Source organism: Sminthopsis crassicaudata, chromosome 2 (assembly GCF_048593235.1).
Source record: "Sminthopsis crassicaudata isolate SCR6 chromosome 2, ASM4859323v1, whole genome shotgun sequence".
NCBI lineage: Eukaryota > Metazoa > Chordata > Mammalia > Dasyuromorphia > Dasyuridae > Sminthopsis > Sminthopsis crassicaudata.
Genome location: NC_133618.1, coordinates 313,549,610 through 313,769,238, shown reverse-complemented (window position 1 = coordinate 313,769,238; position 219,629 = coordinate 313,549,610). Strand labels below are relative to the sequence as shown.

General features: G+C 36.6%; 4 protein-coding genes across 5 annotated transcripts; 2 read left to right on the top strand and 2 right to left on the bottom strand.

Annotated features, from left to right (window-relative positions):
- The first annotated feature begins 1,852 nt into the window (after positions 1-1,852).
- On the top strand, positions 1,853-9,021 carry ZC2HC1C (zinc finger C2HC-type containing 1C). Its single transcript, XM_074290009.1, has 3 exons — positions 1,853-1,985; positions 4,070-5,426; positions 7,781-9,021. The coding sequence occupies exons 2-3, from the start codon at positions 4,089-4,091 to the stop codon at positions 8,042-8,044; spliced, it is 1,602 nt and encodes a 533-aa protein (XP_074146110.1). The 5' UTR covers positions 1,853-1,985; positions 4,070-4,088; the 3' UTR covers positions 8,045-9,021.
- A 3,973-nt stretch (positions 9,022-12,994) lies between these two features.
- Positions 12,995-51,158, bottom strand: NEK9 (NIMA related kinase 9). Of its 2 annotated transcripts, XM_074290007.1 has the most exons (22): positions 50,698-51,158; positions 47,260-47,437; positions 43,284-43,339; positions 42,662-42,732; positions 41,365-41,470; positions 39,246-39,377; positions 36,342-36,452; positions 35,574-35,638; positions 34,326-34,376; positions 33,724-33,916; positions 30,065-30,209; positions 28,983-29,183; positions 28,591-28,637; positions 26,998-27,153; positions 25,949-26,057; positions 25,092-25,253; positions 23,101-23,271; positions 22,152-22,211; positions 18,197-18,393; positions 17,423-17,587; positions 16,244-16,453; positions 12,995-15,727 (listed from the first exon to the last, which is right to left on the bottom strand). In XM_074290007.1, exons 1-22 carry the CDS (start codon positions 50,926-50,928, stop codon positions 15,605-15,607), a joined length of 2,940 nt encoding a protein of 979 aa, XP_074146108.1. In that variant the 5' UTR covers positions 50,929-51,158; the 3' UTR covers positions 12,995-15,604. The 2 variants fall into 2 exon arrangements, with proteins under 2 accessions (XP_074146108.1, XP_074146109.1); XM_074290008.1 differs by lacking the exons at positions 43,284-43,339; positions 50,698-51,158 and having other exon boundaries at positions 47,260-47,388.
- Positions 51,159-62,251: 11,093 nt separating this feature from the next.
- Positions 62,252-139,263, bottom strand: TMED10 (transmembrane p24 trafficking protein 10). The gene is made up of 7 exons (XM_074290010.1): positions 139,179-139,263; positions 110,657-110,787; positions 103,885-104,247; positions 81,123-81,234; positions 75,458-75,531; positions 68,875-69,001; positions 62,252-64,623 (listed from the first exon to the last, which is right to left on the bottom strand). Exons 2-7 carry the CDS (start codon positions 110,744-110,746, stop codon positions 64,502-64,504), a joined length of 888 nt encoding a protein of 295 aa, XP_074146111.1. The 5' UTR covers positions 110,747-110,787; positions 139,179-139,263; the 3' UTR covers positions 62,252-64,501.
- A 52,975-nt stretch (positions 139,264-192,238) lies between these two features.
- FOS (Fos proto-oncogene, AP-1 transcription factor subunit) lies at positions 192,239-195,845 on the top strand. Its single transcript, XM_074289987.1, has 4 exons — positions 192,239-192,523; positions 193,374-193,619; positions 194,114-194,221; positions 194,344-195,845. Exons 1-4 carry the CDS (start codon positions 192,383-192,385, stop codon positions 194,983-194,985), a joined length of 1,137 nt encoding a protein of 378 aa, XP_074146088.1. The 5' UTR covers positions 192,239-192,382; the 3' UTR covers positions 194,986-195,845.
- Positions 195,846-219,629: the final 23,784 nt, after the last annotated feature.

Sequence of the window (219,629 nt, the reverse complement as noted above, 5' to 3'; positions counted from 1 at the left end):
ACCTCATCTGAAAAATGTGAAGAGTAGATTAGATTAGTAGAATTAAACTCAAATAGAAATTGGATCCATGAAAGATAGTCTTGTGAGCCTCCTATTAACTGAGTTTTAAAATGTAATATTGTCACTTTTATTTTATATTTATTTATTTTGCTAACTATTTTCCAATTACATTTTAATTTGGTACAGGCTGTACTATGTAGTGTTAAGGACACATGGGGCCTGGAGGACTGTTTGACAGTTGTAGGCTCCTTAAAAAGCCTTAAGACTTCTTCTAACTTTAAATATCCTATAAAAACACAGGTTCTTTACTAACCAGAGAAGGCAGAAAGGTAATGAATATTTATATAGTGCCAAGCACCATATAATTAATTCCAAACAACAAACCTGTGAGACAGATGTTGTTTTATGCTCATTTTGCAATTAAGGAAACTAAGGCAAAGAGGTCAAAGAATCACACAGCTAGTAACTCAAGGCAATTAGGTGGCATGGTGCATGGAATCAAGGGCCTGCTATCAAGAAAGCTTGAATTCAAATCTACCCTCGGATACTGACTGACTGACTGTGTGATTCTGGACAAATCACTTAACTCTGCCTGTTTCCTCATGTATAAAATGAATGGAGAAGAAAATGAAAAACTACTCCATTATCTTTGCCAAGAAAGCCCCAAAAGGGGTCAAAAAGATTCAGGCCCAACTGAAAACGGCTAAAAAACTCTCTAACTGCTCAGAGAGCACTATCCCTTAGACACCTAACTTGATCACAGTCCGATGCCCTTTCCAATGTCATATATGTGGTCATGTATCTTGTTATCTTCACTAATAAGTTATTCCTTTTTTAGTTTGCAGCACTATTAACCACACTCAATTTGAAATTGGCAAACAACTTTACAATAATCATGACATTTTGAGATTTTAAGTAACATTCACATGGATTTTTTTTGTCTAAATACACTTAAAAAAGACAGATTTTCCAAAAGTATTTGCAAACATGAAGCATGAAGAAAAAGCTTTCTGCCAACACTTCTACCGAGACTTTCTTCCTTTTTTTCCCCCTGAGGCTGGGGTTAAGTGACTTGCCCAGGGTCACACAGCCAGGAAGTGTTAAGTGTCTGAGATCACATTTGAACTCGGGTCCTCCTGAATTCTAGGCTGGTGCTCTATCCACTGCGCCACCTAGCTGCCCCTACTGAGACTTTCTTAATGCTGGTGCAATTTTTCCAAGGGATTATTTGAAATTTGCCAGTGGACTTTGATCCTCGCGACCGTTACGTTTAGCTGAGTCATTTGTAGGCCCTGAGAGATGGGCAAGGTAGTTGGGAGTGAATACGATAAAACTGCCATTAGCAAATTCCAGACCCGCCGTAAAATATGAGGAAAAAAAAAAAGGTAATCTTAAAAACTCATAACCACAACTGGCTCATTGGCAAGGTAGAAGCGCTGCAAGAGCAGCAGACAGCAGCCATACCTGTCGAACGCACAACACCGCAGAAAGAACTGAGAGAAAACACCAGCACGGTCAGCCCTGGTAGGGAGGCGCACGCAGGGACTCTTCTCCCCAAGGATTTGGGGGCACACCTCGGTTTATCCCCCTCAGATACAAAGAAAACCCCGGCTTCAGTTTCTTGGTTCATTTTCACTCGCAGTTTCTGGGACGCTCTGGGGAATAATGTCTTCTTTTAAAAGGTCCTTGGAAAAGGCCGGGCGAGGAACAGGGCCCGCGGGTTAGCGGGGGCTGAGCCTTTAGCGCTCCTCTCCCAAATTCGGGGAGGCTGGTGCACGTGGAGAACGCGCCGCCTCCCGGGACTCGAGTCTAGTGCCTCCCCCCCCGCCCGCCCCGGTCTGGCTCGCGCTCCCAGTTTCCGAGCAACGGGAATAACAGAGAAGCAGAAAGCACTTGAGCCGGGAGTGCTGTTGGGAGTCGGGTTCGGGAAACTGGCGCCCAGTGTAGAGTTTCCCGGAGCTGGAGCGGACACAGCGGAGCCTCAGGTACCTGGAAAGGGGACAGAATCTCCCTGAGAGGAGGAGAGTTTTAACCCCGTCCCCATTCCCCAAATTCCTCCTTGCATTGCCTTCCTCACTAGGGTAAAGAGCTCTTCCCTTGAGGGGGAGGGTTCCTGAGCCCCGGGATCGGGCGCTGGGCTCCGTTGTCATGGCTCCCACGGGCGCTGCTGCGGCGGCGCTCGGCGTACACACCTGTGCCGGGACCCTCCTCCTTGTGAACCAGCAAGATGGTGGGAAGGGGACCACCATATCTACCTGCCTGCCCACTATCCAGACTTACCTATCCAATCATCCCTAGAAAAGGACTTCTGGGGCGGGGCTCTGGGGAAACTACAGTGCAGATGGAGCTTTTAGGTTATTCTCTGGGTTCATTGTCTTCTCCTCCGCGGTCCCTCCCCAGCTCGCACCCACGCCTTCATCTTTCACCTGTGGAACAGCTGCCATCTTCAGGCGTCCCAAATGACACACCTTCTCGGGGAACGATCACTCCCTGCCGAGATCGTTTGTCTCACGTTTTAGGCGTGAGTTCGGGACCTCCGATTCTAGTGGGAAAACCTGAGTTCCAGTAGTTTGTTGGCACTTGGGCAGATCAGCTCTCTACCACCATTCTGCTTTCTCCTTTATAAAATAAGTGGGGTGTAATAGATGACGTTTCCATTTACTTGTAAAATTTGCACACCACCCAATATAGAGTGTATTATTCGTCCTTCAGAACAACCCCTGAAGTTGTGATGAGAAAACACAATCCTTGGTTAAGTGACTTGCCCGTGATCAGGGAACTAAAAAATAGCAGAAGATGAAAAAACACTAAGTTCTCTTTCCACTACACTATTTAATAGGAGTGTCAGAAATTTCAGTTTCATTAAATATATGTCTGTGAACATGCAGCCAAATCCCCCTGCTTTTTTTAATCTTAAATTTATGATTTAAAATTGAATTAAAATTTTAATCTTAAAACCCTTTTTTTTTTTTTTTTTTTTTTTTTTTTTTTTATGCTGCAAGTGTTATTAGCCAAACATGACCCATGAGATTCTGGAGCAGCAATTTTGCCCTTTAGTAGGCATGATGCACTTTTCTAATGTACTAAAAAAAAAAGGGGCAATTTAATTTTGTTGAATACCTAACTTTTCCACCATGAGCTTTGGAGAGAGACCTAGTCAACTATTTTAAGAGAAAAGGCAAAATAGCAGGATCCTTTTTCTATATCAGGCTTGGAATCATTAATAATTTGATAAGGAAAAATAAGAGATGGGAGGGAAAGCAACTTAGAATCTGCTTCAATATCCCAGTATGAGCAAACTTCTTAAATTTTATTTTTCCCAGTTATATATAGAAACATTTTTTTTTTTGGCCATACATGTACATTCATTTTTTCCCCCTAAGGCAATTGGGGTTAAGTGAATTGCCCAGGGTCACACAGCTAGGAAGTGTTAAGTGTCTGAGACCAGATTTGAATTTCAGGGCAGACACTCTATCCACTGCATTTAAAAAAAAAAACAAAAAAAAAAACATATTTCCTTATGAATCACATTGGGAGAGAAAAATCAGAAAAGGGAAAAACCACAAGAGAAAAAAAAAGGTGATTATAACATATGTTGATTTACATCCAGTCTCCATAGTTCTCTCTCTGTATTTGGATGGTATTTTCCATCCAAAGTTTATTGGAACTGCCTTAGATCACTAAACCTCTGAGAAGAGCAAGTCAGTCTTGGTTGGTCATCGTACAATCTTGTTGCTGTGTAGTGTTTTATTGGTTCTGCTTATTTTGCTCAGCATTAGTTCATGTAAACTTTTCCAGGCCTTTCTAAAATCAGCTGTTCATCATTTTTTATAGAGCAATATGTTCCAATTCATATACCATAACTTATTCAACTGTTCCTAACTGATGGGCATCCACTCAGTTTCCAATGCCTTGCCATCACAAAAAGAGCTGCTAGAAACATTTTTTTACATGTGGGTTCTTTTCCCTCTTTTTGCATTTCTTTGGGATACAGACCTAGTAGTGGCACTGCTGGATGAAAGGGTAGCATCAAACTCTTAACATGAATCTGATTTTGATTCTTTCTCAGGCTTCAGTTCAGGCACTGAATGGCTCGCCTCCAGTTGGTTCCATGTCCACATGTGGACATCATGTTTCCTTTTAACAAAATGGAAACTTCAGAACTCCATTCAAATAGGCAAACCCCTTATGAACAAAACAACTCTACTCATCATTCTCGGCTGGAGCACCTGAAAAACAATTTTCAGCAAAAACTTCTAAGAGACAAAGAAGAGAAGCTGGAGAATATCTTTACTCACAACAGAGAGAGCTTTACTAAAGCCCATAGTTTTATCTCTTCTCATTCTGTAGAAAGCAGCCAGCAGGAGTTAGGAAAAAATCAGCAGGGTCCAGGAAGTGGGGATTTTTATTCATTTGGGGCCCATATTCAGCACACCAAAATAGATAACCAAGAAAACACAATGCCCTTCACAAAGAAGAGAGCTGGTGTGGATCGTGCTTATCCCCTCAAACCAGTGTTTCACCGAAAATCATTGAGTGCTACTCACGTTGGGATTGACCCCCAAAATTTCTCCCTGAAACCTTCTGAATCAAAAGAGGTCTCATCCAGCTACTTCAGTTCACGGAATAGGGGGAATTCATCTTCAGCTAAGATGTTGCTTGCTCCCTTACCAGTGGTTCAGCCTAAAAAATTCTTGTCAAATCCAGACAGAATTGAGCTAATGCAGATTCAAAAACTGGAGGCAGCAGGTGAAAGTTTAGAGGAAGAAATTCGGAGAAAAGAGACTCTCCTTAGGGAAAAGCTGAAGAAGACTGAGGAAGAACTTAGAAGGATCCAAAAAGAGAAGGAACAGGAAGAAGAAAAAAAAGAACTTCAGAGACAGACATTTACAAGGAGAAGAGTCACAAGTAGCAGCAGCAGCATTTCCAAACTCTTCTCACCAGAATTCAGGTCTGAAGAAGTCTTCAGTGGTTATAGCAGAGATGATGAAACATGGGAACAGTCCCAAGAGAATTCTAGTCCATCCTCAGTGTGTTCCCAGTTTTTTGATCATGGAGTACAAAGACTCAAAAAGGAAAGATTAGTGGCAAGTAATAATAAAATGCGAGACCAAATTCCAACACCATCCCCTGAGCCATTTTCACAACTCCAAGAGGATCCTAACAATTCTTTGACCAAATCTCCTAGTTATAGTTCATCTCAGCTTTCAGTCTCCTCAGGTTCCAGCTCTTCACCTGAAGAACCAGAGCTTGGTGAGTGCAGCTACTGTGGACGAAAGTTTCACTTGTTAAGGCTAGAGAAACACACAAATGTCTGTTGCAAGACCCAAGGTTCCAAGAGGAAAGTGTTTGACTCATCTAAGGCCCGAGCTAAGGGCACTGAATTAGAACAATACCTGACCTGGAAGGGCCCAACTTTAGCCAAGGTAATGTAGCTACTTTAAGCTTATGGGTTTTATTTAAGATGGAGGATGGGTGGAGAGTGAGAAGGGTGATCAAATTGATATAGACTATTTCCTCACCTTTTAAAAGCATTTATAGTGGAAGGTAATAAAAAGGAATCTGAAAGAAGACTTGAGTGTAATACCACTGTCTTGTATTTCTAAAAAGTTAAGTAGCCTAACTTCTATAGAACTTCTTTGTGCATTTCTCACATATTTTGAACAGCTAGAATCTTGTAAGAATCATGGTTTTGGGGGATGATAATGAAATACTGTCATGTTCTGCACTATATCACAAATTTGGTGTTAGGTTTCCTGGAAATTAAATAATAAATAATAACTGGCAATTAATTCAAAGTTACTCATCTTTTAAAAAAACTTATATTGAAAGCAGCTACAAACTGCCAGGACACTGAACTTAATAGTGCAAATTATAAGATCTAATAGATGTAGACCTTATAACATAATAGAATATGCAAGTTTCTATAATAGGTGAATAAAACTTTTAATTAGGACTCTTGCTCACACTCTGGGCTTAAGTGGTATTAAAGTTTTCTGCCTTTAATTTTTTGACAGATTTTAAAAATTATTATAGCTTTTTGTTTACAAGATATATGCATGGGTAATTTTTCTGCATTAATTGCAAAACTTTTTGTTCCAACTTTTCCCCTCCTTCCCCTGACCCCTTCCCCCTGATGGCAGTTGACCAATACATGTTAAAGTATAAGTTAAAATACAATACATATATATATATATATATATATATATATATATATATATATATATATATATATATATATATAATGTGTGTGTGTGTGTGTGTGTGTGTGTGTGTATACATGTTTGACAGATTTTTCTAAGCAGCTTGTTAATAAACCTTATACTTTTTCTGTAGTTTCATATACAGATAAAATTTTCAGCACATCAAAGGCAAATTTCCTCCCCCCCCCCCCCCCAGGGTTAAGTGACTTGCCCAGGGTCACACAGCTAGGAAGTATTAAATATCTGAGATCAAATTTGAACTCAGGTCCTCCTAAATTCAGGGCTGGTGCGCTATCCACTGTGCCACCTAGCTGCCCCTAAAGGCAAATTTTTGTTGGGATTTTTTTTTTTTTTCTGTTGACAGATTCAAAAAACTATTGTAAAAATGTGAATTGCAGATTGTTTCTCTGGAACATTTCTGAAAATTCTATAACCATGGTCATCTGGAATTATATAATTAGTCTTGTAAAAAGTTTCTTATCTTGGGGTGGGCTGTGGAGGACATTAATGAATATTTACTGAATTGAATTAGAATGGCAGAATTGTTCAGGAGATCAATGCTCTAATTTCCCATCTTTCTCTATTCCTAACTTGCCTTTTTTGGGTAAATCATATAAGTTGGTGGCCTCATTCCTTATTTGTCAAATGAGGAAGTTAGATTAAATGATGCTCAAGATATCATCCAACTCTAAAATTCTGTAGTTCTATGAATATGTCAACTTGCTTTCCTTTTCCCACCTCTAACATTCATGCCCCCAAGCATAACATTGTTTTTCTCTCAGAATTCTGAAATTTATGTATAGGATAGGTGCATGGGGTGCCTGTTTAGAGAGGTACATCCCATCTGGATTTCATTTATTTAAAAGAGAAAACAACTATCCCCCAGATCTGGTTTCTGTCATAATAACATATGAAAGTTTCATTTCTTCCATTAATAGAATTGATTAATGATAAATTTGTATTCTTACTGATCATATTCTTTCATTTTCTATTATAATTGCAGCTATACTGAAATTGACTTATTTTGGGTAGAATTTTAAGTCTCCTTTTTCTAAATTTCTTAACAGCATAATGGCCAGCAAAAAACAATTCTCTCTCCACCCCCTGCCAAAAGAAATCTAACCAAAATACCATAGACATTAAATCTTAGGTCTTTGTGATGTTATACTTCCTGGCTTAAGCAAATCATTTTGGAAGAATGAGTTCCACTGAGGACTTAGACCTAAGCTTCCAGTCATCACCAGATTTTATTAGACCTCCATCTTCACTTAACTACCAGTCTGTCAAGGCTACTTTGTCCTCTCCCTTATTCTTCTCTTCCCCCTAAAGCATACATCTATAGAAATCAGACCTTAAAGATTTTTACTTAGTTTTTTTAATAGGTTCCTATTAATTCATTTTAGCAAGATTCTCCTTGTCCTTCTCAATAATGGACACTTTACTATGGGGTCCCTAGCCTCCTCTCCTGCCCATACCTCAGGGTTTTTTGTTGTTTTTTCTTAAATCAGGGATTATATCACTAAGTACATATTTGTGTTGGGGTTGGGAAGAACTAATTTTTCCCCTCTACTTTATAGCCAGAGCCACCAAAGAAAAGTACCTGGCGACAAAAACATGAATCTTTCATCCGAACTCTCCGTCAGGCCCGTGAAGTGCAGCAGGTGATTGCCCGAGGTGGAAATCCCTCAGACTTGCCTCCCATGCTACCTGCAGAAAACCCAGACTACATCCAGTGCCCTCACTGCAGCCGCCACTTTGCCCCCAAGGTGGCTGATAGGCACATTCCAAAATGTAAGACCATCAAGAACCGCCCTCCTCCCCCACGGAAGCGCTGCTGTTGAAAAAAATCACCCAAAAATCTCCTGGTGGCCCTTCAAGCAGCAGCACCTCCTCTTTAGCAGCCCACAACAGAACTGGAAGTGGATGAAACAAGAAAAGAATAGGATTTGTACATATCCTCAAACCTGTCTGCAATGCCAGATTGGAGAGGAACCCCATTTCTAAGCAAGGAGAAAGAAGCTTCAAGTTCTCACTGAATTATATTTAGGCAAAACTGATGAGCCTTACATTATTTCCATGAGAAGCAAGACTTGAACGCAATAAAAAGACTAAATTAAAGCTCTCTCTTCTTAAAAGTCTGACTTGGGATTTGTGATAGAGCACTCATGTGGGTGTCTTTTCACATGTTTATTGTTCTTGTTAACTCCTCTTGCAGTTATTTAAAATGTGATTGTCTTAACTGACTTATTAAGATGGTATGCTTGCCACCAATATTTCTTTTAAAATATAGCAAGATTCTTCTGGGGAGTCATTAAATTGACAATAGGAATCCAGGAAACGTAATGAATGTAATGCTGTTTCTGATCTCATTGGAATATACTCTGTAATCTCTGAAAATAGGTTTTGTGTATTTTCAGAATGTCTGTGAAAACTTGTTTTATGATTATCAGTTTCAAATCATTTTCAGATAAGGCTTTATTATAATTTTTCCATATTTCCAATATGTTTCCATATACATAAAAGTTGAAAAAACTCCCAGAATTAGATCAGATAGCTCTCTTCTCCCACAGTAAGTCCTAGTGGGCTAGAACATCAACTAGCTTCAAATGTCACATACTTTCAGGACAAGTGTTTTAGCAGATTCTGCTTATTGTTTTTTGTTTTATGCTTTAGAGTGTAAGCTCCAATGGAGCAGGACTGACCAGATCTTTGTAATTTTCATTTAAAAAGTGTCTAAGCACAACAATGTGCAGAATTAGGCACTTACTTTAAAAATTGTAATGCTGATAAAGACACTAAGCAATAGTCCCAAAAGAAAGTGTACGTGTTTCATTTCTAAAAGAAAAAAGGTTGTTGAATGGAAGAATTATTTAATTTCTGGAAACTTTTGAAGTAGGCTACAATATTCAAAGATGCATTAAAATGTGTGTACCTAGTTAAGTTAAAATTAGGCAAGAGTAATAGTAGGATATAAAAATACTTTAGAATTGTTACCTTGTAAGCTAAAAGAATCATCACAATGTGTTTCCATCTAAGTTACAGAAAACTTAAAATAATCCAACATTAGTGGAATGAGAGACCTAAAAGCTAACAGAACATTTTGCCAGTAGCAAATGTGTAATTACTGTTTAATCCACATCTGTTGCCACTCTTTTGAAGTCTGTCAAATAGCATCTTGGATCAATTAGATACGTGAGCTTAAATGGCAAAAATTATATTAGGAATTTACCTTCTAAGAATTATACTGAATTGAGATCTTTTAAAATTTTTTTCCCATTAGGGCATTTAAAAATGAAGGCCTTTTCTAAATTCTGCCTGAACACCTCATTCTAAAATAAAAGGAGATATTACCTCAAAGTGTTGGTTGTCTACTAAAGTAAACTGCTAATATTTAACATTTTAACACTTATATAAGAAAATTACTGTTAGTGAGAATAGATGTTGGCATTTCAGTCACAGATTAACTTTAAAAAATTTTTTGGAATCAAATTTTGTGATTTCTTTTCACCAGAACAAATCGGCAATTTAACTATAAATTAGTCTTAGGGACTGCCGAAGCTACTGAGAAGTTCAGTGACTTTTCTAGGGTCCCCCAGTTAAGTGTCAGAGACAGAACCAGAACCAACCAAAGTATTTGTTTCTAAGACTTAACTCTTATGGACTAACTACATTGCTGCTCAGATGAAAAAATATATTAAGAAAATTTATAAACAAAGCAGCACAGTTGTTCTTTCAGAGTTAAGTTGGTTTATGACTACTTAAGGTTTGCCTTAACAATTGATAAGCATTTATTACATACCTAATGTGCCAGGCAAAAGAGAAATAAAGACAAAACTAAGTTTTGTTTTGGTTCCTTTAATGATATCTCCTTGATTAAAACTTGAAGAGTCATTAGCTACTTCTAGTCTCTGGATAGGTATTAAATACTCAGGATTCTCAGAATTTAGCCTAGACACAAAAGATCAGGGTATGGGCAGGAGGCTAAGGAAATAAGATGGTTATCTCTAGAACAGAAGAGGGAATGTGGATAACCTTGTTTTATACCTTTTTCACAGTATAAAAAAATTGTTGAATCATTTTGTAAAGGATAAAGAGGGGGAAAAACTAAATTTAAATTAGTAGGACAAAATCTGCTCATAAAGTTCACTTGACAGGCCCACCTTTAGAGAAATTTAAAACAGTATCATGAGGAAATGCTATAATTATACACAATTATATTAACTACATAACTTGCTGAGTTAATGATACTTCATTGAACTTACAAAGTACTCTTTATTCAATTTTGCAATTTTCAGACCTTAACTCATTACACACAGCCCCAGAGGAATTATTAATAATGTAATGATGTGATACCCCCCAAAATCTTTTTATTTTCAATAATTCTATGACTTTTAATGATCAACATGCTTTATGTCTTTAATCATAGTTCAATAATAAAAAAGTTGTTGGGTTTTTTAATCTCTGAAACAGGATGGGATAAGATCCTATAGTCTTTACCTATATATGTTACACTAGTGGGATACCACACCATCTCTTAAGAAAGCTCGGAAATGAGTTCTTAAAGGAATTTTCTTTTAGATTACATCCTTGCTTCTCAGGTGCAACTTGTTGGTCAGTCAAGAATTTAAGGGTCTACTACATGCCAGACATTACACAAAATGCAAAGGACACATTCTTTCTGTCCCTAAGACGCTCATATACTAATCAATGGAGGAGAACCACATACATATATAAAATATAAACAAATTATACAGAATGTAATTTTAGAGGGATGGCACCAAGGGATAGTGATGAGGTTTGGAATTGGGGTAACTAAATGAAATTAGGTTTAATTGAGGTCTAGTGGCAGGTTCGGGGCACAGGAAGTTAAATAGAGCTCTCTTGCAATCCGTTTGGATTCGGCACAAGGATACAGAGTTAAATGAGGTCTAGTGGCGGCACAGAATCCCCTGTAAAGGAATTTACAGACCTGAAAACCTAGACTGATAAAGTAGGTTTATTATGGGGTTTGGAAGTAAAGTTAAAGTCTAGTTAGTAAAAAGTGAAGGTAGAGATAAAAGGGCACCGGAAATAGGATTCCAATGGACAAGAGATCCTTGGCAGCAAGGAGTAAGACTGCCATGTTAGGAACCTCTGCAAAGAGAGAACTCCAGCTTGGCTCTTTTATAGCCCGTGGGTGGTGTCCCAAGTTCACTCAGATCTGGGTGGGGGTTGTGAGAGCCCAGATCTCCTATTGGAATTCAAAAAGGTACTTTTGACAGGATTTGGGAATCAAAGGTCATAGCTTCTTGAATTGATAATGCATCAGCTAGGAGGGGCTGGGAATCAGAAAAGAATAAATCTGAAAGGATTAGTTTCTTAAAGGGAGCACAACACACATCAATAGGAATGGGGGACCAGAAAAGGTCATCTGAAGGAGGTGGATTTAGGATGAGTCTTTAAGGAAGAGAGGGAAATTAAAGGATAGGAGTGAGGGGAAAAAGAACATTCCAGACAGGAAATAAAGCCTGGAAACAGAAGATAGGAGTGTTGTGCAGGGGCTGAAGGCAGGGGACTATAAAGCAAAAGACAAGAAATGTGGGAAGGACTTTTAATACTAGAGAACTTGAAATTTGATTCTGGTGATAATAGGGAACCAGGAGAGGATGTGTATAAAATGGTCAGATGTATGATTTAAGAAAAGTCTGACAGGTAGGTGGATGATAAGTGAGGGGATGACTGCATAAGAGAGAAAGATACATATACAAAAGATGTCATGAAGGTGGATACCAAAGAGTGCTTTCACAGGTGAAAGCCTAGTAATTTATGGTTCAATTGAGTAGGTGGGACTGGTAATAGGAAAAGGGGGACAACAGATCAGAGAGCAGAGGATAGTGTAGAGCTGAACTGGTTCATCAAGGGGTTAAGAAAGGGAAAGAGTGTAGACAATATAGCAGCAACCGCAGAGGAAAGAACTCTAGGGTGGAGGCAATGAAGGTCACAGAGAAGAAAAAGAACAGAATTAAGGGTCATAAGGCATAGCTTAAGATGGAATAATAAAAGATTATCAATTCAGATAAAGATATTTTAGAATTCAGAAATATGCAAGTGGTACTTTTGTGGGTAGTAATAAAATCAAAGGCATGACCATTTCTGAGTAGACTGAAGAAATGGAAAGTTAAGGCATTTGAGGGTCCATTAGTATGTAATGTTGAAAGTCCCTAATGGAAAGGCAGATATTAAGGTGGAAAGACCATTAACTAAGCAAAACAAAAGGTCCCATGACAAATTTGGCACTATATATATATATATATATATATATATATATATTGTGATACTCAGTTGGTTCTATGGGGAAAAGAAATATTGTTTCATTTCCTTTAGAGAAATGGTTTTTTAAAAAAGGATAAAATTAACCCTGAGAAGCTTCTACTAAGACCAAATAGATTATTTTATTTTATTTTTTCCCTTTTTCTGAGGCTGGGCTTAAGTGACTTGCCCAGGGTCACACAGCTAGGAAGTGTTAAGTATCTGAGATCACATTTGAACTCGGGTCCTCCTGAATTCAGGGCTGGTGCTCTATCCACTGCACCACTTAGCTGCCCCCTCAAATAGATAATTTTAAATAAAAAGATGTTCAGTTTGGCATTTCCACCACAACTGAAGACTATTGATTCTGAGATTAAAATATGTAAAACTGAGAAACAAAGGTTTCTGCCCAAATACATTCTTTACAATGTTTCTCTAACAAGAGTATCTCAACTAGAATTATTTCCCCCCAGAGAATAAAAAGGCAAGTATAAGATTCAATCTTTTTAAAAAAAGTTTTATCACTAGGGACTCCAATGCACACAACAGGCTTATTGAGGCATTGTACTATTTAAGAGTTTATATGTTTATTTAAACAAATGCCAAACCATTCCACCCTTAATCTTTCAAACATGAAACTAACAAGCTAGTTCTTTTTTTAAGTGTCAGAGCAGAGGTTTTAATAAGGTTATATTATTAACTCAAAAGCATTACTACTGGGAAGCTTAACGAATACACATCTAGTTCCAAAAGAAGAAAAATATAACAGAACAAAAGAAAAAGAGGATTGAGAACATTCAAAGGAACTTCTGCCTATGTGTCCTCTGTATATTATCCAATGCATGGTTGCCAGTTCTGAACTGGTTTCTGTTTGCATAGCTGGTTGCTATGAAAATCATTGGGTTCTCCTAAGCCTATCCTGGGTAATAAGTGCAATATGTCTTTAAAGGCACAGAACTTAAAATTCTCATCCAGATGAACAGGAAATTAAGGCTTCTTAAAGGCAACATAATACAGAAAATGACCAGTGTTATGCTGCTAAAAAATGACTTGCTGTTAAGAGTAGGCCTCTTTCCCCTTTCATTCTCACTTACATCTGACAGCCTTAGCAACATAACAAATTCCTTCATTTCCCCTTCAGGAGCAATGCTCATGGTTTATACTCAGCATATCCCACCTCCCAGTCCTGCTGAGACAGTGAATATGAAGGTTACAGGAGCAAGGCCCATCAAACCTCAGAAATCAAAAATGCATTTACATGACAAAACAAAACATACTAAGCTGTGTTTTTTTTTTCCTTTCTTTAGAAAAAAACCAAGTTTCTAGAATTTATATTCTTAATTTGGAACTGGCCTCTTCTTTACTCAAAGAGTACATTGATTACAGTAATACTAGTATACTAGTAATACTAGTTATACTAGTTATACTAGTAATACTAGTATAACAGGCTTTCCTTTACTGTGAAGATAATGGGAACATGATACAGAAAAACAGTTGCTTCCATTAAACACAGCTGCTCCTCCCCCCAAACTCCCAATCCCAGGCATGGGTTTTTTCTAACCTCTAGTCTTAACATCAGAAAAAGTATGTCCAGAAAGGTAGCAAAACCATCACTTAAGCCCAAACAAAAATCAAATCTCATCTTTTAGTTTAGGGAAAACAAATCAACTTGACTGTTCACAGGGAGGTAGATATGAAATTGATAAGCAGGCACTTGTGAAATCAAGACACTTCATTTTTCAACTGAAATATAAAGTTTATACCTTTAAAGGAAACAAGGAACTCATGATACACAACCTAAGAAGTTTAGGATATGGGGTTCAGGAATAATAAAGACAAATAACTATTTCTGAGAAAGGTGGTCTGCTCTTCCCTACAATGACACAGTAGACAAAGGTCAGGTCATGGGGACACATCCCCTGTCCATTTCTTCCATTTCCTAAATTCTCTTCAGTCTGTTATATATTATATAAGGAACTTTGGTGCTGGCCACATAATAAGGAAAACACACAAATTCACTGGCTGTCATGTGGCTTCATAAGAAGCAAAGAGGAAAAAAATACTGACTAAACACAGAAGAACAGGGGCTAGTGCTACTGTTGCCAAGATTAGAACAAAAACAAGCTATGAAGGCAAAAGCAGCAAGGAGCCTCTTCATGAAAGGGCCACAGCATCCATTAGCAGCCTTTAAGAAGCTAAGCACAGCTGCTGAAGACAGTATCATTAGAGGACTTCTTTTCCTTTGTGACTTACGTCTTGAGGAAACTCTCCCTTCTCCAATGTTTTCAATACTCAAAGAAATAGTATCACTTTTGGAGGTTCCTCTTTCAGGGCTATAAAATCTTTCCCTGACTCATCCACAGTGCAGAAGCTCCAGCATTATGCACCAAGAGTATGGCTATGTAATAAAAGAGTGGCCTATCCTTCTTTCTTTTATTTTCACTGGAGAAATCTCAGTCAACTTCCAGAGCAATAGCAATCTAAACCCTCTTTTCCTCCAATATTTAGTGGCATATGAGTATTTCACCTCTATGAAAATAGGCCAAAAATTAGTCTGTAAAACTTTCCCTCAGATTCTGTCTCTGAGATTGCACTTTGCCATCTTTTAAGCTGACTTTGGCAGGATTAGGGCCCTGTTACAACCAACAAGCTCCTAACAAGCTCTCTTATGCTTTTCACTTTCCCCTCCTCCACCCAGAAGTTCAGTGATTGGTACTGAGTTCCCAACATAGCTCCCAACAAGTGATGAAAATTATATATGGGTATAAGTTGCTACCAATGCAAATAGCATGGTAGGACTGTTTCTCTCCTTCAAAGGTGGGATCAACAGATGAGGTACAGAGTTGCTGTTGTTTTGGTAGTCACTGAGGCAAAGTCAGGGACACAGGGCCCTACCCCTCAAAAAATAAAACAAAACAAATAATAAACACTCCTAGTTCCTATCTAAAAGGAGATGCTTCCCTCCAACTGTACTCTAGAGGCACTTCAGCGCCTCCTGCTTTGCTCCTTGTCAGCAACTGAAATGAAGCCAGGAAAGCCGCTCTCTGCATTCAGAAGGTGTGCTGTGAAGTTGCAGGGATCCCATCTTACTGGGGATGTAATGGATCAGGAAACTAAAGGCTGGACCGACAGGAATCTGTTCCCAAAAGGCACCAGGAATCTGAATCCAAGTCTGGTTTTGGATCTGTTTCCATCTCTTCCTTTGTTGTCTGAGTTCCTTTGGAATGAGTCTCCAACTATTCAGATAAAAGTGTTGTGTCAGCAACATGTTGCCATATTGTCAGTTTATGAGTACATTCTTCTAATGCTAATTCCCAATAAATGTCTCACTTTTTCAGGACATTCTGGAATTACAATGTTTCAAATCTAATTTTCTAGGCTATTATAACATCACCTTTCTCCTGTCACAGTTCTGTTTGTGTCACCTCATGCTCATAATGCTTGTACAATGTTTCTCAAAAATAACATCAAATTAAGGTGATGAACTCAACTAAATCCAACTGCTTATCTTGGCTTCAGTGGTTAACTGCATAAATTCTATCACTAGAAGTTATGAGAGTTACATGGAAATTATGGGAAAGTACTGCAAAAGATTTGTGGTGAGTATCAATAATGGTACTTCCTTCAACAATCTGAAAATCACTCATATATCATTACTTCCTTACAACTGGGATGCATATTAAGATCATCTGATGCTGTGATTCAAAGGCTTCAAAGTATCTATAGAAATTGCCTGTATCAAACATTCTCACCTTTTGTACTCCTTCTGTTTCCTTGTTAAGCCTTTGGAGTTGGGTCCAAATTTTGAGATTTTCCTGCTGTAATCTCTGCTGTTCAGCCAAACATTTTAACACTAGACCTTCTAGCCGCTCCACCTCCACCTGCAGACTACTACAAACACAGGCAGCAGCCAATGATCCTCCCTTTCCAGCACATCCTAGAGCAGAATTAAGCCTGGGGAGCTAGAGAAGCAAAGAATGAAACAGAAATCTAATTATTATTTTCTCATGCTTAGCTCCCACAATTCCCTTTTGAAAAATAAACAAACTTAAAACTCTAATCTTCCTCTAAATAAACTTATTTGATTATGCCATAAATTACAAGATTAAAGCCCTTTATTTAAGAAGAAGATCTGGAAGTAATGAGATGAACAGAGAGGTTAGTCCTGCCTGACTCAGTTGCTTTAATCTAAACATCTCAGATTCTTCCTCAGTTATGAGAAATAACAATGATTAGTTTTCCAGAAAAACCATGGAACTTTAAACAAGTATTCTAAGTACACCAAGGTGTTATATGAAGTGATAGATAAATTAGTTAACTGGAACAAATCTTTCTGGTTGTATGATAAGTATGAAGACTTCAGGACCTCCAAATGTAATATCCATGAAATTCTTCTGGTGATATTTTAAGCAAATAGTATTTCTAAAGAACTCAATTACTGAAATCTTCTAGGAATTTTAGGATATGTCATGTACCTCATAACTGAAAAAACAAATATTAAATGGAGATGATAAAGATGGATTTTATACTGGTACTTCTGGATCTGTTAAGATAACCTAAAAACTATTAAAAACTATTACCATCAGGTATGAATAATGGTTTAGAAATTATTGAATGAGAACTACAGAATGTGCTAAACTACTATAGGGCAAGTGAAACAATTAAATTAAAGCTTATTAGGCAGTGAGGGCATATACCCAGAATTTATTTATTTATTTATTTTTTTTAGGCTGGGGTTAAGTGATTTGCCCAGGGGCATACAGCTAGGAAGTGTTAAGTGTCTGAGACCAGATTTGAACTCCGGTCCTCCTGAATTCAAGGCTGGTGCTCTATCCACCTGGCCACCTAGCTGCCCCATATAGCCAGAATTTAAAGGGAGAGTGTAGTCATTGTTTATCAAGTTGCAACTCCAACCAAAAGAGCTCAATTACCCAGGCTTCTCTTGTAGACTTGTTGCATTCTGCAGGTGCTTCAGAGGCTGCTTTGAGTCCTTGCAGCTCCTCATAGGGCAGGGTATCTTTCTCAGGTTCTGAAAAAGCTGCACTCAGGGGTGAGGGGCTGTCAGGCATAGGTATGAATTCTGCATTTTCTAACTCCTAGGCATCAAGAAAAATCTCTCATTCAGTTGATCTACTGTCAACAATCCAATTCTTCCAACATTTCTTCTAGATATTTACTTTTTATCCCCCTCTAGTGGTGCAAGAAAGTTGTGTCATTGGTTTTATTTTTCTATCTTTAACAGGATAAACAGTGATAGACAATCAAATCTACCTCTAACAATAAGGTGGGTATAGTATTAGAAATCTGGTCTTTTTCATCTTTCTCATCACTATGCAGAAGTTCACTTACTTCCAGAAAGTGTAGAAACTCATTTTTTCTGGCAACAGTACAAGACACTGTCTAGCTGATAGGATATAAGGTTATAAGTATTCTATGCTGTTCTTACTCCCTACTTTCAGATTCTTTTCAAAGAGTACCCTAGATTAATAAAAACAAGTCACACCTTTATATTTAGATATCCTCTAGGTGAGGAAGAAATGCCAGAAGGGAGGTTTACTATTTTCAGAAAATCAGAAAAAGCAACTTCCTATATGAAACAGTGACACATGGGTAGTCCTGGAAGGCCCTAAAAGTTTCTTTCTCAGGTCTTTTGTAGGAAGTCCAAACTTTAATATAAGGAACTATTCTTAAACTAAAGCAATTACCTTGCGCAGCCAGCCAGGGCAGGAACTGTTGCTCACATTACTGATCCCCATGGCCTCAGTTGGACTGATTAAATCCCCCATTCCTCGATCTGCCTCCATTGTTCCCCGAAAGCCTCCACTTGGATCAGGGGTCTCAGATTCCTGTTGGCTTTCCTCCTCTTCTCCACCCCCTCCTCCTTGAGTGGAGTTTTGAGCCACTGACAATAGGAGACAAAGAAAGAGGGCTTTTTACTTTGCCATTTGAAATGGAGAATTGTCATCCTTAGAAATCCATTTAACACTGGAAAAGAATATTTAAGAAATGGGCTATATACCTCTGATGAAATCACATTTAGCAATTGAAACATTCTTTTACTGAAAATGTCTTTTAAAAAGTTATTGTTCTTAATAATTGTAAAAAGAATTCTGAAGTGTTTCTTTGGAAAAGGCTTTATTACTCAAACATAGAGGGAAATGAGTCAAACTGATAAGAAGATAAGAGCCATGCCCCAATTGATAAATGATCAAAAGATATCAGTGCCCAAAGGGCTATAAATTCATGCATATTCTTTGATCTAACAATAACACTATTAGGCATGAATTCCAAAAGAGATTTTTAAAAAGAGAAAAAAAAAAAAAAAAAAAAAAAAAAAGGAAAAGAACCTATAAGTACAAGCATATTTGTAGTAGTTCTCTTTTCAGGACAAAGAATTAGAAATTGAGGGGATGTCCATTAATTGGGAAATGGATGAACTGTGATGTATGATTGTCATGGAATATTATTATTCTATGAGAAAGAAGTGATGAACAGAATGCTCTTGGAAAAAAACCTGGAATGTCCTTTATGAATTCAAGCAAAGTGAATTCTATTATATACAAAGTAATAGCAATGTTTTGGGATGACTAGCTGTAAATGACTTTGTTATTCTCAGCAGTACAATGATCCACAACTATTCTAAAGGACTTTTTTTTTTTTAATGATTTTAAAAAAGATTAAAAAAAAATTTTGCTTTACAGCCATTCTTGTGGCTTTATATTAAGCTCAAAAAACAAATATAAAATGCTCTGGATAGCTTTTAAACTGGCTTCATAATCTAACCCCTTCCTTATCTTTTTTATTTTATTTTCTTCTGGTTATATATGTTTATTATACAATTATACAAGTCCTCAAAAGGATTTATGATAAAAAAATCCTATCCATGTCCAGAGAAGAAATTGATTGTACACAGACTGAATCAAACTATCTCTCTCTTTTTAACTTTATTTTTCTTGAGGATTTTCTTTTTTTATTAGGGTGAGAAATTTATATTTTCTTTCACAACATAATTTTTATAGAAATATTTTACATAATTTCACATATGGTTTTTTTCTTTTTTTTTTTTTTCCCCCCTTGAGGCTGGGATTAAGTGGCTTGCCCAGGGTCACACAGCTAGGAAGTATTAAGTGTCTGAGACCAAATTTGAACTTGGGTCCTCCTGAATTCAAGGCTGGTGCTCTATCGAATGCACCACCTAGCTGCCCCACAGATGCTTTCTTTATATAATAAGGGCTAGGAATGGGGTTAAGATAGGGAATCTGAAACTCAAAAATTAAAAAAAAATTATTTTAAATGTAATTGGGAAAAATATTAAATAAACAAGATGCTAAAAAGTTATTGCTCATCTAATGTCTACATAAAGATTAATTTCTCCTCTATTTTAAAAACTTGTTTAATATTCTGATGCTCAATAGTAATTTAAATGTTACCTTTAAATATCACTCTACAAAGTATCAGCCTACAAATAAAGAGAATTACCTTTTTCTATCATTAATAGCTACTCCTTCTCTATCTCAACAAATCTGTTAAAACCACATCCTTTTTCTCTTTTCTATCTTTCTCTGAATCCTTCTGTAATTCTTCTTGTGACTTAAAGAACTATCTCCTAAAGATTCCAAAGGTACTTAAAACAAGCTACCATCCCAGTAAAGGCCTTCTGGTCTCTGCCTTTCCAGGGATATAAAGATTCACTACTTTATAGATTATCCATTATCAGTTAGTTGTTAAGGCTGGTTCTTTCCTCCCCTGAAACACAGCATGCTTCTTGAGTATTTCAATGAACCCTAGAGCTGTCCTGTGCTGTTACATAACCAAGACTGTCTTGAGATCGGCTCCTATGTAGTCAATATGTATAATCTCTCTTAAGGCTACAACTCTGCACATCCAATCCTCATCTCAAGTACCAGTCTCATAAGTACCACTGTCTCATAGACATTTCATTTGGATGTACATCCAAACTCAACATATCCAAAACAATACTCATTATCTTTTCCTCCCAGTCCCACTATCTTATTAACTTCTCCATTTCTGTTAAGAACACTGCATATATTTTAGGTTCCAATCCAACATGTCTACTTTCTCTTCCCTTTACTTGACATTTGAATTGTTTTTATGACCACAAGCTTTCCCCAATGCTTATAATCAACTTAACCTCCAACTCTTAGAATTCTTAGCTTCCTTCAAAGCTCAATTAAATGTTACCTTCTACAAGGAATTTTTCCTGATTCTTCCCAGGCATTAGTGTTCTCTTATTATCCCAGAACTTAATATATATCTATGTTTATCTTACAGCTATATATTTCCCTCCCTTAAGTAGAAAATAAGTTCCTTGAGCCCAAGGTCTATTTCATTTTGATCTTTGTATATCCAGCACATAGCTGAATGCCTGGCATTTAGTGAATGCTTATTGAATTGCAAAATGAAAGCTAATTTTATTCATTAATAAAAAAATAATTAGGAAGCAAAAAATAATAATTATATAAACATATAATAATTATATAAGTAAAATACAAAAGAACATTTGGTTAATTGATATGTGGGACTACTCAAGGGGTGGCAAACAATGGCTAACCCCTATGGAAATAAACCTTTGGTTTAAAAATGTAGAAATTATTCTTAAGTTGCAAGCCACACAAAAACAAGAAGCTGACAGGATTATGTTAGTGTGGGCAATAGTTTGTAGAACTAGAGTTTGTTCAGAGATTAGAGTAGGCTCTGTCAACATGCTGCTCTATTCATTTAAGTATAAATTTCACGAAACTCAGTTCTACTTCCAAAGCACAAGTAAATTCACAGGCCTATTTTTTAAGCTTTTAATTTTTTTCTCTGAATACCAACAAAACAAGGTAGTGACAGCAAATATTCTTGGCAGAGAGAAATTTAACCATTTGTGAGATATTTGGGGTTCAAATGAAATTAAAGAGTCACAGATACCTTGAACAAAACTAATGAAAAGTATTGCAATATAAACAAACTGTAATTCAACAGATTTAAAGTAGTTTTCAATTATTTCCTCTGTTGGAAAATTAGTAGGAAAGAGAAATTTTTTCCTTTCATTCTTTACTTGCCATGACACCACATAGAAATAATCAAAAAATCTAAAGCATCACAGTCCTTTGTCTCTACAACAGAGAGAGACCAAAAGGAACAGAAATTGTTTATTGGCATAGTACCAAAGAAAAAATAAGGAAAAAGCTATCCCAAAAGAGTTATGAAATATGTGTGGCCTGAATTTTCCAGATATATTTTAACTTTAGCTGGGTTTTTCATCAGAACTATTTTTAAAGGTTGTTCCTATAAATTAAAAATTCTTTCAGGGTTTATCAGAGGAAAGGGACAGTGAGAACCTAGAACACTTAGGATAGGAAGGGAAAGAAAAGAAAATAGCTCATTCATTCATTACATTACAATGGGTCATTAAAGTTACTTGAAAAACAGAGCTGAAATTTTTTTCTACCAGGCTGAGAATACTAAATCTACCACAATAAGTACAATGTGGCTGCACGATCATTTTGTGATTCTTCTAAGCCACCATGTTCCCCATCTGCCAATGAATCCAATTCCCCATTTTCTTATGAATGATAAAGAATGACTAGAAGATCCTTTCACTAAGATGTTTCAGGAAATAATTATTGCCTATTAATAAAGTTTATTACTCACCAGTTCCTATCGACAAGCCACTGCTATTGGAACGGATGGTCTTAGAATTCAGTACTTTCTCTGAGAAAAAGAACATCTCTTTGGTAAGAAACATATTTTTGGGGCATATAAATATGTGTGTGTGTATGCATATATACATTTATACATACATCTATATCTAAAGATAAGGAGTAAGGCTAAAAATTGAAGAAGTTGTATAAGACACTCAAATCCGAGTCTCTGTTTCCAGATTGCTTTATATATTTGTTTGGTTTTTGGATGGTGGTTAGGAGTAGCTTCTGATATTTAACTTTACCTAAAGAGACTTAAAACAACAAACCAGCAGATCTTGACACTAGCCTTTGTAGCTACTACCAAATGTTTTACACAGAAAGCAGCTTACCATCTCAAGTTTCTTTTTTAAAGTATGCTTAATTTAACTTATTAAATTAAGAAAACATAAATAGATGTTTATGTTGAGTTAGGAACAACTTCTAAAAACATAGGAGAAATGCGGCAGAAGAGGTCTGGGACCAAAAGTGTCATGTGGGAAAAAAGTTAAGTGGAGGCAAATCAAGCCAGAAAATGGAAATGTCCCATCCCCACTGATAACTATAGGAGTTTCAAAACTTATATTTATGCCCTTTTTTTTATTCAGAGAATATGTGTTTAAATGTTTTTTAAAATAGTATTGTTTAAATACAACAGACACTTCCCAAAACATAATTCTCTCCCCCAAGTATATTTCCTGAAAAATTACTGAGCAAAATTACCTAAAAGAGTCATTATAACATTGAGCATACTATATTACAAGATGTTACTGTGAACTAATAGCTCCATCTCTTTCTTAGGACAACCTCCTTACATGCAAACATGCAACAATGACCCCTGAAAAGGTTATTTCTCCCACTAGGCGCATCCTTGGGTCTCTATTCCGTTTGTCTCATTTCTCACATGCACCAACCCTTACCAACAATAAGAATGGTGTGCCAGCCTCGGCAAGACAGATCTGGGATGTGATGCAGAGATCCAAAAATAGGACGAGGCCATGAGGTACATATATCAGAGCCATGAGGTCTTTCTGTGGGAGTCATTGCTAGACGGCCATTTCCACCATTTCCCCAAGCAAAAATGTGATTATCTGGAAAAAGAAAATGTATAAGGGAAGAGAGACTAAAAAGACTACCTATGTCTACCCCTCTGGGTTCCTCATTTTTCAAACTCCTTGCTAGAAAAGCTCTCTTAGAACTGAACAAGGAAAAGTTTCTTTTCTTAAGGAATTTTTTTCCTAATTGGGAAACATTTATTTTCTTGTTCCTCTCATTTACCTGCAATCAGTTAGTAAATATTTATTAAATATTCACTATATGCTAGGCTATGATATAAAAAAGGGAAAAAGACACCCCCCAAAAAAAGAAAACCCCAAATTCATATAACATAGCTAACAAATTTCCATATTGTCTATGTCCAAAAATGTCTCTCTCAGTATAGCATACTTCATCCTTGATCCTTTAGAATCATGACTGATCATAGTTCTAATCAATATTAAGTTGGAAATTTATTTTCCCCTAAAACCACTATAACAAAATTTTGTATAACAAAAATTTTTCAGGAAATAGTCACAGAGAGATGCCAAGCTGGAAAATGCTGCTCTACATTCTTCATTCTAGAAGAACATAGCAATTTACAAGTAAAATCATCAATCAAGATTTTATACAAAAATGTCAAGAAAAAATCTTAGCCAAAATTTTTTTGCATTGGTTTTGTGTTTTACTGAAATTATCCAGAGAGCACAGCTGAGGAGCAAGAGAAATAAGCAATAATAAAACACATAAGAGTACAAGCTCATTTCTGGATAATTTCAATTACTCTAAGGCATCCTCAAAAAATCCTTTAAGATTGCTTCTTAAATACCCCCAAATCTAAACATTTGAACTAATATGAAATATTTTCATTTAGAAATCTGTTAATTCATCAAAGCACAGCAACAGCCTACTTAATGCCATCTAAAACCCTCAACTGAAAGAACTGGTGACAAACCTAGAAGCAATTAAAGATCATGAGGAGCAACAAATAGTACAGTAGTACAAAGATCAGACAATTAAAAAGATTGCAATGTGATCTATGAAGCAACTGGAAGAAGTGACTAGAAAGCCAGAAGGCCAAAAGAATCAGGAAAAGTAAAGAAAAGATAGAAGTTAAAAAGAAAAAATGAAGTGGAAGAAAAAGAAGGGAAGAGAATACAGGAAAACATAAGGATCAACATAGATTCGAAGCATTAACAATGGAAAGACATGCCAGCAGAAAACATCCACAGAGAAAAGGAGGAAGAAAAAACCAATTAGAATCCAGAGGATATTCTAAGGGAATCTGCAGTATAGACAAACAATTCTCCACACTTAACAGGGCTGAAGGGCACCTATTAAATTACATGCAGGTGGCCACAGACATACAAGATTAAATTGATTTTTAGTAAAGGCTATTTTAATACAATGCTTCAGCAAGGAGTGAAGGTTCTCACAGAGACTAGTAAAGTAAAAGCTTAACTAAGTCCTGCTAAGTTGGAAAGGATATATATGTAAATAATAACTTCAAGAAGCAGCCTAGGTAAGCCTGGAGAGACTAGATAAGGCACCAGGTGATGCAGTTTTCAGCCAGAGCAACTGATAATAACTGATAATACATATAATGGTTGCAACATACATTTGGTAGAGAAAGTTCTCACACCAATGAAATGATTCTTTAACCATATTTTGTTGATTAATTCAAGGAGGTATATTATAATAATTTTAGAAAGACAACCATCAAAAATAGAAGCAGGAATAAAAGTCTGCTCATTACATTTTACAAAGAAAACTTAGGAGTAAAAAAAGAAATCTTGCTTCAAATAATCTAACAATCAAGGCAAAGATCTCCAAAAATCTCTTGTAAAGAGATATACACTATGATATAAATACTTACCATCAGTAGCAGCAATGGTAAATTCATCACCACAAGAGACTCTGATCACCTGTTTTCCACCAAGGGGTCCCCCCAACAGGTTAATTCCTAGGCGCTTCTTATAATTCCCCACTCCAAGTTGGCCACACTTGTTACAACCAAAGGTCAAAAGGCGACCCCGTTCTAAGAGGAAAACAGTAATATATCATGGTCAGTGTATAAAAACTAAAATGAAGGCTGTGTAGAACTTAGTGGTCTATTTTCTGGCTTTTCAGTATGAGAATTATAAAATCAAATTAACTTATTCTGAATCAAATCTTGGACAGCTAAGTTATACAAAGTATACAATATATTGTATACAATTTATATACAAGTATACAAATACAAATATTATACAATGGAGTCAATTTGAAAGAGATGATAAAATATGATTCTTAACATATTTTTAAGAACTGGAAATCTCTAGAGTAGGGATTCTTAACCTGGGGTCCATGAATTTGTTTTTTAAAAAATATTATGATAACTATATTTCAATGTAATTGGCTTCCTTTATAATTATGTGTATTTTATTTTATGGATTTAAAAACATTATTCTGAGAAAGGATTCATAAGGCTCCCCAGAGAACCAAAAGAATCAAGGACACATTTTAGAGCAATTAAAAGAGATGCTAAACCACTACCACAACCAAGAATAAAATATAGCTCCTTCATTAAGAGTTTTATATATATATATATAAATAGGTCATCATTTATCAAAAAACACCTACTAAGTGTACTGAATCTAGTGATATGGATAAAAATAGGTAAGTTATTGAGAAGTACTTCTGCTGAAGGTAAGGGATCCTTACATATGGTTAAAAATCAGAAAGTTATCTCACCATCAATAGCTGCAGTGTGAGTCTTGCCTGGAGCAATGGTTCGGATCTTGTAAAATGACAATTGCTTGGCCAGAGTAAATGAAGTTGTGTAGGGAACTTCATGGTAAGCCTGAAAAAAAGAATTTTATAAAACATAAGGCAAAAACCTAGGGAGAAAGAAGGAGGATTACATATGCCAGAAGACTGAGTAGGTTTTATCAGTGACTTTCAAGTTGATAAAGTTATTACAAAAAAGACAAAAATTAACTATCTCTGATGGAGGCAAAAAGAGAAATAGGCTTAGACCCAGATCTAGAATTTAAGTGGGTTATGGAATGATAAGAAAAGCTTGTATTGATAATGAGCTTAAAGGTTTATAAAATGTTGCACAACTATTGTTTCATTTGATCTTAGTTGACTCTTTGGGACAGGTATAAAGTAGAAGAGACAAAATCTCCTTCATAGGAGATATTTAAGAAGAGAACAACCAGTTTATACCTAAAATGTGTCTAATTCATATAAAAACTCCTAAGCTCCCTTCAGGCCAATATTTTAATATTTTAGAAACTCCTCATTTCCTTTTCTTAACAAAAAAAAAATTTTTTTTAAATCAAATAACAAAACTTCTGAAAAACAACTTTTTTTGTTGTTGTTGTTGAGATAATTGGGGTTTAGTGGGTCACACAGCTAGGAAGTGTTAAGTATTTGAGACCAGATTAAATCAATTTTTAAGAAAATGTTATTAACTAACCCTGAAAAGATCCATGTACAAGGATAAGCTCAAATTGGAGATCTAATTTAATTCCCAGGTTAGATTTTTGGTTATTGGACCTAATAAAAAATAGGAGTAGCACTTTCTGGGTAATAAGTCTTATAGATGCAACATCAAAATACTTTTTATAATTCTTCCCTGGTTCAGAAAAGGAAAGAACTTCAATTTTGTTACTTGATATTGGGTTGGTTTTTATTCATTTCTTTTAACTCTAATTATCAATTACAGAAATTCTAAAGAAATTCCAACCTAGAGAAGTTGTGACACTGTAGATAAGATGATGATGAGCAGCACTCACGTCGTGGTTGATGATGCCAGACATGCATTGGTTTAGGCCCAGTTTGTTGAATTCGTTGAGTCCACATGCCAACACTTTGCCTGACTGTGTTAGAAGAAACGTTCCATCACAGCTGCACTGAACTGAGACTATAATCAAGGCTTTAGGCACATCTACCTACATGAACAAATTAGGAAAATCCCAAATATACATGAATTAGTTTAACTATGTGGTGAAACATTAAACTACTTCAAACTTTATCTAGTGAAAAAATATCAGAAAGAATAGTGGTTCTATTTCTTCTCAGATTTGTTTTGTAGTTTATAAACTACTATTTTTAAACAAAGAGCCCAAATTCTAAAATATAAATCAAAGAGGGAAGAAGAGAAAAAACAAGTATTATTAAGTATTATTAAACATCAATTATGTGCCAAGTATTGTGTTAGGTATTGGGAACAAAAATAGGGAAAATGAAATGATTCTTACTAGCAATGAGCTTAAAATAGCTTCTCTACCAGAGAAGAAAAGTACTTATATATATATATATATATATATATATATATATATATATATATATATATATATATATATATATACACACACAATACAAATATAAATTTACTATAATCATCCTTTTACACACATGTATACATACACACATTACTAAAGTGTTAAATACAAGGCATTATAGAAGAGCAGGTGGGAGAATCAGGAAAGGCTTTATGAAGACACTATGATAACTAAAATGTATCATAAAAGAAGAAAGTTGCTATGTGAGTCCAAGTTAAGGAGGAAATGCATTTGCAGCACAAGTGATAGCCAGTGTGGAGATGGGAGACAGGAATGTTGTGACTGAGCAAGATAGAGAAGGCCAGTTTGGATGGATTACAGAGTGTGCGAAAGGGAGTAAAGTGCAATGAGGCTGGAAAAACAGATTAGGGCTAAATTGTATAGGGATTTACAAGCTAAAAAGATTTCATATTTTATTCCAAAATTAGTAAGAAGCCACTGAAATTGGTTAAGAAGAGACCTCACATTGTCAAATTTGTGCTTATGGAAAATCACTTTGCCAGCAGTGTACAAAAGATACTGGAGTGGTGAGAGACTTAAAGGAAAATAAATTTAAAAGTTGTTATAATAATCTAAGTGAGAAGTTTTAAAAGTCTGAATTAAGGTAGTAGCTAAGTAGTGAAGAAAAGGTGCCAGATGTGAGAGATATTGTAAAATGTAGAAACAGTAAAGTTTGGCAATTTATTAAATATATAAGATAAAGGAGCATAAGGAATGGAGGATAATGCTGAGATTTACACACAGAAATGTCTCTGGTACATCCAGTAAGATGAACATCTAGTAAGACTGAAAGTGAGAGGAGAAAATGGGCCTGATGTATAGATCTGGGAATCATCTCCACAGAAAAAGTTAAGCCCATGGGAACTAATGAAGTTATTAACATAGAGAATATACTGAGAGGAGAAAAAGAACCAGGACAGAACCACAGGAATAGTAAGTTACAGGGCATAATATAAGTCAGCAAAGAAGTTAGGGAGAAAAGTCATATCACTGGAGTCTATAATTTAGATAGGTTTTCAGAAAAAAGCCAGTAATAAATTTTACCTTCTGTGGTGTGTAATAATCTTCTTCTGAATCCAAACCTAGTCGTCCTAAAACAAAGAATAGAAAAAAGACATACATAGAAGAAAAAAACAAATAAAAACAGAGGCCCCCCCCCCCTCAATAAAAGTTTTCTAAAGAAATTTCCTCTAATGAATGAACTGATTTCTCAAAGAGGCTAGATGGAATTATTCATTTGCTAGGTTCTGAGGTTTTACACAGACTAGGAAGTTGATCGGGATTCCATGAACTTAATAAAATTTCCAAAGACCATCAATGGATGACCTACATCCCAAATAGTTCTAATACAACTAATCAGAAAGAGAGCACAAAGCAATATTAAGAGTCAGGTTACATACACATACAGACATGATTGGAGCCATGACTCTACCTACCATATTCTCCACAGCCCCATGAATAGACTTCCTTATTTCGTGTTAGAACTGCCACATGATTATCTCCACAGGAGACCTGCTCCACTGGATTGTTTAGGAAGAAGTCTACCTGCATGGGTTCTAGTACCTCAGGCCCGGCAACCTTGTCTACACCCATGCAACCATAATAATCCGATCCAAAGGCATAGAGCTGACCTTCATCTGTCAAAGAAAGAAAAAAAAAAAAAAAGACATCAGTGTTGTAAATGCCTCTGCCTAATCAGAAAGATAGTCAGGGGTAGAATGATAAAAGCTGGGTCAACTACTGAAATCCAAGAATGTGAGGAGTAGCCTTAGAAAGATCATCTTGTCTGATCTCCTCATTTGACAGATGAGAACTGTGCAATTCAAACAAGGGAAAAGAAACTGAGTGTGATTAAGGGCTAGTATTTTAGTTTAAAGGATGACAAGAGGTGACAAATAGAATAAGCTACATGAAATATTAGTACTTTAAAAGTTTTAAAGAAATAATAGTCCTCTTATAAGACAATTGTACTAGGGCCTCCCACTATAGATAGAAAAACAGTCACTAGGGGATATAAAGAAAACAAAAATCATACAATAGTGAGCAACAGAGTTATAAATGTATCTCAGCTTTTTTGATTCTGTTCTACTTGGAGTTACTATAATCTTAAAAAACAAACTGAATTATATTCTTGAGAAGAAAGTTTCTACCTAGAAAGATCTATAAAAGAGACCTTTTTTGACTGAAATTCCACTTTTTTATCACACGGCAGAAAGTGAATAAAATACTCTAATCCTATCTGTTCTATACTTGTAATGTCTATACTTTCCTATTTATCACATAATAAATATCCCTATTCAGACCATACAGTTCAACATCATTTCTATACTCACTTAATGCTTTGTGGATGTCTACATATATTCTCTACGTCTATTCACATAGTTGCTAACTGAAGGGTAGTAAACTCCTAGGGGATATGCTAACAAAGCCCATGAAGAATTTAGCATAGTACTATAAAGATACATAAGAAATGCTTTTGGATGATGACAAAGAAAAAAATACTTCTTCCATGTCTTACCTGTGACACATACAGTAAAGTCATCTCCACATGACACCTGATGGATTGCTTTGCCTTGCAACTTTTCTACATGCTTTGGCTGTCGATATGAAGCTTTATCTCCATGGCCCAGCTGTCCATGAAGTTTGGTACCCCCTTGCATGTTCTAAAATACACACAGACACACATATATCTTGAAAAACAAGTTTGGCATATTTAGTTCTTATCTAAGATAATTTCAAAAAAAAAAAAAAAAAAGTAAAAGAATGGGAAAAACCAGACACAAAAGCGATTTAGAGGTGGAAACCCTTTTATGTCAGTGTAAAAAATCTTACCAAAGGGTCACAATAGACTTTAAAATAAGAGCAAGACCCCCCCTAAGCTACCTGCTGTTAACAAGTTTGAAGAAGCTAATGTCTCAATCACAATCAATAAACATTAATTAAACACCCACTATGGGCTAGATATTGTGCTAAGCTTTGAGGATACAAGAGACAAAAGACAATCCCTTCAAGGAACTTACAATTTAATGGGGAAGACAATATGCAAACAAATATATGCAAAGCAAGATAGATATGGGATAAATAGGAATATTTAACAGAGGGAAGACACTAGAATTAAGAGGGATTAGGGAAAGTTTGCTATAAAAGTTTTTAGCTAGGGATTGAAGGAAGCCAAAGGATAGAGAAAGGGACAGTACTTCAGGCAGGGGAGTGCCAACCAGAGAAAATATAAGAATAAAAGTATATATGGAAGGAAAAGAGATATAAGAAGAATGGAAAGGTGGGAAGGAAACAAGTTATGAAGCATTTTGTATTTGATCCTAGAAGTGTTAGGGAGTCACTAAAATTTATTAAGTAGGAATGGGACCAGGAAGATGGTAGTGTTCTCTACTGTAATAAGAGAAGGGGCAGGGAGAGAAAAAACAGGAAAGGAGGGGTTATATTAAAACAAATAATGAATTTCATTTTGGACATGTTGAGTTTAAGATGGCTACTGGATATCTAATTTAAGATATATCTGCAAAGCAGATGGAGATAAGAGACTGGAGATCAGCAGAGGGGCCAGGGAAGGATAGTAGAGTTATCCCTTCAATATCACGGGGGTTAAGGATACGGTACCCTCACAATCTGGAAAATCCTCGCATGATTTTTTTTGGCCCTCCCTTCACACTAAAGAAGTCCAAGTATTTTTCTTGTTCTGTTATGGGATGTTTTAAAGACAAAAAAATGTTGATATTATATAATACTCTACATATATTTTATGAATTTCCGAGTTTCTAAATATTTTTTCTATTGTCTATAGCTTCCACAAGACTCCCAAAATTTTCACTTAATTTCTTATTCTGACCTGCAATATATCAAACCTGTAATAAAGAAAGCCTTGATGTAGAAGGGATAACTGTAGATATGATAATCTACATATCAGCATTGGGATGATAATTAGATCCATGAGAGCTGATGATATCATTAAGTATTTAGCCCCATATTAACATTTCCAAGATAAGAAGCTATAAAATTTCATTATAGATCATAGAAGAAAACATTCTTGTTTTAGGAATCATAAAATCTGAGTTGGAAGACACCTCTTGAGGCTATCTAGATCAAAGCTTTTTAAACTTTTTCCATTCATTTTGTCTGAGAAATTTTTATGTGATTCCATCATCTGAGATGAAATGTTTCTGGAAGTATCTGTACAAGCGCAGTGCAGAATGAACATATTCAGAACTAAGGCTGTAGTGAAATTAGGCCATGCCATGGGCAAGGTTGCCAGAAATACTTCTGATTTATTACATATTTGATTCTGAATTAATTTTTGGTCATTGCATTTAGAAACCTTTTACTGTTGCCAAATCCCACCAATAATTGAGCCAATAAATAGTCAGCCAGCCTTCATTTGACTATTTCAGTGAGAAAACATTCATGAAATCTCCCAAGGTCACACATTTGATTTTGAAGAGCTTTTACTATTAGAAAATGTTTCTCATATACAGTCTAAATTGCCTCTTTTTAACTTCTACTCATTATTCCTAGTTCTAGAACCTGGGGCCCAGAAGAAAAAGCAGATTCTCCACTAATTTCTAGTTCCTGATCTTGGCTTTTCTAGTTATCTAAACATGTTTTCTGATAGTGCTTATTTCCTTTATTTCTTTTTTATGCTCTATTGCTAAAGTTTCTAAAATTACACCAAATAGTATATGGAATACACTCCCTATTTAATGCTACTTTTAATAAGAACACTACTCTTCTCTACTGTTAGTTTATGGTTTCAAATATATGCTTTAAACTCATTATGATGAACAAAAACTTTCTATACCTATACTTTCCATTATTTTAGTTTGAATATAAAGTTTAATCAAAAATCTATCTAATGACATGATAATATCATCTTAATTTTTCTCTTGTTAGATTGTGTTGGCTATTTAATAGAAAAACAAACCTTGAATTGTATTTCTATACCTTACTTGTTCATGGTGTGTAATTTGTTGAACTGTAGTCTCCTTTTTGTGTTTTTATTTAGTATTTTTATGTCGCTATTCAGTAATGATACTGGTCTATGATTTTCTTTCCAGGTTTTGTTTTCATTAGGCTAAGAGGACAATAACATCTCCAAACAGAATAAATTTAGAAATCTACTGTTTTTCTTTATGTTCTGAAATTGTCTATTAGAATTATTTGTTTGTTAATCTGAAAGTGCTTGGCACTAACAAATGGTTCAACATCAGAAACAAATAATTTTATCAATGGAAAAGAGGCATTTTAATTTGCTTTACTGCTCTAATCAAGGAGAAACAACAGCAGCAACCTAAGAACTAGGGGATCTTTCCATCAGACTGATAGCTGAAATTTTCCATCTGCTTGTCTCCCCCATTGGAATTAGAGCCCTCAGAGAACTGGGACTACCTCATTTTTCTATTTAACATTCCGAGTGTTTTGCACAGAATAAGAGCTTCATCAATTCTTTATCCATTCCTTCACTCATGAAGGCTTGTTTGGCAGGAATTTACTTGTGAATCTGTCTAGGGCTGTAATCTTGCTGCCTGGCAGTTCTTTAATGATCCATCTTATAACTTCTTCCAAAATTAAGCTCCTCAGACTTTCTACTTATTTTGTTAGTTTGGAATTTTATATTTTTAAAGACTATTCTTTTTTGAAAGATTCTTAAATTTATTAGCACCTCAGTATCTAATAATTTTCTTGTTATTTTTCCTTCATGGGCTCCTTCTCATTTCTAATTTTCATGATTTGGGTTTGTACTTTTAAAAAATTAGACTTGTTTAGGAGGTTTTTTGTCTTTTCATAAAACCAACTCTTGGATTTATTTTTTAAAATGTTTCCTTACTTTCAATTTTATTGAAATATAGTCTAATCTTGGTACACTATTCTTTTTTGTTTTCTTTTGTACTTTGCTCCCTAAGTTCTTTTTTGTTTTCTTTTGTACTTTGCTCCCGAAGTTTTTTAGGTATAGACTTTATTACATTTTTTCTCTTTCTGCTAATAAAGGTATTTATAACTATACCTCTAAAATTATTATTTAGTATCCTTTTTGACTTCTTTAATCAAACTTTCAGGATTTTTTATTTCTATTTCTAGGATCTTGTAGCATGGATTCTTAATTTTTGTCTAGGAGACACCTTTGCTTAGCATGCTAGACCAGAGAAGAGTTTCTCTCTCACTTACCACCCAGGTGTATAACTCCTTCTCCACTGTCACCACAGCAAAGTGAGTATTGCCTGCACACACCTGCCGGGCACTACATCCACTCTTGATGACATCTAGCTTCTGGGGGGTAGATTTTCCACCTCCCCAAACATAAACCTCACTGGTCCGTGATGTTACCACTGCAATGGGAGTCTCATTCACAGTACTTGACCTGCATAAAAACCCCACAAAATATGAACTCACTTAACAGACACTAAATCAAAATGGGAATACTTCCATTGACTATGGATATATATTTAAGGATGTGGCAGTTTTCTTCCTCCCCATACTTAATACTCCCCCAATCTTAATCCCTGATTATAACATACTTGATAATTCTAGCATTACAGTTTGACCAAAGTTCCTCAACTTGATCTGAAGCATTTACATTTTAGTAGTGTCTACTTTCATATAGAATTTTGGGCACCTATACTACTTTCCTTCCCAGAAATAAATGTTAGAAGGTTAAGCTAATAAGAACTCCTGGCAAAATATAAATTAAAAAAAAAAAAAAGACATCAGACTAAGCTCACATCAGAGAGAGTTGGTAAAGCAAAATAGGGTAAAGTCCATTTCATTACCTTGGTCTCTTTGTTGGCCCATTAAGCAAAGTAACTTTTTCTTCCATCTCCCTACCAGAGAAAAGGTAAAAATACATCAAACAATAACATAACAGCATTTATTTTATGACAACATCCCTTACAGACATTGCTGGATTCCTACCTTACCAAAAGATTATAGCTTTAGAATGAAAAAGATCTTAGCAGTCATTTACTCCAACTCCTTTGTGACACAGTCCCACAGTGATTAAATGACTTAAGATCATATTGGTAATAAATGGGAGAACCAGGATATAAAACCAGGTCTCTCTGACTCTAAAGCCAACATTCTTTCCACAGAACCAAGCTGTTTCTATGATTAAATCTAAATTCGTTGATAGATCATATAGTCTAGGTACAAGCATATCCATGTTGAACGTGGGCAATTAATTCCACAAAAACAAATTGTAGATGAAATGACATTACTGGGATCAATTAGCTCCAAGGAATAAGGCAATAAACTACACTATTGTAGGATCAATTGAACAATGTCATCATATATTTTATTGCTTTATGATAGAACCAGATTAAAAAGTAGTGATATTATTGTGCAATGATGTTCAAGCAACATTACCTTTCCCCATTACAATGTTAGACTGATTTTGCTATTGGAGAGGCAGCATGGTATAGCAAATGGGTATTCTTCCTGGTGTCACGGAGATGGTTCCAAATTTCACATCAAAAATGTTTTAGCTATATAGCAAATCACTGAATCTCTTTGTGCCTCAGTTTCTTTAACTGTAAAATAAGAGGACTGCAACTGATGGCTTCTAAGATGCTTTCCAGCTCTATACCTATGAACAATGAACTTTCTATAGAGTATGCCTCTATACTTAAGAGATAATAGTTCTGTCACAATTTGTAGCAGTAGATTGAGTGATAGTTTCTTTTGATTCAAAAGTATGAAGTATAGAGCTCTCTTAGATAAAACATTACAAATTTATCAATACACTTTTGGAAAAACATGAGCCAGAGAGGTGAAAGACTTTGAATTCCCTCAATCAACCAAAGCAGAAATTCTGATGGGAAGCTAAAATTTTAAGACAAAAGAGATATTAGGCATAAATCAAAGGATATATCGATGTGTAGATGTATACACACACACACACACACATACATCTTCAACTGAGCACAATCTGAATGATTCAGTTAGGCTTCTCTGAGGAGGTCTTTCTTTAACCAAACAATACTTTACCAAAAAGCAAAAGGATGACCTATTTGCCTATTTACCTCCTGCGTTTACTGAGAAGTGGAAAATCCAGAAGTTCATCTGCAGTGGGCCTCTTCTCAGGGTCCTGAGGGGAAAAATGACAAGAAGGTTAATTTTCAAGGAAAAACCAGGTTCAGCATTTCACTTGCACTTAAGGGCTCAACAATAGTTAAAGGTCATTTGTTACATGCTTTTGCATGTTTGAAAAGATTCATCACACTAGACTCAACTTTTCACAGCTATATTAGTATGTGAATGGTAACATTTTGTTTATTTGCCTTTGTTAATAATACCCACAGCAAACAAGTTGACAGCATCAAGAAATAGTTTGATTTATGTATATATTGTAAGTAAAATATTTTGTACTCTTGTAGGGCATCAGATAGCATCAGGAAATAGTATGATTTATGTATATTTTATAAGTAATTCACTAAGTTTTTTAGGTATGGAAGAACACAGTACATAAACTGTAATTTCTTCTGTATACAAGTATATATATATATATATATATATATATATATATATATATATATATATATATATATATATATATATGTCTCAGTGAAGTGTTTTTGTGCATGTACACACATGGAAACACAATATACACATAGATATATAATACACATCTCACATATACGTACCTGTATGTATATATATACATTTGTACATTACTCATTATCAAAGTATACATATATTATCACACACGTGTTTTACTCTCTTGGTTGCTCTTAGCCTCACTTTGTGGGGATAAGAGAGAAAATGACAAACTGAAATAAATTCATGCTCACCTGATCAAGACATGAATGAACCATCTGGATCAACTCTAAAGAATATTGGCTGGAATCTACTTCCATGGCACGGATCCCTTGCACAATCTTCACACACAGATTAAGAGGATTCTAGGAGTCAATGATGAATGCGTCACCTTCTGTATAAAAGAACGATGCTATATAGACTGAGTTTTCTAGTTCTGTCAACTTTTTAAAGAAGGAGTAATGGTTTTATGCTAATGTATCTTTTCCTATCCAATATCCCTTATGAGCTACTAGAATGCATTTCTAATAAATTTGGTCAGTATCAGAGATATTGTTTGATTATTATATTGAATATTGCTAATTGGCCATAATTAGAAATAAAAACCTTGACTATGGACCTCAAAATCACAATACGCAATTGAACTAACTAAATACATTTAGAGATGAAAATCGTGACAAGGCAAGGAAGAAAAATCAAACCAAAAATTTTGGATGTGAGGGATGGAAAGCATAACTCAAGAGTATAATATAATCAGAATCTACTAAAAAGAAAATGCAGAACAACCATGTTTCTTTGCTTCCAGTAGCTCTTTTGCCATGGAAGTTATTGCACTTCGTTGTTGCATGTAAAGCAATGATTCTGGTAGGAAAATATCAAGACTCAACATAGTTCCAAGGTAGCTAGATGGTATAGTGGATAAAGCACCAGCCTTGAAGTCAGGAAGATCTGAATTCAAATTCAGCCTCAGAAACTTAAGATTTATTATGTAATCCTGGGAAAGTCACTTAATCCCAACAGCCACAAAAAACTCCAAAACAAAACAAACAAACAAAAACCAAGCAAATAACCCAGACTCAAGATCCAAGAAAGGTGCTAAGATAATGAATTACTTAAGAGGAAATGACTCAAAATAAAATGTTAATTCACAAAATAACACTGGCATGATGAACTAGTTTTATCCATGAGAAAGGAAAAACAAACAGTAGGAACTACATTTTAGGTCATTATCAAGAATGATAACACATCATCTTGAATACTAGTGCAAAATTATTTTTTACTCCTTTCCATAAACACTTATGAAAATTATTTGAATTCAAAGTTTTCATTTAAAATAGGTAGTAAAGCATTAAATGATTTGCCTAAAAAACCTAGGTCTACAAATTCCAAATTCCTTAGATTAATTATATAGGCATACTACTTTCCATGGGAAATTCAATTCAGAGAAAAATGAAGAATAATAATGACAAGTAATTCATGGACTATATATACTACCACATACTATATTAATGCCATTCGAGATCATGTTTGATATAGATTTTATGCTAGAAAACTCAGTGATTTGCAGTACTTCTGAGTTTAGAACATAAATGATTTGAAGCAAACAATTTTCATATTAAAAAAAAAAAAAAAAAAAAAAAGAACTGCAAACCATTAAAAACTATCCTCTAGACAGCTAGGTGGTGCAGTGGATAGAACACCAGCCCTGAAGTCAGGAAGACCTGAGTTCAAATATGACCTCAGACACTTAACACTTCCTAGCTGTAAGACCCTGGGCAAGTCACTTAACCCCAATTGCCTCAATAAAAACACACACACACAAAAAAACCCCCAAAACTATCCTCCACATCTCATTTCACACTAGACTGACAAAAAGTCAGTAGAGGAAGACCAATAGGAAGACAAAAACATATATCATACTATTGGTAGAGCTTGATCCAAACAATCTGTTAAACAATGCAGAAATATGCTTTTAAAAAAAGAGGAGAGAGGAGAGAAGGGAAAAGGGAGAAAATCCAACTAAAATGTTTATATCCTTTGACTCAAAGATCCTATTAGCAGGTACCACCCCAAGAAGATCAAAAGCTGAAAAAGCTCACATATACTAAAATTAATAACATTTTTTTGTGTGTGTGGTAAGAAACAAAGTAGGTACCTATCAGTTGGGGAATGGCTAAAGAAGATGTGGTACATGTATACTGCATATTACTGTTCTATCAGAATGGATGTGAAGAAAAGCCTGGGAGAATTTAAATGAAATGATAGGTAACAAAGTAAACAGAACCAGGAAAATAACATATATAATGAATACAACAATTACAATGGAAAGTACAATAAAAACTGAATGCTATAATGATCAAGCTTGGTCAAAGAAAAGATAAGAAAATATGGCTTTCTGTCTTTACTAGAGAGTTGTGATATAGAGAATAAGAGGGAGTCTGGACATGGAATAACTCATTGCTGTCAGAAGGGACTGACACCTTGCTTGGTTTTACTGAACTGTTTTTTCTTTTTAAATCTCTGTCACCAGCAAAAGCTCATTGGGTAGAAAGGTTGTTGTTAAAGTTCAATCGCCTCAATCATGTCTAATTCTTCATGACACTATTTGGGGATTTCTCAAAAAAATAACTGGAGGGGTTTGTCATTTCCTTCTCCAGCTCATTTTACAGATGACAAAGCTAAGATGAACATGGTTAAATGACCACAATTTAAGTGTCTGAGGCCAGATTTGAACTCAGGTCTTACTGACTCTGGGCCTGGAGTTCTATCCACTGAGCCACCTAACTGTCCTCAACCAGGAAAGAAGAAAGGGTATATTTAGAAATGAATGTAATTTAAAAACAAAAGAAAACAACTGATCTAGTTCCCCAAATTGGAACATCTTACCATCAGCTGCAATTAATTAGTTTATACCTGTTTGTAGATGTGATAATCTATAAAATGATGATAATACTTGTATTGTACTACATACCTCACAGGGTTGTTATGAGGAAAATCCTTTGTAAACTATAAAGCACCACACAAAAGTGAGCTATCATCACAATACCACACACACTAAAATGAACAAATTTAACAAAATTAGAATCTCATAGACAAATGAAATTTTTCCCTGTTAACCAACTTTTACCACCTTTATATAGTGAAAACACACAACTTACCGTTGCATCAAAGGTCCTTTTTAAGGTGAGCAGCTCAAAAATGACACAGCCTACTGCCCATATATCAGACTTGAAGTTGTACTTCACCCCCTGGCAGAGTTCTGGAGACATGTAATATGGGGTTCCCACAAGCTGAACAAAACAAAAACAAAAACAAAAAAAATCACTTTCTAATTAGTCCAGTTTCCTAAGGCTCCTTTTGTTAACAGCTCATTAAATTTGATTATCCAGGAGATCATTTTAGAAGCCTCAAACAAAATATCAGAAATAGAATTCAGTTATATTATATATATGGCTCATCTGAGGAAATATTATCAGTTTCTTCAAATTCAAACTTATTCGATGCCTATTATATAAGAAACACTTGTACAGAAAAAAATATAGTGAAATCACTTGAGAGGCCCAAGTGCTCCAGGATTTCATTTCCATCATGCAGAAGTGCTTAAATACTTAAGCTACTTTTCAAGCTTCAGAGAAACAAATATATTAGCCAAAAGTTCATCAAGGAGGAAAATGCTGAAAGTGAGTTTTGTGGAGTTATTGGCTTTTTCTTCTAAAATGCACTGCTCTCAAGGAAATTTTTATCATGTCTCAATTTTATATCTACTCCAATAATGGAGCTTCCTACATTTGCTCCCATTTTGACAAGCATATCCAGCCAGAATGGTTTTGGAAACGTGTTTTGGGTTCATCGGTATATAGTATTTCTTATTTAAAAGAAAGGACTACATTTGTTTTTACTAAATATGAGAGTCACTACTTTTGTTCAGTTATTCAGGCTAATTCAACAAGCAAGTACCTAGTATGAGCATAACACTGGTGCTAGAAAAGATACAAAGAGTATACAACACAATAGAGGTGATATGAAATACAAATAACTATAACAAAATAGAATGTGGTAAGTGCTCTCAAGAAATAATATATAAAGTTCTAGACACAAGCAAAAGAGAGAACTTCCGATTGTGGGACTAGAAAAATCAGGGAAGGTTTCAGGGGAGGGACAACTTGTGAGTTAGGTCTTAAAAATAGAATTTTAAAGGTAGAGATGAAAGAAGGGTACAAATAAGACAGCAAGGCAGATAAAAGTTTTTAGAGGAGAAAGGTTATGATAAGTTTTCTGTTTCTGTGTAGTTTGTTTTCTTGAATTTTAACTGACAAAGCAAAAGCAACTATAAATTCAAGCCTCTATAATGGTCTTGACTCTCTTCCTGGCAGCTGTCATCATCCAAAACAATCTGAGTCCCTAAAGTAATGATTTGCAAACCTAGTTTATCCCCAGGATGCATTTCTGTTTAAAAATCTGTTTAAAAATAATATTCTGTTTAAAAAAAAAATATTCTGTTTAAAAAAAAAATTCTGTTTAAAAAACTGTTTAAAAATAATATCAACTTTTAAACAAATTTTAAAAAGGAAGTACTGTAAAATGACCATGCAACTAAGCTGCACAATAGATAGAGCACCAGGCCTAGAATCAGGAAGACCTGAGAGCAAAACCAGCCTAAGACACTTAGTAGCTGGATGACCCTGTATGCCTTGATTTTCTCATCTATAAAATGAGCCAGAGAAGAAAATGAAAAATCCCTCCAGTCTCTTTGCTGAGAAAATCTCAAATGGGGTCACAGAGTTGGACACAACTGAAATGACTAAACAAAAATGATAACTAGATGGTGCTCAGGGAGAATGTAAAAATAGGGTTGTGTAAAAACAAAGACTCATAGAAGCAGAAACATAAAAATAGGTATTGTAAGTATAAGAAAAAAAGACTCCTGAAAACTTATCTCAGAAGAATTATTATTAAATATTAGTTTGAGGACTAAATCAGATACATATAGTACTGTCGAAAGAGTACTGCACTGGCTCCAGAGGAAAAGTATCTGGGTTCAAAGCCCACATCTGATACTAATTTTATGAATTTGCAAGTCATTTAATCTTTGTAGGCTTTAGTTTTCACATCTGTAAAGCAAGGGCTGCCCCAATGGCTCTTAAGGTTCTTTCCAGTTTTAGGTCTAGGATTATTATGAACTAAATGACACAGACAGAGGATGCAAAATTGCTGTATCCTACAGTAGAAAGAAAAGAGAAAAGCTATTAACTTAACACAATGGCAATATATACTTACAGTTTCAGCCATGGAGTACTCAGAATTAAGTTTCTTTGCCAGCCCATAATCTCCAAGTTTTATTAGGTTTGCCTTAGTTAGGAAAATATTTAAAGTTTTTATATCTCTGAAAAAGAGCAATACATATTGAATCCCTGTATTAATTTCTTTTTTTATCTTCTTTCTTTAGGGCTCAATTCTATTTCATTCTAGTAACACTATTAATGCAGCACAAGCACTATTATATTACTACTCAGATCCTAATCAAAATATCAATGCAGTGACTATCAACCTAATATACTATAGTTCAAAAGAGGACAAATAATACAAATCTTCAAATTCTCCAAAGAATTTCCATGTTCCACACAATGAACTCCTAGAAAAAGGGTGGAAGAGAAAGATAATAAAAGTTTTGTTCATCCCTGCAGGATGAGCTACCTTTATCAAGCACAACTCTCTGGCAAACAGTTCCTTCAGAAAAAGAGATATGAAAATATTTTTACTATATTACCTTTGATTAGTTTTAGAGTCTCTACCATATCAAGGGAAAGTCTCAACAAGCAATGTGGCCAACTATGTTACCATTACTACCTTTATAGGTTACATTTCTATATATGTTTTCTACATGATTAGCTTTAAGTAATAAGCTCTATCAGATTCATTCTTTGGCTTCCCTTGCTGAAGGATGTGTACAATTAAGCTAACCTCTTTGAAAAATAAGTTAACATGCACTCAATATGTTAACACTCAACAAATATCAAAAAGAAGATTATTATAATTACAGTGATTAATAATTTACTCAATAAAAGTCTGTAGGCTGGACATGAACTCAATATGGTCTTATTCCTTGATTTGTTAATAATTACAAAATAAATTGTCTTAACAGGAAATGTTTTACTTATATTAAACAAAAATAATGTAAGCACAAAAGAGTAGCGCTTTCAACTTTTTTGAGTAGCTCAGAAAAATAACTTGCTTTGCATTTAAATTAATCTAATATAATTTCCTTTGTGTTAAGAAAAGTGGGGCATGCTCATGAATTTATTGAACTCTAAAGTTTATAGTTTTCACTAGCAAATGAACACTAATAATCTTAATTAGTGCTTAGCTTATTAGGAAGATGTGTCTATAGCACAAACACAGTTTAATCTCAGGAACTAAGAATTACATCTACCATTAGTCATTCTTTCATCTCTAAATTTTATTCTTTTGGAAAAGATGTTATTATTCTATCAAGCAAAAAATGTGTATGGAAGCACTGACTGTTTTACCCTTCCATAACCATGGTTAGTTCACTGAATTTCTTTTCATATATTACCTATGAAGTATCCCAGCTCTGTGAATGCAGCTCACTGCTGATACAATCTGAAATAGGTACCAGACCACCATCTATAAAGACAGAAGAAATTTTATTTTGTATTGAAGCAAATAAATTCACTGAAAAGAGAACACAAAAGAAGCTGCAGCTAAAGTTGGATTTCAAGTCAAAATAAATGTCCTTCTTTCTGGTTGAGCAGTACATGACAGAAGAGCAGACTTAAAAAGCAAAAGCAGATCACCATCATAAAACAGCTTTAATGCAAATACAAAGTACACCAATGACACAGACTTTTGTGAACTTTTGGAATGAATACATGCGGGCAAGAAACTTAAGCAAGTTTCTAAGGAGAGCTATAGATAACAAAAAGATCAGTAAGCAGAAATGCAGCCTGAGGGAGCTTATAAAGCCTCATTTTCTGAGAAGAAAAACTTAGAAGTAACTATGGACAACCTTCATCTTCATGAGAAACTACTCTTTTAGTCTCTTGAATGTCCCAAACCTAGAAAGGCTTTGAGCAGAGTGACAGGAGCAGGTGAGAGATGAGCAAACATAAGCAAAGAACCCCAAAAGTTAGTTATTAAAGAATAATTCTAGCCCCTTCCATATTAATCTGAAATACCTCTTCCTCAAATAATTTGTCCTTCTGACGCAGGATTTTATCATATAGGTTTCCTCCTAAAATTAAACAATGGAAAAAAGAATATTTAGAGAAAAGCTCTTCTTAATTGATGGAGTGATGGTTGGCTCCTTTATCTTTTGGTGATTTATCCACCCACATAAGAAAGACAGAGTTCTTAAGGCTTCTTCATGGGAAAAAAACCATCTCTTGGCTTTCCACTTCTTAAATGCACTGAGAAACTTTTCTCTCAGGTAAAATTTACCTTACTATGAAGATTTTTGGGTCTGAAAACATATAGATAGAACCCATAAATACTGCTTACAAGAAACTGGAGAATATTCCTAGAATAGGATGGGTCAATCAAGCATATTTTATTTCAAAATAAAAGGAATCAAGTCAATTGTCACACTGGAAAAAATTGCCACACATACATATATGTATATAACATTTTAGGAGGAAAATAATAAAAATTCTCATGAAAGCCCAATACATCTTGCATAAAGTACTAAGGTAACACAGAACACAGTTGCCTTAAAAAAGGTTTTTTACCCCCACACCAAGATTAAATGCCCAAAAGCAAAAGTGGTGTTTTTAGAAAAGAGTGAAAGAGGACAAAAGAGCTGTAAGTGAAAATAATGAATATAGTAAATAAAACTTAGGTCACATTAATCCTAAGATTTAGAGGAGGAAAAGATCTTAAAGAGATCACTAGATTAAGCCTTGAAATGATTAATATCACCTATTTTGTTTTCTCTGATGTTGCTTTACCAAGTCTTTCTGCTGATGAGATGTTTTGGTGTATTTAGGTCCTTTAACCAGACCAATTTTTTTCCCCCTTACTAAATGAAAAATATTTTATACATAGGGCCCACCCTATGAACTTAAGTTCTCCCTAATCATTAACAGATAACTAAGTTACCTTTTCCCATTGAATAAGCGATTTTCATCATTTCTCTCCTGCACATTTCCCTATAGAGGTTGCCTTAAACTTTGCATCTTTAATTCCCTGAAATTTAGCAAGTAAAAGTTTAGTATATCAATTGCTTTCACTTATCCTAACCATGGATGGAAATATTAACTTTTTGCAATTTCTACTAATTCAGAAATCACATACAATTTTCCAAATATAGGATTGATTAGGATCAAGAATAACTGAAATATACAAGAGTGAAATTGTCTGAAAAGACATTTTGAGACTTTCTCTGATATGGGAAAAGAAACAAGAAAAACATAATTAAGTATTTACTTTGTTAAGAGCATTCTATTTGGGACTAGGGAGATACAAAGTTTGGGTTAAGAGATAGTCCAAGAACTTATAGACTAAGAGAAAATAATTTAACTCCTGAATCTCCCCAGTAAAACAAGGGGTTCCAAACTGAGGATTTCCTTACAAGCTGATCACTATATAAAGAATTATTTACCCATGGTGACAAATGAAACAACTTAAAAGTGAAAATGAAAAAATGAACTAAATATATACATTATTATAAAGTTAAAGGAGAATAGAAGGTTAGTGCTCTCATGTCTAGGGGTAAGGGGATGAATTTATGAACAGCCACAGCTATTATAAAAGACAAAATAGACTACCTGTTTACATGTAAATAAAAAGTTTTTGTACAAATAAAAATAAATGCAACTAGAAGCTATGGACTGGGGAATAAAAATCTTTGCACAAAACATATTTAATAAAAGTCTTATGTTAAAAACTTATACATAATTGGCATAAATCTATGAGATTAAGAACTCAGCCTAAATACAGAAAATGTCTAAGGATATAAATATTTTTCAAAAACAGAAAAATAAAACACCTACAATCACATACAAAAGTGCTTAAAATCAGTAGTCAGAAAAATTCAAATTGACACAACTTTGAACAATTACCTCACAGCCATTAAATTGGAAAAAAAAAAAATGGTAAAAGATGGAAAAATCCAGTACTGAAGGGACAATGGGAAATCAGGTACCATAATACTACTGCTAGTGAAACTAGTGAATTGGTTCAACCATCTTGAAAAATAATTTGGAATTATTCAAGAAAATTGTACAAACTTGTACAAACTATTAGACCCAGCAATTGTACTCTTGTTTTTATACTCCAATGGAAAGTATTGAGTAATTACTATATTCAAGGAACTGGGAATAACAAAGACACAAAGAAAACAGTCCCAGTCATCAAAAAATTTCCATCCTTCTCCAGGAAAAATGATGCACACATATAAGTACTATATAAATAAATATAGTACAAGGAAATATGAGAGATAGCACTAGTAACTGGGTAGATCAGAGAAGGCTCCAACAAAGGAAGGAACACATAAGTTGAGTAGTAAAGGAAGACAGTAATTCTGAAAGGTAGAGGTGAAGAATGCATTTTGGGTCTGGGAAATGGTTTATATAAATATATGGAGGCAAGAAACAGTGTCAAGTTCAGGAAATAGCTGGGAATATAGTTTGGCTGGAATGCAGAATTAATAAAGGGGAACAATAAAAAATAAGTAGGAAATTGAGGTGGAAGAGCCTTCCAGATTATGGAGGATTCTACATTTTGGGCAAGATAGTTTGTAATTTATCCTATAAACAATGAAGAGCTACTGAAAATTTTTAGGCAGGACGTGATCCATGACTTAGGGACCTATTACATTATTTTAGTAATTATATGGATGATGGATTGGAGAATGGAGAAAACCGAAACAGAAAAACTAATTAGAATAATTTTAGAATAAGAGGTAATTAGAGTAAGAATTTATAATAATAACAATAGCTAATCACTAGCAATTATACAGTATTTATTATATGCCTGGCATTCTGCTAAGTGCCTTTAAAATATTATCTCATTTGACCAAGACAGCACGGAGAGGGTGCTGTTATTGTCTCTATTTTATAGATGAAGAAACTGAGGTAATTGGGTAAGTGAATTCCTTGAGTTCATACAGCTAGTGTCTTAGGTTGAATTTGAACTCAATTTCTAGTGTATCCCCTAGCTATCTCATTCAAAGTCATGAGTGAAAAAAAAAAAAAAAAAAAAAAAAAGACACCTCTGTATGAGTAGAAAGAAAAGGGCAGATAGGAGAAATGTTGTGAAGGTAGGTATAAGAGATGATACCTGTCAATGACTACATATTGAGAATGAAGAAGGGGGGGGGGGGAAGAGTAAAAGAATGTCTGTGAGATTATGGATTTGGGAAGCTGGAAGTGCCTTGAGAAATACCCTGGATAAGAAATTCTGGAGCAAAGTAGATTAAAACAGAGCACTGAATGTGCTAAATTTGAGATGCTTAATGCATATCCAGAAGAAGATATCTGATAGAAGTTGACCTATCTGCACAAAAATATTCATAGGAGCACTTTTTGTAATAGCAAAAAAATGTGCCCAAGATTGAGAAACTGATCAACAAATTGTAGTCTGTAAATGCAATGGGTAATATGGAACAACAAAATGAAAAAAGAAAATACTTGTATGAAGAAAAAAAGAAAGATTTGTATGAAGTAAAACAGAGTGAACACAAAGTAGAATCAATATATTTGTAAGAGTCAGGAAAACTTAGATTAAAAATATAAGATTGTTACAAAGTCATAAAGTGTATTTTTATTCTTTCTATAAAATGATGGGAAACAACTTCAGTATGAAGTTGCAGGCCAGTTAAGTAATCTCTTCATGTTATTGTACTTAACTGTTTAAGGGGTTTATACATTGTTAAGAGATTCAAATGGGATTGTGGTAGAGGTTTGTATAATGTGCTGAAATAAAGTTACTAAAAAATGTCTAGGAACCATGGTTCAGAGAATAAGCTGACACTGTGGCAGAAATTCATAATCATAGAAACAATAGTCTCATCTATTTTGCTGTTATAAATTCAAAACATTCTAGGAACTAGATTATTTCTTCTGAAAACATTTAAACTCCTTATTACAGATGACAGTTCTTTTGTGCAATTAATAAAAGTGTCTTAGAGGAAGTGTCACTAAGATCTGTGCTTACCATTACAGTATTCAAGTTCAATCAGCAAAGTGTTATTGTCCATGAAGTGATTGTAGTAGGCAATAATGTTGTCATGTTGTAGCAAAGCCAGAATAACAATTTCATTCAAGGCATCACGACGTTCTTTCTCAGACAATCGGGTCAAATCAACTTCCTTCCACACAACCAATGAGTCATCCTATAACACAGTAACATAAGTATGGTGCTTTCTTTTTTCCTGGAAGTCAATGAATCCACATCTGGGTCCACAAGCCTAGAAAGGCCAAGTGGACAAATACTTGCTTATTTAATATTTTTTTCCTTAAAAAGAAACAAAACAAACTTTAGGCAGAGACTATATAATTATCTGTATTAGTAATTTCTGGTTAGGAAAAGGAAAATATTTAATAAAAAACTGTTTGGTATGCCAGCTGGTTTATGAAATGCAAGATCTAGATCTAAAATATGATAGAAAACATGGACTAGGATAGAATGCAAAGATCCAATAAAGCAATACTTTAATGAGGATAATGGCAGTAGAAGAGGTAATAGGGAAGCAGGAAGTAATAATTAGCATTTACATAATTCTTTAAGGTCAGCAAAATAGTTTACATATACTATCTGTTAAGAAAGCATGAACTATTCTAATTCTAATTTTTAACATGAAAATATGAAATTAAATTCAAGTGTTATAAAATTTAAGCTAGTAACTCAGATATCTTTAGCTTGTAACTTAAGTACAAATTCATTCAAGGCACTTACTTTACCTTTTTCTATTCTGTTTCCTACCATATTTCACAAATACTAAAATCTATGTAAACTCACCTGCCATTCCCCAGGACTAATATTAGTTGCTACGCCCCTTACTACTGCCACTATTCAAAAATTGCTCCAACTCTTGAAGTAAAATCAAAAATTCATCTCTTCTGGAAACTGAGTTGAGAAAGGACTCTAATGAAGTAGAGAGCCTTCATTTTACAGATGAGGAAACTGAGGAGTAGAGGATAAAGAGTCTCAGTTTCTACATCTATAAGATGTGAAAATTAGTACTAATATTACCTGCCTTATGGACTGTTCTGGAGAAAAGGATTTTCAAACTTTAAAAGAGATGTCAGACTCATAGGAAGCAAACAGCAGCAGGCCGGAAACAAATTAAAGTGGAAATGGAAAATGTTTAACAAAATAAAAAACAACTTGGATGTTAACCTGTGATTTGCTATCAATCTGTGACCAATAGGGATTTATGTATATTTGAGTTTGACACCACTGCCTTAAAGTTCTATATTAATGTGAGTTAGAAATCAGAAATGAATTTTTTCTTTTATTTCAATTCCAGAGAGAACTACTCAGAGGGAACTCTTACCAATGAAGTCGGCACCTTCTCTGCCATTTATAACAGAACTGCTTGGGCAATGTTGTCAAACTCAGAAAGACATAGATTACTAAAGTGGCACACTGACTTAGAAAACCACAAATTAAGTTATTTTTTTCAGATAATTTTCCCTGCTGCCTGCACAGAATCTGACATCTCTAGCATAGAGCATCAAGTGTTTCAGTAACTTGCCCAGGATCACATAGCCAGTATGTGTCAGAGATAGAACTTGAACTTGAGTCTTACTGGTCTTTTGAGCCATTTTGGACCTCAGATAATAACTTTCATCTCCCAACAACCTTACTATGAGGGAAATCTTAAAAATAGAGAATTAGTAACAGCTTACAAATGCAAAATAAAATTTACTTTTCAAAGTATCTCTGCAATCTTCTCACAAAAGATGCTTCATGAATATAGAATATTTATGAGTCTCTTCCAAAAGTCCCAGTGTAGGGGGAGATCTTTCTAAACAATTATCTAACATGTTTCTACTGCCCCTAGTTCTCTTTATACTGATTCTTTGAAGGTCTCAGTTTCTTCATTCTCAAATGAAGGAACAAAAATGGAAGAAATTTGCCCAAACTATTTAAGGCTCCAACATGGCCCTAAAATCTACAAATATACAAAAACGTGTTTAATTTCAAGATAGAGAAATATAGATGAACAAAATACATAATGCTTCCAGAACATTTAGGTCATCAATAAATGCTTAACCATTCAGAATTTGGACTAAAGTAGGCTTTAGGGGTGCAACCAAAAGTCCCTCGCTTATTCCCCCCCCCCTGAGGCTGGGGTTAAGTGACTTGCCCAGGGTCACACAGCCAGGAAGTTAAGTGTCTGAGACCACATTTGAACCCGGGTCCTCCTGAAATCAGGGCTGGTGCTCTATCCACTGCACCACCTATCTTACTTTAAGGGTCTACGACATCAATACAAGATACAGGCTTCTTGTGATAAAGCACTGCTGGAGAAACCAAGCAGAACCCTCAAGTAGCTGGAACTTCCCAATGATCTTTAAGAACAGTCTTGGGTGTGTGAGTATGACAGAATTTAAAAACCGCAATCCCAAGGGCTTTTTTGGGAAGGAGGGGCGGTATCAGAAGGACAGAAGAAAGGCATAAGACTGGGAAGCATACTGAGATGTCTGGCCATTTGGAAAACATAATACCAAAAAACTTCAGAGACTTGAAAAGGAAGGGGAACAGAAGACGGAAGGCATTCACGGCAATGCCTCTGGCTCAAACTTTATCAAAATGGCAGGTAAGTGATGATGCTGATCTGCCCGATGTGAACAGGGGACCGACCCCAGGGACCATGCCCCGTGAACATTGGATAAACATTAAACTCATGTGAAGCTTTGGTCAAGAGATGATGCTAGAGATCTGGGTACTAGTGAGTCAAACTGCCCCACAAAAGAGAGGAGACGGGAACAGAAAAGGGAAAAGGAAAGAAGAGGGAAGGAAAAGGGAGGGGAAAAGGAGTTGGGGAAAAAAAAGGGAAAGGGAAGGATTAGGGAATTTTTTTTCCTTTTTAGAATTGAGAAGGACTTGGAGATAATCTAGCAAAGCTCCTTCATTTTAGAGATGCTGAAGTTGAAGAACAAGGAGATTAAGAGCCTTCCTTTCTACATCTATAAGACAGGAACAGTACACAGGGAAAGGAAAAAGAAAAAGGAACAGGAGAAGGAGAAAGACATAAGGGAAAAGGAAGTTAGAACAAAGAATTCTTTCGATAATCTATCTAGCAGAACTTCATTTTACAGATGAAAAATCTCAGTTTCCACATTTTTAAGGTGAGATAAATGAGTAAAGGGAAAAGGAAGACGAAAATGAAGCGGGTGGGGGAAAAAGAGCAGAGAGGCAGGAGAAAAGGGAAGTTAGGGGAATTTTTTCCTTTCTAGAGCTGAGAAGACTAAAGATGGCAGAGCTCCTTCATGTGACAGACGAAGAAGCGGGGACGAGGAGCCCCCGTTTCTCCCCCTGTAAGACGGGGATATTAGGCCGCGGAAGGAGATTGGGAGCGGGGGAAGGGGGAAGGGGAAGGAGGCCCGCGGGGCGGGCGGCTGGGGGGCTCCGGCTGCGCTCTACCTCAGTGCGCCGGTACAGTGTGGCCTCCCCGAAGGCGCCCCGGCCCAGGACGCGGATGGGGATGTAATGCAACTCCTCCTGCTCCATCGGGAAGCCGCCTCCGGGGCGGGCGGACGAGCCGGCGCCGGGGCCGGACACGGAGCCGCCAGGGCCGCCGCCACCGCCGGAGTCGCTCCCGAAGTCAGAGTTGATGGAGTCGCAGTGTCGCTCGTACTCGCCCAGCACTGACATGGCGGAGGCAGCTTCGCCGCGGCCGGCCGGGCCCGAGAGGGGAAAGGAGTAGATCTCGGGAGGGGAAGTGGCGGTGGGGGGAGGCCCCGGCAAAGGCCGGACCGGGCTGAGCGGCGGCGGCGGCGGCTGCGGCTGCTCCTGCCCCCGTCTCAGCGACTGCACTGCCCCTCCGCCAGGCTCGCAGATGCGGGAGGTTCCATGTTGGCCCTCTCAGCTTCTGGCTCGGAAGTACTTGTGTCCTCTTCCGGTCCCGAGCGTTTCCCTCGCTGCCTTCCCCTCCCCCTGCAAGTCGAGTTCCTTCCTAACTTTGGGAAGAACGCTTTGTTTCGCACCTCCATTGGTGGCTGGAGTAGAGGGAATGTCGGCCCATTCGGGCACCCCGGGGGTTAGGAGAGCGTGTAGAAGGAACACCTGGAAAGTGGGGATTGGGGGAAGGGATGATACTAGGGCCCTTTGGAGGTCACTTCAGCCAAGCTCTCCCCGTCTCCAGTCCTGCCTTGCGGGCTGCCCAAGCCGGAGACGGAGGCTCAGCCTCCGAGTTCCCAGTTCTGTCCTTCCCGTCTTAAGCGGAATTGTCCGCGTGTCTCCGAAGCCTGCCCCTCGTTTGGTAAATCGAGTCTACAAGCATTCATTCACGTGTCAATCACAGGCTAGGCGTTGGGCTGGGGACCAGTTGGCTGTTCTCCCTTATATTGAACTGAAGTCATCATTACACATAGCAAGTGTTTATATGGCATTTATATCACTAAGCGCATCGGATTCTACAGCAACCCTGTGGGTGGGGAACTATTATTTTACAGGTGAGGAAACAAACTAAGAGACTTTGCCCCGAGGATCACAGTGTCTGGAGGCCCGTTCGCAGTTGAAACCCCAAGTCTGGTGCTCTATCCCCTGCTCTCCCTGCTTTAACACCATAACATAGTACAGCCCTAACTAAAGGGAAGTTCTATTGTGCATTTGGTTTTCACCAAGGAGAAAGGCTTACTGAAATGCATGTGATGGGAAGGAAATGACGACTCTGCTAGTGAAAGAAAAGTGGACGATGAGAGATACGATATGTATTCTAGATCTTAAGAAAATTTGGGACCCCAAAAATAAAATTCTACATGGGAAGTCAGCCCTAGAAGATGGGAGACTATCAAAAATGAACTTTTTTTAGAAATAGCTGTGTTTTGTCCAGGCAACTGTTCAGGTGCATAAGGAATTTATCACCATAGTATGTTAAAAAAAAAAAAAAAAAAAAAAAAAAAAGATTTAGGGAAGATGGAAACAAATGCAAGTAGTAAAGGAAAAATAAAAGGATTTATCAAGGTCCTGTGAGAATGGGGTTGGGATGAGCCGAAGCTCATCAGCCCAAGGAAAATAATGCAAAGGACAAGAAGGGGAGGGGGGCATTGGGCTTCTTTTTCCCCTTTTAAATCATATTTTTAAAAAATGAATTTTCTTATTAATTTTTAATCCTAAAGATTTCATTGGATCTATTTGTTTAGCTCCAGAACTGAAACTATTCCTTGCTGAGATGGTATATACTTGATATACTGAGCCAGAGCTAGTTTATCTGTAGCTCTAATTGGCATAGTAGCAGCAACCTTCTGAAACAGATTTCTCTAGGCAAACCTTGTCTTCTTTGTACTCTCTTATATGGCTTTGCAGGTCTGGGTCATGTGCATTCATAACTTCTTTGAGCACCAGGTCAGTGTACTTGCTATAAATGATTTTGTCCTTTGATGTCCCTGTTGAGCAATCAAAGAAGGAATTGAACCATCCCCTTTTGTGGGTAAGATGAAAAAAAAAAAAGTGAGATAGTACAGTTATTCAACTCATTTTATGCCCTTTCTTTACTAGGAGAATGATTTTGTTGTATCAAGTACTAGTGGAGGAAAAAAAAATACCCTAGGTAAATAAAGAGATAGTAAAGGAGCAACATAGTGGCCCTTAAAGTATTCAATTAGTACTAAAAGTACCAGTAGATTTCCCTGCTAAGCTATTGTCAGTGATCATTGATGATTTAAAAAAAAAAAAATGTTTTGTATGTTATTCTGAATTTAAAAAACACCAACAAAAATGAGTATTTCAAAAAACAAAAATCAGAAAAAGAAGTCACCACTGGTTTCTTAATTCCCAAAACAAATGGCCTTTTTTGGTTCTCACTCTTAACCTCCCTTTAGTAGTTAACAATATTCATCACCATTTCCTCGTGGACCTCACATCTCTAGGTTTTTAGGTCATTGTTCTCTAGTTCTCCTATGTGTCTGACCCCTTCTCATCCTTTTCGCTGGATTTTCATACAGGTTATGACCATTTACTGTGGCTACCCTTCAAGGTACTATCCTGGGTCATGTTCTATACTACCTCTTTTGGTGATCTGATAGATGCCCCAAATTTCAACCATCAGCTTTGTGAAAATAAATCCCACATTTAACCAATCTCTCCTAAACTCTAGTCCTGCATTACCAGTTGCTTTTTGGATACTATAAACTGGATATCTGTAACTCAACATATTCAAAATAGAACTTGTCTTTTCTCCCAAACATTAACTTTTGACCAATTTTTATATTACTGTTGAGGGTTCCACCACCCTTCTATTCACCCAGGCTCACAATTTTGGTGTCATTCTTGACTCTCACTTATCACTTACTCTCATTGTCAAATCTTGTAATTTTTATCTTCACAGCAGCTCTTGTATTGCACATTTTTTTCTCTCATAGCCACTATCTTAACATAGGCTTTCATCACTTCTTCCTGGAACACTGCAGTGGCCTTCTGATTGGTCTCTGATTCATTTCTCCATTTTTATCTGTCTTCTACTTAGTTTTCAAAATGATTTTCCTAAAACAGAAATTTACACACACATAAACCAATCAGTAAATTCCATTGGTTCCCTATTGCTATCAGATCAATGTCTTTCTGTCCTTTCTACCTTTTCAGTCTTATACTTTACAAGTCACCTATATGTATTTACTTGCTGTTCTTTATACATAACATGCCATCTCCTATGTGCAATTGCACTGGGCTCCACTCAAACCTCCAATCTCTAACTTCTTGGTTTCTTTCAATACTTAGCCCAAATTCCACCTTTTGTAGGATGGGATTTCCCTGTTTCCCTACCTCCCCAATCTCTTCCCTCTGAGATTACCTTCTATTTATACTCTATATATCTTGTATATAAAATTTACATTTTTTCCCCCTCATTTGAACACGAGCAGAAACTCTGTTTTTGCCTTTCTTTGTATGCCCAGTGCTTAGCACAATACTTACTAACAGAATTAAGGCTTAATAAATGCTTGTGGTTGTATGTGAAAGTGTAAGTATTTATTACATACAATCTGGTTTTTAAAAAGTATACGATACATTTGTTTCAAAGTTGTTCTACTCCATGACTCTCTCTGGACTTTCTTTTATTTTCTTTTGTGCATTTGAAAAACTGCTCCTTCTCAGTCTCCTTTGCTGGATTCTCATCCAGATCTTGCCCTCTAAGTTTTGTAAATGTCCCATGTTCTCTCCTGGGCTCTCTTCTCCCTTCCTATTACTTCACTTGGTGATCTCATTAGCTTTCATGGATTTAATTTTGATCTCTAGACTGATGATTATCAAAATTTTACTTATGTTGTCATAACCTTTCTGCTGACCTCCAATCTGCCATCTAGCTGCCCCCTCTAATTATATTTTGTTTTGTTTTGAAAAAAGTTCGACTTTGTATCATTAAAGTTGTTAGTTTTATCTTCTATCATCTTCTTAGACTCTTATTCAGTAAAGAACTCTTTTCTCATTCCTGCTTATGAATGTTATCTCTTTCCCTACTCCCCTAATTTGTGATTTTTATTCTTAGGTCTTCATTTGGCGCTTAGTGTGATATATGATAGCATGAGGTGTTGATCTAAACCTCATTTCAGCTAAAATGCTTTCTAGTTTTTTCAAAAGACTTTTTTTTTTTTTTAACAGACTCCTTATCCCAATAATTAGAGTTTTGAGTTTATCTAAAATTATGCTTCTATACCTATTCGGGATTTTTTTTCTTTTAATCCAATACCAAATATTTTTGATGGTTACTATTTTGTAGTGTGATCTGAGATCTAACAGTCCTTCTCTCCTACTTTTTTCATTATTTCCCTTAATCTTTTATTCATCCAGATGAAATCAGTGATTTCAAACATTAAAGGGATAGTTAGTAAACATCTAGAAGAACCAATTATTTTCGAGTCAACCAACATGGCTTCCTCAAGAATATGTCATGCAAACAACTCTGAAAGACATAATCATCAGTGTAATGATCAGCCACAATTCTAGAGGTCTATTAATGAAACATGTTATCTACCTCCTGACAGAGAAGTGGTACACTCAAGTTGCAAAAATGGACATAAATTTTCTTGGATAGCCAGTGTGAGAATTTATTTTGCTTGATTATGAGTATTTGTTACAATGGTTTTGATTTTCCTTTTTGCAATTTAAGGATGTGGGGTAGGGAAGTAGAGAATGGGAATAGAGCTTTAAAAAAAAATGAAAAAAGGCTCTTCAAATATGTTTTGGAAACATACTAAAGAACAGAAGCAAGGCCAGAAGGAACTTGAGATAAGCAGGACAGTTTTGAAAATAGCATGTTGAATTTATCATGTAATTTTTAAAAGCTGAGCTCTCCAAAATACATATTTGTAGTTTCACATACAACCAAATTTCTGTTCTGTGCAAAGGAAAATCTTCATTTTATTTGATGTTTAAGATTTTTTTTTTTTTCAAAAGGGGGGAAAAGAACAGTTCAGAATGAATGTGTTTCCTTTGTGGAAGTCATTAAATTGATAGATCAGGTAAATGCTATAAATATAATTTACTTATATTTTAACAAAACCTTTACTAATGCCATCCTTATGGGAAAGACGGAAGGATATGAATTAGTTGGATGGAGAAATTAAAAACATGAAGTGCTTACTACATGCAAAGCACTAGGGATGACCAAAAGAAAAACTATACCATTCTTGCTTCTAAGGAGTTCATATTCTAATAGGGAGAGACAACATATGTAGGAAATTTCAGCAGCAGGTCAAATACAAAGGATCCATAATTCTTAGGGTAGTGATAAAGCAGATGGTAATACATCTTTTTAAATGTTATTTCTGTTGATAGAACCATTTTCATTTCTGATGTTGAATCATTTGATGGGATTTTGGCAGCCAAAGATAAAGCTTTAATCCAAATTATAGCTCAAACCAGTTGAAAAATAAACAAATACTATTTCCACCAGGACAAAGCCAGCTGAGAGAGCCAGATGTGCAGAACTGGCAGGAAGGGTGACAATCACTGAGTAGAAAAGGCAGAGATGTAAATTATTTGCATATCATGCAGAAGAACAGAATAATGCATCCATATGCACACTATGTTTATAAGCCAGGTTCTGTATTTCAAGCTCCAATGCTCTTAATACTTTTTCTAAGTAACTCTTTTTACTTTAATACCATTATTCACATAATTTTTTTTAGCAAAAATACATAAATATATACATGTGTGTATACATAAATTTTGCCTAAGATGTAAACTGTTGGTCACAGCTTGAAAACATTATTTTAAAGTAAACTCAATTCAAATAATTTACATAAACAAAACTCAAGTTGATAAATCACTAAGCACTCATTAGGCACTTACTATATAAAAAACACTGGGTAGCATCTAAGTACCACTTTATAAATATTTTAAAATTTGGATGCATTCATAGCTAAAGTTTTTAACTGAGTAATCTTACACATATACTTGGCTATCATGATTATGGTGTCAATGGAAAATTACTAGATAAAGAATAGGATTATCACCACTGCCTGGAATGTACTCTTTTCCTTAAAGACACTGTTTAGACATCATCTTCTGCATGAAGCCTCACTTGAATACCCCAGGTACACACACACACACACACACACACACACACACACACACACACACACACATTTTATATATATATTTAACTTTTGTATCTATAATTATATGTATATTGTCTCCCTCAGTATGTTGTCAGTTCATTGTAAGTAGAGATCTTTTTAGTCTTTATGCTTATATCTCCAAGGCTTATAAACACAATGCCTGATAGAGCAAATGCTTAAAAAATACTTGTTAATGATATAGCTAAAAATTACTGGTGACTGATTTTTACTAGATATTTTCTCAATATTCCTTTCTTTTCTTCCTTTGCTGAAGTGATGCTCCCCTTCTAACAAAGGAAAAAAAAAAAAAGCTCAGTAAGACCAACTGGTATATCAACAATGTCTGACAGTATATAAAACATTCTATATCAAGATACCACTATCTTTTTAATATAAGGTGTGAACTGTATTTTTTTCTTCTCTAAGTCAACATTTATTGACAAAATTGTTGTTTTTAGCTTCATTTTATTGTTTTGTTTCATTTATACTACTATAATCACCATATATAGTTTTCCTGGTTCTATTCACTTCTCTATGCATCAGGCAGATCTTTTATAAATCTTACCATGTTTCTATGAATCCAGTATATTCATAATTTCATATGGCACATATTATTTTCAAAACCACAATTTATTTAGCCTTGTCCCAATTAATGGGCACTCAACGTTTTTTTTCCTGAATTTTTACTAAAATACAGGTACAATAGGTATAATGAATCCAGTGACAGCAGTTTCCTACAATCCTTACTCCTCCTAGATCAAATCCCTGATCTTTATCTCTAAGTCCCCTAGACTAAGTCATCTTTCACTAGTTTCTAAACCTTTTGTGGTCAATTAAATCTAAATTCAAATTACTAAGCCCTCTGGTATTCTAGGTCCTTAACCAGCTTAACTTCTTATGGTTTAGAAGTCTACTTCCTATAAGCTCCTTATTACTTGTCCCCTTTCTTTTAATTCTTTATATCTGATTCTAGGATCTAGTTTCCTATAATTCTCCTTATCTGATGATATACATTCCAGACCACAATAGTATTCAGAATATAATTTTATATAATTATAACTATTTAAATTTCTAAACTATAAATTTTAAATCCAGTTAAAATTTTCTACCTCTCTTGCCTCATTCTGATTTAAATTATGATATAATTGGGTAGATTCAGAACTGGGTAGGTGGCCAGATCCAGAGAATGTCAATAGTTACATATCAATTTGGAGGGAGAGTTCCAGAAGATTATCTGTTCTTGGTCCTATGCAGTTTTAACATTATTATTCCCTAACCTGTATGGAATGTATATTGAATTTCTATATAATATGATGCTAGGAGGCATATTAACATACTGTATGAGAGTCAAGATGCAAAAAGATCTTGACAGACAGACTGGAGAAAGCCAACTTGGGTTCAAAAAAAAATCAAGTGTTAAGATATGGGAGGTAGGGCTAGAAAATAGTTCATCTGAAAAGGATCAAAGAACTTTGAACTCAATATGAGTCATTAAATGCAATAAAGCAATCAAGAAAGCTAACATGATCCTGGGCTACATAAGAAAAGGCACAACTTCGAGAAAGAAGAGGATAATGATCTTTTATACTCCATGCTGTTCACATTTGAATCTTATATTTAGTTTGGTATCGGGGAGCAAGGTGAGAACAAGGTAAATGGTTCAAAAGTGAGTTGAAGATAAAAGTGTAAGGAAAAAATGGAAAGATAGAAAGGGTCCTGGTTGAAAAATTAAACCTAGAGTTTGAGGGTGGGAGGGAGTGGTTTTGGCATAAAGGATTAGATTTATTCAGTTTGGCTCAATATTATAGAGCTAGTTGCAAAAGAGGCAAATTTAGATGGATATAAAGGAAAACTATCCCAACAATTAAAGCTACCTAAAAAGAGCTCTCTCAAATTTTCATTTTCCTCTGATCATAATAGGTCTTTGAGAAAAGGTTAGATTAGCTTCTGTTCTAAAAATTTTTTTTTAGGTATTTCCTGGATTATAGTCACCGAGGTACATCCCAACTCTGAAAATCAGGATCATACATCTAGTAAATGCAGTAAGAAATGTTTCATTACCAGTTCTCTCAAATCAAAATTTCCTCCTGCCTGAATCTGAAGATTGAGGAGGAGCTTTAGGAATCTTCTAGCCCTTCAAATTAGTAGGTGGTTATCATAACCTCAAAATTCATCTCTAGGGTAACCCTCCCTAGTTCTTCAATTCTTTTTACCTCATCATCTGTTATTGATATTTTAAAAGTGTGTCCATCAAAATTAAACATATTATTTCAGATGTCATCTGATTAGGTATAGAATACAGCAGAGTGTCCCTTTCCCAGTTTGGACAGTGACTTGGTGTAATAGAAAACCAAATTTCAAGGCAGAAATCTTGGGCCTGCAATCTTAGGTCTGATTTTGTGTGTATAGAAAGAGATTACCCCCTCTCACTTACCCAACTCAAATCTCTCCCCTGACTTCCACTCTCACATCTGCAATACTTATTGGGTATCTCAATCTGAATGTCCAATAGATATTTTAAATGCAACATGTCCAAAACAACTTATTTCCCTCCCAAACCTTCCATTCTTCCAAACTTCCCACCATTTTCCCAGCCACCTGGATTCAAGATCTAGTTATCCTTGATTCTTCACACACCTTCTATATCTAATCTATTGCCAAGTCCTATCAATTCTATCTAAGAGGTCTCATGTACTACCTTTTCTTACACAGTGGCAATAATGGTGCAAATTGCAATCATCTCACAAAATTATTATTGCAGTAATAGCCTTCTGATTGGTCTGTCGTAAGTCTCTCCCTACTCCAGTTCATCATCCACTTAGCAAAACTCCACTGGCTTCTTATTACCTACAGGATTAAATATAAAAAATTTTTGGCTTTTAAAGTCCTTTATAACCAGGGCCCTTTCTATCTTTTCAAACTGCTTACATTTTATTCCCTTTTATGACTACTACAATCTAAGGGCACTGGCATTCCTGCTGTGCCTTGAACAGAAAATTCAATAATCTCCAATTTCTAGCTTTCTTTATATCCCTGCTAAAATCTCACATTTTACAAGGCTTTCTTGATCTTCCTTAATGCTAGTGCTTTCCTTCAAAGATTATCTCCAACTTGCATCAATTGCATGTGTTCTTTTTTTGTACATAGTTTGCATGTTATTTTCCCAATTAAACTGTAACTTGAGAGTAGCAATTTGGGGGAGGAGGGTGTGTGCCTTTCTCTGTATCCTCTGCACATAGCCCAGCACAAAGTACTTACTTAATATATGCTTATTGACACAACCTCCAGGTGTTATGAAGTTATATGATATAATGGAAAAAAGCAATAATTGGCTTTAAATAAGCCTAATTTGAATCCAATTTTGCTTTTTAAAAAAGTAAAAAAAAAAAAAAATATTCTCTTCATCAAGTTTCTCAGTCACTCTAAACTCTTGCCTTGGGGCAGAGATAATTGCCAAATTTTAATTAAACCATAATTCTGCTATGTTAATCATCTTACCCTCCTAGCCTTTTCAACAAATTCACTAAGCATAGATTCAATGTCTTTATGTTTTTGAAAAAAGTGTGAATATATAGAACAGGGCCAAAGATAGAGCTATGAAAAAGTTCCTCTATGTTGATACTTGGAGTATGATTACTTGCTGATATCTGCTTGCCCATTTTATTATTCATTCCATACTACTCTATCTTGTTTTCCAAAATATGACATACTATAGTATTAAAGATGGGCAGCTAAGTAAGCACTGGGCCTGAAATCAGGACTAAATTTAAATCCACCTTGAGACATTTATTAGCTGTGATCTTTGGACAAGTCACTTAACCCCATTTGCCTCAATTTCCTCATCTGTAAAATGAGATGAGAAGGAAATGACAAACCATTTCAGTATCTTTGCCTGGAGAATCCCACATAAGGGCCACAAAGAGTCAGATGCAACCGAAATGACTAAACAATAACAAATAGTACTAAAGTGAAAACTAAAAGCCTAAGTTTAGGTCAGAGTCTGAATCTACACAAGAATAAATGTTAAAGTGGGGAATAGTATAATTTATCTTAATAGTTTGGTGTGAAACTGGAACAACTTCTTGTAATTTAGCTTTCAGAATTCTGGAGAGGAAAATTAACATTTCAGACATTTCTAAGAGCTAAGTTCTAGTTTGTACTATGTCCAAACTCATCAAGGGTCATGGGGATATGGATTTCAGTTAGCAAAGAAAAGAGAAAGAACTGCATTTATTCATAGTCAAAAGCTTATAAAGATACATAATCCAGAGATAGGCTTGCTGAAAGCCTGGAAATTACCTTCAATTAGTTTTGCAAATTCACATGGAAAAGGAGGGAGAAAAGAACCTTTATTTATTATTTATTTCTATTTCTATTTCAACAGCCCAACAAAATCTGTTAACTGAAAGCTGTGAAACATTAGCTGTGAATTATATTAGAAAATATATGTGGGGCAGCTAGATGGCACAGTAGAGAGCACCAGCCTTGAAGTCAGGAGGACCTGAGTTCAAATCTAGTCTCAGACACTTAATACTTCCTAGCTGTGTGACCTTAGGCAAGTTACTTAACCCAAAATGCCTCAGAAAAAAACTTAAAAAAAAAGAGAAAGAGAATATAAGTGCAAATAATATCCACTATCATGAAAAGTATATTTGCTTATGCTATAAGAACTTGAGTAGGAATAACTATACTGAATTATTAATTATGTAATAATCAGATATGGAACTATCCCCTTCAGAAGACTTTTCTCAGTTGTTAAAGATTAAGTTATGTATAACTTCTATTACTGGATTTTAAGGAGAGATTAAGTATATGGGCATATTCCCCAAATTACTATTAATAGGATTTCAAAAATGCTTTATTACAATAAATGAGAGAAAAGTATAGACTATTTCTTGCTTGCTATAGAATCTGACATTAACTGCCATGGACTACTCATTTCCGAGGTATACCCCAATTTGGGGTATAATTTGTTATAATTTGGGGGCATCTTTTTGAGGTTGTTACCTGGGCAGGAAAAGAGAAAGCCTCTAGTAACACCCATGAGAAAAGTTATCAACTGAGTCCTCCAGAGAGCACTGCATAGTATATCATATGTAATAACACAGGTAGGATTTTTCAACAATTATGTCCACTGTGGTTTTACATCTAGAGTAGGAGTCCCAGTTCCAGAATCTGAGGAATGTGATATATCCATTCTAACAGCAGATGGCACCATTACTCAACGTTTAGTACCTCACCTACACTATTTCCTTAGGCTAGCTTGAAATCAATGAATTTTTCCCTCCTTAGTAATTCATATAAATCTGTGTATGTATATATGTTTATGCCTTTCTTTAGAACCAAAAAACTCTCACAAAAATATAACCATATAAAATCTGGCAAAGATAGATACTGGACTCATAAACACACAACTAAAATGGTTTCCCCTAAATTTTATTTCAGAAAATTTACACAAAAATACCCAATCCAATACTTACAGGTAAATCTGTACAAATCCCACATGCTTCTTTCCTATAAAACAAGTTGTGTGAAAACAGCTTTATGACAAGAATTGCATTTAATTTATGACCATGGTATAAGTAGAGCTTATTGTAAACCTCACCATCTCATTTACATTATAGAGGTCATTTTGAATAATATACTCACAAAAGAGAAAGCAGAGAACTCAATATGTTCTTATTTTCTAAACAGACTTAGCCTAGCACCAGTCTTTCAAAGCAAACTAATTCTTTTTAGATAAAAGCAAGCAAAGTAGAGTATTAATTAGCTTTAGAATAAAAGCAGAGGGATCTGGAGAAAGTTCCAGCATGTTTTAAAAAAGGGAACAAACATGAAACAATTTCAAATTGCACAAACAAGTTGATGGTTCTAAAGTAATTGGGAACAGGAAGAGTTAATAAAATGAAGATTTCTCATTTCTAACTGGATTACAAATTCACAGAAAAACATTTTGTGGAATGATATCATAATTACCTTAGTGACTACCATGGTTAAGTCAAGGAAAGGTTTGTTGCAATCAGAGAATGATAGTAAGTAGCTTGTAACTTATTTTGCTTTGGTAGGGAGCCCTGATGGCACATGCTGGCATTTCACCTTGAAACTTCTCTGGAAGTTGCCTCAAATACACAATTTTTTTCCCTCTTCCACCGGATCATCCCTAAAAAGTCCCATGTGTAATAATGTAGATAGTCAAGAACTACTTTTACTATGGATTTCTACTATACTGAAAGTGGTATCACTGCTAGATTCTCAGCAGCAGAAATTCATAGCTTGTGCCAACAAATGGCAATGCTGCACTAATTCTCAAAATGAGAAAAAGGGAATTCAAACAGCCTCAAATTACTTTATCCAGTTGGAACACTGTTCAATTTCCCTGTTCTTTTAAGTAAATCTCCTTCCTGTTACATCAGGCTTCTTTCTCTATTCTTTCATATATGCTACTCCCCATATTCAATAAAGAGAATCAATCACATGGCTAAGGATAGTTTTTCCAGTTACTGCTTAAGAAATCTTCATTAGAAATTGATTTGCTGAGACAAAATAAGCCTATAAAGGAGTTACAAATTTTCAAAATTCCAAATTAATTAAAAATGGTTGGTAAATATATTACTTTGGGCAAGTTATGAAGTCTCTAGGAGCGACTACATAAAGGGCATATGCCTCTAAACTTTGGATCAACTGAGAATTCCTATTTCAAAATGAAAACAATATTTATTTTTCATAACTCGAAGAACATGGTCATTGCATCCTTCCTTATATGTACATACATACACACACCTAACAATGGCCTCTACTTACTCTTCAATCCCACACTGATTCTTGGCCCTGCATTCACTCCATGTATTTTCGGGACCTACTTTATTCATGATGCTTCCAGTTGTACAATTTTACACCTCACTGAACCAAATTTCTAAACACAGCATAAAAATATGGGAAGTAAATAGCTAAGGTAAGAAAAGTTATTTAATTTACTTTTGTAGGTTACATTAAGAAATCTAAGAGCTTGAGTGCATAAAGCTTGGTTCTATATCCAGCTCCGAATTTTTTATGGAACTACAGCTCCAAATTTGAGCCCAATCAGGAATCTTATCCTTCATCTTTTCTTCAGTTCTTAGATTTTTATATCACTTGAAGGTACCCAATCACATTCAACTGCAACTAAAATATAATGCTCATACTGCTAAAGTAATCTCAAAGAAGAAAAACAAACAGAACAATCAGAACACAGCAAGTTATTCTGTGGTAAGGTCAATACGGTCATACAAACCTTGGTGACAGAACTAGAATGGGAAGTCCAAGCCAATGGGTGGGTGGGAAAAGGAAAGAAGTCATATGGTTCAAACAGATCATTCTGAGGAAACCCAGTGGCAATGCTGCAGCATCTGGGAAACCTATTTTTTAATCATAGGTGACCTTAATGATAGTTCCATTGTTGCAAAATCAGCCCAACTCCCCACTACCCAGCAAGTTAAAAAGAGTCTCCCTTATTGGCCTATATTGGAGTCTAGGTGGTTTTCCCCATTCCCCCCACCCCAAATGAGGCCAGTTCTGACAAGAAAACTCCAGGATCAGCAGATAGAATGTGCTGTCTGTGGTGTGGCTCAGGCCAGGTATGTCCCAGTGGTGTCTTCCTGGCTGCAAGACTAGGGTGGGAAAGGATTGCCTCATTATTCAATCAGCTTCTTGGCCTTGAAAAAACGTCGAAGATAGAAAACTTGCCAGGTGGCCAATCCAATAAGGCAAAACATGGAAAAGATGCTGAAGTACAAGACCCGGGTGTTTGTTGACTCTAAAAGACAAAAAACAAAGCTTTAGCATGTCCTTCTGGAATTGAAAGCAGAAAAACTCAATTAAAACTAGGCAGAAAAATCAAAGAGTTTAAAATTCTATTCTCTCTAATCACATGATTTTAAATGAACTGCTAAAAAGGGATAATGATAATCAAAAAACATATTAAGCACTTACTGTGTGCTTTATATTTTGCTAACATGCCAAGGATACAAAGAAAAAACAAAAATACAGAATTTTAGAGTTGGAAGGACCTTAAATTAATCTATACCTGGGAAGAAGGAAGCAAAGTGTTTACTGATATGCTATGTCCCTAATCACTTTACAAATATTTACATTTGCTACTCACAACTCTGGGAAGTAGATCTATTATCCCCATTTTACAGCTGAAGAAACTGAGGAAGACAGAGGTCAAGTGATTTGAATTCAGGTCTTCCTGTCTGCAATCCCAGTGCTTCATTTGCCATTTGGCTTCACTCTGTCCAATATTAGTCAAATTAGACACTATAATACACCAGAAAATGATCACCAAATCTTTGCTTGATGACCTCCAATGAAAGGGAATTCACCATCTCTGGAACCAGCCCATAGTACTTCTGAACTGCGCAATTGTGGATATCATACCAAAATTTGCCTCCTTTTATCTAATGCTCATTATTCCTGGACCCTAGAGCCAAGTAGAACAAGTTTAATCCTTCTTCTACTTAATAGTCTTCCAGATAATTAAAAGATACTTATCACATTTTCCCATAGTAGTGTCTAAGCATTCCTAGATTCCTCAACTTCTCATTTTATAGCATGGAGTCATGGTCTTTCTCATCCTAATTGTTCCCCCATTCTGGACATCCTGTAACTAATCAATGTCCTTCCCAAACTATGGCTTCCTGGACTGAAATCAACACTCCAGATGTACCTCTGATTATAGAAATCTGACTCTAGGAGTCACCTTCTTATCCCTGAAAGCAATGCCTCTCAATCTAGTCCAAGAATGCATTAGTTTATTTAGTTCCCATACTACAGTGATGACTCCCATTGAGATCACAATTCACTAACCACTTAGATCTTTTTCAGACAAACTGCCATCTATGTTTCTTCACTTTGTACTTGTGACAACTTTTTTTGAACCCAAGCATATCTCTAAGATTTAGCATCATGTTCTAGCCTATAAAGATGGTTTTTTAGTATATTAACCATCCTTCCTACTTTTGTGTCATTTGCAAATGTGTTGAATGAGGCTTAATTCAGGTCACTGTTACAAATATTAAAACCTTTCTATAAAAATATACTGAACAATTTCATCAAATGATTTTCTAAAATCTAGTAAACGATATCTATGGCATTCCTTTAAAAAATTGGAATTATGATTAATTGGGTATGATTTATTCCTGATGAAACTATGCTATGAGAGAGAGAGAGAGAGAGAGAGAGAGAGAGAGAGAGAGAGAGAGAGAGAGAGAGAGAGAGAGAGAGAGGAGGGGGGGAAGTATTGATGTGGGGAGAGAAAAATGTTAAACCAGAACTATACCACTTCCTTCTCTGGAGTTCACTAATGATGATATTTAAAGATCTGTCTCAGAATACAGGGCCTGTTCTCTTCCATTTTTGAAAAGTGGGTCATTTGCTCTTCTGTCTGCCAGTCCACTTCCATTTTCCACATCCCTTTAAAGATCATCAGTGCTTAGCAATCACAACTTCTAGTTCTTTCAGTATTAGAAGATGAGATTGGGATTAGGAGACCTGAGCATCAAGGTTAGCTAAAAGCTCTCTTACTATCTCTTTTCTTATCTTGGATATCCACTCCTTGATAGCAACTTTTGTTTCCAGAGCAAAGCCCATTCTATTGGCAAAGGAAACAGAACCAAAATAAGAATGGGGTAGCTCGGCTTTCTGTTGTCAACTATTAATCCATTCACCTGTTCTTGGATCATTACCTGTTATAAGGCTTAAAAAATTTTCAATTCTTTGTCCTGTCCTATCTTTCCCTCACAGCCTTAGTTCCTTTTGAACTTCTCAACATCAGTTTTATTTGATCACAGTATTATATTTAATGAGTTATATATATTTGCATGTATGTATTTTATACATATTTTAAAATTGAGTTGTAGGTTCTCGGGGCATATACCTATCTTCCTTCAGACAGGTTCCAGTTTTCCTTTTCAATGGAATTAGTTCTCACTCTTGTCTTTAGAATTTCATTCTTGAGTTTCCTATAATTCCTGAGCTGCCACCCCCTTTAGGATTTTAGTCTATGGCATCCTGCCTGCCTTTTTCTAACCCTTAGAAATCTGTTTTCTTAAATTTTAAGTTCCATGATAACCTATGCCCAGGATAGCTGTCACTTTTCCTCAAGGTTTTCCTATTATTCCTAATTAAGCAACTTATTCCTCCATATTAATTAATGAGAACCAAATCCAGGAGAGAACTTAACCTTGTGGGGCTTGTTGGCACCCATCTTTTGAAAGAGAAAGTTATCATTAAGGCAAATCAAAAAGTCAGAGGTTCCTTTGCCTTTGGTAAAGAGGGAATGTCATAAAATGTCTAGATAACGGAAGTCTCCTATCAATATGATATCATAGTTCTGTGCCGAGTTTCTGAATTCTTTGCCTACTTCATAATTCTGTCCAGGCAGTATATAAGCACAGTTCCATGATAAAATTATATCTGTTTTTTATGATCTTTTCCCAAGTGCCATATACTATGCTTCCTGGATTTCTTCAAATAGGTCCCCTTTTAACATAATTTAATAAATTACCTATCATATTTGTAAACCCATCCAGGATTATATTTCTAGTCACAGATTATATTCCACAAAGTCTCAGTGGTACCTCCATAAAGTTACATTTTCTCCCTTGCTTTAGGATTTTGTAGTTCCTCTTGCTTGCTGACAAAACTCTGGGAATTTGTATACATTGTTTTTGAGAAAAAGCCTCTTACCACTGGCACTCTTCTTGGATTTGTGTTTCCTGAATACTTCTATGTATTCCAACAGCTTTTCCTCTTTTTTCACTATAGCTATACTCTACAGTATCACATTTGACAGATTACAGTTAGGTAGTTTTCGGTTTTATCCACCTCTTAGCTTAAAACTTTTCTTATGCAATCTGCACAAAACTTGGTAAATATATTCTTTGCATAGTACTTCAACATATTACTTTCAAAAATATTCTGTTTATATGTGTTTTTAACATCTTTTAGTTAATTTTCTAAGGAAATTTTTTTATTTTTCAATTAAAAAAAGGTTTTTAAATGCTTTATGAAACCCTCCCCTCCCCTTTTAGGTGATCCTATAACTAACTTTTATATTTCCTACATGTGTTCTCACATAAAGACAAAAAGAAAAACATGTCTTTTACCAAATAAGCATAAAGCAAAACAAATCTACATACTCCCCCTTATTTTGTACATTACTCTTATCAGGAGGTAGATAAACTGTTTCCTTTTAGAGGGATACAATATTGTTATTATTATATAATACATTCTTGCCAGCCTGTGTTAGATATACTTCATCCTTGACCAGAACTCTACAATCCACTGTATTTTATGCCATGTTCCAGAAATTTAAACCCCATTCTCAGATAATTCAGAGACATGTTCACCTCCCAAATCAATTTTCTTTTCTGTTTCCTTTATGATAAAGGCAAAATCCTCTTCCTTTGCCTCAGGTCCTTTTTCCTCCACTAAAGACTTGTTTTGTGTTTTGTTTTTTTTTTTGTTTCTTTAACAACCTGATGATGGAGAGGCATTTCTCAAGTGTCTTTCACATTCTCTACTAGGAGGAAGATTAGCCTACACTTGGAACAGATAAAGTAGTTAACCTGTTGTGATAGAAATGCACTCAACATTCAATGCAAGCTACTGCACAGTCTTCCTTGATTTACACAACTGATTTTTATCCTTCCATACTAATCTTCATAGTATGATGTAAAGAACAAGATTAAAAAAAAAAAAATCTGTGAAATCTTAAGATTTAAAACAATCATATACTGATTCTACTACTTTCAATTTGGTTTGCAATAAACCAGATTACAAAGTTTATATCAATCAGAAGGAAAAAGGCTTTAAAATGAATCAAAATGTCTAAATGGCAAAATTACTACTTGTGATTCCTATTTTTTACATGTTTTTAAAAGCGTGAGAAGTGAACTCCTTTACTTCATCAAGGTTGGTCAAGAGAATTCTATGAGGTTTTGCTAAATAAAACCAACATTTAAAGTTCTGGGATATAACTGGAGAAAAGCTAACTACTACTGACCATTAGTGTCTCGCATCTCTTCTTCTCGCTTCTTCATGTAGGCAAAATCATTAACAATAGATTCTGAAAGGTCCTCCAGGCGTCGAAGTTCAACTTCTAAGGGTTTTAACTTCTCCACTTTTGCAATCTGAGAAAGAAAAGAACAGAGGACTTGCTGATACAGTATTGTCTACCTAAATCACCTCTGAAAAATAAAACATTCCTACTAAAAATACAAGACAGTGCACAACCTTTTCAGATTAAAATAATTATAATAACTACTGTATACTTTATTCATATAAAACTTAACAGTGATGTAAAACTTTAAACAAAACATCTTCTATCATCTAGAACAGTAGACTGGCACATAGTGGGGACTTACATATTTATTGATTGAGTTCAATAGATGGCAGAAGCCGTTTTATTTTTTTCTTCACATCTCTACAACCTAGCATGTACAGATGCCTACTATAAAAAAACATGTCTTAATAAATGTTTTCTGAATGAATTAATTCCCAATTACTCTCTACCACTATCCTAGCATATCCTTAACCCAATTAGGCCTCTCACTTTTTCTCCCTCCCCGGAACAACTTATTTATCTTTTTATTAAAAGTCCATATAGAATAGCAGTAGCTAAATTTTCACAGAACTTTCAACTTTGCAAAGCACTTTACTGAATGTATTTTGCCATTTGAAACATTATTAACAGGGTCCATACAAAAGAAACCTATATTTCCACAAAATGTGTGACATCACTAAGATTATTCACTACCTCACATGCTAAAGAAATACATGTAACAAGGTGTTTTGTCATTTTCCTTTTTAATGGCAGGACAAAGCAAGAGAAAACCTAGTGTATATTCTCTATCCCAACAATGTTAATCCAAACCAAGCTTTGGAAGAGAAACTAGTCAGTCAATAAATATTTATTAAGCACCTATAATGTGTCATGTTCTGTGCTAAGTGCTAAGGATACAACAAAAGGCAAATGACAGTCCCAGCCCACAAGGAGCTCCCAATCAATGGAGGAGGCAATATACAAACAATTATATACAAACACATTTTATAAAATATACACTGGAAGTAAGCAACAGAGGGCAGGCACTAGAATTAATTAAGAAGGCTAGAATTAATTACTTCCTAGATGGTGGGATTTTAGCTGAGACTTGAATGATCCTGTGAGGCAGAACATTCTAAGTATGGGGACAGCCAATATAAAAATACAGTGAGTTGGAAGATAGAGTGTCTTGAATTATGGTGTTTCAGAATCTCAGAATATATGGGGTAGTAAACAAGAAGTTTTACTGGATGTGTGTGTGTGTGTGACCTGCACTTTAGGAAAATCATTGTGAGGACAGAATAGAAGATGGACTGGAGTGGGGAAAGACTTGTGACAGGGGAAATCAACCATAGAAATCTAATGCCAAAGATACAGCTTTAAGGAAGTGAATCAAAGTACAGAAGATGATCTGATGTGATTATTAAAGCTCTGAAAGAAAAACTTAGGATTTATGTCATGGGGAATTCAATTCAGCAACAAAATTCAATAAATACCTATTAAGCTCTGCAATGTATTGAAGACATTTTATGTTAAAATAATTTCCCCATGATCACATGACTGGCAAAGGATCAGGCTCCAATTATACCAAACTACCTTCCCAAAGAAATTACTGATTAGTTGTGAAAACTATGTATCTAGGTGACCCCCCCCCACTACCATCCTTAAAAAAAAAAAAAAAAAAAAAAAAAAAGCCTTCTCAATTACTACTGATGTTGTAAACCTACGGTGCTCTCCACATAAGCTATACTAAAGCTCTACCAAAGAAAGGTGTTAACTCTTTAAAAATAGTTTCTTAAAGAGGATGTGTGAAGACAGCTTGAAAAGTCTCTAGATTTCACACTAAAGAGTTTCATAAAGCTCTTTTCTCTCATGTAGCATCAAGAGCTAAAAAAGAAATTTCTTTGTGACAAGCCAGTTTTAATGAAAGCATTACATCAGTCTGAAGCTGATTTCTGAAAGGGGCAGAACATTCTTATGATAGATTCCAGACCACAGCAATAAGCATTCACTCCACAAACCCAATTGGCACAAAGACAGGAACAAAATATACTTATGGACAAAATCCATGCATGTTTACCTGTGTATTTGGAAAATAAAACAAAGTAAAGCTTGTCTATTGGTGCTTTAAGAATTAATAGTATCTGATGAATATGGAAATATGTTTAGAAGAATTGCACATGTTTAATCTATAGTGCATTGCTTGCTCTCTAGGGGAGGGGAGAATGAAGATGAAAAATTTGGAGTACAAGGTTTTGCAAAGGGGAATGCTGAAAACTCTTTGCATATATTTGGAAGTATTAAAAGCTGTTATTAAAAAAAAATTAATGGTGTCAGTAACAGCAACACTATGTGATGATCAACTTTGATTGACTTAGCTCTTCTCAGCAATACAATGATCCAAAATAATTCAAAAAAGATGGATGGAAAATGCTGATCACATCCAAACAACTATGGAGTCTGAATGCAGATTGAGGCATACTATTTTCACTTTTTTTTTTTTTTTTTTTTGTGGGTTTTTTCTTTTGTTCTGTTTCTTCTTTCACAACATGATTTCACAACATGACTAATGTGGAAATATGACTACACATATGTAAACTATATCAAATTGCTTTCTGTCTTGGGGAAAAGGGATTGGAGGGAAAGAAGGAGAAAAAAATTTGAAACTTGAACTCATAAAAAATTAATGCTGAAAATTATCTTTACATGTAATTGAAAAAAATTCTATTTACCAAAAAAAAGAATTAGTGGCATCAAAATTAGTTCTGCAAATGTTCATAACTCAAATGAAATTTGACATTTTTTGGAATATCCTGGTATTTTAGAATAAGAATTCCTTCTTTCCTCTTAGGCATACTAGGAAAGAGAGCAATGGAAACTCCTTAGCTGTTCAAACCAAGAAACTGTGTTTCTTTTATGGTTCTATTATTATATTTTCCTAAGGAGCCCATGTTAGCATGAAAACTACTGAAAGAAAACACATGGTAGAAGGTTTAAGAATTAAAATTTAAGGCAATCAATGTATTTTTTCTTTTTTTAATTAAGGTTTTCTTGATGAGGAATGACTATCTTCCCTAGAAATGTAACTCAATCAGCATTAGTTCCTGCTCCAATATAGTATCAGAACCATGCTAATTCAGATAAATCAAGCAAAAGTCAAGGTATTGAAAGGCAAACCTAGTGACAAAATCAGACATCTGGATAACCTATCCTTAAAAAAGGAACTTGAGAAATCAAGAACAAGGGCTGTCCTTCTTAAGCCAGAAGTACATCTTTTCCTTATAAACATCAAGTTGGCAAGCTTTCTACCTTTTTAGAGAGGAAGACTAAATATTTTGTCTTAATTGTGAATTCATTTTCTAATAGACCTGCAAGATATCTGACTGCAAAGGGCTGAAACTCTTGAGTCAATGCACTAAGGTTGGACAATCCAGGGTGAGAGACGAAGAGGTGAGATTGCCATTCCCTTCACTTCTACTACTAAAGACCAAGAATAAAGGCTTTTTTGCTTATCCTGACTCTGGCTGACTCTAAGGTATCTAGGGTGCTAATGTGGTTATCACATCTGACCATGTAGAAGAGAATGACTGAAGGGACTTGCAAGTAGTTTGTAAAAGACGACCAATGGATGACCTTCAAATCCTAGTGCTAAGGCATGAATTCAAAGAAAAGAGAGAGAGATAGCATATGAGAAAACTAAAAGTCTAAACACATATGGCCTTCTTAAATTTCCACAACAGACTCAAAAGATCCTGACCTTTTTGTTTAATAATGACTCTCTATCACATTAAGGCTTATTATCAGCAATTTCAGGAACACATGAGCTCTCCAGACAAAGCTTGGGTCTGGGTGGGTTCCTGAAAGTTAATTCCTCCCACACTTTTTGTGGCTTCACTTTATTCTAGCACACAATAGAGGCAAACGTAGTCACTGCTTGGCTCTGATAAATAGGAATAGCAGTAATAGGATAATAGAGTGAGAAAAGCATGGATTTAAGATATAGAAGGGCTTTTTTATTTTTGAGGCTGGGGTTAAGTGACTTGCCCAGGGTCACACAGCTAGGAAGTGTTGTATCTGGGAGCATATTTGAACTCAGGTCCTCCTGAATTCAGAGCTGGAGCTCTATCCACTGCGCCACCTAGCTGCCCCCTAGAAGGGGTTGTTTTCAATTCTTGACCTTTAATTTGCTGTGTGATCCTGGGCAAGTCATTTAATTTCTCTGAATTTTAATTCCCTCATTTATAAAATGGAAATTATCCATCTCATAGGGCTGTTAGAAGCATATATCTAGGTTTAAGGCCAGACTCGATACTTATTAGCTATGTAACACTGAGCAAATCACAAATTCTCAGTTCATTTGCCTATAAAATGGAGATAAAAATACTTGTACTATTGATCTTATGATGTTATGGAAAAACTACTTTTTAGATTTTAAAATATTCTGTAAATATGAGCTAACATTATTTCTGAAGACTGCAGGCAATAACTGTCTCTCAAACAAAGGAACAACAGTTCCTGAGCAAAAACTCAAAAGTACAGCCTCTGGGACACAACACACTATTCCCTTTTGAATAATAATAATAACCAAACTCTGGTTGTTGCTAGGTTCCCATTTTTCTAAGTGCCAGTAATGGTATGCCATATTGGGGTAGAGGTGTTTCATAATTGGGAAGCAGAAGCATTGAGTTATGTTGTAACCAAGTACGTAAAGGCAGGCTGAGAAGCTGAGGATGTGCCAGACATGCAAAGCAGGAAGTAAAGAAAGGAAGAGCATCGGCTTCCTTTCGACTAGGGATTCCCCAGCTGGATTAACTAGGAGGTCAGAGGACACAAACCTTCTTGTCAATGTTAACAAGTGAGGTTCAAAGTTTATGGGAATTCCAAGAACACCAAAATATTAGAAAAGGGTGCTCTCTAGATGTTTTCTAATTTAGAGAACAAAAGAAACTGTTACATAAAAAGCTTTATTGAATACTTAATAAATATTATTTGATGCAAGTATAAAATAGCTACTCATTATACTAAAACAAAGAAAAGTTCAATCTGAATTGTAACTCAAAAATTCAGATGAGATACTGTTGCTTGCTAAATTATAAAAATCCAGCAGTATTGCCTTGGGAGCTTCTACAGTTTGGGAGCTGAGCACTACTACTATTATTACTAGAAAACATTCTATTCCTCTCTCATTTTATGAGAGTTCCTTGTCTTTGGGATTGTGAAAATTTGAGATCTTTTTCTTTATTCTTAAACCATTTAGTAAGAGAAACAAAAATCTATTCTTTTTTGTTTATCAAAGTAATCAGGGATAAGCAATACAGTGCCTACCAGGGATGTGCTAGATCAGTTGTTCGGATGAACTGTTCCCCAACAACTCAGAGTGATTTCATTTGATCACTTGGCAGAACAAACTATTTGGGGCCCAGGACAGAAAAAAGCAGAAACATCCCAACAAGGTGCCATTCCCACTTGACTACTTCCTGTTTCAAAACTAGTTCACTTCCACTCCTCATTCATGCCAGGGCATCTCCATTCCAATGTCTGGTTCAAAGATAAAGATCTCAAATGGCAGAAGTTCTCAACATATCACTAAAAAGATTATTTCATTTCTTACCTCTTGGTCACTTTATTACACTCTACCTATAAATTTCTTTAAATGGTTTTGAACAACTATCTTTCACTAGTTTATTTATAGTCTTCAAAAATAATTTATATTTCCTGTTCTCCCTCTCTTTTCCACAGCTAAACTGTTGCTCAGCCAAATAAAATATATTCTTTCATTAGAGATTAGTATCTCCTGTCCTTGTGATTCCCCTGTGCCTTTTTTACTTTAGTAAATCCTTTGTGCCATCCCCAGAGTCTTCCAGCTGGGCCCTCATAAGAAGAAATGAATCTCTGTGCTCCTTTGTTCTACTATGTGATGCTTCATTCATTATATGCAACTGGCCTCTCTCTTGACCTTCACTGGCAAGTGCAATGACTTTTTTGAGGCTCTACTCTACTTTTATATCAGCAACCTACTACCATTTATTACTAAACTGGTTCCCTACAATTTTTCAGTTTTTAACCTTGAGTGCTTAATTTTTTTTTCTGTAAAAATGACATCTGTCCTTTGTGTCTCAGAGGCTAAATAGCACTAAATACATGCCTCCCCAAAACAGTTCTACTGGCATTCAAAAAGCCAAACTTTTCCCTGCCCTGAACTTAACACAGAAACAAATTCTAGCTTTTAAAATTTGAACTATGCACACTTGAAGTCTGCCTCAAGAGAACTAATGGCAAGTACATGAGAATTTTATCACCCCAACATTTCCAAAGGACTGTCAGAAGAGTCTTCTGGCAAACAACAAAGCCAGAAATGTTTTCAATACTGCTAAACCAACTTTCTGTATCAGTAAAACAGCAGATTACAAACAGCTGGTTGTCATGTGACTGCTGAGAAAAATACAGCATTCTGGGCAAAGCACAGCCTATTGGACTTAGTGGGTCACAGAGTCCTAGTAGCATAGTTGGCTGCTACTTAACTGAGTATCATTGTAGGACGTACCTCCTCATAATTTTTCGCTTCCACCCCATGCTTCATGTCCAGGATCACGAGCTGGTCAGGTGTCCGCCCTGTTCCTGGAAACGAAATGAAAGGATTCATTGTGTGGAATATTTAACATTCCAGGAAATCACCCACCCACTTTCTCTCCTTGCCCCCACCCTCTCAATAAAGGGAAACAGGCAGTCCCTCCCCCTACTCAGCTGTAGAGAATTCCCGTCTCTGCCTAAAATCACAAGCACTCCAGACAAAGCCTGGATCTGTGTGGGACTCCGGAAAGCAAAGAGAACAGCCTGCTGGCAAACAGTATTAAGTGTGTAAGACACAAGATACTGCAGCTGGTGGTAGAAGGGTAGGGAGGGAGGGGGGAAAAAATAACACAGGGCCATGGGAATATGAAATAAAGCTCACAAAGTCAAAATGACCTGAATTTAGGTGGGAGATAAATCAGCTGGTAATGACCACTGGCTTAGGCAGACACATTTTATTTATCTGAAGTAACTGCCCTGACAAATTCTCTCAGGGAGACCAAGTTCCCAGGGATTTAAAGTATTGAGAATAATATAGTACATAATTAATACAGACACCAAACTAGGACCACAGGTTCCATGATACAATAAACTATTTCAAATTTAGGTATTGTGGCCACAAAACAACAGAAATTTCTGTCTTATAGAATAATAACTCTTAAAATTTAGTAACAAAGTAGATGGTATACTAGACATGGAGTCAGAAAATCTGAGTTTAATAATGTCTCAGACATTCACTAACATTGTGCAAGTTACTTAGTCTCAGTTTTCTCATTTGTAAAATCAGGGAGTTGGACTTCATGGCCTTGAGTGTTCCTTCCAAATTGAAATCTATGATTCTATCATCTCTGATCTGGTGGAGTTGATATCACTGCAAAGCATCACTGCAAAAGAACTCTGTTCTTCAGAAAAAAGAGGTCTATTTATGATGGTAGGGATCAACAAAACAATGCTCATATTAACAAAAATTTCATTTCTGGTAAGATGGAATTCTTTCCTTATCAAGTAAATGAAAAGAAAAAGGCAATTAGAAGTTTCTGTCATCCAAGATATTAAAATTCAGCAGCTTATAAAGCATAGCAGGCATCAAATAATGACTCACATTTATAAAGCACAGAGTATTTTACATAAATTATTTCACCTAATTTCTTACAACAGCCTTACAAGGTAGATATTTTAAATGTACAATGGTTAAGTGACAAGCCACACAGTATATGCAAGAAGTGATATTCAGGTATAGTGAAAAGAGTCCAAGGACCAGAGTTCAAATTCTAGCTCTACCCCTTTACAACTAGGATGGACTATAGACCATAGACAAGTTAGTTAAATCTCTCAATTCTCTTATCAGTAAAATGAAGGGGTTATACTCATTGACCTTCAGGTCTAGATCCATCATTTAGGACAAAGGCTTTACTTGAAAAAATCCCGTATTCTGTCCATTACACCATGAAAACCAACCAAGCTGTTAGGAATATAACCCGTGAAAATAAGAGCTAGTAACAGTGTGAAGTTAAATTAAAAATTTTTTTACTGATAACTTAATGTGCCAGGAATATGGACCTCATTGAAATCAGTGGCACAAACAATAAATGCTACAAGAGACCAGAGGAGGGAGAAAACAGACCATCACAGGGAGTGAAGACTTCATGAAGAAATTGGGGTTGACTTGAAGAGGGTCACACAGCTAGGAAGTGTTAAAAATGTCCGAGGCCTAATACATTGTTGGTGGAGTTGTGAATACATCCAACCATTCTGGAGAGCAATTTGGAACTATGCTCAAAAAATTATCCAACTGTGCATATCCTTTGATCCAGCAGTGTTACTACTGGGCTTATATCCCAAAGAGATCTTAAAGAAGGGAAAGGGACCCATGCAAAAATATTTCTGGCAGCCCTCTTTGTAGTGGCTAGAAACTGGAAACTGAGTGGATGCCCATCAATTGGAGAATGGCTGAATAAATTGTGGTATATGAATGTTATGGAATATAATTGTTGTAAGAAATGATCAGCAGGATGATTTCAGAAAGGCCTGGAGAGACTTACATGAACTGATGCTGAGTGAAATGAGAAGGACCAGGAGATCATTTATACTTCAACAACAATACTATAGGATGATCAATTCTGATGGATGTGACTCTCTTCAACAATGAAATGAACCAAATCAGTTCCAATAGAGCAGTAATGAACCAAACTATTTACGTCTAGTGAAAAAACTCTGGGAAGTGTGAACCACTACATAGCATTTCCAATCCCTCTGTTTTTATCCACTGGCATTTTTTTTATTTTATTTTTTTAATTTTTATTTTATTTTATTTTTTTTTGAGGCTGGGTTAAGTGACTTGCCCAGGGTCACACAGCTAGGAAGTTAGGAAGTGTTAAGTGTCTGAGACCAGATTTGAACTCGGGTGCTCCTGAGTTCAAGGCTGGTACTCTATCCACTGCTCCACCTAGCTGCCCCGTATCCACCGGCATTTTAAATTTCCTTCTCAGGTTAATTGTACATTATTTCAAAGGCCGATTCTTCTTGTGCAGCAAAATAACTGTATGGACATGTATACATATATTGTATTTAACATATACTTTAACATGTATTGGTCTACCTGCCATCTGGGAGAGGAGGTGGGGGGGGGAAGGAGAGGAAAAGTTGGAACAGAAGGTTTTGCAAGGGTCAATGCTGAAAAATTACCCATGTGTTAGGATTCTTACAAGGTAATGTACTTGGTTCATATCTTTAAAGGAGTTTATACCTTTAAAGGAAAATTTTTAAATTATATAATTAAATTGTATTATTAATTATAGCTTTTTATTTACAAGATATATGCATGGGTATCAGGACTAGTACTCTATCTACTACACCAACTAGCTGCCCCTAATTCCTCACCCCCACTCCCCCAGACAATTGGGGTTAAGTGTGACGGGTATGACCTGCCTAGGGTCACACAGCTATGAAGTGTTATGTGTCTGAGGTCAAACTTTTACTTATGTTCTGGGAAGACTGAAAGAATTTAGAAAGGAGTAGGAAGGACACTCAAGTTGGAAGAGATGGAAAGGTTGAGGGGGAGAAGGAACGGAGGGAGGAAGGAGGAGGAATCCCAAGGCTGAGAATTAGTTCAGCATGTTCAGAAGACAAACATGTTTAGAATAATAGGCTCAATGGATAACAGAAAACTAAGCTAAGATAAAACTGTAGAAAGTTTTGAATGTCAAGCTGATTATTTGACTCCCAATACCATCAGTGAGGGTTGATGCTTTGGAAGGAATTTTCTCCAAAACCTAGATATGAAATCCTGATATTGCCATAGTTCCTACAGTAGATCTAAAAGCATTTTCCAGATAACACAGTTCTTAGAAAGTTCAGTGTTTCCCACTTTTAAAAAATCTCTTTCAGCATTATATCAGTTTGTAAAGATAGAATTCAACCTATATAGTGTCAGACCCTAATATCAGACAGGGAAAGGTAATAGCCAGTGAAGATATTAATAAATCTGAAGATAATTTTCTATAAAGTACATAATTATGCACTCATTCCAAAAGTGTTTTCCACCTAAACTCCCAATTTCCATCAAATTTTGCTTCCTTTAACTAATTTCTCTTATATATCCTCTTTCCCCCCATTACTGTAAGTACATCGAGCACAATGCTTAATAACTGTCTGCTAAATTTGAGGGAATCCAGAAATATACTAGGGACTGTAGGAAAGTACATAAAAAAGTATAAGACCAAGTCAAGTGCCTATTAAGGTTAACTGGTGAGGTGAGACTTGCCTGTGGAACACTTAAATAACATAAGTGAAAGTTCTTTAGTTATCAGGTTCAACATGGACTTCCAGATCTAAAATTCTATCATTCCATAACTTTTATCTTGCATGCATCAGTGAACCCACTAGTAGTTTCTAAATAGGAAAATAACACGATCCTCATATCAAAGATTTAGGATTGGAAGAAACTGATGAAAATAGTTCGAGGAAGATTAATTTTGGCAGGATGGGTTAAAACAAGGTAGTAAGTTAAGAAATCCAGGCATGAAACAATTAGGGAATGAACTAAGGTGGTTAAAGTGAAAATGGAAAAGAATAAATAAAAATTTTAAAGGAATTATTAATAGATCCAATAGATTTAATATATGCAGTAAAGGGAAAGGAGACCAAGAAGACTTCCAATACTTTAAGCCTATCAAGATAGATAAAAAGATGGTACTATTGATAGAAATATGGATGTCAGGAATGAGAAGCCAATTTGAAAAAAAGAGTATAATGAATTTTGAGTTGTGTTGCATTTGAATTAATAGCATATCAAATAAGTGAGATCAAATAATCAGGCAATGGGCCTACCTCGAAGAATATAAATACTAGAGAAAAAGTTCTGTAGCTTTTTACTTCTTTGCCTAAAAGATGGTTCATAGCATGGTACAATAGGAAGAACACTAAATACGCATGGAACTAGCAGCTCCTTTCTCAGCCATTTACTAGATGGACATAAGCAAGGCATTTAGACTCTTTTTGGGATTCAGTTACTATGGCACCTATAAGTAAGCAGTATTAATACCTATTCACAGGACTGTAATGAAGAACAATTAAGACATATGTAAAATATCTGTAAAATAAGATGTATAGAAATGTAAGCTCTTATCATTGTTAATATTCCCATTAGCTTTCAAATTAAGCAGGGCCTATGCTGCTCAGCTGCAGCCAATAAATTCTTGGTTGAGCTACTAGGAACTTTTAGCTTCTTAAGGAAGCTGCATGTGCTGCTATGAGATAAAAGCTACTTTTCCATATGGGTCCAGGAAAGTCTAATGAATGAAAAGTCTAACCATCTGGAGGCAGGAGTGACTGAAAAAGGTCTTAAAACTAAGACCCACTCTGTATATAAGGTAATGTTAATCTTGGATGATGTACTTGCTGATTAGTTTTGCTAAAAAAAAAAATTTTTTTTTTTCCCTTTTTTCATATGGGATGGCTCTTGAGGAAAGGAGTGAAGTTATCTTGGGAAAAAAAGTGGGTGAAAACAAAAATAATTAATAAAAGATTTTTTAAAAGGTACAGCAAGGCCTTTATTCCAGAGGACTGAAATATGCTACCTACCTCCAGGTGATAGATACAAGATGCAGAATGACTTAAATTTTTGACTATGCATGTTTGTTAAGGGATTGTGTTTTTTTGGTAAACTGGGAGAGAAGAAAAAATGAATGCTTGTTAATTGACAAAGAAAAAAGTAAAAGAACTTCAACTAAGACACTCATACCAAAAATAGCCAAGACTAAGGAGGAGTTCCTGGCTCTATCACATAATAAAAGAAATGTATCCAATTTTGTTCCACATTACAGGGAAAAAAAGTATACTTTTGAATGTGAATATGTGGTTTTCTGGATCTATACAAAAATCAAACCTACCTAAGGTATGTCATAGTACTCAGAAAGAAATTCCAGTTATAGCATATGAGGAAAGAGGTCTAATTGGCTAACTTTCACTTCTATTTACGTGAGTAATGCTCAGATCTCATTTCCTCTACATAGCCATTAGGACACAGGAAGTTCATGCTCTGCTTGACTTTTGTGAGCCCTTCAGGAGTTCCCTGTCTCAGACAATCAAAACTGGGGAGAGTACCTATCATTTAGGAAAAACCTTCTTTGGCCGCTTACCCTTGCTCTCAAAACATGCCTCAAACATATCATAATCCTCAGTGGTGAAGGCAAATTTTCCTTTGGTTGCATCCTCCTTGGAATATAGGATGTGGCCAGCTGAATCTGTAATCTGCAAAAGAAAATAATAATAGATGATAAATGTAGTTTTGGAATGTAGATTTGTTGTGTGTATGTATGTGTGGGGGAAGAGCCCTGAAGGGAGGGCTACAGCTCTTTATTATACTTTCTTTGGTTTTCACCCTAAAAAATAGCTCTACTAGCTGTTAAGAGTCCTTAGTCTAAACTATAGTCGCCAAATTACTCCAATCACTGTTTTGAAGGCCACTAGAAAATAGCCATAAATAAACAAATGGTGAAGGGTCCTCTATAGTAAAGTGAATCATCATGGCTAATCAAAGCTTTGAGAGTTTAGTAGGTTGTCTACAGCTTGGACTAGGTCATTAAGACATCTTTTCAGCAATTAATGCTTAAAGAGCATCAAAATAAGTCATTGAAATCAAATTGCACAACGTAATGGTACTTCTTAAAAACAAGGTTCTATTTACATAAATTTAATGAAATTGTTAAACAGAAAACTTGCCGATTTTAATTTAAAAAATTATAATAAAAACTATTAAGACTAGTGAACTCTTGAGTATGAATTTTTTTGCCCCCCCCCTTTCATCATGCCTTCTTATGGAAATGTTTTGCATAAATTCACATGTTTAATACATATTGCTTTCTTTCTAAATGGGAATAGGATGGAGCTGGAGGGAGAGAATTTATCATTCAAAAATCTTAAATGTAAACATTTAAAAATTGATTCTTATTAAGGCATTAAAAATGACTTCCCCACATCCCCACCCCAACCTCCCACCTTGTCAAATAACCTACATTGAAAAAATACCCAGGATTTTGTTATATCTCTTTTTAGTTCCCTATGCTTCAATATCCACATAACTTAAGGAATGCTGAAATAATTTGAGACATGCCTAGAGCCCAATCAAAGTTAGGAATCTGGGAAATGTTCAGAATACTGGTTAGCCTTCATAATCAAGTCTTAAATAAATGATAAAAGTTGTGAAGTTAGCAAATGTTTTAATTTAAAGAGGTAAAAACACTACATTGACTTTTACAAATAGCACGTTTATTGATATGCTTTTCTCTACTCCTAAACCCCAATCCCACTCTAAGCTCCCAAAGGCAGGAGTTATGTCATTTATTAAAGTCTTGTTGACTGATTTGAAAGATCTTCAATTTGGAGCTATTGATGGTAGGGGAAAAACAAACAAAAAGCTATCAGAACTACCTGGGTAGAATTCCAAGGTATTTAATGGCAAGACTCAGAGATCCAGTTTAATGCCAAAACTTAAGACAATAATCACTTCATGAAGATAAAAATTTGTATACAGACAAAGCAAAGAAAACTAGCTATTCTCTCCAGATCACCTTCCCTCCCCCAAGAATAAGAAAACTCTAAAAGGTAAATAAGGATATCTGATTCTGATCAGAGATAAAATCCCAGTTTGAATGCAGTGTGCAAAGAAGACCAAAGTTGTCTATCAAGTCAGTCTCTCCCCAAGCACAGATGTAAAAAACCCCAGTACTTTAGACTTGCACACTGTACTAGGATACTTAAGGAAGGTGGTAATGATTAAATAGTGATAAGCCATGTTTAATTGTAAATAAGTATCATTTATGCATTAAGGATATGATATTCAGCTCCAATAGAACAGTAATGAATTGAGCCAGCTACATGCAGCAAAAGAACTCAGGGAAATGAGTGTGAACCACTACATAGAATTCCCAATCCCTCTATTTTTATCCACCTGCATTTTTTATTTCCTTCACAGGTTAATGGTACACTATTTCAAAGTCTGATTCTTCTTGTGTAGCATAAAATAACTGCATGGACATGTATACATATATTGCATTTAACATATACTTTAACATATTTAACATGTATTGGTCTACCTGCCATCTGGGGGAGGGGTTGGGGAGGAGGGGAAAAATTAGAACTGTCAATGCTGAAAAATTACCCATGCATATATCTTGTAAATAAAATGCTATTAAAAAAAAAAAAAAAAGGATATGATATTGAGTGAAAAAAAATTACGATTTAATCTTCCTACCAAGCCAGGTCACTGATTTAGAACAAATGAATCAAATAAACCATGTGATATAATAAAATGTTGATATATATATATATCTAGAAAGCAAGAAACATATTATGGAGGGGGAAGAGAAAGAGAAGAATGTAGGGGAGAAGATGGAAAGGGAGGGGAAAAAGGAAGAAACAATCTAAATTGGAGGACTGAAAAATCTTACTCTCCAAGATACCAAAGACTGTCAACAATTTGTTAGTTCTTTGTATACTGCAATGAATTGGTGATCTTGCCCTAATTTTCTTAAAGGACAATCAAAAAAAAATTTTTTTTTTTTTTTAAATAGGCAGACTCATTGCAGACAATTCCTTCTTCCAAACAGACAGACACAAGAAAGACACTGTCATTTGGGAGGGTTAAGGAGGCACTTGACCCTGGAAAAACACTAGTTGCAACCTTCCACCATCATCACCTGTGCAACTAAAGACAATCTGTAAAAGGAGTTCAAGGATATGAAGAACTCAAAAAAAAAAAAAATAAAATAAAATAAAATAAATTGAGAAGATCTTATAGGAATTGTTAAAAAAAAAAAAAAAACAAAGAAAATACAACTATGAAAACAATTTACACAAAGATCTTAACCAACCAACATAAAAATGTAAGGAAGCAAAACTGAAAAACATCAAAATTCTCATCAGTGCAATGACTGATGTTAACTCTAAGAGAACTGACCGTACAATACACTTCCATCTTCTCAGCAGACGGGTAACTGTAGGTGTGAAAATAAGTCTTTGTTGTCAGACATGGCCAATATGTTGCCTAACTTTACTTTGTTTTCTTTTGAGGAAGGGTTCCATGAAAAGTAAAGAACTGGGAAGTGAAATATGTTTAAAAACAACTTATATACATGTGCATGTGGTGAACACACACACACATACACACACACACACACACACACACACACACACACACACACACACACACACACATTCTCTCTCTCTCTCTCTCTCTCTCTCTCTCTCTCTCTCTCTCTCTCTCTCTCTCTCTCTCTCTCTCTCTCTCTTATTTAAAAAAGTGGCCCTTGCTTTCCTACTCAATCCTGTAGCTTTTTATTAGCAAGAAATTTGCTAACCAGAAATGGTATGTCCAATTATGACCACAGTTAACCAAAGGTATCTCCTTATTTTTATATTCCCTATACATTCCCAAGCTGACTAAACTACTGGCATCATACTTATCTCTGAAGATTAATTGTTAAATACAAAGTCAGACAAATCATTACCTTTGAGAACCAGCTACTCAATATGAATGGTTTAGAATTCTTACATGTCCTAATGATTTCTTGTCCCTCAGTTCGGTAGGCTCTTCTATTTCTCTCAGGCTTTTTGAATGAGAGTGCTTAGACATCAAGCCACAGATCTTAAAATTCTTTTTCCTGCTCCCTCCCTGGCAATCCCATTACACAAAACCATCAGGTAGCTAAAATTAGAGAGTAGGAAATTGGGCCAAACTTGGTGACTAATCAGAGTTGGCAAAAGCTAATAGGCTGAAATGATTGTTTAAATTTTTCTTAATTAAAATTTTCTAGCTACAGATCATATGAGAAGGTTACCTAGATTCTCAAGAGTTCAATATCATAATTTCATATTTTCTGTTTAAACGCTATACAGTTAACATACCCAGAAATAATCTAGGTAATTTCTCCCTCTACTTTTTATATATAAATAGTATACCCTCAAATGTATTCTCTTTTCTTTCTTTCTGGCCAAATTACACACCCACCCACCCACACACACACACACACAAAATTTTCAATTATATTGGCACTATATTAACCTTTGCTGAGACAGAAAGTAATATTATACTACAGATTTGTTCCAGCTGCTCTGCTTATCCCACATTACATCCCAAAAGTGATACAAAGATTTATTTTAAAATAACACCTGGAGAAAGCCAGCCAAAGCTCACAACTTAAAAGGTAAAAAGAGAAAAATGTGCTAATTGAACATGAAGAATAGTTGATCTAAAAAATGTACTGTAATGTAAATACTCACCCCCCCAAAAAACAGTGAAAATACAGACTATGGAGGGAGAGGAGGGAGTGAAAAAGAGAACCAGTACATAAAGAACTACTATGAAACTTGGACTAGATGGAGTTCTGAAGTTTTCTGGATTTTGTTTCCTCTAACTCATCTCTGTTCCCAGTTACTTTCCCAATTCCTTGCCATTCATTCAAGCCTCATTTTCCCTTTACTTCTGAAAGGTTCTACAGATAATTTCACATTAAACAGAGTACTGACAAAACGTTTAAAAATAAAAAAGATAGGAAGGAGTTGGTCATGACCAACCAGATAGAGGACTAGATATTTTCTCCATTCTTCTCAAGTCTCAAAAAACAAAACAAAAACAGAATTATGCAACAGAGATTAAGCCATTACAATTGTATATAAAGGACAAGAAAGGAAAAAGGATTCCCACAGGGATTTTTCCTTATTGCTCCAAGTTCTTTGCCAATACATACATACATACATACATACATATATATATATATATATATATATATATATATATATATATATATATATATATATATATATATATATATATATATATATATATATATCAAAAGAGGAGATCATGCCTCCCTTCTGACTGGCCATCCTCACAGAATTTGTCTCCCTAGTGAACTAAAGAATGTATGGACCTGGAGTAGAAGGTTAGTGAGGAAGGTTGTACTAGGCCTAAAGGAAAGGGGACTGGAATCCAGCTGAGATTAGTGCAATCCTATCCCACCCAAACCTATTTGGATTAGAGACCAAGGCCACTGTTAAATTCCTCTAAGGGCTGGCACAGATGGGGTCTATCCTTGGTGGTAAAGCTATTATCCAAGGGTAAAGAGTCAGAAAATAGGAAAAACACTAAAGCTGCCAATGATTTTAAGAAAAAAAAAATTATATTAAAAACGTAGAGCAGAAGCTGATAAACGAAAAATGATGCTATAATTAGGAGGGAAGATGAATACCAAAATATCCACAAAATTACAAACTCCTCTAAACAAATACTACAAGCCAAAGAAAATCAAACCACACTTGATGAAACATAAAACTAGATTCTCAAGAGAGCAAAGAACCACATAAGAGAAAAATCAGAATTTTGAGAAAAGTCTCAAGAGAACAAACTGGCAAAATTCATGGGCAGTACAAGCAGAAACAATCTGTAGTATAAAGTAATTTGAATCCACAATGGTGAGTCTCTCCAAAGAAGTGGAAAAAAAAATTGGGAACATAAATATACTGAAGTGAAAGATAATCTGGAAGAAGAAAAAAGAAAAAAATACCATAAAATATCATGAATACCATAAAATTGTATGTACCCACTAGAGAGTGCAGAAGGAAATAGAATAATGTATTCTAAAATGCAAAGGAGCTAAAGATGCAACGGAAAACTACACACGCTGTAAATCTAAGTCTAATCATCAATGAAAAATAGATAAAAAATTTGAAGCATTTCTGCAAAACAAAAAACATGAGAATAAAACAGAAAAAAAGAATCTGTGAAGTGAATATTACTATGTACTTCAAGTGAACCAATTCTAGGGCAATATAATTATCTAAGTTTCTTGACAACTAAGGTAAAAAAAGAAAACAATGAATTGCACAGATTTCATTTTCTGAAAGAAAGCATATAAACTCATCAGTACAAGCAAAATGTTTCACAAAATTAAACTCTGCAAAGAAATTTTAGAGTGAGGATCTTTGTTGAAAGGACACTAAATACAGTGAACAATTATATTCAACTGGAATCTTATGAGACATAACTGTTTAAATATATGATTGATTCTAAAAGCAGACAAAGGCCATGGTGCTACATTATAGCTCCATGAAGGCATTCTGATGGCCATGGGGATAAGCTCTAGCAACTCCTTTCTGAAATTGAACTGAAAGGATAAAATATGGGAGAAATTCATGTGTACATTACATTTTATCTATTTTCCAATTATCATCCTGGATAAATACTGTTTGCTACCTGCTCAACAGAGTTGCTTAGCCCTATTTGCTTTTACTATTCTCTTTTGCTCCTGCATACTGGGATGGTACAGGTCACTTGCCACTAGCAATTACTAAATTTGTGGTGAAATGTCCACAAGAGGCAATAAAGAGCAAGAGCTGTATGTGAGTAAACAGTTAATGGGAAAAGTCATATTGAAATATCTCCCAGGTACCTAAGCCAGGATCCTAATAATGTACCACAGTGCAGCATGTCCTTCCTTTAAGAGTAAAGAGAAGTCAATCTTTCTTGTCTGATTCTGACGTAAAAGGTAACCTGTAAAATTATATAAAGAAGCTTACATTTTAGCTAGAATACCACAAGCACATACCTTTGTCAGGAAAAAAACTAGATGGTTGAGCTGAAACCAAGTATAAGCCTATCACTTCCCTTCTACAATTATGTAGCATCTGGGAAAGTGATAGGTCCAATTCTTCCTACCTGTAAGAAAATTTGAAAAGACCTACTCTCCACTGCTCATCAAGGTGGTTTGTAGCTTTATTTATAGATATGAGGTTTTTTTGATTTCTACTTTGTTTCACTCAACAATAAAGCAACTTACAATTCGGTACAGGTGATGAAATCTTTAGATGTTATTTTCCTAGTGAGCAATACTATGTGACATCAGTCTTTTTTTTTCCCTTGGAATGGGGAGAGGAGTTATTATCAGTCTGTGGCGCTATGCAGTCTATACAAAGTAGTTTGGAATCTTTTGAACATTTCTTATACACAGGCATTGAGCGGCAGACATCAGTCAATAATGTCAAGCATTTCAGAAAGATCAAAGAAAATGAAGACTGAAACCATGTCAAAGTGGTTGGCTTTGTGCCTGTGACCTCAAAGCCAGCAGTTCCAGTAGAGTAGCAAGGAACAAATCCAACCAAGGGGCTAAAGAAAGGGCTGTGAAAAGCAGGGGCAGTGGATCTAAATAACTAAAAATCATGTCAAATTGGATTTTTAAAAAAATTACTTCGACTTTTTGCCATCTCTATTACATCAGACATTACTAATCATTCCCATCCTTCTTGGTCTCCTTATTCTCTTTACCTCTCTGGCTGTACCTTCTATTTTGTAAACTTTTTTTTTTTCCTGATTCTCTAAAAGCTAACTTTCTCTAGTACTTCCAATCTTAATATCCTTCTGACATTCTCTCCCTTTCTGATTTTATTAATTTCTATAGCTTCAATTATATTTTATGACTTGACTCCTTCCAAACCTCCATTTGGGATCCAATCTCTTATTTGAACTCCAGAGTAATACTTCCAGGTCTTTTCTGGATTTACTTGTCCTCAGAACCTCAGACTTACCAATCATTCCCTTACAATCTATTCTTCCAAGAAATAACATACACTCACTATTGGTAGAGATTAATTATACCCTGCAGAAAAATAAAAAGGGATGAATATAAGAGAAGAGAGAAGGGTGAGAGAAGAAAGGGCATCCTGGGGGAAGGAGTGGTTAAAAGCAAAAACACTTTTGAGGAGAGTCAGAGTAAGAGAGAATAGAAAATACAGGAGAAATACAGTTAGCAACAGTAATTGTAGAAAGAATTTTGAAGTTTCTGTGATGAAGGTGTCATTTCTCAAATGTATAGAGAACTGAGTAACATTTATAAAAAATAAGAGCCATTCCCCAAGTGATAAAAAGATATGAATGTCCAAAGAGCTATAAAATCATGCATATACTTTGACCTAACAATATCACTACTCGACATTAATCTCAAAAAAGATTTTAAAAAAAGGAAAGGGACTTATATGTACAAAAATATTTATAGCAACTCTTTTCACAGGGCAAACCAAGAACTGAAAATTGAGGGAATCAACTGGGGAATGGCTGAATAAATAAATGGTACATGATTATGATGGAATACTATTGTTATATAAAAAATGATGAGAATAAGGGGCAGCTAGGTGGCGCAGTGGATAGAGCACTAGCCTTGAATTCAGGAGGACCCCAGTTCAAATCTGGTCTCAGACACTTAACACTTCCTAGCTGTGTGACCCTGGGCAAGTCACTTAACCCCAGCCTCAAAAAAAAAAAAAAAAAAAAAAAAAAGATGAGAAGGATGCTTTCAGAAAAACGTGTTAAGTCCTCCATGAGCTCATGAAAAATAAAATGTACAATATACAAAGAAATAACAATGTTGTGGGATGATTAGCTGTGAACAACTTTGCTATTCTCAGCAATACAATGACACAAGACTACTCTGAAGGACTTATGATGAAAAATGCTACCCATACCCAGACACAATGGATTGTGTCTGAATACAAATTAAACCATATTAAAAAAAAAAAAAAAACAACTAACTAATAACTCTACCCTTTCCCCTATACTTTTCCTCCAAACTTCCCTATTTGTATTTCCACTGTCCTACCTTTCTAGTCATTATACATTGCTCCCTGCCTTATAACATCTAGCCCAACTAGCTTCCTTACTGTTCCTCATCTCCATCTCCAATAGATTACAAGCTTCCTGAAGGCAGGAACAATTTTTGTTAGGATTTTTACAAGGTGCTAAGTCATTGGAATGAATAGAGACAATTGATTTGATCCTACAAGGAGATGTTATGGGTCAGAACTTGAAACAAGGTACTGAATGTAATTTCGGAGACAATGACTAAATCTAATTTAGCACTGATTTAATCCTACAACAAATAATGGTTTCCTAATGATGAAATGATTGGTGTATACTCAGTGTGCACCATATAAACAAGAAATTCTCAGGGCCAAACATACATAAGTCCACAATCTCACTCTCAGAGGCAGAGTCTGATTCATTCCCACTTCTATCTTCGAGCTATCTGGAGACATTTTGACAAGAGCTCATCGGGGAACAAAGGAGAGAGATAGGCCTCTATTAAAGCTAGCTAGACCCCAGGAAAAGGTTCAAGATTTTGAAGGACACAATAAAGGATCCAGATTTTAACTCCTGGCTGCCTCTAAGAAAGCTAGCTGAGCCTCAAGTGAAGGAGATAAGACTTGCAGGAGAAAATAAAGGATCTGGAGATAAGATTTGGAAAGAGACAGTAAAGGACTTCAACTCTTGCCTGCATTTTGGGATTATTGAACTGAACTGAAACTAAGGTTGCCTCCAGAAGCTTCCCAAGAGAATGATAACATTTTAGAGAAAAAGAATACCACAAGTTTTACTTTTGTCTTTGTATTCTAGGTCCTTAGCATACGGTACTTCTCTTCTCTGTATTCCCATCCCCACCACTACTACTAGCACTCTAGTTCCAGTCTAGATTATTGCAACTGCCTCTTGACTAACCTCCCTGTTCCAAGTTCTCCTTATTCCAATCCTTCTTACATATACTCTTATAAGATTAAGATCAGAGTCATCTCTAAGGAACAGTCATAGTCTTTCCCTGCCTTATCCAGATCTACTTTAGCTCTTATTCTTTGGATGCTGCTTAGATACTTCTTCTGGTATGAAGCCTTTTCTAACCCTCCCATCAGAGTTGCCTGTCTTCTAAACTAATATAGTATTCTGAATCTCTTTTTGTATACTACATTTTATTTTATGTGTACAACAAAAATTTGTAAAGCAACATGGGAGAGTGGAAGAGACTATTAAGGGAGAGCACATACAGTGATAATGTATGATATGTGTGATAACAGAGGAAAGTTCTTACTTTGCTTATTTTTTCTGGAAAGAAAAATCAGCTTTGGACTGTAAATAACGAGGGGGGGAAAGTGACTAATATGAAGTTGAAAGATGAGGTAAGTAGAGAGATCTATCTAACCTTGAGGCATATAAACCACCTGGTCTAGAAAACCTACAGGAAGAAATGGAAGATAGGATGGCTGAACCACTATGAATAATCTCCGAAAAACTGGAAAATGGGACTAGGAGCACTATGACTAAAAAAAGGCAAATGTTCCAATTTTCAAAAAAAAGGAAGAAAATGGAGTTTACCAACCACAAGTTGGTGAGCTTGATTTCAATGCTTGGCAAATTTCTAGAATGTAACTATATTTAGACAAGTGATAATTACCAAGAGCCAACAGATGAACACATCATGTGACACTAATCTTTCCTCTTTGCCAAAATAAAAGATTGGCAGATCAAGGTAATACAATAACAATAGTTTATCTAACTTTTTGTTCCTGGGGGGTAGGAGGGGAGAAGAGAAGATTTAAGCTTGATGTTAGGAACAGCAACCTAACAACCAGAGCCCAGTAAAATATAAATGGAGGAACCTTTCTTTAAACATTTTCAAATAAAAGCCAGATGCTCTTGTCAAGTGTGCTACAGAAAGAACTCTTCTGGTATTATGGTAGAAACAGTGCTGGAATGTCAAAAAGACCTGGGCTCGTGTCCTGTCTCTGAACTTCCTAGCTCTGGAAAGCCATAGGAAAGTGTCTGTTTTCACATCTATAAAATGATTATATCCATAATCAACAAGTTTTCACCTCACAGGATTATTGTGATAATGTGAGAAGGGGATTTGAAAATCTCAAAGAGCCATATAAATGTCAGTTGTGATGGCTAAAGCAGCTGAGAATCTATGGTTCCTTCATATCTTTCTTCTGTGACCCTCATGAAGAAAGAGAGTCTCAAGAAAAAAATCTCAAGTCTTGTTTTTAAGCACTGACAACACCCTATATAAGGGTTTTATTTCTTATCACCAGGATCACAGAATTTGAGAGATGGAATCGAATTTAGAGACCATTTAGTCCAACCCCTTTATTTTGTGGACAAGAAAACTGAAGCCTGAAGAAGATAAAAAGTTTCACCCCCAAGGTCAAACTGATATTAAGTGGTAAAGCTTTGATTTGAACTCAGATCCTCTGACTTCAGATCCAACATCCCCACCATAATTAATTTATACATAACATCGACTCCACAGCCAATATTCCCACCATGTTTAATTGAACTTCCATAGAAAATGTCAATTTGACACAGACCAGAAATAGCATACAAGAACACTGAATGCTTTTAACCTAAGAACATAATTCATCTTTGCACCACAAAGTGAAATACTACTAAAACTAGTATATGATCAAGAGCTGGGAGATACTCTATACAACAAACGTTCAAAAACCAAAAATAGAATTTTTCCTGGCACTTTCAAAATAACGGCCAGAAGCAGCTCTCCCAGCTTTAATCAGCATTTGCTACAATACTCAAACACAGACAATACGTCACTTCAGACCAGCTTTAAGAGAGCAACAAAGACCAGTTGCTGCCCAGACAATGCTGTCGCGGGGGTGAAGCCAGATCAAATGTTGTTTTTTTTTTTTTTTTTCCACTCTGTTCCAAAGTTATTTACGGTAAAAACCTTCAGTATGACCCTTTCAGTTACAAGCAAAGTCTTGTTCTTTCTCAACAACCATTTCTTTGATTTGAACATGGTTACACTGAACAATGAGGTGGGGACTCAGGATAAAACCGATGACATCAACCTCCTTCAGCCCCAAAGTTTATTTGAGAGCTCAAAATCTGGTCCCTGCTCAGCTGAATGACTTCATAGAGGGCTTCACTGTCAGAGTAGCCATGTGGTATGTGCAAACACAAAGTCTGTACCCAGGGACTAATCACTTGTCATTACTTCATATAAAAAGAACAAGCTTTAAACATCAATGACAATGTTTTCAATTTGTTCCATATCCCTAGAAGCCATAACATGATCTCCAGAGGGCAACACAAAGAAATAAGTGGCAAACTCAAACTGTAAAGCATCTCTTTTTCTTTCTATCATAGCTAAAGAAGCCAATCACCTCTGTTTTAGCATTCTTTGAGTAAGAAAGAATATGAAAAAGATATTTGTTTTTAGGAAAAGGAAGCAAGCACAAATGTTAAATTTTAAATTTAGAAATCTTTTTCTAAAAAGAAAGTTACCCAATTAAAACTTTAAGCTATTTAGTCCCCATGACACTGAAGCACCTAAGTCTAATGAAGAGGAGCACAAATATAGAATTCTAAAAGGACTATTCTCTCCCTTCTTCCAATCTCATTTATCCTCCAATCACTCAATAAGCATTTATTTATTCAAGTGTTTACTATATGCCAGGCACCATGGCACTGGAGATACAAAGAAAGCATGTCTTGGCCTTCAAAGATCTTATATTCTAACAAGGGAGACAATGCTTAGGTACATACACATACATGATGAAATGTAATAAGGAAGGAGAATATCAGGAAAATCTATGTGTTGAAGTTAGATAAGAATTAAGTCTTGAAGAAAGTCAAAAAAACTCAGAGGTAATCAACTAAATGATCAAGAGGTGAAGGGACAGAGCATTCCACATATAAGGGAAAAATAGTGCACGGCCATGGAGAGAGAATGTTTTGCTTTGAGAAATAGTCCATGAGAAGGAAGGAATTTATGACCAGAGGAGAATTAGAGATCATTATGGATCACAAAATAGAAGATTTTGATTACATCAAACTAAAAAGTTTCTGTACAAACAACACTAATGCAAACAAGATTAGAAGGGAAGTAACAAATTGGGAAAATATTTTTACAGTTAAAGGTTCTGATAAAGGTCTCATTTCCAAAATCTATAGAGAACTGACCCTAATTTATAAGAAATCAAACCATTCTCCAGTTGATAAATGGTCAAAGGATATGAACAGACAATTCTCAGATGATGAAATTGAAATTACATCCACTCATATGAAAGAGTGTTCCAAATCACTACTGATCAGAGAAATGCAAATTAAGACAACTTTTGAGATACCACTACACACCTGTCAGATTGGCTAAGATGACAGGAACAAATAATGATGAATGTTGGAGGGGATATGGGAAAACTGGGACACTAATACATTGTTGGTGGAGTTGTGAAAGAATCCAACCATTCTGGGGAGCAATTTGGAACTATGCCCAAAAAGTTATCAAACTGTGCATACTCTTTGATCCAGCATTGCTGCTATTGGACTTATATCCCAGAGAAATACTAAAGAGGGGAAAGGGACATGTATGTGCCAAAATGTTTGTGGCAGCTCTTTTCGTAGTGGCTAGAAACTGGAAGATGAATGGATGTCCATCAATTGGAGAATGGTTGGGTAAATTATGGTATATGAAGGTTATGGGATATTATTGCTCTGTAAGAAATGACCAGCAGGACGAATATAGAGAGGTTGGAGAGACTTACATCAACTGATGCTGAGTGAAATGAACAGAACCAGAAGATCGCTGTACACTTCAACAACAATACTGTATGAAGATGTATTCTGATGGAAGTGGATATCTTCAACATAAAGAAGATCCAACTCACTTCCAGTTGATCAATGATGGACAGAAACAACTACACCCAGAGAAGGAACACAGGGAATTGAATGTAAACTCTTAGCACTACTGTCCATCTACCCAGGTTACTTATACCTTCGGAATCTAATACTTAACGTGCAACAAGAAAATTGGATTTAGACACATATATTGTATCTAGGTTATACTGTAACACATGTAAAATGTATGGGATTGCCTATCATCTAGGGGAGGGAGTAGAGGGAGCGAGGGGATAATTTGGAAAAATGAATACAAGGGATAATGTTATAAAAAAAAATTACTCAGGCATATACTGTCAAAAAAGAATTTTATAATTATAAAATAAATTTAAAAAAAAAAAAAAAAAAAAAAGAGAAATAGTCCATGTACCTAAGATGGTAGAGTGTATGGAGAGGAGTAAAAGATAAGAATATTAGAAAAGCAAAGAGTCGAGTCATAAAAATCTTTAAATGACAAATAGAGAAGTCTTATTAAATCCTGGAAGGAAAAGGGAATCACTGGAATTCAGCAAAAGGAAGCAATGATGACAACGATAATAGGATTAGCTCCTCTCACCAAAACAATGATCCAAGATAATTCTAAGAGTCATGATAGAAAATCCACATCCAGAGAAATTACTATGGAGTCTGAATAAAAAGCAAGGCATACTATTTTCATTTTTTTTCATGATTTTTCCCTTCTGTTACAACATGACTAAAGTGGAAATATATTTAACATAAATATATATGTACAACCAGTATCAGAGAAGGGAAGGAGAAAAATTTAGAACTCAAAATCTCTATTTGAACTCAGGTCCTCCTGATTTCAGGGCTGGTGCCCTATCCATTGTGCCACCTAGCTACTCTCTCTTCTTCTTCTTTTATTTTTTTAATATGATTTTTTTCACTAAATAGCTTTTTTTTTGGTGAAATAGGAAGCAAAGTTTTGCTTAAAGGGAAGGGGAAGAAAATATTATAGCAAATGTGAGGGAAAAAAGATTAGAATAGTCTCTGTGGTGAATGGAAGGGTTAATTGATTTGTTTAACTATAGTGATTTGAAATGCAGTAACATAAATTTATAGTGGACAAAGTGAGCAAATTTTTGAGAATTCCTCCAGCTCCATTCAGAAGTACGTGAATAGGCAAAGGAAGGAGGGAAGGCATGAGTGATCCAGGGTTAATTTGGCAGGTATTACTGGCAACAGAAAAAAAGGGACAACAGATTTGATAACAGAGGACAGTGTAAAATTGAGGAATGAAAAGAAGGGGAGAAAATGGGTTACAGTGAAGACAAAGGACAAGGTTAGGAGTCATAAATCATAGGTAAAGATGAAAAGAAAAAAAAGTATGATCAAAAGAAGGAAATTCAGAGTTAATGAACATTTAAGTAGAATAGTTGTAGGAAACAGGTGAAATCATCATTGTGAATAGCAGAGGAATGGAGTAGTTCATGGGAAATGAGTAAGTTGAGAAACTAAGAAATTAAGGAATGAGGGAGAATCAGCATATTAATTAAAGTTCTCTAGAATATGAGGGGCAGGATATGGGGATGAAAACTTAGTATAAGTAAAGGGCTCAGGAAAATGTAAAAAAGTAAATTATCTTCTATAATTATCTTTTTTATTGTACTGTTCTAGAAATGCTTTATTCCATAAATTATGGTAATTTTTAATGTAATGTAATGTAAATTATCTCTGCATAAAAACACATAATAATTCTGTATTGAACCTCAAGAATTGTTCTTTCTTCAAACATGCCTCTTCTTGACAATATCTTGAGAGAGCTATATTTGCCAGTTATAATAAGTTGAAATACATTAGTTCTAAATAAAAATTGTTTGAAAATTGCAGTTAAAAAAAAAAGCATTTGTAGCCTTAGTGAAACTGATTCTATAAAAACATTGGTTTTACATGTTTTTAATAAGCCATACCATACCATCTCATTAAAATTTTCAGTTTGGCAAAACCAATGTAGCCAAGCTTAGATGGGAAGCAAGAAGCTAGGAAAAGTTTTTTATAGCCAGTGTTTCTGATAAAGGCCTCAATTCTAAAATATATAGGGAACTGACTCAAATTTCTAAGAATACAAGCCAGTTCCCAATTGATAAATGGTCAAAGGATATGAACAATTTTCAGATGAAGAAATTAAAGCTATTTCTAGTCATATGAAAAAATGCTCCACATTCTCCAATTGATAAATGGTCAAGGGATATGAAGAGACAATTCTCAGATGAAGAAATTGAAACTATTTCTAGCCATATGAAAGATGCTCCAAGTCATTATTAATCAGAGAAATGCAAATTAAGAAAACTGAGATACCACTACACACCTGTCAGATTGGCTAGAATGACAGGAAAAGATAATGCAGAATGTTGGAGGGGATGTGGGAAAATTGGGACACTGATACATTGTTGGTGGAATTATGAATATAGCCATTCTGAAAAGCAATTTGGAACTATGCTCAGAGAGTTATCAAACTGTACATACCCTTTGATCCAGCAGCGTACTACTGGACTTATATCCCAAAGAGATCTTAAAGAAGGGAAAGGGACCTGTATGTGCAAGAATGTTTGTGGCAGCCTTCTTTGTAATGGCCAGAAACTGGAAACTAAGTGGATGCCCATCAATTGGAGAATGACTGAATAAATTATGGTATATGAATATTATGGAATATTATTGTTCTGTAAGAAATGACCAACAGGATGATTTCAGAAAGGCCTGGAGAGACTTACATGAACTGATGCTAAGTGAAATGAGCAAGACCAGGAGAACATTATATACTTCAACAACAATACTATATGATGATCAATTCTGATGGATGTGGCCCTCTTCAACAATGAGATGAACCAAATCAGTTCCAATTGAGCAGCAATGAACTGAACCAGCTACACCCAGCAAAAGAACTCTGGGAGATGACTATGAACCACTACATAGAATTTCCAATCCCTCTATTTTTGTCCGCCTGCATTTTTGATTTCCTTCACAGGCTAACTGTACACTATTTCGAAGTCCGATTCTTTTTGTACAGTAAAACAACTGTTTGGATATGTATACATATATTGTATTTAATTTATATTTTAACCTATTTAATATGTATTGGTCAACCTGCCATCTGGAAGGGGCGGGGGGGAAGGAGGGGAAAAGTTGAAACAAAAGGTTTTGCAATTGTCAATGCTGGAAAATTACCTATGCATAAAATTTTTGTAAAAATAAAAAAAATGCAATGATTAAAAAAAAATGCTCTAAATCACTATTGATTAGATAAATGCAAATTAAGACAACTCTTAGTTACTACTTCAGACCTTTCACATTGGCTAAAATAACAGGAAAACATAATAAATTTTGGAGAGAATATGGGAAAATTGGGATACTAATACACTGTTGGTGGAATTGTGAACTGATCCACATTTTGGAGAGCAAGTTGGAATTAAGCCCAAAGGGCTATAAAGCTGTGCATACCCTTGGATCTAGCATTGTCTCTACTGCATCTGTATCTCAAAAACATCATTAAAAAGGGAAAAGGACTCACATGTGCAAAAATGTTTGTAGCAGCCCTTTTTGTAGTGACAAAGAATTAGAAATTAGGTGGATGTCTATTAGTTGGGAAATGGCTGAATAAGTTATGGTATTTGAATGTAATAGAATGTTCCATAAGAAATGATGAGCAGGCTAATTTCAGAAAAGCCTGTAAAGACTTATTATATGCACTGATGCTAAGGTGAAGTAAATAGAACCAAGAGAGAACACTGGTATACAGCAACAAGAAGATTACGTGATGATCAACTGTGGTAGATGTGACTCTTTTCAACAATGAGGTGATTCAAAATAATTCCAATAGTTTTTTGATGAAAAGAACTATCTACATCTAGGGAGAGAACTATGGAGATTGAATATGGATCACAGCATAGTATTTTCACCTTTGCTGTTGTTTGCTTTTTTTCCTTTCCTGTGTTTTTTTCCCTATTGATTTTTTATTTTTTGTGCAGCATGACAAATGTGGAAATATGTTTTAAAAAACTGAATGTTTAACTCTATTGGATTGTTTGCTGTCTAGGGGAGAGGGGAACAAAAATTTGGAAAACAAGGTTTTACAAAGGTGAATGTTGAAAACTATCTTTGTATATATTTGGAAAAATAAAAAGCTATTAAGAAAAAAAAGTTTAAAAAATTTTTTTTAGTTTGGTCTTATGGTGGAGTATTAATAACTCAAGCCAGTACTGCTCTTGAACTCATCTGTTTAGCTCTCCCACTTATAATCCATTTGGTGGTCATCTATTATGGTCCTACATGTAAATAACAAAATGATAATTTCATTAGTAAAAATATACTGTTAATTAGCATTTATGGGAAATTACTATTTCTGGTATTAGAGAAATTAGATTGTTAAAGAGGGACTAATGAAATATATAACTTATAAATGATTGGATTAGCATCAGTCTCAGATGCTCAGTGATGATCTATCTATATATATAACCTGTAAGTCTTTCACAGATGATTTTTCAGTGAAGCTCTACAAGTACAGACCACCCAAAAGCAGTTTTAGTTCTTGTAGTCATTTGATCAACTCTAATACCTAATTGGCCAAAATTTTATAATAGCAAACACTTTTTTTGGATAGGAACAAATGATTTTGTTGAATGGAAAAACATAGTAAAAACAAACGAACAAATAAACTGCTTCTAACAAAGCAGAGTCACACTAGACCAGCAACTTAAGAGTCTCAGGGAATTGCACGGGGATTATGAAATGTTAATGACTTGTCCATAGTTATTGAACCAATATTTTTCTGAGATGAGACTTGAACCTAGTCTTCCTTTGAATTTGAGCTGGTACTTGATCCAAGTATTTTAAAAAGTAAATTACCTTCTATAATCATCTTTTTTATTGTACTGTTATAGAAATGCTTTATTCCATAAATCATGGTAATTTTTAAATGGAAATTATCTCTGCATCCTATTAAGCTCAACTAACAGAAAAATTAAAAGAATTTTATGATGAATAGAACTACCTCATAAATATAAATTTTTAAGAGATGTAAATCTTAAGAATTCGGAATACACCTGCAGTATATAGCCATAATGTGAGCTCCTTGAAGACAAGGACTATCTTACTTTTGAATTTGTAGTCAGTTTCTAGCATAGTGCTTGGCACACAGTAGGTAATTAATAAAGACTTCTTGGATTTATATGGTACTTGTAGTCTACAAAGCATTTCATGTACATTATTTCCTTTCATAATACATTTTTAAAAGCTGGACAATGCAATCTCAAGTTGATGACCCTGACAGGAATATGAATAAACGATAAAGTATTAAGTTTCCAAGTCCTCATTCTCACGCCCCTGGGCTCCTCATTTTCCTCCTTACTTCTACCATCAAGTTAGGTGCCATTTTGCCTTTCCACTTCCCACTTCCCTTTAATCAGCTCCTTTATCCCTATTTTCACAAGCCAGTACCTTAGAACAAGACTATTCTCTCTTACCCAGCCTACTTTAGTAGCCTCCTAACTAGTCTCTCCTTTCCAATTTATCCTTCACAAATGATAAAATGATTTCCCCAAAGTGCAGGTCTGACCATGTTATTTTACTATTAAATATAAACTCTTCATTTAAAACCCTTCGCAACGTGGCCTTAATTTGTATTATTATTCCCTTTCTGTCATTCTGGTCCAGCCAAATGGCTTTGTTGCTGTTCCAGTTTTTACGCCTTCAGTGATTACTCTCCATGTCTAGTATGTATTCCTACCTCTCTATCAATTCAGAGAACTTCTAATGTTTTTCAAAATTCTGCTGTAGGAACAGCTTTATTAAAGCCTCTCCTGATCCCCTCAGCTCTGACCTCTGACTTCCTGCTACAAGAAATTTACCTTTTTATTTTTCATATAATTCTGTAAATATCTTCCCAGATAGAAAATAAGTTGCTTAAGGATAGAAACAGTTTATGTTTATTGACTGCTTACTAAACTGCAACATAATTAATTTTCAGTTTTCTTCTGTATCAAAGGAGTATCTTGGGCATCAAAAGCTGTTCATTTCCCTGGGGTTTTTTTTTTGACTAACACTATTAAATTCAACAACAGATACATTATATCTAATGCTCTCAGTTTGTGCAACTCAAAAGGACCTAAAAAAAAATGGGACCAGGATGTGATATGGTAGAAAAAGAGCTAAAATGTAAAAGTGAGATCTGCAGGTGAATTCCAACTCTGCTACTAACTGGCTTTATGGGCAGACCCTCAGCAACTCATTTTGCTGCCTTGAGGCTTTTTCTTCATCTGTAAAACAAGAAAATTAATACCTGTAGTACTTTACACAGTGGTTGTGAGTCTAAGATGAAATGATTTAAATGAAATGCTTTATAAACTTCGATCATTACTTACTGAGTACCTATCAAATCCAATGCAAGGCAGTGGATAGAGTTGACCTCAAAGCTGACTTTGTCACCCTGGGCAAGTCATTTAATCCCTAAGTGCTCCAGGACCTCTAAAACCATTAAGTACAGAGAAGTTGCTGACCTGCAGTGTCTCCTTAGAGAGTTTCCTAAACCACTGACATTAAACTGTCTGCTGGGCACTAAGTAGTTAAATATGTGAATCAGAAGATTCCTGCCCTCAAGCTACATTCTATTAGACTGGGGAGTGCAGGCCAAGTAAGGGATCTTAGATCCAGGCAGTGAGGAGATATGCAAATTGAGCTATAAGGTAGGAGACAGTCTCTCCATTTCTAGTAAGAGAGATATTTAATTACTACTCTCTTATCAAGAAGTGAAACATCAGAGGTTCCAACCCCTAAAAGCAGTAGGGGAGATAACATCTGTCCATGATGGCTAAGTCTTTGGTCTATAATGAAACATGTCCGGTTGTGGCTAAAATGAGATTGTGGAAGTAAGGAATGACTTACTTGACCTCCAATCTGGGTAGCATCACTTAACAGATATATAATGTGGCCTAGAAGACAGAATTCTAGTCCAGTCCTAGAAAAACTAGAGAATCCATAAGCAGGAAGCCTTAGAGTCTCCAGAGCAAAGCTTTCCTTGCTCAGGACAACACTGGGATTTCAAATTCAGAAAGATAATACTTAGAAGTCTCCAAGGCCAAAACTATCCTTTACCCTCCACTGCCATAGAAATCTGTTTTTAAATTGGAGATCCAGACTATCAACTCAGTTTTGTGACAAGAAAAGAAAAACACTATTCATATTTTTTGTGAAATAGTGAGCCCTCCCTCTTAGGAGGGATCTTACTTCTTATGACTAAAGATCAGATATGGTCCTTGCCCCTAACAGTCTTCTTTGCATAAAATGTAATATTTAAGATGTCTTTCTGTTTTTTAATATGTGTATCACATTTAGTGCCTAGCACATAGTACTAGTATATACTTAATGTTTAGTACCGACTATTGATGTATGCCAGTGTAGAACTATCTACCTGTACCATGCCTTCCTTCTAGTCAGCAACACAATCCAAAGACACTGAGTTGGGGTGTAGGCCCTTTGACAGATCGTCATCTTATCATTTCCCATTGTATAGCTGAGGAAACTTCATTTCCAGGAATGACTCAGTAGGGAAAGGAGCTGGGATCAGGATTCACTTGAAATCTCATCTTTGTTTAGCAGCAGCCTCTCTCAATATGTAATTACATAAGAGGTAAATTCAAAACATGTCATTGTTTTAGATAGGTGTCTTGTACATACAGAATCACAGAATCAGATATAAAAACATCATCTCTGCCATTAAGAAGCTGTATGACTGAAAGTAAGTGATTAACTTTCCTAAACTTCAGTGTGTCATTAGAAACAGGCCACAAATTTGTCCCTAAGGACCCTGGTGAGCTGCAAGTGCACTTAGCTTTAAAATGTACTATTATCTATGCTTTATTATATTTTTTATTTATTTTGCTAAATATTTCCCAATTACTAATTAGGCTATACTCACAACTCACAATTCTTTGGTCTTTTATTTAAGTCTAATGATAAATTCAAATAACAAAATTTTAACCAATGGTTGAGAAAGAACCAAGACCTCCGATATAAGTCAGTGTTATTCCATAGAAACTTTGAAAAATTATGCTGTAAGACTCTGGAACAATTAAAAAACCTCTCTTTCCCCTAGAACTATTTGCTTTGTTCATAGGGAAGCTTCATTCTTTAAAAAAAAACAAAAAAAAAAACTTTATGAAACAAAAAAGCAAAATAAATTACCTATAGTTCAAAAATTGCTATTGAGGGTAGGATTCATTCATTTTAATCACTGAGTGCCAATTATATGCAAAAAATTTTAATGATAAGGGAACTATATAGATGAAGGAAGGTTTTTAACCTGAAATATAGTCGAAGAACTAAAAATAGCATAAAAAATTATGACACAGTACAGAATATGCTAATTGAATGAGAGGTACAAATAAAGTGTTATAAAAATCCAGGAATGGATATGCTTGTTACCTTGAATCTTGTTGCTTAGGTGATTAATGATCATAGCACTTTGGAAATATGGATTAAGTGGACTTAGCTGCTAGGAGCAAAAAATTGCATTTTTCTTTCAAGATAAATAGTAAAAACCTGGGATACCCAGTCACACATCCCTCCCTTAGGTAGGCTTTTTAATCAAGCCTGAAGCAAGACAATGGGATGGCGATCTCTCAATGGCATTAGAGACTGAATAGGTCTTACCATATGGTTAGCGACCATCTAAAATTCAGGTTAGATATAAATAGGGTGGAAGGTAGCCTGCCGTTTTTGTTGAGCAAAGTTAGAATCTCTGATATAGAGATGTAGAAATGAAAATCTCTTCACCCATCTTTTCCCAAACACTGAGAAATAAAATTCAAGTCTTATTTCTCCTCCTTGGGGGATGGAAGTTCCATAAATATAAAGTTGAACCCCCCCACTACAACTAAGTCACATTCACTTTGCAGTTCTAAAGCTGGAAAGATTTTTCTTAGATAGTTTAGTGTCTGCCTTCTGTTTACTTTTTTATATACACAGATGAGGAAAATGAGGCTGAAAGAGGTGAAATAACTTTTTCAGAGTCCCACAGGAAGCACGGACTTTGCTGGGGATCTGAACGTCTAGCTGGCAACCTCCGGGGCTTCCCGGGATGGGGCTTCTCCGAATCTCAAGGGATCGTTCACCACGCAGCGACCTCTCAGACCTGGGCTCCCGGCCCCACCGAGGCGGACAATAACCCGGCCTGCTCCGGCCTGATTAGGAAGGGGCATTCCCCAGCTCCTGCTTTCAGGGTCGGGGCGCCCCCGTGACCCTTAACAGGAGGGAGGAGGAGTGGGGGCTGCAGCGGTGACACGCCCTGGGTGATCCCCGCGGACCTAGGCCTCATCCCGCCCAACCCCCCCGCCACGGTCGGAGTCCGTGGCCGACCGCAAACGCGCCCTCGCGAGCTCGTGGCCCCCTGTACCCCGCACCTTCAGGTGGGTCCGCAGGCCACCGGCGCCCCCAGACTGGTCGGTGATCTCGTATTCGCCCGTCACTAGTAGGTCCTTGTGGATCTCCTCTCGAAGGCACTTGCGGGAGTTGACGGGCAGATGAAAGGAGATGGTGAGAACTGAGCAGGGACACAGCAGGAGCAAGAGCAGCAACGCCCGCGGGCCGGGGCCGCGGGGAACACGAGGGTCAGACAACCGGGACATGGTGCTGGCGACCGCTTCAGCTCCGGGGGCCTCCACAGTGCCGAAACCGGGGGACCATGGGACCGGGCTCCGACACGGAGAGGCCGCCGGCGCCATCTTGGAAACTGGCAGAGGTCGACTGAGGAAACCTAAAGAAATCTGGACGAGAACAGAGGGACCGATAACTGTCCAGAGTAGTACATTAAAGATTCGGAAGTAGGATAAATGTCAGTTATTCGCTTAAATTCCTATGTTGTGGATATTCTAGACCTTTCTTGTCCGCCATGATTAGTAAGGGCAACCCTGGAAGTAATTTCTCTTTAATTTCCGGAAACTCTTCCCTATAGTTCTAGGATCACCAATACCGCGACAACCAAGCCCCAATAGGAAAAGGCCACAGAGCCCTTCCGAGAGCCCGCCCCGCGCTCTGGGGCTGACTATGTGGCGGCTGCTTCTCACGCTGACTTGAGCTTCGGTGTTTGGGCACTCTTAATAGTCGCCAGAGAGTGAGCTTTAGAGCCGCGCTGGAGTGCTGGGTGACAGCCACCGTCTCGGGGCGGGGAGCCGGGGAGATTTTGGACCCTGAGAAGGGCTGGGCTGGGCTGTTTGGGCCGGGTCTGCCTTTCTTGGCCAACTGGTTTGGAGTAAGAGCGCCCAGCCTGGCTGTGATTTCCTCCACTAGGCCTGAGAGTGTGGAAGCGAAAGCCCGCCACTGGGGGAGGTTGTGGGTGACCGTGAGTGTGTGTTGGTGTAGTGTTGTGTGTCCGATGTACAGGGTTTGTGCACAAGTGAACTCCCCGGGGCAGGGTGTGTATTGGTGAAATCCCATCTCTGAGGGGTGTGTGTGTGTGTGTGTATTAAAGGTAAAGTATGTGTAATTGAAAGTTCCATCTCTGACCCAAGTTCAAATCTGGTCTCAGATACTTAACACTTCCTAGCTGTGTGACCCTGGGCAAGTCACTTAACCCCACCCTCAGGGGGAAAAAAAAAGTTCCTGAGATCCGAGTGTGTGTGTGTGTGTGTGAAAGTCTCAGCTCTAAGGGGCCGGGGGTGGGGGTGGGGGGAGTCTGTGTGTGTAGGTTAGTCCGTCTCTAGGGTCTATGTGTAGATGAAAGTCTCTTCTCTTAAAATGTGTATGTATATAGCTGAAAGTCTACAAACGTAGGTAAATAAAGGTCCATCTATAAGGTGTGTGTGTGTTCACTCCCCGTCTTTAAGGTTTTCATAGATCAAAGTCCCATCTCTGAAGTTTGTATGTCGGGTAAAGAGCTAGGTGTTTGTGTAAGTGAAAGCCCCTCTATTTGGGGGGCATGTGCACGGATGGTTATGTATATATGTAGGCGGCAGGCTTATACACAGGGATATGTGTGCATGTAGAATTTAAAGATTACTGTCAAAATGTCAAATACTTGATAGGTTTCGATGTCATTCAAAGTATCACTCCTTTAATAAAAGCTTTTGTGTTTAAGGTTTACAAGACACTGTATGTTATCTCATTTGATTTTCACAGAACTTTTCCGTGATATTCTTTTCATTATCCATGTTTCATGGATGAAGAACCTGAGGCTGAGAGGGGTTAAATGACTCGTCCAGGGTCACACAGCTAATAAGCTAGGATTTGATCTGATGTGTCTTTTTTATTTCAAGTCCTGCATGGTTTCTTTGGAAGAATGCCTTCTGAATTCAAGGAATTCTTGGGAGACATTCTAATCTGCATGGAGTTTAGGGACAGAATTCATACTCCTAGGCATCGCATTAAAAAAATTCTTTACTCTTCTTGTTTTAACTTTGAAAACGTTGATGAACGCTAGTATTTCCATACACAACGAACAGAAAAAGAATTGTATGTGAAACTCATCATCTCCATTGCATCCAATTACTTTTCTTTTCAGAATTACTATAATAAATTTCACATGTTACTTCCAAAACTATCCTGTTCTCTCTCTAAACTCCCTCTCTTCTATACCTTTTTTTTTTTTTTTTAATAAATATACTAACCTTTATTTCTTTTTTTTTTGGGGGGGGGGGAGCATAACTATAAGTGTTTTATTCCCTTTCTCCTATTCTCCCCTCAATAAAAGCAAACACTCTTGTAACAAACATGGTAAAACTAAACAAATCCATGTATTGGCTGTGTCCGTATGTCTCAGTCTCTACCTGAAGTCCCTTATCTCTTTGTCTGAAGATAGATATGATACATTATCATCGGTTCTCCAGTCATGTCATGCTTAGACATTAAATCGATGACATACAATTAAATAGGTTTCTCTTTACAATATTTTAAAAATTGTTCTTTTAAAATCAATTTTAAGTCTAGGGTTTTTTAAAAATCCATTCTTTTGTCATTTGTAAATACAGTAAAATCTCATTACATTCCATAATTAGTTCAACCATTTCCCAATTAATAGGTACCCACTTTGCTTTCAGTTCTCTGCTGAAGTGAAGAAGACTGCCGTAAACATTTTTTAGAAACATCTAAGCCCTTTTCTTCTTTGAGCTCTTTGGAGTATAAAAATAGTTTTGCTACTAGTTAACATACAGTAGCTGCTTTATGGGATCTATGAGTCAAATAGTACACAGTATAGTAACTTTTAGGAATATGGCTCTAAATTGCTTTTTAGAATGGCTGGACTAATTCCTCATTCCACTTTGTTGTCTATTTTCTCACCCCATCTACAACTTTTGTTTTAGTTTTCTTTTGTTCATCTTTTGAGTGTGAGGTAGAACCTCAAGTATGTTTTAATTTGCAGTTCTCTTAAGTTACTTGAAACATTTTTTAATATTGTTGATAGTTTAGATTTCTCTTTAGAACTTCTTGTGACTATCTATTAGGAAATGGCTCTTCTCAATAGTATTTTATTTTTCCAAATACATATAAAGATAATTTTCAACATTCATTTTTGATAGATTTTGTGTCTTAAATTTTTCTACCCCTCCTGAAGACAGCAAGCAATCTGATTTAGGTTAAATATATGTAGATCCTTTTAAATGTATTTCCATATTTGTCATATCAGGCAGACTTAAAAGGAAAAAAAAACACACAGGAAAGAAAAAAGCAAACAAAACAGTGAAAATAATATGTTTCAATCCACATTCATTCTCCATATTTTTCTCTCTGGATGTAATTGGCATTTTCCATCCCATGTCAATTGGAATTGTCTTGAATCACCACATTGTTGAGAAAGAGCTAAATGCATCACAGTTGATCATCATATAGTCTCATTACTGTGTATAATGTTCTCCTGATTTGTTCACTTTACCCAGAATCAGTTCATATAGGTCGTTCCAAGCCTGAAATCAGCTTGCTCATCAGGAAATGGTTCTTCTAATATATTTGTATCAGTTCCTAGAAGGAATCTTAGAATCAGGCCTTTAGCGAAGAAATTTGCTGTAAAAAACTTTCCCCCAGTTTGCTGTTTCCCTTCTAATATGAACTGCATTGATTTTGTGCAAAAACTTTTCAACTTTTTGCATTCAAAATTTTCTGTTTTACTTTCTATGACTTTGTCTAGTACTGGTTTGGGCATGAACTCATCTATTCATAATTGTGAAGGGTATTTTTTTTCCTTCCTTCTGTAATTTTTGATATGATCCTTTATACCTAAGACATTTATCCATTTGGAGCTTACTGTGGTAATATGAAATGATGATCTCAAACATCTCATTTATGTATTTATTTATTTTACCACACTTCTTTATAGAGTTTTCCCAGGGCTGCACAGAGAAGCTGTATGTCAACTAACCACTGAGAAAGTACTGGTACTTTTGTTTTCATGATGTCTTTGCTTAAACATCAGCACTAGAAAAGCAAAAGTCTTGTGCCTGTATTACTTAAATATTGAATATTACAAAAAGAACGCAGCACAATCTTATTTTACATTGCCTTACATTCTAGTAATTTGAGTAGTGGCTACAAGAGGGTAAGCTTTTGAATGGCACGGATCTTTTACCTCTTCATAAAAAAGGTGCATTACATGATGGGAGGGAGAAGGAATCATTTAATATTTGCTGAATAAATCAGAATCTTCCTGATAATTTGGGGATTTGAGTGATGGAGAGATAAGGCTTATCATTTGTGCTTAGATAGTTGAATATCCTGGTTTTGCTTTTATCTCCCAGAAGTTTGTGAATGTTCTAATTTCATATTCTCAGTCTTTTATTTTAATTTCCATTTTCCAGGTAAAGAAATTAAGGCCAAAACAAAATTAAGTAATTTGTCTTAATTCATAACAGTTTCAGAACTAAGAATAAAAATCTGGTCCCCTGTTTCAACTTAGACTAGTGTAATAATCAGAGTATATTTGTGTATACACAATGTACATTTTTGTAAACCTAATTTGGTTTTTAGTTTTTAATTCCCACATTACTCGTTGTCTGTGTCTAGCACAATGCCTGGCATGTAGTAGGCACTTAATAAGTATTTTTTAATTGGAGGTTCTAGTTTGATTAGTTGATTAATATCTTTCTTTGATATTCACAGAACATCTTACGTGATTTTCATCAATACCTTTCGCTCTGCTAAAACATCAGTGAAGATGTTTATATCCAATACAGAGATATAACATCCACTATTTATTTCCCTCAACTCTACAAATAACTGTATCTTAAAATATAATATCTATAGATTCCTATCTAGGCTTCATATGAGAATGGATTTTTGTTTTCAAGGTGTGAAACATGAACTGTATGCCAATTCAGCATGGTACTCAGTGTACTTCATCAATGCTATCTACACTATGTCCTAAAGATAAGCTATAAGAACCCTGCCCATATACTAAAGCCAGAAAGTACAAATAACCAGAATAAAAATTCTGGTAGCGACATTGCTGAATGATATTCCTAAGAAAACCTGATTTAAAAAAAAAAATTAAGGAGGGCTCAAGAGGAGAGTTAAACAAAATGTAAAAAATGGGTAAAGGAAAAGAAAATTTCCTTTCTCTTCCTCCATATCCCACCTCCCTTCAATCACATATGACACACTTCAAACAACATTCTGAAATACACATTTGTTATATTGACTATTCTCTTCAAGCTATCTTAACAAAGGGGTAAGAATAGGAAGCGATGGAGAAGGAACGAGACAGAGGACCTCTTCACAAGCACATGAGCTCTTTTTATCCTCGTCAAAGGTCACCCTGGCACGTGGACCAAGGAAGTATTAATAACTTTTCTAAAGAGGTACTTCTCCAGGATTTGGTGTCTCATAGACCACAACCAATGCTGTCAACTCTCCAGATGGTCAACTTCTGCATTATGAACTGCAGCTTCCAGAGAAAGCTCAAAGTGCATCTTAAATCAGAGGATTTTATTTTGGGGGAGGAAAAATCATTAGAATCTCTGTGCTGAAAGTTAAATGCCATATTTATCCAAAGCAAAATAGTCAGAGTTAAAGACTTAAAGATAATTATCACAGCCTTATCTCTGAGCAAAGAAAAGGAAAAATGACAAAACTGAAGAATACATGGACACCTGGATCCTTGCTTATATACTAGATACTGGCATGGAGACAGGGTAGACTATATAGAGGGAAGATATACAAAACAGTATATTTCCTGTCCTTAAAAGATTTTACAATTATTTGTAGGAGAAACAAAACACACATGCAAAAGAATTAAATGACATAAGGCAGCATGGTGTGCTTAGGATTATACTGATTTGGAGCTAGAAGACGTAAGATGTCCCTTAATATTTCTGTAATATATAGTATTTGGCTTAGTATTAGTGTAATGAGTAACATTTTTTTATTATGTGCCAGGCACCATGCTAAAAACTTTACAATTATCTCTTTTGATACAATAACCCTGGGAGATAGATGGCAATATTATTCTCAATATACAAGTGAGGAAACAGAGGCTAACATAGGTTGTGATTCACTTAGGGTCATGCAGGGTAGTATGTGTGAGGCAGTAAGATCTTGGCAAAGTCACTTTATCTCTGGGCTTCAGTTCCTTCATCTATAAAATTAGGAGGTCAAATTAGATGATATCTAAGGTCCCTCCTTGTACTCTTTGTGTAGGATTCTATGAATTATGCAGCTCCTAAATACAGAGATGGTGATTTGTGACTCTAAATAATCAAGCATTATGTGACATCTCACGAGCCAAAGTAGGAAGATGTGAGTGCAATTTTTATTTTACTCCATTTTTGTACTAGCTCATATTTGAAATTATGAGTAGGATTTTTGGCAGGTATTTTCAAATTAAGCTAAGATTTTTCAATTATTTGCCTTCCCCTTTGCCACTGATTAATGAATGTTTTTTTAATTGAATTGAAGTGGATTGAATCAAATTGATGTAGGAGGAAATATCTGGATTCAAAAAAATAATGTTGGACTCCTAGTGTTGTTTTATGTATGATTAAAGACAAGTACCTTTAAATTTCCTATTTCAGTTTATTCATCTGTGAAAAGAAGTTGAATTTACATGATTTTTATGGTTTCTCTGAGTTTTAATATCCTGTGGCTTGGTATATAAAAATGCTAAATTTTGTGGTATAGTCTCTTAAGTGCTTTAGAAGTTTAAAGAAGAGAGAGAGCAATGTAAAGTTGGAGTAGTCAGGGCAGACTTACCACATTTTCTTTATGCATGTTGTCATCTACCAACTTCATTTCCCCAGTAGCTTTAGAAGTTGTCCTACATCTTTTCCATTCTCTTTTCATCTTCAGGGTCTTCAGTATTCATGGTGATAATGTTTCAACACCTTAATGACACAACACTGCCCCACATCAGTCATACATCAATTTGAATTTTACCATCTCAAAGAACCATCATTTCCAAAATCCTAAACTTCAAAATTCTACTATTGGGCTACCACCTACTTTTACCCTTCTATTTACACTAGACCTCTTCTTTATACTAATCTGATAATCACTAGGTTGGAATCTTTCTTGATTTTCCCAGTCTGTCTTCCCTTACCTCCATACTATATTCTTCTCTTTTCTCCAATTTTATTGTTATTATTCAGTCACTTTAGTCATGTCTGACCCTTTGTAATCTTATTTGAGATTTTCTTGGCAAAGATACTGAAGTAGTTCGCCATTTCCTTTTACTCATTTTATAGATGAAGAAACTGAGGCAAACAAAGTTCGGTGCTTGCCTAAGTCACCAACTAGGAAGTGTCTGAAACTAGATTTGAACTCAGAAAGTTGAATCTTCCTGATTCTATGCCAGGCACTGTACCACCTTTGTAGTACTGGTTACTTTAATGACCTGCTTTTTACCTGCTACTTTAGTGATATATGATCCAATACCCTAGAATATTTTGCTTTCCAAATCTGCAGGCAATCTAAGTCTGCTATTGTGTATTTATACCATCTGATCCCTCTATTCCTGCTCTGAGGCTGGCAGGTATCAATAAATCAGACATTTTAAAAAAGGTTACTATGTGCCAAGAATTATAGGATACAAAAAGAGACAAAAGATAGGCCGTACCCTCAAAGAGCTTACAGTCTAAGTTGAGAGACCATGCCAAAAAATACATATAAAGCAAACTGTGTACAGAGTAAATAGGAAATAATCAACAGAGGGAAGGCACTAGAATTAAGGACTAAGGAAGGCTTCTCATAAAACTGAGATATTCATTGAGACTTAAAAGAATCCAGAGAAGTCAGTAGGAAGAAGAGCATTTCAGGCATAGGGGACAGTCAGAGAAAATGCCCAAAATTGTGTCTTGTTCATGAAACAGCCAGGGAGGCCAGTGTCAGTAGTAGATCAAAGAGTATGTATTAGGGAATAAGGTGAAAGAAGAATGGAAAGGTAGTAAGGCCCTAGATTATGAAAAACTTTAAATACCAAAAATGGCATTGTATACTTGTTTATAAATGAAGCCACTGGATTTGTTGAATGAGGAATAGGTCACATGATCAAACCTGCACTTGATAAAATCACGTTAGTGGCTGAATGGAGGTTGAATTGGAATGGGGAGAAACTGGGGGCAGGCGCCCAGCATAGTCTAGATATGCAGAGATGAGGACTTATATTAGATTGATGGCAATATCAGGAGAGAAGGGAATAAATTTGACGGAGAAAAGATGAAACAGGCAACAGATTGGATATGGGGATTGAGTGTGAGGAGTCCAAGATAATCTTTAAGAATTGGGAGGTTGTCTTCTTCAGTAATAGGGAAGGTAGGAATTTTGGACATGTTGGTTTAAGATGTCTACTGGACATCTAGTTTAAGATGTAGGAAAGATAGTTTGCAATATGAGTTAGCAGAATTTCAGGAGGTAGAAATGAAATAAATGGGAGCTTGTGAGGTAACTAAATGTAGTATCAAGGGAGAAGAAAAGAGAGCCTAAAGTCCCATGGGACACATAATTAGTGGAGGTGACTTGAATGAAGATTTAGCAAAGGAGATTGAGAAGGAGCACTGTGATAGCTAGGAGGAGAACCAGGAAAAGGTTTTATCCTGAAAATTAAAAAAAAAAAAAAAAAGTATCAAGCAGAAGAGAGTTATTAATAGTGTCAAAAGTCAAAGAGAAAAAGGATTGAGAAAAGGCCATTGTTTGGCATTAAGAGAACATTAGTAATTTTGGAGAGAGTACTTTTAGTGGAGTAATAAGATTATAAACCAGATGATAAGGGATTAAGAAAAGAATGAGAGGAAAAAATGTAGATGTATCACTGAAGACTATGAAATGGAGCTGATTTCATCTGCTATAAATTTGTGGTACTTCACTTTAGCTGTGTTCCCTCACTGTCAATCCTACTTCAGGTTTGTTTTTCTCTCTGTTTCATTCCGTATATTAAATTCCACCAAGTAGATCAAACCTTTCCCTTTCTTCTCAAGGCCACTAATCATATTTAGGACAGATATCTTAGGCTTCACTAAGATTCAGGCAATTTAATAGATATTCCTTCCATTCCCTTCTTTCATTCCTGAAAATTACTCAGAATCAGCACACATTTCTCTTCCTCACTTCTTCTTGTCAGAGAGAAATTAATATATTATTTGCTAAGGCTAAAACTGTGCCCTTGACCTCATTTTCAAGTGAAAGGATTTAGAGTTTTCCACCTTATCTAGTCATCTTATAATTGAATAAACTGAGGCTCATTTGTTTATTTTCTCAATTAAGTACTTGTGTCAGGTACTATATTATTTTTTGAGGATACAAAGGAAAAATAAAAAATTTTTCTTGCCCTAAACTCAAAGGGATAAGGCAATGTATCATTCCCCCTGTCTACAAAGGCCCCCTAAGGCTCTAGGCTTAAGTACATGGTATAAACAGTATCTAATCCTAAAGAACCTTGACCAACTAGAAGGGTCAGGTTCATTTTCTCACACTCAGGCTCTTTTTACCATCACCCTAATGCTTTGAGGAAAGATTTACTTAAAGTTTAGATTTCACTCATGACTAGAAGATGTAGAAAAGTACTCATTGTACAACATAGTACAGATATGGGACAACATGCTATATATAAAAGATTATAACATCAGTGCACTGACAAAGAGTTAAGCCATAAAAAATAACCATCAATTACATTGTTGGTGGAATTGTGAATACATACAGCCATTCTGGAGAGCAATTTGGAACTATGCTCAAAAAGTTATCAAACTGTGCATACCATTTGACCCAGCAGTGTTACTACTGGGCTTATATCCCAAAGAAATACTAAAGAAGGGAAAGGGATCCGTATGTGCCAAAATGTTTGTGGCAGCTCTTTTCGTAGTGGCTAGAAACTGGAAACTGAGTGGATGTCCATCAATGAAGAATGGTTGAATAAATTATGGTATATGAATGTTATGGAATATAATTGTTCTGTAAGAAATGGCCAACAGGATGATTTCAGAAAGGCCTGGACAGACTTACATGATCTGATGCTGAGTGAAATGAGCAGGACCAGGAGATCGTTGTATACTTCAACAGTAATACTATATGATGATTAATTCTGATGGACGAGGCCCTCTCCAACAATGAGATGAACCAAATCAATTCCAATAGAGCAGCAATGAACTGAATCAGTTACGCCACTCTGGGAAATGAGTGTGAACCACCACATAGTATTTCCAATCCCTCTATTTTTATCCACTTGCATTTTTTATTTCCTTCTCAGGTTAATTGTACATTATTTCAAAGGCCCATTCTTTTTGTGCAGCAAAGTCACTATATGAATATGTATACCTGTATTGTATTTAACATATACTTTAACATATTTAACATGTGTTGGTCTATCTGCCATCTGGGGGAGGAGGTAGGGGAAAGGAGGGGAAAAGTTGGAACAGAAAGTTTTGCAAGGGTCAATGTTGAAAAATTACCTATACATATGTCTTGTAAATAAAAAGCTATAATAAAAAATTAACTGTCATCACTCTCCAGGAATTTGAATCTTAAATATTGGAACATGGAGAAGTTTATAGGAATTCTGCAGAAGCATTAGTACATTTCACCTTGGCTCTGCACTGTCTCCCTCAAGGTCTTTTAAGTGGCAGAGGGAAGGAGGAATTCACTTAAAGTAAAAGAAGTAGCCTTGAAACAGAAAGTAGTCCAGAGTAGTTAAAAAATCAAGGACACGAAGGATATATAAATGGATCCAGATTGCAAAAACTTTTAAATGCCAAATAGAAGAATCTGTATTTAATCTTAAAGGCAATTAGAAACCACTAGAGCTTTTTGAAGTTCTTGAAGAAGGGAACACCTTGATCTTATCTGTGCTTTAGGAATTTGGCACCCAGATGAGGTGTAAATTAGAGTGAATAAAGACACCCATATTATTGATGAAGTTAAAATCACAACTAATTCACAAGGCTAGTCAGATAATTTTCCACTAGCTTGTGGGATACTATCACTATTTCGCCTTAAGAAGGGGTAAAATGAATGAAATCACCTTCAAATCTTTTCTCCTGCCACCTCCAGCACCTTACTATATCTCTGTCTCTCTCTGTGTCTCTGTCTCTGTTTCTGTCTCTCTCTCTGTCTCTCTCTGTGTCTCTGTCTCTGTCTCTGTCTCTGTCTGTCTCTCTCTCTCTCTGTCTCTGTGTCTCTGTCTCTGTCTCTCTCTGTGTGTCTCTGTGTGTGTGTGTGTGTGTCTCTCTCTCTCTGTCTCTCTGTCTCTGTCTCTGTCTCTCTGTCTCTCTCTGTCTCTCTGTCTCTGTCTCTGTCTCTCTCTCTCTCTCTGTCTCTCTCTCTCTCTCTCTCTCTCTCTCTTTCTGTGTGTGTGTGTGTGTGTGTGTTTCTCTCTCTCTCTCTCTCTGTGTCTCTGTCTCTGTCTCTGTCTCTGTCTCTCTCTGTCTCTCTCTGGGATGGGAATGTAGCTAAATGAGTGAATACCTGGCAGAAGGAATTATCCTCTTTTCTACCCCTTACCCTATCGCCTTCACTTCTATCTATCTATCTATCTATCTATCTATCTATCTATCTATCTATCTATCTATCTATCTATCTATGTACAGAATGAAAAGAGTTGATTAGTGCTACTCTATTATTATTACTCAATGAAGGTTGACAGCAGCTAATAAGGGGAGTGAGAGAAAGGAGTGAGGTTATTAAAAAGAATCATTAGGTCTGCCTCAGGTAAAAGAAAATAACTAGAATTAGCCATGTGTCTAAATTTTACAATTAACTATGAATTGTTTTCCTTTACTCTTACTTCAGTGTTTCATTTTTTAAAATTTGGTTTTCAAACTATCCACATGTGCTTCTGTGAATTTCCCTTTGTTATATGTATAACATTGAGGAACTACTGGTGAGACCACAGGGACTGGGATATAGTATCATTCCTTTTATGACTAGGAGGATCCAGGCATTGGATCTGACTGGGTTCATTTGGAGGAAGTAGGGAAGGGGGAGGAAGGGGGAGAATGGGGGAGGCGTAAAGGAAGGTACTGAGAGAAGGGAAAAGGAAGCCTGTCTGTAATATGAATGGTTAGGTTCCCTTTTATCACATTTTTAGGTCATTAAGTCCCCCACCCTAACACCCTGGAGACAGTTTTATTTAGTGACTATCCAGGGTATTCCCAGAAGTGGGGAGTAGAAGAGTATATAGGGTTATATGAATTAGATATGGGAAAGATATTTATTTTTGACACAGAAGGAATGCTAAATGTAGTACCCTCGCAAGCATGCATTTGTTTTCTTTTTTTTTTTTTTCCTTTTTCTGAGGCTGGGGTTAAGTGACTTGCCCAGGGTCACACAGCTAGGAAGTGTTAAGTGTCTGAGATCAAATTTGAACTCAGGTCCTCCTGAATTAAGGGCTGGTGCTCTATCCACTGCGCCACCTAGCTGCCCCTACAAGCATACATTTGACAAAAACAAAACCATTCTGTAACATCTTGTAATTATAGTTACAAACTCTTGGGATGCTGATACTTAAACAACAACAACAACAACAACAACAACAACAACAACAACAAACCACTTAATTAAATTTTTTTCAATGAACAGAAATCTATTCTTTTTTCCTCACAACCTACCTCTGAATTTAAAAAAAACCAAAACCTTTCTAACAAATATACATATTTTAAGGTAAAATTTCCGACATTAGTACTCTCCTCTTTCTCCCTCCTCTCCGTTTCCCTCCCCCCTCTATAAATAAATAAAAAATGTATTTTTATATAACTTATTCTTCATCCTGAGTCCATTCCCTCTCTCAGAGTCTACTTATCATTGGTCCTCTGCAATCACTGTTAGTCATTGTGTTGATCAGAGTTATTAATTAAATCTTTCAAAGTTGTTTGTCTTCATAATACTTGTTATTAAATACATTGTTCTCCTTATTCTTCTCACTTTATTCAGTATCATTCAATTTTTTTACAGAATTTTATGAAACTGTCCTCTTTACAGTTTCTTATGGTATTATTCCATTGCATCCATATTCCATAATTTGTTCATTGAGAGGCTGATACCGAAGTCTCATCAGAAGTTTAAGTTTTCAGAACTGCTGATTATGCATTTTTGTTTCCCCTTGGCTCTATAGTGCCTAAACATCTTCTAGTGGCCATTTTCACCAAGAATTCTGGTAGTTCTTCTCTAGCTGCCATTCAGCTGCAACCCTTGAACTCACAAGGTCCCCTCCTAACCTGGATACATCCATTTTAGATGGGCACGCCTTCATCCAACAACAGGAAAGAAGAAATGTAAAAGAGGCAGCCCTAATCTAAGCTCGGGCTTGCTCATATGCTTTAGCTGACATTTTATCATGGCAGTCAGGGGTGGGGATGGGGATGGCAGGACACATCAACATTTTGGCATCATCAGTAGAATAAATTTGAGTTTAAGTACTCTCTAGCTATTCTGTATCCTTCTGTATTCTTTAACTATCCTATTGATCCTTGTCAAAACCTCAGGGAAGATTTTTTCCCCCCATATGTTGTTTTTTCTTTTTACTATCATAACTTTGTATGTACAACTTTTAATTCCACACAATCTGTACTCATATGTAGAAGCATATCTATTCTCCCAGTCTTTGCAATATTTTTAAAATCAAATCTTAGGAATAAGTTTAAGTAGAAAGTGGTATCATTCTCCTAGATGATACCTTGTTTGTTTGCATACCTGAAGTATGTCGGGTTTACAAAAAAAAAAACCTCCTGGGCTGTCACTTTGCCAGCTTTTCTGTGGACTAGAATAGCCCTATGTTTTTACATACTTTTAACACAGTAAGTCTCCATAACAAACACACCCAGCAGTGAAATTTCTGAAAGCTACTGAACTGTGAATGCATACTACCCCAGAGCCAAGTCAAACTTCTATTTTTCCCACTGGTTGTCCTGATGGATTAGTTCAAATCATGGCATATGATGCCCTATTGGGCCATGCAGATGGAATACTGGGATATTCCCAGGCATATGAGACACCAGAACCAATTTAGCCTCTTAAGAATTAAATGAGCTTCAAAAATATTTATTAAACCAAAGCTAAAAATAGGCTCCACAGAGGTTGATAAATGTGTCTGAATGTTTTAGTCCCATGTTTGTGTCTATTTGTTCATTTCTTCGTTGTTACAATCCCCTGATTAGTACAGGTGATCCATAGGGTCCCTCTCAGCTCTAATATTCTACATAGGAAAATCACTGGTGGCTAAATATAGGATGGATTGGAGTAGGGAGAGAGTTGAAGCAAGAAGACCCATCAAGTTCTTACAGTAATTCAAGGAAGGTAATAAGGGCCTGCAACATAGTGGTGACCAAAGGAGAGAAAGGAGCATCTTTGAGAGATGTTGATAGAACTTGGCCACAGATTAAATGTGGGGCATGAGAATATAAATGAAGAGTCAAGGATGACTTCTAAGTTATAAGCCTAGGGGACCAGGAGGATGAAAGTATCCTCAGTGGTAATAGGAAAGTTTGGTAGTTGAGAAGGTTAAGAGGAAAAGATGACAAGTTCCATTTTGGACATATTGAATGTAAGAATTCTGCTGGATATCCAGTTTGAGATGTAAGAAAGGCAGTAGGAGAAGTGAGACTGAAAGTCAGCAGAGAGATTAGGGTAGGATAAATAGCTTTGAGAATCATCAGCATAAAATTAGATATTAAATCCATGGGAACTGTGGGATCACCAATATAATATAGAGAAAGAAGAAAAGGGATCCTTATGCTTAGTGAATGTGACCTCAATGAAGATCCAGCAAAGGAGCTCCTGAGAAGGAGCAGTCTGATAGATAGAAGGAGAACTGGAGAGAGTGATGTCCTAAAAACCTAGAAAGAAGAGAGTATCAAAGGGAAAAGGGTGATCATTGGTGCCAAAAGTTGCAGAGGCTAAGAAGAATGAGGACTTAAAAAAACACCATTGGATTTGACAATTAGGAGATCATTAATAATTTTGGAGAAAGCAGTGTGATACTGAGGTTGGAAGCCAAACTATAGAAGGTTAATGCAAGACAAAAAGGAAAGGAAGAAGAGGTATCTGTTGTAGATGACTTTCTCAAGGTGTTTAGCCACAAATGACAGAAGAAATACAGCATGATAGTTAACAGGGATGGAAAGATCAAGTGAGGAATTTTTGAAGATGGAAGAACAGTAAGTTTGTTTGGGGGTGGCAGGAAAAGAGCCAGTAGGCAGTGAAAGATTGAAAATAAGTGAGAGAATGGAGATAAAAGAGGGGGGAGCCTGTTAAAGGCGATGGAAGGGGATCACTTGTTCGTTATTGCCTTAGCAAGGAATACTCTGTGTGAACAGAGATGGAGTCAGAAAACATTTGAGTAATATGAGATGAGAAAGAGGAGAGAAGTTCACAGAAAATGACCTCATTTTTTTCCCTGTAAAATATGAGGCAAGATTCTCAGGTGAGAGCATAGGGGAAAGAGGTATTGTGGAAGTTTGAGGAAAGAAAAAATCTTGACAGGTGATTGATATGGACCATCTTATTTCTAATTTCCTTTTAAACCTCCCTTTCTCCATTGTTAATGTTGTTCATGATTTCATTTTTGAAGTGGATCAATGACATCACAGGATCATATCCTGACTTGTATGTGAATTGAAGTGAGGCAGAGTTGCACAAATTTATCAGCTTTACTGTCTCTTCCAGAATACTGACTATACTTTTTTATTATAGATTTATTATAGATTCCCCTTTGTTTTGGCCTGATAAATCTCATCTATTGACTGCATGGAATTCACAGCATCCTCTGTCTACTGAGTGGACCGTCCTTCTCCCCAGCTGTGTCCCCCTTGCTTAGCCTCCTGAATGAACCAGAGAAGTTTACTCTCATTGGCAAACTAGAAGCAGTGCAAACCTGCCCTTGAGAAACTTCTGAAAATAAATTTTCAATATTAGCGAATACATTTTGGAAATCAGTAAACAACAACAACAACAACAACAGCCACCTACAAATTATTGTTTGATTTATTGTCTGGACTGAAGAAAGTGATGGAAAAGATGTTAATGCAAAATAAACTTTAAAATGTGTCTTGTTCATTCTCTAGATAGCCAGTTGTTAAAGCCTGGAGAGGAGAAAAATTGGGAGTGAAATATGCTTGACCTCAGAGAACTGCACTAGTAAAGTAGTAGAAAAAAAGTTGTCAGGGGATTGAGTTTGTTTCTAAAAAACAGAATAATCCAAGTTCAAAAGCCCATAGATAAGGGCCTCTCCTCATTGGCAAAGATCAATGCCCTGCACCTGCATAAAACTTCTTTAGTCTTTTCAGAAGTTTATTCAGTCTCTTCAGGTCAGGCAGTCACTTTAGAGAATTTCTAGCTTCCAATTTTAAGAGACAAGATAGAAGATGTCAACCCCACTTCAGCTTTCTGTACTCTGGGAAGAAGCTAAGGGGGAAGAATTGGCAACCTTCATCATGTCCCTATCCCCAGTTTGCTACACTAGAGACTTTGGGGAATTTCACTTTTGGTAAGATTAGTATAAACTTCCTAAAAATTAAACCAGTCCAATTGGAGAATGGTTGGGTAAATTATGGTATATGAAGGTTATGGAATATTATTGTTCTGTAAGAAATGACCAACAGGAGGAATACAGAGAGGCTTGGAGAGACTTACATCAACTGATGCTGAGTGAAATGAATAGAACCAGAAGATCGCTGTACACTTCAACAACAATACTGTATGAAGATGTATTCTGATGGAAGTGGAAATCTTCAACATAAAGAAGATCCAACTCACTTCCAGTTGATCAATGATGGACAGAAACAACTACATCCAGAGAAGGAACACTGGGAAGTGAATGTAAATCGTTAGCACTACTGTCTATCTACCCAGGTTACTTATACCTTCAGAATCCAATACTTAACGTGCAACAAGAAAATTGGATTTAGACACATATATTGTATCTGGGTTATACTGTAACACATGTAAAATGTATGGGATTGCCTGTCATCTAAGGGAGGGAGTAGAGGGAGGGAAGGGAAAATTTAGAAATACAAGGGATAATATTATAAAAAAAATTACTCATGCATATATACTGTCAAAAAATTATAATTATAAAATTAATTTTAAAAATTAAACTAGTCTAAAAGTATAATCAGCTTGAACAGGAAGGAAGTATTGGATTCTCTATTAATGAAAGTCTCCAAGGAGAGGCTAGAGGATGCCAATGAAGGAAATCATAAGGGAAAAATTCACAGAAAGCTCCTACTAAATATTTACAGGAGCTGTTTTTTATGTGACAATAAGATGATATCCTGAGAGGCCAGAAGGCTGTGGTATAAAGAATTTTGGATAAGGCATCCAAAAACCTGAGTTTATCCTAGTTGTACTTCTTAGAAGCTGTTGACCTTGAGCTATAGATCTCCATTTTTTGAATTGTAAAATGAAAATTATAATACTTGGGGTGGTTGTGAGAAGCAGACCACCATAAGATTATTGATTTAGAGCTGGAAAGAACCAAAGTCATCCGATCTGACGAAGAAACTAAGGATCCAATACAGATGAGGAAACCAGGGACCAAAGAAAAGACATCATTTTTCCACAGACACAGAAGCAGTAGGAGGCAAAGCTAGGATTTGAACCCAGGTCTTTTAGCTCTAGAGCCAGTATTCTTCCCATCATCTATATAAAGTACTTTGTAACACGGAAACTGTAAATTCTTATGCTCTGCTATGCAGAGTATGCTTTCACTCATTGTCTAAGTTATGAAACTTCAGTTGTTTTTCTGGTAGGTGTGTGGAGCTGGAGCAATAATAGCCCATTTTGTTTTACCCTCCAGGTGTTCTGTGGCTATTAAAGATTTTTTTTTCCTATTCATAAAGATAACCAACTTGTATACTGAACTCAAACCTGTGACCTTGGCCTCATTAACAGCATGTTCTAACTAACTGAGCAGCTTGACATGGAACAATAAATATATTTGAATGATATGTCTCAACTTCTTCCTCCCCTTACTCACACTCTAGTGGAGGTGCTAATGAGCTGTGAAATGTGTAAAAGGAAATCAACCAGAGGGAGGAAAAGAGGCATGGATGCTCCAAAACTGAATAATCAGGAGTTGAAATACAGCTGTGCCTCACTTTATAAAATAATTGTAATAAAATAAAAGCAAATCCTATATTCCCATTGACTTCAATTATACATGGGGGAATTTTTTTTCAAGAAATAGTTTAATGTAATAACCAATAAATTATGTCTCTGTTCTTCTTTGGTAAACCTTTTCCCTTTGCCACTAGCTCTCTTTGTTATCTACCCTATTCTTGAGCATTTGTATCTTGGTGGCCATGGCTTATTATCTCCCTTTCATTTTGTTTGGATACTTAGAGCATACAGGGACCCTGGGCTGCAGTATCACTCTGTGGTGGCATAATAAAAGTGGGCTTGAACAAGTGTAGTGCCTACAGTGTGCTTCTATTATGTAAAGATAAATATGACCTAGGCCTTGGATCTAAAGAATTTACAATCCTATAGAGGCTAGAGAAGAGAACAAGTAGTCACATAGCTAAGATTCTATATAGGAAATGCCCTTAGAAATTTGGAAAGGGAATTTTATTCCAATTTAAAAAGGGGAATTCCAATTTAAAAATATCTTTTGAATATAAATTTTACTATTATTGGTTCAAAGGGAATGCACAGTTTGATAGCCCTCTGGGCATGGCTCCAAATTGCTCTCCAGAATAACTGGATCAGTTCACAGCTCCACCAACAATGCATCAGTGTTCCAATTTCCTCCACATCTTCTCCAACATCTATCATTTTCCTTTTTTTGTCATATTAGTCGATCTAAAATGTCTCAGAATTGTTTTAATTTGCATTTCTCTAATCATTGGGGATTGAGAACATTTTTTTCATATGACTATGGATGACTTTGATTTCTTTGAAAACTTCTTGTTCATATCTTTTAACCATTTATCAATTGAGGAGTGACTTGTATTTTTACAAATTTGACTCAATTCTCTATATATTTCAGAAATGAGGCTTTTATCAGAGATACTTGTTGCAATTCCCCACCCCAAGTTTTATGTTTTCCCTATAATTTTAGTGGTATCAGTTTCCAGCATGATATAGTGGATTGAGTGGCCAGGCCTAAGGTCATTGACCAGAGTTCAAATTTGGCTTCAGACACTAAAATAGTCAATCTGGGCCAGTCACTTAACTTCAGTTAGTTTCAGTTTCCTCATCTGCACAATGCAAGTAATAATAGCACTCACCTTCTAGAGTTGTTATGAGGATCAAAAGAAATAACATTTATAAAGTGCTTAGCATAATGCCTACAGAAATTATATAAATATTAGCTATCATCATCATCATTATTTAATGCAACCCTGGGCTAGGTGCTAAGAATGCAAAAATGACAAACAAGAACTGTGGATAAAAGAAACATTAGCACCCACCACTCAAGGGTCAGAAAGTACTACAGGAGAGAGAACTTTGATATGACCATAGACAAAGATATTGTGCTTTGATTAAGGCATTGATTAGTTTTGCTAATGTGCTTTCCCCACCTCCTTTAAAAAAAAATGACAAAACTCAAGATAGCTTGCTGAGAAAGGGAAGGGGATGTATTCAGAAATGAAGGTGATATTTTTAAAAAAATACATCAATTAAAAAATAAGATTTTTTTCAAATCCAACATTTTCCTTTTTTATCTTCAAAAAAGTCATGAGTTTCTAGACATTGTGGGAGGAATTATTTCTTAGTTCCTCAAATTGTGTAGCTTCCTCAAAACTAGATCTCTAGCTTTGCTTGTGAAATAAGCTCATTTTTCCTCTTTAATTTCCTGCTAGACATTTCAATGAATATAGTTGCTTTTATTTTTTGCCTTTTTATGAAAATGCTCCCAGTCATATCTTGTTCACCCAATGACTATAATCACTTCCTTTAAAATTAAGTCCTTTCCAGTGCAGCATCATAGCACAGGGATGCTCATTTATTCTTGAAGGCCATGTTAGTGATATATAAACTCAGACTCCAAAAAGCTAGAAAGATTGTGGATACAGGTCTGATAATAAAATGCATATTTGTTATTTGTGGACCATCTGTGAACTTCAGAGAAGTTCATCATTGATTAATTGACTACCAAGTGATTAATTTTGCAGCCATAGCAACTAATGAAGTTCATCTACTAAGGCATTGAAAGGTTGTGACTTGCATAAGTCTTTACCTATTACTGTTTTGTGGGAAAATAGCTAAACCAATTAAACCATAGATTATTGAAATATGTGTAATATAGGCCTCATTTTTAAATAATATATAATATGTTCTGCTTAGTACCAGTCTTTAAAGAAGCTTGGTAAACCTGTTTCTAGAAATGTATGACCCTTTCCCTAAAAACCTTTATCCAGTTCAGAGATTACACAGGTATTTTGTTTCCTGTTGCCTTTTTTTTTTTTTTTGTGAAAACCTTTTAATTGACTTCTGAGTTAGAGCACAGTATATATATAAAAGACTCTGCAAAACAGAACTCTGTTTCTCTGATGGCTTTTGAGTGAAGAGAAAGAAATATTGTAGATCTCTGAGTGGGGAATAGAGAGAGAGGCAATGATAGCAGCGGACCATAAATCTATGGGTTCATAGCCCCTATATTTCTTCTGTCCATGTTTTGTCTAATCTGTCATAATTTTAGGCAAGTGAATATTGAAAATAGAATGAACAAGTTATATAACCTTGTGAACTTTGAAAAGCTGGAAGAGCCACCGGAGATCCAACAAGTAGGGTCCATAGCAGAGTTTGTCAAGTCATAGAAACTGAGTCTAGTAAGAAATCAGTTCTGAAAAACAATGTGCTTCACCATGACCAGTAGTAAATTAATTTAGCTGTTGAGAACACTGTGTCCTGTAAGTAAGGAAGTAAGGAAAATACGAATTTATTGGCTGTGCCACACCCAGATGAGAATTTTAATCTTTCACTGGAGGTTCTGGTTGTATTTGCCAAGAAATAGTGTGGGTATATTGTAATGAATACTTTAAGCTTGAATTCCCAAAGAACAAAGCAGTAAAAGAGAATGGACTCAGTTTGGAGATTTCTGTTCTTTGGTTCTTACTATATTATTTCAGTAAATATCCTTTGTAAAAGCTAATGCATATTAATTGTTTAATTGATATTGAAGAGAGATCAACTAGTCAAAATGAGATTGAGGCAGTATCATTTGTTCGTTGGTATTAAGGAGATGGTAACTGGTTTATTAACATTGGGGCAGCAATCAATGGCTAGAAGATATTGTGGAAATATTACTAGTTGGGATCTTATGAACTCTAGAAGAAAAATGACACCCTTCACCCGTTCAGGGATAACCCTAGACCCCAGAACACTTGTGTGAAGGCAAATTTCATGAGAGGAAATGTTTTTCAGCACCCACATATCGCAAACCAGAATCCTCCAGTGAGAGATTAAAGCTTTTCAGACATCACAATGGGAGCACCTTAGTAACTTTAGGCTTCATATATGCAAGAGTACAGAGGGTCTTGAGGGAAGGGTAGGAGTTATGAATTGCCTGTATCACTCTTTTCTGTTTCATGGGAGCATAGATTTGGAGCTGGAAAAGAACTTTAGCTAATGTTATCTAATCTGACCTCCTAATTTTATAGATGACAAAGCAAAGGCCCAGAAAGAGTGAATGATTTTTCCCAAAGTCCTATGGATTACAAGAAGCAGAGCTTGCATTGGAACTTCAAGATCCTCCCTCCAAAGCTACTGTCCTTTCCACTAGACCACATTTCCCTTTAGGATCATGTTTTTTGCATATCCAGTATCCTTTTCTCAGTCTCCATTTTCATCAACCCCTCTATTGCATTTGTTACTGATAGCCCCTGCCTTGTTTCTGAAGATTCCTTCACCATAGTATTCCTTCACCATAGTACTATCTTTCTGGTTTTTCTCCCATTCTAACTTATTCTCTTTTTCTTCTTTCTCTTCCCATTACTATACAATAAATGCAAATGTTTTCCAAAGCTCAATTTTTTCTGTATAGAATTACCCCTGGGGAATTTATTGTTCTACCATCTGGATGGTCTCACAGCCAGAGACCCCCAACTTTACAAGTTTTATGAAAAATAATAATAATGAAAAATTGATGACAAATATTGATACAGCACAGATTCAGGAAGGATTTTTATTCATTGTGTATATCAAGCAAGCTATAAAACATAAAAATATATGCTAACCATAGATGGTCTTTACTGTCAAGTAGGTAATACAATGTAGCATACAAATTGAAGGGGTTTCTAATGGTAAGTGAGATTCTATAGATGCTCCATTGTGCCAATTTCATAAAGCCCTAGAACATTCTAAATAGTGATTTATAATCACTCAAAAGAGATTCTTTCATCTACACAGGAAAAAGCAAGTAGATGAAGAATGTTTATTATCCAATTATACAAAGTTAACCTACCCAGGATAACCCAATGAGCTTGTCTAATGCCACACATGTATTGTATGAGACTACCTGCCATCTGGGGGAGGGGGTGGGGGGAAGGAGGGGAAAAGTTGGAACAGAAGTTTTTGCAAAGGTCAATGTTGAAAAATTACCCATGCATATGTTTTGTCAACAAAAAATTATAATAAAAAATAAAATTAAATAAAATAATATCACACATACATGCATATGTGCACATATGTACAAACATCTATATATTTTGGACAGGCACTGCAAATGAGCAATGAAATGGACCAGGAATGTAACAGAAGAAGGGTGGGATGGTTGCTTTAAGGAATTTGCAAAAATTTTTCAATGACTCCAAATTTCTGCCAGAAACAATGGCCCATCTTTTAAATATCCACATTCTTCCGCTATTATTAATATATATGTGTATATATATATATATATATATATATATATGTAAAATCTCAATATAGTCATTGAAAAATTGAAATTGAGAATCACCGAAAGGTCAATGTGAGACACATGGGGGATGTGAGCAGACTGCAATGTATTACCAACAAGAATTATAAAGGAAAAGTTGCGATAAATGGATCATCAAAGAAATGTATGAGTAGGGAAGGAAAGATGAACTGGTCATGTGCTATGAATAAGAAATAAACAAGGAATAGCTAACATAGGTCATGCTCATGATATTAGGAGTAATTAAGGAAAGTTCTCATCACCCTGGGAAGGCCCCCACGATGGATTTGTTTGAGACCATAAACAATAGTCCCACAGGGTATATAGGTATGGATAGATTGCAATCTGCATGTTGAAAGGAATGATCGCATTGGTGAGATTATTGAATGAATGAAAAACATTTATAACTTCTTGTTATTGTTGTTTAGTTGTTTTTCAATCAGTGTCTGATTCTTAATGGCTCATTTGGCAAATGGCTTGCCAATGGTTTGTTGGCTAATGATTTGCCATTTTCTTTTACAATTTATTTTACAGATAAGGAAACTAAAGCAAACAGGATTAAGGGACTTGCTCAGAGTCATACAACTAGTGTCTGAAGCTGGATTTGAACTCATGAAGAGTTCCTGACTTGGCATCCTCATTAAGCACTTATATTATGCAGCCTTATTCTCTTTTCCAGAGTCATCAAATACCAGTGGCAGGAGAAAAACCAAGGAAGTTATAGGAATGGTGAATAGAGGCACAGGAGAGTAGATTAGCATGCATTTTCCAGTAGCAATGATAGTAGTGATTTGATTGTGGTTCCAAAACTGAAATATGGGAATGTGGGGAGAGGAAGTGGCAGAAGAGCTTCTGGCAAGAAGATGATTAGTATGTAAAGTTAAGGGCAGGAACCATCAATTTAGGCAGACTTTGTAACACATTTGTGTTATCTGTGGCATCTATCATACCTCCAGTCTAGCTTGAGAATTTTATGAAGACAAGGATAGTATTGTATCTAATACCTGTATTTCTCCCAGAAACTAGCCCAGAATTCTGTATAAATGATAAATGTTTCTTGAACCAGAAAATTACCATTTGGCACTTCAATTGTGGTGGTTGGACACAATCTAATGTATGTCTGTTAGACATGCATGATGATAGACATCTAGTGTGTTAACATAATAAATTTGTTTGTTGGGTATATTAGAAATACCTATAATACACTGATAGATAATTGTCTGGAATATATATTTGCTGAATTATTGGCAGTAGAATGTGTTTTTAGTCATCAAGCACAGGATTAGAGCAATGCTGATAATAACTACACTTATATTATCTTTAAAATTTGAAAATTGCTTTGCAAAGATTGTCTCATCTGATCCTCACAACAACTCTGTGAGGTGGTTATTATTATTATCACCATTTTTCTGGGGTTGAGACAGAGGTGAAGTGACTTACCCAATCTTGCATAGCTGGTTAAGTGTCTGGGGTGAGATTTGAACTTAAGTTTTCCTAGTTCCCAGGCCAGAGTTCTACTTATAGTCTAGGAGCCCCCACAAGTACTTATAAGACAATGACTTTAGTCTTTCAATTCAATTAAACAAATATTTATTAAGCACCTACCTTGAACAATATACTATGATAGTCTCTAAGGGTAGAAAGATGATGAGGGAACAGCTTTTGTCTTCACATAACTTTACCTGTTAGGGAAAATTCCCTTCCAGGTATGGTTACTTTTTTGTGAGTAGGGGGTAAGGTGAAAGGGATACAAATTTTAGTTATTCTAGATAAGCTGTTTTATTTGCCACCATGTTTTCTAGGGACCATATAATTTTTCTCATGAATGAAAATAAAGCTCACATGAAGATCTTCCTACTCACATTGTTGAAATGCCATACCAGTTCTTAGATTGCTCAGCTATTTCGGTTATTAACTCTTGTCTTTCAATCTTTTCCAGCAAATTCCTTAGATGATCTCCACTGACTAGTATATACAAAGATTAAAATCTCTAGAATGAGACTGCTTAGCATGCTGAGTCAAAAGAGCTGGGTTCAATTTTTGTTCTCATAAAGACAGTGGCCCACCACTCCAATATCTTGGTCAAGAAAACCCCAAATGGGGTCACAAAGAATCAGATATGACTGAATAAAACAGCTCAACAGAAACAACAAGAAGACCACTTGTATGCATGAGTCAGTCACCACCCTGAACCTGTTTAGTCTCAAATGAGGACATTAGAGACAGTTTGCTGTATAGAGAAGAATGATGATGTATAAAGTAAAGACTTGCATTTAAATCCCACCTCTGCCTACCAACTACTCTGTATCTCTCTCTTATATAAATCCTCTTCTCTAATCTGACATTGCCACCCAGTTACAGGACCTAGTCATCTCATACTTGGATGGTTATAATAGCTTTGCATTGGTTGTTTCAAATTTCACTCCTCTCCAGTCAGTCTTCCACTCAGCTACAAAAGTATTTTCCTAAAGTGCAGGTTTCCCCCATGTCATCCCTGTCTTCTTCAATAAACTTCAGTGGCTCCCTATTACCCTCAGGATTATATATAAAATCTGCTGTTTGACTTTTTAAAGTCCTTCATAACCTGGCCTCTTCTTATCTTTCCAGTCTTTACTCTTTACACTTTACTCCTTCAGGTACACTAGAATCCAGCCACATTACTCTCCTTGCTATTCCTCCAACAAGACAGTCCATCTATTAATTCCAACCATTTTCACTGACCATAGTTCCCCATGCCTAGAAATATCTGTCTTCCCTTCCTCGTTTCCTTCAAGGCGCCATTAAGATCCTACCTTCTACAAAAAACTTTTTCTAATTCTAATTTTTTTGTGTGATTATGTTAAATATTAGTTTATATAATGTTCATTTATAGTTATGTGTGCATATTATATATATGTGGGTGTATATATATATATATTCACATGCATACATATATACACACACACAAATTGGAAGGGATCATCTCAGAGGGAAAGGACTTACATTAAATGGGGTTAGGAAAATTTTACATACATATCTACAGTTGTTGTTCAGTTGTTCTTTAGTCATGTCGGACTGTTCAAGACCCAGTTTGGAATTTTCTTGGCAAAGATACTAGAATGGTTTGTCATTTCCTCCTCCAGCTCATTTTATAGGTGAGGAAACTGAGGCAAATAAAGTTAAGTGACTTGCCCAGGATCCCACAGCTAGGAAGGGGAATCTTCCTGACTCTAGGGTCTGGTATTCTATTCACTGTGCCAGATAGCTGCTTCTATATTATACATACATATGTTTGTATGCATGATCTATGTATGTATGACCACCAAGGTCCCTTGTAGTTCTATTATCTATGGGTCCATGATCTATTATTCTAAAGCTACATTATCTCTAAGGTCCCTTCCAGCTCTAAATCGTTTAATCCTATAAAAGGACATTTCTGCCTATCATAGAAACTCAGCAAAAATCAGTACCTTATCTGGGCCAATTCCCACAGGAATTTCAGAAGTTTAAAGCCTTGAAACTGCCTCTAGGCTATTTCGACTTTCCAATGAAACTCCAGTTAGAATTTGTCTTTTTCTCATTTCCAGAGGGAAAATAGAAAGGGGAATGAGGCCTGAGCTACTAAGTAGCAATGTTGAGTTGGTCATTAAAATGGGTAGCCTGACTCAGCAGTTACTTTGGACTTAGGGGATTTCCATGGGGAACTGTGGGGGTAGAATTCCCCTTGGATGATGGTCTAGACAGGGAGCTCACCCTTCCTTCTATATTCACTGGGAGCTTCTGCTTTTCCTTTGGAGAGGAAGCACCCCAGAAATTTATTTTTGGGTTGAGGTACCATTTTGTATGAATATTATATGAAGTTGGGGGTGGAAAAGACATGAACTGTAACTGAAGCAAATTTTCAGTTAAAGGTGATTTTAGGAAGCATAAAGTATGATCACAATTTTCCTTGGTATTACCCCAGAGAAGAGGTTCTTAACATAAGGTCTAGAAATTTGTTTTTTTAGAAAATATTTTGATAACTATGTTTCAATATAATTGGTTTCCTTGGTAATTCTATGTATTTTATTTTATGCATCTAAAAACAGTCTGAGGCCTTACCAGACCATAACACAAAAAAGGGTAAAAAGCCCTATTCATTAGAAAATGAATGGAAAAAATAAAAAACTAAAATAATTAAGTCAAATAATAATAATTGGTCTAGGGTATTCAAAGGATTTTTTTTTTTTTTAAGGAGAAAGGATTTCATGTGAATATTCACTCTATAAATGTGACTATAACCTATCCAAGTCCTTAATGGTTTCATAAATGGATAGAGTCTGGAACTTGAGTCAGGAGGACCTGACTTCAAATCCAACCTTAGGCATTTACTGGTTGCGTGAATCTAGGCAAATCATTTGACCTCTATTTGCCTCAGGTCCCTTAACTGTAAAATGGAGATAACAATTGTATCTACCAGCCAGTCTTATCAAGAGGATCAAATTAGAACATTTCTAAAGTGCTTAGCATAGTGACTAGCACGTAGTAGCTTCTTAATAAATGTTTGTTTTCCTTCTTTTCTACCTAGTGATAATACCTATTACTATCCCATCCATTTCTTTACAGAGTTTACAAGTGCTTTCTTAAGAAATAAGCAAAACTTGAATTAGGTATTATTTAGCCTTATTTTGCAGATGATAAGACAAAGACTCATAAAAGTTACAGATGTCTCAGAAATATGTGAATCTAGATTTCTTGACTTCCAAGTTCATTGCTCCCTCTGATACATTAAAGGGCTAAATACATTTTGATGAAATTAGGAAAATATTTTTTGACACAAATTGAAATTCTTCTAAACTCTTTTAGTATTTACAAGAGACAGTCTGGTTGGATAGGACAAATAACTACTGAACTGGAAGTCAGAACTCAGTTGTAATCTAAACCCCACCATCACTTTCTAACTTCAGTTGCCATAATGTCTCTGAACTATTTTCTCATCTTTAAAATGGCATTAAAAATAGCTGTGGGGTTGTGATCTCTCTCACTCTGGACCACCCCTTTGTGACAATTTGGCGATATAAAATGGACCTAGAACTACAATCATTGTTACTTATTGGCCTAAAGTGTCGAGGCAAATTCTGCAATATCAACAAAATTAGCAAACTAATATGGGATTTTGGTATACACTGGAAGGAAGGAAACTTCCTTCTATGGTGCAGTCACTGTGCTAAACAGTTTATGATGTTATCTCATTTGATTTATCTTCACAACAAATCTAGGAGATAGATGCTATTATGATCTCCATTTTATATTTGAGGAAACCGAAACAATCAGAGGTTAAGTGCTTTCTTTTCCCAGGGTCACAGTGTTTGAAGTTGAATTGGAATTCAGGTCTTCCTGACCAAAGCTCTATCCACTGTACACCAGCTTGCCTGAGAAAAGTTTAGGATGCGTTTGCCCAGATGATGAGAAGATTCAAGTACCTTAAATCCCTTTCTTTGGCCAAATTAACAGGAAAATATTTACAATAACAAGAACAGGATGGATTTGAAAGTGTTTACAGGAAGTCCTAGTGGAAGCTACTTAATTGGGCTGGGGAGAATCATAGCAATCATGATTTCCCTCAAAGATAATTTTGCCATACATCTCCTTAACCTTCACCAAATGGGAAAATCTGCGTCTTCAAGGACTTCCGGGCCCCAAATCCCCTTAAACTGACCTTATGATAATATTGTTTCAGTTGTCCCATTTCTATCTGATAGAAAAACGAAAAGTAAAAGAATTTTGTAGCAGAGTGAGTCAAACTTTCAGTAGGGTCTGTGTCACTCCAACTGGTTCACCAGACACTTATGGACGTACCATCTTAAGCCAGTAAAGAGAAGGTGATCTTGGGCTGAATCAGGAAGGCAGCCTCTTCCTTCCCTTTTCCAGGTGCTCAAGTTCCATCTTGCTCCTTGCTACCTGTTCTCATGAATGGATATGATGTTATTCCTAAGTCAGTTGATTTCCTCTCCAAAAGGAATGCACATTTTAAATCTTCCTCCAAACTGTGGGGTGAAACTGAAAAGAATGTCTGGAATTAGAGATAAAAGCAAACACTGGGACAAGAGTAGGGAAAAGTGAGAATGGGACTTCCCAGCTGAAATCAGTCATCTCATCTGCCTATGAGTAAGACCAGCCGTACAAATTAACAGGACGAGCAACTTTATTAGTGAATGACAAGATCTTTCGTGAAACCCACTTTCCTGTTCTTAGCTTCCCTAGCCAAAAATCTGGCTTCCAATAAAGGGATACCCTTTATCAAGTGATAAAACAACTCATTTTTCAGTAGGGGAAAGGAAAAGGGGGGGGATTACTTGCCTGAAGCCTTACTATAAGTGGGGTCTAAAAGAAAGAGCATCGTATCTAGAATCAGGAGATCTGGGCTGTGGGTCTTGGTTCCACAGCTTCATAGCTATTTAACCATGGGCAAGTCACTTCTTCGGGCCTCAGTTTTCTCATCTGTAAAAGGCAACCAAATGACTCACAGGGAGTACAACATTGGACCTGGAGTCAGGAAAATCTAACTTCCAGTCCTTCCTCAGATACTTATACTATGATCCCGAGCAAGGATTCTCTCTTGCCTGTTGTTTGTTGTTCCATCATTTTCCAGTCATGTCCCAAGTTTCCATCACCCCATTTGAGGTTTTCTTGGCAAAGACACTGTAGTAGTTTGCCATTTTCTTCTCCAGCTCATTTTACAGATGAGGAAACTGAGGCAAACAGGGTGAAGTGACTCATCCAGGGTCACACAGTGTCTGGAGCAAGATTTAAACAGGTCTTTCTGACTCTAGGCCTGTTGCTCTAGTCATTTAGCTGCCCCTATTTGGAAAGTCCTATTTAAGTGCTATTATTATTACTATAATGAAAATGGGGATAATAATACTTTTACTTCTGGCTGCATAGAATAGGCAAGTGCTATGTAAAATGTGATACTACATGAAACTGGAACTATTGTTACTACCACCACCACCACTAATTAATAGTAAATTTAATGATGACCCTGGTCCACATTCCCTAGAAGGCCAGGAGTGCTGCATTTCATTTCTCCTCCAGGATTCTCCAGTATCCTAAAATAACTTATATCCCACTTTGGAGATCTGGGAATGCCCCTTCAGGGTACCTCCATGTTAGGTGATGTAGGAATGCTGCAAAATCCCATTTCACTAATATTTTGAAATGTCAGGATCAATTATACCAGATTATTAAGTATAAGCATTATTTTCAGCCAATCAAGAAAGCATTCATTAAACACTTGCTACAGGCCAGGATTTGCGCTGAGGTTGGGGATGCAATGATTGGCAAAAAGTCTAATTGAGCATACCTACGTCAGGGGAAGTATTCCGACCGGAAGACCAGCCAGGTGTAGTCAATTTGATTACCAATAACATGAGATAAGGCAAGGTGTGTAGTCATATCAAGTAACCATGAGTCAACTTCATCCCTTGGCAGAAACTCAAAAAGATTTCAATTAAGAAACAGAGGAAGGGGGAGAGGGGGTCCGGAGATGTAAGCAACAAGGAATATGGGACATGAGCATTTAAAAACGAAGGACCTAATCACATTTTATTTACTCTTCCTAGTCTCACTAAGCTCTTGTTTACTATGTTGCTGAAGCTTGAGCGGAAAAACATCCCCGCTGTGATCCTGGTTTACCCTGCCGGATTATATCCCTATTGAGGATCATAAAACAAAATGTTATAAGTCAGAGGCCTTTGGAACTTTTATGGTCTAGACTTCCTGTATCACCATTCATACTTATTATCTAACTCCTGATTTTCTTGCTAGACTTGCTCTTTGCCCCTCCCAACTCTGGTGTCTGAGAGAGAAGAAAAATATGAATGGTCTAGACTATTTCTATTTGCCTCACAAAGCCCCTAAGAGGGATGTAGTAATGAGTAATAAAAGAATTTTAATTTCTCCTTAGAAGAGGGGCTGCTTGCTTCTATAAAACTCTAGGGTCCCAAGGGCTTCTTGGAGATTCCTTATCATAACCTGACGCTGGTTAGAGAAGAAGAGGCTATTTTTCAATACCCTCCTTTCTTAAAATATGCTGGACTATCTGAGGTCATCTGCTTTGCTAGATTCTTTTAATTTTTTCCCCAATTAATCAATCAATCAACATTTATTAAGTGCCTATTATGTACCAGGTATGGTGCTAAGCCCTGAGGGGCAACTAGATGGTACAGTAGATAGAGCACTGTGCCTGGAGTCAGGAAGACTCCTCTTCCTGTATACAAATCTGATCTCATATATTTACTAGCTGTGTTATCCTGGGCAAATCATTTCACCCTGTTTGCCTCAGTTTCCTCACCTGTAAATAAACTGGAAAAGGAAATGGAAAACCATTCTAGTATCTTTATCAAAAAAACATCAAATGGGATCACAGAGTGTTGGCCAGGACCAAAAAATAATATTTTCTTCTAATAACATTTTAAAATAATAATCAAAATAATTTTTTAAAATTTATTTTTAGACTTTTGGGAAAAGACCATTGGAAAATGGAATAAATAAAAATGAAATTTTAATTTTTTTGTAATAGCTTTTTATTTTTCTAAATACATGCAAAGATAGTTTTCAACATTTACCCATGTAAAAACTTGTGTTCAAAATTTTTCTTTCTTCCTCTTTCCCTCTCCTAGACAGCAAGTGTTAGGATTATAAGGTGAGAACTCAGGTTGTCTAAACAATTCTCTGGCTCAGAATTCACACCTTTGGTTCAGGCCTTTGAAGGAAGTTTACTCCTTTGGACTTCTGGGGGAGAGTTTACATGTTTAGAAGAGTTTGCACCTTTAAGAGGAGCAAGTTCATTGGTTGAAGTATTTCTCACAAGCCCCATTGAGTTCTCACTAGCCCATTCTCTGCTAGGATAAAAGAGGAAGGCAGTAGGGCAAGGAGTAAGTCTGGTTGGGAGATTGAGTTGAGACGGCTGTCTGGAATAGGTTAAACATTTTAAAAAGTTAAAAAAAAAAAAAAGCAACTTTTCTCTAGATGAATGGATTGAGTGATTACCAATTTAATTTTTGTTTACTGATAATGAAGTAGTTTGATTACTCTCCCTTCTAATATCAGTCTCCTGCCTCCCTGACAGATTTTGTTTTCTTAATATAGAATGTTAATCCAGATTGTATTTCAAGATATTTTTCCTTGTTCATAATTCCTATAAATGTTAGCTGAAATAACAGATAGCCCAACTCCAGGTTGGTCATCTTTCCCTCTAAACTAGAAATAACTTAGATATGGTTCAATTAAATTAATTATTATAATAATTATTAAAGTACATTTGAGGGATAGATTGGCCTATATAAAAGAGCACTATATTAGTATTTATGTTTTTCTTTGACAAAGGAAATCAATTGTATTATAATACGGTTATCAAAAAAGTATTTTGTTTTTGTTTTTTTCAAAAAAGACTTCAGATTACAAACTCCTGTTTTTAATCTTCCTTTCAAAGCTTCTTCTCTCACTTGCTGATTCAGATTGTAACCTTGACTTATATCACAATTTCCCCTAATCACTCATCCAAAATCCTTAGAAAATTTAGCTTGACTCCATATCATTCAAAAAACATTTAAGTGCAAGGACTGCAAAGGCAAAAATGACAAACTGTTCTTATTCTCAAGGATCTTAGTAAAGGAACAAATACAAGTACCCAGATTAACATATATGAAATAATTTGAGAAGGGAGAAAGCATTAACAAAGGAATAAGGAAAGTCTTCTGATAAAACCTGATACTGTTGGTGATGGAAGACTGAAGTTCAGTCAGTCAAAAAATATTAAATAAATATACCACATGTGAGGCACTATGTCACATACTAGATCAAAAAAAAGAAAAAGAAAAAAAAAAAAAGGTAAAAGAAGCTCCTGTCCACAAGAAGCTCACAAACCAGTAGAAATTCTGGGAAAGATATTGGGGACACATAGTTTAGGAGTCATTTGCATAGATATGATAATTGAACTCATGAGAGCAAACAGATTTTAGAGAAAAGAGGGCCTATGATAAAACCAAGTTAGACTAAGTTAGAGAGCAGGAAATGTATGGTGTTCCAGAAAAGGAGACTAAGAAGGAGTGGTCCAATAAGTTAAGGGGCAAAACAGAAAAGGATATTATCATAAAATTCAAGAGAGGAGAAAATGTGAAAGCTGAGGGAGGTCTATACTGTCAACAGATGCAAAAAGGTCAAGACTGATGAGCACTGAAAAAAGGCCAATTGATTTTAGCAGATAACAGTCTGTTTTTGGCCTTGAAGGGAGTAATTTCAGTGAGAATAGCTCTGTACCAGAAGCAGAAAACACTAAATGTTGACTCTTTTTTCTGGGAGTTTGGTTTTGAGAAGGATGAACCTTATAGAATAATAATTTGAGAGGACAATGGGACCAGGTAAAAGGATTTTTTTTTTTTTTTAAGGTAAAGGAGCTCTTCATGTTAGATAGTAGTAGGGGAAAAAGCCAGAAGAAAAAGATTAAGATGGGAGAGAAAAGGGAGATGATTGAAATAGCAAGCTGCCAGAGAAAATAGGGTTCATTGGAATGGCATTAAGGATACAAATTGAGGGGGTTGGTCTTGACCAGGATAATAGCCACTTTCTTCAGAGATAGCAAAAGAATGGAGAAAAGGGGAGAGAGAAAAGTATATAGATGGTTTGAGAAGAGATTTAGAACATACCCTGTGGGGCGTGTGATAAAGAGTCATTTAGAGGAGATTATAAGGATTTTGTTATAACAACAAAGACCCAATTGAAATTAGAAAACATAAATTTATAGTTGACTTGAATCTTTATTGGGCTGTGTAAGTAGGAGTGGAGAAAACAAAAATAGGAGTTGGGGCAGAAGGAAAGAAAGAACAAGCATGTACTAGGTACCTACCATGTGCCTGTACTGTGTTAAGGGCTTTACAAATATTATTTTATACCTGGGAGGTACATTCTCTTATGATCCCCAATTTATAATTGAGGAAACTGAGGCAGAAGTGGTGAAGGGTCACATAGCTAGTGAGAGCCAGAGGCTTGAGTTGAACTAAGGTCTTCCTAAACCTAAGCCCTGTGCTGCAGCTACCATATGGCCTATCTAGGAGGGAGAGAAAGGGGTAAGGAGTTTGGCAACCTTCTTTATAAGATAAAGAGATAATAAGTAAGATAAAGAAATTCAAGGATAAGGGAAAATGTCAAATTAAAAAACTTAAGGAATCAAGACTGTCAAGAGAAGAAAGATCAGACTAGGAGTGAAAGATTAGGATAGTAGAGAGGGGATAGGTGAAAAAATAGGATTAAGAGGGAGTGAGCTAGAAGGAAATTTATAAAAAGTGAAATTTATGATCAGAAAGAAGTTATGGATCATAAAGGAAAAACCATTAGGAGATAGAAGGTAAATGAATGGGGACATCAGGCTATTTGCAAGAACATTTAAATATATGATGAAGCCATTGAGTGATGAAATAACAACAATATTGTAATCTTGATCAACTGTGAAAGTTAATTTTATGTCTATGAGCAAGTTCCTTAAATTTTTAAATTTTCAGTTTTCTCATATGTAAGATCTTCTATCTAAAACCAAAAAAAGCTACCTAAAAAGGACCCAGTAAATTAAATTAAAAAAAAAAAACCTGTTAAGAATCAGAATTAAACTCTCTCATTCAGCCTAAATCTCCATAAAAAGTTTGCCAGAGCCAGAACATGTGGGTTGAGAGATTTTCCTAGGGAAGATCACAATAGGTAGGGAAACATGGAAAACAGAAATGGGGATAAACAAAAGAAAACAAGGTGGGAGGAAATGGACAGCAACCATTATTGTGAATATAAATGAGATGAGTTAACCCACAAAGCAGAAGTGGATAACAGAATGAATTAGAAACCAGAATTCAGGATGTAATTTCCAAAAGATATACTTGAAATGGAAAAACACTGACAGAGTTAAAATAAAGGGCTGGAGCAGAATCTTATGCTTTAGCTGAAGTAAAAAAAGTCAGGGGTAGCAATCATGATCTCAGACAAAGCAAAAGAAATAATAGACCAATTAGAAGAGATAATCAGGGAAGCTATATTTTGCTAAAATATATATATATATATATGTATATATATATGTATATATATATATCATAGATAATGAAATAATATAAAAAAATTTTGCAGCAAGTTTCTTTGATAAATACATAAGGAACTAAGCCAATTTTATAAAAAACAAGAGCCATTCCCCAGTTGATAAATGTTCAAAGGATATGAATAGGCAGTTTTTAAAAGAAGAAACCAAACCTATCTATAGTCACATGAAAAAATTTTCTTTGTTTAGAGAAAGGCAAATTCAAACAACTGGGAAGCAACATACTTATCAGAAGTGACAAATGCTGGAGGGGATGAGGGAAAATGGATCAATGAACTAAATGATCCAACCATTCTGGAGAACAATTTAGAATTATGCCCAAAGGATTATAAAACCGAGCATACCTTTTTCTTGTGACCAGCATAATACAAATGGGCTAGTGGCAGTTGAAAATAAGGAGACAGAGTTGCTGATAATTCAACAGAACCATTTATTATGAGAAATTGTGCTGCTTTTATATCTTAAAACCATATGCTATTATGAAACGCATTGTTCTGTGGCTGACTCTGGTTTCTGTTTTCTATGATCTAACTCTTTGAAGCATGTTGTTAGTTTCTAGGGATTCAGTCTTATATAAAGTTCACAATGCTCCAGTAATTGTGCCAGGACCTTATATTGTCTCATGATTTCAAGCTTAAATATACCCTTGATTACTCTTAAGAGGAGGGGAATATCCCAGTTACCAAAGTTTGTAGCTTCCTGGAAGTTCTCTATACCCTTAGATCTAGCCAATGGATACTATTCACCTTCAGAGGGAACTGATGAACTCGAATACAAATTTAAATATAATTTTTTCACTTTACTATTATTATTTTTGCTTTTTTATGCTATATGGCTAATATGGAAATGTGTTTTGCAAGATTTTCTGTTCCCCAAAGAGATCAAAGAAAAAAGAAAAGGATCTTTATGTCAAAATATCAAAATATTTATGATAGGTCTTTTTGTGATGGGAAAAAATTAAAAATTGAGGGGATGCTCATCAATTAGGGAACGGCTGAACAGGTTCCAGCATATCATTATGCTTAAGTACTATTGTGCTTTAAGAAATGATGAGAAAAGTGTTTCAGAAAAAACATGACAAGACCTATATGAACTGAGGCAAAGTGAAAAGAGAAGAACTGAAGATAATTATGCACAGTAACAATAGTGTTATAATCATGATCAACTGTGAAAGACTTGGTTACTCCAATCAATATAATGATCTAAGACAATTCCAATAGAGTCATAAGGAAAAAATACTATTCACCTTCAGAGGGAACTGATGAACTCGAATACAAATTTAAATATAATTTTTTCACTTTACTATTATTATTTTTGCTTTTTTATGCTATATGGCTAATATGGAAATGTGTTTTACAAGATTTCATATGTATAATTGATATATTGTTTGATTTCTTGATGAGGAGTAGAAAAGAAGGAGAGAACTAGAACTTAAAATTTTTTTTAAATGTTAAAAATAATTAATTTTTTTAAAGGACAGAAATGGGGAAGGGGATCAATTCAAGGAAGCCATCTCAAACTTATGAAAATCATCCAGAAGTTGGTGGAGGTAATATCACATCTTAAAACTAAGTCAATATGAGGGCTCTTATTTATAGGTTAGTTGGCCCCCCCATTTCTATTTGAGTTTGACACTATTAGGCTAAATAATCTTTCTTTCATCTCTGAATCTGTAGTGTTATGATGTTACCTTTGCTAGTTGGTTTGAATTTATTGTTATTATTAATGTTAATAATAATACATTTCAGTTATACAATATTTTCTAATTTTAAAAGCACTTACATATAGACTATTCCATTTGATCTTGTGATTATAGATGTATATACAAAATCTGAGAATTAGCAAACCAGATCAGAAAACTCCAATGTGATAACAAAGACAGAGGTTTTTAGAATGGAGTCTGGAGAAGTTTTGTGTGAAATATTCCTTGGCTGTGAATATTCATAACCTTTGTGAAGAGACAAATAACTGAGGAGTTTCTACTTAGGGTGATCATAGTAAAATTGTAAAGCAATTTGGAAAGTAAAAGAGAGCTAATTTTGAACTCAGGAAACTTGGCTCCAATGCTTCACATGATCCCTCCATTCTTAGTTGAGATGGTGATAAAAAGTTGTATTGCCCATCTCATAGGGTAATTGAATGGAAAGTTTTTTTATAAATTGAATGCACTGTATTTATTGTTATTATTCTTAGAGGTCTCTCAGCTCCCCTTTTTACTTGATTTCAGTGATTACTTGATGACTAAGCAAGTTTAATAGTCCTCTGGGGTCCCTAGTACTCTCTTTTCCTTTCAGGAGGGAGTTAGCTATAGAGTACTGGGCTTGCAGTCAGGAAGACTTGAGTTCCAATTCCACCTTAGATACTAGTCATGTGACTATGGAAATTACAACCTCTCTTTACTTCAGTTCTTCCTTTGTAAAATGGGTATAATAATAATATCTGCCTCAGAGGATTACTGTAAAGATCACATGAGATAATAACATTTGTAAAGTTCTTAGCAAGGTATCTGGCACATAGTAGGCACTACAGAAATATTTATTCTCTTTCTTCCCCTTCTTGTTCCTTATCAAAGCCTCATACCTGTCTTTGGGGTAAAAGATATTTAGTAAATTGCTTTCACTAGATTATAATCTAGCTTAAATGATTTACCATTTCAGGAGTTTGGGGGTTTTAAAAGATGGTCTTTATCAATCTATCTCCTTTATTGATCCTCACAGTTTGCTCTGTGTTACCTATCTCATAGATAGGGAAACAAATTCAAAATAATTCATTTCTAATGAGGAAATTTCAGAAATTTCAGAAATTGATATGTGGGTGGGAACTTTTCTTTTAAATCATTTCCCTAGACAATAAGTGACTTGTCAGCCCTCCCCTAGAATTCATATCTGGTATATAAGAATAAATTTGAGAAATCTTCATCCTAGTTGGAGTATTTTTCCCCCAGGGATGTGCTCTCCCCTTCCCCATAGAGAAAGACTAATCTGAATCTAAACATTTATAAATTGGTCTTTTCCTACCTTTCCAATCTTCTCACACCTCATTCCTATCTTCACATTCTGATATCCAGTGACATTGGTCTTCTTTCTGTTACTTGAATAAGACACTCTATCTCCTGTCTCTAAGCATCATCAAGGGCTATTTATGCCCCATGCCTTAAACTTTCCTGGCTTCCATAAACTTTCAACTAAAGTCCCACCTTCTGCAAAAGACTCTTTTAATCCTTTCAAATCTTAGTGCCTTCCTGCTAAGATTATCTCCAGTTTGTCCTGTATATGACTTGTTTGTACTTGGTTGTTTGTATGTGGTTTCCCCCATTAGACTGAATTTTTGAGAGCAGAGACTCTTTATTCCCCTTTTTTAATATCCCCATCACTTAAGCACAATGTTCAGAATTTCATAGGTGACCAAATATTTGTTGACTGACTCATAAAATCAGCTGAGACATGACTTTCTTTAACACATCTTTGAGTAAGACTGATAAACTAGGATGTTGACATGGGCAAGAGAACTGTGAGTTCATACTCATTTGGCCTTGTCTTTCACTTTGCTCCTTTGGAGAAACCTATGTCCCCAGAATTTCATGGGAGTGCCCTTCATTTTGTTTTGAGAGAGAAGAAGGAATTTCAGGAATGGGTGGGATATGCCGTTGTGTGGCTTTAAATGGACACTTTTCAATATTCATCAATCCCTTCCAATTTATGGATTCTGAGAATTATATGTATGGGTACAGATCTAGGGTATGAAGTTCAGGATAAAGGCATTGAATAAGATGCGAAGAGGAAGCTCATAGATGAGCCAGCTCTGTCTGATTTTTGAGGAGCCAAAGAATTCAAAAGCATCATTTTCAGAGCATCAGGAAGTTGAATACTACCACTGATTCCCTCTTCACTACCTTGCTCTACTTTCCTACTGGATGGGGTTCACACACGTAGACAGCCCCCCTCCCCTTGCCCCCACTGCTCACACACGCACAGAGCTCTCTTGACAGATTTGATCTGAAAAATCTGGCAGTCTGTGCTGTCCATGGCAGAGCTGTGAGCCCAGCTCTTGCTGTCTCCCTGGAGTCCCTCTGCAGACGCAGGTGCACGTCACCGCCTGCTCTAATTTTATCCCTGTTTGATGGAGGAGACTAACTGAGCAGCAGGGAAGCTGCTATTTTGGTTCTTTCTCTGGCTCTGGGTTATATAAAGCTTATTGCCATGACCTGCATTGCTTTGTAGCTCTGCCTCACTCTTGCGCTCTCTGTCACAATATGTCATCTGTTCAGACCTTCCTACTCTTTTCTCTGGGAGAATGAAGGTGGTAATGAGTATAAGGAGAAGTGGGATGGAGATGGGGGGTGAAGGAAGCAGGATAATGATGGTCCTCTGTATACATTTAGATAAACCCAGGTCTATGGGGTTGCTAAAGAAGGAGTGCAACATGGGGGATTCTGAAAAAGTGGGGGGCATGGGAATATGTGTGTGAAGGAGGAGGAAAGGTTTACATATATATGTCTGTTACAGTAGCTAGATAATGCTCAGCAGTTGCTGTTGTGAGTCTACCGTTGGTGTGACATATGAATGTCTATTTTGGGAGCTCTTTTCATCCCTAAGGATTTCATCAATTATGCACAAGCAGCTTTGCATTGAACAGCATCAGTTTCTGTCTGGAATGAAGAGCAGAGCCAGGCAGCAAGGAGCATGCACCAAATATGCGAAAGCCTGTGTTTGGCTGTGGGTTGAGTGAGGGGGAGATGGTATTTCAGACGTCACTGGGGCAAATCTCCCTCCTAAGCACTGAACTATGAGGCTTATCCTCATGGAACAGTCAACCCTTAGATCTTCTGCCTCTGGTGTATTGACAATTGTGCTGGAAAGATGCTGTGCTAAAGTCAATCATGTGTAATAAGATTCCCAGTATAATACAGCTCCTTATTACAAGACCTGAGAAATTCATATGCCTATGAAAACAGAACTGTATCTGATAAAAGCTTAATATAATGGGGTCTCCATGTAAAATTAGTCCTGTCACCCAACACTGATACTGGTGCAGTGGAAGGACAGTCATAAAAAGGCTGTCAGGGGAGAGGACCGAGGATCATCCTTAGAGTAAGGTCTTCCTTGCTACTGACAGTTAGAACTCAGATTCACAGGAAGGCAGGCCAGTGCCTCAGGCCATTCTCTGAGACTGAAAGTCACCTGGAAGAATTCCCAAATCCATCAGTGCCTCCTCTCAAAAGCATAAACCTCACTCACATATAATCTGCTCATCCTGCATATTTTGAATTATAAAACAGAGCATATTTATTCTCTATAAAATGAAATTCTAGAAAATGTTAGATTTGGTTCAGCCTTCGTTAGTGGTCTAATAGTAAGGAAACTGGATATATTGCTCATGTTTTGGATTTGGCCTTTTACTCCCATGTAAGACACTATATTTGGTACTAGACGGGGTTCTAGAAATTTCACTATCAGATTGTCCTTATGCCATTTCTTATTTAGCTATTTCCAAGGGGTCATTAAAGGTTATACTTTCCCTCTCTCTTTTTCTATATGAAAACTCCCAGGGGGTTTCAGAGAAAAGAATCAATCAGGGATTTTATGTCGGGTAAGACCAAAAACAAACAAACAAACAAAAGAAAGAAAAAATGGGAACCCATCACTTAGGGACAACTAAAAAAATGGAGGCTTTTTAGAGGTCAAAAAATGGACAACTAGTGGAAAGGGGAAAAGGACAGGATAGAGAAATGAAAATGAACAAGAGGAAAGCATAGATCAGCAGTTCTAGAAGTGTTCAATGCTTTGGCATTTGATGTTTTGGTTCTATTGTTGGTGTGACAATATATCTGTAATGTCTTTTATTGTAAAAGGTTTCATAAATTATACACAAACAATTTTGCCACTGAATGGCATCAATTTTCAGCTTGGAATTAAAGGCGGTAGCCAAGAAGCAGGGAGAGCCTAGCAAAATGTCAGTCCTGGGCATCCTCAAGTCCCTTTCAGGAGGTCTGTAAGATGAAAACTATTTTCATAATAATAAGATGTTTTACTATCTATACAGCAAATATCAATAAATATAATCTATATAAACTCCTCAATATTTTTTATTATAGCTTTCTATTTACAAGATATGTTCATGGGCAATTTTTCAGCATTGACATTTGCAAAACCTTTTGTTCCAACTTTTCTCCTCCTTCCTCCCACCCCTTCCCCCAGATGGCAGATTGACCATTACATGTTACATATGTTAAAGTGTAAATTAAATACAATATATGTATACATGTCCATACAATTATTTCCTCAATAATTTTTAAGAGCACAAAAGGGATCTAAGACCAAAAAAGTTTGAGAATTGCTGATGTAAATGAATCACTCATATCTGGGTATTTTTTCATATTATTTTTTATAAATAACTGCTCCCAGAGGTATTTTGACAGAAGTAACACTTTTTACTTGATGATTCTAAGTTCCAGGCAGAAAAGGAATTTTGAAAAACAACAACAAATCCCAGTCCGCAGATAGTCTGGTTCTTCAGAGGACACAGATAGATTTGCACTTTATTGTTTTCCAGAGGCCAGAATAGACAGAAGAAGGATATAACTTGAGGTCTGACCACATTATTGCCCTTGGCCTCACTGCCCGTGCCCTCATCAATACAGAACTTTTTTTTAGAATTGTTTTATTTTTTCTGGTCATACATGCATATTAATTTTTAATGCACATTTCTTCATGAATAATGTTGGGAAAGAAAAAATAAGGACAAAAAGGAAAAACCAAAGGAGAGGAAAAAAAACAGGAAAAAGAAGTAAACATAACATGTATTGATTTATATTCAATCTCCATACTTCTCTTTCTGGATGCAAATGGCATTTTCTATTCAAGGCTTATTGGGATTTTCTTGGATCACTGAACCACTGAGAAGAACCAAATTTTTCATATTTAATCATCACATAATCTTGCTGTTATTGTGTACAATGAATTCTTGGTTTTTCTTGTTTTACTCAATATTAGTTTATGTAAATCTTTCCAGGCCTTTCTAAGATTAGCTTGTTCATCATTTTTTTATAGAACAATAATATTCTATTACCTCCATATACCACAACTTCTTCAGCCATTTCCCAGCTGATGAGCATCTACTTATTTTCCAATTCCATTTCATCATCTGAAAATTGTCTGTTTACATATCCTTTGACCATATATCAATTGGGGAATGACTTGTGTTCTTATAAATTTGACATAATTCTTTATAGATTTTAGAAACAAGATCTTTATCAAAAACATTAGCTGTAAAAAATTTTTCCCAGCTTTAGTACTTCCCTTTTAATCTTGTTTATGTTAGTTTTGTTTGTGCAAAATCTTTTTAATATAATGTAATCAAAGTTGTCCATTTTGCATTTCATAATGTTCTCTAGGTTTTCTTTGGTCATAAATTCCTCCCTTCTCCAAAGATCTGATAGGTAAATTATCCCTCATGCTCTTAATTTGCTTATGGCATCACTCTTTACACACAAATCATATCCCTATTTTGAACTTGTTTTTGTATGGGGCATAAGATAGAGGTTTATACAGATTATTTTGAATATATTACATTAGTATGATACATGTGGAATCCTAGTATCCAGAGCTGGTAGAAGGGACTTCTGAAGTCATCCAGTGTAATTTGTACTTAAAAAGGAATTCCTTCAATATTCCCAACAAATATTAATTTGACCTACACTTAAAGATCTCTGGTCAGGGGAAACCTATTACCTCCCAAAGCAGTCAATTACACTTTTGGGTAGCATTAATAGTTAGAAAGCTTTTCTTAAATAAAGTTTAAATATGTTTTCTTGCAACTTCCACCCATGACTCCTAGTTTAGATTTAGGAGTCAAACAGAATGTATCTAATCCTTCTTTTATATGACTACTAAGTTATCTCTTTGTGTAACTCCATTTGGTGTTTTTTTGGCAAAGATGCTGAAATGGTTTGCCATTTCCTTGTCCAGACTATTTTACAGATAAGGAAATTGAGGCAAACAGAATTAAGTGACTTTCTCAGGGTCACATATATAGTAAGTGACTGAAGTCAACATGTAAAGACACATACAATTCTCTTCTCTAAGCTAAATATTCTGAATTCTTCCCAAGCACTCCTTGTATAGCATAATCTCCAAGCCTTTCACTATTCTGATTTTCTTTCCTTTAGGCTTTTGTCAATGTAACACTACCAGTTAGGAGAATAGGAAAGCAAAACTGACACTGGCATTATTCTAGCCATCTTCCCCATTAAAATTCATATCTCAGTAATAGACTTTGTAACTAAAAAACGTGTGAAATAAATGTGAAAAAATATAGAGAGATGGCAGAACCAGACAGGAGAGGAAAAGAAGAAAGCTGTGACTCCAATTTCTAGACAAACAACCCAATTGGAAGATATGGAGAAGACACAAGCAGAAGAAAAGACTTCCATTCATCACTCATATTTCTCTTCAAGCTTTTGTATTGTTACCATGATACTAGTAGCTCCATGGATTTATTATGGAAACTTCCTAGACTAAATCTTTCCTGTGCCCCGGTCACACTCTGAATAATGTTAGATACTGGAATGATTTAAGGACAGATCAGAACCTGGGAAACTCAATATAAAATTTTTTTACCATAGCAGAACCAGTCATCACAGATCATTCTGATCAAGTTGTAACCCTTGAGTAAAGCCAATATTTAATAATACTTCAGAGGAAATCTAAGAAAGTCCTAAAAGAAACATCATAAAAAGCTATGCAAGAGGAACAGAAAATGGGAAAAACTCCTTCTTTCCTTGAATAAATTGATCCTGCAGTGCTTGTTTACTGTTCTTTGGCCTTGTTTCCAGGAGATTCCTTGTGAATGTTGCTGATCGAGTAAAGGTTACTAGATGATCTCTGAGGATTCTTACTAGTTGTGTAACTCTGGGCAAGTCATTTAACCCTGTCTTTGTATCTGGAAAATGAGTTGGAGAAAGAAGTGGCAGGTCATTTTTTAAGAAAAATTCAAATGGAATCACAAAGAGTTAGACATGACTGAAAAAATGACAGAACAACAATATGCAAAGTACCATGCCAAGTGCTGGAAGACAAAAATGGACAAGTGACAAAGCCCAACTTAGAGGGTCTGTGATTTCCTTAGTCTCCTCATGATTACCTGAGAAAGCAATGGAGTTATATCTTACTTTACATAATAGATGTGGTCCTTAATATTGTTGTTCAATCATCTCTTTTCAGATCATCTCTTTTCAGGTCATCTCTTTGTGTAACTCCATTTGGTGTTTTCTTGGCAAAGATGCTGAAATGGTTTGCCATTTCCTTGTCCAGACTATTTTACAGATAAGGAAATTGAGGCAAACAGAATTAAGTGACTTTCTCAGGGTCACATATCTAGTAAGTGACTGAAGTCAAATTAGAATTCAAGAAGAGAACCTTTCCTGATTGTAGGGCCTGGCACTCTATCCAGTGTGTCATCCAGCTTTTCATGATCCTAAATAGGCCTGTTAAAAAAAAAAAAAAAAAAAACATATCTATAGTAAACATACTAGGGAAACATATTATTTTTAATTGAATTCATATGTGAATCCTATCATGCCATAATAGTCCTTCTCAGAATAAGAATGATCATTCCATAATATATTTGTTTTAGAGTTCAGATGTTCAAATATTAGTTTTATTAAAATGGGAGCAAATCTGTACCACATCATAATAGATTTAAAACTTGAAAGGGCCTCAGTGATCAATTAATACAACCTCTTCATTTTATAAATAGGGAAACTGAGACCTAGCTTGACAAAGTGATTTGCCTAGTACCACAGGGAAAGAAGCATCAAAGCCAGCATTTGAATCTAGGTTATTCTTTACTTTCTTAGATTGTTCCAGTGATGAATGTTTTTACTACCACACTAAAAGCTAAGGCAACAAATTCTATGGGCTGATCATACTCTCTAAAGAGACATAAGCTTTTTTCTTCCCTCCTTTTTAAAATCTTAATTCTGTTGTCTGTTGTTTTTAGACATTGTCAGTGATTCCAGATTATGAAACTTATTATGAGGAAACCAGAAAAATAAAAGCAGAATTCAGAATTTCAAACAGCTCAAACCAAATTGTGCTCTTTTTCAGGTTAATGGATACTGACTTGCATGTCCTCAGGAAGAGAGCATGCATAAACGTGAGGCAGAAGAGTCCAATAACAGTGTGTAAGGCTATTGATTCAAGTTGGAATTCTAACAATTCCAGAACAGCTGCAATGAGTGCAAGCAAGCAGCTCCTTTGAAAGAGATGACGCTGTCCCATTTAGGGAAGAGGGGAAAAAATTATCTGATGGCCATGATATAGAACAAGGATCGATATATTTTAGATCATGGGGAAGACTCTCTAAAGCATGTATATTAAAGAGATCATGTGTATTTTTTTGTGTGTGCTTAAAAGGACTCAGAAACATGTATTTTGAAGCAGGTCACAGAGATAGGAAAAATTAAGATAGTATTTAAGGTCTGTATTTATCATGTAAAATATTACAAAAAAATTTTAGTAGCATATATAAAGAAATCACTATCAACAGGAATGGGACCAGCTCCAGAAGCCACACTTAAGAGTTTTCTTCCTTTACCCACTAACACTATACCAGCTCCGCTGAGGGTCCCCTTTTGTGTCTCTCTATCCTGTTCCCAGTCCTTGCCTAGCCTGGGCATGGAAGCTTTCATCCCTTTTGTCCACTCAAGACAGAGATATAATTTTGGATTCTGTTTTTAAAGATTTCACTAAGTAATAGCTAGCAAAATACAAAACTTAGGGAATATCATGTTGTCAAGTTATAGATGAATATAGACATATTATGATAAATTACTTTAATGAAAGCTGGTCTTTCTCTAGCCTTATTTCATGTGGTTATCCTTCATTCATTCTATTTTTTCACACAAAACTGAAGCTATTCTCTGAACTTTGTACAGGTCCTTTACTGTACATGGAATACACTCCTTCTTTGTCTTTTGTAATTGTTAAGATTGCCTTTATTTAAGGCTCAGGTCAGATGCCATCTCTTTTTATGAAGTTTGACATCCCTTCTGGATATTATCTGTCCCCTCTAGCTCACACTTGTTGGTGAGGTTACCTGGGGAACAACTACTTCTGATTCAAGATCCCCATCTAGTATGTGTATCTTTAATTATCAGCCAGTGGATACAATTAACTCAAAACAAAGGCATTTACTGATATGGCATCATAAAAACAAAACATTCCCCTCATAAACTTGTGGAATACGCTCCACAACTATACACACACACATAAAGAGATGTATATGTAGGGAACATGGCCCAGGTAACTCACATCTATGGCACTGATTCCCTTCCCTTTCATACAGTATCCTCAGGCTACTTCCCTGGGTACAGCATCTTTGCTAAGCAGATTGTCAGATGGATTCTGGACCTGATACCATTTACAATTCAACTCCCAACAGGCAGAGCTAGCTCTGTTCTTGATTCACAAAGCTCACACTCCTTAAAAAGGTTTCCTATCTTAATTCCTGGGTTTGTTGCTTGCTGAATATAGTCTCCTGCCAGGAGCTGCACTATAAAATATCATAGTCAAAGTGTTGGGGTGTAGGGTGAGGGTGGAGGATGGGAAGGGGGAAATCAAACTATCCCAGGCAAAGAATGATTCTCTCTTAAGGTTGGGTTCTTTCAGAGCTGGCTTTCCTCTTCCAGATATCCCACTCTTCAGAACTTCAGGATGCTTCTTCAACTGATGTGTGCCTTTGATAATATATTTTATTTTTTAAAAGGATTACCAGGGGCATGGCTGATCTTGGCTAATTAATAAATTGTCCTCTAATTCTACAAATTTTGATCTAATTTCTTTACTATGATTAAAAAAATAACTATGGTATAAGACAAATGTGTGCTAAAAAATTCTATAGGAAAAGTACAAAATATTCCTCATTTTCAGAAAAGAGCAATGATTTCTAGCTTGAAAATTGTAATACTTCTTCATGGAAGAGGCCATGTTGGGAAGAGGTCACATTTTGAATTTTATTTATAAAAACCAGTAGGCCTTTGACATGTAAAAAGGAGAGGAAAGGACATACCAGATTAAGAGAAAAATAGAATATAATTATCTTGAGGGTAGGTACTATCTTTTTTAAAAATTCGTCTCTTTCTACATGCGTACACATGTATATGTGTATCTTTACAATGTAATTGTTCTCTATATATTTCTTTATCCATATCTAATCTGAGGTTCAAAGCCATTTGCATAAGACTTTCTTCATAGGTGGAGACTGATCTTTAATAATCTGCCCTTCACCTGAACATGAAGCATTGAATAATCAATCTCTTCTAATGACAGTCCTGGAGTACTGAATTAATACATTTTCACTACCAAGGAGAAATTTTTGCAAATGGACTTTGAGTCATGAGTTATATACCTACGTGTACAGATTTAAAATATATATATGTATCTATGCATGTACATACAGATGTATGTGTATGTATCTATATATTCACTAGTTTGTATGGTGGTTAAAATGTTGTACTGGGATTTGGGAAGAGCTGGGTTAAAATTTGTCCTTAGGCTGACTGTGTATAACCCTGAGCAAATCATTTAACCTCTGCCCATCTCAGTTATCTCATCTGTAAAATGGGGATAATAACACTATCTGTTTCACATAGTTGTTGTGATAATATTTGTAAAGTCCCACAGTACCTGTCACATAGTATCCTCTCTATAAATGTTAACTGTCATCACCATTATATAAACGTATATATGCATGTATATATATATATATATACATATATATATGTAGCATCCGCAGTAGATAGTACAATGCTTTGCACATAGTATGTGCTTCATAAATGTTTTTGAATGATCAAAGGTGCAGAGATGGGAAAACCTATGATGTTCAAGGAATGCTGACTAGTACAATTTGTAGTATATGAAGGAAAATAGCAGAAGTGGAAGACAACACTGGAAAAGTAGGGTGGGTTAGGAGATAGAGAGTATTAAACTAAATTTGGATTTTATTCTACAAGCAATGGGGAACCATCAATGGCTTTTTAGGCAGAGGTGTACTAAATTTCATTTGTTTCTTATTAAATCTCTGTAAATGTGAGCATTTAACTTTCCTAAGCCTCAGTTTCCTCATCTATATAGTGGAAATAAGAGGGTTGGATTATATAATGTTTAAGGTCTCTTCCTGCTGCCCACAAATATACACACATACACATGCATATGTAATATATACACTGAATTTCAATAATTGGTTTCCTTTGAAATCTTATATATTTTATGCAAATATATATTTTTAAAAGTTCATAGATAATAGGTTAAAAACTCCTGTTGTGGTATAAATGATGAATATATTAGTTTAATGCTAAATTTGCTTGTTGATTTGTGTTAGAATCAAGTAGCAGAGGAGTCAAACCATTTCTCAGAGTTCAGGCCTTTCTTTCATGTACACTATCTAACCAAAATCTGAAAAACATTGCGTGGGCAATGAAAGGAGAGGGGAACGTCAATGTGAGAACCGTACTTTAATTTCCTGACTTGGGTGCGGTTAAATTCACAACCTTGGTGTGACACTAACGGTTGGAGGGTTTTACATTTTATTTCCTGTTTCCTTTTCTCAATAAAGAAAGGAAAAGAGAGCCCCCGCAATGGTACTCTGAGTTCCATAGGAAGACGCCATGGGGGTTCCAACCTGGCCACAAGTGAAAACAAAACTTAACCCCATAATAGGGCAAAAAGAGATGTGTAAACAGCTGCAGGCTGCTGGCTATTTAATGTTCTCTCAATCATTTCATACAACATTATTTTACCTTAATAAAACCCTGATCAAATGTTGAATTCTTGCACTGTGAAAGGGAACTTATTGTGAATAATCATAATGAACCTTTTTTATGGAAGCTTTAAAATGATTGTATTTAAAATTGACTAGACTTTTATTTTATCACATTCCTGAAAAGGATCTCTGTTTGGAAGCCAAACTTGGAATGACTATTTCTGATTTTCATTCCGTTATCTTTCAACAATTTTAAAAATTAAATATTATTTACATAACAATCTCAGAAATCATGGGAGATAACAAAAAAAAATTCTTACCCTGAAGTTGGCAGATAATACATATATGTGGCTAGATAGTTAGATAGGAAAAACATTTGAATAAAAATACAAATGAGTTATCTAATATATTGATAAGAAAAGGGTCCAGATCACATGTGCTATAGTTCAGATGAAGTGGAGATCAACATGGGCTTCAGTGGCAACTTTATGAAAAAATTCAGTCAGGGCTTAAAAATTAGGTAACGTTTAGATAACCAGGGGGCATAGTGCAAGTATAAAAAAGACAAGAAGTGGGAATGGATTTAGTGGTGGGTTTATTTTCATTTTTGTGGGGGTTTGGAAATGGTGGGGATGGTAAGGAATGTGAGCCCAATTTAACTTTTTCACTTTTTGGAGAGAATGTGAATAAGTTTTGCTGTTACTGACACTATAACAAAAGAAAAAGAGAAAAAGAGGAAAGAAATAATAGAGGCAAAGGAAAAAAAGAGAGAGACAGAGACAAATACAGAGAAAAAGAGATAGAGACAGCCAGAGGAAATGCTGTAATAAACCACAAGCTCAAAGTAACATAGTAGACCCAGAAAATAACAAACACATATTCATTCAGCTAGCATCTATTGTATGCCAGGCTAAGTACTAGAGATACAAAAAAAAGGCACCCTAACTATGAATGGATTGCTCAATTCATTAGAATCCTATAACATGGCAACCATATTAATTAGTTATATATTAATCAGACTTTTTCTTGTGGGTGACACTCAAGGGTTTTTCCCCAAGATTTCAAAGGAAATACACATGGCTTTTTAAAAATTTAAGACAAGATAACCTTTCACCTTTATTATCCTTTTTTCTTTCTCCTCTTTTACTCAAAATTCCTAGTATTCTATCTTTAGCTAACATTATTGTTAGTTTATATTTACTAGATATGTGAGTTTGTGTTATTCTGTCTTAGAAATCATATAAAAATTAAAACAAATATGATGTAGTTTCTAGTTAGGCTGAAAGACAATGCTAAAGGAGGTACAAATTTTAAGTAAACAAAAGGAAGGGAGCTATATTTCTCCCTTCCCTTGATGATAGACTCAATTCTGTTATTCAATTCTTATTTTAATTTTCATGATTTTGAATGGATTCTGTATTCAATATTAAAGGTTATTTGAAACATTGACAGCAATTTATTTTTAGCTGTGACCAAATTAATAATTCTGGCTCATCTCCCAGTCTTACTCACTAAAACTCTCTCCCTTAGTAAAATTAGCTTGACATAATTTCCCAAGGATCCCTAGCTCAATATTCTACTCTGTCTTTTAGTTTGCCAAGTTAGAATCGAAGATTTCATTTTAGAGCTACCTTAGAGATCATGTGTCCAATCTTTTAATTTTACAGCTGAGGAAACTGAGGCCCATAAAAGTCAAAGTAACTTGCTCCAAATCTCACTGTTCTAGACTTGGACTTAGATCATTAGATTCTAGAATGAACTTGAAACCTTTTGGGCAATCTGATGAAGCCTATAATCCAGTTCTCAGAATAATGTTCTTAAATGCATAAAGTAAAATACCTATTATATTGAAATACAGTTATCTAAATACCAACTTTGGAGAATCCTAAATAAAGAGGCCCTGTAAAATCTAACCAAATAAACACTAGTTTGGATTGAACTTTTCCCGTAGAGAGTCTGGCCACTGGATAAATTCACGTTATTCACTTTATTTCAATAATCAACTTTCTTCACTATCTCTACCACATATATACCCATGAGAAAGCAATTCTATTCCTCTGATGCTTGTAATACATGTATGAGAGATGGAAATAAAATTCTCCTTCCTAGTCCAACCCTCCTCCAACCTCAGCTCATATAGTCGCAGAAGTCCAGTATGTTGTTTTTAATGTGTAATCAAAATGCTTCTATATCCATCAACTATGATAGATTTAGCTCTTCTAACAATCATGCTCCAAGGCAATTCCAATAAATTTTGGATGGAAAATGTCATTCACATCCAGAAAGAGAGCGATGGAAACTGAATGCAGATTGAAGCATACTATTTTCATTTTTTTTTTTTTTTTGTTTTTTTCTTTCTTGTGGTTTTTCCCCTTTTGTTCTGATTTCTCTTCCAACAAGATTCATATGGAATTATGTTAAAAATAAATGCACATGTATAACCAAAAAATAATTTAAATAATTTTTAAAATGCATCTACATTCTTATCCCCCCCCCCCTTTTTGAGTCAAGAAGGGAACAATTCTATTGGCAGAGTAAATGAATTAGCCATGCTTGTGGGGGTTTAAAAGGGAAACCCTGGGAACTATTAGAGTAGTTGTGGAGAGAGATACCCAGGAGGTGGGGTGGAGATTTCTTTCTCTGCCTCTATTTCCATCCCTTGGGGCATCCAGCTGCAGAGAAGGAGAAAGCAAACTCATAGAACTGGAAAGTTGGAAGGGACTTTAATGGCCAGCTAATGCAATTCAAAAACCAGAGGAATCCCCATTATTATAAAACCTCCCATCCAGATTCTTTTGGAATCTCTCTGGGGAAGAGGAATTCATTGCTTCTCAAGGAAGTGTATCTCACTTTAAACAGCTCTAGTTCTTAAGCGGTGTTCTGGAACATCAAGCCAAAAACTGTCCTCTTTTAAGTACTCTAGAGCCAAATAATATAGGTCTAATCCACCTTTGACATAACATATCTATCATGTTCATATTTGTTCCTTTTTGTCATGTGCTCCTGAATTCTTTTTTTCTTCCAGGCTAAACTTGCTCAGTTCTTTCAACTAGCCTTCAGATGTTATAGATTCAAGATCCTTCATCTTTTCTGTATACTGGATTCTAGTTTATCAATGTCCTTCTTAAAGTGTAGTGCTCAGAATTGACAGATAAATTCTGATAAGGGCAGCATACAAGGGAACAACCAATGCCTGTATCAGGATGCTAGGCCCTTCTTAATGCAGCCCAAGATTGCATTGCTGTTTCATTTTGAGCTTGAAACTAACTAAAACTTCCAGGTCTTTTGTAAAATAATAGCCAGCTATTCATGTCTTTCCATTTTGTATTTGTGAAGTTGATTTTTTTTCCCTACAAAATGCAATATTTTACATTTGTGTCTATTTAGGTTCATTTTATTAGATTTGACCCAATGCTCAGGGGGATTCTTAATCTGGGACACCCTCTCCAAAGTGTCTGTGGATAGATTCAGGGGCTCCATGAACTTGAATGGCAAAAATACATGTTTATTTCAATATTATTGATTTCATTTGTAATTCCATATATTTTATTTTGTACATTTAAAAATATGATTTTGAGAAGAGATCCATAGGCCTCATCAGGTTTGCCAAAGGAGGCTAACCTGTTAACATTCCTTCAGAATCTTACTTTTTCATTCACCATTCACTGTGTTCATATCCCTGGGATTTTTGAAAATTTATGATCCCATTTGGGGTCTTCTTGGCAAAAATACTAAAGTGATTAGACATTTTTTCTTCTCCAGCTCATTTTTCAAGTGAGGAACAGAGTTAAATGACTTGCCCAGAGTCACACAGCTAATAAGTAGCTGAGGCTGGATTTGAGCTCAGAAAGATCCACTGAGCTATTTAGCTACCCTCTTACTCCATCAAAAAGCTTGAGAGTAGGAGAGATTATGGAATACAAGTTGCTTATGATCTCACCAAAAGGAAGATGGGTTTTTCTCTCTTTTCCTCCCAGGGGCCAGATTGCTTTGAATGGGAGCTACTTGATCATTAAAGACACAGGATCATTAAAGACAGTAAAGAGTAGAAACATACATTAAGTTAGACATGGATGTTGCTAGCCCTGGGTAAGAAAGAGCTAAGTTATGAGGGAGGACAGACCCTGGCAACCCAGTATGAGAACTCTATACAGAGAGGAAGAACTTACTTTCAGGCCTTTCAGTACCAGAATTTGTGGATTTCCTTTGCCACATTTTTGCCCTACACACATGCTTCATACCATTATACTCTAAATGGGAGTCCACTCTTCACACAGACACATAACTTAACAAGAAGCACACTGGTAGGGGCTTGCAAGCGATATAATTTTAGAACTAGACACTCACAGAGTTATTCTTATAACCCTAAGTAGCAGTCACCCTCTGGGGATCCAACCTGTAAATATGAATACAAGTTTGGGGAGTAGTCCAGAGCGCTTGCTAGTTATGCATTATATTCTGATACATGGAGAGTGGCCAAGTAACAAAGCTGAGGATTTATCAGCCCCAGCAGCCATGAGCACAAATCTCAGGAGTATCTTTCTTCTTAGAAGTTTCAACATATGCTTGGCTAGGGCAGGATTACCTTCTTGGGGAAGGAGAGCTAAGGCCTTGATTGTTCTATGTGGTTAGTTACACCCAGAACCTCTAGCATGGCTATGCTAGTCTTTGGTATGACAATGTATTGAAGGAAGTACACACCCTATACAGTATGCTGTTTCATCATAGGACATGAGCATCAGCACACCTGGTCATTTGTTCTTGCCCTCAAGGAAAATAAGGATCTACAGAGCCCAGTGTGTTTCTAGATGTTTTATTTCTAACTTTACTTGGTAGACATAGGTGTCGCTAAGGACTAAGCAACCCTTAAGGAGAGGAAAATATTTGACCACAATAGTTTATAGAGTCATAGTCTACTTTTTTCCGGCTTCTTTTTCCAGTTATTTCCTATTCTTCTCCCTTTTACTCCACCTTCCTGCCTACTTGTTCCCTCACTTAACTAATACTTTAGTGAAACTGCCTGTCCAGGCAGTTCCTTAATGTTTCTTGCTTCCAAACTGTTCTTTAAGTCCTGAATGTTCTCCTCTACTCCCTCATCTAGATCTCTGAAAACCTATGTCCCTCAAGGTTCAGCTAAAATAACTCCTTCTCTAAGATTTTCATATCCCCTCAGTTGAAATTGACATCTCTCATTTATTTTTTCCTGAGCTCTCATAGCAGTTTATTGCTCTTTTAAAAATCAAAATATATGATTTGACTGCATATAAAACTCAGGTAAAGAAACTTCTACCAATACAAAAGGAAATCTTACCGTACAGCCTTAGAGGGAAATTGAAAAGTTAAATGATTTATCGTGGGACATATAACTGGTATATGTCAGCACAGGCTGCCTCTCATCACTCCTTTGTACACTTTTATTTTATCTTGTTATCGCAGGGATTTATGTACATCTACAGAATCTCAGCCTTTGGGCTAAGAGCAAGTGCCTATGTACCTTTTCTATCCCCTTTTAGATTACAAACTCCTTCCTGAAAGAGATGTTTATCTCTGTATCTCCCTCAGCATCTAATCCAAGGCCTCAAGCCTGCTTCACTTCTGTAATGATTTGTGCCTTCTCCCCCATCCCTCCACAGCACAGATCATAACTTCTCTGTGACTTGGTAGAAGGTCTTTCTTTGAGAATAGCTTTAACCAAAAATTCATCTGTCTGGAGATAACTCTCTTCAAACTTGGCCAGACTGGGCTTTGGACGGCACAAATGGAGTCCACTTTTCAACTCAGTTGGATCTTTTGATAGAACCTCCTCTCCACAATCCATTTTTACTCTCTGCCTTTTCAAATGACTGTGTTTACTTATCTGTGTAAAGGTTTTATTCGCTAAGTCTGGGGCTCCCAGCTTTTTTGTTTCATGACTCTTGAGCAGTCTGGTGAAGCTTATGGACCCTTTCTCAGAACAATGTTTTAAAATATATTAAATAAAATGGAATTATAAGGAAATTATATATATTGAAATATAGTTATTAAATTTTTCCTTAAGGTTCTGGAGCCCAGGTAAAGAACATCCTGCCTAAACTCCTTTAGGTTTTCACATAGTAGGCATTTAATAAGTGTTTGTTAAATTATTCTACCCAAACTTCTACTCTCCTGAGACAACCTTTTGAGAACTCAAGGTCACCCTCATTGTTGTGACAAAGTATCAATGAAGGACTTTAGGGAAAGTGTCTTGTAAATAGTAGAAACTTAAGAAATTGCTACTGTTGCTAATTATAGAACCTTAGAATAGAAGGAATTCTAGTGGTCATCTCCTTGACTCTTGTCCCCACTAGATGAATCCTCTCACCAACAGTAGCCACAAGTTTGTACTGCTTCTGTTTGAATATCCCCAGGGGAAAAGGAACCTCACTACTCCCAAAGGCAACTCATTTTATTTTCAAAGGGCTCTAATTGTTAGGGAGCTCTCTTATTTTGAGACTAAATATGCTTCCCTCTAACTTTCATTGTTGGAAAGGTACACGGAATAAGAATAAATTCAATTCTTCTGTAAAACAAATAGCCCTTTAAATACTTAAGGACAAGAATTCTGTCTCAAAGCTTATCTTCTCATAGATTATAGACAGTGTCTTCAACTAACAGCAGTATAAATTCATCCTCGTTCTAGATGAGTTCCAGTTTATAACTTGGGAGTATCTAGAGCTAGAAGACAGCTTCTTCCAAAATTAAACTCAGAATATTGTTAGTGAAAAAAAAAATGTGGAACAATCCCCACGTTTCTATCTTTCCTGGTGTAATTGGTCCATAGATAGTAGGGGCTAACATTATCCTAATATTGCCCTAATATTGACCCCAGGAAGTTAGAGATTGGCCAAACTCACCTTTTCCCCTATATCTCGAATGATATTAGTAATATAGAAATAGGTGAAATGTAAGCCACACCTGGCTGGCCAGTGAAAAGGAAATGCTTCCTACATCTTGCCTCAGCATACTAAGAGCCCTCAGGTAAAGGCATCCCCACATGTAAGCTACTTGCATTAATGGATGGGTGTGGCTACAGGAACCACCTGGTACAAACCAGAGTGAACCTGCTGCCCTTTCCCTTCCCGGCTGCCAAGTTAAATAGAGCAAAGGGAACACAAATAGAATCACCATAATAAACTAGTTGTTGGAGCCAGACACAGAAGAGCCCCCTCCCTGGCACTGCAACCTACGCCTTTGCAAGTTCAGACTAGATGGTGTACTCAAAGGGCTGGGAGAGGTGTGGCCCCTGGGCATTCCTGTCCAACAAGAAACCCTCCGGCAGGTCTAAACGTATAGCTACTCACATGGTCCTCCTTGGGAACTGCCTGCAAGGAGTGAGGGGGGTAAAGAGGAAGAAGGAGGTCTTCCCAGTCTTCCAGGGCCTGGAATCACCTGAAAATGCTCTCTACACGCCCATGGGAACTGACTAATACTGCTTGTCAGGAATGGAACTCTTGAGCTCACATTTTTAATAAAACACACAGACCCACCTAAAGACATTTGAAGCTACTAGGAATTCGTGCAAAACGTGTTTCTTCCCAAGGCCTGAGATGGGGAAGGAGGGACTGAAGGAGGGGCCAGCATTGAGCAGCAGTTTTAAGTAAATCTGGGTAAAGAAGTGAAGGTAGCCAGAGAACTTTGGCAGTAGTACCTTCCCAAACCTCAGCTGTTCAAACCTTCCAGAAATTGGTTCACTTGGTGTACTCTGGGCCATGTCTCTCATTGCCTCAAGGTATTATGGGTCAATGAAGAAATCTCCAGTTTAATCCCAGGAGACAGGATTGAGTCCATGTGCTCTTTTTCCTTCCTTCCTTCCTTCCTTCCTTCCTTCCTTCCTTCCTTCCTTCCTTCCTTCCTTCCTTCCTTCCTTCCTTCCTTCCTTCCTTCCTTCCTTCCTTCCTTCCTTCCTTCCTTCCTTCCTTCCTTCCTTCCTTCCTTCCTTCCTTCCTTCCTTCCTTCCTTCCTTCCTTCCTTCCTTCCTTCCTTCCTTCCTTCCTTCCTTCCTTCCTTCCTTCCTTCCTTCCTTCCTTCCTTTTCAGTATCTTTTAATAACATTCTAACAGATCACTATGACCTGAACTATAACCTTCTCAATTAGATTTACCAATCAAACCACCATTAACCAAACCTAAGTCAAATATGAACTCACAAAGAATGGATAATTATCTTTTAAGATTTTAGTTTCTGATGGGCATGGTGGAATAGGACCAGAATCAACCTATGGAAAGTAAGACAAAATGAGGATTCTATGCTTTCACACTATATTCTTGTTTGCTTGAGAAATCATTCTTGATTGGCAGACAAAGAATAAGGGATGGAACCTTTAATGGAAAGACTGTATCTATCAAAACAAAGGAACAAAAATGTTTTCTCTTTAACAACCCAAGCTTAAAGTGGGATGAGGGAGAATGCTGTGCCATTTCTCTTTTGGTTAAACTTTTTTTCTATAGTTGACTAAGCTAAATCTATGCTCTGGAAAAATCATCTCCCCAGTCTTCACTCCAAACACTGCCAATCAAAGCTGCCAATTATAGCAAGGGGGTCTCATCGACAATAATATATATGAGTTTTTCTTATTTTGGGAGCCTATTTGGAAACCCTCTGTCTTTTTATTTGAGAGATGCTGTATATCATGTAGTAAGAACCACCCAAAGGCGTCATCCTTTACAATTATCCTGATAGAAAGAGAAAGGGAGATTATTATTACAAGGTAGTTTAATAGATAAAGATCTGGGTTTAGAATCAGGAAGTTCAATTGTTTTTTTAGTGCCTGATTCTTTGTGACCCTTTCTTGGGGGTTTTCTTGGCAAAGATATTGGAATCTATACATTGTATAGATAAGGAAACTGAGAAAAAGTTAAATGACTTAACCAGGGTTATGTAGATGGTAAGTGTCTGGAGTCAGTTTTGAACTAAGAAAAATGAGTCTTCCTGACCATAGGCCTGGTATTTTATCCACTACTCATAAGGAAAACTTGAGTTTAAATCTGGCCTGAGACACTTAGTAGTTGTGTGACTTTGGGCAAATCAAGTAATCTGTTTGCCTCAATTTCCTTATCTGTAAAGTGAGGATAATAATAGTACCTATCTCCTAGAGTTGTTGTGATTATCAAATGTGATAATAATTGCCAAACATCCAGTACATGGAAATGTTAGCTATTTATTATTAATCCTTCCAAGATGTAAGGATTTTTAATTGACTGTTTTCTATGTAGTCCATTTTAACAATTAAAATGACTACTGGATTCAAAACACAAGGAAAAATCTCTGTCTTCTTTACCAGGGTTCTCTCCTCTCCCAACAGCCTTAACAAAGGTCTGGGAGAGCTTTGGCCCTTGGGCACTGGGCATGTGATTTGAATCTGGAACGTCTTCTAGGGGGATACACAACTTTAAAACTGTTAGCCTGTGTTACCTAAAGGTTATTAAGTATTTCATAAGGTCTCAATCAGTCAATCAAAAATCATGATGAAGAAGGGCTGATTGGCAAAGGACTATTGGCAATAGAATATAAATTCTCTGAGGGCAGGAAATAGCATTGTACCTGGCACAGCATACTTAATATATGCAAGTTGAATTGAATTGAATTGGCATATTGACCAGAATATTGGGGAGTGGCAGTACAATAGAAAGAGGGTTAGGGGAGAACTATTTCAGAAGACAGATATCAGGGAAGTGAGTAATAGATAGGTCAGAGAGGATGAAGCAACGGAATGTTGAAAGAGAAGGAGCTAGATTAGTGGTGAAAAATAGAAATAGTACCACTGGGAGGGTTGAATTGTAGGAATAAGAAAGGGAGGGATTGATGAAAAACCAGAAGGAAATAGGCATTATTATGTGTTGGAATGAGGGAATGGAATTGGGTTAAGCTACGTGAGTACTAACTAGGAAGGAGCTGAAGTCAGATGTAATTCAAATCTAGCAGCTGATTCCTTTATAGAATTTTAACTGTCAGTAGGAAAGCCTTTATCTCTACAGTTCCTTGCCATCTGGAAAAGCCTCTATTTCAGCAGCTTTTATATCTCATTTTAAGTTTCAACCCCCTCCTTCCCCAATCCCTATGTTCCTACCCTAAACTTCCTATTGACTGTTATTAATTGGGAACAAATCTTTCAACATTGATGTGATGTTAGAGTCAGAATTTTTTTCATTATTAAATTGTATTTTTAATTTATGGAATAAAACAAGCATTTCCATGCATAGTACAAAAGAAAATTGTGCAAGAAACTGCGAATCTATTATGCACAACTTGCTCTTCCTTTCAAATATACAACAAAATTATCATGTAAATTTCTTTTTTGCCTTCTCTTTCTGCCTGAAAGATGGCTGCCATTAGACACACACACACACACACACACACACACATATGTAAAATTGTTCTACACATGCTTCTATTTATCAGTTCTTTCTCGGGATTTGAAGTCAGGAACTTAAATCTCCTACATGAAGATTATAATATTTGATGAAAGGTCAGAGTAGGACTGTCTTATCACCTTAATATGGTCATCATATGTCTCTACTTCCTAGTTGGCTTTGTTATATATTATCTGCCACTGTAATCTCCCACTAACAAATGATGGGTTTCATATTTATTTCCAGAGTTGTTTGAAGAAAACTGTGCCCTCAAATTGAGGTTTCAGCTATGGTTTGTTTTCGGTGTGTGGTACAGTGGAAAGTGCACACCCATAGTGAAGCCCTGAGACATTCTGAATCTAGGCCTGCCACCGAAGGGTTTGGGATCCCTTTCATTCCTAACTTCTGCAATGCTTTGAAACGCACTGCCATGGTTCTGGGAGGGAATTTCTGAGTCTTGGTATCATCAATTTAGAGGTGGAAGCAGATAAAGAAAATTAAACCCCCAAGATGGATACTTGCTGCAAGTTTCATAGTCAGCAAGTAGCAGGACCAAAATATGAGCGAGGTCCTTTGACTCCAGATCACAAGCTCTTTCCATGACACTGAGTTGTTGTTGTTCATAACATGGACCATATCAAACGAGTTCTGTTCCTGGGGGTTTTTGGCAAAGGTTTGCCTTCTCTCTCCATGGATTAAAGCAGAGGTTATGTGAATTGCTTAGTGTCTGAGGCCTTATTTGAACTTATGAAATGAAGCTTCCTGATTCCAAGCCTGACTCCACTGAGCTACCCAGAGCTCCTGAATGATGCATGTAGGATGCATATTTGATAGATTGGTAACTTTTGAGATAATAGGGATAGATCAAAATTTAAATAAAATTAATTTCCTTTGTAATGCTATGTATTTTATTGTATGCATATTAAAACATTATTTTGAGGACTCCATGGGCTGTCCTGACTGCCCAAGGGGTCCGTGACACGAAAGAACCCGGCTTTAGATGACGAACTCCTCCCGATGTTACAAGTGGACTATCCTGTAATCGATCGTACATCCTTGCAACACTGCAATGAGGCTCACGCCCCCTGCATTCCCTGGGTAACTAAGTTTCTTTATTCAGGCAGATTGACAGGTAGAATGGGTCTCTTACACAAGTTTGGAGCAGGAGGGAGATCCACACCCGCCCATCTTACAGACGGGCAGCCTATGTCAGAAAAGTTAGGTGACTGGCCTTGAGGTCACCCAGGTTGAACGCAAGGCCATTCTTCTCATTTCAACTCCAAATGCATTGCACTACCTACCCTTGTTCAGGGAAAACGGGTCTGGAAGGCTGGGGGAGGGGAGGGGAGGAGGTGTTGCCTAGCAACCAGGGGTGGTCTGGAGGGTTCCCCAGGTCCAGGGCTGGCTTCCCGTAGCTGGGAAAGCATTTGGCTCCCGGAGCCTGGGCCAGGGCGTGGCTGTAACTGCCTTGGGGGTGTCCTAACTTTCTAGGGGCCGGGGAACCCTCGATGTCCTGGGGGCGGGAGAAACTGTTCCAAAATCAGGTCTAGCCTCCCTGCCGCCTCAGCACTTTCTAATTCCGGCTCCAAACAACAACAGCCCTAGCAGCTGTCATAGCAACAGGCCCCGCCTCCCGGCCCCTTTCTCCCAGTCTCCTAAGCACGTGACGGCGGCCGCCGCCTGCGTCGCTCCCTCGGCGATTTGAGAGGAGGAGGGGAGGGAGATGACGTTTGCTTAATCCATCTCCTTGGAGATAACGCATAGACGTCAACGTCTCCCCGTGTTTAGTGTGTAACGTTCCCAGGCTCCATGGCAACGTCAGGTGGTTGGACTCCGGGCCCCAGCAACAGGTTTCTGATTGGTCAGAAGCCTACAAGGGCGGAGCTTCGTTTCCTTCTCTACCGTGTTGCTGTTTTGGTTGTTTTTCTCCCACTTGTTTATTTCTCGAAAAAGATCTTGGAAGCTGAGGTCTGGACAGGGTGCCAAGTGTGGGATCCAGGAGAAAACGTGCCCAGAGTACAGTCTAGACTTACACCTAGATTCCACCTCAGTATACGGCACGTCCCTCACTGACCAGCCACACTGTGGGTTTTAGCTGTCTCTCGAGCCCCCAGGCTTCAGTCACACCCCAGAATTTGGTGTTAGCTCCCCGCAAACACGCCCTAGGATTACATGCACTGCCAGATCCAGAATTAAGCCCTAGCTAGTACTCTTAAAAATGCGGCCGGGATCTGGACAATCCCGCAGAGGTGAAGGAGTTCTTCTGTACGTCTTTCACCCTTACTTTCTTTCCCTCCGAACGTTCACAAACCAAAGAAACTCAAGGCGGGGGAAGGGGGTTGTCACTTCAGGTTTACAGCTGGAGCATCTTTTTTCTTGGACCCTCATCATTCTAGTTAAAATAACAGGGTGAGACTTCTTTCTCCAGAGAATTCTAGAAATTTCTTGGATACAGAAATACAAAAGCAGAGTTACAGCCCTAATGCTCTTTGTTGTTATTAAGGATTGCTATGTTAATATCCTTCTGTTACAGCAAGTTCTCTGAAACATTTAGTATCTGCCAAATACATGTTCCTCCCCCCTACCATGGATTTGACCTCGGCTTTCAAATGAATCATAATTAAAAGAATATTTACTCTAGAATCCTTACTAATGACCTCTGCTAATAGTGCCAAAAGATGTAGCAAAGCTCTAGGTGGTGCATGTGCAAGCCTAAAGGTTTAGATGACCCGATAACGCTTTTTAAAAAAAGCAAATACAGACACTTCTCTGTGTATTACATCTAGGTATGTGTATGCGCTCCACACATTTCTCGCGTCTCTTTCCTGGTTACCGGCCCCGTTTCTTTTAATTAGGAAAATAATGTTGATACAAAGTAGCAGTTTTTAATAGATTTGTCTGGATCAGTCAATCAACAAGCGCTCTTTAAGTACCTACTGTGCGCCCAGCACTTTTCTAGACGTTGAGGATGAAGAAAAGGATGAATCAATTTCTGCCCTTCAGAATCGGGGGAGGGAGGAGTTAAAACAGAGCCGGACAACACGTACAGGCATATTTTAATTTAGCTGTGGATGAAATTAAATGGAGCTGGGCTTTTGCTATAAATAAGTGGGACCAAAAGGCACTGACTGTCCCTTATCACAATACACTTCATTCTGATTAAGGAAGAGAAACAGCCAGTACTTATTGTTTGCCAGGTAAATATAGTCAGTCATCAGGCGAGTCTAGCTTCTATTCTTATGCTACCAAGCAGCATTTCAAAGTACAGTCAAAGATGATCGAATAGTTCTCTTTAATTCTATCAGCCTCCTTCATGTTTTCCTCCAAACAGAATGCTTCAGGCATTGAACCCCAAAGCATCTGGGTTTCTCAGAAAGAGGAATCATTTTTAAAATTTACATTTTTCATTCAATTAGATTTAAAAAGACAATTAAGATGATTAAGTGTACATTTTCTCAAAGAGCTTTTGGGACTGGCGATATGGAGGAGAGAGACCGGATTTAACTGAACAGAGAACTTGCCTACTTCCAGCAGGCTTCTCTTGTGCGCTAGCTTAATTCTTGGGAGCTTTGGGGACGAAAGCTCTGGTTGCTTTACATTGCTTCCAGTCTCTAAGATGGGCCTTGGGGTCTAGCTACAACGATCCCCAGGTCCTGCTCATTTCACACAGCATCAGTTCATGTAAGTCTCTCCAGGCCTTTCTGAAATCATCCTGTTGGGAAAATCTAAACTTTAAAGAAATCTTCCCTGGGGGGGGACTAGGTTGGGATTACACACAGTGTAAAGGAGTTGGGCGCACATTTAGTAGAGAAAGAGAGGGTGCCTCAGCCCCATAGTCCTTGGAAGTAGAATAATTAGGGCAATAGTGATAATAATAACTGGCATTTCTATAACACTTGAAAAATTACAGAGCATTTTACATATAGTTTGTAATCTTATTTACAATAATATGAGTTTGGAGCTATAGGTATTGCTATTTCTATGTTATATAGATCCAGGAAAAGGTTTAGCAACTTGTTGACCTACAAATAAGACAGACAATATTCAAATTCAGGTCTTCCCAGTTCCAAGTCCAGAACTCTTTCTTCCCCTTGATGTAGTGTAGCTCCTAGGGAGGATGTAGCAATAATCCTAAAGCCACCTGGCCTTGAGGGTGCTGTAGTTCCACAAACAATGCTGGTTGTTAGATAACAATCTGTTGGTCAGTAATAATAAAAAAAAAAAGTCTGAGACAATCTAAGCCACAGAATTCAATAATGGGTGCATACCCGACCACTCCTCAACTCTGCTTCTAAGACCACTCCTCAATTCTACTTCAAAGCCATAAAATTAGCATATTGGTCTCATGAAAGACTGAACTTTCTTTTTCCTATAAATTTATCTTCTTGCTCTTGGTTCTTTGTTAAATTCTTTTGGAACTTAACCCTCTGTTAGCAGCATAATACATCTTTGCCCCTTAACTTGGAGACAAACTGAGTTTGCAAATTCTTTCACCATACCTGTGACCTCCAACTGGGGACCCTAACATTATTGGGGTGTCTCATGCCTCAACACTCTCAACTATGACACGTCTCCTACATATTATGAGAGTTTCAGCCTAATGGACCAGCCAACCCATGCATCAGATTCAAATTATAAGACAATGTAAATGCTGGAGATGTTTATTGAAGGAGATAGAGACTCAAGCTTGAAATCATCAGCATGACAGACCTTTCCTGTTAGCTTTAAAAAGTACCCTCATTTAGCATAAAATATCCTGAGGCTCAGTTTCCAGTACTCTATGGTATGAGGAAAACCCTACTGATAACAAGTGTACCTGATCCCAGGCAGAAAGCTCTGACACTGCTGAGTCAGCCCGCTTCCTTTTGTTTCTTGTGCCTCTCAGTCTCCCTCACTGGTTTGTAGCAGTGATTTGTCAGCCTTTCTAGGACAATAAGGAGAAGTAGTCTTCTCTTTTGTTCTGGGCAGTTGGATGGTACATTAATTTTTTTCCTATTATTCATTAATGGAATATGAAATACATCTGACAAAAAGAAGCAATGCATGTCATACCATCCACTGTCCCTAACAGGAAATAACTTAGACATGGGTGCCCTCATTAGAGATGGTTCTGGGCTCTATCAGCAAAGCAGAATTGAAGTAACTCAAAGGAAATGTAAGATACGCAAATTTAGAAAATCCATCCAAATGTTCATATGGACAGCTTATGTCTGACCTGTGGTGGAGCATTTGAGCTCATATTGGTCTGAGCAACCAGGGTTGGACACAGTGTACCTTCTAACATAGAGATATTATTCTGGTCCTCTTTGAGAAGGAAGGACAGCTAACCAACCAACAAAGGGCAATCTTACCTCCTAAGGCAGCCTACATATCACATTACTGCAGTTGTTATTGTTTGCAAAATTTCCCCAAGTTTTCCTTTTTTTAGATTTAGAGAAATGCTTGGGGTCCTGAGAAGTTAAATGACCTTCCCACTTTGATATAGTCAAAATGTATAAAAGATAGGATTTCAATTCAGATCTTCCTTACTCTAAGACCAGTCTCTATGTACTGTGTGAGATATATTTGTTATTTGTTGTGAATTGTTTCAGAAGCTCTGTATATTTGGAGTTTTCCTTGGCAAAGAATTGCAATTTCCTTATGCAGCTCATTTTATAGGTGAGGGAATTGAGGCAGACAGGGTAAAATGAACTTGCCCAGGGCTATCCAGCTAACAAGTGCCTGAGGCTATATTTGAAATTAGGTCCTTCTGAAATAATACAGTGTCTATGGGGTGGCTTAAAGTCACACACATGGAACAATATACGCACATATATATAAGTATGCATTTATATTGGCGGGTTATATGGTTATTGAGCTAAATGGGCACTGAGCTTTCCCCATCCTTCAATAAAAGCTGTTGAAGGCATCCATTACATCTCCTTTTTTTTCTGTACTACCTAATAAAAGTTCCTAGGCTGAAATTTTGTCTGCTCCTTGTCCTATTAATGTTCATTTGCAACAGTTTTTAGACTAGAGAATAACATGTTAGTCTCACATAACCCACTGACATTTAGATAATGCTTCAAAGTTTATGAAGGGGCTACATATTTTAATCTCCTTTGACCATCCTGTAAGCTAAGTACAACTAGTATTATTTATTCCCTTTTACATATGTGAAAACTGAGATGCAGAGAAATTGTTAACTTGCTCTGGATCAAAACTTCTAAACTTTTTCCACTCATTACCCCCTTTTGTCTGAGAAATTTTTATGTGATCCTGGGTACATGTATATCATATGTACATATACATACACATACATGTGCATCATGTATACACATCAACTGATTTACTGATAATAAATCATAATTTTGCAATCTCCACACTAAGTTACAAGACCCTATATGAGGTCTCAACCCATAGTTTAAGAAGCTGGGCTCTAGATCACAGCTATAAAGTGTTTGAGGCAAGAATTGAGCTTAGTCTTCCTAATTTCAAATCCATGACTAGTTGATATGCTTTTTAATTATATTAAAAGATCTAGTACATACTTTTCTGTCCCTTTGTGTCTTTTTATTGTGGAGGTTTTTTTGCAGGGCAATTTAAATTTTGTCAACTTAGAATTGACTGATATTATGGGGACTAAATCTTGCAGTTTTACTGTTTCTTGCCTTAGTAAATACTTGGTTAAGTCAGTTAACTTCCCTAACCTATTTTCTCATCTGTAAAATAAGGGGAAAGGAAGACATAGAATCCTACTAGGATTGTTGTCATTAGAACTACTAATAATTGTGAAGTACTTAGGAAATTCCAAATGCTCAACTTTTTATTTTAGAAATCTCTGTTAGAAACCTCCATTCATTCATTCATCATTTGATTTTGCATGCTTCTTCACCATTTTAGTCCCAGTTTTCTCATCTGAAAAGTGAGGAAGTTGCATTAGATAATTTTTTAGTTCCTTCCAACACTACATCTAGGAAACATTCAATTCAATAAACATTACATATCTGCCATGTGGAAGACACTATGCTAGTTGTAAAGTGCTTGTATAGGGTAGGTACAGCCATTCCCTGCCTTTCTCTGGTCCATCACAGGGATAACTCAATACTTGGGTCTTTTGCATGTTTTAGTTGCATCTTATCACATGGAAGATTAATGTTGACACTGAAAACTTCAAGTGGTCCCTTGGTCATTCCTACTTCCCATGGCAGTTTAAAGGACAGACTGCTTCTAGCTTGCTCTCTTCCTCCAGCTGTTCCATGTAACATGCAAATTTACATTCACTCTGAGGCAATCAAAACCAAAAGACCAAATCTGGGACCTTTTGTTGGCCAGTCAATGAGAGCTTCAATCAGCCCGGGACCTGTTAAAGCCTTAGCTTAAAAAGGCCAAGATCTTCCACTGCATCGGGAGCCATCTCTAGTTGTCCTAATCTGTATTTGGCCACTGGACCCAGATGGCCCTGGAAGAAAAATTGAGACTGGTGACTTTGTACAAGCTCACCCTCTCTTAAATCTATTTCACTTGCATGCCATTGTATTATTTCCCTGAAGTCATGGTCATTTTTGAGAATGAGAGACAAACAGCAACAACAAATGTGGCAAATAGCACTCTCTGCCTTGTCAAGTTGAAGAGGATGGACGGTGCCCTTTCTCCCCAACCCACAGATATTCCCACATAGAACATGGACTCAATTAAATGAACTTCACTTAGTTCACTTTCTTGCTTTGTGCTTCCCTTCTCAAATGATTCATGAAGTGGAAATGGGCAGGTTCAGGTGTGATCTGCTGAGTTCCAGAGGTTCTAAGGTCTTGAGTCTGATGAGTAGAGCTATCTATTGCAAAGGAAATTTCTACATCAAGAAAAGAAAACTATTGATAAGAAAAAGAGCAGTAAAAGTGAATCATCACCAGGGCCCGGGCTAGGATAGAGGAGTTAAAGAGCCAAACAATATGAGAAAAAGGAGAACTACATCCCCTTAGATGTCCTTTGTAGGTGAAACTACAGACCTTATGTGTGGGTCTAGAACAGAGGGGTCCCTTTGGGAGAGGGAGTTAGTGCAGTATCTGAACCCTTGGGCCTAGAAATGGTTCTCAGTGTTATACTAAATTCAACCAGGTTGTAAGTACCTCGAGGATATATGGACCATAACTTACTCCCTGCCATACTTTTAGAAGTAATGAGGTATCTGTCAAAAAGTGTTAAATGCTAACCTACCAGGGATTGTGCTAAATTGGAAATACACATACAAGCAAAAAGAAAGACAGTCCCTGTTCTCAAGGAATTTACATTCTAACTAGGGTAGACAATACATAAATGGAAATTAAAAAGAGGGTAGTTATGGAGAAAAAGGCTTTGAGGGTAGAAGTAAAGAAGACTCTTTATGGAGTAGGAATTCCTGGAGGGCCTGGAGGTTTTCCTTAAATGGACTTTCTGGGAAGAGTTTTCCAATAAGAAGGAAAGGCCCAAAGCACTGAGGGTACTTCCTAAGCATGAATTTCAGGACTAGAGCAACTGGATGAATAGGTTTCTGGTTCACGGCAGAGAAAACCTGGAATGTAGCCTGGGGGGAATGGAAAAAGGAAAGTCTAGTTATTTTAGAACCCAGTTATATTAGATCCTAGTGACCTATGTTCAAATTCTGTCTCTGCAATTTATTATGTGACTTTCAACATTACTCTCTGTACTTGAATTTCTTCATCTGTAAAATGGGTCTGTAAAAGAGAGACTGAGTATACAAAGATGAAAACTAGCTCCTCAAGGAGCTCACATTCTACTGAAGGAATAAAACATGAATGAATGAAAAGACATTTAATAAGTGTTTATACTGGGAGCTTCTTGATGGCATAGTGGATAGAGCATCAGTTATAGAGTCAGGAATGCAACCTCAGACACTGACTAGCTGTGTGATTCTGGGCAAATCACTTAATTCTGATTGCCTAAAACAAACAAACAACTTACACACATAGAAAAGCTCATTCACATTAAAGCCTTCTTGAGGAGCTCTCTTTTTCATGGGGAGATACACCATGTGTATAAATAAGGTAATAAACAAGGTAAATTGAGAAGAGAACACTGAGATTTGAGGGAACAGATCACAGAAAACTCCACAGACAAGAAATAGGCCTGAGCTGGATCTTGAAAAAAACAAGAATTCTGAAAGCTGGAAATTATGTGGAGTATTTTGCCATGGGGACTATTGTGTGATGAGAAATGAAGTGTTGAGTTCAAGACACAGTGGGAAGTCTTTTGATTATAGAAGGGAAGTGGTATGAAATGATTAGAAGAACAAGGAGGAACCAGATTGTGGAGGACCTTAAATGCCAGGCCCAGGTGAGCTCCCAATGCAGAGATAGCCTGGACCCTTGAAGCCCCTGACAGAGTAATTTTTTTGGTTTGTTTCAGGAATTTGGGGGTATGGAGCTTTTGACCATATGAATAGTGCAAAGGATTATTTTTTTAATTATGAAATTTCGAAGGGAGCCAGTCAGCTAACACTTATCAAGCACCTATTATGTGTCAGACACTGTGCTAAGAGCTAGGAATACCAAACAAACCAAACAAACCCAATAACAATTTTTCTCAAGGAATTTTGTGTCTAGTGTTAAGGGAGTGCAAATTTAGAGTCAGGCATTTACTCGTATGAAAAACACATGAGTACCTATTGTGGGGTGACAAGAAATTTGGGGAAGAATCCTCTGGGGCCCATTAATGAAAATTTCTTTTACTGTTTTCTGCAATGATCTTATTGATAATATATTTATTTCCCCTTATAATGCTTATTTTAAAATGTAAACAATTGTCAAATAAATAAATTAATTTATTAACATTCTTAGAAAGAGTAACCATTACTTCATTTTCCTGTGTTTAAAAGAGTTGCATGTATTTAACCTATATAAGATTGCTTATTGTCTTAGGGAGGAGGGAGTTAAGGGAAAGAAAAAGAAAAATTTGGAATACAAAGTTTTACAAAAATGAATGTTGAAAACTATATGTGTATTTGGAAAAATAAAATACTACTGGAGGAAAAAAAAGAAATTAGCAGAAAAAATTATTTTTCTATTATTATGAACTTGGAAAACATTAATTAAAGTGACATATTTAGTCTCTAACATTTAATATGAATTAGATAGATCAATTGCTTTCCCATTCATAAATTTATCCAGCAACATGTCTCCTATATTCAAGGCTCTCTGCTAGATACTGGTAAAAGATTGGGCAGCATGGTAAGACTGGATGTCTGATTGTGTTTGAGATAAAAGATTCTTAAAGGGTGTAGGAAGATTTAAAAATAAATAAATAAAAAGAGGAGGTAGAAGCACATCAATGATAAACTTCACTGACTTCACAGATTTCCTTCTGTCCAAGTCTGGTTGGAATGGCCTTGCCAAGTAGGCAGTTATTCTACCTACGTGTAAATTAAGATTATTTTTAAAAATCAAATTTGCCCTTATATAAACTCCATAGTCAACTTGGATTTATTAAGCATTTATTACTTATCTGGCACTGTGCTAAATGCACAGACATAAAGAAAAGCAAAAAACTAGTCCCTATTCTCCAGAGCTCATGGTTGAATGGGAGAGATAACATGCAAATAACCAGATACAGATAGGAGATATATAAGAGAAACTGAAAGTAATCAATAGAGAGAAAGCACTAGCATTGAGGGGAAATGGGAAAGGTCTCTTGCAGAAGATTTTTTTTTTTTTTTTTTTTTCTTAGCTAAGACTCCTTTGTAAGTCTTTTCTCTCCTTCCTCTATCAGCTCTAACCTTACCATTTAGTTTGTCTTGCTAAATTTTTTTCTTTTATTATTCCAAATCAGACTGATCATGTTAAATTGTTCACCTGTTCATCAACATTTTCTGAATGATTGGTAGATAATAATAATCTCACCAGGATGCTTTCTTGGTGACATGAAGATAATGCTTTATATAATTCCCTATGAATTAGCTCCATTTATTCAGGCATATAAATTTTTCCCCCCAGATGGCATGTCCTTTCTTTCCTTGGACCATTGCTCTACCTACCCCAATCAATTCCTGTTTGGCCTAAGGATGGGTTCACCGAATGACCTATTCTTGACTTGACTGAAACAGAAAGGCTTATAAGACCGAGATTGGCTCTGCTCCCAGAGGAGGGAACAACTGTATCTTCCAACTTGTGTCTAAGGCAGTTGAAAATATGTAGTAGAAAAACAAGTTTAACTAGCATCTTGGGTAATATTTGGTCCATTCTTGTTCTTTTGGCTGATAATAATTTATCTTATCAGAAGTAGAAGTGCTGTATTTGAACAGAAAAAAGACATGTGGATTCAATGCAATCAGCTCATAGGATATGGTAACAAAAACTGTATAAAAGCTCAAGATAGAATTCAATCAGTAGCTGCATAATGGGGATTCTTGAGGCAAATTCTCTCTTATGTTCCTTGACAGCTAAACTAGGAGTTACAGGATTCACTTATTGTGAGTATGGAGACCATTTGCTTTACTGAGGAGAAAAAATCCATTGCTAAAGTATAATGATAAATAATCATGGTAACCAAACATTCATTGAATACACATGATGTACAAGGTTCTATGAGCTAAGGTTACAAAGATTATCATATCTTATGCTTCCATGTACTGGGTGTTCCTAAAGCAACACTTTGGGGACATCCTCTATTTTATGTCCTTTCATCCTCACAACAACATGATGAGGCAAGGCAGGGAAAGTCAAGTATCATCCTCTCTCTGAGAGTGTTCTAATTTTTCCACTTCCACACCTTTCTTCATTCTATTTTTTATTCCTGGCATGCTCTTCCCCTAATTTTTGCCTATAAAAATTAAACCCATTCTTCCAGATCCATTTCAAGTGGTGTTGTCTTCCTCGATGATCACAAGAAATCCTTCCTTTCATCTGAACTTACATAACGCTTTAGTAGTGCTTATATTATTATGCTTTCACATTGTTGTAGAAGATATTCAAGTTCTGACTCTGATATTTATTATCAGCTGTGTGATTCTTGCAAAGTTATTTTGAAACTCTGAATCTCAGTTTCCTTATCTGAAAAAGAGAGGCAATAATACTTTTAGTTCTCTCACAAATTTATTGTGTGACTCAAATGAGATACTATATACACAAGAGTTTGAAAAAATTAAATTCTATAAAAATATTTGATTTTAATTTATTGTTATTTACTCTCCTTTACTGTATTGCATACTACTCCAGGGCAGGGAACTGAATCTAATTGTTCCTCTTCATTCTCCATATCACCTACCCTGGTGTCACACACTAGCTAGTCACTTAATTGTTCAATAAATCTCCATTTTGCAAATGAGAAACTGTAGCAACTAATAGATTTCAGGTCTAGGATTTGAACATAGATCATCTGGCTAAGTATAATACTCTTCCTACTATCTCACACTAATTCTGAAAGCCTGGGAGGTAGAAGGCATTGACCCTACCCTCAAGAAGTTTACAGTCTAATAAGTTACATATATATTTTTATAACTTATTTTATCTGAAAAAAAAAACAGAGTAAGAAAAAAGAAAAATAGAAAAGCAGTACAAAGTAAAAGAGAACATTGTCATGTGCTCAGTAGAACATCAGGGAGGATTCAAAATATATAACAACAAATAGTGAGTTATATTCAAAGGAATTAGATAATATGGCATTAACTTGTTGATATTTAACCAAATTAACACTTTTTGTAATAACTACGGTTGACTCTCATTCCAGAAATTATTGAGATTAGCTTTATTTATTGACTTGTGAGTTTCAAGTTCACTTGTTTTTTCACTCCCTGGAACAATCAGTACCAACTAGGATATAAACTATCTGTTCTCTGTGAACTGAACTCTAACCTCTCATTCTCATAACAATGGAATTCACCAAAGGACTTTTAGAAATATGCCAGTATAGATTTGTTTTGAGGCCTGAACAATTAATCTTCAGAGAATTAAAGTCCGGTTTCCTAATTCTTTGACTTCTTATTCCTTTTGTTTCTGAATTTTCTTTAGTTGATTTAAAAAAAAAAATCTTCCCCTCTAATTCTCATCAGTCATACCATTCTGTTCATGTACTTGATTATATTAACAAAGAAATAGTTCACATAGTTTTGCATAGACATAATATTTACAAGAACCAAAGGTAGGCAGATGCTGATATGGCTTGTAGAATAGCCTCAAGTAGAGTCAAAAGAGCAAAGCATTGAAGAAAGAAATGTTTGTGTGAAGCTAGGGCCTCATAATTATGCAGCATTCACTTCCTTGAACATTCTCCTGACATCAATGGAAACTGGGGGAGAAGTGTTGTCATTAAAGAAAGCAAGTAGTCTGTTTCTTATTCTGCTGTCTTTTCCTAAAGTTCCTAAGGCTGAATTCTCTGTTATTCTCAGTCTCTCTCTTACCAAGTCTTTTTGAAGTCCAGAAAAAGAATATATTTAGGTATGCAATTTATGACATGGATTTTAATTCTATAGCATCCTCTTTTTAAAGAAAAGTTTCTATAAAATAGTAGGATGTCTTTTTTTTTTAAACTTTTTAAAAGTATGTGTGTATATATAGATATATATGTGTGTGTGTGCACGTGTATCCTGCCCTAGTAGCCCCCTGCTTCTTTGCTGAGAGGAGGAAGATATTTCATGATCTTTTCTCTGCAACCATTATTGGATTTTAAGATGCATTTCTTTAGAAGGAGAGATTCCATCATTAGACTCTACAATTAGCTCTCTACAATCTTAAATGGGCCAAATTAATCAACTACCAGGTTCTCCATAATGCAAATCACAATTTGAGGACCAAAGACTTTAAGGAACAATCCATACTCTTTTATCCAAACAACTCTTTTATTATTTGTGAGCACAGAGTAGAAGACACATACACAATTAACTATAATATAAATTAGGTTATAAAAATGAAATAAGGAAAATGTCAGTGAAAGGCTGGAAGACATAGAGATCATTTCTGGCTTGGACTAAAGGAAGGCTTGATAAAGGAGACAGCATATGAATTGGGCTTTGAAAAGTCTGACTTATGAGTATGTACATATTTATTTTTTGGTGTTTTTCATCATAGACCAAAACAAGAAAAAGGCTAATCATGTGTGACTGGTTTTGATGTCAGGAATTCTTGGTGCACTGGGATAGGCACTAGCATGGGAGTTATTAGACTCTAGAGGATGATATTTGAATTCCAGCTCTATCATTTACTATTTGTGTGACTGTGGTTAAGTCATTAGCCTTTTTGATTCAATTTCCTTAATTATAAAATTAAGATGTTTGACTCTAGGACCTCTAAGGCTTAATAAGAGCTTAATAAATTCTTGTTGACTGACTGACACTCTTGGAGTAGTGGTGATAAATTAAGAGCAATTTGAATTCTGGGTATAATCTCTCAAATTTGGCCACGTCAACTAGAAAATTGTAATCTGCAATTTGCAGGGGATGGGGATAGATAAGAAATAGGTATATTGTATTGTGGTCTGAACAATGTTAGATTTGCGTTTGGAGCTGTGGGTTATATCATACCATCTCTCACTCTGATCTGTTGCATTAAAGAGAATAAGGTAATTGACTCATCTGTGTCATTTGAGATGATGGAAAATTGTACTAATTGTACCATATCAATCTGAGCTCCTGTAGGTGATGGTTATTACCCAAGACAATAATATTTTGAAGCATGAGAAAATTCTTTCTTCCCTAAAGCATAATTCTGCACCAATGGAAAAGTAGCAAGCAGGGTGTGACTGTCTGATAAAAATGCTTATAAATTAATCCCATTTCAGCAACTCAGGATTTTTCTTGCCTAACATCTAATTTAAAAATAAGCTAATTGAAGATTCACTTAATTTAAATATATTTTATCTACACCAGAAAATATGCATTGATTTTTAAAATGGATTTTGGAGCCTGTTTATCTAAACAGGTCAAAAGTGAAGTAGTAGAAATGAGATAATTGTGCTTTGGAACTGCTTTTAGGTGATATGGCATCAATGTTCTGTTGTTTTGGCAGGAGGATGCCTAGAGCACCTGGATGAATCTGATTATGTGTGCAGTGCATTGGATACACCTATATGACCCTTTGGGTCTCAGGTTCCTTATTGACAAATTGAGATAAGAATATGGTGTACTAGCAAAAGGATTGCCCGTTGGGTCTGAAAGGCTTGATGAATATGAGCAATTCATTTAATCTTCTAGTGCTCTGGGAAACTCTCAAAAGACCTTGGCTCTGCCACTTAACATCTGTTTGACCATAGGCAAGTCACTTAACTTTTCTGGGATCCAGTTTCCTCATGTTGTGGGGAGTGAGAGGAGAGATGGTCTTAAATGATCTTTGGAATCATTTTAGATCAGCAATAATGAATTTTTACCATCTAAGTTACAGGTAAATTATTGTTCTACATTAGTGGAGGAAGTTTCCATGCTGAAAGTTCCTATACCAACAAAATTGCAGCTATAAAATGAAGAACAAATGATGGTAATAATCTCAATAGTCAAATGGGATAATTTATATACTTTGGACACTTTAAAGTACTATATAAATACTTATTATTATTATTACAAAGTTCTCTGTAATCCTTAAAGTGTTGTATACATTTATGAAATGATTATTGTTATTGGTACTAAATAAATGTTTCCTGAATGTTGAATGAAGAATTTCCTGTTCTCTTTAAGGTTTCCTCAACTCCAGTCAATATGATAGGATTAACTTTCAGGCACTATTATGTTTATTTCATTTTCCTTCCAATTCTAAGCTCAGATATTTATTGAGTTAAGATATAGTAACTTAACTGGAATAAGATAATAATAATAATTCATATTCATACAGAGCCCTATGGTTTATGGAGTAGTTTTTCTCTTAATTACTGTATGAAATTGAGTCAGTATTATTATCTCTATTTGACAGATGAAGAAATCAAGTTTCAGAGAAAGATGAAGTGAGTTACTTCAGCATATGAAAGAGCAGTCTCTTAGATCATTTGACTCCAAGTCTGGTGCTTTCCCCACCATATCACAGTGTTTCACAGATGAACATCAAAGGAAAAATTATCCTTGGCAAGCAGATCTGCATTCCAAAATGTCGATCTGATTGGAAGGCTTGCTATATTCATTGGACAGAGTAAAATCACATGATTTTTTTTTTTTTTTTTTTTTTTTTTGTTAACACTCCCATTTTGGCAGGTGGTCAAGGTATTCTAAGGTATCTGGTTATCCAGAGATGACAACAATGTTGTTAAAATGTTGCTGAATCTTGCTGATAAATATGCAGACTAGGAATATGGTTTCACTAAACATGTCTCCACAATGGTATCCAGCTTCGAATGAATAGTATTTGGGAGAGGTACAATTTTTGACTTTGCCCAGGAATCAGTTGGGTGTTAATATCAAACTCAGGCCTCTGATTATGCTGAAAATAAAATTCTTTAAATGCCTTCTTTAAATTCCTAGAATTCTCTTCGTTCTGCATTCCAACTACTGATCTCCCTGGTTTCCTTTAAGTCCCAACTAAAATCTTTTCTAACCCCTTTTAGTTCTAGTGCTTTTACTTTCTTAATTAATTCTCCATCTTAAATAATTACTTCCTATTTATGTTGTATATAGTTTTTTAGTATATATATGTATATATTTATCTATATATTATCTCTTCAATTAAACTAAAACGCTTTGGGGGCCGACTGCCTTATTTCTCTTTGCTTATCACAGTGCTTATCACAATTCCTGGAACCTAGTAGGTATTTAATAAATGATTTTGAATGCATAAGTATCAATAGACTTATGTGCAATCACATTACTCAATCACATGAGCATTCAAGTACCAATTATGCATTATGCAGGGTGTCTTAAAAGTCTTGGTAGTGTAGAAGCACTTGGTAAATTTAAAATGTCACCAAGACTTTTGGGACATTGTCTATAGTATTGTATCATATTTAGGGCTCTTTATGAAGAGCAATTGTTTCTTTTCTCAAGGTGCTTCCAGAATAATAGAAGGGTTACACACACACACACACACACACACACACACACACACACACACACACACAATTCCAAGACAGGATCAAAGATTTAGACAGAGATGGTCTGAGAGATCAGTTCATCCAACTGCATGTAGCTTTTGTCTTTGAAAGCTTGTAGGTTTGGAAGTTGGAAGATAAAAATGAAAAGAAGGACTTATTCCTCCCTTCTCAGTTCCCTACCCTTAGAAGGCCTGATCCAGAAACTCCTTTTTTCCTTCCATCAGGCATAGCCTTGTTTTCTAATTATCATTATCAACTCCATTCTTATGCTGGGACTGCTCAATTTGTGTATATATAGGAGAGAGAGAGAGAGAGAGAGAGAGAGAGAGAGAGAGAGAGAGAGAGAGAGAGAGAGAGAGAGTAAAGATAGGATGCTCAAGAAAATGGAGAAAGCATTAAGACCCACAGCTAACAATATTGATTGATCTGCTTCTGCCTATGGACAAAAACTCCAGGCCCCAGTTCTACACATGTTGAGTCATTTATTAAACTTAATAAATCAATATTATTCTTTTTCATATAAGTCTCAAGTCCCCAGCTGGTATTGCCTATACTAAGGAAGTCTCCTCTGCAGCTCCTTGTTCGCAAATAATGAAACACACAAATCAAAAAAAGTTATGATTGATCATATTTTATCTACAGTAAGTGAGCATTAAAGTACCAATTAAATCAGGAATTATGAACAAACTTAAAGAATGGAAAAAGCAGATGAGACATTGACTCTTTGGGACAGGAAGAGAGTGGGGAGAGATATCATCTGTATGAATTTTCCCTTAACGATTGGACTTGCCTCTCTCTGGGACTTCAGCTGTCCTATCTGGTCTTGGTGGTTGATAGCCAGCTTCCCCTTTCTGACTCCTCAATATCTCTACTCTTCTTGTTTCTTGTTCTTGTTCTACCAGCTCCAGTTAAGCAGTGAGCTTAGCATCTTTCTTTCTAATCCTAGACGTGTATGGCAGCAACAGATGCAGCAGCCATGTCCATGGTGAAATATCCCTTCCACTCCTTCTCTATTGTAACCATTACATTGTGAAGAAATGTGGTATAAACTCAGTGTACTCGCTCACTTCTTGATCCTGATAAGATATTTTGCCAACCTTGTATTTGCTTTCCTTCCTTCCCCTACAACCTTTCAGGAGGAGAAACATAAAAGACCTAGGAAATCCCATCTCAGACAGCAGAACATTTGTTCCCAAATGTCCATGTCCTTGCCAAAGAGGATAAATAAAAACTAAATACAGATGAGGAAATTAGAGTCCAAGAGGAAGGAAGGAAATGAGAATTTATCAAGCACCCACTATGATGTAGGCACTGTGCAATTGATCCCTGAGAGATAGGTGTTCCAGTATTCTGATCCAGGTCTCTTGAGTCTAAACATTATAGCATTCTACTTCCTTATCTAATGGTAGAGATAGACTGTTGTAAGCAGAAGTGAGATCTAGACAAAGTATTCCTATGAAAATCTGAGGTAAAAAACACTTAGTAAGGGAGGATCAAGGAAGGATTCATGGAGGAGCCAAAACAAAACCCAAAGGAAAAGAACTGTCTCATTAAAGTTCAAGAGAAAATGCATTTCATGATCTGTGAAGACTTGGAGATAGGTGATGGTAGGTTTAGATGGAGAATAGTTAGGAATCTAGTTTGTCTGAAAAGTAGAACATTAAGAGGAGAAATGTATTTTTAAAATCTTCCTATATTTAGGTCAAATGATTATTTGTTTTTTTCTGGTAAATTTATTTATTTTTAATACACATTGCTTTATGAATCATATTGGGAGAGAAAAATGAGAGCAAAAGGGAAAAACCAAAGGAGAAATAAAAGACCAGAGAAAAAAAAAGAAATGAACATAGTCTGTGTTGATTTACATTCAGTCTCCTTAGTTCTTTTTCTGGATGCAGAGGGTATTTTCTGTCCAAAATCCACTAGGATTGCTTTAGATCACTGAACCACTGAGAAGAACCAAGCCTTTCATAATTGATCTTTGCACATTCTTGCTGTTATTATGTGCAATGTATTCCTGGTTCTGCTTATTTTGCTCAGCATCGGTTCATGTAAATCTTTCTAGATCTTTCTAAAATCAGCTTGTTCGTCATTTTTTATAGAATAATAATATTCCATTATCTTCAAATACCACAACTTGTTCAGCCATTCCCCAACTGATGGGAATCTACTCATTTTCCAGTTCTTTGTTACCACAAAAAGAGCTGCAAACATTTTTGCAAATATGGGACCTTTCCCCTCCTTTATGATTTCTTTGGGATACAGATCCAGTAATGGCACTATTGTGCCAAAGGGTATGCACAGTTCTATACCCTTTGGATATAGTTCCAGTGATTGATCATTTGTTGATTTATTGATTGATAGATATTTATTTTATTCATTGTATTTATTCATTTATGCTGATTGTCTTATAGATTCAATCAATCAGCAAATACCTATTAAGCATCAATGAAGTGCCCAACACTATTAAACTGAAAAAATCAGTCAGAATATTAATTTCGTATGGGAATTTTTTTCTCTTAATAGAAAATTGTTATTGTAGGCATTTAATTTTCTTAGTGAATTACAGAACGAATGAATCTTGGGAGATGTCTTCTTCCTGACCAGAATTCCTATTCAAACTGGTAATTAGGTTGTTTGGCAAGGGATGAATGAGGAGAAATGGATCTGTTCAATTTTAAGAATTTATTAACCCCACAGGCTCTCTCAAGGTTGTGCTGGAGTTAGCTAGAACTGGACTTGAGAAAGGTGAATGTTCAGTTTTCAATGTGAGCATTTATATATTGGAAATCAGCAAATGCTCCATGTCAGGTCTTGATTTATTGTTCTGTTAATTGTCTAGACTTAGAGAAAATATTAATAATGCAAATTAAACTTAAAAGTGTATCGTACATTTCATCTCCCCCACCCCTTGCAAAGCAGGTTGTTAAATATTTACCAGCATACCATTGACTAATAACCTTCTAAATGACTGCCTAAAAAGAGGATTTTTAATCAAATTTTCACCATTCTGTATACCTATCGTTTAGCGTGCGTGTGTGTGTGTGTGTGTGTACCCCAGACAAACATTTTTTTAAATAATTTTTTTATTATATATATTTTTTATAACATTATCCCTTGTATTCATTTTTCCAAATTATCCCCCCCTCCCTCTACTCCTTCCCCCCGATGACAGGCAATCCCATACATTTTACTTGTGTTACAATATAACCTAGATACAATACATGTGTGTAAATACCATTTTCTTGTTGCACAATAAGCATTAGATTCCGAAGGTACATGTAACCTGGGCAGACAGATATTAGTGTTAACAATTTACATTCATTTCCCAGTGTTCCTTCTCTGGGTATAGTTATTTCTGTCCATCATTGATCAACTGGAAGTGAGTTGGATCTTCTTTATGTTGAAGATTTCCACTTCCATCAGCATACATCCTCATATAGTATTGTTGTTGAAGTGTATAGTGATCTTCTGGTTCTGCTCATTTCACTCAGCATCAGTTGATGTAAGTCTCTCCAAGCCTCTCTGTATTCCTCCTGCTGGTCATTTCTTACAGAACAATAATATTCCATAACCTTCATATACCACAATTTACCCAACCATTCTCCAACTGATGGACATCCATTCATCTTCCTGTTTCTAGCTACAACAAAAAGAGCTGCCACAAACATTGGCACATATATCAGACAAACATTTTAATATTGATTTCCAAATAGCCTACTTTCTGTTTCAGAGATAATGAAGGCATTTTAGCCAAATTAAGAGGTCATACAAAATATCTCCCAAATGAAACAGAATAAAAATATACCCAGAAGAATGTGATCTTCATGAGGACAGGAATTACATTTCATTTAACTTTTGTATCTCAGAGTCTAGAATAGTGCCTTGCATGTCTCAAGTGTCTAGTAAATTTTTGGTCAGCACTAATCTTTATCATTACTCCAGGTGTAAACTCTAATGATTCTTGTTTACAGAACATATTGCCTTGTATGTGATCTCTGTGTCTTCAGAGAAACTTTGCTATGCACTTTATATAGCAAAATGGATATAGTGCTGGATTTGGATTTACAAAGACCCAAGTTAAAATTGTACTTAGGTTTTTCTGGATCTGTGATCTTGGGCAAGTAGTTTGACTCCTGTGAGCCTCAGTCTCTTCATGTGTAAAACAGGAATAGCAATAGCATTTACCTTAGAAGGTTATTATGCAAATTAAATGAGATCATGCACGTAAAATCCTAGGTGAACTTTAATGAGCTTTATAACTATGGGTTATTGTTATTGGTAGTGCTTGAGGCTGGAAATCTAGCTCTGAAAAGAGAGTTTCAACTTATTGTTAGAATAGTAGAAAATGTCATGCTACCCCTACTATAAAACATTTTAGTTAGGATGACTGAATTATACTGATATAACTGATTATGGAAGCAGATCTGTTTTCAAATTCTACCTTTGGTGATTACTATCTATGTGACTTTGAGAAGGTCAGCAGCTTATCTAGGTCTCAGTTTTCTCACTTGTAAAATGAGGGAGCTTCTAGATCTGTAATTGAAGACCAATTTATATTTTCTAGGCAAATCAGAAAGTGATAGGGTTGAAATGTAATGTAATTCCTGCCTTCTTGGAGCTTACATTCTTCTGGGAATAGTTTTATCCTGGCTTTTCCTTTGTTCTTATTACTTGTGTGATCTCATCTGTGAATTAGATAATCTCTAAGATCCCTCCAATTCTATATCTATGATTTTTTTTTTAGTCTATTATAGCAATTCCCTCAGATAATTATCTCCAGCCTACAATTGCATTGTTGGTAGGGTCCTCGGAAGGTAAATGACTTCTTTCTTCCCTTCAAGGCTCTAGGGGGTCCTGAGGGACCTCAAGGTTCTGAGAGACTATCACTCATGATCCTCTATATAAAATAATCCTTCAATATCAATTAGCCAAATGGCATCAGTGTTATAACAACTAAAGAATAACTGAGAAATTATCATAAAGGATAGAAGAGAACCTTTCCTTAAATATGGAAATACCTCTTCCCTTCTGTGCATATTCAATCCCTGAGGAGAGGGAACTCAAAATGAAAGTGGTTGACAAAAAATCTTCCCTGTCAGTCAACCCTGCCTGTATGTGTGTGTGTGTACCTTCTGGCTCTGGGAGTGCTTCCTTCTTTCGAGTCCTCATCAAATTCACTTCTGCATATGGTGTAACTGATGGATATGTTGCTCCTTTGTTTGACTGGTCTTGGCTGCTGGGTAGATTCATTGCTGGATTGAGTCAAACAGATTGCTCCTCAAAACTATACTGGTTCCTTCTTAGTGGGCTCAGCTACTACACCCTGGAATCTGAAGTTAGTGGGACCTCGAATAGCTTTATTGTATTTCCTGATCTTACTGGTCAATTAGATACTTTCTTCTCAAGAAAGACATTTAACTACAATCAAGAAAGTATAAAAACAAAATAAATTCTTCTCCCCCCTCCCCAAATAAAAATAAATGAACATTGTGGACATATACAATCTTGGTAAGCAATATAACAATTTGTCCCCATCCCTAAGTAGCAGCATTCAGAAATCTTCCTCACTTAGAAGTTTTCAGAGATAGAGCTAAAAGATCATTTACTTGAACCTACTTTTGTATATATAACTCATTTCGGTCTAACAGCCAATTAAAAGGATTTTTCTCATCATGCACTAAATCTGCAGGAAAGTCATAAGATACCTACACATGCTTTGAAGGGGAGAAGACCTTTCTGTCATACTCATAAGTAGGCTCATCAAGGCTCCAAATGAATTGGAACCAAACAGGGCATTTTGATCATTCTGTGAGGACTGAGCCATCATCTAGAACACTATGTTTTGGATGGGGATTTTTCTGCCTTAGGAATAAAAAAGCAATGTCATTTCATTAATTATTTTTAAAATTTGTTGTGTAACATAAGCAACCAGGATAAATTATATTTGAGATATCTACCACTCTAGAGTATGTAATGTGAGCAACTATGATCTATCCTCTGCCCTGCCCAGAATGATTATGAAAGGATTTTCATACTATAAAAGAGCTCTAAAGTTGTGGTATCCCAGTTAGGGTGTGTTGCTAGCCTCTAGGTTTATTGACGCGGATAGAATTTTTTTTTAATTCTGATAGAAAAATCCACTAGTTATAAAACGTCATTCCAGGATAGGTCATTGTCAGCAAGTTACCTGTCCATTGCTGTTCTCATCATAATATGAAATATAGGTCAGTGAGGTTAGGTTTGACTGACAAGATTCTTGTTCAGTCCTGCCAGTTACGTTGCAAGATGCTGTGACACCCAGGGAAAATTTATGGGTCTTAGCAACAGAAACAGCATCCTGGCATCTTTGGAACCAGCTGGAGTATATTCCAAGGGCCATATAAAGCTTCATTAAAGGGACTACACAAGCAGAAGGAGAAGAATCCAATTGAATCATCATCTCTTGTCTTGATGCCAAGAGTATTTCAGAATGAAAACACATTTGTGTCCAAAGTGCCGAAATCCTCAGCCTTAATTAATCTGAGGGGGAGGGAATTCTATGGAGAGAGTATTTTAAGCATGGACTATCCTTGTGCTCTCCCTCTGAGCCACCAGATGAGTAACTTTGCCCCCATAACCTCCATTGTCCTAATGCATGTGTGGAAGGCAAAAACTGGGTATTGCTAATTCTGCTGGCCATCTCCGGGTATTTGGCCTGGATAAGTTAGTGTGGTAACAAATAGTCATCTCCAGAAAGACAATGTGGCTTTCATAGAATGGGGCTGACTATCTTCCTCATTTGGCTCATTAATAGGCATTTGTTCTATCCTTCCTCATTCAGTACTGGAGATTTTCTTTTTGATTTTGTATCGAATTACTAAGAAGTAGCCCCAATTTCTTGTTATTTTATATTTTGCAGTTTTCACACACACACACACACACACACACACACACACACACACACACACTCACTTCCTTGCATACCTTTCAATAATAGGACCATTTATTTAGAATTGGAAGAAATTTTAGAGCTCATTTAGTCCAATTCCTTCTTCACAGATGAGGAAACAGAGGCCCACACAGGTTACCTGTTTTGTTCTAAGCCACACAACTCTCAAGTAACCATGCTGAGATTTGAATATAGCAGGTCTTCTTACTATGGATCCATTGTTCTTTCTGGCTTCCGGTTTTAAGAATGATATATTAATTGTTATCATTCATTTTATTCCCCTTCCTCAGAAATTACCTATAATTTGTACTGTATAATTCAACATATCCTGTATGGCCATTAGATTGCAAACTCTTTGAGAGCAAGGACTGCCTTTGCCGCTTTTTGTATCCTCAGCACTTAGCACAGTGTAGATGATTAATAACTGTTGACTGATTTGTATCTACATTGTTTATACATAGCTATTGATATGTTGTTATATTCTTTTAGGGTGAGTTCTTTGAGGGCAAGGACTGTTTTGTCCAGTGAAGAGAGTGCCAGGCTTGGAGTAGAGAAGACTTCACTTCTTGAGTTCAAATCTAGTTTAGACATTTACTAGCTATGTGTAACTGGACAAGTCACTTAACTTTGTTGGCCTCATTTTTCTCATCTGTAAAATGAACTGGAGAAGGAAACGGTAAATCACTCCAGTATCTTTGCCAAGAAACCCCCAAATGGGGTCATGAAGAGTTGGACTTGATTTATTTGGGCAACCCAGGTAGGCTCATCCCTGTTACCATTCCATTTGGCTTGATGAAAAGTAACTTCCAAGGTGGAAGAAGGAGGCTTTCTGACTGCAGGTCTCGTGCTCAGACCACAGCACTTTACCACCAGACCACACTTCCCTAAATAAATAAATACTTCTGCATCTTGTGTGCAGACTGTGCGCAGAGACATTTACGTAGGAGGTGAGGATAGCAGCCTTTCACTTAATGTAGCAACAGTAAGCTAAAAAATACTGACTTCACTTAACATTTCCCATCACCCCAGAAAGCCTTTTGAACCAACAGTTTGATTTTGTGTGGTAACTTTAATTCAAATGCCACAAAGGATTAGAAACAACAGGAAAATATATACTTAGGAAAGACTAATAAGGAAAAAGTAAGATTTCCATTTGAGTTAAAAAAAAAAAAAGATGAAGAATTCTACCTCCAAATATTGAAGTGACATTGTAGTATAATATAGTGAATAGAGTATGGATCTCACTATGAGGAAGAACCTATTTGAAAATCCTACCTCATGAGAGAGATCACTTGAATTCAAGAGTTCTGAGCTGCAATAGGACTTAAGACAATCAGGCATCCTTAATAAGTCTACACAAAATATAGTAAGCTCTTGGAAATGGAGAGCTACCAGACTGCCTAAGAATGGGTGAACCAGCTGAGGTCAGGAAAAACTGAGTGGGTTAAAACTTCCAAGCTAGGCAATATTGGTATCAGGCCCAGAAAGGCTGGCACAGTTCCAGCCTTGGACAGATAAGGAGATCCTGCCTCAAAAGTAAAATAAAGTAAAAGTAAAATCTTATCTCAAATACCCTGGCATTTCACTAAAAAAGTCTCTACCTCAATTTCTTCACCCGTGAAATGTGGGAAATAATAACTGCCCTATATTGTGTTGTTGTGAGGATTAAGTGTGATAATGCTTGTCAAGTGCTTTATAAAATTCAGGTATCATTGTTATTTTTTTGATCATGTGGCCAAGATGTTTTGGTATATTATGTGTTGTATTCTAGGAAAGTGTCAGACACTCTATTCTTGTCATTGAGGAGATTATGCTTGAGTGTAAGACTATATTCAAATCAAATGATATCTAATGTGATTCTACAATAAAAATGAATTTTCATTTTTAACAGATAATCCTCTTTTATTTGCATCAAAGTCTTACTCTGCTGCCCTGTAATGGTACAGAAGTGACCCTAAGCTATTCCAACAACAACAACAACAAAATCTCTGGCAAGTCATACTAAATTGTAAAGATTTAAAATTAAGGATGCAGGCAGGTAAGAGAAATATTTGCCTATGATGAGTTTTGTTCCAGGGTCTTTTCTTTTCTCCTTTCCATTTTCGTGGATGGCCAAAAGAACCTTGGAGTTGAGAATACTGAGAGGCCTTCAAAACAGAAAGCCCTTGGCAGGTTGATGGAAAGACAGCTTCTAATGTTAATGTTGATAAGCTACAGTTTGGCAGCTAGATAGGGAACCACAATGAATTTCTAACCCCAAGTCAGAGGAGACTTCTAATGGAAACCCTGCCCTTAGTTAACAAGAAGTCAAGATTAAACAAACAGATAAGTCTGTGGGTACTACTAGGCTGGGACTACTCTATATCCTGAAAATCTTGGCAGTAATGGTGAGAACTATTTTTTTTGGAGATGGAGTACTCATAGAGCCTAGACTCTGAAAAGTGACATTCTAAAGCAAGAAAAAGCTTCTGAGAGTTCTTGCTTTTCTCCTTCTTTATCTTTTTCTTTGTTAAAGAGGGATAGCTTTCAGGAAAAGGGGAGTAAGGACGGATATATTTGTAAATGAAGCTGATTTCAAAACTAAAGATATAAAAAACATTTTTAAAATCCCCAAGAGATAGTTATATTTTTGTCTTGAGGTTTTTCTATTTGGAGGCAGAGGGATGGATTTGATGACACTAAGCTCTAATGATTACATGATGAGGTTCTAGAGAAGATAGACATAAGAGAATCTAAGGACTCTTTTTTGCCATCTTTTTTTTTTTTTTTTTTTTTTTTTTTTAATGATGGGAAAAAGGAAAGGGAACACAAATTCTGGAGAGGAAATCTTGACACAGTTCTTCACTTGTGTTGATTCTAGAGGCCTTGAAGGGAAATTGAATGAAAATATTATATATTTTCTCTTAACTATCTGAGAGACCAAGCTAGGAATCAAAAGGGAGGTCAGACTCAAGGAATTTGGAACATTGACCTATTTTTTCCAGATCTGATAAAGAAAAGGAGTGAAGGATGAAGGGAAAGAATACTGCTTTTTATCAACGGTACATTTGCTTTCATAACTTACCTTTTTTTTTTTTTTTTAACAGGCCAAGGGCAGTAAAATACAGAAAAATCGAGAAGACAGATTTAGAGAAGAGAGCAAGATCTTTTTAGCATTCAGAGCTGCTCTAAGGGTTTTTTTTTTTTTTTTAAATTGGGAAGAAGGGGGTGGGGAAATGACGATTCCTGTGCTTAAAGCATCAGTAACAGAAGCCAAACAGTGACATAAAATAATGAAATCCTGTTTTCACCTTTGCTCTGACAGAGTATCACAAAAATAGCACATGGCCCATTTCCACGAATCTCCTCCTTTCTCTTCCCCCCTCTCTCAGAATTCTCCCCCTCCCCTCCCTTTTGGTTCAGATCTCTAAGAATGGAGGTTACCGCACAGCAGCTGCCTCGGTACCGCCGGCGGCAGCAGCCGCAGGAACAACAACAACAAAATCAGTCACTGAACTTAGCAAATGATCTCAAGCCCCGGGAAGCAGCCTCAGCACCAACGGATCCCATCATCCTTCCCAGAAGGGATCTGGCATTGCGTTCTCCCTAGCGCCTGGCTCGCTGCTCCCTGCAGCGGTCGCTTGGTTACTTGAACTGGAGGCTCCTGTTTGTTGCTGTAAACAGCAGCTTCCCTGTTACTATCTATAGCCAGGATCTTTTTGGCTTCTGTGTGAAGCTGACTGGGAAGCAAATCGGCTGTCAGACTCCAGGCACAGCCCTAAACAACCAGGCAGTGACCTAACGCGTGCCTGGGGACCTGCGTGATATCCCGCTCTCCCACCACACCAGAGCAGTCCAGGGGCGTTTTCAGATTTCTTTGTAGCCAGCAATATTGCAGCTGTTTCTTATATAGAATTGGGGGTACAGGGACCTTCCTCCTTTTTAGACGCCCCCTCCCCTTTGCGTTACACTGCAGCAAACGCCACTGTTCTGTGATTCAAAGGTCTCCAAGCTGAGCCTCGGTTTCCCCAGGCGAAAGTCAGAGGTTGTTGTGGGGGCTGCTTCTAGAGCAGGGATGTCGGTACTCGGTGTTTTAGACGGTTTTGGCACGAGCAGACTGCTTGCTCCAGACAACTCTCTCGCAATAGAAACTTCATGTCTTCCGGACTGCGGAGATACTTCTGGGCTTCTTGTATTTTTCCGGACCATTTGAAAAAAAACAGCCTACTGAGCTTAACGTCTTCCTTAGCCTAGAGTCCCTATTCCACCCACGGTTCCCATCCCCAAACTGGAAGCACCTATAGATTGCTCATTTTGTGAACCCAACTTCGTAATGTGAAAAAACTCTTTTTTCTTCTTGGAGGGGAGGGGGCTTCCCCACTCGTATCTGGCTTTGCCTTGCCCACGCGGAGCTGAGCTCCATTCCCCATCCCCTTACTCGTTCAATACCCCCTTCTCTCCTCAGTCATGTAAAATAAAGTTATAAAGTGGCAAATTCCTCTATACATTGTGGTTTGCACCACAAACATCTATTAATTTATTTCCCCTCCCCCTTCAATTATCAACAAAATAAATACAAACGCAGAAAGCCTCTGAAGAGGAGAGGGGATCGCCTTTTCAGCACAACCTTCCCCTCATCTTAGCATCATAGGTAAAGCTGGCTTCCTTTCTAAAACTTTTGTATTTTCTGACGTTCTTGTGCAAATTTAGTGACCATCCCGATACTTAAAGCATGGGAACAGGGAAGGGACCTGAGTTCAGATCCTGAGCAAAACTGGGGGAATTACTGAAAATAGGGGAGGAAGCCTTCCTGTGCGTCAAGGGACACAGTTCTAAAATCTGGGGGCGCAGCTCTTTTGTCAACATCCAGAAAAACCTGAGATATCTTCCAGAGCCTATATATCTGGGGGTCATAGAACCACTTGTCAATAGAAAGTTTAATCACTTTGTTTCCCTTCCCCCTTCCTCCTTCCCCTCCCCCCCCCCCCAGCTCTTTGGTCTACCCTACCCTTCAACTAGTTGGCTTCAGCCTCCTAGCAATTCCCGTCAGTCCCTCCTACTTTACACAGGATGTTTCCCATATTAGGACATCTGCGTCAGCAGGTTTCCAGGCCTAGGAACACTGAATTTTGAGTTTAGGGGAGATTTTTTCCAGAAATAGATCATTTGGAGTCCATGCCTTTTCTCAAAAATCAGTTATAAAAATCCTGCTTAATTTTAAAATAATATAAAAAATAATCGGAGGTTAAATCTGAAAGGAAACTTTTAAGAGACCAAGTTAGCAGCCTGGCGTGTAAAGAGTCACCCCTCCTCTCTAGAAATTGATCCTGCCCATGACGTGAGCTCATTCATGAAATGTTGGGACTCCATTATAAAAGGAGCTGCTCCGCTCTCGTACTCCAACCGCATCTGCAGCAAGCTACGGCGACTGAGACTGAGCAGCCGAGCGGGGATCGCGCTCATACAAAGCAAAGCAGACTGCTCGGATCTGTCCCCGCCCCCCACAACCCTTCACCGGGCTTTTACAAATTTCAACATGATGTACCAAGGATTCAATGCCGAATACGAAGCATCCTCCTCCCGATGCAGCAGTGCTTCCCCGGCGGGGGACAGCCTCTCTTATTATCACTCCCCGGCTGACTCCTTTTCCAGCATGGGCTCTCCTGTCAACTCACAGGTAAGAGACTCGGGGATGCGAGGAGCGTACAACTCTGTGGAGTTTCCTTCTGCTCCAGATGAGGGTGGCGGGCGGACCGGAGTAGACTGAGTAGAGGGGAGAGGAGTGGTGCAACGGGGCTTGCTACTATTCTTAGGACCTGACAGTATCATGAATATTCTCAGGCTAGAATTCCGAGGGCACGCTTCGGAGGAAAATACTGCTTTCCTCTCATGGCTACAGAGTAGACCTGTTTCTTCTTTCCGAGCCCCTCTCCTGGGGAAAGTAGCTTTTTACTTCCCAGCAGCCCTCCCATCATGTTCCCTGCTCTATTTACTGCTTATGTCTGATAAGCGTAAAGGGGAAACGTGTCACGGAAAAAGGCTAGCATCGTCCTAAAGGATGGAAGACAACAGAAAAACAGCTTTCCCTTTGCCTAGATAGACCACTCCCCGCAGCAAAGGAGCGGGAAAGGGGGGGGGGGGAAGTGAGGGTGCAAGCGGGAGGGTGTGTAAAGCAGTTTCATTGATAAAAAGCGAGTTCATTGAGGAGACTCCGGAGCGGCGCCTGCGTCAGTGCAGACGTCAGGGATATTTATAACAAACCTCCTTTCATGTGAGTGATGCTAAGGGGATAACGGGGAGCTGTGGCTGCTGGGATAGAGAAGAGTGGTTCGCTGAACACTTCTGGGGACATGGAAAGATCCTTTCAAATGGAAATAGAACATTTTAAGAGGAATACTGCAACAGTTCCTGGAGGAGATTCTTTCTTTGCAGTCACTGCTGCATGCAGCAGAAAATTCACCTCATCCCCCTTATTTCCGAAACTTGGAGTCCTACTAACGTCAGTTATTTTTTTCTTTTTGTTTTAGGATTTCTGCACAGATCTGTCTGTTTCCAGTGCCAACTTTATACCGACTGTGACGGCTATCTCGACAAGCCCAGACCTGCAGTGGTTGGTTCAGCCCACCCTCATCTCTTCTGTAGCTCCATCCCAGACCAGAGTCCATCCTTATGGAGTCTCTACTCCTTCAGCTGCTGTTTACTCTAGGGCTGGTATTGTGAAGACTACAGGAGGCAGAGGGCAAAGCATTGGCAGGAGGGGCAAAGTTGAACAGGTGAATATATTTCTGTGTAACCTTTTCATACAAGTGGAAAAGGGCAGTAGTAGATTAATGGGTTGAGTTGGCTGATGAAAACTTGTTAGGCACATTGAGGAAACTTGGGCTGGTTCTGAATGACTTCACTCTGAGGCAGAAACCTGCACTCAGACACCTGACACTTTCTTAGTTTGCATACCACCACTGTCACTTTTCCCCCAGCACAATTTAAAATGTAATGGTCAGATTAGGATATATAGCCCATTTTTAAATTAATAAAAGGGAAGGACTCTGATGTCACTGAAGCTGGAGTTTTCTTTGTTCTCTGGTTTAAGGATCTTATTTTACATTCAAGTCACACCCAGTCTGCTACTGCTGGTTAGAAATGGCCTCACCCAAGAGACTATTGAGGGGGAGGGGAGTAAAGGCAGCCACAGGAACAGGTGGGATGGTGAATGGAGGTGCAACTGAGAAAACTGTGATTGACACTGAACATGTATTTGTTTTTCTAGCTTTCCCCAGAAGAAGAGGAGAAAAGAAGGATCAGAAGGGAAAGAAATAAGATGGCTGCAGCCAAATGTCGTAACAGAAGGCGAGAACTGACTGACACACTCCAAGCGGTAAGTGTCTACTTGGACCATTCCTTAAAGGATATTGGGAGGTGAAGAGAAAAGTTGCCTGTCTGCCATGAGAGATCTAGGGATAATGTGTCTCATGTTTTCCTTTGTTCCATCTTTTACAGGAGACAGACCAACTAGAAGATGAAAAATCTGCTTTGCAAACTGAGATAGCCAATCTGCTGAAGGAGAAGGAAAAGCTTGAATTCATCCTGGCGGCCCATCGACCTGCCTGCAAGATTCCTGATGACTTGGGCTTCCCAGAAGAAATAACGGCTGCCTCCCTTGACCTCACTGGTGGTCTGACTGAGGCTGCAACCCCAGAATCAGAGGAAGCCTTCTCCTTGCCCCTCTTGCAGGAGCCTGAACCCAAACCCTCTGTGGAGCCAGTCAAGAACATCAACAGTTTGGAGCTGAAGGCTGAGCCCTTTGATGACTTCCTCTTTCCAGCTTCCTCCAGGCCCAGTGGCTTAGAATCAGCTGCACGGTCAGTGCCTGACATGGACCTGGCTGGTTCCTTCTATGCAGCAGACTGGGAGCCTCTGCACAGCAGCTCCTTGGGAATGGGAGTAGCAGCTGATCTAGAGCCACTGTGCACTCCGGTAGTCACCTGCACGCCTACCTGCACCACCTATACTTCTTCATTCGTCTTCACCTACCCAGAAGCTGATTCCTTCCCCAGCTGTGCAGCGGCTCACCGGAAGGGCAGCAGCAGCAATGAGCCCTCTTCTGACTCACTTAGCTCCCCAACTCTGCTGGCTTTGTGAGCAGAGGAGGTGAGGGTGAGGGTGAGGATAGGAGGCATAGACAAGAGCCCAAGCTGTGGGCTCTGCTGCCGCCGCCACCACCATCATGCTGGAGCTTTTGCATCACATTACACAAACAAGAAATGTGTCTTCCCCTTAATGGTTTCTGTAGACCCTGGGAAGGCGACTATCAATGCGTGAATCAGCCAGGCCATAGGCCTTTAAGGACATGGATGATCCCATATGTGGACTTGAGTCCTTACCTCTTCCAGAGATGTAGCAAAACGCATGGAGTGTGTATTGTTCCCAGTGACACATCTGAGAGCTGGTAGTTAGTAGCATGTTGAGCCAGGCCTGGGTCTGTGTCTCTTTCTCTTTCTCCTTAGTCTTCTCATAGCATTAACTAATCTATTGGGTTCATTATTGGAATTAACCCGGTGCTGGATATTTCCAAATTGTATCTAGTGCAGCTGATTTTAACAATAACTACTGTGTTCCTGGCAATAGTGTGTTCTGATGATTAGAATGACCAATGTTAACTAAGAAAAGATATGACTTTATTTTCTAGTAGATAGAAATAAATAGCTATATCCATGTACTGTAGTTTTCTTCTACATCAACGTTCATTGTAATGTTACTGATCATGCATTGTTAAGGTGGTATGAATGTTCTGACATTAACAGTTTTCCATGAAAACGTTTTTATTGTGTTTTTAATTTATTTATTAAGATGGATTATCAGATATTTATATTTTTATTTTATTTTTTTCTACCTTGAGGTCTTTTGACATGTGGAAAGTGAATTTGAATGAAATTTTAAGCATTGTTTGCTTATTGTTCAAAGACATTGTCAATAAAAGCATTTAAGTTGAATGCGACAAATGTGAAGTTCTCTTTCTATGATGCTGGTGACACTTTGAAGGGTTTTCTGGTCACATATTATCAAAGAAAGGACATATCCCTCTTTATGATATCAAAGAGAGAAAACAGAGATTTATACAGGTCCTCTATATACTTAAAAAAGCTATTGTTCCATACTTAGAGCTGGGATGGATTCTGCCAGTTCTCTGTGTCATGAGCATGTGAACAGATTGTGATGGGTATATTAGTGCAAATTTCAATCTATACCTTAGCATAGTAGGGATCTAGTTTAATTCCCTCTTTTTTATTAAGAAGGAGAATGCAGCCCAGTAAGCTTAAATTTGGGCCCAACGAGACAAGTTAGATAATAAGCAGCAGTGTGGATTAAGTCCCAGGGATTTGTTCTCTTGTGCTATGCTATATCCCTTATCCTGCTTCTCTCTTGTCCATCTTAGTGACCCACCCAATGGCTTATCTTTTGATGTTTTTACATTCCATGGGTGCCAATGAAGTACTGATTGGCTCTTATTTACTCTAGCCACATGGCTGGTAGATCTTTTTTATTATGATTATATATTTCTTCAATCTTTCTCTCTTCCTCCCTCTGTCTCTGTCTGTCTGTCTGTCTGTCTGTCTGTCTGTCTGTCTGTCTCTCTCTCTCTCTCTCTCTCTCTCTCTCTCTCACACACACACACACACACACACACACACACACACACACACACATAAGAAAACTGAGGCCCATAATGTATGTGTCATGGCTGGGAGTCACAGCTTTTGTCTGAAGTGAGCATCAAATCCGTCTTTATTATTATTTTTTAAATGAGGAAACCTAAGTCTTTCTCTTATGTATTGCATCCTATTCATCCTATCACATTGCTTCTAATATTTTGGACAGCATGAAAACACAAGATGCTATTTTAAATTTTAAAGGATTCTTTTAGCAATCTTAAAATAAACCTTAGTGCAGTATTTAGATAACACATACATAGTATGTTCACTTCCTATAAGGTAGGATAAGTGCTGATATCATTGATTCTTCCTTTAAAAGATGAAAAAAATTAGGTGCAATGATTTCTCCTGGTCATACATATTTTTGCCACCTACCTCATCTACTGGAACCAGATATCATGACCTCCTTAGAAGACTTAAATCTTTGGAGGTCTGCTTTTGAGCCCCTGGCTGAGTGCTTCACATGCACTAATATATTCAGTTGTAGATATGCTTTTCATTTTTTATCTCCTGCCCATCTTCTCATCAGCTCCATTTGTGGACTCTGCATATCCTAGATCCCAATACATTTAGTTCTGGAATCATAATCAAATCCAGAATGCCATTGCTACTGGAAAGGAAGTACCAGTTTTCTATCCTGAGACTCACCATCCCTGTAACTTTTTAAATTTTAATTCTCTGATCATCATTTCCATATATACATTGTTTCTCCCAATAAACTCTAATCTCCTTGAAGGTCGAGTACCACCTTTGCTTTTATGAATAACATTTGCCCAGTGCTTCATAAACCTCAAGAATGCTACATAAATACTAGTTATTATTATTTTATATTACTATCCCCAGGATGAAATAGTCTTGACACATAGTAAGCTTTTAGTCTTTCTCTACTCATGAAAGAAAGTATTTCTAGGACCATTATTACAACTATTATAAATTGGTTACAAACTATTAAAGGTTGTTGAGATTCACTTTATGCTAAAAAAGAAGGAAAAATTACAACTGAAAATCCAAAAGTTTGTCTCTCTCTTTCTCTCACACACACATACATATATACATGCCAAATAATAGTTGTACATTAAGCAAATATGCATCAAAAGATCTGATTTCTTCTGTATTCTCAAAATTGAGCAGCCTGAAATGTCTATAGGAATTACTAAAGAAGCATTTATCAAGTGCCTGCTATGTGCTAAGTCCTGCAGTACCAAGTATTTTACAAAATTATTTCATTTGGTCCTCAAAATAACCTCATGAGACAGGTGCTATCGTTATCTTCCATTGATAGATGAAGAAACTGAGGTAGACAGGGGTTAATTTTCTCAGGCTTTACAGTTTTTAAGTCTGGATTTCAACTCAAGTCTTTCTGACTTCAGGTTTAGTGCACTATCTACTGTGCCATCTGGGCACCTCAGTAGGAATATTTATTAGGAAGCTTAATGACACTGCTATAGAAAAAACAAACAAAAACCATTCACAACCTGATAGTCATCTTTCTGGGAATGAGCTCCTTGAATTAGCTAGGTTGTTTTCTCAAATATCAGAGTCCATCCCCAAGTTGGGATTCAAAATTTTTCAAGCTTGGTAGGACCTTCCAAAACCTTTCCCCTCCTGAGAATTAGGAGTCACCTTTAGACAGTGACAAAGCATTTGAAGAGTCTTTAAGTTGTGCAAAGTTTTATGTAAGTGCTTAAAAGGGAATAAGTCAGCAGGCTTCTAAAAACGCTTTAGCACAGAAGGGTTATAATCTCAAGGAGGAACTTGACCTTTGTCACCATCGTCAATGTGGCAAGTTAATCAAACCCTGTGTACATGCAAAGCCACAAATAAAGGAGGCATGATAATGATGGCCTCTTCTTTGAGAATAACCAATTGTGTTCTCTCTGACTTTCTTTTCAAGTCCATATGAAGCAAAGAGCTTCAATTTCAGCTCCTTGACTCTGGTTATTTAAATATTTAAGTCATTGTTTTGTTACTGGTCTTCATGCTCAGCAAAACTAGGAGGCTTCATTTACAATGACAGTTCCAGTGAGAATGCTTTCTTAATTATACTTTCTCTCCTTTCTGCTTTAAAGGTCTCAGCAATTAAGGAAATTGGTTTTAGCTTTTTCAGGCTACTCATTTAATTAAATCTATAAATTGATCTATTGATCATCTATCTTTGTGTGTATGTATATAAAATATATATAGACATATATGTATGTGGGTGTGCATATAGTAGTTTTAGGTTATACTATATAGCTAAATAATATTCAAAATTGGAAGGATCTCGGAAATCATTTAGCCCAAGCCCCTCATTTTTCATTTAAAGAAAAAGTTCTAGACTTGGACAAATGACTTATCCAAAATAATCTAAAAGAAATAGAATTTAATCATAGATCCCTTGATTCCAAATCCACTAATTTTTCTACTAACTCTCTGGGTCTCATTTTCTTTTAAGGGAGGAGGTTGGATCAGATACTTTCTTAAAACCTCTTTCAACTCTAAAACCCTTGATCCTTTGTTTCTGTTAGTTGTACATGATTCTTCCTGACCCCATTTGGGTTTTTCTTGGCAAAGATACTAGATTAGTTTGCCATTTCCTTCTTCAGTTCATTTTACAGGTGGAGGCAAACAGGGTTAAGGGACTTACCCAGAGTCACACAGCTAATAAAAGTTTGAAGTCCCAACATAGTGATCATTTTGCCATTTCCACCCATCCACCCAAATGCCTTATTTGACTGTAATGATATTTTACTTTTTGCCTCAGCTTCTTAAGAATATTGATGTGCTTCTTTCCCCTTCCTTTCCCCCAGGTCTTTGACTTTCTCCATAATGTTATAGGAGAAAGTGCTAAAATAGATAAAATTAAAAAAAATTATGAGTTCTTGGATTTTCAGTTCATTATGAGATTGTTTTGATAGATTCTATATCCCTATTTCATTTCTTTTTACTCACAACATTTATTGAAGTAAAAAAGGAAACATTTGATAATAATATCATCCTAAAAGCAGTCATTAAGATTTAACAATAACTTTTATTCATTCAATTCTAATTGAAGCAAAATTAGAAAACACTCAGAGTTAAGTCCATTAAGTTATCTTTTATTTATTGGAGTGCAGATATAGAAGCAATTGAGATTGAATAAAAACATCCAGATTATTATCCTAAACCAAAGGCTTGGCTCATAAGAGTTTAAAGCTGAAATGACCCTGGGGACCATTTAGCCTAACTCCCTCCCTTATTGTACAGATGGAGAAGCCTGAGAACACCAAAGTTTCTCAATCAAAACAAAACACTACCATCCTAAAATAAAACTGGAACCCAACCAGCAAATTGTATGCAATTTAACTAAAAGCCTAAAAAATAATCAAGTGTATGGAAGACTACGTTATCTTACCATTAGACTGGCATCTGGATGTTATTTTCCTTAAAAGGACAACTTTCATAGATTTGTAAGTTAGATTACATTACACATTAGATCTTTAAGGTGAATTTGATAGATGTGCTCTATCGATTTTTCTTGGGCAAGACAGGCAGAACATCATCTCACTTGTCTAGAAATCCCCTGGGAAGTTCTGTTTGCTATTTACATAAATACTAATCAATAAGCCAATCAATATTAATTAAGTACTTATTATGTGGCAGGTACTGTGATAGATCGGGGAATTCAAATATAGAAGTGAGAATCTTTGCCCTCAAAAAATTTACTGGGAAGATATATGTTCATAGATAAATAAATATAGAATATTGCCAAAATAAATAATTGTGAAGGAATGAACAACAACAACAACAAAAAACCTCTTGAAAGAAGGTGCCACTTAAACTGAATCTTGAGATGAAGGGTTTCAAGAGGTATAGGTGAGAAGAGAGACTGTTTCAGGCTTGGAGGGTGTCTTGTTCAGAGATAGGAAATGTTATTTTGCCTAGTAGGAATGGCAAGTGCGTTCGTTTAGCTTGATGTGAAGGAATGTAATTTGTAATTAACCAGGAAATAAAAGCTGGAATTTAAGAACACTGATCAATGATCTGATGATGAAATATGCTACCTGTCTCTTAACAGTGAGGTGATGGATTCAAGGTTCAGAATGAGATCTACATTGTTGTATGGCACCAATGTGGAGATTGGTTTTGCTAGACTATATATCTTTGATATAAGGTTTTCTTTCATTTTTCAGTTGGGAACACGGGGACTGAGAGGGAAGAAGAGAAAATACTAAATACTTGTTAAATGAAAAAATAAAGGAAAATAAAATAAGTGACCAAAGGAGATATCTCTACATTCCTATTAATTGCTGATAAAACTTGGATTTTGTTTCTTTTATGATAGTAAATTTTAAATGGTTCTAAGTGCTTCTTACTTCAATACTTATTTCAATACTTTAATACTCAAATCTGTGGCATCAATGGTATTTAATCCAGTAACACAGACTACAAGCCTTCTACATATTCTTATTTTATTCTTATTCCTCTTTCTTTATAAATTTATCATAAAGATCTGCTGAAGACCTAATAGAACCATAGATCTAGAATTGTAAAGAATCCCAAGGAACATCTCACTCATTTCACTGATGTGGAAACTAGGGTTGTGTCTTGCCCGAGGAGACACACATAGTGAGTGTCAGAGGCAGGAGTTGACCCCAGAGCTACCAAACTTCCCACAGCACCATATTTCTACCTCTTTTGTACAGGGCTACTAATGTAATGAGACTATGTGTGTCCATTGTATCATGTGAGGTAAATGGTCATTGCCTCTCCCAATCATTATGCCTTTTTCATCAAAAAATAATCAAATTACTGGCTATAATCTGGCAGTCTACTTATCTCCACCCATCACTCTATCTTGCCATTACTCTTTTTTTTTTTTTTTTTTTTGATACAGTGGTAATCCATAATAAAACTAAACACTGATATAAAATTGAGCACTATGTCCTTCTTCCTACCCTCCCTCCCCATCCCCAAAGTTTTCACTGAAAAAAATAAATCTTAGTTACTGCTTTGCTGGGATGAGTAAATTATGCATTTTCTTTCTTTCTTTTTTTAATAGTTTTTATTTACCAGATATATGCATGGTAATTTTACATTGACAATTGCCAAACCTTTTGTTCCAATTTTTCCCTTCCTTCCTCCCCCCCCCCCCCATGGCAGGTTGACCAATACATGTTAAATATGTTAAAGCATAAATTAAATACAATATATGTATACATGTTCACACAGTTGTTTTGCTGTACAAAAAGAATCAGACTAAATTATGCATTTTCAACTGTGTGAATAGGCCTAAGGAAAATCAGGTGAAAGGAATATTGAATCTTTCTGCTTGCAATTCCGAGGAATCTGAAAGGCGTGGACCATTTATCTTTAAATTTTTTTACAGGTCTCCCTTATCTGAGAAATTAACAAAACATAAAATTTCAGTTGAACCCAATTCATTTCAGTGGCTCCTCCTTATCTCCCCCAGCTCTGGAATAAACAATCAGAGCTGCTTTCCTTTAGCCTAAAAATCATTAGGATAGCTCCCTAAGAAGATGCAGAGAAGAAAGGGATCTGGTCATTGTCTCAAGGAAGTTCCCTAATCTAAGTGGACATCTGGTCAGATGTTCTGTTTCTAGACCTTTCCGTTAAAATGCTCTTTTTATTTTTAGTTCATGCTGACACGGCACCTACATGTGGCTCCACCACTTGTTCAAGGTGATTAGGAAGTACAAGAGGCCAACAGAGAGTCAGTCACTTCTCAACTGTCCTTTCTCTTACGTCACAGGTGGGGCCCCAACGGAGCGCCCCGTGAGAAATTGCCTAGTGCCTTAGGGACACACCTTCCTAATCAGAGTAAGTGGCACAGATTGCAGCTGCCTTCCTGTTTGCTTTCGGGGTGCCGTTTATGATCGGGTCACAGGAGGCAATGCTCCATCTTCAGACTCTTAGTCAATATAGTAAAACCTTCATGATTGACATAAGAGACGAGTTCATCAAATCAACAGGAAAAAAAAAAAAAGAGTATTTGGCCCAGTGGGCCTAGGGTCCATACTGCAGAGATGGGAGAGAAGTCAAAGACCATCTGTGCAGCAAATATGAAACAGTAACAGGAACCCAGCACTGGAAGGGACGTTCTTAACGTGGGGTCTGCAATCTATTTCAAAAGAAAATGTGGACATTGCGACATAATTGGTTTCTTTTGTAATCCTGTTCTGTTTTATTTAGAAAACATTGTTCTGGAAGGGATTTATAGAAAACTCCTGCTCTAGAATGAGGTGGGCTAAGGTGCTGACCAGCCCACCTGTAAACTTACGGAGAGAACAGGGATCGTAGGATCACACACAGATGGAGGGATGCAAGGCCCTCAGAGGCGAGCCCCCTCCCTCATTTACAAACGAGGAAACGTCAGACTAGGGAGTTGTTAGGAGTTAGGTGGGGGAGGCAGCCAGGAAGAAATCACCCACCGCCCCCGTACACCTGAGAGATAAAGGGGGGAGGGGGGAAGGGAGGAGGCACGGGGAGCAGAGCAGCAGTTTCCAGCGGGGATTTTGTTTGTTTACTTGGGAAATGTATATTTTACTGACTAAGAAGGGAAAGGACTCTGTAGCATCTTTTTGGCGGGGCGGGGGGAGGGGAGGCGGTTAAAATGTTTGGAACCTTGTCCAAGGGGAGACAAGATTGACTTTGATACTCTGCTCCCGCAAGTGGAAGGCTGCAGGCCCAGACCTCTCCTGCACAGGGCCACCCCCAGGTTCTACCTGACCTGGGTAGATAGGTAGGGCCCAAGGTTCCTCCCTGCTGCCCTTTCCAGCTTCCGGCCCTCCCTGCAGGCCCAGCCCCTCGGGCGGCGCCGGGAGCTGGGGAGTCTGGCTGGGCCCGGCCTCTATTTACTGTTTGGTTTCCATGGTGACACGTAGGCGCCGTCAGCGCCGCCCGTCATCCTCCCCGCAGCGCGGCCCCCACCCGGCGCCGTGACGTCTGCCTCCCCGCCCGCCCGCCCGCTTCCGCTTTGCCCATATTTGGAGCAGCAGCACGGGGGGGGGGAGGAATAGGAGGGGGATTCCTCTCTTTGGTCTCCCGCCCGCTGGGAGATGCCCCCCCTCCCCCAGCCCCGGGACCTGGGCATTTGCACTTTCTCGGGGGTGTCAGTTTTGGTCCGGGCTGCTCTCCAGCCTTCCCCGCCCCTGGGGCTAGACTGTGGGGGAGGGGAAGACTTCAGAGCGGGAAGGTCCCTTAGAGGTCATCTCGTGACTAGATGGACTGGATTCTAATCGAAACTCCTCCTTTTAGAAAAGGAAAAACTGAGACCCAGAGGAGGGAATGGGGCTCACCTGAGGTCACGCAGGTGGCAGGCCGTCAATCTAACTCGCACACTCGGCTTTTTTCACGCTCCCATACTGCCTCCCCCTCCGTCCTGGATAACAATCGATTCTTCTCCTAATCAATAATCAATCACATACTTATCTGACACTTGATAAGTATGTGATTGATTATTGATTAGTCCTGCCCGCAGCCATTCAGCGTTACTCTGGAAGGGAGTGATAGGGCCTTCGATTTATTAACTCTCGGATTAATTTACCTCAACTCAGGCTCCATATGTACAGCATCTGAGATAGAATAACCGTGATTAATAATAACAATAAATACATTTATCCCGGGCTGTAAGGTTCACAAAGATCCCCCCCCAACAGTTAGATGAGGAGTGTAGTGCAAGGGTTGCGTATTATCCCCATTTCACAGATGAGGAAACTGAGGCTCACAGTAATTTTGGCGGCTGTAAGAGTCGGGAAGACCGGAGTTCAAATGCTGATTCAGCTAGGAGTTATCTGTGACGTGGGCAAGTTAGTTAGCTTCTCCAGGCTCAGTTTCCTCATCTGTAAAATAGAGATAATAACGGCACCCACCTCACAAAGTTGCTGCGAGGATTAAAATTCGATTACAGAGTACATCGTTTATAATCATTATTGTTACTTTCTAATGATTCACCTAGAGGTCTGTACTCTGGGGATGTTGTCTCAGAGGGAAGTTGTGTAGGACATCCTACCTCAGTTTCCATAGAAATAATGCTGCTTTATTTAGCTCACTAGGTGGGGGCTTTGACCTTCATGGCCTTAAGGTATGTGACATACCGTTGGTTATTTGTTGATTTGTGAATCTCGTTGGAGGGTGGAAAATTTCTCACTTACAGAACCGGGCACTGGGCCTTGGACCTGTCAGGGGTTCAGTAATCTCTGGGCCAGTTGACTCGGCCCAGTCCTTTAACATCCCCATCTCAGGCTGAATATTGGGCAATCTCTTCTGGCTTCCTGTTTCAAATCCTGGCCCATTGTCCGTCGAGATTAGGGAGGTAAGGCTGACTGAAGGAAGTCACAAAGCAATTTGACTTGTGTGAGACAAGGTTAAGCCCCCCTCCCTCGGCCCCCCCCTTCTACCTCTGTAGGCACAGCTGTGATCTTAACAAATCTCCGAGGTTAAGAATAAGTACTCTGGTGCTGATGAACCATACGAAGCATTGAAGATAAGGCAATTTGCAGATGCAAAGTGCTATAAAAATCTTTGGGAGGCATCCAACCATATTCCAGAATGCTCTCAGAGGGAGGAAACACTGTGCAGCTGGCTGACTACTCCATTGCTGTACCCTATGCTCATTAGCATGGTGGTTCTGTAAGTGGTCCCCACCTGATCCCTGCTCCAACCTGACTGGTTGTCCTAGCACATGGTGATGCTTTGTAATAGAGGCTGGACATGTGAAGTGTCAGACCTCTTCCCCAATCAGGCACACTGCAGCATCTGCAGTCTTCCTTTGCCACTGCCCTAACAGAGATGACAAAGGACATCTTCTTTCTATAGCTGCCATGAAATGAGACCCAGTAAGGGTAAGGAAAACCCAAATATTGGTTTAAATTACAATCAGCTTCTGATTACTTAAGAGATCCTGTGCACATATACGTGTTCTTATTCCCAACGCATCTTACGCTTTCAAAGCTGATCATTTAATATAACATGTACAGATGAGGAAACAGAAACCCAAAGACTTGAAGTCACTTACTTGAGATTACAGAGCATGAGAGACTGATTTCAACACCAAGTCTAAGCCCTTTCCAGTACTCCAGGCTGCTCCCACTCTGCTCTGATGGCCTTTCTTTTTCTTTTCTTTTTTATGTTTATGGGCACACAGTTAGAAAGTGTTCATGCCTGAGGTTAGTTTGCACTCTTGACTTTAGGACTCTACCCACTTTGCCGTCTAGCTGCTCCTGATGGCCTTTCTTAAACCAGTTTTGATGCTTGTGACATGAGGACTATGGTTTCTTGCTCAAATAGCTGGATTTTTATTTAAGTCAAACTTGCTGCAAGCATCCTTCAGCATTTCCCACTGGTACCCATACTAGTGTTTGATGTGCCTTGTCTAGAGAGAAGGCTGACTCAGCATCCTAGGAACATAATTTTCAGAGCTGAAAAGGATATTAAAGGTCATTTTAATCTAAACTTCCTAACTTATTGCCAGATAAGAGGAGACTGAAGTCTAGAAAGGCTAAGGGAATATGTGGGAGAGCTAGGATTTATATCCAAGTCTACATATCAGTGCTGGGAGGATCCTATCATACCATTCTGACTCTCCATTGTAAAGCTCGTGGTTGTACTCTAGACACAGGTAGAAAGGGCTTGTGTTCGCCTTATTCCAGTCTCTGAAAAATTCCATTCCTCTGAGGTGTCTGGACCTGTCTAGTTATCCCCAACTTTAATCTGGCTCGCAATGACTTTTCACTTTTTGTTCATAGCTGTTTGCTATTTTTTTCTTAGCTAAACCCAGACAAGGAGCAAAGTTTTCCTGAAGGAAGAGGAGGAGGAGGTGGGAGCTGTTTTCTACAGTCTATAACTCTTTTCTGTGAGACAAGATTCTTTCACGACTTCTCTCCAGTCTGACCCTAATAAATACTTCCTCTTAAACATAACGTTTCCCTAACCAACTCCCCTTCCCACAAGTCTGAGTCTGTGGGCAGTTCTTATCAAAATCTGAGGCCCCAGAATTTTTCCTTGTCATCATGATTAGTTAATTTACTAAGGGTTCTTAATACTGGATGTTGCAGTGGTAATTCTGACCCCTGCTGGAAGAAGGGAGAGTTGTTTATTGTTCAGTAATTCTGTAGTATCTGACTCTTCCTTACCTCATGGACCATAGATAGGCCTTCTGTCCTTCACTGTCTCTTAAAGCCTAAGTTCATGCTTGTTATTTCCCTCTGCCATCTCCTTTTGTCTTCAATTTTTCCTGGCATTGGGGTCTTTTCCAATGACTCCTGTTTTCTCATTATGTGGCCAAAGTATTTCAGTTTCAGAATTTGAACTTTCAGGAAATGGTCTGAAGTAAATGCTTTAAGTATTGACCGATCTGATCTCCTTGCTGTTCAAGGGACTCTTAAAAGCCTTCTCCAGCCCCTCAATTTGAAAGCTTCAATTTTGTGGTGTTCAGCATTCCTTCTAGTCCAACTCTCACAGCCATAAATTGTAATGGGAAAAAACAGTATGGACCTTTGTTGGCTTTATATATATAGGTATTTATATATATTTATTTATATTTATATATTTATATATTTATATATATTTATATAGGTATTTATTTATATAGGTATGCTGTCCAGAAGTGAAGGAGTAACCTTCGAAGTTTCAGAATTTCTAGAGATGCCTCAAACTGGGACCTTGGCTAGTCGTGGGTCACTTTGGAAGAGCTTCTTATTACATAGTTTTTCATGAGCTCTTATAGAAATAAATAGGTACAATTGCTTATACGAGCAACAGCAATAATAGCTGTCATTTATATACTATAGTGAGATTTGCAAATTGTAGTTATCCCTTTTGCTCTTCACAGCAACTCAGTGAGGGAGGTTTTATTATTATCCCCATTCTATAGATGAGGAAACTGGGACTGAGACAGATCAAATGATTTGCTCAGAGTTAGTGTCAGAGGTAGAGTTAGAATTATATCTCTAGGGAAAGAGGGAAGAAAGGACAGAGAAGTATCAAGGGTGACCTCTTGGTTTAGATCCTGTGTGACTGGGACAATAAGAAAGAAGCTGGGGAAAAATGAGAGTTTTGAGGAAAAGATAATAAGTTCAGTTTTGGACATGTTGAGTTTAAGATGTCTATAGAACATCTGAATCGAGATGTCTCATAGGCACTTGGAGATGTGAGACGAAGTCAGAAGAGAAATTAGGGACATCTAAAAAGAATTGAGAATCATCAGCATATAGATGATAATTTAACCCATGGAAGCTGATGAGATCACCAAGTGAAACAGTACAGAGGAGAAGAGAAAGGCTCAAAGACCGTGTCCTCTGGGATACCTTGGTGTGACATGGATAAAAACCCTGCCTAAGAGACAGAAAAAGAGAGGTCAGACAGGTAGGAGAAGAAGCAGGAATGAGCAGGGTCAGGAAAACAGGATAGTTTCAAGGAGAAGGGAGTTATCAGTAATGTCAAAGACCTCTGTAGGGGTCAAGAAGGATGAGGATTGAGAAAGAGCCATTAGTGATTAAGAGATCATTAGTAACTTTGGAGAAAGCAGTTCCAATTAATTGATGAGGTCAGAAGCCAGATTTCCTAGAGTTAAAATTGACAAGAACAAAGTGAAAGTATCTATTGTAGGTGACATTCTCGAGGAGTTTAGCTTAAATAAAACAAAAGAAGAGATATAGGATGATAGCAGGAATGCATGGATCCAATTAGGACTTTTGGAGGACAGGGAAGACATAGGCCTGTAAGTAGCAGGGAATTGGCCAGTGGTTAGGGAGATTGAAGATTTGTGAAGAAGTGGGGATAGTAGAGGGACAATTTGCTGGAGAAGACAGGATGGAATGGGACTGTTCATGTATGTAGAAGTCCTTGCCTTGGCAAGGAAGGGCTACCTTTTCTCTTTGAGAGGATAAGAGACTTGAAGAAGAGGACAGAGCCATAAGGACTGGAGTGGAAATTGCACAGCAATTTAATCAAACAGAGCCTTGCACAATAATGACACCCTCAGAACAATTTCACAAGAAAATACCACCCCGGGTTGGATGAGGAAGTTTGAAATGGGCTCTCACGAAGATGAGGGGAAGGGAGTGTGATTGATAGAGATCTGGGTTATATGTCAAGAGATACTGATTTTAGACCCATCTCTACTACTAGCTAGCTATGTGACAATTGTCAAATCACTTTTTACATATAGTATCAAAGAGCTATTCAGGATTTCGAGGTCATAAGATCCAATGCTCTCTCTCTCTCTCTCTCTCTCTCTCTCTTTTTTTTTTTTACAGATGAGGAAACTGAGGCACAAGAGATATTAAGTAACTAGCTTGTCTAGAGACACATCACTAGTAAGGTCTCTAGGAAGGATTTGGAACTCAAGTCTTCCTGACTTCACCTCCAATGCTCTTTCCACTACTCCAAATTACCTTTCTGTATCTGTTTTCTTAGTGAAGTGGTTAGATAGATGATTATGAAGATTCTGTCCATCTGTACCCTTCTTTGATTCAGTGTACTGAGAGGGGGTTGAAGTTACATGTACTCTGGATGATACCCTTACATTATGTATCTGAGGGACCCCATAGCAGAAGCTACAACCTGACTGTGTAATGCTGAAGAAACTGAGGCAAGATAGAGATTAGAGTTTTTAATATTTTATTTATTGGGGAATTTAATAAGTTGACTGGATCAGACTCCTATCTCAAAGTATTCAGCATTAAATGTGAAATTCCAGAGATTCTTTATTGGACTTTAGTGATAAGGGAGAACAAAGACAGAAGGGGAGGGGCATAAGTGAGCACTGGACATTCTGATAAGTTGGAAAGGTCTGGAGCCAGGATGTCTAAAATAGATCTTCCCCTTATCTGAGATTAAACATTTACGGTTTATAACCTTAGAGTAGCCAGCCCTAAGTTATATCAGTCCTAATGGTCAGGGGTGAGGGCAAGGTTTGCAACTAGAGGGACTGAGGCAGAACAATTCTGGGAAACTGAGGTAGAACAATCAAAGGAAACTGTGGCATAATAACTGAAGAAGACAAAGGAATGGTTAAAGAAAGACATTTGATCATGGTGGAGAGAATGATGGCAGTCAGAGCTGGGGGAGAAGGTGTGTGAGGAAGGCAGCAATGTAAAGGAAAATAGTCACCAAGGGGTCTTAAAGGGAGGATAATTTTGAGGGAAACAGAGAAAAAGGAGGTTCTTGTCTGGAAGTTGGTTTCTTGTCAGGCCTAGGACAATTGCTAGCTTTGTGGCTCCGGGCCAGTTGCAAACTAGCTTCCTTGTAATTGGTGGGAAGAATTAGATTGGCTCATGGCTATTCCTCCATCTGAAGAAACCTGGAATCCTATGGCTCCTAGGTGAGACAGATTGTGGGAATATTTCTTCCTCCTCTCAGGTTGTGGATAGGGTGTGACTGGCCTTGGATAAATGCCATTGTAATCAGGCTTCCTGCCAGTGCCTTGGCTTCCTATCTGCTCCTACTAGGTGGTACCACAAATAACTTATAGTAAGACTGAGGATGGGGGTGGGGCATAGAAACTACTTTTGTTTGTGGATGTATGTATGTCTCTGTGTGGATAGATGTGGGTGGGGGAACACATAAAGGGAAATTTCACCAGTCTGGGTGTGGAGAGAGCCCAGATTTAGACCGTTCTGCTAAAGCCCTCTATCCCCCAGACTAAGGGCCTCATTATTCATCTCCTTCCAGCAGTGATTTCCAGTCCTGATTTGACACCCTGGATTTTGTTTGCTCAAAGAGTCAGGCAGGTTATTGTAGCTTAGAGGCTTTTACCCTTATTTGTATTTTGGACTCGTTGGGCAATTTGGTGAAGTCTATAGGTTGCTTCTAGGAATCAGGTTTTTTAAATGCATAAAATAAAATACAAAGGCTTACAAAGGAAGCCAATTATATTGAAATACGATTATCAAGATATTAAAAAAAAAATTCATGGACCTCAGGATAAGAAACTCCAATGCAAATTTTTATTCTTATCAGTTCTCTAGAATTTTTGTACATATTCTGCAAAATAAAATTTTAGGAAGTTGAAGGGGAGTTGCAAAACAATGATGGGGTGTGGTCCTTAACAGGTTAGGAATAACTTGCCTTATAGTTCTCATATTTCACAACTTGAAGTCCCAATGATGAAGGAAAAACTAAATGTTTTACAGAAGATGAGAGAGCTTGCAGCTGAGTGAGAGTTGTCACTGTCAATTTAGACACCGTCACAAATCCATAGTCAATGCTGTCTTCCAGTTGGACCTGAAGATATAACAGAGCTCAGAGCTGGAGCTTTGATTACTTTAGGATATAGCATTCCTAATGGCCTTGTATTAAATAGCTATAAGAAGGAGAGAGGGAAAGAATTAAGTATTTAAACATTTAGAAAGAGTCTACAAAGTGGCAATGCCTTATAAATATTATCTCATTTGATCCTTATAACAAGGCCGAGAGGTAGCTGATATTGTTATTCCCATATTTTATAGTTGAGTAAACTGAGTCAGAGGAAGATAAAAGACCCTAGGATAATTTATGTGAGAAGTGAGGAGGGAAGACTTCAACTGCCTGAATTACTGATAACTTCTAATACAATGTGACAAGCATTTATTGTATTAAAATAAAAATTGATGGATATCTTTTTTATATACATTTCCTCTTATAACCCCTTCCTTCTCCCCAAAAGCCATCTCGATTAAAAAAGAATTTTATTTGAAAGTAAGAAAAGAGAAAGTAGAGAAAAATATTTAGCAAAACCAATCAGTAAATTGAAAAAATATGAAATTACATGTAATGTTCTATGCTAACGAACTTTCCATCTTTGAACGTATATGCATGGGATGCCCTCTTACTTTTGGGGGCATGATTATTCTTTTAAAATTTTGTGACATTCCTTTTCAATAATTTTGAAGTTATTTTTTTCCATTTATGCTATTATATTCATTGTGTAAATTGGTTTTTTGGTTCTATTTACTTTGCATCAGTTCATGTAAATCTTTCCATGAGTGTTCATTCTATTTTAAATTTCTTGTAACCCATAAATACAGGCATATCTCAGAGATATTGCAGTGTGATGTTTAAAAGATTCAAGAGACATAATTAATGAGTAATTTATTTTGTTAATAATGCTGGCATGTTTATTAATAAAAAGGTGGTCATTTGGCTATTTCTCTCTTAGATAAAAGACAATCATGGTAATGGGCTCATGGCTTATATGCCCATTGGAAGAAGGATGTTCCCTAGGGTAGCAATCAACTCTGGCTAAAAATTAATGAGAGAGCAATTATTATAAAATTTAATTAATTATTTTACTTATAAAGTATATATGATTATATCATATACTTTTAAAAATTAAATTTTATTTTATTATATCTTTTTATTTACAAAACATATGCATGGGTAATTTTTTCAACATTGATCCTTGCAAAACCTTCTGTTCCAAATTTCCCTTCCTTCCTCCCTACCTTCTCCCCTAGATGGCAGGTAGTCCAATACAAGTTAAAATATGTGTTAAATCCAATATATGTATACATATCTATACAGTTATCTTGTTGCACAAGAAAAATCAGATCTAGAAAGAAAAAAAAAACTGAGAAGGAAAACAAAAATTCAAGCAAACAACAACAGAGTGAAAATGCTATATTGTGGTCCACATTCAGTTCCCACAGTTCTCTCTTTGGGTGTAAATGCTATCTTCATCACTGAACAATTGGAACTGGTTTGAATCATCTCATTGTTGAAGATGGACACGTCCATCAGAATTGATCATCATATTGTATTGTTGTTGAAGTGTACAGCGATCTTCTGGTTCTGCTCATTTCACTCAGCATCAGTTCATGTAAGTCTCTCCAGGCCTTTCTGAAATCATTCTGTTGGTCATTTCTTGTAGAACAATAGTTTCCCATAACATATAGAATCATTTCTTATAGAATAATAATATTCTATAATATTAATATACTATAACTTATTCAACCATTCCAGTTCCTTGCCATATAACAAAAAGGGCTGCTATAAACATTTTGGCACATGTGGGTCTTTTTCCCTTTTTTATGATCTCTTTGGGATACAGTACCAGTAGAGATACTACTGGATCAAAGGGTATGTACAATTTGACAGTTCTTTGGGCTCTCCAGAATTATTGTATCAGTTCACAACTCCACCAATAATGTATTAGTGTACCAGATTTCCCATATCCCTCCAACATTTATCATTATTTTTTCCTGTCATCCTAGCCAATTTGAGAGGTGTGTAGTGGTACCTTAGAGTGTCTTTTGGTATGTTCTTTCATCAGTGCCATTTTCTTTGACATAATCATTAATAGTTTTAAAGACTGATTTAAGACTTACTCATTGTTAAGGCTTTCTTTTGGTTTTGTATCTTTTGTTTAGGCTTTTTGAACTAACAATATTTTTATTACATTATGGTCTGTAAAAGATGTGTTTATCATTTCTACCTTTTTACATTTATTTGCAATGTCTCTGCCCTAAGCACTGAAATCACATGAGTCAAAAGATAGCCTTTGCTCTCAGGGAGCTTACAGTCTAGTGGAATAGATAACACACAAACATATATACATACACACAAGGTATATATCTATCTATCTATTTATCTATCTATCTATCAAATAGGAAATAAATGTGAGGGTATGCATTAGAATTAAGAGGGATTGGGAAATGCTTCTTGTAGAAGATGAGATTTTACTTGGGGCTTAAAGGAAGGCCAGGAAAACCAATAGATAGAGATGAGGGAGGGCACTGAAGTGTTGAGACAAGAGAGACAATGCTTAGAATCAATCAATGAAGTAGCTTGTTTGTGGAACAGCAAGGAGACCAGTGTCACCAGATCAAAGAATATGTGACAGGGATTAAAGTGGGAGAAAACTGGAAAAGTGGAAAGAGACTAAGTCATAAAGGGCTTTGAATGCCAAATAGCGGGTTTTGTGTTCAATACTGGAAGCAAAAGGGATTCAATGAAATTAAATGAGTGAATGGATGATATGTCTAGACTTATACTTTTAGAAAGATGTGATTATATATATATATATATATATATATATATATATATATACATATATATATACATATATATATATATATACATACATAATATGATTGCAACTCTCAGTTTGTTGAATTCACTTGATAAATAGTACACTTTATTAAATCTCATTTTTATTCTGTGTATATTTTTGCTTTTTTAGGTGTCTCTTATAAGCAACATATTGTGGGACTTTGTTTTCTTTTTTATTATAGCTTTTTATTTACAAAACATATGCATGGATAATTTTTCAATACTGACCCTTACAAAACCTTCTGTTCCAAATTTTCTCCTTCTTCCCCCCATCCCCTCCCTTATATGGCAGGTGGTCCAATACATGTTAAAATATGTGTTAAATACAATATATGCATACATATCCATACAGTTATCTTGCTGCACAAGAAAAATCAGATCTAGAAAGAAAAAAAAAACTGAGAAGGAAAACAAAAATGCAAGCAAACAACAACAGAGTGAAAATGCTATATTGTGATCCATATTCAGTTCCCACAGTCCTCTCTGGGTGTAGATGGCTCTCTTCATTACTGAACAATTGGAACTGGTCTGAATCAATTTATTGTTGAAGAGAGCCATATCCACAAGAATTGATCATTGTATAGTCATGTACAATGATCTCCTGGTTTTGCTCATTTCACTAAGCGTCAGTTCATGTAAGTCTCTCTAGGCCTTTCTAAAATCATCTTGCTGGTCATTTCTTACAGAATAATAATATTCCATAACATTCATATACCACAATTTATTCAGCCATTCTTCAATGGACATCCATTCAGTTTCCAGTTTCTTGCCACTACAAAAAGGGCTGCCACAAACATTTTGCACATATGGGTCCCTTTCCCTCCTTTAAGATCTCTTTGGGATATATTCTTTGGGATACTTGGGGTATATTTGGGATATAAGATCTCTTGGGATATATCTCTTTGGGGTATCTCTTTGGGATATATTTGGGATATATAGTCTGAACAAGAAAAATAGTCCAATCTCATTATCAGCAATGTCTTTCAGAAAATTGACCTTTTAAAATCTGGACTTTAGAAAAAGAAGGGAATTCTGGATCTCCCCAAATCATTTTTATTAAAATTAGTTATTAAAAATAATTTCTCTCGGTGGGTTCTGAAATAAAGTATCTATTGAAATTTTACATGAAGTTTTTGGTTTCCCAGTGTATATGAAAGTTACTTAGCATACAATAGTATTATATATAAAAATTTTTGATATACATACCTTAATTAAAAAAATGCTTTATTGCAAAAAAAAAATGCTAACCATCATTCAAGCCTTCAGTGAATAAATTTTTTTTTTTCTGTATTGATGGCTACTGAATGATCAGCTGAAGGCTTAAGTGGTTGCGAATCTATTATTTTCCCCCAAATTAACTAAAATGTTATGAATGCCTTTTGTTTTTATAAAACAATTATTAAAGGATATGCCCCACCTCCTCCCTGAGTAACATTTCCCTTTACAAAAAGGAAAATCAATCAAACCAAAGAAAACAGAATGGATAACATGCTGCACCCATAATTTCCCAACTATCCCAGAAAAAAAGGGAGGTCTATTTCTTCATCTCTTTTTCAGTCCTAAGATTGGTCATTATAGTTACAGATTATTAAGCTTTTCTTTTTAGTCTCTTTTTCATTTATGTTATTATAATCATTTAAATTATTTTCTTGGTTTTGTTTACTATGCTCCATATAAATCATATAATTCTTTCCATGTTTCTTTTCGTTCTGCATAATCATCATTTCTTACAATGCAACAGTATTCTATTATAACTATATACCACAATTCCATCAATCATTGCTCAATTTGTAAGCATCCACTTTTTACAGCTAGTTTTCAATCAGAGTGAATGAGTGTTGTGGGTCACATTATTCAAATCTGCACTGAAAATTACATTGAGCTGAAATGAATAACTACATTTCACACACTTTTAACTTCAAATAAATGTAATCACTTCTTATGATTTATTATTCACATTCATGTATGAAAAAAATTAGTGCTATGAATTGTTTGGTACAGAGAAGACTGCTTTTCCTCTCTCTGACCTCTTTGAGCAATATGTCCGTCAGAAAGATTTGTGTCTTTGACCATCTTTCCAATTTGTTGAGTGTGAGATGAAATGTCTGGGTTCTTTCAGTTTTCATTTCTGATTATAAGCTATTTGAAGTGATCTTTCATAGTGTGTATAATTTTCCTTTTGAAAACTTTATATCCTTGGACTACTTAAGTAGTTGGTTGATTATTTTCCTTTGTTTTCTAAGAGGACCAAAATAACTTTACCACAAGTTGGGAACAAATATTCTCTATTAATATTTAGAGTGAAGATGTGTCTAAATTTGGGCAGACTTGTGAGATGTGCACAATTTTGACCACTTAATAAAGGATCTTAATGTTTTTATATATTTTTGCAGCTTTTCTATGTATTTTGTATGTACAAAAATTTCCCCCGAATTGATAATTTCCATGCTTATTCTAGAGACATTAATTTTGTTAATGTAGAAATTTTTTTAGTTAATGTAATTGAAATTCTGTATTTTATCTTTTAAGATCTTCTCTATCCCTTCTTTGGTAAAGAATCTTTCCCTTAAATAGAGTTACAAAAGTTTTGCCATTCAGTCTCCTCCATTTAAAAACTTTTTTAGTCTTTTATATTTAGGTCAAATTCTTATTTGGAAATTATGGTAATATATGACACAAAATGCTGATTTAAATATTTTTGCCAAATTGCTTCTAATTTTTCCAACAGTTTTCATTAAATAGAAGGTCTATATTTTAGTAGTTTATCAAAGACTAGATTCTTAAATTAGATTTTTTTTATTCTTGCTTAACTAATCTATTCTACTAATTTTTTCTGTTTTATGTAATATGAAATAATTTGTAAAGTTACTACTTTTCAAAAAATTTTTGGAACATCTATTCTCTTTATTTTCTTTAACATTTTTTCCCTTTGATATTATAGACTTTTATCCCTTGAATTTTGTTTAAATCTATAAAATGAAGTATTTGAACATTAAATCTGAATATTAATTGAGACATTATTATTTTTATTGGTAGTTTCAATTATTACTAACAGATCTTTCCAATTATTTGTCTTCTTTTAATTCTGTAGAGAGTGCTTTATTCTTACTTTTGTATATCTTGAGTTCTGAATTGTTCTCATGAAGATATCATGTCAAAAGGCAGCAAAGAGATTTAAATTAGATCTTGAGAAGATCTACCTGATACAAGACCTACAAGAGATGTGAAATATTAGAACCAGAATATTAGGGGCAAGAGGTTGGAAATATTCCTCCACATATTTAAAGAAAATAATGTCAGAGCTGGAATCAGGGGAAGAAAATAGATAACTTATTGTCTTTTCAGGTATTATGCTTGTCTGAATGTATATCATTCATGAGCTGACACTTAGAGTGACCAGAACAGGACCAGAAGTCAAGAGAGAGAAATCTTTTCTCTCATCTTTCCCCCAATCTATACATTGTTGCTGCTTGTCCTTCCTTCTCAAAGAGGACCAAGAACATCACAAGGGTGGCACGTTGACTTGTTTGTGAACTGGATATGAGTGGGGCAGAGCTACACAGAGTCATTAGATGTTTGCTCTTCTCCAGAATCATTAAAGTCCAGTGGTATATCCTTTGACCAATTACTTATTGGGAAATGGCTTTGGCTCTTATATATTTCTGTATAAAAACTTATGTTGTGTACTGTGCCAGACACTGGGAATATACAAATAAAAGGAAAAAATTCCTGCCTTTAAGAAATTTGCATTGTACTGAGGGTTACAAAAGAGTTTGAATATGAAAAAAAAAAAAAAAAACAACCCTTGAATAAATAAAGAGATCATTAAAGAAAGTAATCAGTAGAGCTGACTCTCAAAGATTCAGGGATAGGAGGAGGGAATACTCTGAGCAAAGACTTGGAAAAAAAGAGAGTGCCAAATTCAGAGAATACCAAATGGACCAATTTGACTAAAATGCAGAGGGTGTGAAATAGATAAATGCAAAATAAGCTCACAAGGTAGGCTTCCACTTTCTTGCCTCTCTTACACTTTATGTTCCAACCTCATCATTCAACTAAAACTACTCTCTCCAAAGTTGCTGAGTTGTTTCAGTCGCCTCCAATTCTTTGTGATTCCATTTGTAGTTTTCTTGGCAAAGATGCCGAAGGAATTTCCCATTTCCTTCTCCAGTTCATTTACAAATGGGGAAATTGAGAAAAAACGAGGGATAAATGACTTGCTGAGGATCACATAATTTGTAAGTGTCTGAGGCCAGATGTGAACTCAGGAAGATGAATCTCTCTCACTGCAGACCCAGCACTGTGCACTATGGCACCTCCAAGCTGGCCAAAGTTATCGATGATCTCATAATCATTGAATTGAAAGGGCTTTAAAAAAATCCTCAATCTTCTCTGTAGCCTTCCACAGTTAATCACCTCTTCTCCTTGCTACTTTTCTCTACATTTTCCTGGTACTTCTCTCTTCTGCTTATTCTCCTGCCCATCTGACTACTCCTCTATTTACTTTGCTGGATCTTCACCCAGATCCTACCTGTTAATTGTGAATCTCTTTTAAGGCTTTGTCCTGGGCCCTTTTTTCTCTACCATTTCACTAATGATCTCATTAGCTCCCACAAAAATACTCTCAGAGGTATTGGTCCAATCCTAACCTCTCTCCTGACCTCCAGTTTCATATTGAAAATATGAACCATCTCTTGGCATTCTCTCACTGGATGTCTTGTAGACAACTTAAATTCATCATGCCTGGGGCAGCCAGGTGAGGTGGTGTGATGGATAGACTGTAGGCTCTGGAGTTATGGGGGGGGTCTAAGTTTAAATATGGCCTCAGAAATTTACCAGCTATGTGATCTTGGGCAAGTTACTTTACCCCATTGTCTCAATAACAAACAAACAACTCTTCCTCTCTCTCATTGAACTCATTGTCTTTCCTCAAAACCCTCCTAACTTCCCTATTACTGTCAAGGGTACTAACATCTTTCTGTTCACTCAGGTTGAGACTAAGGGGTCATTCTCAATTGCTCACTCTTTTTAAACAATACTCTCCCCCAATCCAATCAATTGTTAATTTCTGTTATTCAATCAACATTTTAAAAAATAGCTTATTTAAAAAAAAATACACAAAGATAGTTTTCAACATTCACCCTTGCAAAACCTTGTATTCCAAAATTTTCTGACTCCCTCCCCGCCTTCCTCGCTACCTTCCCTAGACAGCAAGTAATCCAATATAGGTTAGAAGTGTAACTCTTCTAAACATATTTCCACATTTATCATGTTGCTCAAAAAAAATCAGATCAAAAGGAAAAAAGAGAAAGAAAAAACAAGCAAGCAAACAATAACAACAAAAAAGGTGAAAATACTATGTTGTGATTCACATTCAATTTCCATCTTCTCTCTCTGGATATGAATGGTTCTCTCCATCACAAGTCTATTGGAACTGACCTGAATCATTTCATTATTGAGAAGAGCCACAGCCATCACAGTTGATCCTCACATGATTTTGTTGCTGTTTACAATGCTCTCTTAGTGCTGCTCACTTCACTTAAAAATCTGTTCATGTAAGTCTGTCCAGGCCTTTCTGAAATCAGCCTGTTAACAAACGTTTAAGTACTTGATAGGTGCTTTGTGGTTGTTGACTCAATTCTTTATGGTCCCATTTGAGGTTTTCTTGGTAAGGATACTAGAGTGGTTTGACATTTCCTTCTCCACAGGGTTAAGTGACTCACCCAGGATCACCTAGCTAGTAAGTGTCTGAAGCCCAGTTCTGTCTCCCAAATCTGAGCATTCTCATTTGTTGTCATACTTGCCCCGAAGTCTCTTCCTACTCATTGTTGTCTCCTACCTTCCCCGACTTCCTTCAAGTCCCACCTTCTGCTAGAAGTCTTTCCCAGTCCTCCTCAATCTTAGTTCCTTCTCTCTGAGACTACTCCCAATCCATCATTTCATATCATATGATATATCATATGACATCACATATCATATCATGTCACATTTATCTAATCTATATTATCTATCTGTCTATCCATTCATCTGTCTATCTATCTAGCACATAGTTGTTTGTATGTT

Excerpts from the sequence above, each read along its gene's own strand:
- ZC2HC1C (XM_074290009.1), top strand. The coding sequence starts at position 4,089 with ATGGCTCGCCTCCAGTTGGTTCCATGTCCACATGTGGACATCATGTTT. Across the intron at positions 5,427-7,780 it reads AGGGCCCAACTTTAGCCAAG|CCAGAGCCACCAAAGAAAAG; the intron begins GTAATGTAGCTA and ends TCTACTTTATAG.
- NEK9 (XM_074290007.1), bottom strand. The coding sequence starts at position 50,928 with ATGTCAGTGCTGGGCGAGTACGAGCGACACTGCGACTCCATCAACTCT. Across the intron at positions 33,917-34,325 it reads GGGCCAACAAAGAGACCAAG|GTCAAGTACTGTGAATGAGA; the intron begins GTAATGAAATGG and ends GTTTTTATGCAG. Across the intron at positions 22,212-23,100 it reads GCACACCATTCTTATTGTTG|AGAAAGTACTGAATTCTAAG; the intron begins GTAAGGGTTGGT and ends TCTTTTTCTCAG.
- TMED10 (XM_074290010.1), bottom strand. The coding sequence starts at position 110,746 with ATGAAAAGAGAATGGAAAAGATGTAGGACAACTTCTAAAGCTACTGGG. Across the intron at positions 104,248-110,656 it reads ACATGCATAAAGAAAATGTG|ATTTCTTTAGGTTTCCTCAG; the intron begins GTAAGTCTGCCC and ends GTTCTCGTCCAG. Across the intron at positions 69,002-75,457 it reads AAGCGAAAAATTATGAGGAG|ATTGCAAAAGTGGAGAAGTT; the intron begins GTACGTCCTACA and ends TTTCTTTCTCAG.
- FOS (XM_074289987.1), top strand. The coding sequence starts at position 192,383 with ATGATGTACCAAGGATTCAATGCCGAATACGAAGCATCCTCCTCCCGA. Across the intron at positions 193,620-194,113 it reads GGAGGGGCAAAGTTGAACAG|CTTTCCCCAGAAGAAGAGGA; the intron begins GTGAATATATTT and ends TTGTTTTTCTAG. Across the intron at positions 194,222-194,343 it reads TGACTGACACACTCCAAGCG|GAGACAGACCAACTAGAAGA; the intron begins GTAAGTGTCTAC and ends CATCTTTTACAG.